This window comes from Bombus vancouverensis, chromosome 8 (assembly GCF_051014615.1).
Source record: "Bombus vancouverensis nearcticus chromosome 8, iyBomVanc1_principal, whole genome shotgun sequence".
Lineage (NCBI taxonomy): Eukaryota > Metazoa > Arthropoda > Insecta > Hymenoptera > Apidae > Bombus > Bombus vancouverensis.
The window spans coordinates 14629683-14843432 of NC_134918.1; the positions used below are offsets into that span (position 1 = coordinate 14629683).

At 41.3% G+C, this 213750-nt stretch overlaps 11 protein-coding genes, 4 long non-coding RNA genes and 1 pseudogene across 24 annotated transcripts; 5 read left to right on the forward strand and 11 right to left on the reverse strand.

Moving 5' to 3' along the window:
• Positions 1-20479: 20479 nt before the first annotated feature.
• LOC143303125 (uncharacterized) lies at positions 20480-21487 on the reverse strand. The gene is made up of 3 exons (XR_013059125.1): positions 21114-21487; positions 20721-20944; positions 20480-20642 (listed from the first exon to the last, which is right to left on the reverse strand). It is a non-coding gene; the product is annotated as an uncharacterized LOC143303125 (long non-coding RNA).
• A 30833-nt stretch (positions 21488-52320) lies between these two features.
• LOC117153944 (uncharacterized) lies at positions 52321-60356 on the reverse strand. The gene is made up of 7 exons (XM_076621152.1): positions 59520-60356; positions 56259-56444; positions 55400-55764; positions 54727-54808; positions 54214-54592; positions 52559-52919; positions 52321-52492 (listed from the first exon to the last, which is right to left on the reverse strand). The coding sequence occupies exons 2-6, from the start codon at positions 56385-56387 to the stop codon at positions 52561-52563; spliced, it is 1314 nt and encodes a 437-aa protein (XP_076477267.1). The 5' UTR covers positions 56388-56444; positions 59520-60356; the 3' UTR covers positions 52321-52492; positions 52559-52560.
• Positions 60357-70873: 10517 nt separating this feature from the next.
• Positions 70874-72121, reverse strand: LOC143303079 (uncharacterized). Its single transcript, XR_013059086.1, has 3 exons — positions 72030-72121; positions 71677-71960; positions 70874-70925 (listed from the first exon to the last, which is right to left on the reverse strand). It is a non-coding gene; the product is annotated as an uncharacterized LOC143303079 (long non-coding RNA).
• A 325-nt stretch (positions 72122-72446) lies between these two features.
• On the reverse strand, positions 72447-127610 carry LOC143303112 (uncharacterized). The gene is made up of 6 exons (XR_013059115.1): positions 127419-127610; positions 77626-77864; positions 74746-74935; positions 74466-74671; positions 73756-73805; positions 72447-73681 (listed from the first exon to the last, which is right to left on the reverse strand). It is a non-coding gene; the product is annotated as an uncharacterized LOC143303112 (long non-coding RNA).
• On the reverse strand, positions 79710-81083 carry LOC143303095 (uncharacterized; annotated as a pseudogene).
• LOC117154903 (mitochondrial pyruvate carrier 1-like) lies at positions 113325-114713 on the forward strand. Its single transcript, XM_033330319.2, has 3 exons — positions 113325-113514; positions 113965-114065; positions 114477-114713. Exons 1-3 carry the CDS (start codon positions 113459-113461, stop codon positions 114671-114673), a joined length of 354 nt encoding a protein of 117 aa, XP_033186210.1. The 5' UTR covers positions 113325-113458; the 3' UTR covers positions 114674-114713.
• A 186-nt stretch (positions 127611-127796) lies between the features above and the next one.
• Positions 127797-130337, forward strand: LOC117166355 (BOS complex subunit TMEM147). Of its 3 annotated transcripts, none has more exons than XM_076620959.1 (4): positions 127797-127932; positions 128658-128796; positions 128871-129092; positions 129175-130337. In XM_076620959.1, the coding sequence occupies exons 1-4, from the start codon at positions 127892-127894 to the stop codon at positions 129424-129426; spliced, it is 654 nt and encodes a 217-aa protein (XP_076477074.1). In that variant the 5' UTR covers positions 127797-127891; the 3' UTR covers positions 129427-130337. The 3 variants fall into 3 exon arrangements, with proteins under 3 accessions (XP_076477074.1, XP_076477073.1, XP_033206150.1); XM_076620958.1 differs by lacking the exon at positions 127797-127932 and adding an exon at positions 128120-128436 and having other exon boundaries at positions 128883-129092; XM_033350259.2 differs by lacking the exon at positions 127797-127932 and adding an exon at positions 128125-128436.
• Positions 129576-134672, reverse strand: LOC117166302 (DDB1- and CUL4-associated factor 8). 7 transcript variants are annotated; one of them, XM_076620952.1, is made up of 13 exons: positions 134416-134672; positions 132807-133217; positions 132532-132723; positions 132376-132465; positions 132007-132293; positions 131792-131935; positions 131441-131664; positions 131205-131370; positions 130966-131128; positions 130761-130891; positions 130568-130705; positions 130384-130494; positions 129576-130289 (listed from the first exon to the last, which is right to left on the reverse strand). In XM_076620952.1, the coding sequence occupies exons 2-13, from the start codon at positions 133123-133125 to the stop codon at positions 130128-130130; spliced, it is 2127 nt and encodes a 708-aa protein (XP_076477067.1). In that variant the 5' UTR covers positions 133126-133217; positions 134416-134672; the 3' UTR covers positions 129576-130127. The 7 variants fall into 7 exon arrangements, with proteins under 7 accessions (XP_076477067.1, XP_076477069.1, XP_076477068.1 ...); XM_076620954.1 differs by having other exon boundaries at positions 130375-130494; positions 132007-132197; positions 134416-134665; XM_076620953.1 differs by having other exon boundaries at positions 130375-130494; positions 132007-132266; positions 134416-134665.
• A 316-nt stretch (positions 134673-134988) lies between these two features.
• Mulk (acylglycerol kinase-like protein Mulk) lies at positions 134989-137383 on the forward strand. The gene is made up of 8 exons (XM_033350243.2): positions 134989-135543; positions 135625-135744; positions 135822-136212; positions 136290-136405; positions 136500-136675; positions 136741-136887; positions 136965-137083; positions 137155-137383. Exons 1-8 carry the CDS (start codon positions 135434-135436, stop codon positions 137266-137268), a joined length of 1293 nt encoding a protein of 430 aa, XP_033206134.2. The 5' UTR covers positions 134989-135433; the 3' UTR covers positions 137269-137383.
• An 8689-nt stretch (positions 137384-146072) lies between these two features.
• LOC117162604 (uncharacterized) lies at positions 146073-156262 on the forward strand. The gene is made up of 5 exons (XM_033344459.2): positions 146073-146212; positions 146348-147090; positions 151625-151773; positions 153039-153134; positions 153249-156262. Exons 2-5 carry the CDS (start codon positions 147023-147025, stop codon positions 153350-153352), a joined length of 417 nt encoding a protein of 138 aa, XP_033200350.2. The 5' UTR covers positions 146073-146212; positions 146348-147022; the 3' UTR covers positions 153353-156262.
• On the reverse strand, positions 147126-150806 carry LOC117162224 (X-ray repair cross-complementing protein 6). The gene is made up of 10 exons (XM_076620956.1): positions 150657-150806; positions 150407-150562; positions 150059-150230; positions 148805-149243; positions 148598-148694; positions 148281-148518; positions 148033-148194; positions 147711-147941; positions 147447-147634; positions 147126-147370 (listed from the first exon to the last, which is right to left on the reverse strand). Exons 2-10 carry the CDS (start codon positions 150548-150550, stop codon positions 147260-147262), a joined length of 1782 nt encoding a protein of 593 aa, XP_076477071.1. The 5' UTR covers positions 150551-150562; positions 150657-150806; the 3' UTR covers positions 147126-147259.
• Positions 156263-156278: 16 nt separating the features above from the next.
• Positions 156279-163190, forward strand: Gr10 (gustatory receptor 10). 2 transcript variants are annotated; one of them, XM_033344358.2, is made up of 8 exons: positions 156279-156684; positions 158430-158572; positions 159116-159288; positions 159788-159992; positions 160179-160282; positions 160763-160886; positions 161170-161339; positions 162798-163190. In XM_033344358.2, exons 1-8 carry the CDS (start codon positions 156431-156433, stop codon positions 163158-163160), a joined length of 1536 nt encoding a protein of 511 aa, XP_033200249.1. In that variant the 5' UTR covers positions 156279-156430; the 3' UTR covers positions 163161-163190. The 2 variants fall into 2 exon arrangements, with proteins under 2 accessions (XP_033200249.1, XP_076477072.1); XM_076620957.1 differs by having other exon boundaries at positions 162776-162911.
• Positions 163191-164767: 1577 nt separating this feature from the next.
• Positions 164768-169570, reverse strand: LOC117162156 (Extracellularly regulated kinase 7). Its single transcript, XM_033344053.2, has 11 exons — positions 169281-169570; positions 168579-168798; positions 168348-168478; positions 168104-168279; positions 167899-168038; positions 167629-167821; positions 167422-167562; positions 167167-167345; positions 166947-167081; positions 166706-166860; positions 164768-166373 (listed from the first exon to the last, which is right to left on the reverse strand). Exons 1-11 carry the CDS (start codon positions 169368-169370, stop codon positions 165723-165725), a joined length of 2211 nt encoding a protein of 736 aa, XP_033199944.1. The 5' UTR covers positions 169371-169570; the 3' UTR covers positions 164768-165722.
• Positions 169571-169694: 124 nt separating this feature from the next.
• Positions 169695-171386, reverse strand: LOC117162686 (death-associated protein 1). Its single transcript, XM_033344571.2, has 3 exons — positions 171220-171386; positions 170961-171060; positions 169695-170569 (listed from the first exon to the last, which is right to left on the reverse strand). The coding sequence occupies exons 1-3, from the start codon at positions 171266-171268 to the stop codon at positions 170410-170412; spliced, it is 309 nt and encodes a 102-aa protein (XP_033200462.1). The 5' UTR covers positions 171269-171386; the 3' UTR covers positions 169695-170409.
• A 197-nt stretch (positions 171387-171583) lies between these two features.
• Positions 171584-172867, reverse strand: Prosbeta5 (Proteasome beta5 subunit). Its single transcript, XM_033344410.2, has 5 exons — positions 172685-172867; positions 172415-172571; positions 172130-172342; positions 171811-172044; positions 171584-171751 (listed from the first exon to the last, which is right to left on the reverse strand). The coding sequence occupies exons 1-5, from the start codon at positions 172826-172828 to the stop codon at positions 171651-171653; spliced, it is 849 nt and encodes a 282-aa protein (XP_033200301.1). The 5' UTR covers positions 172829-172867; the 3' UTR covers positions 171584-171650.
• A 911-nt stretch (positions 172868-173778) lies between these two features.
• On the reverse strand, positions 173779-193120 carry LOC143303074 (uncharacterized). The gene is made up of 3 exons (XR_013059074.1): positions 192771-193120; positions 192410-192607; positions 173779-178701 (listed from the first exon to the last, which is right to left on the reverse strand). It is a non-coding gene; the product is annotated as an uncharacterized LOC143303074 (long non-coding RNA).
• Positions 193121-213750: the final 20630 nt, after the last annotated feature.

The window sequence follows — 213750 nt, forward strand, 5'->3', positions numbered from 1 at the left end:
TCTTACCAATAAAGTTCGTTACCTCGGAATACGCAGGCCCCGTGTAACGAAGGAGAAACGTCAAATTAAGTGAATTAGGTGCATAATTGCGATGCGTGCGTTTATCGCGCATCGACAAACATTCGTAATATGCGGTTGCACCTACGGTCGCGCATATATACCACGCTGGAATCAGCACCGACTCCACCAATGGGATTCTCTGCTGCGACTAACATCGTAGAACAATCTGAATCCAATGTATCCACAATGAAATTCTTTTTGCGTTGCGTTCGTCACTGTTGCTATCGCTGTTGGATTTTTCACATTTCAGTTGAAAGATCAGCATTGATATTCGGTTATTTTATCGTAGGATTTTAGAGATATTTTATGGTTAGTTGGCGGAAGAATGCTAGGAACATTCTTCGATTCTGTTCATCTTTGTGAAGTGTTTTTACACACAGCCTTTTGCGAAGCGTTTAGAGAGAATATGACACATAGCGTAAATCTGAGAAAATCGAATAAAGTTCAATTCCACTCCTAAATGTTAAAACACATTTTTTGTACTCGTAAAAGTTTGGAAATTCGTAACAAAGTTGCTCGGATAAACACCATGCCGTGTATCGTTCTCTATAGAGACTTGCCTTCCTTTTTGGAAAGAATGCATTGTTCCGCTTTTTCATTGAACCCCCAAATAATACACTAAAATTTGGAAAATAGCAGCATAGAATCGAATCTAGTAATCGGTAGCTCCTCGGGTAATCGCGAGATACTCGTAAGTACCAATTTACTAGACTCGATACTCGATAAATTTGTTTTCACTCGATAATAAAATGATTAGAAAAGGCACGTGGGAAAGACGAGGAAGAAGCTCGAGGCCGAGTTATTTCATAATGCCGGTTATATCGACGCGTCCTGTTGTACGGTCGCGCGCATATCGATTGGCTGTTTCCATTTCTAAAGGCGATCGTTTCCTGAGTTTCACCGTACCGTGCGGTGTATGTCGTGGCACGGCCACGCTCGTTCGCAGCGCACGCCAGACAGGCCGATGAATATCTATGGGGTATGCAAAGTATTTCGTGTTCCCCATAACAAGCACCTCATTGACCCATTGCACGCCTGGTATTACTATTGTCTACACGACGGTGCATGCTATCGGTTTACCCGGTGGGTGGCATCGGAATCTGAGACGGTTACGACTTTCCCCGGCTCGAATACTTCTCCCGATCGATTCTGTCGCGTCGCTCTTCTCGAATATTTCTTTTCCAAGAGAATAGCAATTTCTTGGAATTTCGGCTTCCAATATGGAATATTCAAATTCTGGCTCAAATCTTTCACGATTAATACTATACGATTATAATTATGTGTGTGTATATATATGTAATTTTAAATTTGCTTCATTCGCTGCCTATTGTTTTAATGTACCACTCTGCTCGTTATTACGTATGTACGCTTGCTACCATATACTCCATTGGTTTCTAATTCTTAAATAAATTTAAAAGATTTTCAATGACAATTCTTATTTTGCTACTCTCTCATCCAAACGAGATTCTATTACGGATTGCTGTTACAGAGAAGAGTCAAAAATCAAGAACCACGAAATGTTCGCAAGAAAGCACGCGAGCCCCTTATCCTTTACCGACAAGCCATCGACAAAGTTGCAAAGGGGTAGTAAAAATGGCGAGGCAAAGGGCAGAGAATTTCGAATAGGCGATCGCGATCGATCGCGTCTATCCGCGAACGCGCGTACCGGGTGCGGTCGTGCGATCGTCCGGCGTTGTGTGTAGTCGCGGGTGCGAGGATCTCGATTCAGGGCCCCGATAGGATCTTTCTTGGCTTCGGCCAATTACACCCGCCAGGCGGCGAAGGCATCGAGAGGAATCGAGTCTGCCTGCTCGGGTTAACGTTAGGGGCCTTACGTTGTTCCTGCATACGTTTCGCCTGCACCGTGAACCCACCTCTTCTTCGTCTTCTCTTTATCTCTCTCTTTCTCTCTGGCCACACGTCCTCGTTCCCCGTAACCGATCCTCCTACTCCATTCTGCGTCCCTTTCTTCTCTTTCTTCTCCGTCTTCTTCCTCTTTTTCTTTTACTTGTTCGCGGAGGATCTTATCTACGCGTTACGTTACTCGTTCGCTCCTCGTGCAGGTCGTCCATGTACCTTAAGCAGACCGTTTACTCCCGCTGCGAAACGGTAAGCACCTCGTTGACTGCAATAGCGATTTTAGATCCGCTCGTGCATGCGCTCAAGGCTGGTTGCGGCGAAGCCGAGTCGAGCCGAGCCGAGCCGCGCGCCGCCTGTTTCCCAGCGCCGCCACTGATGCATCTGGAAGCGTATAATGCGACCAGCCGAATGACAGGTAGACGTGAAGTATCCCGGTGGTATCGTCGTGCGTGGCCGCCCTGCGCGAGATCCGGACCGATACAGCACCGAGAATTCGAACGAAACCTACGATCGCTTCCAGGCGAATACGGCGCATTGTATAGCGCGTAGAAAGACAGTCATGAAAGGCTTGTTACCCAACCTGATGTTTCGCGACGGTTCATGAAACTGACAAATGTTTCCGTTCGTTCGTTTATCATTTTGTATTCAAGGATTTCTTATTCGTCGTAGTCTATGGAACACTTCCACTGCTGTGCATAAGTATCCGGACACATTGATCGAGTTGTAACGATTTTATTTTTATCGTATACCGACGTTTCAAGCATTAATTTAATCGCGTGATAATATCCTATTATACGCATGACGATTATACAGAATAGAATCACTGCAGCTTCTTTTAATCATCTCGAGAAAAGGATATTCCCTCGACCCATTCGAAACCGATGGAGAAGGGGTCGAGTTAATGAACACCGTACAGTTACACTCATCAACGGGAACGTTCGTCTGCATACGTCATAAATATTTACAGCGCGTTCATATGTAATAATTACACACTTACGCGTTCATACAAAATAATTGCAACGACGCTTCCGTGCGCGCTCGCGCATCCTAGTGCAAAGTATAGCTTAACCCACGACGTCCATACGGAGAAGTACTTAGCATCGAAAAAGAGAATAACAGACTAGAGAAGAGTTATAGAAGGTTTTTATTCATAAAGCAGAACCGAGAGAGATATCAATTGCGAACACCTTTTCACAGTGTGTACGCTGTTTAAATACTTACGTATGCCTGTAGGGCTCGCGTGCGCCACGAAAATTGCGCTTCCTGCTACGTTGGTGCCGATTATCTCACGGGACTCCTTCCTTCCCTTCTCGATCTCCCTTTTCAGTCTCTTTTGCCTTCCCTTCCCTTTTATTTTCTTTTATTTCTTCGTTTTCTTTCATCCAGGCGCTCGCTATTGTATCACGATGCATGTGTAATAGTTACACAATGTTTCGCATTCTTGATACGTGAAGATTCTTTAGATTCTTAACTGATCAATTAGATTTCCAATTTCTTAGTCACGATAATTTCTTTGTTTACAGATCTCCTATATTTTGATATATATTTGTTATATTATATCATATTTATCACATTGTATTTATATTTGCAACAATAAAAATCGGCCTATTTGAAATTACGTAATTTTATCGTGCAATTTTCTACATTCTAAGGAGAACTCTTCAATTTCAAAGTTTCGCAAGATCTTCCAGCTCCTCGAATTTTGCAATTAAGACATTTACGACGTGCCCTTAATCGCATTTCTAATACGCACCGATCCGCAATCGCTCGGAATCCCCGTTTAATTAATTCAAAACTCCAAGCAGAAGCGAATATCTTTCATCGTTCTCTGTTTCAAGCCCACACGATCACCGTTCAAGCCGAAAGATCTCGCGGATCGTTCACGAAGATATCGTATCGAGATGGTCGGATAAGTGAAATAATTATATATATTGCTATACAATGCGTATAGTTGCTCCGGTACTCGCGTGCGGCCCGAAATTCGTGCTTCCTGACTATGCTAACAATTCATCACTATTGTAGGATACGTAGTTCGCTCGTTACCAGTGGCCCATTGTCTGCGCGTGAGATTATTAGGAAAATATCGTTTTATGTCGATCCCAGACGTCTATCGATAAGCCGTTATTTAAATATTAAATCATATTCTTCGAGACCGTAATCAGTCTTATTCCATTCCATTCTTAAAAGCTATGAACTTCAAGCAGATATCTGAAACTCTAATTATCCTCCAGATTCACGTACTCGCCAAACAGCGAACGTAAATCGTAACGTAATATTGACATGCTGCTATTTTCCATATTTAATTAAATACTCGATAATTTTAAATAAAATATCTGTCGAGATTGTCTTCTGATTACTTTTATATTGTATTATAAATATTTGATATAAATATATGATTTCATTTTGATTGGTATCGTAAATGATTTTAAAGAGTATCAAATTTATTTTCCAAACATAACGTAAATTTATCGGTAACGTTCTAAGCATGCAGCTCCTTATGAACAACATCGTGACGTACAAAAATATCTTACAAATAGACTTCGAAACACTTCATAATACTCATATAATCGACTTTCAATAACTACTATCCTGACTTTGTCGATTAAATCATAGATATCGAATAATCATACGCTTCCAAATAACAAAACCTAGAAAATTCTAACGAACAATCGTCAAAACGATTTTTATCTATCTAAATCGAGGAATCGTCGTGTATTATTTATGATAAGCACGACAAAAATCACGTTTCCATTCTGCCTATGCTAACGACACCACCGTGAGACAATGCAACCAATCTCCATCCCTTTCTCTCTTCTTCTCTCCCTGTTTCGCGTCGACGTTAACCTTTCCCCGGTTCGGTCGGAGCTGGTGCAGCGACTCGGTCGCGCAAACCGAAGGAACCGAAGGGGGAACATATGGAGCATCGGTGGGCTAGCGTGCGCGTTCGCAATGTATCATGAAACGGGGCGGGAGGGCGAGAAGGTGAAAGAAAAGGAGGAGGTGGAGGGCCGTAACCGCGCTCGTGCGGCGTCTCGTTCGGTGGGGCCCCTCGACTCGCTTCCTATCGGTCCCAGAATCGACTCGCGTAATTGGCCGCCTAAGAACGTACGATATTGCACCATGCAAATGCACGGTGCGCATCCGCCACGCTCGCCCCGGCAAAATAAAACGTCGTCGAGCGACACGCAGCACCCCGACCCGTTCTTAACCGCAACGCACCGGTCGCGTCTCCAGCCTACAGCCTGTTGTTTCGCACGGAAACTTGGTTAGTTGGAACCTGTTAGCCTTATGGCTTCGTGTATTCATCGATAATGTTGGTTTTCGAATTTTTCGACTTAATCTGTTGATCAGAGAGCCGGGCTAGAGGCATTTACGCTCAACTTGATCTGTCTTCGCTAATTTCTAAATTTCCAATTATAGGAATTCCTGATTCGGCGACGGTATTGTTAACAAATTAGATTTTTAAGAGCGCGCGTACGGTGTTTTTCGAAATTCAAAGGCTGCTTCGAATTTTATATCTTTTTCGATAAACGATCGAGCGTCGTAGAGAACCGTCATCCCAGATTGCGATTAAATAGTTTACCAATTTTACGTCGTCTTGTCACAGCGAAAAATGAGTTACCGAGAATTCGAGAAAATTCCCAGTCCTCGAACAATCAAAGAAAAACGCCATATTCGAAAACGTGAAATTCAAGATTCTAAAGACTCGCAAAAGCATCGGACCGCGCAATTGTCGCAAGGCGGCAAAAACTGAAGGCCGAGGCATGAAGTCGTCATTTTTACGATCGTGAAATTTAACGAAGCCTGGGCAGGAGAGCCGCGGCTCATTAGCGGCTCGTAACCGAGCGTGGACGGACGGACCGCAGAAAATGGGTGACGTTAACGCGGCGTGACAGTATAATTCGCGCGAGGCGAGGGTTACCGTCCCAGCTGGCTCTGGTCGGTGGATCGTCGCGATTCCCGCACCTGTTTAAACGCGAGCTCGTATATTAAAGCGGGAGCTCCGCGTTCTACCTGGCGAAAAAACGATCGCGAACGAGAAGGTAGGACCGTTCACCACCGGATCCGCCCTGTCCACGGAGTTTCTCTTAATTGGTTGCTTTTTATCTGACCCGACTACAAATTGTTCGCGTTGTAGGTATGCGAGCCGTGCTTGCCTGTCCCATCTGACTCTTAGAAGACTTAAAACGGTTGGCTCCCGTGTGATACGGCGGTAGATCGTGGTACGAAGTGGAACGAGGAACGAAACAAACGAAGATGGTGATGGACGAGGGGAAATCGCGACCGCGCCATTTTTCTTCTCGCCTCCCGGTGAACCGCGTGCGCGATTCGTGCCGCGATTATACCGCTTCCGGGAAAAATCTTAATGCCAGGCTGTCCGACCGGTGTCATGAATCCATCGTCGAGACGACGGCTACGCCCGGCTGTCGCGTTACTCTCTTACAGATGGAACTCCGCTTCTAGGGACTATGGACGTTTTAGGCGAGCCGTTTTCAGTGGAACGAATGATTGCGATAAACACAGCGGCCTATATTCTTTGCCCGCCCCGCGTAAAACCGATTCCAAGCATTCTTCTTCCGTCCCTTGATTCGTTCGTTCGTCGGTCGAACCGACGCGATGCTGGATCGCTAGGCTTCTTTTTGAGACGCTGATTCCTTCTACGTTGAGAGATGCACGATAATGTGGCGGCGTTGATTTGCTCTATAAGGTTGCAGAAGCACGTGGCTAGAGGTTAAAGACTTCAGATTGTTCATAGAATATATAGAAAGGTTTTTATACAAGGATCCTGGAAAACAGGGAGGCTATTGTAGAAATAATCATCGTTTATAATCTGTGGTACAACCTAGAGTATACATGGAACTTAAAAATCTGTGACCATTGAAATATTAACAACATCGCATACCAGAATTACGTTTCAAGCATAAATTTATTCAAAATCGATTAACTAGAAAATGTCAGGATTGGCGAACGAAAGTCGCTATTTCTCTACTCTTGCAACGTCAATTTCGGAAAATCATTAATAAAAATAATCGCAGCTCGACCGAGCGTACGCAAAAAACCAACGAATGCTGGTTTACGCGCTGGTACCGGAATCGCATTATCGCCGCGCGCGTATCCTCCCCGTGTCTCCCTTCGGCTCATCCTCTTCCTCGCGATCTCGACGACGCAGCCCGGGACCCATCTCGAAGCTGTGTCTCGACGAGAACTAACCGAACAGCGAGTGGTTCCAACGACGACAATTTCGTGTTCTCGGTGCTCTTTGCCGACGCTGCGGAACCGCATTATTCCGCGTACTTTTTCCACCAGCTGGGATTTACTAAAGCAAGATCGGATTCCACGAATGGATTGGACTGCATTCCGTTCGCACCTGGGTTTCTGGGCTCGTCGCTTCTTCTGCTCTCTCGACAGGCATCTTCGTTCGTCCCTCCTCGCATTCGTAAACCCTTTCCTCCACCATTGCGAAACAGCAGCGCCTTCTGTTCCGTTCGGTCGGGTTCGCCACGCGATTCGTCGCGTCTATGTACTTATAACTAGGTGCTGACGATTCGACCCGGTCGCGATGTATATCGAGATATATCTGGGAAGGCTGTCGACCAGTCCGGGAATTACGAGCGGGCCGATCCTATAACTTTCCGGGAAGGGAATGTATCGCGATCGATCGAGAGTTGCCTCGTAACGCTTCAGCCAGTGATCCGGTGATCGGATACAAGAAATTGATGTACATTTCAAGCAGGCCACGATGTCGCGGTTCCCTGGAGAAAAATCAGAGATTGCGTGCCGTATGACGGTAGGGGCCTGTTGGTTTCTTCCACGATTTACGTCATCGTGGATCAACGAAATCGTGCAGTTATTCGATCGGGAGATGATCGAAAGATCAGGACGAATCGGAATAATTCACCAAGTTATGGCGAATAAGAGTCGTGCGAAGAGGAAAATCGAACGGCCCTTGGAATAGGTGTAGCGAGTCGAAGAGCTTGGTCAGGCTTTATACGAAGACTTCTATTCAAAGATGTATAGCGAATCGATCGATTTTGGAATAGACGACGCCGCAGGAATGGAATCAAAGAGCGCGGGGATATTACGTAGCGCGCATAAATATGTGAATGCAATTCAAGTAGACAACGAAGCACTCAAAGTTGTCCGGCGGCGAAGCTGCAGCTGCGTTCCCGCCAACTCGATCGCAGTGGTTCACATAAGCTGCTCGCCTTCCTCTCGATACCTAAGGAAACGCCTATCTTCGATTAGATACTTTGAACCTTGAGATCCTTCGATAGACCCAATCTCTTTTAATCGATCTACGAAAATCTCCGAAACCAAATAATCGAACTATTCCCACTTATTTCATTCTCATTACAAAATACAGCAGTTCATAGTGATACGAAAGAGCAAAGAACTATCTTATTCATTTACTCGGTATCTCGCTTCTCGAGTTCTAAAAATAGACGGATCTCTATGGAATCGATCAGATACTATCTACGGATACTGCACCATTGCGATTGAACGATTTATCGAGCACCCGTTCTTCGACCTGAAGTTCCAGCTCGAGTTCCAGTTCCATTTAAATGGCGAAGGGAGAGCGGTGAGTGTCACTGCCGAAGGACAGTTTCTTGCTTACTGGGTGCGCCCGTAAAAACAATCGTATCAACTCAACTCACTCATGGCTGGCCGGTCCAGGCCGGTGCACGCGGCCGAGCCGAGCGAGTTGCAGTTGCAACGACGATCGACGAGGTCCCTGGCTGCATCCTGGGCACATCAGAGTCGACGACGACGCGTCGTCGGGCGGCGCGCGCGGTAAACAGGACGCTCACGGTCAGACATCGACGACACGGCCGCGTCCGTGGATTCGTCGCTATGCCTGGTATTTTCACGAGAAGTCTTTGATTCAGTAGCGGCAGAAATGCCCGTATCGGGTTCGCCTCGCGTAGGTTTTGCCCCCAGCGCGTACCGCCTTCTTCTTTCAGCCTCCACTCTACGCCTCGACGAATCCTCGTGCTTCCACTCTGCAATTGATTTTCACTCGCTTTTGAAGTTGCTGTTGCAGTTTCGCAGCACTTTTGCGCTGTCAATTTGAAGATGTCGAAGAAAATCGTCGGTAGACGATGTTAAAAAGAAATTTCTTAATTTTGCCAACGGAATACGCGATCGTCCTACGATTCTACAAGAACAAAACGAAATTAATTTCGACGGAATTCATCGATCCAATTTCTGTATAACTCAATTATTTCTCGATTCACGAACAATTCCGCGACCCAACTATCCATTTCCATGACCAGCCCTCGAAGCACGCCCACCCTCGCCATATCGACCGATCCCTTTCCCTGTGGCGATCGTCGAAAATCAAAGACACAATCAACGGAAGCGCAGATCCCCTCGACCCGTCGCCTTAGCCAGACCGGTCGCCCTCTTCTTTCGAAAGCCGAATCGAGAATCAGCGCGTATGAATACGTATCAGGTGCACGTTGTTGCGCGGCGTTGCGCGGCCGTACGTGACCACGCATGTGCCCGGTTTTTGCGGCCGTGGAATGCCGTGACGGCGGTTCGTTTGAATCGGTGGGTATCCCTCGATCGTGGACCGGTCGATTGTTACCCGGCCGCCATCGGGATCGTTTCGTCTGATTTCGTATGAGACGCAGCGCGACCGGTTGATCACCGTGGAATTTGTAGCTCAATTATACCGGCAGCCATTGCGACTGCGAACGGGCGCAACATCCTCCTTGCGTTCGGAGTTTTGTCGTCGACAGGAGCTACCTACGATGACGACGAGGACGGGCGAGGATCGTTTCTTTCGACGTCGTGGATTCGAGCGACGAGCAAGGAGCTGCAACGAATCCAGCGTACACTCGTTACCTGGAAACTCGAGCAAGCCTTCGACGGCCCAGTCTCACGCTCGTTTGATTGCCACTACCATTTTTGGGGACAAGAGCGTACGTTGTTTCTCCGGTTTGATAGAATTATTTGCGACGAGCGTCCACCCGCGACAACTTTTTTCACTCAATTTTGACAATGTGTCGGTCAAATTCGGAATACTTTAATTTACCTGGCGATTTGAATGTCCAGTCTTCGTTTAGAAGTATAGAAACGAAGTGGAGTAATTGGAAAATTGTCTGTTTATGGACAGTCCGTGTCAAAGGAATTAGAAAGCGAATTGTTTTCTCACGCTTCGTCTTTGAGAAATATTTAAAATTCGCCGTATTCCCTGGCGATCAGACCGATAGACGGATCCATGGCTAGCCTGGCTTCATTATGTAAGGACGGTCGGCGAGTCCGATCGCGCGACGGGACAAATTGTCGATATTTATGGAGCCGAGTGACCGGTTCAATCCTCGAGCGAGTTGAACGTAGAAATTCAAAGCGGCGGGAAGAAACTTCCCACGAAAATCGTACGAGCTATGCGTAAAGCTAAAAACTAGTCACGGAAGTCTCTGAATATTCCGACCCTTGCACCGATACCTCCATCGTATCTTGTTAATTGCCATTTCGCGATGATAATGATCTCGATTCCTAGAAACCTCTTGAACCCATAAACCATCGTAAGATCAGGACGATAGTATCGCTCGAATTGATTATGCAATACACAACAGATAAATCGTTCGTTCTCTCCGATGGAAGGAAGAATTAAATGTTATAGACACGCGAAACATGAAATTGCTCGGACATAGATAATTTGATACGAAGTCGGTCAGACGACAAGATACGTGTAAAATGAGCCAGCGCGTATAAACCGAGAAAAATCGTCCAGAAAAATGGAATGTTTTAAACTTCGCTTCGGTTCTATTGTTAAATCGAATAAAATCTCCCTTGATATCGTACATTCACGCATGATTCCTTATTAGAATATTAAACGTTTATCGATTGCATTACATATGTTGAGTCTGAACCAACCTTCGTAGAATTGTAATTTATAATAGCAGTCGTGAAATCAGGATTGAAAGGTTCAAATTCACAAATGACCCCTTACTTCCAACTTTTCCCGATACAACCCTGTCTTAAGGGCAAAATAGGACGACGAGCGAAGGTTTCGAAAGAAGAAGGCGCGGAGTGTTTGTATGGCACGGTTTCTCTCCGCGTCGGAGCGCCTCAAATGCTCGCGGTTCCTGCCGGGTGGCGACTTGATTTATCATTGCCAGGAATGCAGATACTTCATAAATTATATACATCGGACGTCGGACGTCGGACGTGCATGCGTTTCGACGAGACGAGTCGTCGGATGGAACGCGAGGCACGAGGCCAACCGAATACCGCCCCCTCTTCTCTGCCACCTTCTCGCTCTTTCTTTCTCCGCCGCCTTCGCCGTGTATCTCTTCTCTGTCCACGAGAACTACCTTAATCCTCCAGCGACAGAAAGAGAGAGGAGGAGGGAGAAGCATCCACAGATCGGAGATAAACCCTCGGCCCCCGCGGTGACGTCAGGCCGATTTTTCTGTTTGCCGCTAATTAATTGCCGCCCCCGGGTCACGCGGAGGTGTCTGATTCCGGACGGACACTTTCTACTGAACTATAACGCCGTTAAGAGGGGAAGCACGCGGTGATTTGTCTCGTCTTTGGCGTTTGCTGTTATTAGAGTCGACTTCTATATTCGATTTCGCGAGACGTATCCTGAAAGTGATGTAGGAAGATGTAGCTTATTTTACTTATTTGTATTTAATGTAGAGTCAGCTGATTTTACGTGTAAATCGCGTATAAATAAATAAATCCTTATGTATACGAAAATCACTTAAACCTTACAACTGTAGCTACATTACGACTATGATACATCCAAAGAAGTTGTCTTTAAATAACGAAAAACGTTGAAAGCAGTTATCGGTGGCTATTGCACAGACTCCTCCTTTAGAACCGAAAGAGCCAATTAACCTGCGGAGCACCAGCATTGCTAATAACGCGAACGATACAAAATGTAGATACTTTTCGTAATGTTCAAGCTGAATATATTTTTTCGCGTAATCGTACGAATAAATCTGTCCCCGTGACACTTTCAGTTTTCGTGTCTTTTCATTCGAGGATCTCAGCAGATGTAATTTCACGTTTCTTATCGAAGCTGCTGTTTTATCTTTACGTATGTATATATATTATCTACAACCGTTATAATAATTTAAAGTAGCTATTTATGTTAATGTGCAAAAATGAAAACAAGGAAAACGTGGGTCGAGTTTCATTCAAATGCGTGAGCTTACGACACCGTCCGGAAGGCGCGCGATCGCAAGAAACGGGTCCGCGAGAGTACACGGTCGCCTAGCCGCCATCTTTAATAACCCGTGAACGCCATACTGCTGGCTAAGCTTCTCTTTTTGTCATAAATGAGAGGCGACCGCGAGGTTAAACGGGTTGTCAGGTGTCCCCTCCGCCGATGGTAGCTGCTGCATAATTTTACGATCCCGCCGAGTCGCACAGTCGTATAGGTCCGCTTCGGAGTCTGCGTCCTACGTGTATATGTATACGTGTGCTTCGCGTTTTCCTGTATATTCCGCGCTAGTTGATCGAGAATAATCTCATCCGGACGCTGCGTGCCGCGACGAAGTTTATCGTGCCGATCGGTTCCTGCAACTTTGCTCGATTCCACGTTCGCAACGCGTATCCCGCGCAACTTTCTTTCCATGTTCCACCATTCTTTCACCTTCAATGTTTTAATCCTTATTCGTTGCAGAATAGAATAGAATTCTTACAGGCTGTCGTAATGGCAAATTAAAAGATCTTAAATGAAAACATTCTCTAAGAATCCGCACAATATCGATAAATCTGTGCGAGTTCGACTCGAAAGATAGAACGATTCTTTATTTTCTAAATCTACCGGTAGTTTTCTTTCTTCCATTGCTTTCCTCCCTGATTTCGACCAACTTCCAAATTTTCATACATTTAAATTCGAGACTCTAATGTCCAATAACACGTAGATGGCAATATTTATTTCGCTAAAAAATCTATAAACCAGAGAATCTTATTCCTTATACGCATATTCATTTTTGAATTGCTATAAAAATTTCCATTCTAATCAAGCAGAAGCTTTACATAATGTCGTATAGGTATCGAAAGAAGGAAGAAACCACGATGAAAGGATTTTTTGCCGGGATTGCGGAAGCGTAGGGGACAGAATACGGGGGCGAGAAAGGTTCGCAGGAAGACGCGGTCGATCGCGTAGCCATACGTCATCCTTGACGCAAGGAGTCAGCTGCTCCGCAATCCCCGTGGTCCTTCTTGCACGAAGAAATCGGTCCTTCTTGCCCATCCCGGCTGGACACATCTTTTAGCTTGTACCGGCAACACCATCGGCTCCCGGCCGATGCTGAAATCGCGTTCTCTCATCGATATGTATGGATGGACACGCCGGTGGAATTTTAGTTGGTGTCGCCTCTTCCCGAGCCACACACACGTAGACATGTACGCGGCAAACAAATAAGTAGATCGACGGGACGACGTGAAATAAGAGCGACAGGATCGATGAATGGCTTCGACGCGGCGAGGCCATCTCGATCATTCCCGCGTTGGTTAATTCCGAATTCGTTCCTGTTTGTAGGGTGGAACATATTCGGCTTAGGGATTCGTTTTTAGGTTATTCTCGGCTCTGAGAACGATGTTTGTGATTTTTTGCGGTTTTTGCGACGTTATACATGTACGAAGAAATTGGGAATAAGCGTTCGGTAAGAATTGTTTAAATTTAAGGAGACGTAAATTTAAAAAACGTATGTAATATTTTGCAATTAGAAATTAGAGAAATTGCAGTATAGAAACGTCAAGTTTCTAATTCCTATTTTCAGATTTTTGTCATTTAAAAACGAATAGGAAATTTGGGAATGTGAAAGAGGTCTTTAGTTCAATTTTTTGTAAGGATTCTAGAACCTAGATGCTAGATATTAACTTTCCGAATATTTAAAATTTTCAAGTTATAAATATAAATAAATGCTAGTAATTTTTACTATTATAAAATATCTCTAATTTGTTATAAAAATTTTTAATTTTTCGACAGAAGCGCATAAAATTTCGCATTTCTCGGTAACATTTTGTTCCTATTTCTGCTGCTCGCAAAGTGGGAAGGCGCGAAGGATCCCTTCCCCCTGTAGCAACATGTTCCGCCGCTGCCAGAAAAGCAATAGTTAACGTAATAAAACGTCGAAACCGAGGCAACCGACCACGCGAACGGTAAAGACCTCTGATTTATGAACTCGTGTCCGTAGCTGTGATCCGGCCGGAATATAATCCCGTGGCACCAGCGCGGCGTTCTGGAAGCGTCGTGGAGAACTGCGGCCCGGAACCCGGAGATTTCGCCGCGAATTCAGAGGCATACGTTTCCTGTGACACTTAAAACCGTTTGAACTAGATCGTTATTTATGCGCTTTCTCTAATAAACCCTGTTCGATACTCTCGACAAAAGGCCACGACTGTCTCGACTCGTAGTCAAGAGAAAGATTTAATCTCGAGTATTAAGGTAGTACGAGAGAACAAGCGTTGCCTCGTTTCTATTATTATACCATTCCCTGAGAAATTAGATCACAGGTCCTTTAGTCAGCTGGGAAAGGGTCAAATCTGCATAACCCAAATCTTTATTAAATCCATATTAATTAAACGAAAGTTGTATCAACTTGCGCCGAATGGTGCATATATTTTACATAAAATTTTCCTAATGCAAAAATAAATTTTAATCATCTGAACGAACCTAATTCCCATGTTCTATGCAACCAAGATTTCTACTATTCCCGAGACCAACCAACAACGACACGTATCATTCGAAACGCGCTCTGAAGAGACTCGGAAGAGCAAGATCCCATTGGGTCTATATACTATTGGCGATAACGCGATCGTGACTTCATAATCGCGAATCGGGCTATCTATCATTGTCAAGGCTCTGCCAGCGAGCCGGCTCGGGCAAAAAGGCCGGCTGTAGCTCGCTGTGTAAACGACTCGCCGACGTGTATCACCGTGCGGGGCAAAACAATTATAAATTATTTAATATGTCCCGTAGACTCGTGGGTCTCCCTAATTGTAAGGCAAAGGGCCCAAGCGGCCGGGTCGTTTTTTTTTTTCTTGCGTCTTTCTCTCTCTTCCACGACCTCCGCCCAGCTATCGTCGTCCACCTCCCTCTTTCTCTCTCGTGTCTCTTTTTTCGTCCGGTCGTCTTATTCCTGGAGAATTACGAAGCTCGACCGAGAACCACAGGGAAAGAGAGAAGAAGAAAGGGCCGTTGACCCTCGTCGAATAATGCGAATCGATTCGATGATACGCTCGTAATTTAACTTCCAGAAGGGAAGATAAGCATCGTGGAGCACGGTCAGGGGGAATGCAAATATTTTAATGACGGAAAAACATGGATACACCGACGAAACATTTTTGTTCAAGATCCACCAGATTTATTGGGACCTGCTCGCGCGTGGCCGGTCATCATCATCGAGCATCGTGCTTTTTGATGGCTTCGGCTGCACGAAGTTTGCGAAACGATCGAAAGATAAATGGAACAGGTCCATTTTCTGAAAATTTCTTAGTTTCACCGGCTGAATACATGATTACTACTTAACTCGTTGAGTAATTTTGTCTGTCACGGTCAGACAAGCGTATGCCAGATTGACCTAATCAATATCACCTATATCAAGTTTAGCAGTTCAATTTCAACATTTCTCTTTAACTGTCGAAACATCAAGATTTTTACCAGTATTTGACGATAGGTAAAAAGTACATATACTTTTTATGATATAACTTCTGATCCGTGTACAATTGCTAAGAAACACTATAAAATAGCAGAACATGAACTTTCTAAAATGTTATTGGTGATCTACAATTTAGAAGACGATACGCGAAAGATCTCTCCCAATTTTACCGATTAATTTTTCAAAAACTAAACGATTGATCTCGACAAAATTCGTTTGCCTTCTACGTGTCTTGCGTCACAAGTTGGTTCTACCTTTCTATCTAAATTGCCTGACTTTATTACGACGTTATCGCTAACGTAACGTTAACGTAAGAGTACACTGATTTGGCGAACCAATGAATCTGTCGAATGCAAATTTGCCGCTTACTTGGACGCTCTTTAGAAGACTCGCACACCTGACGCGCTTGTAACCGTGTAACACACACCGACGATACGCGCCAACTTGAAACGTATATTTTCACTGTTTCGTTTCGCACCGGGGGGTGCCGAGCGCCGCTTTATCGCTAGAGAAAGCGATAGATTCCAGGAGCGAATGACAAACTACAGGAAGCGCTTCTGAGGTGCTTAATACATCTGTGCCCAGCTCGGAATACTATCCGCGGCGTATACTTAAGAACGACTACATCATCGTTCTTTGTTCGCTCGCTTCTCGGGATAAATCGTGTATCGTGTTGTACCTATTCGAAAAGAAACAAAACTGATTACTACGTAGTCGTAAGCTTAGTACGAAATATAAAGCGTTTAGCATGATATAATTCGTGGTGTAATCTGCTCAGGTACAGGTGGTTGAATTATTACGTTTTAGTCTGGCCATTTTACTTGAACAGTGTTTTCTTCTTTTCCGAAGATCGATGCAAAAAGTGTCACAAAGCTGAGAATCAAAATATTTTACGTTGCGAGTGTCTTTGTACTCAAATATTTGCTATAAGACGAAGAATTGTACTTTCCATAATAGGCGTTGCAGGTAATGAACCGACAGGAAGCGGTTCATTAACTTTCGAATTCCAAGCGGAGATTGGCTAAAAAATTATCAGAAAAAGTGGTCGAGCAGATATCCCCATGCAAAACGTGGTTGGACGATTATCGCATTGCATATAGCGCGAGATCCGTGCTCGTTTTGTATGTTACGGCTGGAATTGCGAAGGTTGGTGCGCCGCGCGCGGAAAACGCGTGGCGATTTGCGCGGCGGAATGCGCCGCTGCAATCGCAGAAGCTGCGACGGCCGGAGGACCAGAACCGTGGGAAGCAAAAAGTAGCTTGAGAACCCGTACGAGCTACGATAGGTTGGTGTATATACGGGGCTATTCCGACTCTAAGGAGGTGTCGTTCTATCCCTACCTCGAGCCCGCCTACGGACCGGCCAGTTTATCATCGATTTCGTATTTATCCCAGTATCCCGCCTTCTCCACGCTCGGCTCGTTTCGATGACATGTTATCCAACCGGCAGCCGCGATGGCCTCGAACCGATCACGAGCAAGTGTCTTTTTAAATTCTTTCATATCGTTCGAAACAGATCGTGTTTGAAAAATTAGGTTTACGAAGGACGTTGAGTAAAAGTTAATAGACGATATCTAGTTATCCTATGTATAGTTCTTCTAGAAATTTATATATTTATTGTTGGCTATTTTAGTTCTACAGATGCAGAGTCTATGGTTCTCAATTGGACATTTTTCCGAAAGACTGTAATTTATGTATTTTGCGCACAAAATTCGATTATAGTGAGCCAATATAGCGTATATCATACATTTACAAATTTATAGAAATGTATAAAAATTATAAATGAGAATTTGATGATCAAGCATTGTCAAGCACGATATATTCCACAGATAAAGTAAACGAAGAACAGATATTACAAAATTAGATACAATTACAATCGAAAGGCTGTTCTAGCTGTTTAAAAAATCAGTGTTCTTAGAAACCGTGCACTATCCAATTAAGTAACTGTACGTTTAACGTCTAGATTCAAAGGCTATTCCAGCTGTTTAAAAAATCATTGTTCTTAGAAACCGTATACTATCCAACAAACTAACTGTACGTCTAATTAATTTTATGAGAGAATGTACTGCAAGGAATCCATTAATTGACATGAGTATTAAAAATCAAGAGCATGAAACTACATGATATAATATCAATAAGGAAAAGGAGAAACAGAATTCAGGCCAGACAATGTAAGATTGCCGCGCCTGAACGCGCGGAAGTAGCTTAAACCCGTCGCTAGCCAGACGACGAGTCGCGAGTGCGCTGGACTAAGACGACGAGATGCATCAAAGGGGGAGGAGAGGTAGTGGGAGCGAAAGAGTGCGAGGAGAGCGAAGTAGGGAGATGCAGCGAGATGTTTCTGGACCAATGGAGAGGCTGCACCACCGTAACCGTATGCAAACTGCATCACCGCCTCCACCTCGAGTGCTCATCGAGTATGCAAAGTCCTTGCTACGTGCTCCGCCCATCCGTGGACCTCTCGGTACAGATTTCTACGTGCACTTGTACCTGTACTCGAATGGCGTACATCGTCTCCCTACACCGATGTCCCTATATCAGGCACGATCGCCTTCGCGATCAACTTCTTCCCGCTGACGTTCTTCTTTCTCGCAAGAATTCCGCTTTTTCCGGGATTAACCCCTTTCGCGCGAAGTTGAAGCAAAAATAGAAGAATTTAAAGTTTTGTCGTATAGAAGACTATATAAAAGCTTCGTACGTCATACGGACAACTTGAAATAGCAACAAAAGTTTTAGGTCTCCTAAATTGCTCGAGTACTTGCCTTATCTATATTGTAATACCAAATCTCATTCGTAGTACTCATTTTAGTTACAATTAATTTTATTAGTTGCAGATATAGTACTAAAATGGCATTTATAATCACTTGAAAATGAAAAACAATACTACGGGATAATTCGTAACTGGCGTTACTGAATAAAATTGCTGTCCTGATTCCGCAAACTACGAGATATCTCGTAATTGGCAGTGAATGGCTTGATTGTCTCGTGACTTTTATATTTTTACGAGTCTCTTTCATTAAATGTCTAATATAAATAATCATGATAATAATATAATAATAATATGATGACGTAAATGTGATGTAAATAATAATAATACGAAGATATATAATATAAGAGAAATCGTAAGGAGCCAAGGACACTAAAGAAGCCAAAAAACTGAAGACGTTAAAATTAATGAGAAATTAATCTTCTTCGAAGCATGGATCCATATTCGCTCGCTATATTCAATACACCATACCTGTTGCGACTTGGTTTATAACTTTGATACGAGTCAAGCCATCCACGTTCCATAGTTTGTTTTTCATTACCATACAAAGGTGGTCGGCGACGGATAGTAGTAGTGGCGACATCGCCGACGTAAATCTCCACCCTCGACGAACGCGCAGAGCGCATTTAGGGAAACTAATGGCAAAAAGCGGCATAATAATTCCGAATTGATCTCGCTCGCTGCCAACCCGTATGTATATATACAGCAGCTATAAGGCATCTCGCGATCACGTGACAGAGATTCTCGTAAAGGTAAGGACTGGTTGAAAATCCATTATTAACCCGGCTCGGAGGGATCCGTAATAAACGTGGTCGGCTGCCTTCACAACCAGGGGGATGCTGTTCCGAGTAAAAAAGGAAGAAAAACGATAAGAACGCGTACGGAAAATCCAGCAGTGCGTTTCACTGGTTTACTCGCAAGAACAATGACTTCACATTGGAGTTTCATATTTTCTCTCATTTATTCTTCTTAGCATCTGTGTGAATCTTAATATTTAGATCTGATAAAATAAAATTTTCGTTTAGCGAAATAATTTGTACTATTTTCGTAAGATTTCTAATCTAACAACTCCCGTGTATTTAAGACAGTATGGACGATTTTCATTAACGTAGTCATACAAAATCGAAGTGCAGTTCTTTTATCGGAAATTTTATACAAAGTTTCTTCGTATCTTTACGTTTCTGAAACGTCCATTTTTCTTCACCGACAATTTCAGACTTACAGTCTTGGTAAAGTGTCATTTATCATTAATTAAAGCAGTAGATTAAGAGCTAAATTTCCGATCGATATTTAAATCGTGATAATAGTATTACACCCGTTAAAGACGTATAATGATACACGTAGAAACTCGTATCTCAAAAACACCTTCGAAGGAACAGTTTACAGTGGTCCTAGAGTATATCAAGCCGCAAATTTACGAGCCTTGAGCAACAGGAATTACATATACCGTCGAAGCAATAATTACTTGCTCGCAACAGCACGCGGATCCAACGCGCGTTTATACGAGGAGCCGGGGCTCGTAAAACGCGACGAAGCCCAGAATTTTTCCCTGGCTGTGCGCGAACGCTATCGACGTGTGCTGGTTGGTCGTAAAGAAACCGCAGCCTTGCGTAAACTTGCGTTAAACGAAGGACGGTCAAAGGTCCGCGAATCCGCCGCGACCCTGCGCTTTTTTCTGATATAAAATGGTTCGCTTTATTTCGTTGGCTTCGTCGTGATATTAAGTAACGACCTCCTGCAATTTACTAATATCCACCGGGTTTATGGCGGTAAAGGGTCGTAAAAAATGGAGGAATTGAGTTTGCATTGTTGGTAGATGTCACGGTTTTCAGATTGTTTCATTTATTGATTGGAATTGCTACAAGAGGGATTTTTTGAGATTTTGTGGTACGACGAGTGCGAATTGAGGGCTTGCGTGATAAGTTCGTTCTAAATAAAGTTCTCTAAAATCTCTGACAAAGTTCTAAATATCTGTCATTAGAAAAGCGTTTGAAAATTTCCCTTATTTAACGCTAAAAAAGAATTCGATAGTTTTCTTCGTTTAACATTATTAATTTTTTTATTCACTGGAGAGATTAATTAGAGGTTAATTGGAGATTAGTTGGAGAGAAGCGGATGATTTTCGATCGGCGTGCATTCTACGCGCCTAAAGATCTTTACTTTTTGAGAATTTTTCAAATATTTTTAATATATACACACGAATAGTTAGTATTGAATAGATTAGATACCTTTAAAATTGCTCCAGATTAACTTGGTAAATCTCAATTGTAACTTCAACTCGAGTACTAATTTTCATCCAATCTCATCTTCTTCAATCCCAAGGACTTGCTATAAGCAAAGTAGCGATTCTAATTCAAAAGAATTCTTCGTCACGAGGAATCCAAAGGCGAAACAAGGAATACTCACGCACGGATGGTAGTTCCACGAGTGAAAGACCGAGGGTTTATGGTGGTCGGTCGGCCGTTATCGGAGTTATACGGGCCATGGGGTGGTCGGTCACCAGTCCTCTCTTAGATATCAGCCACCCTACAGCCGCGTTCTTCTTTCCAACTCTCTCTTCGACGATTTACACTGGCCAGTATCGGTGTTGGTTCCACCAAACACTCGTGCACACACCAAGGGAAACTTATCTGGACAAAATCGTATCGATCACTGATCATCGGGTAACACTTCTCGCTTCGTTTTAACACTTCAACGACAGGGTACGTCAATTAGTGTCTTGACTAACGATTAAACTAATACTAGGCGTTCCATTCCAAACTACTCGCTATTCGAAAAAATATTCAAAATGAAACTTACCGTAGGTCGAGCACATAGGACGCCGGAGTACAAATTTTGTCCATAAAGTGCCTTGGAAATTTTGTTTTCTCAGTGGAATAATATTAATATTTCTGTTTCGTTAGCTGTACGACTGTCTTGCTTCTCAATTTCCAATGATGCTTCTAGATTAGTATTCGTTATTGGTATTTATATTCACATTAAAGGTTGTTGCATATTATCGACTAAAGAGCAACCGATCAAGTCAAACCGATCGGTCGATATCGCGTACCTCGAATGACTTAACGTTCAAGGTGGAGGAGATGAGATAACTCGAGTGTTAGATTTACACGGCACTTTATTTGTACTAGTTGTAGCACTTAACCGAACTAAGTGAGGAACCGAACTACTGTCGTCCTAAGTCTGTACTGTCCGATGGTTGAAGATGAACTAAACTCCCCCCTTCCTGATTCTCTCCTCCTGCCGTTGGATTTTTTCTCACCACCGTGCCCTTCCGGTCCTTTTTTTTTCCTGGCTTCGAGTCATTACGTTTATCGCCCTGGGAAGACATGTAATTCGTAATTTCCTAAGGAAAGAAATGGGCCTGTCCATGTCATAAACGGACGGCCACTCAAATTCCGAATTACAGCCCTGAGAGGCCCCGTAATTCCGAATTTCCTAAGGAGGGAAATGGACCTGTCCGTGCCATAAACGGACGGCCAACTAAAATTCCGAACAAAAGTACTCCATCGACAAACTATCGATGCGACCAACTATCAGTACGACAGAATTTACGTTATTCGTTCGCAGAATATAATGACGAACGCCGCAAGTTTTATTCAATAGGAAGGTCGAGGAAGAAGCTCGAACGACATGAGAAAAGAGAGAGAGAGAGGTTGGCGTTATGCCTGCTCGTTAGAGTGGCGAGATCGGTGTCGCGATTCCGGCGATCGAGCAGATTAATGGTCATCGCTGTCACTTAGCCTCTGAAAATCGAGATTTATCTCGTTACTTCACCGGCTGTCTAATTGTTTAAGCCGAATGCAACGGTCGGTCCCAACTGTAAAACGTACGGTGTATATGGTTCTCGATATGTTTTGTCGCGTGTTTGGTTTTTAAGAGGCTCGTTTTCTCCCCCGATCGCCGGTGATTGGACTAATCGAGAGGGGAAAGCGAGATTCGTGTCAAGCTGCAACCAAGTGCTACCAGCAATCGCGTTGGAATTCAACGATTCGTCTGTGATTTGTTAGATTATGCGCCTGGGTGTTCAGGCTTGACATTTGTCTTGTACACCTCGTTTATACCATAAGATTTTGTGCCTCGTAGTATAAGTCTACGTGTAATTAGCCCCTTTTTTCAAGCGGTGTTATGTAATTATTTCTTGTAATAAATCAGTCGAAGAAATATGCACTTTCGCCGATCATCGCAGCGAAACGAGGAATTTCTTGCCAAGATTCGTTAAATCTACAGAAATTTCTTTCGAATGCAGCGTGGTAAATGATTAACTCGGAAGATTCGTCTCGGTTCTACGCCTTGGAAAAAAGTATTTGAATTTTTGCAGTTTCAAATCCGCGTTTCTTCGCTCGATACTTAAATCATCTTGCTATTAGAAAGCGTCGATTGAAACAAAGTAAGAAGGCGATTGCTGGGTTTGTTGGGCGCTTCAGGATAGATGCTCACGTGTGCGGGCTTGTATTGAAAGATCGAAGCGGCGGCGAACATCAAAAGACGCCCCCACACGCGGTCGATCGTCGCAGAAATGCCACTGTCTCGTCTGAGACGCTGTGCCGTGTGCACGCGTGCATGCATCGCCGACGTGCACGTGTACAATCGCATAGGATCATGCGATTATGCAGTCAAAGCTGTCGCTGGAATCGTTGCCGAGTCGCACCTGCAGATTAACGTCACTATGATAGCAATCTGTTAGGCGAAGAAGAAACAGTTCTATCATTCTAGGCACGATCTTCTTTTGCGGTTCGGTGGTTCTTTGAAGCAAAATCTGATTCTTGATCTATTACATGAAATGAACAAAAATAGCTGATATTACAGTAGAAAAGGAGGAGAAAGAAAGGAGAGGAGAGGATGCAAAGAAGGCGAATGAAAGAAAGAAAGGGAATGCAAGAATGGAAGGAAAAGGAAAAGAAAGAAATCGAAAAGAAGGAGAGGGAAAGAAAAGACAATAAAAAAGAGGAAACAGGTAACCTACAGGAAGGTATCAAAGGAAAAAAAGGCAGAAAAAGTAGGAAGCGCAGGAAGTTTCTTTAGTACTTGTCTACAGTTGTTGCAGATTTGCAGTTGTAACGCATATTCATCACCTTTTCTCCCGCTTGGACGTGAAGATAAAAGTAGAAAGACTTGTTAATTAATAGAAATTCTAATTTTCAGTTTAGTTTCGTTATTTAAACAATAAGTTCAGTAAGTCTTCTAAGAAAATCGACCATTTTGCTTCTTTAAAAATGAAATTGTCTATCGTCGATAAGAAAACGCAGTGCGCGGAAACGACGTCGAACGAACCGGAGTTCTACGATCGAAATTCGAGGTAAATGATGCCCGAAGATAAACGCGCTCGGCTGCACGTGCACCGCGTGCAAACGTGAAAATTGTCGTCGTTGCATGAGCGCAAGCGTGCGTGAGCCTACGTGCAAGATGATACGCTCGTATGCATCGGGCCCCCCGGCTAAGTGACCTGCCCGGTGCATCTGCGTAATTCGCAGCACGTGCATCTCTCCTGCGCGTTTATACGGTGGCGAGCGGTAATCGCTCGCGAACAACCACCGCTGCTCGATCAAACGGGAATCGAAACGGCCGATTCGTTTCTTGCGGCGAGATCGTATCCAATAAGGCGATAGGAAAATCTTTCCGCATCTTCTTCGCTTTTAAGATTCAAAGGAATAGGAATCACTGTAGAGAATAGCGTAATTGAAAAACACAGAGAAGAAATATGATAGTATATTCTTGCTGGTGTCCTGATTTTGATATCGCTTTGATATGACCGAAGGTCTTATATATATTATTTTAACAAAATAGTTTGTTTGATTAAAGATATATAATTCATAAAAAATAGGCGATAAATACAGCAAGCTTTGTAAATAAATCGACGGCATAACTAATCTTGTATTTGTATAATCAAGGGAGTGGCAGAAGCAAATATTTAATGCCAAAATCAAATAAAGTGACGATATTGGTAATACTATGCGATCGATAGCATATTGAGTTTTGAAATTGCTCTCCCGTAAGAAACGAGAAACGTAGGTAACTTGTCATAGTTTTTCCCTGTGGTCTTCGATTGTTTCCTAGAAGATTACTTTTCTCCTTATAGAGAGTTAACTGGTAGGAAGATTCTAAAGGAATGTTCGAATAAAGAATCAAAGATCGTACATCGACGAATCGATGCCATGTAAGCGGATTAGAATCGAAGCAAATGTGAACGAAGAGATAATTGAGACTGTTCAACGATGAATATCGACGTCCGTTATTGTCGACCTTTTTAATCTCCATAAGAATGCGATTGTCTGACAATATCGTTGAAGGAAAACGATTTGTTTTTCTCGCGATTCACCGATCAGGGTGAAATTATATAGTCGCTCCAGACAGGAGATCGGTAAAAGGAAGGAAGCGTCTAATGCGTGCACATTATGAATGCGCCACTAATTGATGAGAATCTGCTAAAGCGTTGAAGCCGAGAATTATGCAACGAAACGGTACGATGTAATTCACCCATTGTGTCGTAGGTGGAATTATATGGCGTGCAAACCTGTTTCCCATGCTGGGCATGCATAACCAGCAGCGATAACTTTATTACGTACGGAGGCGATGTCAGCCCGATAGCTTCTTCGATCCGATAAGATCGCGATATCTCATCCGGATGTTTATTTCAAAGGCGGAATTACGAGTCTGGAGCGACGCCAGCCATCGTAAATTTCACGAAGCGAGAAAAATAGCGTCAATTCTTCTCCTACCACCTCTCTCTCTCTCTCTCTCTCTCTCTCTCTCTTTGCTTTTCCCTTTTTCTTTCTCTCGTTTAACGCGTCTCGTCGTTGACAACGTTCGTCGGTCGAAAATCTTCGATAATGGAAAACGGATCGGAAGAAAAAAAGGAGAACGCTTCTACTCTTTCTTTATTTTCTTTATTTTCTGTTGAATCGAAAAAGGTTTAAAAGGGAAGGAAACATGGATTTCGTTAAAAGAAGAGTCCTTAGTCGCGACCATATCGCGAAACGATTCGTACTTTCACGTGCCTGGACAAATTACGGCTCGTCGTGGCACCGAAGACGATGAAAAATGAGCAAAATCCACTTCTCGAGTCATTAATGTCGCGATATCTGTTTTACGGTGCCGCGTCTGAAACATAACTTCGCATGGTCGACTTGTCCCTGTGCACGGTTCAGTAACTTCTCCTTTATCCTACGAAACGCGGAAGTCGCCTCGAATTCCTTCGCTGCTATTAGCGACGACGATATCTGCTCTCTGGGCATCGTAAAGAGCGACGATTAGAAGTAGACCGTTTACTGGGAAATCCGCCGCACGGAGTCTTACCCCTCACGATATTTAATAAATGCGCCGTCGTCTGTTCTTGTCTGCACATTCAAGTATCTTTCTTTCTTCGCCATCGCAATTATAAATCATCGAACATAATCTCATACAGCTCAGATGTAAAAACAGTTTAATAAAGTACTACGTTCATTGTCAAAGTTAACTCTTTCGCTGCGTAACAATATATCCGGCAACGATTTCTTTAAAAAAAGCACGCATATACTTACGTTCTCTGTATACATCACGCCCTAATTGATTATGCAAATCGTTTAAACGTTCGCGCATACGTCTTTCCTCGTATATCTCGAAAACATATTTGGAACCTACGAAAGGTCTACTACCATAGCGAAAGAGTCAAGAGCCAACAACCACAGCACTTAATCCAAATAAAACAACTCAAAAATAATAAAATACGAGGAAGAGAAAGCAAAGAAGAAACTCGATAAAGCAACGCGAGTATTTCTTATTCGAAGCAACGCGGCGAACGGTGTCGCGGGGGTGGAAACAGAGGTGAAAGGGGGTGTCCTACGGTCGAGGTGGGGTGTTGTACACCTCCGCGATCCATATTTTACAATATGGACGCGGGGTGGCTGGCAGGTTAGGGGTGGCCTATAGGCGGCACGCTGATGTACGCAGGTCTGCCAACGATTGGTCGATAGTAACGCGACGATTCTCTCTCCGACTTTCTCTCCCTTCCGCGTCGTTGTATCTCCTCCTCGTTCCACAAACGTGATTTACACGCGCTTGCGAGTGGTCGTATGCAGATCCTTCCTTCGTGGATGCCAGTTCCCCACCAGCGAACGTCGTTTCAACCCTCCGACCCTTGGAAACTCGTCTGGCCTATCGCTCTTCTTCCTCCTCGCAGACCGAACCTTAAGGGTGGATCATTTTATATTCTCCTCGGCGATAAAAAAATGGCGAACAACTGGTTTCCACCTTTCTCGTTGCGAGATAAGTTTCACAGATGGGTTTCACGAAAGGGCAAATGAGGCGAAAATTCGGCGAACTCAAGTTTAAAAAGCATTGAGAATGGTAAAAAGATTCTACGTTTTGGTTCGTAACGAATGAAACTATTTGTTCAAGCTTCTGTGATTCGTCTGAAATATCACCGTAGTTTTTGTACTTACATTTTTAAATAACGTGTACACAGAACATCTATAAAATTCTGTGTTGCTGCCTTTGTTAATGCACGATATTATCTCCAGTGTAGAAAAGACAAAAAATATTTCTACGTTAATTACTACTTAGCCACAGGTTCTCGAACGGTATACCCTTGAAACGATCTTCGATTAACCTCCGACCACCTTTCCTGTCTTCAAACGACCCTGACCACTTATGACACATCACCGTTCACTCTTTCTGACCTTTAATTAATTTTCAGTATCGACGACAAGTCCTCGCACGACCTCGAATCATCCTCGCTTAATTTTCAAGTAATCTTCGCTTCCTCTCTGGGATTAACAAAATCATCAAACAATTCCCCTAGACAATTTGAAATTTCTTAGAATATACAAACAGCTATAAATTACTTAATTGTTCCACTCGTGTATTTTGCTGTCACTGCAGAACCCTATAGGGTGGCGTGCAACGGAAAGTTTACTCGTCCTCCCACGCAGACTTTGCTCTTGCGTTCTCTTTCCGCCGAGAACGTCAAACAAAGGACTCCCGACTAGGTGCATTATGTCTCCCCGAACTCATAAGAAAACGGGACTTCGAAAATAGTAATGATATTATGTTTGCGTCTCCCGCGGCAGGGAAACGGCGAGAACGCGTTAGGGGTGAGCCGGAGGATACCGAAGTGGTATAGAGAACGAGAAGAACGAGACGAAGTGGCGTATAACGAGAAACAGAGAGAGGAAGGGGGATATGGGAGTTGTAGTCGGGGTTGGAAGGAGGATGAGAGAAGAGAGAGAGAGAGGGAAAGAGAAAGAGAGAGAAAGAGTGGAATCTTGGACGTAACGGGAGGGTGAGGCGTAATATCCCGAGTAAAACTTTTCACTCAACGCGAGAATAGGGTTGGCTGGCTACGGGCTACGGCGCTGAAGGGGGTTGGCTGGTCGTACGGCGGGAAGGAAGAGGCCAACTAAGTACAAAGAATGTAATGTCCTTCTTCTAGCGGCCCGCTATACCTTTCACCGGATTTCACCCGGAGATGTCCCATGGAATAATAAGGATAAGAATGCCAGGGAGAAAGACTGGGATGGCCAGCGTCTAGCTACGTGGAGCGTTAGTCGCGCGGTTTACGTAGAAGAATCCGCGAATCTCGGACATCTATGGGGTAGAAACTGGAATGGGCAGAAGAGAAACTGTGGTCTGAGCTCCTTTGAACGATCGACGTGGATTATTTCGCGAGATAATGAGGGTCGGGTATTTTTTCTTGTCGGTAGAATTGGCGCTTGAAATCTGTGTAGGCGTATTTAGGAAGAGAAATACGAGGAAAGAGAAAATGTTATGTCTTCTGTATTAATCTGTATTGTTAAAAAGAAATATGACAATCGGTCTTTTCAATTCGAGCTTTAAATCAACCGTGGCTTAGATTTATACAGAGAGGCGAAAATCGTCGGAGTCATCGATAAAAAAGAAAAACTCGGAACAAGAAAAAGCTACCCATTAACATTAAACTGCCCAAAGCAAGAAGAGGAAGAAAGACAGGAAGAAGACGCACTCTCCACGCGTTTACGTCGCTCTTCCGTCGTTGCCTATAAATCTACGAACCGCGAAAGAGGAACAGAGACACGGGGAAACGATATATTAATAGAAAATAATCGCGCGGCGAAACGAAGGGCCAAAGTCTTCCAAGATTCTCGCCCATTTATGAGTCGAACCGTCTTACAAACGACAGTAATTATTTAACCGTTCCTCGGTGCAACCGACCGTTTTTTGCCACGGTGATCGCCGTTGGCTAGCAAACGGGAAGGGAAAATGGAATGGAAAGAGAGAGAGAAACGTGAAAAGGAAACGGACAGAGGATAAGGAAAGAGAGATTGAAACGGGACTGGTGGGAGTCAGCCCATAAGCGAGTTCCATAAGGGATACCGTGAGAATTGGAACTGCGTATGCGCCACGGGGACAACGGGCCGCGAGGAGCTCTCTCGACTAGGCTAGCTACGAGAAAAACTCACCTTCATTATGCTACCGGCATCGTAATATAATGGTTAAAATCACCGTAAATGGCCGCGACCGGCCGCCCGTCCAAGCGTTATACCGCGTAAGCACGCGCTCCCGTGCGTGAGACACTCTGTGTACACGGGGTGTTGCAGAAATAACCGCGGCAGATTAGACCCGATGCTTTTTGTCGCTGCCTAGCTTCTATCGATCCTACTTTTTCGGCCCTGTCTCGCTGTCGTTGCTTGTTCCAGCCAAGGGTGAATTGGCTCGGGAACTACACGGACAATTACTCAATCTCGCAACGCTGTGCGTTTTGGCCTGATTTTTTTTACGTTTTTCAATAATTAGGATAAATATTCCCGGATTGCGTTATACACACGTACGAGGACCATAGGCGAAATACACGAGTCGCGAGTCTTATCTTTCGTACGAGAGCGATTTTAAAATTCTATAGCTTGTCAACCAACCGTGTATTATCGAGACTGTCTTTTTATTAAATTTCGTTGCGGAAATCCACCAAAAGATATTTACGTCAGAGATGTAGATTTTCGTTGAAAGTGCTTATGTCCTGTGATTACATTTTCCGCGGTTGTCGTATATTTTTCAGTTTTCTCCTAATACATATTACGTACGTATTCTATTGCAATCGCTCGTGGTAATCCCAGAGGACGACTGAATGCAAATTATTCGCGAAGAACACCGCGAACTACGCAGAATGCAAACGGCGATCACGTTGCGAAACGGAGAAAGTTACGCGAACGAAACAACAATCGCGCGTTCGCGTCGAAACGTAGAGTCATCCTTGTTAGACGGCGAGACAAATCGAAACTGAAATCCTAGGTTAATGACCAGGATCATTAATCGTTGTAATCGCCAATGTGTTACGAACCGTTCTATCATCCTCTTTCTCTCCACTTCGACGTACATACGCGATATACAATACCTTCGAAGTAAAACAAAATTTCTACCACTTGAAATCATCGAACCGATAAAATCCCCATACGTAGAAGGAACTCGTAGCTCCGTGAAATTATTAAAACGTTCTCGAAATTCTGATCTAGCAATTTCAGCCGCGTGAAACGATGACAAATGTCGACACCAATCCGTCGATCGACATGTAAACGAAATGCAAACGAAATGCAAACGACTGTCAGCGGCCCTGTTGTCGCAATTGTAAAAATTGCGAAAGTTAGTCGATCGCGATGTAGTCATTGGCTGCCTAGGCTGGCACTAATGTGGGAGAGCTATGTCAGAGCCGCGGCGTACCAGATATCCCGACCGTCAAAGTCGCACAATCCGGCCTGTCCGGATCATAAGCAGGTGGTTTGTCAGGAATGCCAGAGGACTGGCTCGGGGACTAATAAATCGAACACAACTCGCTACGATTTTTCTTTTTCGTTTAAATAAGGAGCGCGTTCCGGCTTCGAGGGCGTTCTCCTCGAAAATAATTCAACCGGCTTTTATTCTTTAAAATCGAGGTCTTTTCCCCCGCGATTTTTGTCTCCTTTTTTATTGTTTTCTTTCCACGTAATGTCGAAAGGTAAAAAAGGGAAACGACCGGCCAATCTATTAGATAGCCGGCCGATTGTTTCGATCCGGTGGCAAAAGCGCGATTTTACCGCCGTGACGTAACTGGAAATTCTTCAACAATGCCTCCTTGTTCCCTTGCCCTCTCCTCTCTCTCTCTCTCTCTCTCTCTCTCTTTCTCTCTTTCTCGACAACCATTTTATTTATTTAAACCTGGCTAACGAGCATTTTCTCCGCGATCTCTTTCCTAGATCCCATATGTGTGTACGCGTGTAAGCGATTAATAATTTTATTAGTTAGAAAGGGAATAATTACTGAAATTAACGACTTCTTCGAAACACTTTCTACGACGTCGATAACGATCGTACGCGAGTCTAGCATACCTATTCGCTGTAGACATCGACCAGATTCTATGCGTATTATGATGATAATACTAAGCCAATCCAGTGTCACGCACCAATCCCACGATTCTTTCTTCCGGTTAATTTCTCCCTTGTTTATTTCTCTTTATTATATTATGCCACATGTAAATATTATTTTCAAACACCGTTGATAATAATAGTGTTACAGAATTATTCTATTCAACGTACTCGATCGTTTCATTATGAGAAAGCAGATAGAAATCCATCGTGTCTACCGTCTTAAACAATCCCAAATGAATAATATTTCAACGTTTCGTATTTAACGTAAATCAAATGGAATACGATTTAATAGCAATACTTGTGCGTGAATTCTATCGTTGGAAATCGAATATTCACGCAAAAGTGCAGCTGCTTACGATCGTTTTGTACAGCGGGAAAATCGGTGCGAGTATAACGATACGATCGTAGGGGGGAGGAGGGGGATCGAGCAAACGAAACAGCGTATGCATGCAGGAACACGTTCCACGGTTAATGGCGGGCATACGCGTTCGAGCATCCGCGTGGCAAGTAATTGAGTAAACCATTGCGAAGCGTGAAATGCTCAATAGTAAGTAAATTACAGGGTGTGGATTATTGAATAACATGCTACATAAACGTAATTAATAATTAGCGAGCAATTATGCCTGATACACACAAAGACTCCAGATATTTTCAGCCTACGCCAACGTGTCTATTCCAGCGCTTCGATTCGATCGTTGGAAACCTAACTTTGCAAGGATTATTGATATTTCTGACGATTAAATTTCTAAAATTTGCATATGTATATATATACCAGCGCGTTTCTATTATTAGTTGGTATGATAATTGTCACAACTGGATGTGGCACATTTCTGTTCCCATAATCTTCTCACAACGCATCATGCGAATAACATTATGACAACGTAGACGCTGCAAGTGCCAAAATTGGAAATTTTCGATATACAGGAAATAAATAAATAAATATATATACAGGGTGGTTGGTAACTGGTGGTACAAGCGGAAAGGGGATGATTCTACGCGAAAAAAGAAGTCGAAAATATAGAATAACAATTTTTTTTAATTTTTTTTTAATTTTTCCATCGAGACAACGATCTACAGTACCGCACCGAACGGAAATTCAAAGTCGATTTCCTCGAAAACAAGGCCTCAAACGAAAAATTTTTATTCTATATTTTCGACTTCTTTTTTCGCGTAGAATTACCCCTTTTCCGCTTGTACCACCAGTTACCAATCACCCTGTATATCTTATGAAAGTTCCAAATGATAAAATTAATCGCTTCAATCTTCAGCATAGAATTTACATTCCTCTCCACTAAAAGCATTTCATCTTCACATCACTTACTCTATTTACCATTTAATCTCAATACTTTCTCAATGCTTTAATCTTAAAGTACAATTTCTAAAAGGTTTGCCACCTTAATTGTTACAGTATTATACGAGTGTTTCAACTCAGATCGCTGGTGGGAAAGCGAAACGCCCCTCGGGTTCGGAAGGAGGTAAACGACTCGGCGCGGCGGCACGAGCCAAGTGCAAATAGGCAATACGTCCGATTAGAAGCGTGTTATCTTAGATCGGCATTCGGGCTCCTCCGCCACGGGCACCGTTGCACCTGTGCATCGGGTGAACCAGGTGACGCGAAGCGACCGAGCTTCTGACGGTGCCCACCTACGTTGCTGATATACCACGTGTCACGCTCCACACAGGAACTGACGTCACCGTGTCACGGAGCACGATGGAATGCACGGCCGCGATAGCACGTCCCCGATACCCAACGATCGTGCCACGTTGTGGATAACCGAAGATACTGTCGCGAACGCACCCAGATTTCCCTTCCAATACAAACACTCGACAAGACTTATATTTTATGCCAAGAACATATTAAGATTTTAGGCAAAAGTATAAAAAGACATTAACTCTTCGTACGTTGTGTTGGTACTGGTTTTCCATCGATGATAGGGTGTACATTTCTAATTTTGTTATTAGTTCGAAATTAATACTCAAGATATCGATAATGGTGTTATCTACTCTGATAAAATTGTTTGTAGAGTTCCCTAAAATAGCAAATTCCAAGCCGATCTTTTTCTCAGCTTGTCGATAAAATAGCGACTTTTGATCGATAGCGTAAAGTAAATTCACAGATATTTTTAATCTTCCCCTTTTCGGGACATGATATTTAATTTTTCAGCAAAACCTTTTACTACGAAGGAGTGATCAGGTCGTTGATCAACTGTATTAAAGAATTCTCAAGATCCAAAGGATCGAATTTAGAAAATTTCGTAGTCCTCGCAATCTCGAGAATAAACAGAAGATACGCCATAAAGAGAATGGCGTTTAATACCGATTCTCAAATCTAGTGTCGTTAAGTTCTGGAAGTAAAGCCGAGGGGGATGAACGATGTGCGTATCACGTGTTGCACTGGACAGACCGGGCAGAAGAGGAAACACCCTTCCTGCCATCTCCTGGAAAACACTCGTAACCGGCCGAGTTCCGTGACGCTTGAAAATCAATGAGCTCGACGAACTAGCGGACTGGCAGATTTATGCGGTTCCACTTTTATGAGCAAACGTAGAGAATATGATTAAATCAGGAACAAAATATTTATGGAAACAGCGAATCAGAGAATCTACGATCGTATCCGCTACTGTGAAATAATGACTATTCGAGAAATCGCGTTCACATTGTTACACGAGCAACACGGGCGAGGAGAGCCAAACTTTTCTTACGAATCAACCATAAGCAAAGTCAAGAATCATTTTCATTGAGACGGAAGAGGGAAAAGAGAGAAAAAAACGAGTTCGGTCTCGACTCGTCGGTCCTTTCGTATTTTTCTGTGAAAACTCGATAGATCGAGAGTTCAAGGGGACGAAATTCACGGGTCGGAAGATCGGAACACAACAACGGGTCCCACGATCGTACGACGACACTGGCCTTGCAACTTCTTCGCGCAAGACACGTCGAAAAAGAAATCGGCCCTGGACTGCATAAAGAATGCAATTAAGCGAATCGTGTATTGTAATTAACGGCCATTCTCTTCTTCCGACGGATTCCCTCCTCGTCAGGTGCGTGCAAACGTGCTCAGCTGAGTGGACGTAATCCGTTCTCCACCTCCTCTTTCTTCTTCTCCTCTTTCTCCCCTTCTTCCCTTCTTCCCTTTGACTATGTCGCGTCTCGTTCGTCCTTTGCTCTTTTATTCCTTTTTTATTCTTCTCCTTCTTCTTTCTTCCTCTTCTTCTCCTTCTCCTTCTTCTTCTTTTGCCATACACCTTCCACGATTAGCCTCTCGAATTAGCGACTACCGCACGAACGTGACGAACAAATTAACAAATCGAACGGGACGCGACGATGCGTCCGAAATTCCCGCGATTGTCGGACAAGGCACGCACACGAATACAAACGATTATATTCGACATTCTGATGATTGATAATTCGATGTATTATTCGTATTATCATGGAAATGCAGAGCGTACAATGGATATTCGTAGAGATCGTCGACGCGCTATATTCGCTCTAAATTATATTCGAAATCGAGTTTGCAAACGTTAAAAAAAAGTTTCGTAATTGCAACCGGCGCGATTCTCCGGTTAATTAAGCAGTCGACGGCGGGTACGAGAAATCGGGCGGCCGATAAGTATTGTAAAGCCGCGAAGGCAGGGTCTGTGTAGCGGTGGAAATTCATTATTAACGTAAATCAACCCAATTACAAACTCTATTCACGTCTAGTGCACTTCCGCCGCGGTCTGAGTCACTCGATTACATAAGCACCCTCGCCAAAGCTCGTAAACGCTTTTACATTAAACCGCATATTCCCGTTTGATTCGCAGGCTATCCAAGCGTTATTCTACCCGTGAGTTCACCAACGATTCGTTCATCCATCTTCTAAACTCGATCGAAGGGACATAAAGGAACGTCGAGAGAACGTCCAAGGGCCCCGTACGTTCGATTTCGCAGGTGAGTAATCGACTAGGACGGACGCCAATCAGTACGAAGCTGAACGAGGCAAAAGTTGATTCGTGCCGGTCGCAAATTCAATTAAAAGTTGCGGTTATTAGGTTGGACAATGAGTCCCACGAGCCCCTCTGCTCGAGGGAGCGGACGTACTGTCGTAGAAAGGGCAGAAGAAAGGGTGCGCACAGAGAGTAGAAGGATAGATAAAAAAGGACGAAACGTAAAACTAATGGGGTCCTTGCTGATTCCGCTCGGCTGCCACCTTGATTAAGCTGCTCGCGACGCTTCGAGAAAATATAATGACTTCTTTGCTCTGCAAACGCCGCTACCCTCACGGCTAGAGGTTCCTTTCGCTCGTTTTCTCTATGTGTCTGTTTCACTTTCTATTCGTCTTTAGTTCTTCTCGTTCGTCCGACTGTCCACGGTATCTGCACGAGGAGGCTCTCGCGTTAGATATAGCCTGAAGATAAGTCGACGTCTGATTTCAAAGATTAATTAACGAGAGATACGTTCGCGACGCCGGCCAGCAAGAACAAAGAAGGAAGGCCATTCGCGTCCGAGCACAGTCACGCGTCAAAGCGATCGCGCCACGTTGGAAATGTAAATACATCCCTGATTGGTAACCACTTATCGTAGCATGCGTTAGCAACGCATTAACAACGTTATCGGAAACGATGAACCCACGTAGACCATTAAAGGGATATCAGTCTCGATCGTAAATATTGTAACGTAAATACGGACCTGGATGGCGCACTTCATTTTGGGTGCAAAAGTTTGCATCTATTCGAACTTGATTGTATTTTAAAAGACAGTGAATTTAAAAAGAAAGTAAAAGATTGAAATTGAAGTTCCACTACGATTATCGGATAAACTACAGGTGCATCAAATTTGGATCGCAAACGATTACGATCTTTCGGGCGCATATCTTGTATCTTTTGTATATAAATCTACGCTTCGTCACAAACGTTTCCAAGTTGCGGCCTGTCTACACGGCCATCAAAACTTTGATCTATTTGACATCTAAGAAGAACTTGCCAGTCAACCTTTCCACGATATTATACCAAGCACGAATCACGAAACCTCAATCATCCTTAGGTTTAACGATCTAACATTATAAGCAAATCACGTGCGAAACGATCGAACAAAAGAACAAGATCAAGATCAAGATCCCGCAATGGAGCCGCAGGCTAAATAACCCACGGATCCCGTAATCGATTCTGAAAAGGCTGCCGATCGATTCGAGAATCACGAAAATCACGTGGCGCATCAATCATCTGGAAGTATATCGAACTTCTGCAAAAGCCAGCGTACCTCAACCGACTTATTATGATAATCGAAGGCCTTAATTAAGAGCTTACGGTATAAAGGTCGTCGTATGAAACGCGCCAGCAGCCGGCACAATAGCTACGCGAGGCCAGCACCGAACAACAACGCGGAGAATAGCCTGGAACGTGGCGAATTGCTCGTGCCCCGCAATCTCGCCCGGAGTCCCGGCGGCCAAGATTAAGGGAATAAATATCCAGACCCGATAATTGTATTGGTAGTTTCAGTAACTAATGATCTAAAAGTCGTTAGCACCGCGCCCGATTCGTGAAGGGTGTTACGAGCCTTATACTTTGGCCCTGGGACGACCAGATTTAGAGGAACGAGGAAAACGTTGGCGAGGAAGGAAGGAGGAAAGGGCGGGTGGTTTCGATGCTCCCGTTCAGAATGAAACTACGACCTACCTACCTACCTCGACGCACGACCAATCCGACGTTTGCACGATGGTAATTCACGATCGTGGCTGCGAGCCTTCGAGAATTGGAAGAACGGAATCGGGATGTATCGGCCTCGAGTTTTCGCCGCCTGATAAGTGGAATGTCTCATCCCCTTGAGACCTCGTTGCAGCTGTTGTATTTCCGTGTTCCGGCAGACTGGTAGCACTGATTGTTTCATTTGAATCTTCGCTGCCTTTTCGATCGAAAGATTTCGAAGAAAACATGGTGCAAATGACGGAATCATTAAATTACAAACGTCGACGCAGGTATATTAATTTGTATACACATTCTCAAAGACTTAGAAAATCATTGAGGTTTATCTCGTATTTATCGCGTTCTTGGGAAAAATACACTTATCTCGTTCTTCCACGGAACTTCTCAATATTTATCGTTTCTTTATCAGATTTTCACTCGTAGGCACCAATAACGCGTTTCTCGACCCAAACTCTCCCTTCCTCGAACATTTTCAAACGTAACGGCAAAAGATAAAAAGATCGCAAATCGATAGAGACCTTCGTGAGCCAAAATAAAGAGAATCTATCACTTCACTTGTTTCGAATATTTCCACCAAGAACGCATTCTTTGAGCGTTCCACGCGCGTTATATCGTTCAAAAGCGTCAGCCAAAAGCGCAGAACGCGTTGGCAAAACGTCGACATCCTGCTGGGCCAAGAATCTAACACCGAAAGCGCGCGACTCGCGGCGAGGACGCGTTCCAGGTCGTTGCATAAAGGCCTGTCGTCCGATTATATACACGCGGATATATGCAGAACCAGTCTCTGGTATTATTTATCGCCATTCGTGGCCACGAATACTCGAGTTTCGCGCGGTCATCCTCCTCCCCGTGATCGAGGATCAAGAGGTTAGCACCCGACATCCCGCGCAGTCGGCGGCTTGACACTCCTCCTCGCGGCCGTATCGATATTTCTCTCGAAAAACCCTCGATTCGATGTGGAACAATGCGTTCCATCGGCAGCCTCCTCTTCGATGCTCCTTCTTCCACAGCAGAAAACGGATGGTCACGCCTGATCACGCACCCGAAGTGCGTATGAGCTCTGTGTCGATGTTTGAAGCTGCAGAAATGCGAGTACTTGCCTCTCGATCGGTTCTCTGGATACAGCTAATGCTCGACTATAAAGTGCGATCGATCTAGAATCTCCATTCGAGAACAGAGTATGGATATGGAAACTACAAGAGAAGGATGAAATTTTCTACTTGCGATTAATAAAATTATTTTGGATGAAATTATTTCAGATAGAATATTTGGATTTATAACAAGTTCTACCTGTTATACGTTGTCGTTGTTTCGTACAAATACGATTTTATATGTACTATGCGTGCCTTCTGTTGACTATGTGTGTGATTATTCTGATTGGCCCCTTTAACAGTTGCTAGCAAAAATATTTATACGCACAGAATAAATGAACCATGTAGAGAAAAAATTGGAAATTCCTATTTAGATATCTCCAAATTCTTCGAGCAAATATGATCATATTAACATAATGAATGTACAAAGATTCGTGAAAGATCGCGTGGTAGATCGAGAAAAGTGGTACAAATGAAGCAACGACGATAAGAAACTAAACTGGACGTCCGGTCTAATCCCTCCGGACGATCGATTTCGCTACGGACCGATGAAAAACGCCGGAAATCTTATCAGCCGCGAACCGACACGTTCCTCCGGAGATCATCCATTAGATTCGATCGTCCATACGCTTTATTGTATCTGCAGTCGATCGGTGAGCCGTCTAATGCACACGTGCTCGTGTCCAGAACGATCCTTACGGTGACTGGAAGGCGGGCGTCGACAGGTGGGCCAGACTCTTGATAAATGAAGTGAGAACTCGCGGCTACTTATCCGCCGATGCATCAAATATGTCCGAGCGAACGGATCGCCGGTATTAAAAGTGCATCGAAGATGTATGCTTTGTCTCGGACCTGTTCTCAGCACGGGAAATATGTTTCTAGGGATAAATATGTTTCTCGGCCTTGCGACGCTGTACTATGCTCCCGTTTATCTTGCAACCTTTCTTTTTATAAGCGGAACGCTCATGGTTTACTGGGCGGGCTTCCAAACCATTCCGAATGTACGATAGGTAGTTAAGTAGGTTCTATGGAGCTTCTAGTAATTGTTCGTACGAATGTCGATATTTTTTTCTTTCTTTTTGCAAGTTTGTAGGAATTGGAATTTTAGGAATTTAGATCTCTAAAGGATTCGCTAGAAGCTTAGAACGTATTATGCATTTGGAAAAATTAATAGGACTGTAGGAATTTTATGGATTTCAAGATTAGACAGATTTTGATAAAGTCTAGGATTCTTAAAGTACGAGCAAAGTACGATAACGATCGGCATATCTTTTTCAACGAACGCTGTTATTAAAAAATCGTAAGAATAGCAGACTCGAAGTGACTCGAGATACAAAGCAAACCGGGGCGGATGAAGTCGTCGAAAGTTATAAATTAACCGGAACGATCCGGACATCGTTGCGAATCGACTCGGACAGCGTTTGCTCCCCTTTCAACTCTAAATCTTAACCTCTGCCCACCCGGTAATTATCCCAAGGTGTCGGTAAACATTCCTCTCATTACGCTCGGTCAAATAACCCGGCTCCAGAAGAAGAGGCAGCGTCTTCTAGACGCGCGTACATGGTCCTGCGTAATATATTGCTAATATTTCCTGCAGTGCGAGAGATTATCGGCGTATCAATGTCCGTGGGATGTAACGATCCACGCGCAAACGGATATAACGAGGAGCCTTGACGAGGCTCTCGCCTTCCGGGACAGCGAACAGTCGAGTCCTGAGCCGAAAATCGACTGGCCTCCGGTAGAAAAAGAACGAAGAAAAACTGAAGCATAGAAGGAGGAAGGAAGAAAGGTAGAGAAAGGGAACAGAGCCGATGCACTGGCTGCGTAAATTATCTCCACGGTGTGTATTTATCCGGAGATTTACAAGCGGGCAGCGCGCGTTTGATTTACACGCCCGTGCGCCCGTAGCCCCGCTGAAACGGCTAAAAGGGTTCTGCCGGGTGAAATATGCAACAGGATGCGCCGGGACCCTTCGACTGCATCCACCGGAATCGTCCACCGACGGGCAGCTCGATTCTCGTGCGATTTCGCGAGCACACCTGCGCTCTTCCGCCCAAGGTACGCACTGTGTACTTTTGATCCTGCTGCAATGCCAATTTTTTCGGTGTATATTTGTGCCAATTATGTAAGTCAAAGGGCATCGTTGAAATCGTCAGAAGGTATCTTGTAAAACGTTCAACTCTCATCTCCTTATTTCGACTGGTGCCGATTAATGTAATTAGGTAATCTGGTAGACTAAACAAAAATTGATGTATGTATCTGATGGGAATAGGAAACTATGCTTCGTTAAAATTGATGCCTAATACTACTTGCGATAATTTATCAGTCATACGAATTACTATGCTAACGCAAGCAATCGCACGATGCCCGATACAGCGTTACCTTTTTAGATATAAATTTCCGCCCTATAGGAAACTGTGTTATTTTGCAAAATTTTGCATGACCTGCAACTTCTCTGAACGACAATAAGACTTGCAAGTCCAATCTCTCAGATCTTCCCTCCAAACATAAAGAATATCACCGAATTCGCTTACTCACCTTCAGAGAACGATCAATCCGCGAGCATCTAGGTGGGCGTGCACCCAGTCAAAACAGGTCTCAGAAGCACAGTGTCGGGACAAGGGGGTGCAAGGCAGAATACCGCGGGAACACCGGTAAACGGCGGTCGTTCATACATCGTCGGGCTATGAATCGTCCGAGCGTGAGATCGTAAAGTTGTCCTTATCATCGTCTGCATCTTAATGCAGGTTACATACATTACGTACTGTTCCGTGTCTTCGTTGTACGCGACTACGTGTACGTTTACTCGCGCGCGCGCGCGCCTGGTTGCTGGGCAGACAGTACTGTACGTTATGATGCTTCGCGATACCGTAGAAAGGACGATAAAAGAGGAGAAAGAAGAAGAGAGAGACGCGAGAGAAGCAGTCCATATGCAGAGCCAACAGGCCGGGGGCACAGGTGTCCGACGCCTCAAACAACATCTTTATACCCAGCTCTTAACCCTAACCAGCTCGCAAGCGTAAGCCTTAATATATTTCCCCACGTGTACGTAGCTATGTGCACGTGACGCGCGTTTGACGTGTTACTCGCGACTGCCTCGATCCGCTTCCTGAAACTGTCGTGGTTCATCGATGGTCATGGGTGATGCAGGATTCGATATTTTGAAAGGAACATAGGCAGTTAGATAGGGAACGCTGTTTACGCTTAAGGGAATGTCTGACGAAGAAGAATGATTCTACTAGTCGAGTGCTATTCACTCGAGCATCGTGAAGTAAAATAGAACGATTTTTCTGGCCTGTTTCTGTCTTTGTAGAAACTCTGATACCGGTTCAGCAGCAAATTGTAATTATACTTTGTATTACTTTTAGTAAATTATTTTTAATTATAGAAGTTATACTTTACTACGGAAAATGATAGTATCTGTTAATGTGTCCAACGAGTTTCTTCCAGTTGATACGAATTTTTGCATTTTACAGACGGAATATTATATTTTACGATCTTTCTGCGTTCGATCAAGACGTACGAAACTTCGCAATTATTCAAAAGTACAAAGAAACGAGTGTCACATATTTTTCTAGTTATTACTCTCTTATTTTCACAGTTGAACAACACGAGCGTAATATACGATATTAACAACAATTGTCTGATCTTCAAAATTTCATTGACAACGATTCCCTTGCAAGATCCCAGCACCGTAAATCTCTAATCAAGAGAACTCGCTGAAACAGATCGTTCGACATTCCAAGTATCCTCGGTTCCCCGGAACGATTCGTTGAACGCTCGATCGACAGCGTTCCGCGCCGCTTTACCTCGAACTGGCTCTGTTTCTCGTATCATCCCCCTACATCCAACCGACGACGTTCCACAGTCGATCGAAAAAAGTTGCGCTCGTCATCGTCGCGTATCCCGACGATAGCGCATTCAAATAAAGGCGAGGCCGGCGGCAAGACGTTCTCGTAGCTGGTGACAAGGCCTGACGCTAGTCCCTTTTGATGTCGCCGCCTCGGTCGGCATCTGATTAGCATCCTCCTTTTCCCTGCCACCGCCCCCGTCTCTCCCACTATTCTTCTCCCCTTTAAACCTTCTTCCTCCCAGTCGAATCTCCAAGTAGAAAAAGGAGAGAGGACAAAAGCCGTGGCGGCGGCAAACGAACGTTGAAGAGAGAAAGAACGGAGAATCTAGAGTCGAGAACAACGTCAGAGTGGCTGGTGGACCGTTGACTGAGCCGCGTCTCGTTCTCGTCCGTCCATCTCTAGCTCGTCTCTAACCTTGCGGACGAGAAGGAGAAATCAGCTTGAAGGAAGCTCTGGCCGACTGAGTTATTCCCGCCGCTCTCTTTCTCTTTTGCCCCCCGGAGCCGCGGCGACATCATTTAAATGTCCCTTTGCGGAGCGTCCGCAGGTTTTTAGTCCTTCATCTCTACAACGAGGCAACGGCCCTCGCGCCACCACGGGAATACGAGACGAGGATACTAGAGATTTAACTGGTATGCGAATACCGGCATGCTAAGCAGTTCTGACGTTTCCTTGATCTTTCGAAGACTAACCGAAGGCAGATTGGGTTCGATGTTCGGAAATAGTAGATTATAGACACGAGGATGTATAATACAAAGATCTTTCTCTTAATTTGTTCAGACGAAAATTTAACTGTTCGGTAGAATACAAACGACGCTTAAAACTCCTTAAAACTTACTAAGCGATTAAATGTTAACTGTACACGTAAAAATATCTATTCGCGATAACATCGATTATATCTCTCGAGACTGTGCTTGCGTTGAAAAAGAGCCAAAGGTATCTACACCGATATTTTTTACGTTTACGTTACGTTAAACATCCCCCTCGAATAGGCCTCGATCCGACTCGAAACTATTTTCCCGTGTTCATCAATCCCGATGGAATCGCGCCGCAAAATTTTACGGGGTACAACGACACTCGTTGCACGCAGGAATGACATCGCATTCCAGGCGTGTACGCGGTCGCTCAGAGAACACAAAGGGGAAGAAAGAGGGATACGGGAGCGCATTTAGCAAGGATCTTCGGTAATTGTCATTTCTGACCAGCCAGACATACCTACCCTGTGCAGAAAGAGGCCTGACTTCTCCTTATAATAATATGCGACCATGGCGGAGCCGGTGTCTTCTGTGCGCGGCGACCATGCTCAACTGACTTCCAGTCCACGGTCCGGTCGCCTAATAAAACGATCGTCGATTATCGTGCAATTATGCCGTCTCATTAATCCACCAGCAATTATGCTCTCCCCCTCCGTGCATCCTGTCAAGCCCGTACCGGTCTACGTTTCTCTTTCTCGTTGTTCTTCTTCGTTCTTGGGTCCCACCTCGAGTCCACTCCTCTTTGTCGCCGACCCTTTTCGTGCGTTCCCTCCCGCAGAGGGAGCCTCGACAGGACCTTATCCGCCGTTTCATAACTTATGAACGTTGACAAGCGCATGCTGCAATGTTGGGACAACCTCGGGCCCCGTCACTGCTGGCAATTACACCCTACTTGGAACCTGTGGTCGCTGCGAGGCAACGAACACGCGGCATCCACCGAACTTTTCGGTCTGTTCCTTTTTTCAGAAGCCCTGACCATCGTCGTCCCTCTTCGTCCGCACCGGAAAGAACTTAGATACCCGCGCTTTATACTTTGATACATACTCCGAGTGATGCGCGAGTAAGAAATTTCTTAGATTTACCGGTTTTTACACGTGTTCGTTTGACAACGGAATACAGTGTATGCGATGATAATTTTCAAAATGGATACAGTTTCGCGAAATAAAGCAATTTGATCCTTGTAAGATCTGGAAACTATTCCCGTGAGATAGTCACAATGGAGAATTGCTTTGTGCTCCCGAACGTAATCGAATATGGAATCGCAAGAGGTTTGAGAATACGTTAAAGAATTCGGGTTTGCATTTCGTTACCCGAGCCGGAACTCTTTGCTGTTCGTTTTCCAACTCTGGCACATCGGATTCATATGAAATCTCACGAAGATTCGTCAGGTTCCAACAGATACGCGGCATCGTTCTTGTCTGCTTTAACATCCTTAAGTCTTGCGACAACACTCGGAACGTTCTATTTTATCTCTCAATCCACTGCATCCCCCAAGAAACTTGCCAAACTTCCCGTTTCTTAATGACTCCTGGACGATATTCTCTCGTCTGCACCTGCTATCGTCTCTTCGCCCCGCATCCATCTTAAAATTCGGAAGGAACGCGAGAAAGTGGCCGCGCCGGCAGTTCACCGGCTCGACAAATCGTCAGTCCACTTAAGAATCGTGGTCCTCCGGTTTGCGGCCCTGGCGCGCACTGCCGTGGGAGGAGGCATCAGCTCCGAGAGACGAGAGGATCTCTCGCGATCAGAAGAACCAGAAGAACCTTAAGGGGAGGAGTGACGGGGAAGGGAATAAGGATCAGCGGGGGCCTTCGCGGCGGGCTGGGATGATTGAAAAAAATATCCGGCAGGCCGTCCTCGTCGGTGACGAGGTTTCGCTGCAGCATCAGCCGGTAGCGGAATAACGTCGGTTTCCTGTGAGCGGGACGCGCTTGCGCACACCACGGAGCGGCGCGGCGGCGGCGGCGGCGCTTTTGCCACGATGTAGATTTGTTTGCATTTAAAAATCAAATCGACCCGCGCGCCGTCCACCGCACCGGTTCGCTGCCTTTTTCCTCTTTCTCTCCCTCTTTCGTTCCCTTCCCGTGTTCTTTCCTCGTCTCCTCCTTACCATTCTCGTAGCCCGTGTACGCGCACAACAGCAGAGAAGCTCGCGGTTCGCTTCTTTTCTCGGTAGGATCGTCGATGCTGCCGGGAAGGTTGGTATGCATGGATCCAGTGGTGAACATAGCTTCCTCCAGTTCTCTCGCAGTCTCACTCTTTCTCTGTCGCGGCGCAAGTCTTCGGTTCGCCTCTCAGTCGGGGACAATGCACGCCAGTTTTTGCGTCGTTTGCTTCCACCGAGCTCGCCGGACGATGGATCTGCTTGGACTTCGGCTACCATTCTCGTTTTCTTTCTCCCTCTTCTTCCTCTTGTTCTTCTTCGTCCTTCTCCTCCTCCGACACACTCCTCCGCCGCCTTTTTCTTCCAACGTCTTGCACTGCCTCTTACTTTTGCTCGCCATCTCGTATCTCCTTCTCCCTCTTTCTTCCTCTATTTGTCTCCTTTTTTTCTTTCCTTCTTCATCTCCCTCGTTTTCTCGTTCCTTCTCAATGCTCCGAGATTATTTCCGTCCTCTTCCAACGCTGCGTCGATCGCCCACTCTCTAACCCACCCTCGCGTACAATGAAACCGAAAATCTTCTCCGGCACCCGGGGAATGCGGCGCATGATTACCTACATCGAACCAGAGAGCCGACTCGCAAGAAGGAGCAGCTTCTCTCCTCTGTCCCAGCCACCGCGTCACACTCTTTCACCGAAACGAACGATTCCTCGTGGCTGTCCGTCCACCGAGACACGATCGATAGTCGAAATCGTCCGAAGACGATCGCCTCTTGTTCTTTCGATCGCGTTAGGTGTCTGGATATTTAAACGAGCAACCTGGTCACTCTCTTCTCTGAAAAATTTGTCGGCCGATTTCAGCTTCGCAAGAATATCCTACGTACCAATAGAGAAACTCCGCGTTTTTCAAATCTCAAACAATTTTTTCTTTTTTTTTTTTTTTTTTTTTAAGTTGAAACGCTAGAACTTCAAAGACTATCGTTGATTAAAATAACCTATACATTGGGAATAATTATTTTTCACCCAATTGTATTTCCGTCGTTTGTATCAAATATCTGATTGTATCTGAAACGAGTTGTTTCGATTCTCGATAAATCCTGGATTCCTCGTGTTTTTGAACTGCAACTTTCTTACATTATCATAGAGTCAATAAATCGCAGAAACGAACGTCAGAATCCTGCGAGTTCTTGCCTCGGCCGTGTACCGGTAAACGAAAACGATTTCCTTATCAACCAGAATTAAGAGCATTTCCATGAACAGCCGCCATGAGCGTCTTATCGATCCGAGTTTTTTTCGAGCTTTCACGGCAGGCTCATTGAATTGAATCAGCCGGCATTAAGTCGGATTATATAGCTAAACTGTTCGAGATGAAGCGCGTCGCGGACAGATATATTAAGGCTGTCAGTCGAGACGAAAGGCTACATGATCGGACTGGAGAACGAGGCCGGACGCAAAACGAGACCACGAAAACCTGCGCTTCATTCACCACGACGTCGACGCTGTGACGGAGCACGCGACAGCTTTCCTGTCTCGTGACCGTGAACCGTTAACGTCCACGAAGCACAACGGCTAGCCGCATCCTGTCTAGGATCGTCGATCGATAGCTCGAGACTCCGAGCTGAGAAAAACCGTTCGTTACTCGTGGAACACGCTGCTTGTACCGCAGTCTTCGAAATGTTATCGTTTTTCGCATCGATTCCGGACGATAAGCGAACTTTGGATTGGGTGCTTCGAGAGGGAGATTGAAATTCCTCGACTGTGATTGCTGACGATCGTAATTTGGAAGGAAAGAGAATTTTGAAGTGGATGAGATTGGAGAAGAAACGTGAAACGCGAGTATGTAAGAGAAAGTAAATTACTCGCATAGAAATGCATAGAATAGATATGGAAGTAGATACTTTTAAGGAGCTTTTGTGCAGTTTTTTTGAAGAGTTTGGGGAAGAAACGCACGATTATGTAAAGAAAGATGGATTATTTTATTTCGTTTTATTTACTATATTGGCTGGGAAATCCATTAGTAGTACAATAAGTAATATAAATATAATATAATAAATGGGTAATCGATTAATAATTATAATTACCAGCAACTTGATAGCTAAAACTAGTTCTGGCTAATAAATAAAAAATACAAACAAAATAACAACAATAATACACAAAAAACAAAAATAAAAACAAAAAATAACTAAGACTTAAATAGAATTTAAATGATAAGAATTATCAGCTAATAAAATAAGAAATACAGATCGAAATAGATATTTTTAAAGGATGGAAACTTTGAATAAAATAAATATAGAGGATATCAATTTTCTGGGAATTCTCGCTGTATCCCGTAAATATCGAATGACATAAGCACCCTCTGATACTACGTAATCCATCATACGTTAATTTCAAATGATTTTAAATCTAGAATTATCCTTCATTTTGACAAATTTCAAATATTTTATTTGTGCAATTACTGAAAACATGCAGCTGCTTTTAGCGAATATCGTCGTTGACTTTTATCGAAACAGAAGCATAATTATATAGGTCTATCTACTTTCGTTGTATTACTTTAATCATAATCACCAACGTAAAGTCGTTTGACTCGAACAAATTACAGCATTGCGATTTAAATATGTACGTACATGCTACATTTCAAGCACTTCCCTCCTGTCGCGTCTCATAAAATGTCCTAAAGACGGAGTAAGGAAGAAGACAGCCTGGTTTTTCGCGGCGCGACCACGATCTAATTGGATACGAAATGAAGTCGACGAAATCCCGAGGCAAAAATCGCCGTGGTGGAATTTGAAATTCATATCTTCCGGCTGCGCGAAAGGGTGCGTCGCTCGCGCATCCGTCATCTTTTTCTGCCGGCCAGGAGAGCGCATAATTGCGCTGCTGCATAAACCGCGTCCCGCTTGGACGTCGTGTCCGGGTCGATGCCATTGGCCGAGTAGCTCCAAGAAATCTGTATCGCGTTGCTTCGTATCTCGTTCCATTATCATTGATAGTATAAATTCCAAAGTGGATTTCAGAAAATAATTCTTGTAGCAACGTGGTCATTCTTCTCTACTCTTCAATTTATGAAGTTGATCGATATAGCTGCCGAGCAGCTCAATTAAAGCAACAAAGAAGAGTGGCAATTAAGAAGAAGGTAGATTCTACTGCCTGAAATTCTATTGGATCATCGAAGCAATCGACCTCCTTTTACTCTTGCTAAACTTAGCTTATTCGAAAACATCCAATAGTGAGCTTTCTGAAAAAAAAGAGTACACGCGTGTATCATCCGATCAAATAGTTGCATCGTGATAAAAGTTTTATTTCTATTGTAAATACAAAAGGAGCAAGGAGCCATTATACCTATCGATTCAAAGGTAGCTGATATTATAAATTTTATAAATCTTAAGGACGATTAAAATTCTTCCAAATTTAATCAAACTTGTCTGATTGCCCTCTCTTTCCAAACAATCTCCTCGGCCGATTTCCTACAAAGTTAAATATTTTCCAAACGCATCGTCAACTTCGCCAAATTTGTCGTCAATGATGATCGACGATCATTTGTATAATCGTTTTCCCATCAATTACCTATATGATGATTTCTAACGAGCTCGGTTTTTCACCTATAACGATTTAAACGAGAGCGCGCACGACGCAAAGCGTTCTGAGGATTGTCGTAATTACCGAGAATTAATAATAACGCCGTGCAGGCCCCCTGCCTGATCTTAATTGCAATTAATTTCTAATTCACCTGTTTACCCGTGCTACGTGAATCTGCCCCACCAGCCGTACCCGCGCTCTCCGCTCTCTCGCTCCCTCTCCTCCTCCCCTTGTTCTTTTATGAATTAAATGCGCATTAACGTTAGACGATGTTAACGATTAAGATCAGGGGTCACGCTAATTAAAGGCACAACCGTCAGGTCGCTCCGCGTATAATTCCGGCGTATATTTTAAACAAAATAAGACGTAAGACGTTCCATACCTGCAACAACTATAGTACGTTTACAATAATATAGAGCATAGAATATTCGATGTAATGAAAAATTAACAGCTTCCTGTAATAAGTTCCTTTTTATTTTCCACGGTGTGTTTTCTCTATGGCGATTCAATCTTCGGCTAGCAATTTTGTCATTACCCAGGTAAAACTGAAAATTGAATTACTCGAAGATCGCTAACCAAAACCTCGAAGGCGGCAAATTGTCTCCGGTCCTGATAATAAATTGGCACTGACGCGAATCCATTTACCCGCGATCTAATAATCGCCAGCAACTTCAAAATTGCCCTAAAGAAACACCACGAGGTGGCAGAAAATTTATACTATAATGGAATAATTTGTCTAATGTAATAATAGAATCATCGTCTAAAAATGAAAGAAAGGAAAGAAGGAAAAAAGGAGAAGAAAGAAGAGGGAGGGTGGAATCGAAGAGTTTGTACCTCGATTTCGGCTTCACGGGTCGTCGATTAACCAGAAGAGGCGATGAAAGAGTTCGATGAAATAATGACGGGACCAGGTCGATAAATAGTACGCCTTTGCTGGTCTCAGGGGCGGAGTGAAGCAGGTGGAAGGGGCTCGATGGGGCCCTTCAGGGCCAGCGTTAATGCCAGCCAACGGAAGACAGCTATCAAAAGCCCGTATTTAAATATTATCAGTGAAATTACAGTGCTCACTGCTCGCGAGAGCTGCTCGGTCATTACCGACTGGCAATTCGGCCTCTTTAATCGCCGTTGTCAATACTAATCGACATCGTCGTTATTTAATATTCCTCCGCATGTTTTTCTCTTTTTTGCCGACTGTTCTTCCTCTGCTTTTTTGTGTCTTTCATATGGACGAATGGGAACACCAAAGTGGAGGACGCCGAAAGTTTTATTGAAAATTAATGGTGCCATCCTTTGAGTGTCTTTTTTATTTCTTTTTTTTTTAAGTGGTTACATATAACACGTTGATTCCCAGACGAAGGAGAGTTTGCGCAAGTCTACACGCAAAGTTCGAGAGTAGCTTGGTTCGGTATATTAAGTGTAATATATACGAATATTATTACAGAAAAGAGAAAAATTATTTTAATTCTTTCTAATGTATTTAAGATGATTTGAGTAGCCATAGTTTCATCAATGTCTAAATGGAAATACTAGTTATCCTTATTCTTATCTGCCACGTATTAAAACCTAATAATTAAAAGTTAAGAATCACGAACATCGTTCCACCAAACAAACATATGTTATAAATACAATTAGTACTCTCATATTCTACTTGATTCTTGTCTACGTATCAGCATATTCCGATTCAATTCTCATGATGTTCAATATAACGAACAAACACCTCTTGTTTCCTCCAAAATTAACAAATACCATAACTTACCTTCACTATAGACAATCTCCGACACCGACGTACGAAACAAAACATCATCTGAAACCGTAATATTATTCATCATATTCGCTTCGTCTGACGACTGAAGGCATGGCGATTACACACGAGGCACCGAATTACGTCGACGGGATTATCTGTGCCGTTTTCAACGTGGCAGCCACATAATAACACGGCGAGTACGCAATTAGGAACAGTCTACGGCAAAATAGTATCGGTGCTCGGTATCTGCGCTAACTCCTCATTAGCATAGACCGGCGAATAGAGCAACTATGAAACGAGGAGACGAGTACACACATAGTAACGAAGGAAGGAAAAGGTTAGGGGGAGGCAAGACGAACGGAGACGCGGGTTGAGGAGTTGGAGAAATAATTAAAGCTCAACGATCGCTATCTAAATAATTAGAAGTTGGCGTGACTCTGCATAAGGCCGCGTGTACGCGCCGACTGAACTGTCAGATCGTAAGATTCCGCGAGGCGGGCATAATTAGACGAGAAATATGAACGCGAAATCCGTGTATTTAAATGACGACGCGCGAGGAAGCGATGTGTCAAAATCGTGCCACGGATATTCTTTTCTTCTACGATCGTGGAAATCGCAGCGCTTCCTAGCCGGCCTCGTGAGTCAGACCCGATGCGCTTTCGACTATCGTATCTGCGCAATCCCGCGGCCGAAGATCGCCGTATGGAACCGTGAAAAGTCGGCAGGAAGCGTTGCGAAAATGCTACGAGAAGGCTGCAACACGAACCGTGGACAGTGTTTAAAAGCCACACAAGTAACTGCCAAGCGGTTATTAATATTTATAGTGAAACGTTGTGTAAGGACAACATACTTCTTATTTCATGAAATTTGTAATTACGAACTTGAAATAATTTGTAATCGTCGTTGTTCTACGCACAGAGTTCGTTACACGGTACAACGAAAATTTGCAAACATCGCGCAAAAATATTTAAAAAATTGAGATCTCCACTTGTCGATATTCCAAAAATAGGCAAGTGGCGGGGATATCAATAACAGTGGATCGCGAGATGCGAATAATCTTCGAACAAGCTTGAAATTAATTTCGAAATTTTGCCTCTATCGTACGATACAATTTTGTCGATTCGCTGCCTACTTACGTAAGTGTAACTTCCGTGGTCGCAGCACGACCGTGTGCCACATGGGTTTAGGCAATTAGATGCAAATTATGGGAGCGTGTTCGTGGTCCAAAAGACCGAAACACGTGGAGAATTTGCGAATAGAGACGGAAGAACGCAGGTAGGAGGCGACGTGCTCGGCGGCATTGTCAAAGGGTTCCTCCGGGAGGCTCGCGAATCACAGATGCAATCAGATAAAGGGCGGTTCTTCTCGGATTACCGTATGCGAACCCCTGCTGTGTCCACGCACCTTAAACTACCATTCTCACGTGCGGCGACACAAGCAGAGCCCACGTGCTCGAGATACAGTTGAGGCCGACCAACGAGCGGTTCCCATGCGTTATCGGGATCAAATTATATAATGCACCCTTGACAAGGATTTCACGGACACGAGGTCTTTGTTAAATGCAACATGTCTACATGTGTTAACTCCGATTTAATCTTCTCGCACTGAATTTTCCAGCTTTTCGTTGAGACTGTTAGACAGCGCGATCGTAAGGTCTCTGACCAATGAGCGATGAAAATTAAGATTCGTCGATCATAAGCATATTGCTTTATTATTATTAATTTACCAATTAATGCTATTAGTATACTGATAGGTAACAAAGTGTAACACTCTGTTACACAAACAGGTTTTACAATTTTGCGGCAATTAGTAAAATTTCGATTGAAAAAAACTTTCTTCTAGAATTTCGTTGTCTTATTACGAATCTTGTTGCTATTATGCAAGAGAATTTATTAGTACCGTTAATTCGTAAAACTTTACCGATAATAATCCATTCAATTGTGCAAGAGATCCCTGATATTATCTTTGATTCGTAATTATATCGCGTACTATCGGCGTTGCAATGAAATTTCAGTCACAAAGTTACATTATAAAAACTTAGAAAATTTGCCAAGAGATCGCAAAGGAAAACATACCTCTTCTAAAATTCCATAGAGAAAGATTTCAATTACAAATAGCACTCATCAAAGTGTAACGATTAAACTCGCGATGCAGCATAGAATTAGATGAAAATGTCAGCATAAAATCTTCAAAGGCTCCGGTCGGAACCTGTTCCCATCTGACGACAGTAACGGAACGATCGTCCACGTAGGTTCGATTAAAGAATCACTGCCGCGTGCTCATCGCGGACGAATTCGATCACGTCTCGACGATACCGATGAACAACCACTATGATTACGCGAGCCACCTTGATGACGAACCAAAGTCGTGCTAGCTTCGAGATAGGCTACGTTCGAAGGCGATCCAAATCGAGCCGATCCAGCTTGGAATTAATCGGACTTTTGTTCCGCGGTTGAGTGCTTATTAAGCCTGATTCTTTATTGTGTTTGATCTACAGGCATGCAAACACGATCCAAATACCGCGAGTGTATCGAAGCCACCATTACAGATAAACGTGACCGACCAGTAGCAATAAACCGACGAGATGTTATAGTTTTGCTTAGAATTTTGCTAGTCAATAGAGCCGTCGTGATCGATGAATTTTAGAAATAATTACAAACTAGGAGAATAGGATTCGGTTTTTACGAATCTACTTTTTCATTATTTTCATTATTATCCTTAATCCTTATTATTAATCATTACGTTCCTTGAATCGTTTTCAATCCATCGCGTATTCCTGTTGCTATAAAATTTCTTGGTTTTAATTTTTAGCGTTCAAAAGTTGGATATGTCCGAAACAAATGAAATTCATAATCTTAAGAACCGGCGTGTATTTAACAAACTGAACAATTCAACAAACATTCTATATACATCGTTCCTCTTTGCATTGTTGATAAATAATTTAGTCGCTCTCGTAATTAATGGCTTCCTCGGCAACGAGATCTTCCAACTAATTTACATCTTTCCGATATTACAAACGATCTTCTATAAAACCTAGAATGAATATCTTTCGTTATTCCATAATTAGGATATATACGAATATATACGATCGATAATTACAGTCATCGAATCTTGGTATCCAATTCGAACGAACTGCTCGTCGATTTGGGACGAAAGAACACGATCTGAGTGATCGAATCTGAATAAGATCGATTGATCTTCGTCTTAGCTGGATTGCCGCATTTATGTGCCTTCAATTGGTATCGTTCGCCATACTGACGACCGCAATAATCGCACTTGTACGGTTTCTCGCCGATATGACCGTAAATGTGCTTGGCCAATTTCGTTTTCACGCTGAACCGCGATTTGCAGAGATCGCACTCGAATCGTTTCACCCCCGTGTGACGATATCTGTGCACTTTCAGGCCCCAGGACCTCCGGTAACATTTGCCACAATCCTCGCACTTGTATGGCCTCACGCCTGCAAAATAAATGGAATATTCAATTGAAGGCTTCTTTGGTTTAACATTTAATTCTGTCTTTACTCTTAGAGCCAGGAGCATTTGACTCGAGATAAAATTCCTACCCTTCAAACTCTTTGCTTTTTAAAATACTTGACGATTTCTTGTTGAACGCATCTCAAGAATAGATTTCATTCGTTCGAATTCCAGTCGTTCCAGTCACTCAAATTCTGATCGTAAACTTCGCTCCAAAACTCCATAGCACAACCCTATTTCCTAATTCCCTACAATCCTTAGCAAGTAGAACGTATGAAACATCGGAACCTGAATGAAATTAGTTGCAACACTGACGAACCACGGTTTATGTGCTCGTAAAAACTGAACAAAAGGAAAAGGAAAGAATGGAATAAATAAAACTGCGTGCATGTCGGTTCCTGAAACGGCCAGTTTCTGCCTCATCATATTCCAGCATTTACAACCGAAACGTTATCGCCGTTTAAATACGCGTCTATCATATATCTCGAAACTTCATCAGATCTCCTTTTGCGACGCGAAGGGTTTAATTGGCAGGCGTGTAAGAAGCGCAGTCTGCGCGTAATCCTCGATTTTCTAATTAATACAGCCCTTCCTCGGTTAGTCGCCGTAACACAAGGGCGTAAGCGGCTGACACGCTTGTCTCGTGATTTTTATGTCTCAATACCAGCCACGAATTTATACGAGTGTGTAAAATCCGTAGTAGAGAAGATCGTGACGATCTTCGTGCGGAGAAGCAATTTTAGCCACACCACCAGACGAACCTTACTTCCGCGATTTTACTTAATTGTGAGAATATTCACATTGATTCTGTCTGACTAACTTGTGCTCATCAGCTTCGTCACGTTATTTTAATAATTCTAACCTCGTAAGGTTGGAAATATGTAGTGACTTTGTCTGCACTTGCGTTCCACGAGAATTCGTACTTAAGGAATTGAAAGAATGAATTACATATGCTTATATTTCAGATGATTCTCTTTATCTGGAAAACCGACACGTATTTCTATTATTTTGCAATTCATCGTCCTTGCTGTCTATTCGCAAGATAGACCATCTATCTAGAAACTTGTCGCGTAAATAATTTCTTTCCTGTTATAATAATATCTCGAGCTACACAAAATACACCATACTCCTATCACGATACAATCTACAAAAATTATCTGTATTACGAAACTATTCGCCTACTAAATCCATGTCCAAAATCAGTATCGAAATAGCTTGATGCAATCCCGTTATGAAATTACCAAACTCATTCTACCCGAGAAATTCCCAAACTCTCACCATAATGCGATAATATATGGTGTTTCAACGCGCCCTTTAAATGGAACCGGTGCTTGCAGATGTCGCACTCGAACCTTCTAATACCAGTGTGCGTCAACTTGTGGGTTTTCAACACGGAGGACCTCTTAAACTTGGCAGGACAAAGGTCGCACTCGAAAGGCGAGTCCGCGGTGTGAACGATCATGTGTGCCCTGAGGCTACTCGGCCGGAGGAACCTCTTCTTGCAGATCGAACACTCGAACGGCTTCACATTGGTGTGCATCAGCTTGTGATCGCGCAACGACTGCCGATGGAGCAGCTTCTTCTTGCACACGCCGCACTCGAACGGCCTGCGGTTTGAGTGCATCTCGGCCTGATGCGTCCTCAGCTGATCCCTCTGCTGGAATTCGAAGCGAGTCCCCGCGGTAATTGATTACGTTTTGCAGAAAGACTGGTGTCGATCTTGTTCCCGATGCTGTTCTCGAGCGTTTTTACGCTCGACAACGGAAAGAAAACGTGGAAACACTGGCATACCTGAAATCGAAGGCTGCAGTGCCTGCACATGAAGGCTTTGAACGTCTCGTGCAGCCGGAGGTGATCTTTCAGAGCCGAGGACCTTGGAATAAGAAATGTGGATATAGTGTATCGACCTTTAGAACTTCATATTAGTGCGCAAGGCATACCAAAGCCGACTGATCAACTTCGTTAGCCTTTCTATCAATTTTGCCTTCGATTAATTTAATTTTCTTATATCGAACTTTACTGAAATTAATTTATATATTTTTATATGTATTAGGATGTCCGAAAAATTTATTTCGTTTTATAAGGAAATAATGGATGCACAACGTTTTATATTATTCTATCGAATTACGTCTGATCCATTTTGTTCTATCAAAATAAAGATCACAACGTTCGACAGATTAGGTTTCATGTTTGTATAAGGATACATCGCCGTAAAAGACGTGTCTGTAAAAGAAAGATATTTTTCAGACAACCTAATATATATTATACGTAATATAAGTTAACGCTAGGTTTGTAAAAGTGATACGTAATAACAACGATGTCATAACTGGTGTAAATTCCTTTCTAGAAATACATATGTGCAATAGGTTGCCGAAGAATTAAATCCTATACTCCGATACTCGGATTAAGAAATTGTCAAAAAATGAAATCGATCATTTTGCCTTCTAAACGACTCGCATCTTACCGTGAAAACTGCTTCGCACAAAGGCCACACTGGAACAATTTTCCGTGACTGTGCCCTATCATGTGCATCTTGAACTCCGCTTCATCGGGAAACTCTATCCTGCAGACGCTGCAAATCAATCTTTTCCCTGTAGTCAACGCCTCTATGTATTCCTCGAAGTCTACGTATTCGTCCGACGTAATTTCTCTTTTAACCAAAGACAAGCTTCTTCTTCTTTCTTTCCTACGTTTCTCGAACGTGTAAATAAAATCCTGTGGCTCCTGTATCTTCTTCCTAGAGTCACTTTCGTACGGAACGTCGACATCCAACTCGTCGTTCGCCGAAAAGTCCTCGATCTCGTCGAGCACCTCGGTCTTGATTTTCACCTTGCACCCGGTTGGGAAAAGTCTGATGAATTTTCATATCTAACACGCGGTTTCGCTCGGTGTAATCGCGCGCCACGATCTCCCCGGTTTCGTGGACATTGCATATGCAGGATATTAGATAATTTCGCGAGCGCTTCCGCGAGAAATGGCGGTGCTCCCGCGAAAGGAGGTGTGCTTCGCGATGAGCGATTTAATGACTCGACGCTTTATTACGTAAAACGAGAGACGAAAGAAAAAAAGAACGATGAAAAAAAAACGTAGGAACAGAGTGGGGGAGAAGGGCGCGAGGGGCAAAACGAGGAGAAAATGGAAAAACATTGCGTCGTCTACCTGTTTGGAAATGGTTGCTTTTTATATAATGAATTATGCAATTAGCAGATAGAGAACAGCGATCTTACGATACAACGAGCCGGTCGCTGATCAAAAGAATATTTTAGCCCAGTGTTTTTATAGACCCTATCATAACCTAATCGGAGCGAAGTCCTGGAACCTACTTCTTTGCACCGCTTGCAACGCTTCTGGATTCCTATTATCTTCACTTCGCTATCGTCCTCTTCGTTTTCCCCGATTTCATTGCGATTTCGATAATTGTCTCTCGCCATGTCCCTCTTGTTTTCTGACATTTCGTGATCACGGTAGGAAGAAATGGAAACAGACGCGCGAAGAAAGCGAGAGGAGATCTGGAAACAAAGGAGCAACGAAGAATTGATCGGAAATGAATTGCTGGCATAGATTGTAATATTCTTGGTTAATTCTAGTCCTTGAAGTTCGCTTTGCCTGGCTACGTGATTTCACTTTCAAAAATTACATTTACACAACCTTCTATGACTTCATATACGTGGAGATAATTTCTTTCTCTGTGAAGGAAAATATCCTCGTATATGAAGTCAAAGTGATATTTCATATTCTACCTACGTCACATTTTCTTAGAAATCGAAAGTATGCGATATCAATAAAAGCAGATAAACTAAACGAAAATCATTCCTTCGATCGGTCGCTGCTTTATCTCTGATCGCTTATGCAAACATGCGTAAGTGTGGCGTAGCCTCTTTCCAACGTAGTATCACCGTTAGATTCGATGCAAACGAATTTATAGCCTTAACGATGCGATGCACAAACATGCAATTCGACAATTAGAGGAACAAAACTACCGAATTTACCGTCATCGCGTGCTCATGCACATGCAGTTTTATAATAGCGAGATCGTGTGCTTGCAGATACTACACCATTGAGAATATCGTTTTTTTAAATTTTTCACGTTTCATCAGGCGTCAACTCGAAAGTTCCAAACGAGACCGACGTATTCGACGATCTGCGATCTCGTCTTTTATATTCACAAATTCATCTACATTCGTATGACTTGCAAATTGCATCGCAACAAAGTCAAGCGTGCACGTCAGCTGATTCACGGTCTGGGATCTCGGCTCGATCGATGCTCATCGATGTTTGTTTTTTAATATAGTCACGATGTCTGGCTTAATTAGACCATCAGCATAGCAGGAGAATCGTGTGTAAAGCGTATGTATTTCCTAATTACGAGACTTGTTAGCGGGGGCGGCGCTCGGATGCTTTATTGGCCCATAAAAGGCAAATAAAAGCTACAATGAGACGTAACTACGCTGAAAACCGAGGAAGTTTAAGCTGATACAAAGTAATTAGCGTGCCGGCAAGGTGGCCGCGGTTTCAGTGTACTAATCAGAGCGCTGCGAAAGATGCATAACGCTGTTGTATTACGCTATCGTGTCTCATATACATACACGCGATTAAAAGCGTCGGCTTACGTGTGAGTGGTAGCCAAAAGTGCGCCGCACTCGCTCGTCTGTAAACTCATAAATAATTATCTCGATATTCGTGAAACGATCTAGACCAAACGAGCGAATTAATTAATTAAAATATAAAACGAAGCTTGGAGTTCACGTATGCTCGCGAACGAAATAGCGGTCCGTCGAGATTCTTCGCTGGTGTTCTAGCTTCGTCATTCGATGCTTTCGAATATTCTGTGTGATATTTACTTATAAATAAAAAACTGTTTTTAGCTTTCGCAAGATATCGGACGAATGTTAAAAGGATTAGATCGCAAGCCTTAATAACTCTTTGATAATCTGAAAGAGTGTAACATCGTCTCCAAAGACTTTATCGATTTGCAACCTGCAATCGTGTGCAATCACACGTTTAGCGTTTATCTAACGACGATAACGAAACGATAGTTGAACGTCTAAGTGTTTCGTCGAATTTTAATTAACTATCACCTCGATCAACGCTATGACGAACAACCTTATCAAAACTGTTTAATTCCAGGAACTTCGTTTAACCCTGATAATCGTCGAATGCAAAGCTTTGGAATCATCGACGAAGATGGAAATCTCGTACGGAATCTTAAAAAGAACCGAGAATCTCTTGGAAAAGTATTGGACTGATTCGATCGGAATTATTCTCCGTAAGTACAGAAACTTCTTTACAAACAACGAACGTTGCTGGCGGCGAACTGGCAAAAAAATTCGCGCGCGGATTTCAATCGGGCACCGAAGAAATTGCGGCTCCTCCATCGTAACGTCCTCTTTCCCAACATTCCCGACCACCATCGACGCCAGTGGGACGAGAATTTCAGTGGAAACTCCTTAGCAGCGGTCAGACGCGACGCGCGACGCGATTTCCAAGTGCCTTGAACTCGCGTAAATATACTGGCGTAAAAAAGGAAAAGGAAAAAGGGAGAGAGGGCTCTCGTGAGAAACGTGGCTGAAATTTCGAGCCCGCGTGTGTATGCAAACGTCACGTTTTCCTCGCGAAACGCTCATGCAATATTAAAAAGGGATCGGTTAATTGAAACTCTCGGGGGCTTCTTAATTAGGGAAATTCAGATTCCCAGCTTTTGATTTTCTTCCCCATTCAAACTGTAGCTATCTGTTTGTATAATCATACAATGTCGCTTCCTCCATGCACGCTGCGAGAATTATCGACCATCCAAATTTAACCTACCGATGACCAACGCTATATTATCGTGACATTTCATTTGTAACGCGATCCGAAAATCGATTTCCAAACATTCTCTATGGTCAAGTTAGTCGCCAGACTATCTCATCTTGGATGACACGATTCATTCGATCAGATTAATAAACTACATATATACAATTATCCAATATTCAAGAAGTACATTAACAATTCTTACGTGAAAAAAGACCACTAGGACTCTTTGCATACTATCAAAAATACTATTAGTAGAATTTTACGAGTCACAAATCTAGTAACAATGCAACAAAGTTAAGAATAAATCAAATGGAACTTTGTAATCTTCCAACAATTACGAATCATCCAATCATGCTATGCCGGTGTGAAATTCTAAAATAAGAAACTATAAGCTACAATCCTTAACATAATTCACCAACGCCATTATTTTGCTAAATTATCGCGCAAAAGTATCCAGAATCGGAATACGAAACTTTTGGTCCGACCTCACCCTCTCGATTCCAATACGATCAGGCAGCGTTCGTTCCATTCTTTTTTTTTTTTCCTTTTCTTTGGTCGATCGACGATCGAGCGCGCGATTGCGAAAAAGAAATCGCGTCGCGATCCGGCGTGGCGTGGCAAATAAATCCGCGACACACAGCGTGGTCCCCGCTGATGCATGATTTCATGGAATCGCGATGAGGGACTGCAACGCGGTCGCCCGCCTGTGCGCCCGCGCTTAAGCGAGCGAGCGAGCGAGTACGCGTGTGGGAAACTCGCCGGATGCATTATGTATTTATTGCTTTACTTACTTAGTTGGGAATTACTTTTGCCAGCGTAATGACTTTCAGACAACGCGCTATCTTAGGAATGCAATAGGCCTGATTTATCGCTTCACCGACGTTTTTCTCGGGCCAGTTTGTCGTTATCGGTGTACTTGCCCTGCTGTCTGTCCGTCTGTCGCGCTATTGGTCTGCCTCTGTCTAGTGACCTCGAAACTTCGATGAAGAACGATTCCGCTCGCGACAGCCCTACCGATCCTCGGGAAAGCCACGCTCAAGCGAGAATCTTTCCTATCGATGACGAAGGGTTGCACTTTCTAAAGGATTTTGTACTCGATATTTGCCCTCCTATTCTCCAAATTCTACCCCAATTGAAACACTCTGCATAAGTGTAGTAACTTGTGGATTCTTAGAGTAAGGACAAGTGATTGCTGGTAGAGTTTAAAGTTTAAGGTATTTTAATGAGTGATATTCGATAACAAAAGGACAGACTACGATATCTTCGCACGCCGACTCACACTCCGTGTCCGCTCAACTCGCACTCTGCTTCTCGACTGACTCTCTGGCCGTTTTAGCACTCTATTGTCCATTGCTGGGCCCATCGCACACGTGTTCTACAGATGCTCGTAGCCAGGGTCACGTAGGTCTTTTCGGCTATTTACCTATTTACCTGAAGGACCCGGTAATGCATTGACGGAGCCGACAGCGCCTCGGCTCTCGCGACATTGTCTGTAGTTAGCTCGACGTTTCTTGGGCCCTTCTCCCCGATACTACATAAGGTTTTAGGTATTTTAGAATTGGCATGGGTAGATTAGGAGGGAACAGACAAATATCCAGATAAAATTCGATAAAAATAAATTGCAAAAAATTTGACGATGGTTCGACAAAAATTTGGATCTATAGAAATTACAGGAGATTTGACGACGATTGAAATTCCGCAATAGCGGAAGGTTGGAATTTATAAGATGGAGGAAATTGCACAATTGCGAAGATGAGAACAACTCGATGATATTTGGTGTTTCGAAAATTTTCCTTTTACTCTGCAAATTTCTTAATTAGAAGATACCATAGATGTCTTAATGAAGATTACAGAAAATTATAATTCACGATTGGAATTAAGGAAACGATACAAAGGGAGAAGGAAACGCAGGAATACCATAGAGGAACGGTATAACTAATTCGATGTAAACGAAGCTCGGTACGCGACGATTGGAAAGAATGGCGGAGTTAGAAGCTCTACCTCAAGCGGATAATCGGGAAATTGAATAGGAGGAACGAATGTGGCATTAATGAACTAATTATTGCGAGGATACGATCGGTCGATGTCTGGAGTGTGCTTTCAGCGAGACGACGGCCGTGGAACACGGGCCAGTGAATCGCGCTCGCGAGGAATCGCACATATTTTTTCTCTCCTTTTCATGCAATAATTTCGCTAATTGCCTCCCGAGATAGACCAAGGCGGATGAGCATGTGAGTACGCAATAAATATTCGTGATTAATTAACGATGCCAGATGAGCGGTGCCGTTTTAGTATCGAAGAACAGAGAGAATACAAGAACGGAGGTGAGAGGAAAGAAAGAAAAGAATTGAAACAGGCTGCGCGTTGGGAGCAGTTTTAATTGGACGTCGTATCGTTTCTCGGTTTTACACTTCGGACAGTTTTGTAGGCACGCGTCCTTATCTCGCCGATTATCTCTCTGGTAATATCTAGAACGATAATTTGTCGGGAATATTTATCCCTTCCTGTTTCAGACTGTTCTCGATGTAAAAACAGTTGCCGCGAAACGGTGGATACGTTTATCGAACATGAGTTACATTGAAAAAATCGTTCCTTTTTCCTTATGAAGAGTACGTATTGTTACGGAGAATAGAATTCCGTAATTTTACTGTTCTATGATTTTTCCTCTTTTTAGCCACTTCACATTTTTTTTTTTTTTTTGAATTTATAGATCAATTAGAAATATATTAATAACCGGCAGAGCGTATGTTCGATGCAAAAGTTGCATTAGAATAATTTGTTCTACTCTGGTGTTATTTGATCGATGCTTGATCGAAATGTTGTTCCTCCGGAGTTTGAATACATGAACATCTATATAAAGAATTTGGAAAGTTTTATAAGGTAGGAATTTAATTAACATCGAACAATTTGTGTACTTTCGATTATAATTCGTGGAAGCGTGAATCAGTGAATATTCGCAAATCGATTCGCGAAATCTCTTCGTTATGCATCGACTAAATTTAACGATGACAACGCTAAGACGCCGGTTGCTCGATAGATAGTCTACTTGGATAGTCATAAAAATCGGCCTATCTCCGTGTATACTCGCACATAGTACACCGATATGAATATGCTATTCAAACCCTATGTTCCCCTCTTTACAAGAATCTCTGATAACACTGCTCGATAACGTGTTTCTAAGGCTTTTTTTTAATCGTGGTTTCTTTCGCAATGATAAAACATTCATACAAGTATTCCAATAGGATTTCGCGATTTTTTCATTTTACGACACGAGGCATCGATTTATTGCCTCTTATCGATCCGCTTACTCGGTCGATCTACAAACCTGCTTTTCTAACTTTATCGTTAAAAAGTGAAAAAAAAATACAGATATGTATATATTAGATATAGGAAAGAATTCTGTATTTATGTTAACAACACGTATTTTCGTTTTAAAAGCTTCATGTAATTTCAGTCGTTACTTGTCTAAGTAAACTAAGTAAAGTCTGTCTAACCATCCTTCGTTCTTGCTATCTTTCGTCTCAAGATCCTCAAAATTCTCAACCACGAAATCTTCAAAATCCACCCCTTTCGAAACCTTTGATAATATCCCTAATTCAATTATTTGTACAAAAATTTAATCTCAGTTATCTTCCTAAGCGTAGGAGGTCATAAATACACTGTCAGCGAACCTCTCTCCCAAACTTTTCTCGTGAAACTCTCAGGAACTTCTCCAAAAGCTCCAATGATATTCCTAATTCGATTATTTTACACGTAAAAGTGTCAACTTAACGACCCTTTGCGCGAAAATTCACGTACGCGCTCAACGAGCACCGTGAATATACCAATTTCGTCTCTTAAAATGCTCGACGAAGAATTCTTCGAAAATCACCCTGTTCGAAGCTCCTTTTCTAAATTCTGTGCAACGCTTGCGAACCTCTGATGCTTAGATCCTTCAGCTAGATCCCGTTCGATGAAAAACAACGTTAATGCACGTAGGCAGATATACGTGGAACAGGCAGCCAGGCATCCGGCGAGAGATCCGCGCGCGGAATTTCCCTGGCGGCGCCGATAAATCAGCTGCGGCCAACCGCTTAACGACAATGGGAGCCGAGAAAACTGTTCCGCGCCATGACAGCCTGTGTCATTACTGCGTTACTTATAAGCTCGTTCGCGGCCACGTCGACCGCATACGAATGAGACGCCGGGAGACGCCGGGAGAGACACCGAGATTACAAAACCGTCTAGCTTGAAAAGAGCATCCCTGGCCCCCGCCGCCGGCACGCCGCGTATGCGACGATACGAGTGCCGTGCGACTATTAATTGCCCATTAACATGCACGTTGAATATCAATCGATCGATCGATCGTGATCGGTACGTGGAAACCGCGCGTTTCTTTTGCCCCGCCATAGATCCGGCATCTTCTTGGTCTGTAGCGTCAAGGTTGCTCCTTTCGATCGCGAGATTTAATTGTTGCGTGAAAGGTGGAATTATTTAGTACGTATAGGTGTATTCGTTGAGAAGAGAAGGATGGTTTTCTTGGAAAGTTTGTGTAACGAGTGTTTCGAGATAGAGAAGATAGAAATGTTCTTAGAAGATATTAGAATGTAAGGTAAGATCGTATCTGTAATGAACCTTGTATTTATTCTTGTTAATTTAGTAATTCTCGAGTAATGCGAAGATCCGAATATTTCGTGTTATTTCAATTGTTCGAGGAAGACAATAATGGAAGAAAGTAGTATACTTATAGCTGGAAGATCTCGTTAGAAAGTACTAGAATCTACTGGAAGATTATATCTGTAATACGATGTAGCATACGAACACGATCCATTGCGTTAATATGAATGTTATATCTCATCTAGAGTTTCGAATAAAATGGAACAAATCAACGCTACGATGTAAAATTTATCGTTACGATACCCATGACAAGTTCCTAGCCACTTGCATAAAATATCAAAGCCTGAAAGTAGTTACGAACACACGTACGAAATATTCCTAAAGAAACACCTTTCCAAAACCACCAAAGTGATCACGTATAATATCACAAAACTAATCGAAGCTTCCCGCTTCTGTTCTCCGCTTTTCTCATCAAGAACCGAAGAAAAAGCTGCGCTCATACCTCGAGTTTAACGCGCGGTCCCAAAAGGAATCGCGCGACTCTGCGCTCGTCAACCGAGCCCATAAATAATCTCGGCCTCGAAATCCGTTTGACGGATCCATCGATCGACCAACAGTTTTTCCATCGTCCATGGTGGCGTCGGTGTCACCAACGTCATTCTGGCTGGTGGACGACGACGACGACGACGGCGACGACGATGCCGGCGGTGGTGGTGGTGCGTGCTTCGTGGTGACTTCGTAGTATATCTGTCGAGGCGGTGGCAGCCAGTCGGACAGGTTATGAGCTTCCTTCGATGGCCGGTAAACACGTCGTTTCTTAAGCGAGCAGAAAACCCGAACCACGCCGACAAACCCATCCGTAACGTCGCGCTCCCTTCGATCACAGTCTCCTTCTGCCCTCCACGAGGGTTGAAGCTTTGCCAAAAAGAAAAGGCGAACACGAGGGAAAACAAGTTGCACCGCGGGGGTTGGAGACGGGTTAAACGGGCTATCATGCCGCTGTTTCCGCCGCCAAACACGTATAACCCGAGCCAGCAGCCGTCTCCAACTGCCCGACCGATGCACCAGGCTTTTTTGCTTCATCTGTACTACCCTTACTGGTCGACGCGAGGATGTGTGTCTCGAGGAAGTGGACGTTATACCGGGAATTATGAGTTCTCGTGTATGGTAGAAATGTGGACTGATCATAGATAGGGTGGAGGTAAAGATCGGATGTCGGGATTAGCGTGAGTCTGCGTGGAGAAACTAAGTGAATGGTCGGTACGTATAAGCTTTCGGTAGTTGCGATAGTTTTAAAGACCATGAGTTTCGTTTTAGAGGTATAAACGAAGGGAAATAATGTACCACATTTCCTCTGCATCGTTCGCTAACTTTATGGCTTGAAGAATCTTGGGTAAGGGAGCAGATCTTGTGAAGAAATTAGGTGAACGTCGATGTGTGTAAGATTTTTGTATCTTTCGTAGCTCTTAAAGACCGTGAATTTTGTTTCGAAGCTTTGAATGCGAACCATAATGCGCGAGATTTCCTCTGCGGCATCCATTAATTCTGTGAATCTTAGGTGGAGACGAGATTTTTCAGCGTCTTCTGTACGTATTAAAGATCACGGATCTAGTTTCAAACGGATGTAAAACGTGTAATATCAAAAAAGGGGTGGGGGGTATACCTTGGTCTATCATATATGTCGGAGTCAGGTTGGCACTTTGGGGCGTTCTATGAACCTTTACTTACTGTTACGTCGCGTAACACTCTACCTGGCCGAGGCCACACACCGCGGGCAATGTGGCAACCAGATGTCTTCGGATACTGGCAGCGTATCCTCCATAGTTTCAAGTACCTTCCATAAATCTCATAGATTTCCTAGGAAAGGTCCTTCAAACAAAACAAACATCTGGTTCGGAAGAATTTCCAAAGACTATTGTCTACCACGGCTTAACTAAGGAAAGTTGGTTTTTCGCACGTACGCTGCAACTGTCCTCCCACTAACCACTTTCTCTCGAGGGCGGTTAAGACCCTTCGTTTAACCAATTAGAAACGAAGCCTATTCCCTCACTCTCCTAAATAACATCGGCATCAACAAATCCGATGGTCCCGTGCGCTAGACACACCCATCCTTAGCTTCCCTCCGACACAGCATCGTCTCCCAGTACGGTACTGATTTTGCATCCTTCGAACGGTCAACATCCTTCGAGCGGGTATACACACCCGCAGATCAGTCACTCGCTCATCTCGTACATACGCACCAGTGTAACTATCCTCGTTATAAGTTGTGGAATAAACGGTGAAATATAACTCACTACTGTGTCATATTCATTCAACCACCTCTGTTATCTTAATCGAACGACTACTTCGCGGCGTCGATTCACCGAATCGTAGCGAGAATTTACGCCTCTCGCTGACGCGTTTTCCTCGCGACCGCGTCTCTCCGCGAACGGTCGTAACACTTACTTTACCGTCGCGGATGTGGTTAGTGTTTATCAGTGCGAATGTGGGCACTACAAGAGGCTATGAGTAACGGCAATAGGATGTCCGAGATGATGGTGACAACGAATCCAAGTTCGATAACGAATCCACGGTCCACGGGATGACCAGTATCAGCGTGACTTACTCGGCAATTCGCTCAACGACTCACTAACTAAAAACTCCCTGAATCCAGATGAACCTACCCTTATATACTCCTGTCCCCGCTTCTCGGGTCAATCCTTGTTTTTAAGGAGAGTCATAAAATCATTCCGTACCTCTGTCAGGTACGCGGCCCTCCCGTGACCGTGGCTACGTCTGGTGACCCGCTATGTCACCTTAAACCTGAACCCATCGTCGTAACGCCAGGTTGGAACATTAAAAGTTGTTTTCCTTATTTTTATGGCTTAAACATTAAAATCTTGACTATGGTGATGGAAGGTTTTTCCCAGCATTCCCGACGGAAAGTCCCGCTGTCCTTCCCTCTCCGACATATATTTAAGTTCGACTTTTCTCGAGAAAGAGAGAGATGGTGTACGTAAGAGTGTATGCCTTGGTCGCGTCAAAACTAAATGAGTAAAGGAGTGGGAGAAGGGTGCGAGGGTCAGCATTTCTTGACCTGGGAAGACAGACGTGAGCCGAGTGTTAGACTAAGACGTACGAAGATATTGTAGTCAGTTTTTGCATTGGGTACTAAACTAAACTGCACTTCAAATAGAACATCCTTTCTTGTCCTTACTCTAGACTATTTAAGATACTACAAACGTATACTAAATTTCGCCTGTTAAAGCGATACAACAAAATAACCCTTTCTCCACTGTCTTAACCCTGCCTTAACCCTGTCTCCACTTTCACGTGCCAGCGTCAGGAAACAGAATTCGGATAAAAATTTCAAAAGCAGGAGGGTGTAAATGCAAACTACGATTGCAAGTTATCGAAAAGCAAACAAGGTTAATCTCTCAAGGCTGGAAAGGTTTGTTATCCCCGCGAGGAGAAGAAGTAATTTGCAGCGATATCATCGAGATCGGCGGGAATCGCGGAGTAATTAGTAATTGTAATGTTTAAACGGAAAATTATTAGTCGACGCTGCGCAACTTCGCGAGAAGCCACGTAAAAGATGTTCCGCGCTATCGTGAATTCGCGTGGCAACGTTAGATGATCTCGTTTAAATTAGTCGTGATCGTGCGGTGCGAAAAAACATTTTCCTTGTGTTATTACATAGATGAAATTGTTCTGATTATCCTGTAAAACAGCGATAGTAGCGCAGATTACCATAAACAAGCGTTACATGGCTTTGAACAGCAGTTACACGTTGTCACTTGGAAGAATTACAGATAACTTCGTGTTAAACATTTGATAAAAGAAACTTGTAAAGAGAAGCTTGCTAAAAGAGAAGCCTGAAAAACGATTTTTACATCTTTTTTTTTTCTTTAATGTCAAATCTCCATGACTGTAGCGGGATTAAATTTCTTTTGAATCAACTTAGTAAATTCCCGCGTTCTGTTTATTAATCATAAATCTAAATTTTTTAAATTGATGATTAAAGTCCGTAATTTCATATCAAACTTTCCATATAAAAAAAGAAAAACACTTACGATACAGTCTTTAAATTTGTCTTATTTAAATTATTAAATTTCCCGCTACTTCTCGAGCAATATTCGCGATAATGATCCTCGCGTTCTCCTTCGTAATCATAAATCAACATTCGCAAAGTTCCAGAAACGTTCTCCCTAAATATAAAACGAAGAATCTTCTACTTCCATAAAAGAAGTTGCCTGGATATCGACAGCAGAAGCTGCGTCGGTGGCTCGTCTCTCCTCGCCATTGCTCTCTTAATTTCACGCCGGCGAACGCACTCGAGGGAGGTGGATTTACGGCCGGTTCCGTGGCATTCTTTCATCCTCTCGTAAGGCGGTGAGCACGCGGATTGGTTTCTCATTGTCTCGCGACGACCGTTCAGCGCCGGTTCCTTCGGGCCGTTCCCATTGCGCCGCACCGCGCATAAACGCGCGAGGTCGCACAGAATCGCATACTGGAACGCGTCCGCTGTCCCACATTATTTTTTCTATCCGCGTTCCCGCAACGAGAGAATCTCGCCCGAGGCGCTGGCCCGCCACGTTCCTCTCGCGTTACGCCGAATTTGCATGAATGGAGAGAAGATTAAAGACCTTGGAATTTGGTACGTGCCAGAAAGGCATCCTTGGGATTCGAAAATCCTTCAAGAACAATGTAGTTCGTGGAATTCGAATTTAATCGATGCTTTTGCCTTGCCTGTTTAACTTTTTACAACTCGTGGAATTAAAATACACGGTATGTTCCAATGATAATAGGATCGATTGCTTGAAAGTTGTAGGCGCCATTATGGTACCGCGATCGTACGTGAATCTCGTACTTCCTGTTTGCAAAAAATCCAATTACAGAAATTCGCTATGGAGATATTTTAATCCTACGAGCAATTATAACTCTAAACAGATCTCCGGCAATTCATCTCTACAGCGATCAGCCATGCTCAATTTTGCATTAATGCCGAAATAGCAATTATTCTTCGATATCTTTTTAAAGATATCCGCGGTTAACCTGAATAATCGCCGGGAGGTTATCTGTTCGAGAAAATTTCGTTTCTACGAGTCGCGGTGAAATTCGTAATGAAATTAAGGCGTGACGAGCGGCGAGGAGAAATTAGATAAATTTTCAAACGTAGAAAGTGTATAATAATCGTGTATATGTTTAATTTCATCGAATAGCCAGACTGTTTGGCCACTTTTACCGGACGTTTTCGAGTGGTGAACGATGACGCCACGATACCGGACGTTAAATAATTTCCAACGGAATGACGGGAAGTACTTTAAGCCAGTGCCTATCTTCGACCATTCGCGGCGCAGAAACGTACAGGAGGAAGAATCGTTCGACAAGAAACCGATGAAGGGTTTATCTTAATCCACGGTTCACCGAGCAGACGAGCTGCTCACCAATCCCCATTGACCACCCCTTCGATCGACCCTGTCCCCACACCCTTTTGACATAACCGATCACACTTCGCTTGTTTTACTAGCCACTTTTTATCAACTAGAATCCCGTCGTGCATCGTCGTCGTCGTCGTCGTCGTCGTCGTCGTTGTCGTTGTCGTCATTTTCGTCGTTTTCGTGATTGTTGTTTTCTAAATGCAAGAAGAAACATGAAACGCATCGTATGTACACCACGTGCAATATTATAATGTATTCTTTCTGTTTGTAACAAATTTTTTTAGTTTGAAGAAAACGTGTTGCTATTTGACATTAAAGATCTGTCTTTTTTTTAAGAATAAGCGCGGAATTGTAATGTAATTCAAGCATGATTGCAAAAAGAGAAAGATACATATTATCGTGAAATCCTACTGTTAACTCCTAATGACCACACAATATTTGCATTATTCGTTTTAGAAAGATAGAACCATAATTATCTTCCTTAATGAACTCGCCTCTCCCTGAGATTGTTAAGCTAAAATAATTGAAAGAAGAAAGTTCTCAGAGACTCTTAGTCAATAAAGATGTTTGGGAAGAAAATAGAAGTTTAATGACTCCCTGCACCGCGTTCGTGCAATCGTCTATCGCGTAAAATTTCGCAAAACATCGGTCTACGAAACTGCGAGATTTCTGCTTGACGAAACAATACTCAAAGCGTTCCTTCCACCATTGTTGCGTTTAAAATCGTGACAGGATCGTTGCCACTAAAAACAGCGAGCGAACTCACGAATCAGAAGAGCGCCTGGCAGACTTTTGACGACGCCGCGGACCAAAACGAACTAAGACGGATCCAAAAAGAAAGAAAAAAAAAAAACGGCACACAACAATGAGGTTGATGGAGAAAAAGCAGGAAGCGTAAGAAGAGCTGCTAGACGGAGGCAGCCAAAGTCCTGGGGAAGTAAAGAAAGAACGAAGTGAAACGACGACGAGGAATTTGCGCGGCGCGAGGGGAATTAAATAAAACATGAGTCACCCGTTGGCGTTGGGAAAAGTTGTGCTGCTAGGCTGCAAGCGTTAATAGACCGAGAGCCGAAAGGGCATAAAAGAATTCGAGGCCTGAGGATGGGCAAACACCTGTAACACCGTGTTCATGGCCTCACGTGCCCGGGCGTGGCCGTGACGAAGGTGGCGATGATCGCGCAAAAAGCAGTCGCGGCAAAAAGCCGATCAGCTCGTGCTGATCGAAAACTTGGAATATCCACGCCGGAACGGAAGCATTAAACCCGGATACTCACCGGGGGAAACCTAACTCCGTATCTGACTGCCTCGAGTTACGTAAAACCATGAAGAAACGCAAAGAGGAAAGATCGGAAAGGACTTCTCATCTTTTGGTCTGAGATTTTGATTCTGATTAAAAATTTCGAAAGAATTTTCGATTAATCAATTACGAACCCTACGTTATAAAATCTATATACATTCGATGTAAAAATTACAATCTTTCGAAACTACGAGATATAACAAATACTTTTACAAATCGTAAGAAATAAAACAAATAACTTGAACAAGTAAAAGGCTAGAAAAATCGTACGGAAAGCTGTGCAACACCTCTATATGAACAACGTAAAAAAAAATATTGCGAAACTTTAAAAGATCACATTCCAAAGAAGAGCCAACGATCCTACGATCATGGGCCATCCCATGAAAGCTACATAAAGAGTATGGTAGTTTTCCAAAGCTCGTGTCAAACTCGAGTCTACGAGGTGCTCTGAAGCAGTGTCACGCGTTTCCTCTCGGCGTGCAGAGAAAATTGGCAGCCATGTGCTGTCAAGTTGTCCGGTATACACAGTCGCAGCTTCGATACCTCGCGCTCACGCGTTGAACCGCCTTCGTAGTCGCGTCGGAGGAACTCGCGCCAGCAACCGACAGATATCGAACAGTCAGCATGACTACGCGATCCGCGCCCTCGGATCCAAGGTTTCCCGCTGACTATTTATCTTGTTACATCGAAGTGATTCGATTCTAACAGGAGATCAATGACGGCCGCCTAGCTCCGCGACTTTCCGGCTTCTTGTTCCACGCGATGGAGCCGTGAGAGTTGCTCAACGCGGTGGTCCGATAGATCCACGGAATCGCTCTAAATTGGTCCTTTTGTCGTAGAACGCTTGAAATCGATTCGACGGTTGGTTACGCTTTCCGTGACACCTAAAAGGATCGTCGTCATTGATTTTCTATTCGTAAAATTATCCATAATAAAAAGTCAATAGATAAAGTGATAGAATTTGAAACTTGGAATTTGAAGCTGGGATAGATATAATTTGAAAGTGGATCTAAACTATCAAATATATACAGTATATACAGTAGCTAGAGAAAGTATTTCAGCACTTGTAGAAATCTTTTATGAATCTTTATGTGTGATATATATATACAGTTTCAAATGGCTTTTAAATTTCACCAATATGGTCATGACAGTCGTGTCTCCTTACAGTGATGATGAAATTTCAAAATGGAATTTCAAATATTTCAAAAATAAAAGTTTTCTATGGTATATCTTCAAATAATTTCGTAAGTCACTGTACTCCGTTGATAAGCAACGAAACACACAGTCACTTAAGACGGAGATATCCAAATATTAAAATCGCAGAATGAAGTTGAAACTTATTACCTGCGTATATTATAAAGCGTATATTCGATCATACCATGTCTGGAAAGTTTTATTCAAAGATACTAATTTACATGAAAAATAGATTTAGTTTATTAAAACTCACGTTTATAAAATTAGCAAGCGTTTCATGATTTATGGATGGAAGTATAAATACCGAAGGTGAAGAGAAAAAGCGTAGATTGCATGGCTACTAACTTGGACGTCTAATACATACAGTGTCCTGATTCATGTTTCTGGGACACCGAGATATTTCATTACGATTCAAGGCACCACCGTGTCCATGTTTAATACCTGGTACAATCCTGAAACGATGAATGCAAGGTATGGCGGTATAACGTGCGAGAGAGCACTTACAGCTGCAACGACAGTAGACGTGAGGCCATGTGTCGCATACTGGTTCCGATCGACAGTCAGACGACAAATATTTATTGCTGCTTACTACTCGGCAAATGTAAACGTTCCTTCTCTAATGGTGGACACCTAATATCGCCCACGCGATCATTCCAGTTCCACTATTCCTCGCGAATTGATTAATGTTCCCTTCATGATGATATCCAGGATATATGAAACGTTACCTGAAACGATTATAATTTATTGATTATTTGATATTCAGAAAATAATGCTAGACATTTAGTTATAGTTACATTGCTCTGTAGAATACACTGTCAGCTTGGACGATCCTCGATCGAGGGAGGGTGTTTCACTGATCGAAGAGCGCGTCACGAAGATGTGACCTGTGCGTCAAGACAACCTCGAGTAAACAACGGATAGCAGTGAGGAACGGGAAGCGGAACACGCGTCACTGTAGCCGAAATATTGACAAATGTTTGCGTAGCTCGCTAATGTAATATCGTTTATCCACCGAGTATCGAATGTTGCTGACAGAACGAGACTTCGTAGGAATACTTAAACTATCAACGAGAAACAGAATACAGCTCCTCTATGCGATTAATCATTCCACGATGTAAGAATGTTAAATTATAGACAGGATGTTTCATTGAAAATTGGACGAATATTTTATTTCTACGCTTTTATTTCTATATTTTATTTATACACTTCGGAATAGTTCCAAAATAAGAATATATTTTTTGCTAGTGGCAAAAATAATTGTACATCTCGAGTGAAGGAGTTAAAGAGAAAGCACGTTGTACGGAAAATATAGAAAATAGCAACGATGCTTGAAATCAACTATGGGACTATCAGACATCTAATTTACACGGACGAGATCGCCCCTATTAATCACTCGACCCTAATTAACTTATTACCGAGCGTACATACCCGCGGTGCGATCCTTGCGAGAAGGAATATCTCGCGAAAATAATCTAATAAATACGACGGTATCGACGCGATAATAAATACGACGAAGGCGCTAAGACATAAATCGCTTTCCTATTAGCGGAGCGTGTAGGCCGCTCGCGAGCGTGTATTTCACCGATTTCCACGGGAATGCAAGTTGTTTATCGTTAATGGCTGAAACGATCGGACGAAAACCAGTTCCTGGCGTTAACTAACCTCGCCCCGCCGCGGCGTTACTTTATTGTGGCGTTTTTCAGAATAATATTGGGATTTACGAGGCAGTACGATGGAAATTGCGATCCTCTTCGAATCTCTGGGTCCTTCTTCCACTTCTTGCGGTAGCCATCACGGCCCAGACGTTGTTGCATCGAGGTTAAACAACGCGAGGGAAACTTTTTATATGTTGCAATCCTGCTGTCCTCGAATCTTTATATCTCAATTTCACTGTAGCTTCGAAATGTTCGAAGAATGTTTTAACTTTGGTAATAATATTTCGAGAACCTAAGATCTCTAAACGTGTATTTACAGAGAAATTGTAGTTATTTTGCCAACGCGACACTTTTAATTTTTTAACTATAATTTCCTCGTATTTCATTCGTGAGTAACAAGAAGATTGTGAAATTTCGAATATTTGCTTCCATTGAATACAGAGATCTCTATACCTTTTCTCCAACAGCGACATTTTTCCACTGAAAATTGTTCATCTCGTAACATTTTCTGGAATTGTAGTTGTAACGATGGTTCTTCGAATATTGGTTCGCTGTATTATTCTTCCACCATCATCGACTTCCGGATGCAGTTACAGACTGCTTCATGGTGTCGTAATCGGTGAGAATCGGTGGCTATTTGTGTGATCGTCGCGTAAACAGATTCTTGTAAGACCGTTCGGGTCATAATCTTACAGGAAATGCGACGACAGTGGCGATTTAGACATTGTCCTCTGTAATTTAACAAGGAGCCGAAAGATAGTGGTGTTTCTTAACGATCTTCAAGAGACGCACTGGAAATAAAGTTTACACGTTAACTGGAATTTTTTGGTTCTAAATAAAATACAAAAAACGTGCCTTTCGATACCTATAAAATCCGTTCCTCGATGTTAATTGAATTATCTCTTCTTTCTGGTCCTAAAAGACAAATTTATCGTATTAAAAAACGATATGCTAGATCTTAATGCGAAGTGTATTAAAAAGTGATAGAAATTTGCTAACTAATTTCTCATAGCTCTCTTCTTTGTCGAGAGCAAGTTTGTCGAGAAATTACAGTTTACAGCGTCTTTGACGCGTCTCGTGCCGCCATATTTTACACAGTAGCCTCTAGTAATTGACTAAAATACTCAGCGAAGCGTGGCGGAAGAGATCGATTAGATCGGCAGTGCTGGACCGGTAAAAATTGAATTACAACGTATTTTAATCTTGCCCAGCAATCGATTAGTTACGATCGTAGGGCAGCGACCGCCCACGCAGTTGGTTACGCTATAAATACATACCAATAACTATTCCCGCTCTCTTAATTCTTAACCTTCATAATTCTCGCTATAGCGATCGTTTAAATATAAATCATTTGAAACAATTTTTTCAGTTACCATTCTACTTTAGGAAACTAGAAGAAACAGAGTCTTTATTATCACGTTCTCCGTATTCTATTCTTATCGTAGACCATATTCTTCGAATTTTTCAATTTCAAGCTGTCCGTACCTTATTCTCATTTTTACTCTCAATTTTCGAACTTTAGACAAGCATTGTAACTCGAAAGCCATTGTCAAATCGACAGAAACATTTTCTCACCGTTCCTCGTATCAAATCCCACGCTGGACGCGTGGAACACGTTTCACAGCATCTACATGTGTTCTCCGGGTATCACGTCTTCGCAAAATGGTCGTCGAATCTCTGAATCCGTATCGGTCGGAAATTAGATCGAACACGGTTGAGAAGTCGAACGAGTCTCCGATCGTCGTGGGAATATTTCCCCGTAACTGTACCCTTCTCCGTATCTGGAAAAAGCGTGTAACACGGATAGCCGGATCAGAACTGGTATTCCAAGATCAATATTCATCAAACTTCTTACCCTCGGTCATTACGATTTGTTTCTCCGCTCGTCCCACCTATTTTCCGCGTTCCGTTGCTCCTCTTCTTCGTCTACCTTCTTACTCCGCAGCATTCTTCGACTAGATTCTGCATCCATCGATCCCTGGAAACGTCCAGTGGAACTCGATCCATGAATAAATGCAGATGCGAAATCCGTCATTGCACTTTTCCTGTAACGAAACACTAGTGTCACGAGAATTCTGCGATTATCGTTCCATCTGATTTATTATGTTACATTCTTAACTCGAGAGTTATTAAACTTTTATAAGAAATTCTTAGGATTTTCGACTGTGCTAAGTTACTTTAATCTCAATATAAATTCCGCATTTAGAGTAGGAGAACTTTCCACTTTCGATGAACAATCGCCTTGGAAATCCTTGGAAGTCGCCGATTAACAAAGTTAAAGGATATATTCGTCAAAAAAATATATTCAATTTCCATAAACTTCACAGCAAATATATTTCGTATTCTATGAAGTTTCAAATGGCGATATCTCCTTTGTTAAATGAAGAAAAATAATAAAAACTTACTAAGGGAAACGAACTTAGGATCTCAAACGAGCGAATTCTCATAGTAACCAGCTGTATTGTCTTTGGAGTAATAGAGTGGCTCGGTAACAACAATGAACGACGGCTAATTGATTTACAAGTCGACCGTGCTGTTCCACATTCTGCTTTATTATACCTGCACGCCGGTTCAATTGACCATGACGAAATATTTTTCCTTAATTGAATAATCAACGGTTAATCAAACGGTCGGCTCGATTAAGATAACGATCGGCCAGCCCACTTAGCGCGGCAAACGGGCCGAATAGCAAGTAATTATTCACACAGTCATCTGAATAATTGCCGGGAAAATTAAACGAGTACTGGCGTTACCTCCTAGCGTTATTAATAGCGACACGATTTCGACGTGAATCCCGTTTATCGCTCAATGACGACGTCCAATTTGCTTACGCCCCTTCGCAACTTGTTACGCTTGATAAATCGTCGTAAAATCAACCGCTCGATGCACAGAAGCTTTCATCTTTTTTAAATTTTACTGATTTTCTTCTCACCAATATAGAACATATTAGGCAGCGGAAAGAAGTTGCGTTCAATTTACAGCGATAATTGCTCTGTTGTAATGGGAATTTCAAGGTTTTCTAGTTTCTACAGACAAGAAGCTACTAAATATTTTCTACTTCCGAAAATTGAAAAATTTCTGTTCTAATATTTCAAAGATACGAAATTTCCGCTTCGAATTTTCCAAAAATTTCAACAAGAACGGAAAATTTCTATCCGTTCTCTATGTAAGATCAAGCATTCCTTAAAAGTTCATCGATTCCGTGATTAATCATCAATTTCGTTCACCAATTTTACGTAATTTCCTAATGATCTTTTATACAATGAAATACGATGGTGCAGAGGCTCAGAAAATCGTACAGAGTAAAAAATAGATAGGGGAAGAAGGGAGAGGAGAAGGATGAAGGCGGGGTATTAACCAATTCCGTTCGATTAAAACAACAAAGTTGGGAGAACGGCAAGAAGTCTGGGACCGTCTCGGCAGGCTTGTTCACGTGGTAGGAACTCGTGCTTGCTTCGTCACCCTCGAAGCCACAATTTCTTCACACTAATTACCGATCCGTCCCGCCCACCTGACAAGCGAGAATGTGTGAAAGACATGGAGAACCCGATTCATCGCCAAACTCACCGGCTAGCTCTCCTTAATCGACAACAATTCTGTTCTTGACTATTCCATAGTTTTCTCAGAAAACAAAGTTAAATAACGAAAACGAATCGCAGGACTATTCCATGGTATCTATTCTTCCTCAAAAGTGTAAATCTGTAATGAGCATATTGAAATTTAAAACTTAGAGTTTCGTTCAAAAATGGAAAAATTAGACGATGACATTTTTCCCGGTAAGATATCTCCACCGGTGCCAATAATTACAATTACGTAGATAGAACGTTGATAAAAGAAGAAATCGCAAATTTAGGTAGATGGAAATTGCAAAGACAAAAATGTGGAAATTAAGTAAATGGGGGGAGGGACGGAGGTCAATTGGTATCGAAACTTGTTTCGACATCGTAGAGAGCAAACGATACCATCGAAGGAACTTATTACACGGTGCGTTATTCGTTGGTCGAAGCGATCGAGATAGAGAGATCGATTTACGTGAATAATGAGACGGGGAAGAAAGTTGCTCGCCGATAAATTTAACGCGTTACGGAACCGCGACCGGCGCTCTCTCGCCGAAGAACAGGAGTGTTCCACGTCGTTAGACGCCGAGGTTACGTCCTGGGCCCGAAGAGTCCCATGGTGGTCCCCCTCGACCAGGTGGCCGGCCCCCACCGATGCTAATTAAATCATGAAAAAGGCGGTGAACGTGCGTCCGACAGTTTTTACGAAATTAATAAACCGGAACCACCAGTGGTTCTCAAGGTCTTTTCTCCTTATACAGTATTTAGCTATCGATTTAGAATCATTCAGGAAATTTGCAATGTATTTTTCAACATATTGATAAAATCGAGAAGCACGAGTGAACTTTACGTACGTGATAGTAAAGTTGTACACATACTTAGAGAATAATGACTTTTGTTTCATTACGTTGCCTTAATTGGAATTCATACTGTCTACAACAAGTTATGTGTCGTGTGTCGTGTATTGTAAATTATTAAAATTAAAATTATTAAAATTAAAACCGAATTTTAGTTTTCGATTTTTAACGTTTTATTTATTAGACTGATCGATGACTAGTGAAAGATGTTCGATCGGAAGAATAGTAAAAGATTTATAGGATATAATTTGGTCGGATCAATTTCGAGGCTGAGAGATTTTAAGCGTTGTTAGAAGCGTGATAAATATATTTAACACCTACTTTCAAATTACTCGGCATGTCGCTACGAAAAGGTTCTATTCGTAACAAAAACCGTCGATTTCTTCGTCGATCATCCATCTGGTCGTTTGCATCCCCATGGTGAAGAGGTTTTTGCTGTGCCTCTCCTCGCGCCGCGTCGAATCGATAAAGAATTAATCGAGGTGACCATGGCTCCCTGGTTTCTTATACGAAATCACCTAACGCCTAGTTGATCCTTGAAATCCTCCGCATCTATGAACCTGCAACGATCGATTGCAATCGATAATTTTTAAATTAGATTCCAAAAACGTTCCCTTAAATCTTTCACAAAATACAAAAAATCTTTAACAAATTCAAATCACTTCTTAAAATCTTCGTAAAATACGGCAGTCTTCTTATAACGAGAGAGAAAAAAAATCAAAAACAGGAGAAATATTCTTAGGAATATTAAGTAGACTTTATATAAAAAATTAGCCTTGCTTGAAAAAGAAATGAGAGGATAGTGCGTTAAGATAAAATAATTAAAATAAATTACTTAAAATAAAGACACTTCTAATAAATCCTCGCATTCTACTCCAACAGAAACGGACGGCTGTATTTTAAAAGCAACGAATGTGTCAATGAAGTAGTCAGTCTTTCACGAGATTCCTCCACGAACAATAGACATACAGTGACTCGTTCCTACAAATTGATGTATCTTCCTTGCAATCGAAAACGTATAAAATCGCAACGATATTCGCAAAAGATCGTGCCAAAGAAAGCTATTCATAAAAATCCAACAAGAACATTGCCAACCGCCACACAAATCGTCATAATACAACGAACGACCATTCGAATTCGGACATTCTCAATCCACGAAGAACAACGTCCAACGACATCCTTGTGCCATGAGCAGAAAGATGATCGGCGAGAATGAAACGAGTTTATCCTTCGCCGACCATCCACGAGTTGTCGAACGCGCGATGGGAATAAAATGTGAAACTGTAAATTGTGCGTGGGAAGAATCGGTCCCTGGACGGTCGTGGCGGTCGACCATGCTTCTCGTGGGCCGGGGTTGAAAGGTAGAGAACCCAGCCCCATCGCGAGGGTTGATCCGTCGTTGAATCAAGAGAGGAAGCGGGAGAGAAAAAATAGAGAGAGAAAGGGTCGTGGAGGATTTAAATGCGCGTTCGAGCGATCGAACAACGTTTGAGCCAGGGGTGTGAGCCTCGAAGGAGCTGGAAATTTGTTACGTTATGTCGGACGATCACTCCCCAGTGAATATGAAGAAAGATTTCTTTGGTTCGAACTGCAGGGGTGAAGGAGAGTGGTTCGGTGGTAGGTCCTCTCTCGACAAAGAGGTACTACGGGGGTTGGTCGCCCGTTTCTGACTGGAAGAGGAAGCTCGAAGTTGGACGATAGTGGGGATAGGACACGGTGCCAGGAATATAAAGCGAGGGATAAAAGAGACGGCGCTCACATATGCGACTCGTAAAAGCTCTTCTGAAAAGCTGCATCCGTCCCCCACGCGGAACCTGCCTCTGCAACTCGGCCTCTCTTACATTTCAATGACGCTGCTGGAATATCGCGAACATATTTTCGTGCGAGAGAAATTGGGAAATTCACCACCTTTTCTTTTCTTTTTTACCTCATTATTGAATAGCGAAAAAAATTACGACGAAATTGTCATAGAACGTATTAAGCAATGCCGTATAATGTTAGATGAAAATAGGGTTCTCGAATTTTTCTTCTTCCATTTTAATGAAGGAGAATCCCTGTCTCGTGTTTATACGCAGTGAAGTTAATAGTTATAAAACATTAATACTTATTTACCTTCTTATACCGAAACTAATATCCCATTGTATTTTCCTACCCATTTGTTCGTGCCATTTTTTTTATTAAAAAATAGCTCTTTCTCCTTTGTGCTATCCATTCTCACGCGAATATAGAATTGACGTAGTGTTTCTTCGAGCATCGATTAATTGCACATTTCCAATTTTTATCGACACATCGCCATAATCGAACAGCGGTGTACATACGTGAGGCAAAAGACGCGGGAGTCAGAATCCGCGGCGACATCGGGTTTCTATGGAAACGTACAAAAGGCACGTTCAACCCCGGGGGATCTAGCGATATCGGCGAATATTAAGAAATAGCTTTCGACCGGCATTTCCGTACATTTGCGGACAGAGAACGAGCCATTCGTTCGCCGGCTAGAACGAGGTGCTGTCTATGCATGGCACGCCGGCACTACCATCCGACCGTCCCATAAATAATATCTTCTCTCTTTTCCCTCTCTACTGTCTTCTTCCGATTCCCTTTGGTTCGTGCCTCTCCATCTCGCGGTTCGACCGAGAGCCGTATCTCTTTTTCCATGCGCGTCGTATTCCGCGCGAAAAGCACGTAATTCAGGGCTGGAAAATCGAGATACGTGCCTCTCGATCGCCGATAGAGAGCCAATGTATCGAGTATTTTAATTCTGTACGGTGCACTCAATGGGATCCTTTCGTTCCCGTCATTTTCGATCAGCAAAAGCTTTATTCTTGAGAATTTTGCGAGCCGTGCCACGAGATTTTTATCGTATGTTAACTGGTTAAAAAATATTTAAGCAATACAAGCTAGGTCAAACAAATATCAGATAGACAACGAGACACGTTTTAGTCCCTCGCTTTGTGACTTTCCCGCTAGCGATTTAAGAAACGCAGATGATTTGTATTTAGTGGTTTTTATCAAAAAAAAACAGAAGTTTCAATTAGAAATTAAATCAGACTTCGTTACAAATATAATCCGCCTTTGGTAAACTAGAACTATAATTTATGCCACAAGTGTACTAACCTGTTACGAAGCAGAGAGATTGAGAAAAATGACGGCTGATCTCACACCTAGATTACATTGAATCTTCTCAACGAATAATTCCTTTAAACATTAATCGAATTCTTCTGTTGCTAAATTTTCTGCTTCCTCCAAAATTGCTGCATCGCGTGTTAATAAAAATCTTCATCCGCTCGCAATGTCAATGTTCCTTGGAAAGAAGTTCCTCGAAATATATCGATAACCAACGAATTTATCATCGAACCTGGACAAGGCTTAGGTTTTTTTCCATGAGTGAAACAGACTATTCCAGGCGGAATTGTCAGCCGCTTAATCGTCCATTTCCACCTGTCAGTCGTTGCCAATGGACTCACAAAGAAGACCTCTATCCTTGCGGGGAAAGCCGCAAGAAAACACAGCCGAAGGAAAAAGAAATTCGAGCGTTCGTGAAGAACCGAGGCGGATTATGAAGCGCATACTACCGCGGCAAATAAAAATCGCTTCAGCGTGGCTGAACACGCGGGAAAACAGAGAGAAAGAGAGACGTTGCTCGTCATAGAGCCGGGGAATTACCGGAAGATGTCCCCTGGAAGCTTCGTGGTTGCGGATGGCTGACAATAAGCGTTCCACTGGTCACTGCACCCTGCATGCACCGTGTTCTTTTTCGTCGAGAATAGAAGGCAATTCATGGATGTAATTTCTTAATAGTTTGTCCTGTTCGTGTTGCAACTCTCCAGAAACTTATTGCGAAAAAATCGATAGATATCGTAACTATTCGAAAAGCTAGAGATAATAATTACCTCTTAACTCTTTGCAAATTAGTTTCGATGTACACAGGATGTCCCAAGCAAATGAAATGAATGAAAGGTTTAATGTTAAATAGAAGGTAGAACAAAATTTTCATTCAGAAAATTTAAATCGTTTTACGTAGTAGATACGTCACAATCTGTTCCGAAAGTGTCAGGTGTTAGAAAGACTAGAAGGACAATTTTGCTTCTTTAAAGAAAACTATACCGTTTCTTAATACACCAATACAATTTTTCTACGCCATGTTTTACTGACCAAGAGTGGCGATATTTTTCTAAGTATTTTTAGTTTCTTCCTTATGTTGCCGTCTTTAATTAATAACAGAGTATCTCGTTAAATACTATCGTAATTCTGATTTCTGTTTCTTAACGGAAAATACGCTCTTTTATTCTCCGTAAAACGTGTTAATATATTCATAATGTGAAAATCATCAGCATCTACAATTAAAAGAAATACAAATGAAACATCGAATTTAATTCAACAACGAATCACGAACAATTAATATCGTTTTGCTGAAAAGCTTCTTTGATAGATACACCAAATGGATACGTAACCGAAACAAGTTCGAATCAAAAAACAAAAATCTGAAGGAAAAGGGAGAGAAGAATTCGAACATGGTCGATTTTCGTGAGGAGGAGGGGCCGTTACGCTCCCGCGAGGCGCGACGGGGTGCCTTTTCCCTCGCAGCGACTAAACGTCGACGTTTCTCTCCGCCATTCTTTTTTCCTCCCTCGCGCGATATTCCGTTTCCACGTCTGTGGAAATCCCTCGCGGCGCTCACTCAATCATACGCTATTTGTGTCGCGGCGAGTACTCGCCGCAAGAAAAGCCGTCCATCGAGCAAGAAACTCTCACCCTTCCGTTCGTCCTGTCGCTCTTCCCATCCTCCGTTTCCATCCTTCCTCTTCCCTTCGTTCTAATCGCTGTTTTGCCGCGACCCGTGGCAATCCCGCCGGATTTTTACTCCACCCTGCTAACGCGATTTCGATCCGAATGGTGCGGTTAAATATTTACCGTCCGCGAACCGATTAATGAACGTTCTTGTCCCCGAACTGTGTTTTATCCAAGCTGAGTGTGCGATTCTGTTGTATAATTTTCTCATTGCCCTCTGTATTTTGTTGACTTCACGACAGTCGAGACGAATCAACGATACCTAAAGGTATAAAAGCTTGTACCACGAGACGATGTTCGATCTATGCTTAAGACGATCTTTATTATGAAATGTTGTGTCAGAATCGGATTAACTCCTCGAATATTTATTCTACGCTTTTACAAACTTTTAACAGAAGTTTAATACCAAGCGACTTTTTCGTATCTTTATCAAACTTACGAGATCTTTTAACGATAAAGACACAGGATTATACCGAGAACAATCCAAAGAACGTAACAGCTAAAAAATACATCGTAACAACGATAAAATATATAGCTCTGCTGCAGAATATTTAACAAAATTAATATCGATCGCGTAAATCAAATTCCCCACCCTCTCGAAGATGACACCCACACACCAAGCGACTATTGATACGTGACTCGACAGCGAACGTATTAAATATTAATCCAAAAATGTATCTTTCCAATCAACTTAAAGGAACATTACTCGGTTCCATAAATAAAGATCGTTTATGTTTCGCCCGACAAACAAGGGAAACAGCGTAGCAAACAGAATCATCTATTTCTACAGAAAGAACATAATTTTAAGTAAATGTCACCCGAGGGAATTCATGCGTTCGTACGAAGCATCGTCGCGCGATTCGCTTTTTGTCCCCGATGCTCGGGGTAAACGAAATCATCGAAACGGAGGAGGGGGCTCGATCAGCTAGACATAACCCCTGATCTCCACGATTCTCTTCATCTTCGCCGTTCGCGTTGCTTCGAGAGGAATGGAACGAAGGGTGGTCTGAGCGTTCCTGGTTTATCCGACTGACGTTTCCGCCGGCGAATCAGCCTCCTATCGTATCGATATGACGGCCCTGAGGGTCGCCCCCAAGTAAAATCATTAGTAATGCGATTGTACCGCACTCCGGTCACCGTTTTCCCCGCACTCTGGACAAATGTTGGCAACTGTGCCTGCGGAATTTTGCAAAATTCGAGGGGTCCTGCAACCAAGCATTCGCCTCGATATTTCTTTGTAGGTCAGCTTTATTTTTTATGGTACGTAAACACGAATTAAGCTTCGATCGTATTGTTACTGTTAGAGTCTCGTTCGGTCGGTCACAATCAGACTTATCGGAGCGTAATTTGAATACATGTTTGCGTCCGTTAAAGTCAAGTTGTTCAAATTAGAAAGAGAATTCAATTCTCTGTCTGTGTTTGATTTTCATATTACATTGTATGAAAATGAAATCGTTGCCTGCTACGCGGTACGGTCGGTCATTTTACAGTTCCCGAAGCATAAAATTCATAACTACTTGTCAGTCGCAACGTTCGATGGTCGTAGGAATGTTCACGTATTAGCGCACTGTGTGATGATTTAATTCCATCCTGGTATCCTACGATCTTTTATGCGTGCCATAGAAAATAGCAGCTTAAACGAATTAATCTTAGAAAAATAGAATAGCTATCAAATAATATAATTAACAAATTGACAAGTAGTAAAGCGTCAACGCGCAGTGAAGCGTTACATGAAACGCGAAACAAACGCATTTGGTCTTATCGAGTGTAATTGGCGTTTGATAACGCGATAAAATGTGCGCGCTCATTGCCATAAAATATCACGAATCGAACAGGAACACTTTGTGGCAACAGTTTTCGGCTCGTAAAGCTCCAAGCTACGAGAACGTCCGCGAGTAGAAACTTTTCATTTCGATTCCAGCGTTTATCGGCCCTCGTTACGATTGCTGTAATCGACATGCGATTAGCTTGGTTGCATTGATACCGGTCGAATGCCGATAATAGGCACGTTGCCGATCTTTGTGTGCTGGAACACATGCACATAGACTTAGTGGAAAATCATGATAAAAAGAATGACGAAGATTAACGGGAAAGATTAACGAGGAATCATTTAGGGGCGGTATTGGAAAACAGAGACTGTTGCGGAGTAAATTAATATCTCCTTGTTCGATCATCAGTTATAATAATTAGAAAAATCTACCGTTAGAAAGCTCATCGATTATAATTTTATTAGATCATTAAACAGCTGATAGATAAGGAAATTAGGCAGTTAGATGATTCTTCAGAACGAACCCTCTCTTTCGTTTCTGAACCATATCAATAAACAGAGCTTTCACGATAACTATACAAACCTTAGAAGAGTCCATGAAAATCGATCAGGCAAACCACGAGTCCATCGAGGACAAACAAGAAACGCCGTAGAAGAAATCGGTTAAAACGAACCTGTGTTCGTCGCGAAATAAGAAGGACCGAGAGGGTAAGAAACGCGACGTCCATCCGATATTTCGCGAGATATAATATTGATACACGTACACACCCCCTGGATCGGGGGGAGGTATATACGTCGTACATATATATATATCAGAAGAAAGAGACAGAGGGGCGGGATGTGATGCGGTCTATCCAGATATGTGAACGACGCAGATATAATACAGGTACGTAGCGCTATATAGAAGCCAGAGCCGGGATTCTGGCGTGGACGTCTGTTTCGCGATAAGATACGACCGCAGCCCAGTCAGAATCTCTCTGGTTTCGCAGAAAATTCGCGGACTCCCTTTATCGAATTTCCTGATAAAGTTCTTTCTTCGTATCTCTCCTTTTTTCTCGTCTTCCTTTCCTTCTCTCTCTCTTTTTCGTCAGTTCACTAGCCGAGTCGGCGGAGCGAAGAGAAGAGGAAAGGAAATTAGGAGATCCCGCGACCCATCCACGGTTCCTTTCCGTGTCTAGTGACTTGAACAGACACGAAATCGACTAATTAAATTCGCTCGAGAGCGGGGATTAATTGAATGGCCGTTCGACGTTCACTTTAGGAAAGATCCTGTGATGGTTTAGAATTTGGATGAACTTATCGTCCAAGGTTTTTAATATTAATAATTTAAACTATTAAATATAAAACGTTAATTAGACTCGATTTTCTAAACCGAACAAAAATCTTGGATCATTTACAGTACTCGTCTTATAATAGAAACGTGTTTTTAGAAGACGTTTCTACGTATTCTGACGTACAGATGAATCTTTACGTATATAGCTTCTTTTCCAATTTTCTTCATTCAGAGGCTTAACGAAAATGCTATGCTTAGTAAGATTCGGACATTTTTAAGAAATCTTCGAAAACCGATACCAATCGACGTAGGAACCTACTTCCCAGAAATCAGACTGGTCTGGGACAATGGATCAGTTCGATTACAGGGCGTTTCAAAGACAGAGGACCGCGACAAAGAAAGAACAGGAGTGTACAAGGGGTTGCATCGTGTAGACATTGGATTCTCCGGCTGCGACGGCGAACAAAACAGCAATCAATAAAGACGAAGTTAGGAGATCCGTACGGCGGATTCCTTCAATCAAATTAGGAACATCAAAGTAGCCAGCAAAGCGAAGGAAAGAGGACGAGAGGGCGGAAAGGTGGACGAGAGGAGTTCGTTTCGCCTGGACGTCGACATTCCACGAGGGGTGGAAGCTGGGAATTAGCCTCTATCTCCCAGAATCCGAACCCTCGAGACAAAGAACCACCCCCGATCCATTCCTTCGCCGTTGATACCCTTCGTCATCTTCCAGCATCCTGGCCAGGACTCTTTGCTGGTCCCTGGTGCTGCTGGCTTTGTTAAAGAATCATTCTGGGCGTGGTCTTTCCTTCAAGGTCTTCGATAATTTGTCCTCGGATTATAGAAACTACCCGCCTTGAATTTGCAATCTATTTTCAAGTAAGGAGGTATTACATTGGAAATTAACCCCTTCACTTGTAACATTGAGGTGAACTTGTCACGTTCCTGGCACGGATTGTGATTGCGATTCGACAAGACAGATTGAGTTGATAATTTATTTCAATTTCATCTTTAATTGTAATCGTTCGGTGAGGATCGCTAGCTGCAAATCGACATAACGCTCTCCGGAGATGGATAACCATATAGTAAATACTTATGCATCCGTTTGAATAAATACTTTAAAAAATCGTAGACCAAGAGGTAAATTGAAAGAATCTTTTAGTAGGTCCAAAGAGAACCTTGTTAGATGTCTATTTCTCATCATGATACGGTACATATTCTTAAATTATCAAAACGACCACTTTTCAATCAGATTTTAAATTATTTTTTATTTTTTACTGCGAATATCTTGGAACCAAAAAGGAAATATACATAATATATATGTATATGAAATATGCCTGCTCGTAACATGGTACATACAGTAGAACCGATGATAACTTGGTGAATGGGTTCGATTTTCGAGCAAAGCTTGTCCGGTTGAATGGTTCACAAGGGGCTAACCGCGGCGAAGAAGGAAGACCGAAGGAATCTACGATCTCAAACCGAAACGACGTCGGCCGATGCTATCTGGTAATTGCTCGGCGCGGAGTAATTAGAATGAAAAACTCCCGGTCTGTTTGATCTTCTTCCACACGCATAGTCGCTTGATGAGCCCAGCCACGGCGTGTACACGTGCACGCATACAAACAAATAGAGGAGAAAAAAAAAATAAGAACGAATTCTCGTTCGCGTGAGGTATGTGGTGCGTGCCGTCATTGCTTATTTATTTATTTATTTATTTATTTATTATGGCTGCGCGTAATTCTCTATTCGCGTCGACTAGCAAAGTCTGGTAGGAATTGCAAATCAGACAGAAATTAATTTTTCGCAGTCGCACGGCTTTACATAGAACGCTTTTGCGGTGGCAGCCAGTGAGAAATTTATGCCGACATTGAGCGGCTCGCACCTTTCAGTCGGTGAATAATGACAAAATTATTATTAATCGACGTTCGGCCGTGCGTTCAAATTCCTCTTGTAATTATTCACTTACCTCAGCATCGATGATCGCAAGCCTTTAAATCACAGAGGAAGCATAGAAACGATCTAATTAAAAACTATGTGCTACAAAGTTTCTTTGTATCAATCTACTCTTTATAAATCTACCGCTTGTTATTCCTACTGCAGTATAAATACATTTCATATTAATCGTAACAATTTATTTGGACCTTCTTTTCTTAAGTATATTATCCTTTCCCTAATATCTTTTTATTATTATTATTAATTATATTTAACATTGCTTCAGGCAGATATTCAGAAATCCAACACCGGCTAGTAAACAGCAATTGACTCACTGTCATTAAAATAAGACTGAGAGAAGGTTCGAATAAAGTGCTAAATGCTACGTCGTCCATGTAAGTCTCTAACGATAAACATGAGCGCGAACAAAGGAACGAAAGAACGTATCAATCAACATTAAAGTAGCTATACAAAGTGTGCGGAAGATCGTGGTACGAATATAATGGGGGAAACAATCTATGACTCGAAATACGGCGGCTATCAAGAGCAACAGGATTGCATTGGGAGCTTGGTTTTTTAGAAAATCGAATTTCGAGTTTCCCGTTCAATACGCATCTGTCAAACTAATTCCTGATACTAAACGTATCCAAACTCTATTTTCCCAAGAACAGCTCTCTACACACACCATACAAAATGAATGAATACAACACAGGCCAATCAAATAGAGAAAGGACTAGTATTCGTATAGAGACTAAAGGTATCTTCTCGGTAGAAAATCATCATTCGAACGAGCGAGTTGAGATTTGACGCGTAGACAATGGCCGTTGCATCGGCTTCCAAGACCAACGACGGAGAACGTCGCGAGGGTGAAGCGGAAGAGAAAGGAAAGAAGAAAAGGGGGTTGAAAATTGGTGGAGGGTGGGTTGTACGGTGCCGACGGAAGGGACGCGAGAGCAGAGGATGGTTGCGCGCAAGCGCCCCCAGGAAAGTGGCGGCATAAGCGCCCGCACGGGAGAAAAGCACCCTCTGGATGCTAGCTGGGCCGGCCGATGGGAAGAAAGGGAAGATCGGGGAAAAACGGCTAGCGAGAGGGAAAGGGACAGCGAGGGCTGGCTACGGCGGGGATGTAAATGCCCCCGTGATGTATCGGATCGATGCGGCAGCACCCAGACACCCCCTACCCGCTTACTACGCGACCTAAAAACGTTCTCCAGTGCTAGGGAGCACGGATGAATTACGACTGTCCTTTTCCTTTCATCGTAATTTCATCCTCGGATTTGCGCCTGAAAAATTTTCGCCACGATCAACCGTCAATCTTTTACATCATGAATCTTGCTGGAGTTTATGGTTAGAGGTATGGCATTAGTCGCTTTTGAAATTCCACGAACATGGAATATTTTAGGTTCATTTGTGTCTAAAGATTGTACGAGGGAATTTTGTTATGCGTGATCAATTTTGATCGTGAATGTGAATATGTTTCTGGAAAATATAAATGACTAGAATATGTATTTTTAAATGTATTTTTTACGGTATAAAATAAAGCTCTTTTTAGGATCCATCGTGAGAAAGGTATATTATGGAGTAATAGGTCAAAATTTAACACCGTGATAATACTGTGATCTTTAATTTGCAGTTACAAGATTTACACCACTTTGAATATTTCAGAAATGTCGGTTGTTATGAAATTAGCCATGTGTTCGTTTCTTATAAAATTTATTGCACATTAAAAAGTATACACGTATCTTCGATCTGGAGTGCTGCTCTTTATACGCTACGTCTCAATCACTCATCCTCCAAGACAAACGAGCTACAAATCTTCCTAGTCAAGCATCCACAATTTCAAATACGTTTCTATCCAAAAGTCGTCACTATACATACAGTGTTGCAGTCTTGGGCCAGCCATGCGGTCCTTAGTGATGATGTTAAAGCGGTTAAAGCGGAAGAGGAGCTGCTAGTTCGTGACTCGTTGCAGAAAGTTGGCGAATCGACCGTCATGAGATTCGCTCGTTTTCACGACTTTTTTTCCCGGGACGAATCTCGACAACTGCTGGGACGACTGTTGCCAGAGTACATATCCCGGCGACGTGTACGTATATGCTCCAGCCGAGTTTACGGATAGATACGTTACCAGGCGACGCGACTGGCAGCGAAGTTACTCGGGGAATTGCCAGAAGAGGCGACGATGTTCGAGCTTTTACTCGCTGGCAACCTTTTTTTCCTTCTTCTCCTTTCTTTTTTCTTTTTCGAAACCGAAAAAGATTCGATGGAAGGAAGAAAACAGAGCCTAAGTACCAAACAACGTCATACGAATAGAGAACTACTGTGTTCTATTAATGTGCACGTGCAAACTCCCATTTACTCGCGTTTTCGCCAACCCCTAGACTTTCTCCCTCTGGCCGTGTCTCGTCGCGGATTTGCTTCCCCTTTGGCTCGTCTCGCGGACGAGAACCGATTGCCTTTACTACTGCAGGTTTCGAGAAAAGAAATTGCAACGTGGAAATCGAAGATTTTTATGTCAGAATACTAAGCGACTCAATTTAATGTACGATATACGACGCAATGTAAAATGCACGATGTAGAATATCTCGTGTAACTGAGACTAAACACGTTTTTAAAATATTAATAAATAATTTAATTCATAAATGTTAAAATGCTTATATATATGTGATTATATGGATCAGAATTGGGGGATATGCTAATATTAATTTGAGTATTAGTGCTTCTTAACAAATCGTAAAAGACAGACTGAAAGAAGAAAAGACTTTTGCACGTAATTGTCGCGAAAGGACACGCGGTGAATAATTAGGATGATTCTCTAAGGCTGCAGCGAACAGATTCGTGTGCAATGATAACGTTGATGTTAAGCGTAATAAAGCAGCGGTAATTGCCGACGTAAAGTTATGACTGCGCCTACTCATTAGCACCCGGCGAGGCAGTTGCTTTAATTAGTAAACTAAAAGAGAGCCCCGTAGCGCACGTTCCGCGCAAAGCAGAATTTTATACCAGTCTAATGGATGTCTATGATGCTATTTATATATATATATAACAAATAAATTTTCATATAATTTGCCGATGTTACGCGAACCTAATCGGCTACCTATGAAATTTAGAATATTCCTCCATTCTTTCTTGCGATCTTCGTTAAAACTTCGCCAAGTGGATTCGTTATTGACTTTTCCAAGTAAATCTCATTTTTAATACTGAAACTACGAGCGATTAAAGTATCAGACCCGTACCAAAGATATCAAAATGGAAGCTACATGAAAAATGCATAATGCAAGCAGAAAAATAAGCTCTTATTCATTTATTTCACAGCGAATCGGTACAATTACCAAAGATGCACCGCAAATGTATAAAATTAGAAATTGGTTATTTTTACCACTCTGGTAGTTCTAATGTTAAATCGAAAAGAATATGGCTTTCATTAAAATAAGATGATTCATTATGAACGCTTAGGTTGTATTTAAAAGATGTAATATAAAATTAGAGATTTTTATCCTTGTGGAATCGTACATTTGAAGCAGATGGAATCATTAGGAGTGGAAAAATGCAAAAAGGAATATACTTCGCCTGTGCTGGTGTACATTTACAAGAAAAGAGGATAAAGTCCAAGGAAGCGAACAGCGGGAAACTCGATTGAATTGCGAGGCCAGGCTTATCGTCGATCGCATTAAACAGGCAAAAGCGCGCACTTACGGAAAATTAAAGTGCTGTAGCAGATGGAAAAAGAATTTCTATTCTCGGAGTGTTAATTACTCCCCTGACGTGATCGGCGGATAATTTAAACTCGGTTGTCTAATCGGAACACGCGAGAAGGGCAATTAGTGCTCTTATTTTTTTTTTTTTTTTTTTTCGTGAGACTTTGGTAAACTTCACGTCGATGATGTGTTCATCGTGCTGAAGAAGAGAATTTCATATTTACGCTGGCTGTCGAAAAATAATCGATTAGTAGAATTTGAAAACTTCTCTTTACCTACCAATTATGTAAAAAATGATGGCTCAGACCTCTGGTTTTTGTAACTGTTAAAAACATGCAAACGCTTTCGACAAGATTAATCTTAATCATGTAAACCTGTTTAAACTCATCGTATCGCTTCAATTAAAATCACCAATGTATAATATCATTGAGCGATAGGATCCTAGAATTAACCATTAATATTTTCAAACGAAACTTCTCAGAGAAACTTTATTTCGTTCGGGTACAATTCACAAGTTACGACGTTTTTACATGAAAATGTGGTACACAGAGACTATGATATTTCAGCAGTATTCTTCTATATTCATTTTCAAAGTAACAACCGTAATCTATTCAACAACATTTCACGTAACCTACAATATAGTAATTTAAAATTATTAATTGTTAATAAAACGGTTTTAAAAATCACATACATATTAATTTCATAGAAACAGTGGAGAAAATTTATCGCTGTAAATTCTATCTTTTCTTTAGTTCCCTTTTCGGAACATTTAACGTTACCGAGTTCATCGCAACTGGACCGCGAAAGGTTAACGCGTGCTATCTTAACCAGTGCATCGATGAATTATCACAATAGCATATTCCACGATCGAGAAGAAACACGCACGTGTCTAAAAGACCGGAAACGAAAGGCGTACCGCCTTTCATAAACAAGCGGCGATGCCAGTCATTTGAAAGTTTGAAATCGAGCTTCGTCACGAGATTCGTAGGCATCTTCAATATCTTGGTGGGTGTTTCCACGCTGCCCATCAATTACGACTTCGTGGTTGCGTAAAATTGCTGCCTCAAAGAAAATATAGTTAACTACGAAAATGACCAATCTTATGTTTATTCATGGAGCCGAGAGAAAAGCAGTCAGCGGCAAATTTTATCGAGTTCCTGGCGTTCCCCTTATCAAACTCGACCAGGTAATCTATGAAGATCAGCGGAGGAAAATATTTTCAGAGGCAGACAATCTTAGATTCTGTAAAATTAATCGAATTCTCTTGATAATTCGTTCATCTGGATCGTTATCTCGAACTTTTGGAAATATAGTTTATTTGTTTGCCGTTAATAAGCGATCCTGTTTATTGGTCTTTATATTTTAGAAAACAGAGCGAACCAGCTTTGAGAGATTTGATTTAAATTTAAATTCGAATTTGTATTTTACTTTAATCGCTGCTTCTAATCACCGTCTAGCATAATCTTTCTGAAAGTGCCATTATCTTCTAGTCTATTTAAAAACGGAACTACTTTTCTGTTCAACTGCGCCTTTCTATCAAACGCATTAAAGTATCTACTTACAAGTTAAACGTTTCTTTTCCTTTCTTCTTTCTTCTTCGACTTCTCTCCCGTTCTACGAAACTAACAGACATAATCTAAAAATTTATCAGACGCAGATTAGCAGATTTATCAGTATGCTTATCAAACAGAACGTGATAATTAAACGCGAAGTCTGATGAAGTACTCTGCATATATAAAACAAATTCTCTTTGCCGTGTCTGCAATAACGATAATCGTTACAGGATGGCCATGGTTATGACCATTTATCGTAGCTCCAAAAGACGACGGGCGTGTGCCAGCATTGGTTGAAAAACTCGCAAAAATTTCCAAACGATTCGAGGACACGCGATCTTCCGGTTACGAAAAGCACCCCTGGTGCTCGTGGAAATCGAAGAAACGCCACCCTCGGTCGTGGCACGCGAGTCGCTGATTGTCTAGTTTCTCGAGTGGCTCTGTAAATGGTCGAATCGGGGATTTAACTGTGGTCTGATGAAAGTTAAAGAATTCAGAAGATCTTTTATGATATTAATACCTTTCTTCATACGGACGAAGAGTGCAGATAAAAAAGATAGAAATTTCTATTCTTCAGGAGTGAATTCATTAAGACTCGAAGAAAATTATTTCTTATCCTTTAGTTGTGTTTATCAAAATATATTTTTGTTAATATCGAACGAAATAATATTGAAATATATGTTCGTCTCATATGTTCTAACCATTTTACGTAACAATTTGGCTAAACCGATTGATTTATTAATTTACTAGTTGTACGTCTTATTTCAAATATGAAAATAAGAATATATAAATGATATAAAAAATTTTTAACAGTTTTAAAGAAGTTAAGAATGTTGGTAAATGTTGTTTCTGTAAGAGGGTTAAGGTTGAAGGAAAATCTTTAACCAAACATTTTCTCCGACAAGATCAACGTTGTCGTCCCGATGCAGACCGTCTAACGAACCCAGCGTCCCTTTCTTTCTCCCGTAGCATTCATCGTAAACGGATTTGGCTTCATTAACCACCCGTAGACTCACCCCCGCAGCCACCCTTGCTATTCTGCCCGACACGATCGTAGCTTTCTCTCGCATGGTAACTATGGCAACAATGGCAAAGGCAATCAACCGCCGCATGGAATTAACGCCACCCAAACCTTGGATATTCTAGGCAGAGAAACTGACTGAATTTAAGACAAACGTCGCTTCGAACTACGTTCAAGTATCACTCTATTCGAAATATTGTTTAATTCGTTGAAAGATAATCACGGGAGTAGAAATTATTTTAAGACTTACTATATTGAGAGACGAGGGAAAGCCTCCATTCTTCGAGTTCGTTTCTTAAAGATTCAAAAGGGTAGAACTCCCTAAGAAGGCGTTCTTTATGCTCATGCGCACGTTAGTATGCAAAGGGATAGGGTTCACGGCAGCCAATGACAAGCCTTTAAAGTACCCTTTATCTTTCAACCCTCCTTTCCATTCTAACCAACCCTGTTTCGCTACTACTATATTCAAAACTATCTATTTAAAAAGACATAAACCATCGTCCTTAATTTTCTAGTATGAAAATTAGCCACATCAAGGATAAAGAAAATATAAATTATATCATTTTAATTCTTCGTTGTAGAGGTTCAACGTTAACAGCACAAATAATAGAAAAGAGACCAGAAATATAACATCGTTGCGGAATAAAATGTACCGAAAATTCCACAACCACCCTAAAGATACTAACTGAAAACGCTAACTGAAAATCAACGAAAACAACGTAGAACAATAGCAAGAAACCCTCTTGTGTCGAACCAATGAAATCAAACGAGCCCTTCGAGGGCAACCTCCGGCCAATAAAACGGCAGCTTCGCTTTTTAAGTCAGAAGGGGGAGAATGACGAGGGCCATCCTTTTTTAAAAAGGGTTGGATACGCACATGCGCGGCCGGTATGCAAAACCAGCGGCTCTCGGCCAATGACGTGGATTTAAAGTTCACGCATAGAACGTCCCTCGGACCAACCGTGGAATAAGTAGAATGCGGAAGTTGCAGCACGGCTGCCGCGCCCTTATCGGAAGGGAACAGGCAACGAGACTTAAAAAATGATCTATCGCCGTCACCAATCACACCGCGGGTGGCGGTGGGTCCCTCTCTGATTGAGACGAGCCTCGTGTGCCTCTGGAAAACGATATACCCGTAGATCCGCGGGTGAAGAAGTGTTAGCCATAAAACACGCCGATGTATCAAGAGGCAAAACATCACCGCAGGTCGATACTGAAATCACCGTGTCCTTCCTGAAAATTTTTACGTATTATTACGGATTATTTTTCTACGGATAGCAACTATTTTGTATTTGTGGCGACTTAGCACGTGTTGCGTACCTTGTTATTTGTGAATCGCTGTATTTATAAAAATTGTATGCCTTTACTCTCGATAGGAAAATTTGAAAATTGCACTTGGCAATTTTTCAGCGTTGTTGCAATTTGATACCGACGAAGGAATGAAATAGGGAAAACGAGAGACGAAGGATCGAAAAGTGGTAGTAGTTTTACTGCATCTGTGAGTTGTCCCGAGTAATTATCTCCATATGATTCAGAATACCGAAGTTGTTCGATCTATAATCATTCCACTGAGAATATTTATGTAAATTTTTAACAACTAGACAAATGGCACCTAGATAGAGATTTGTTTCAACGGAAAAATATTATACCGAGTACTTTACCTTGAATATTTTCTATGCTTTTCACATATCCTTGCATACTGCACACTTTTACTTTACATTTCTCAAAAAGTGTGTAAAAGTGGATAATTCGATCATTTTATATTCATGCAAACACCTTCTGTCAATTGATACCCCGATTGACGGAAAAACGCGGACGAAGCGAATCGTCGCATCAAAGGAAAAGGTTGAAAATCGATTCGGGTCAACGGTGGCAGCGGGCGTTATTACTCATTCGAGCGATCGATGAACAAGCCATTCGATAGTATCGTCGATATCGGGGTCACTTTGTATGTGACAGAAACTGACGTAACTACGTGCCAGCCGGAAGATTAAGCAAGCAATGAAACGGGAGCGGTTCTAGAGCGTTGTTATAGACATTCCGGGTATTGTGCCACCCAACCCCCGAAGCCACGGCTTGCTGCGAGGTAGTTGGCGTCCATTTCTTCTTTCTTTTAATCTTACTTTTCCCGCAAACGGCCAGCCAGGCGTTAATTCAACGGCATTGATTGCCACACGAAACCCCCACCAAACCAACTGACTAACCCACCCCTCGCGTCATCCCCTCACAAACCTCCACCCTCTAAGAATCCGACGGGTTTTCCACCCTTCTTACTCTCCATCTCTCTCCTGCCCCCGTCTTTCGCCCTTCTCTCCCACTGGCTTGGCTCGTTTCCTCGGCTACGTTCACCTCCCGTCCGCCTCTGGACTCGCCTCGGAATGATTATTTCTCGAGTGTAACGCTTCGACTAACGTGTTCGTGAAAGTCCAGTAAAATTAAACGCTCGATAAATGGCGGAACCAGCGTGGGGCGATTCGACGCTGAGTTCAAACAGAAGGTTAGATCCAATAGCTTCACCGATTAATAATCTGAACATTGTAATAAGGAAATCTTGGTACAATTAATTTTTCAATCTTGAGAAGTTTAACTTTCTAAAATGATATTTTTATGACAGTGAAACGTGGAAAGGTCGTTAGAGAGGAAATTCGAAATATCTTCGGTGTATAGAATGTTTTGATTTTTACGCGTTTTATATTGTCCGTTGGATAAGGAATATATTTTCTTTTTGACGAAACAAAGTCCTTTGTGACGGATAGTTCCATAACCAGCAAGGTCGAATTTCCCGTTCGATGCAAACGATCGAGATAAATGGTCCAAAGGGTGTGGACTTCGGGGACGAGCGGGAGAATCCTCCGGATTGGAGACAGAGACAAAAGGGGGCGAAGAAGGCTGGCGGAGCGAAACGAGGGGTCGAGTGCGGGGGTCAATCTATAATAAAGCCCGCGTTATCTCTACTGGGTAGCGTGAACGAAGGCCGGGGCCTCGTAAAAAAAAGGGGGAGGATGCTGCTTAAGAACGGATTACGAGAATGAAATCGGGCGGCCCGATACTTAACCCTCGACGAAATCGTTGGATCCTCACGCGTCTTTATCTGACGAGACGCCTATTTTGATTAGAAAAGAATCGGGTGGAAGGTAAGATTTTGCTTACTCTCTCTCCTCTCTCTCTCTCTCTCTCTCTCTCTCTCTCTCGCTTCTTCACTTTTTCGTAAAAAGAATCGAACATGAGATTGGCATAGATTGGAAATGAAAAATGTCCAAGATATGATCGAATGAGATATTCGGAAACTGATATCGCGAATAACAATTGATATCAGCGACTGGTTTCGAATAGAGCAACGCAATGAAAAAGGCAGGAAATGAATTATTTTCCTCAGCGTCGCGTCGTGACGAATGATTCGTACGTGCTGACCTTTTTCCCCCGCAGTCTGGTCATCATTATTCCAAACGATTGCGCGCAGTTGTTGGCAATTGGTAATTCAGTGTAATCAGCAGAAGTCACGGACGGCCAGGGAAATGAATGCGTGTACCAAAAAAATACTGAAGTATAAATCAAGATAGAATAACTCGTGTAAAATTAGTAAACGTTTCCGAAGACAAATTGGTCAGTTCCACTTGTTTCAGACTACTTGTTCGAGACAAAATCTGTAGAGAAAAAGGTATAAAAATATTTTTATTAATCTAAAAACGAAGACTGTATATATTAAATGATACGATATAGTGTAATTTAATTAAACGATAAAAGTTTTCCATTAACAAACATCGCGTGATACTTCTCCCAGAACGTCCTTCAACCCCCAGAAAGGGTACGCGTGCAAACAGCTGACGTATCATTACGTCACGTCCCGGTATCACCTATCTACCTGTTACTCGACGCATCGGCCGTGAAAAGCGCATTGTAATTCATAAAAGGAGAGACGGGAGACGAACGAACTAACCCTTTATGCTAATCGGCGTTACGGCCAGGGGTAAACGTCGCGCAAGGGTGATTTTTATCGGCCACTTTAAAGCCCATTTGCTTAATGAGGCGCGATACAAGCCCGCTTTATAAAGCCAGTGAAGCACGTGAAGCGTGGCCGGTCCCTCTGAGCGTGAAGAGGCTATCAACGAATTAACTCGTTACGCGTCGGCCCCCGGCATTTTCACCTGTTCCGTGGCGGCATTATGCAAATTTCGTTTAACGTACTTTTCACGTGCCTCCCCTTCGCGTGATTCGGCCGATCTCTAATTAAAATGCTCTCTATGCCCGCGCTTTTTTCACAGAACGCTCGATACATGACGTTTTCATTATCCGTAATTTCCATGCGAGTAATTAGAAAGGCTTATCTCGATCTTGGAATACGAAATCGATGAAATAGAGGAAGAAATTATTAGGATTCGAATCGTTATTCTTGAATAATAATTAATCAATTTCGTTATATTTTTGGAATAGATGAGTAATAATTAATCCTCGATTGGTACCGTTGCATCATTAATGACTACTAAAGTTCAAGCGCTGTTGCGAATATTTCACAATTGATCTACAGGCTCGCCTATATCGTCGTGAAATGCATAATCGCCTGCAGTAAATAGTATAGTAATTTTTAATATGCAACGGAAAATAATGTGTATAAAGCGTCTCAAAATCCTAAATCGTTATTGAACGTTGCCAGGATTATACTTTCCCTTATTTTCAATTTTCGGAAAATAACATTACACGCTTTATATCCCCCTTCGCCAATAAAACATTGACATCGGAACGCATCAAGTTTTAGCAAAAGCCAGGAACGGATCAGCGACGAAAGGGAGGCAGAAGTAGCTAACTGACGGGGATTGGACTGCTGGCGAACGCTGATAACGCGTGCCTGTCGGCTATTATGTCCTGGGAGTCCCGTTTTCGGTGGAAACCGGCCAGAGGGAAAGAAAGAGGAACGGGCACGTAGGGTGGGGGCAGTTTAATTAAAAGAAATCTCCTCGTTCGACGGCGCGAGATCGTTCGAACTCCAAGTTACTCCCGGGGTTGTCGGTGGTCTTTATGACGGGACCACCCCTCGACGTTCCTTCTGTACATCTGTGCTCGCGAGATAGGCCTAATAGCCTGTCCGGATTATTAAGCAATACGAAATCGTGCGACCATTCTTTCAAGGAAAATAAGGAAAGTAATTAACGGTACATTTGTCGAGGTTGAAATTTGACGCTATTTTGAGTATTGGTAAGTGGTCTCAAGTTTAATTTTAAAAACACCCTTTAGGATCGAATTCGATCTGATTCGAATAATTGTCTACCATAAAGAACGATATTCCAGAAAACCATGTCTGGAGAAAATTTCATCGGACGCTTTATTACTTCGAACAGCAATAACGATTCATCTCGTTGTGAATCTTCCATAGAACCGATGCAAAATTTGCCAAACAATTCCACGAACGACACGAGATTCCTTGTACTTCTTGCTACGAAAGAAAAGATAGGGGGTGTGCGCTCCGTATATCATCCTTAAATCGGGAAAGTTGTTACATGTAGCCGGGTCTTAGTCCTTCGTATAACCGTGTTACAGTGTAAAGATCATCATGCGTACTGAATAAACGGCGAACACCGTGGGGAAAAATTGCGAAACTTGCAGCAAACTCTCGTGAACATAATTTTTGTATTGTTTGCGGCAAGCCATTATGGATTCTAGAAGAAACGCCGAAAGAGATGTACGATCGGCTGGTATCGTAATGGCCGGAAGGATGACCCCTTCTCACGGAAAGAACCCTTCAAAATCGAATTTTTCCTCTCCCCTTCCAAATCAAAATCCGTTAAAATCAATCCGAGTTTTTTCCTTTGTCATCGATTAACATCGGTGCAGTTTTTATTCCAATTTCTATTCTCTACTAAATACCTTGAAATTCAATAACGACGCAACAAGATCGGCAACTTGATCCTCCATTCCTCGAGATCCCTCGCTTTCATCGAATAACTATCTCAGTAAACGACCAAAGCTATTAATCTGTTACGAAAGTAAGCTATTAAACCTTTACTAAACTATCCAGTTAACTACTGCCGTGATTATCGTAACAATTCGAGAAACAGAATATGTTCCATTGCAAAAGATACGAACTCGATACAAGTTCCATTAGCAACGATTCAAAAGGTAATGAAAATATCAGTGTCCGGAGCGTTTATCGCCATGTCATTCGCACGTTCCACCGCGGCGGACACATCGGCGACAATTCCGTAAGTTGTTCGTTTTTATAGGGGCGAACCAGGTGAAGAAATAAAAAGGCGAGCACGTCGAAGCATAGACGAGGAGAGGAGTTATATACGTTGTGTCCCGTTGTGTCACGTTGGACGATCATAACAGCCAAGAAGCAGCAGGTACCTCTTCGTCCTTCTCCATCCTCCGCAAAATTACTTATAATATCTGTCAACGAACAGACACGGCCCGGTAGCGCTGTTACCGTCGCGCTACAATCCCTTGGAGAAATGCCCTCTTTATTATCTATCAGAAGCAATCTACTGGACACTTTCCTCTCCTCCCTATTCTGTTCACTCGTTCTGCTTTCTCTTCTCTGGTCGTCGCGAGCTTTCTGAAGTCCTACGTTCTATACTAATTCTACGACACGCGTTTTTCGAACTTGACTTTTAGGGGACGTGTAGAAGCTTTGGTGGACGTAATTTGACGAGATCTCGCGAACGATTGAGATTATTTAACCGGGAAAACATCGTGTACATCGTGCGAAGTAATTTCGTGTTATCGTTACCAGTCAGTATTGAAAAAATTGTTCAAAGAAACTGTAAAATCATTATTTTAGTTCAAATAATCGTTAAAGAATAATAGATATTGGTTTAAAAATAAAGATGAGTAGTCTAGAATCAAAAGCTATTAGGATTTGAATATGTCGATTGGTGGAATCGTTTTTTAATTAGAGATCGATCTGGAATGCGTCGATTGGAAATACGAAAGGAACTGCGGAAAAATCAATCGAGACAATCGTGAATCAAGTAACAAAAATAATCAAGTAACAAATAGATTCGCGGTTAGACGTTGTTCTAATTGAACCCTATGAAGACAGCAGTCTGGAAGGCGAACCAATTGTCCAACGTGCACAGTACCTCTATTGAAAAAAGAAAGGACGGTTGGTTCACCACGTGGCCCGGAGAATCGCTTCTCTATGGGCGATTCACAGAACGATGGAAGAAATTTGAAGGCAGAACCGAGACGAGCACACACGTACGTTGACTGCTTTTCAGGTTCGCTAGAAATGCCTCGAACGTCCCAGCGTATAAACTGCCTGGGCTAATTTAGACCGACTGTTCCGTGAAATTACCGGGGCTCACTGGGTAATGAGAGGGTGAACGAGGGCCAGGATATCCACAACCCTTGGACAGTGGACGGCTAATCACGGCCGCTCGTTAGCGAATTGAATGCGCCTCGAATCGTGTCCGATCGAATCCGCGCCGGATAGAAAGTCAAAGAGCTGCTTTCTACCTTTTAAAAAAGACCTCACACCGGCCACTAAAAAATTTCACACGGTCTCTCCCTTTGGTAGGACGAACACCGGTAGCCAAGGACACCGATAGACGTCTTTTCTGCACGGATCGTTCTCATCCGGATCGTTTCGTGTCACGAAGCTACGGACGCGCCTTTGTCGCGAGTACAATTTCAGAAAATCGTCCATTGGCGCTTCTAACGTTTTTAAGACGCTTCAAGAAGAGGAAGAAAGGAATCGTAATGGACGAAACGGTTTTCTGATTGATTTACAGGAGGCAAAGACTGTTTGAGGGTATTTTCAAGAGGGGAAATTTGTCTAAGAGATGGAAGAACGTGTTTAATAGCAGACGACAGTCTGCTGAACTGCTTCCAGCAAACGAATCGCGAAGCGACGATTGTCGGCGACTTAATGGACACCCTATATTTGCTCATTAACGGACCCTCTGTCGCGAATCCCGAGCACTTCCACAAACTCTCGACGAACGGAGGAACGACCGAGCGAGGAAGAAGTCCGCACAAAGGGACTGCGCCCAGCCAGGGAGAAATCGAAGGATGAAGGAAGCAGGAAGAATGGGAGGAGAGAGAGGAACGGGGACCTCTCATTAGGAGCTTTGCGAGAGGAAAAGCGATACGCTGCGCGTCTCGACGCAACTTACGCTTTTCAAGATGCTCGGGGAAAGAGCTAAGAAAAATGCAATTCTCTAGAAAAATCTCCTACAGTCTTTTATTGACGCAGCTTTTCATTTCATAAACGAGTCTTGATTCGTTTTTAAATTGTTCTTTCGAAAGTTTTGTAATTTCTTCTTTCTTTAGATCCTTTCTTTCATAATATCAGTACCAAATAACATATATCATGTAGATATAATTTCATATATATTTACTTCCAATATTTTCTTATAAATCTCAAATGATCAACGCCGAAGATACCATTCAAGAGGCAGGAAGTCGACTTCGATTTCCTCAAAGACCGCATCCCAGTTCCCAGACTGTTGTCATTCATATCGTGTCGCGCGGTGAAAAACGTATCCGCGCGTGTCCGTAAAAAGTGCGAAAATTTGCTCCCGGTCGATCTCGGTTCTCGGAACGTATTAGCGTGACCGGTTCACGGTGAAACGTCTCTACGATTAAATACGAGCCCCAACAGCCTCGCTTCTTCGTAATGGCCAGCGAAGAAAATCGCTCTGGTTTCTTCCTTTTTTCCTCGATCTTCTACCTTTTTTCCCCTCTATTCTCCCTTTGTCTCTTATCTTCCTCTCTTTCTCCCGATGCGCGTCATTTCAAAACATAGTCACGACGCGCGTTAGTTCGCGATTAATATACAAGTCGTGATTTCCAACGAACGATAGTTAGAGGGCACATTAGATTTCATATCCACGCGCGACGATTAAATCTCGTGCAACGTAGAGAACGTGAGCCTCGTCATTGTTCCCCTTCGTGGAATTATTATCACTGGCGCGGCGGTAATATGGTTTTTAGCCAATTCGCGGTCGCATCGGCTCGCTCGTTAAGAAGACGAACCAGAGAACGGCGAGCACTCGCATTTCTCCTCGTACGATCGATGGAATCCCGACGTGTTATATGCGTCCATCGTTTCACTGACGAACGAGGAGATTAACATTCAAATTTGGCGGTCGTGAGAAGAATGGCAATTGTTTGTCATAGAATTTTAGTGAACAAAGTAATAACGAATATTCGATATTTGTCGAGGTATTAGCTTGTTGAGATTCAAGGAAAAGCAATTAAAGTTGTAAAGTTAAATCAGTGACAGCGTAATCTTCTATAAACATAAAATACGTAACTGTAAGGCTATCTAATCACCGTTTCTATGTAGTTTCTATGATAGCAATGTATCGCTTTCTTAAGCATAATCGAAGAATTCTACTAGTTCTGAACAACTTATCGCCATAAATTTATCTTCAGTTGTTTTATAATTTATACTGCCAAAATTTCCATAATATCTTTTCTATCTTATCTTCTATTTTGCCTATCAATAACATACAAGTTACCATCGTTCTTCGAGTTCTCCAAAGTTCTGCAACTCATTACCTAACAGAAACCATAAAAGAAACACGAATCTCTCGGCGAGTAAATCGAAACGGCCGATATTCGCGGATACCTGTAAAGGTAGTTCGATTCCAACGAGCAATTTTTTTGTTTAATTACCGAATAAACGTAGAACGAATTCCATCGATCGCAACACGCAGTTCGCCGGCGAACGATTGTTCGGCTCGATCGGCGTTCTAACCACGGCTACAAGGAGAACGAGTGAGACGCGGGGCAAGGAAAGAAGGAGAGAGGGGAGAGTAGCAAATTTTTCAGCGCGGGATTTATCTCCTTTCTCATCATTAAATTCACTGTATTTTACGTAACGTGGGAATCGACGGAACAGAGGAACAATGACGCCGTACCAAGTGTTGTACTGGTACAGAATCGATCGGTGAATTATTCATCCGCATGAACGGTTCGTCACCGTGCTCTCCATTAATTACCGATGTTCAACGAGCGAAAGAACTCCGTTTATGTAAGCTGGCAGGAAAAATGCCGGCGATAATAACGAAGTTACGTCGCGCGAAACACGCTAATCTAACTCGTCGATCGCAAACGATTCCTCGATAACGAAGTTTTACACTTGTCATCGTTTCCCTTTTCGTGCGTTTATTTATCCTCTCTTCTAATTTAGAATCCTATGAAACTCGTCCATTCTAAGACGAAGCTTCGTATGGGCCTAATTATTGTGAACGTTAAAGGTAACGTTCTTTGAAATCGTATTATACATACGTTGTTGAAGTAAGAAATTTAATTTCCAAGAATTTTATAACAAATCTTCCACTGTGAAAAATAATAGTATGAAGTCAAAAAATGCCTACCTAGAATCTCTTGCACAAGCGAACTAATATTATAAGGAGAATGTTACAAATCGTAATAAATTTTCTTACGTGATAGTAACAGGTTTACGAGCCGATTGATTGTTGTGCAATAGAGCTCTGCAACTAAGTAGTATGTCAGTCACTAATTCATTAAAATTATTGGTCAAGTCTCGTTTATTAGTCGAATTACTCGAATTCGAGAGATCTTTACAATTTTTTTTCACGAAGGAGCCTAAAAACGGAGCATGTATCTCGCGTAATGAAGAATGGAACATTTCCCCACAAAGAATTATTTAAAAACAAAATCCAATCGATTCTACACTGTCTAACCACCATGATCCAATAAAAATAAATTAATAGCAACGAAAACATAACACTCGAGGACGGTGGAAAGAATCATCTCAAGGCGTGCCAAGAATCCAAAGCGTACTCATTAAGGATCGATCCAAGGCCGGGATTTCTCGATCGCATTTGCGTCGTGATTATCGAGCGCGAGGCGTACGTGAAATTCTCGACAGCTATTAAAATCTGTCTCGATCCAGCTTGCGTCGATCGTCGTGCGACCAGAACGAACGGGACGTCGACAGCCTCGAGAAGAAACTGAAAGTTCGCGATCCGATTTCTTCCCCACGGATTCCACTCCGGATCGATCGTTTTCTTTGCTCCGCCTCGACCGTAACCTATGAATATTCATGCTGTACGCGACTTATGCAGAACATCCGCTCGTCAACGATGGCTAGAAGTGGTGCAGAGGAGAAAGATGAAAGGCAAGGAGGATCTCTCGTCTTATTCCGTTGATCGCGGTAGTTTCTTGTTCGACGATCGATTCCCCGTATTCCCCACCGCTTCTCGCGCGACAGCTACCAGCACACGTTCCTACGGGGCCTTTAATTAACAAGGAATCAATCAATGGCGGTCTTCATGGAATTCCGAAGAAAATCGAGCCAACGAGCCGGAGACGAACCCCCCAGAACGGTAGACGCGATCCGCTCGTGGGAGGAAGAGTTCGGCTGATTTTCGGTGACTTACGTCGAATGAAAATGTTTAACGCGATAGAGCAAAGTAATGTCCCTGAGTAAATTGTACAAAGTTCGATTTCTTTTTCTTACTACAGTATTACTATCTTATGGTAAAGGGATAATTTTCAATTGTAATTCGTTTGCAAGAAGAACATTGGTATGTTAAATTAATCAACTAGCAAACTTAAAGATACGCAAGTATCAAACATTTATGGTAATAAGATTTGATAATATCGATAATAGCATTTATTATACGAGAAACACAACTTTTTATCATAGCGAGGTTGGATACAAATACAAAGAAACAAGAGATAAATTATGTGTGATGCAGAATCAGAGTTGAGCTAATCAAGGTAGCAAAAAGGTCAAGTCAATGAGAGAAGAAATGGGCGTGTTTCCTAAAATTCGCAATATGTAGTGTAATAAACTACCAATATCTATCCAAGGTTAGTATGTAACAAGGACTTAGTTAGTATGTAACACAAGGACTTCGATTTAAAAGTACAATTCCTCTTTCGCAAGAAGATCCACAAAGAAACAGGTCATCAATCCTCGAAATTAACGAATCGAGCTGATTTTACCGGGCAAAGGGACACAGACAGGTAGACGCGAGATCAGATTCGTTTGCCATCGAGTCGATCGGATCGACCCGAATTTCGAAGACCGAGCTGGAACCAATAAAAATGCCCGACATTCCCCAGGACTTTCTCTACGCTTCTCTACGCTTTTCCACCCCCGCAACCAAGCGGCGCGTTACAGGCCAAGCTGTCCTCATCCGAAAAGCAGCGACGGAGTATCCTCCGCTTGTACTTCCTTCGAAGCCCATCAAAGACTAACCAAATATTTGTCGAGGTCCTCGTCGACCCTCCGACGAAAGGGATGGCGATGTCCCTTTGCCTTAAACGCAACCGCGTGCACCCTCCAGCTGAAAAAAAGGGGATTTCGTTGCTCGAAGGATCTTTTGTATCAAATCAAGGCTATCGCGAGCAGAGATCGGCTGATGACGGTCCATCGTGGATTCTTTAATTTCTGTGATTGCACGGGACTTGAGAAATCTCCGTGGAAAAGAGATTCCTTGTTTCCCGTAAGTTTCCTTCTTGGCTTCGTTAGATTCAGACAGATTGTCAGAACATGATAGTCAAACGTGTTAGTTTTTCGAAGAATTATCCGATGAAGTACTTTCCGTTCTACTTTTGGCGAAGGTACATCTTGCTTCGAAAATACAAAATTCTATGTTATAATTTCAGAGAAGGAAATTCACGAACTGACAGGATTCAAAGATGTAGAATTGTTCTATGGCTTGTTAGTTTCTAGAGTGATTCGAATTTGAATTTGCAGAGAATGTAAACGGGAACCAATCTCCTGCATGATTGCGGTAAAGCAGGCTTCGGTTTCTTGTTTCGTCGAAAGGAATCGATCTTATCATGGTGAAATATAATCAACGTTTTAGCGTAATCGTCGAAATAGGATCGTTCGGTCTCGTTTTACCAGTTCAAGAATCCTCATTATCCTTATGGCATAGAGACACAAAGGCGAACAGAGAAAGAAGAGGAGGGAGAAAAGTGGGTGGCGATGTTCCACGGTGAGCTGAAGAAATTCCGGAGTCAAATTACCCTCTTTTCCACTCAATGCTGCCCTTTCGCCCTGACAATATTGGATTCTCAAACGGTGACATTTTGGACAAAAGTGGCCGAACAGAATTCACCATGAAACTCCCCGTTCCAAAGTTTCGTATAATCCTGCCAAACTGGCCACACCTTATTGTCTTAATCATTTTGATCATTTTGATATCTTTCTCGGTTTATCGAGTCGTGCGTGTGTCACTTTCGAAAGATCAAAGACAGTTTATATTATTCGAAATTGTTTAATGATCGTTTTTAATATCGTTAGTATGAACAATTAAAAATTTATAGCGTTTAATTTACAGTGTTAAAAATTTATACAACAGATATCTGGATTATGAAGATAATATATATTATTCTAGATTGATTAACCATATTTTTCTACCGCAATATGATTATTAAAACTTTTCCATGTTTACTATCATCGATAATTTATTTCACAGATATGGATTCCAAAGATAATTTATAGGTACTATTTTCCTTATCGCGACACAATTATTAAAAATTTTCAGTGTTTACCATTATCGATAATTTATTTCGCGGATATCTTTTCCTAAGAGATAAAGGGATTCATCAAGATTCACTGCGGATAGTTAAGCATCGAAGCACACGATATGAAAACGGAAAGCAGCGCGAGTCTATTCGCGATACGCTTTCGTCCAATATTCATCCGCGCGGACGTAAAAGTCAGACGTAATCCTGTAAAAATACAAGGTTTTACCTCAGAAGGTATATCAGTCCTGCTGCTTCCACCATTGATGGCCCCGCCGGCGTACAATAACATTCCTCTCCTTCCGCTTTTGTATTTTGTGAGTCAATTCGAAACATGAATCGTATAATAATTCAACAAAGCTAAGGAAAACAACCTAGACCACCCCTTAAACCGGACTCCATATTTATTGGAGCGGAGCTTAATAGAAAATAATAATTTCCAATGATCAGATCGCACGAAAATGCAATCAATACTCAACTATTGTTACACTACATATTTTGTGAGAAACCTAAAAATTAAGTTAGCTTTCTGTGCGTATAACTGTATAATTATATATTTCATATAATTTATGAGTATATTTATGTGTATAATCGTATATTTCAAATGTATGAAATATTTTTTGAGCATTTCTGAAGTTAAATGAGAGATCGACTTGAGAAATTATTTATGAATATTTCAATAGTTATCTTCGAATTAGGAAAATACATGCTTCACTCTGGTATAATTTATGCGTAGAATTATATTTTGTAAGAATGGAATAATATATGTACGCGGACCATGGTAGAAACGGTGACTGCTTGCAATTCTGATGAGAAAACTGAGTGCTAGGTGAAGCTCACTCACATCCCGACGAATTTCTGTCTTCTCACCTCTCATACATATTGTGATTACTTCTAAAGGAGGATGAAGGAGGAAGATGGAAAGCGGGCTGGTCGATGGGAAAAGAAACCATGACTTTCCTCTCTATACTCGATGTTAATAAATATCAGGGATGATAAACGAAAAGTATGAAACAAACACTCGCGTGAATTTGCAGAAAATGTCTGAAAAATTTCAATCCGCCGATTTGCATAATCGTTTGCGTATCATCATGACTAAAATTATCATTTCTCCAGATCTTTTATGCATATATTTAAAATTATATTTTAGGAATTTCAAGATCATTTTCGTCTGCAAACAGTATATCTTTTCGGATATATCCTACTTCGATTATCTCTTACACGATTTTAGTAAAATAAATCCGTTTCGAATTTTCGCGCCGATAAACGAGAGGGGAAGTTCAAAATGTAATTTAAAAAGTTTCGAAATACCGAAAGATTGGTGTAACGAAATGTAAAAGAAACAGTCCAGCAACTTGGAATGAATGGGCGAGTCAATTTGGAATCGGATTAAAGCCAATTTTTGAAAAGCGACCGGTGATCGATCGGTGACGGTAACGAATCGCCCCATGCGAACCAAGAAACGATCTTATCGACACTTCTATTTCCGTTTCGTTCCTCGATCGCCTCCTCTATTCGCGTGCGTGCCCTTTCGACGTCCCATCGCGAGAGCTTCACCGGAACCCTCGTCGCGACGGCGTCTGACCGATGCTAAATAGCAGAAACATAATTTCGTGAGTGCAGAGGAATTGCTTTATCGCGTGGAATAATGGCCCCGTATTCACGGCCGGCCCTCTCATAACTCTCCTTCTTTCCATTGCACTTTTCGGAGATTACACGTGGCGTCGATTCAACCAAGATCGAATCACGTGCTCTCGTTTTGCGTCGCTGAATTTTTTTCAATGAGAAAATTACGTTCACGCTGCATTCATGGATCAAATTAGAGATTTCTGATTGAAAGCTGTGAATGACGATGATGGATTAACGATACGGAGAAGCTCAGGGGAAAGATACCAACAAAATTTATAATTTCAAACATTATTATTGCTTGCCTAATATATTATTTTATTGCTTGTGGAGTTAAGCTGTAATAGAAAGTTGTGTATACTTGCAAACATTGAAACTTTGAAAAGCTTTAAAATTCGTAACAATATCGTCTAGATGTACACTTGATTCGCTTCGAGCAAGACAGGAACAAGACTACACCCGTGAAAAATTATAAAACTAAATTTTCCTGACTGTAAGCGATATTGATATACGAGTCCGACTAGTGCCAGGAAACGCTTGTAATAACGTCAACTCTCTTTACAGTCGACTTAAAATATCAAAACGAACATCTCCCTTTTCTTCCTTCAAGGGGAGAAATTAATGTCCGCCCTCTGAAAAGACACCTTTCGTGGAAACTTTCTATTGCTCGTACACCAAGTACCGTATTGTTTGCGTGCGATCCATCGGTAGTTCATTAATTAACGCGCTAATTATCCTGGATCAGGGCAATTAGGTACAATTATGTACCGCGCAACGCGGGAATATTTTATCAGGGTAATTACGGCTCGTAATAAAGTCTCATCGAGCGGACACCAATCAGCGAAACGATCTGAACCGCGGCTGGATCGGCTCGGTTGGACTGCAGAACAGGTAATTAAAAGCATTGTCAGAGTACAAAAGGAGGGAGAAGTTGGGTTACAATCGATGTAGAGAGGAGACGAAAAGGACAAGAAGCGGCGAGCACCCGCGCGCAAGAGGAGACACGATGGACGTTCCCGGTTTCTGTGGCGGCCAGTCCGATTCGTAATTACAAAGTACGATCTAAATCAATCTTGATTACATACGATGAGACGCTGCGTCCTCAATTTACGTAATTCCAAAAGGCCGCAAAGAGAGAGAGAGAGAGAAAGAAACAGAGAGAGAGAGAGACTGTATGTTATTTCAGGACGATTAAAAATAATCGTTCAATAATTATAAACGGGGTAAAAGCCGTACAAATCGTGATATAACCACGGTGAAAATTCTATTCTACGGCTGGTTCATCATTCGTGTGTGTTGGATGAAACAGTTTGTTATGTCTACTCTTTTATTAAGCTTTAGGCTAGCAATTTTTACACAATTTCGTCCTTTTTCATTTTCTTCTTGTGCTATTTAGGAAACTCTTTTCTAATAAGCTGCTTTTATTTTTCAACGACTTCGAACCTCGTCAAAGCAAGCATTATAATACCTATTTTAAGGATAGATGACCAATTAACCGTAAGACGCGAATATTAAATAATTATACCATTGCTTATAAGCAATTAACACTTGGCGCTCTATTTACAATTCAAAGAATCTGTTACGGTGAAACTTTCGAAAATCGAACGCTACGCTCCGAAAAGAAAAAGATTGTAAATATCTACGACTTTGATTCTTTATCGTCTACTCTTCGTATTCTTTTCTCAATATTCTCGTACGCATTCTATGCATTTCTGCGTATTTACGATTCCCCTAAACTGCATAAAAATCCGCAACTTACGCGTTACACAGCCAATTGAGGCGAATTATCCCAATCGAAAACCTGCAAAAAGCGCGAACAAGTCTTCATATCCCGGCAATTATCCAAGCATCTTCTTTCCCATCTAAAATTCCGGGGCGACGATTGATCTCGTCTCGCGAGGGCGAGCGTCGTCGCGTCGATTGAATTGAACCGAAACGGGCAATTAAAACTCCACCGGTGGAATCCGCTCTGGATTCCGCGCGGGAAAAGACAGAAGGGCCAAAGAAGTTGACGTGCGACGAAACGAAGGGAAAGAGGTGAGACAGCAGCTTCCGCGCCGTGACACGCGCGGATCTGTGGGCCTCAACATGGATGCCTGTTCTCGTTCGGCGGCGCATCAAGACGAGACTATCCTCTCCGAGGGAAACAATTACTCCGTGAACGAGTGCATAAATAAGGAGGAAGAGAAACGGTCGAGCGGTAGAGGCCACAATGCCTCCGCCGGGTGCTGACTGATTTGCATCGGTCGCACGATGAGATGCGAAGCGGAGAGGACTGCGGTCGGTGATCTTTTGTGAACAGAGATCAAAGTGGAAACGCTGGAACACGCCTAAGAATGTGTTTGTGTATCGATTTTTCCGATATTTAAAAATTCGAAGGTTTTTCAATTCGATTGTTCGATTATTATAATAAGATAAGATTCGATTATATTTTTTAGTTAATAATTTGATGAAATTAATTGTTAATTATGTTACGTGTTAATTTGGTGGAGGATTATAATTTATTAACCTAATATCTGGAAAGTAATCTAAAGACGGATGAAATACGAAAAATTATTCGCATACGTGTGCTTGCATATACAGGGTGGTTGGTAACTGGTGGTACAAGCGAAAAGGGAGTGATTCTACGCGAAAAAAGAAGTCGAAAATATAGAATAAAAATTTCTCGTTTGAGGCTTTGTTTTCGAGAAAATCGACGTTGAATTTCCGCTCGGTACGCGTACACTTTATCACGTCTCGTTATAACGGATCTCACTGTAGATCGTTGTCTCGATGGAAAAATTTAAAAAAAAAAATTTATTCTATATTTTCGACTTCATTTTTCGCGTAGAATCACCCCCTTTCCGCTTGTACCGCCAGTTACCAACCACCCTGTATATTAATATGTAAAATTTACGAGATTTGAAGGTACTTTTTCTGGTAGGTGATGTACATTTCACTAAACTGAGATTTACAAGTATGGAAGATGAAGAAGTATGAAGGACTAGAGATCGTTATTTATCAACCAAGTGTTAAACATATCGTGGCGTATACAACTGACATTTACGTTTGACGAAAGAACAATTTGAATTGAAGTAACAGCAGAGGCGTAGAATTTAAAAGATACTCTATTCCGAAGTAAATATTACGTTATATCAAAGTTGTTCTTCTATATTCTTTCGGTTACAATAAGTATTGGCCGAGGGTTGGCTGAGTTTATTCGAAGTCGCACACCGCGACTTTTTATCCGCGAAAGGGAGAGGAAACGTGTGTCAAGGGGTGACTGTGGCTGTCGGCGAGTATTCTGGAGAAAAGGAGGACTGAGGGGAGGTTGGCAAATACGTTGGACGCATTCAGATCAGTCTCCGAAGGAGAACGAAGGGAGGTACAGAAAAGCTTTTCGGGACGCGTCAGCAAGAAACATCAAAGTCCGTGCCATTTCCTCCGTCCGAATACAAATGAAATACTGTACGTACCGACGCGGCGCGGCGATTGTATCGTTTTCTCGTCGATACCAAGCAATTTGCGCGAGATACGCTCATCGTGATAAATAAAAAAGGAAAAGCAGCCTTTCTAAATGCACGTAAAGAATATACAAAAATTATATAATATAAAAGTTAGACATTTCTCTCTCGGGAGAGTATAATTCTATATAAGAAAAAGATATTAAAGTATTAAAAATTTTCGTAATATTATTGAAAATATAATTCCTTAATATATCAAAAAAATAAACCACGAATAACGAATATCATGTTTCGCGATTAAAATCAGACGATAGATCGAAGCGTGAAATGGTAGATAAAATAAATATCGAGGCGTCACGTGAAGGGAGAAGCGCATGTAAACGATGCGACCGTGGAATCGCGAAATACACCGGCAATAATACGCGAGACGGAAAATAGCGGCAATACTCTTGAGTGGCTGGAATGGTGGCCTGGGGGACCTACGGGGATAAGGATTTGCTCCAGGGGGAAATACTCGTGCGAGTGGCACATGCGGGAATGCATATGCAGTAGGGAACAGTGAGCGCAGGTGCGTCTATTTTTGGCGCTTTCGGGGCATTTCCCATAGAAACCAAATTTCTCTTACTATTTCCAAAAGAAACCTCGTAGATCACGCCTCCAAAACGATTCTCTATCTTCATTGAGTCTTACAAAATAAAATTGTCAAAGTTACACATTCGTATCAACCGCTTAAACGATTAAATTCGACTCGAGGATAAATTTCTCACGACCTCGTGATAAGAAATTCTTGAAATAGAGCGACACTTAGTCAGAACAAAATTATTGTTTTATTTTGTACGATTGTTTATTATAAAAAATTCTTAAATCTTGTAAAATGTATTTTTTAATACGAATCACAGAGATTCTTCTTCTTGACGTCTCCGTGGACTAAGGAACCAGAATGGCTATGACACACCACTGGAACTCGAGAAACGTATAGTCCGCCCCCTTCCCAGATCAATAATACCATCCCCGTCCTCGGCGCATGTGCGCCGAAATATCTCCCCGTAAGCGTACTGGTTTCCACCCCCAGATGAACTAGGTACGCTCCGAACGCCTTGCACCCCTCCATGCAACATTCATAGCGCCATCAATATTATACGCGCGAAATAATAACCTGTGCATTTATTATGAGAGGGGTGGCTGCCGTGGCTCAAGAGTTTCGTAAAAAAAAAAAAAAAACGAGAGGAACACCCGACGAGGGATGGTAAATTATGCGTGTAAACTGTTATGCAAATCAATTGGTCGAGGGTGAGAGATCGGTGAAAGTGATGGATCGGTTTTCAAGAGAGAATCTTGAAATGCTATGTTGACGCGGAATTAATTGTTTCGTGGCTTCTATCGACTGATTACAGCGATTGATCGATTCGATTTCTCTTCGCTTTCACGCCTTTACAACGGAACGAAGTATGCAATGGAAATTTTGAACCATCGTTCGATCAAAAAGCAATGATCGATCCCTTTCGACGCGTTTATGTCACGTTGTTAAGATCGAAGGTTACATTTTTTCGAAAGGTCTTCGTAAAGCTCGAGATACTTTCACACTAGCATCCCAAAAATGGGAAAACAATCGAAAGGGTTGTTCAGCAAGCAGACGAGGAGTTATTTCATGAGGTAATCGTCGTGATCGAGCCGCTCTCAACGAGCGCAAGAGGAACTTAATCCCACGATATCGTCATGCGAATACGATGTTTGCATTGGCGTCGAGAGAGATAACGGAGGAGACAAAAATGTGGGACAAAGAGAACGATAGAAGAACTAGTCTCGTAAAATCTTTATTACCGTCAGGCATCCCCCTGAAAAAATCGTTCCGGTCGCGCTTATGTAATCTTGGATCCTCGAATTTCCTCATACATATCCTATTTTCTTTATATTTTCCCTCTCTTCTCCTTTTCGTTTTACGATCAACGAGGATAAGAAAACGAGATATTATATCGTTTTCACCATTCTCCTGATACAGTTAGGCACGCACAGCTCCTCGCCGCTGTTTATATCACGAAACGAAATAATTTATGGAAGATAAACTACTACTGGTTATTTTCGCATATGTCTTTTTTTTTCAAGCACACACTTCTGGGGACCGGTGTTCAACTGGATGATACCCATAGCGGCCATATCCGACACGCAAAAGCATCCGAGAATCATTAGCGGCAAAATGACTTTGGGTGAGTCCGCCGCGGCCGCGCTTCGTCGTTGGTCCTTTCGGGGAATTCGAATTTCGCCGCTCATAATAATCACGTATCGCGACGACCACGACCACGACCAAGACGGTGGACTGGGAACGGGGACAACGCGGGGGCGAGGGACGTCGAGGGCCAGAGAAACGGCCCCATAAAATAATTGCCGCTCGAACGCAGCGAATCGCCGTTTATTTCTTAATGAGCCTCCATGGAACACGTGGTTTGAACGGAGACTATCATTGAGGATGGAAGATCGTGCTGAAAGACGTGAAAATTTCGTCATTTTTTCTATGGAAAGTTCACGGGACATTTTCAAAACGATCTTTCTCTTCCCTTTTCTTTCTCTTTCTCGTGTTCGTCCTTTATTCGTTTTTAACTTGTCCGATTGATTTCTAGCGTTGGCTCTGTACTCTATAATGTTCATGAGGTTCGCCATGAAGGTGCAGCCACGGAATATGTTGCTGTTTGCGTGCCACTTCGCCAATTCCTGCGCGCAGCTTACACAGGCTTACAGATTTCTCGACTACCATTATATCTCGAAACAAGAACCCAATGACGAAGACACACCTGTCTCTCAGGATGAAAAGAAGTGACTTCGTATATGTTGATCTCAGCGATCATATAGCTATAGTTATTCGGTGTAATAATGTAGATGTTCAGTATCGATTGTGCGAAAAATTTTATAATAAAATCTGCAATCTTTAAACAAAATTTCCTCGACTAAACTTTTATCTTTATTAAAATTTCTCTTGTTCAGTAAAGAAGTGAGCTAAACATCTCTTTTATTCTCAAAGCTTGATTTGTCGTTTTTCTGTCTATGCGCTTCTACGTCAATTGTAAATTTTTCTAATCTGCCACATATTGTCAAAAAAAGGGGCGATATCGTCTCGCTAAAGTATTTAAGTAACTGAAAATTACATTGTATAAGCAGTAAAAAGTTTCAGGATTCCATGAAAATGTAAAGAACATTCACCGTGAAATCAGCCTATTCACTCGACAGTTTCCCCATTTCTTTTTTTTTTTTTTTTTGCTTTCTCCTTTTCCCCATAGTGAGTCGAAAAAGGCACTAGTTTATTCGTGGTGGCCCCAATTCGATGGACGAATGTATAAGGAGAGCAATAATTTCCTAGGGGTCGGTTCTGTCTTTCTCGTTTCTTTTCCCGCGCCTCGGACGAAGGCCATTCGATCGAGCTTGGGGTCATTTTATGGGATCTGGCACGGATCAGAGGCACGAATCTATTCCGGTTTTTCCGAATGCTAAGCCACGCTGCGCCTCCGTCCCGTTTCTGCTCTTTGCATTCGTTTGGTCTGGACGAAGGAACACGAGGGCGGATTCGTGTCCCTGAATAAATATATATGGACTGATTAGCCCTGCTTGGCTTCGATCATGCGTTCCTTCCATTTATCCGCTTCCTTTGCGTCAAGAAAGATCGATGACGTCATCAATCGTCAGTGGTTTTGCATCATTTCTGAGTATCTTGAGAAATTGTACGATTTTAACATTCTATAGACAATACACATCAGAGACAATTGTCATTTCTATCAGCTGGTAAAAGTCATTTTTATCAGCACAACATTCACTCTCTGAATAGTATAGCGAGGGCTTGTCTTCGAAGGTTTTGTATATCTTTCGCATATTTGAATTGTCCATAAATGCATAAATATACACAGTCTACTAATCGTCGAATTTCACTAACATTAAAATCTACCAATTTGCTTCCATTTTCGTGTTTTGTAAGGCAATCACATCCATTAGTAATTTCATTCGATTGCTGGAACTATTTACTTTTGCTTCAACCATGAGATCCAACACCACGTTCATCCGCTTTTCACGGGAAAATCTCGCCAATTTTCACGAACCGGGCTTCTCGATCGTACAAAACGGGGAGAAAGAAGATCGCAGAGGCGAGACAAAGTCCACGGGATGAGTCCTTCGGGACTGATTTCACAAACAAATGCCGACGATTGAATGCTGGCATGTCGCAAGATGGATCGCTCTCTTTGAATCACAGATTACCCGCCGCCTTCCTTCCACCTCGTCCTGCGGTCCTCCTCCTTCCGCTGCGCGGCCGCCGTTTCCAACTGCCCTCTTCCTCCAGACGGCTCGTCCTTCCTTTTCTTGCTCCACCTCTCTTTCGAGGCGCCTCTCCACCTCCGCTCGCAGACGCGAACCGAAAGCAAGAGAGAAAGAGAAAGGCCCATTCGAACTGGCAGCACCGGCAATTTGCCACATGCCTACGTTCGCTGCCTCTCCTTTCTCCTCCGGAGAGGAGACTGCGTCAACGACAGTCGAATCCGCCGCGAAACTCACCGACCTATCGATCGGACGCGATCTCGATGACCGGTGACGTTCAGGCATTAATCAGGTGCACGGGATTCTTACGACCCGGACGCTCCAAGAATTAGGTATTCATTGTAAATATTCGAATAATTATTTTCGACGATTGATTAGATTTTAGGATTTTAGAATTTGGTAGCGTCTTTTGTTTTCTATCCAGATTTTAGTAATCGTTAACACGTCGAAATTGATATTTCGTGGCATTCGTCGATAACCTTGTATTCTGCTGTCCAGTCTATCGATTGTTCGGTGTTTTTCGTATGCGAACGCTGAGTCAATCATTTTTAGCCCCTTTTATAAGATTAAACGTATCTCTTCTTGGATCATTTATATGCATTTTAATGATTTCAAACTTCAAGGAAAATCTGAGAAAATTCTTGGATATATTTATTAATATCTCTATTCGAAGAAACAAAGATTCCTTTCGTAGAACGTCAAAGGCGAAACTTCTCTTCAGCTGGTTAATTATATGGTACTGAGTGTTTCGATTCTCGTATCAGAAATCATAACATGCTTCAAACATTCAGAAAATACAGATTCGATAAGCGAAAGACTAAGTCAAAGATTGCAAGCATACGTGTGATTCCAATAGGGTGAATCGAGGTGGACAATAAAAGTTAAAGAAGCCTCCCGAGAAGACGTGAAGGAAGCAGGGGTGGAAAAACCGGGTGGCCAGCAGGAGGAAAAGTGAAATGAACTGTAAAGCGGAATGCACAGACTGTAAAGTTCACCGCTGCGGAAATCCATGGGCCTGGGAGAAAGAAGAAAAAAAAACTGAGAGAAGGAAACGCAATAGGGGGTGGTGGATACGGCCTCTAGGTCCCGACGACTTTTCGTCGGCCGATGATCTTTAAATTAAGTGCACCGGCTTATGACGCCCGTGTAAAGTCTTCCGGGGTGGATTTTCGCGAGTAGGAGCACAGAAAAAAAGACTCTTGAAACGCGTGGCGAATGCGGCCTGACGGGCAACCCCCTCGGCGAAATGAATCAAACGCACCCTCGCTATGCAGCACATTCATTAGGCTGACACGCCTGGCACGGGCCATTTGGGATGCTGACTATTCCCGCAGAAAGAGAAAAATAAGGATACTTTTCGTGGAAAAGGAGAAAAGAAAGAAATCGAAACAAACGTCGCGTTACGAATGAAACGAAACAACCCTCGAAGGTAAACACAAATTTACAATATTAAAGAAAGGTGTACATATGATCGCGATATTATATTATAAATATATATTATAAAATAAAGAAAGGCACGCGTATTTTTTGCAAGAACAGATGGACCAACAAATTTTATTTCCTATACAGCTCTTTATTTTTCTTTTTTTTTTCTTCTTCTTCTCCGATGGATTACTTTGTTTGCAATCCGCGGTGTAAGAGACACAGTGAGAACAGAGTACCACTGTTGAAAAAGTAATGGCTGGTGATAGCCATGTAGGGGAAGAGGAATATTCCTGGTGGATTCATAAAAAAAAAGTGCTCGAGTCACCCCTGAAAAATAACAGGAAACCGGGGCGCAAGCTCTCGCCATACGGCCGTGAAAGCGTTCGGCGTTAAAAAATCATGAGGGTGTCGTTTTCCTCGTCCGTGGTTTCTCTCCTACCTCTACCCCACCGGCTTTAAGTCGTCTCGAATACGATATATTTTCAAGTCCTCCATGGCGATCGTGCCTCGTGAAAGTTCAGTCTGGAAATTCCGTCCTCGAATTCAGAAACTAAATTATCCGTAACCACAACGAGTAACTTTGAGTTTGAAAATATTCGTTGACCGAAAGAGAAAAGAAAAAAAGAACACGAAGGTCCGCGCATGAAAGTGCAAAAGGTTAAGGGATTCCGGCTGACCAGGGAAGTTCGTCGCGATGTTTTCGTTCAGGGATGGGAGGGGGTGCGGCATCGTAGATGGCAACATAATCCTTGATAGAGGGCCATGACACATGGGAACATGGGGGACATCTTATCTTCATATTACACACGTGTGACGGTTCTCAACTTACGATTTCCACGTATTAAATGTTCATCCAAATATACTCCTTCATAAAAGTGGAACAGTTTTCTAAAAAAAAAAAGCCTACATATACCTCTTTAGATGCCAAGTATATTTTTTAATCGAATGATCGAATTATATTTTACGAAACGCTATCTATCTTGTAAATGTAGAAAGAAGCAAGTTCTTTCAAACGTAGGTAACGTTAAAAGATCAGAATTAAAACTTCCGACGCGGTTTCGTCTTATGAGTCCTTTTTGCAGAAAATTGCTCGATTATATATACGCTAGTATGATGACACAAAAATTCTTGCAAACGAAAAGCTAGAACAGTAAGTTTCTAAAGGAAGTTCAAAGCGTATAAGACCTCGCTTTAATCCTGGAACGAAACTTGCAACGTCCACGATGAATCGATGATTCCTTTCGCGATGATGGACTCACAGCCGGATTTTCGCGAAATCGATATTCTATTGCTGTAAAAGTGCACGTTGGTGAGTAAACAAGTTCCTCGAAAGCGGTGGATTCGCGTGGTGAATCGCATGGATCACGCGTGCACGACCGGAAGAATCGACATGCGCACCCACACGTAGACATGGGTGCTCAAGTTCGGGACGATTTCAGTGACCGGAGGATGGTTTATGAGCCGTAACCTTCCTGTCCAACCTTCCTCTTCCTTCTACCTAACTGAAGAAGCGCCCTTGCACCAAGTAACGCGACTCCATCCCTCTGTAAACTCGATGCAATATATTAGGGGTAGATTTCGCGAGAAGAAAGTATCGACGCGTGTATCCTGCACACCAGACCTCGACGAATTTTCGGATTTGCTACTTGATAGTAACGATGACTCCATTAGCGACACGGTGATGATCAGAAGTAGCAAAACGAAAACTTGAAATGAGCGATAATATAAATAGAGAAGGCGAATGGGAAAATTATTGTTGAAAATTTACTTCGGAATTTACGACTATTTGCACAACCTTAACTTATGGAAACGAGTCATTTTCTTTGAGAAATTGGGAAACGCTAATAATATATCTGACAATGAGCGATAAAAAGTGAAACTGTTTCGGTTTGTCTTCCGAGAAATGTTTTAACATCTTTCGTTCTGAATTTATAAACGCGAGTAAGAAGAAATTTGTTGGACGAAAGGGAAAAGATCGTCATGCAAAAAACGCGTGAAATTTCACAGTGAAATGACTCGTGATAAAGAAATTAGGATACCAGGGGATAGCGATAACGTACGAGCCTTTTTCTCCCTTTTTCCCTTTAACTTCCAGCATTCCCGGTATTCAGGGTTTCACGTTTTCTTCGGATTGGTCGGACTAAGGGGTTTCGGCCATCCAGACGCTAGGGTTGGCAACTTTGAAGGATATTTTTTATTCATGTGACGTGTTTCAGGGCGCGGAAAAAAACACATTCTCCCGATGCGAGGCTGAAGATCGAACCGAAGAATCGTACGTATGTCCTGCTATCCTACGAGACCTTCAATTTTAAAATCCCCTTCGGTTTAAGCCTATATATTCGCCCGCCTTTCCATCTCGACTCCTCGATCTCCGTTGAGAATTTTGATGAATTAACAATCGTGTTTGCTGGCAAGCGAAAAGACGTATAACCTCGTAATAATTTCATTTTCCCTTTTTATGATAAGACATCGATTCAAATGAAGCTCTTCGGCATTACTTTAAAAATCCATAATATATTGAGAATTACTTACATTTTTATATTAAGGATCTAAAAAAAAAAAGTCGTTAGAGTTAAAAAGTTTGTAAGAACATAAAAATTCGGGTTTAGAAAAACGTGAAAAAGATGTCTGAAAAAAAGCTTTCCTGCTAATTGACCGGCTCAAAATCGAAGGGAAGAAAACTCCAGGAAAGTTGCGAGACGCGGAGGTATTCCCGCGGGATATCAACGAAATTCTACGGATCGGGCTTCTTTCAAATATTTAGCAGCAATATCCACTTTCGTCTTGCACATCCTCGCGTCTATTCAATACCGATTCATCGATCCCGTTGTTCGATTGAACCCTGCTCGGATAATTACAAGTTTAATGGAAAGATAATAGTTAATAATAAAATACATTAGAACGCTCAAAATCGCTTTCAATTTTTCATCGCTCGCGCTTAAATAAAAGCTTTGAAAAGAAGATCAAAATATTGAATAGATTTGTCAATTTTTTATTGACGAATTAAAATGTAATTAATTTATTATCATGATTCTGTAATATTTTGGCCGGGTTAATCGTAACTCGAAACTTCCTAATTTCTTTGTTTCCGCGACTTATTATTTTTACGTCGCTTCTCTCTGCTACGGTTAGATTGATGTAAGTTTACGAAATGGTGAAGATATCAATGACGAGACGTATTATGGCTCGTCAGTTTACGAGTGACAAGCCTACCGGCTGGCCCGGGACTAAATGGAACTTCTAAATGGATAAGATGTAAGAGTTAACACAGCAGCGAGGGGAAGAATTAGGTGTCTGATGTATGAGACGCCGTCATCCGGTCTGGGTTCTTCCGGCGAGCCGTGGCCGTCCGTAAATGAAAGAGACATTTTCCTCGCGGAAAATCGCTTTCGAAAACACGATTAATCTTGCCATGGCCAACCAGTAGGTAAAGCTGAATTTTTCTGTAATTACCGCACCGGTCAGTTGGAAATTCTCCGTTTCTTTCGCCGACTTCTGCTCCATCGGAACAGCAATCTAATTTCGCGTAAAGGAAACGTCCCAGAAACAAGGGTGGATGAACTCAGGCACAAAAGATTAAACTCTCGATTATAAACCTCTCTGATAGAAGTTTAGACAATTTTTACTTTAAATGGATATTACGGAATTTCTCTCGATTGAAAGTATCCTATATTCTAAATTCTGGTTCCTTTTGTACGAACCTCGTGGAATTTCGATTTAGTCTGCTTTTCGTCTGGAATTCGTACGCTAATGCTTAAAAATATCCGAACATGCCTATATTTAACAGAACGTCATTTAATTATAAACTTATAGATATATAAAGCGATTAGTTATCTTAAAAGTTCTTTATCTCGACATTATTTCATTTCTGAGATAAGTCAGACAAAAGAGGTTTCAAGCCGACAGAAAAACTGCTGCGATTAATTCCAGTAATAATACCTAAAATCAACAGCTACGAAGTATCGTTGTGTTTAATTTTCACACACACGTACACTCTATCTATTTATCATCAATTGCTACAACTCTATAAAAACGTCTCGATACTTATCGATAGGAGTATATATATTTTCAATTTTACCATGAATTTCCAAACATCCTTGTTCCACCTCTACAGGTATTCGCCCATTATCCTTGCTTTCGAAGGATAATCGTCGTATCTCTTTTTCAGCCGCACTGTCTTTGCAGATTCGATCTCGCGATGCCGACGAGCAAACGTTCCACGGCCGAGAGGTGAAGAGGGATGGATGATAGGGTGATGCATGTCCCATGTACCAAGGGTGGTAGAGGAGGATGGGGAGAGCCGAGAACGTGATCCCCCGACTGATCCGTGAAAGCGTGAAAGGGTTTCCACTCCTTTTTCCACCCCTTTATCCACTCTGCGAGAACACGGGGGTGTCGCGAAGCAACGATCAATCACTCCGCACCACCGTCTACTGATGCACCCCTTTCCTAACGTCGACTAACGTTGCTCCTCACCCCTCGCCCTTCGAACCTCCCTCCGTCATACTACTATTCACATAAAGGGTTCCACCAACGATATGGCCAAACGAACATCCCACTTCGTCCACAAATACACCTCCCCCCTTCTATACCATCCTGATCTATCCACATCGTTCGAGGTGGTTGTTTAACGTTGCTTCGATAAGCTTTCGTGTTCTTTTTTCTTCGTCTTTAGACATCGAATGGTTCAGTGCAACACGCTGGATTTCACGGGAAGATCGATCGTTGAGAAAAGCTTCCGTTCCTCTCTCAACACGTTCCTTAATCCATGTACTACCGGCAATGTAAATAAGCGTGTACAATAAAACAGCAGCGAACAGTGTCGTATCGATAGTACGGAAATTTCTAAAATTCTAGCATTAAGAAAGGGCTAATGGAGAAATTAGTAGTTACGATAGAAGATACCGATAATAACTTTTCTAAAAACGATGAAAGAAAATTCCGACTAACACACGCGTGACGAACGATCACCGCTGGACAGCATCACGCACGTTCGTCCGTGTTTCAGAGGGAAGACACCCAGTGGCTCGCGTTTCCATCGAGGTGGTGCTAATGGCCGAGACGGCGAAAGAGAAAGAGGAGAACCGTACAGGGAAGAAAAAGGGGAAAGAAAGATGAACGATTAAGGACCGTGAGCAAACGGGCACACACTGGAAATCGGCGTTGGGTCAAGATACATCCAATGCCGGTTTTACGGTTCGTATCCGTGTCGGAGGATACTAAAACTAATGTATTCATGAGATAATTATTTCTTGCATTCATTACGGGGCTGTAAAGCTTTTATTGGCTCGGGACTTGCCTCGCGAACCACGGGCCACCCTTACAAAGTAGAAATAGCACGGTCCAGAATGGGCCACCGCCTATCGTTCTTCCTCGTCCGATTCCCCTTTCTTTCTTTCTTCCTTCGTTTACGCCGTTTACGACATACATTTAAGGACAGTCCTTAAAACGCGAATCGCATGGTCGTATCGATAACCGGCGAACGCGATATCTCCGCTGCTAAAAGCATTTTTTAATAATATTTAACGATGGACCATGGAAATTTAATGCCCGCCCCTGGTTCCAGCCGGGCAGCGAAGAGAAAAGCTGATTACGTACAAAATTATTCGCAATCGTCTGGGATTTTATAATTTATTCACTATCAGAAACGAAGCTGTTAAGATAAATTCGATCGAGTCGCAAATTAATTTCCACTATCGAAATACGGATTTGCTGATTACACGATTATTGGATTTCTTCGCTTCTTTTATATTGGTTCTAGAATAGTACAGCGAAGCATCACGTTTGCATTACTTTTCGTTCTAAATGTTTCTCACGGATAACAGCTTTTTTTATCGTTCATACTTTCTATGAACTCGTCTCAAGCGTTATGTTCATAAAATGGTGCTTTTTAATCGTTCAAACTCTACTTTTATCAATTTTCTTGGCTACCACGTTGACGGGCTTGTGTATACGTTTAGTATTGCACCGTTAACTTTCTCTCGTTCTAAAGGGTTGATAGTTCGTCACATAGAATTTCCTAGTATGTATAAAACGAGCAGAACGAATGATTCGTGACGCGCTTAAAGCATTTGCGAATCAGTATCTTCTCACACCTTTCAACGACGTATGTAACGTTACGGAGCAAGCGGAGGAAAGCAGGAGAAAGGGGGCAGCAACGGGGTGTCCCAGAAGAACAGAGACGCCGGCGGAATATCAACGAGGACGCCATCGTACATGACAAAGGGCGTTATTCCTTCCGGTACCGCTCCCGGAAAGGGGAAGATACATCAACTCCTGTGTCATATAAAAATGTGTTTATGCGTCGCGCACTAGGAATGAAAATATGGCAGACAAAAATGTCCCGGATGCTGTCGAAATAAACGAATTACTCCTTGTTTCACACTTTCCCCTCGAATCTCAGAAAATAGGGAAAAAACAGATCGAGTACAATGGATAAGTAATAAATAAAATCTACAAAAAGATATAGAAGATACGAATAAATATGAGAAAAGGAATTGTTTCTGGCTCAGATATTTGATAATTCTCAAAATAGACACGAAAAAAAAATCTAACAGGAAGAGAAATAGGAAAAGAGCATACGAGGCGCGTGGAAGAATGGAGTTGACGGGACGAAAGTCATGAAAACCGGAACCGGAAACGAATCTCATCGTTATACACAGCCGTGACGCAATTCTCAAAGGAATCACGAATTTATTAGAAAAATCTACCAGAGGAATGTACTGTACTGGTTTCGACGTGCAGGTACACGACAAGAAATTATACCAAATATAAGAAACGTACTTTCATCATTCCTGCTTCCTCATAACGAACAATTTCGTACGATCGGATATCTACAGGTACATGAACTTCTGTGTACAATGATTAATTGTAATGGAAGATTCGACATGATTTCAAAGGTTTACGCCAGCAAAAGTAAGAAGCTTAAAATTATTGTATCGGTCAGGAAAGGGAGAGAAGGAAGATCAAGATGAGAAAAGAAGGACGATCGATGCAAAGGGCAGAGACGTTAGGATTTCGGATTTTCGCACGTGTTTCCAGCCTCGTCTGCGCGATTCCCGTAATCCCAGATGGCCGCCCCGCCCCCGCCCCCCTCGAAGAGAGCCACACTCGAGATTTCCTTTCTCCGTGTAAAAGGAAACGGAATTGAAATCGGCTTTTCGAAATTGCGCGTCACCCCTCCCTCGGCCATGCTTCTCTCCGGAGAGGGAAATGCAAACACGGCTTTGCTGAGCGCGCAACTTGATCGGAAAACAGGGAAAAAGCGAGGATGATATCGTGTGGATTTACAAGAATACACGGGAAGGGAAGAATGTATCGTCTTGTCGTTTCGGGATGGTCCGAACCCCTGGATTTCGGGCTAAGAACGCAGTCTTCTCTTTTAAACCTGAACGATCTATTTAACCGAGTTATTATAAAAACAGACTTATGCGAATGACAATTTAAATCTTGCACTATGAGTTAATTATTTTCAAAGCTGAAACTTCTATTCGACTAACCCATTTAACATTACTACAGGGCTGAGTTAAGATATTACTCAAATTAAAGATGTAGTGGTATAGCATTATATACGTTTCCTTCGGTCACAATTAAACAACAAAGAATATTTGGTTCGTGGTATATTAGCACGTAATTGTTTAAAATGATGATAATTTGTGGAAAGAATAAATTTACATGTAGATTTTGAATGTAGAAATTCTAAATGTAAATATAAAAATTATAGATAATTTTAATAGAAAAATTACTTTTCGCAACTAATTTTGCTTATAGTTTCTACTTTCGCCTTGATTTTTATTTATTATCTTTGTAGATGATTATATAATATATATTTTGAAAAATAAGTGCAAGTTAGTATTTGAAAGAGGAAAGAAAATCTGCGGTAGACTAATGGTGAATGGTGGTGCCCTCTTACGACTACTTGTAGAATTATAATAAAAACATGATTTATAATTACATTCTATTATAAATAATTATTACGATCTTTTTACAACTATTGCAACGTGCTATACTGAAATATAAATGAAACTAAAATATCCAATTACATAGACAAATAAAAATATTCTTTGTATTTATAAATATATAAACTCTCCCTTACCTGTTCTGAATTTTGTATGTATTAAAAATCTTGATATCACTGACATCAATGTTTGTGCAATAATTTATACATAACGATTAAATCTGATCAACTTGTTTATAAACATATGAATTTATTTGATACCATGATTATGATAATGCTAAAGAAAACATTGCTGTACGAAGAAGCATATAGATTAAAATAAACTGAAAGGTAAATAAAAAAAAAATCACCAATATGTCCTTTATTTTTCTTGTTTATATAAATATATCTTTGTAAAAAATAAATTGTACTCGTTACTTGTTCTTGTGATATGAAAATAAATATAATATAAAACACTATATTTCACAAATAATTACAGGTATTGGAATAGAAAGACGAAAGATGAAATTTATATTGAAACTTCTAAACTTTCTTTGCATTCAGTTTCATTTTTTAATCAAAATAAATTACTTTTATGTAAACTAAAAATATATATATGAGTAAACGTTATATTTAAATAATACTCAAATATTTTAATGTATTAATACACTGACACGCACTATTATTATGTTTATAAATGCAACACATTATAACAAATAATTTTCTTAGTTCTTATACCAGTAGTTAAACAACACAATATGAAGTGAACTCAACGCTAGTCTCAGCTAAACTGATCTTTCCTTCTGCACTTGCTACGGAGAACAGTTATGCCAGGATATACTCAACACCTCCCAGAGCATCCCTGACCAATCATAGGGAATTCCCAACCAATCCCTCGGAGTGAGTTCTCTATCACAAATGATAGAAAGGGAGAACTGCTTTTACAATACAGGCCGTGGTGGTTTACAGACGGAGCATGCTCCATTGGAATATTCTAAATCCCACGCTAAAAGGGGTGTGTCCTACTGATTCCAAGTGGGAAAAAAAGAAGGGATCGTATCTACCATCGACAATGTTGGAAAGGGTAGATGGATTCTAAAAAACAGACTGAAACGTTAAGAAGATGGAGCATGCTCCGTTACAATACTCCAAATCCCAGAGCTAAAAGGGTGTGTCTTGTGAATTCTAACTGAATATAAGAGAAAGAATTGTCAAATTCATAATACATTCTAACATTTTATATATTTTTTGCTTTCATGAAACTTTTGTCCTTTTAATGAAAATATACTTATATATGTTTATGTATCTATGTCACATTATAATGAAATTAGTCATAAAAAAAACATTTAAATAAAATAAAACTATTAGAAACACATAGTCAATATCTTTCCAGCTGCAATACCCTTTTTCATCAGTCACCCCTTTTTTAGGAATTAAAGGGGTGACTGGTACCCCTTTCAAAGGGGTTAAAATGTATAGGGGATGATTTAATGTTGCAGAAAAAAACGTTTGTGCCATATAAGTTATATATAAGTTATAATGTACTAAAAACTATAGTTTTATAGTACATACACGTTGTAAACTAATCTTACTAAAAAATTATAAGCAACTAAATAATTTATACATTAAAAATTATAGAAAACTATATCATGTAAATAATGTATTTTTTATATATCTACCACTTATAAATCTGTGAAATTATTAACGAACAGAATAATTATTGCCCGTTTAAATATTTCTTTGGAAATGAAAATAAGAAACGAAAAGATAACCTTACTTAAAACAAATTAAAACATAACCTAATAGATTAAGAACTTCGTAGATAAAGTAAGCACAATCGAAATAACTTCTTAAATAAATATCATATAAATAAAAGAACTTAAAAATATAAAATATAACATACCTGAAAAAAATTATTTATTTTTTTAATAACTACACTATAATTTTTTCATTTTTATTGTAGATTATAAATGACAAATCTTTAAAACTCGAAATCGATATACATACATATGATCACAAACTACGTTGAAATTAATAAAAAATTATTAATAAAATGGAAAAAATTTTACGTTTGATCATTGACTATGTACAGTATAGACCTGATATTACACGAGACTTCAAGTCTCACGTTCTGAAATACCGACCTAGAAAATAATTAGTCTTTCTTACGCCCTCTACAATTTACTTCGGCGAATATAAGAATTATTTATCTATGATCAGAGTACTTATACTCTATTCCTCATAATATCAGGTAATATGTAATCATTAATTAAGTATAGGTACTCGTCTGTGATATATGTATGTAATTAACAATTAATTTGAGAATACAAAAATGAAAATTCAAACGAAAACAAAGATTTAAAAATATACATTCTTATGTTTCATATATATGAAACTATAATTTTATTTGAAACTGCGTAAGTGAAATATTTAACTATTACTATACAGCAATATATTATTTTGATAGTGTACAATGCTTCCTGAAGTATTATAAAAATATAGAATTCTAGACTTCATTGTGATTACAGAATATCCTGTTCTATATTTTATCTATAATTTCATATAAGACTTTAGTTTTAATTTAAACCAGTACTATACTGAATCGATAGTGGCGCATATGTCACGAAAATGATAATCCGAAAACGTGGGACATGGAAAAACATTGTATACCACGTCTATTCTGTATCTCGTCTGTGCTTTTGTACTATAAAAAATACACGCTTCCCTACCGCAGATATAACATCCCATTTGATACTTGTCATATTGTCATCTTTCGTATATGAATCGTCTGCTATATAATGATGAATAGTATTTAAATTAAATTTACATAATATTACTGAAAAGATGACATTATATCATTTTGGAAATTGTTTAGCTTTAGTTTATGTCCCATATTATCTTACCTATAAATATTCAGGGTTGTAAGTACATTCTAACCATTTCTAACCTATTTATAGTTATCATTATTTGATCATTATTATCTTGGAATTTATTTTGATTTCAATGATTGTACTACGTATGACAATTAATATCATGTGATAATTATACTATATTAATTATAATTTAATTATAATTATAATTTATTTCTTAATCTATTTATCATACGAATAACACATTTCGAAGTATATATGTAAACTTTCAGATCAGAATATGGTGCATTTTGGAAATGTATTCAAGCTGGAGGTATTTACATATTTACACAATTAGTAAAAATGCTGGCACTTGCTACTTTTTTCCCTACAGCAGATAACGTAGGAGGTGAAGGTTATGATTTAATTGGTGTATGTATTTATATTTTTAATTTGCTTGTATTTAATTATTGATTAACTTATTTAACATATAATAAACTATGTAGGAATTTTTAAAGTCTTCGATAGATTTAGCTGATTTAGTAGGAATTTTATTATCATTGAACAATATACCCGGTAAAGGGCATGCAAAAATTTTAACTGCTGGAGTTGGATGGGCTGGAGCTGAGGTATTACTTACTAGGTTCCTCCTATTATGGGTAGGAGCAAGAGGCGCAGAATTTGATTGGAAATACATTCAAAAGAGTCTCGAATCTAATATTAATTTAGTGAGTAATAATATACTACTACTTTAATAAGTAATACCTCGCAGGAAATTTTTTATTAAAACTTTATTTTTTATGTATATAGGTACAACATATAACTACAGCAACACTTGTATGGTTATGGTCACGACATGATCTAAAACGAAGTTTAGTTCCAATAGTAGTTGGTATGCTTATACTTACAGTATATAGGCCACTTATTTTAGATTTTCTCCTAGTATTTTTTTTAACTGGCCCATGGTCAGCCCTTATTGTTAAAGCTACTACTACTTTCATCATGGGTGTTACGACATTATATATGTATGCTGGTCTTGCTCATTCCATAGGCATCTTTTGAAGAACATTATGTGTATGTTTTAAAAGATCAATATTTTAATCATATTACCATACACATTACAAAGTAAATCTTATTCTACTACTAAATTATGTCATTGTTCTACTAATATTTTATTTTATATAATAAAAAAAATTGTACCAATAACAATATTATGCATAGAAACAATCCTTTATTTTCTTTTATGTTACATTTCGATATTTAAACTTGGCATTCTTTTCACAATTTTCAAAACATAATTTGTGTTGGAAAAACGATTAAAATATTATTATTCTGAAGTATCATTAAACTTATAAATAAGAAAAACAAGAATGTAAATTTGGGTATATTTGTTAAATGTGATTGTAAATACTTATCTTTTTAGGAACAGTAATTTTTTTAATTTTTCAGAGAATAATACAAAATTGTAATTATGTTGTTACTAGAAATGGATCTACATTATTTCTAATCTTCATCTAATACTTTACATATTTTTAGCAAGTCTTTATACATATTCAATGCACCCTAAATCTTATGATTATAATAAATTATACATATCACTTGTATGATTAAACTACTAAATTGGTAGAACGAGATAAATCAAAATTTCAAAACGTCTAAATTTATCATAATCTCTTCATCATAATTAGCCATTTGTAATAACATCATTCAAAGACAGTATAAATATTAATGTACAAAACGTAGAATAGTCCGTTTTAATACCTCTAAGATGGAGGACATTGGAATCTTCTAATTCCATCTCCTTCTGATTGACTATCGCTATGATCAGAAGAGTCATCATCCGAAGAATCATCAATATTATCATCATCGTCGTCGTCATCATCATCCTGATTTTGATCACTAGAAACTTGTCTTACGTTTAGACTCTACATCACAATGTAAAATGATCAAATAAATTTCTGTAAAATTTTGTACTTTTATAATTGTCAATTTATACTAATCAATACACACTAGTCTTACTCTTTCCGTATGACGCAAATGTCTTAATAATATCCAAAGCATTTGACTATCGAATGCATCGGATTCGGTAGTAGTTTCTTGTGCCCTGCTCATTACGTTAAATGTAACACACTAGAACAGAACATATATAAAATAATAACATATATATGTTTATATCACAACAATTTTCGTAAATTACACATACTTTTTCTATTAAAGGTACATTTTCTATTTTTTGAAGTGAAGGTGGATCTTCGCAAGAAGGTGCCCAAACTTTTACATCACAATCAAGCCCACTTGTTGCAAGAATAGGAATATGTGGATGAGGTTCTAAACAATTCACCTATACGACAGAGTGTTATTAAACTTCATCATTATATTTTTAATAGATTACATACCACTCCTTGTTCATCTCCAGGCATCCAATTTACGATTGCTTCCGTATTCTTCTCCCAGATAAATATATTTCCACAATCCGACCCAGATATAACAAATTCACTCTTTGGCCCAAAGAAATTAACTCCCTTCACTATGAAATATGAAATATAATAAGTGCAAATTTTCATTTAATTCTTGTAAAATGTACCAAACAGTAATATATACCAGTAGCATTGTTCCTATGACCTTCATATTTATGAGCAAAATCACCAGGTTGTGGCGATATTGCATCAAATAAATATATATCTTCGTCGTTATAAGATGCAAGAACTTCAGTTCCATCATAGTTGTATAAAGCACAAGTTACATGTACATGTTTCTTCTCAGTCTGTAATTCATGAAAATTAGATTACAAAATAGATATATAATTATATTTTTAATTGTATAAAATCCAAAAAACGTACCAAATGTGAAGGACATAATTCGTGTATTGGTTTAGATACATTTCGTCGATCATATACTCTAACCCATTGAGACCGACCAGCAACGCAAAATTCGTTGCTTCTGAGAGGATTACAATGAACGCTGTACAATTGCACGTGGAAAGAACCGTCTCTTACAACTAGCAACCTATACAATAAAATTGTTTTTATACATTGTGAAAAAATATGTTTCACAAAAGGCTACTTAAAAGACGTACTTCGTTGGTTTCTCTTCTCTAATATCTATAGACAAAACTTTTGCATCTTCACCAACAGAAACAATAACATGTGGCGTATCGGGATGAAGTGCAAGTTTATGAGTTGGCGCATTGTGCGTAGCTAATTTTCGTGATACGCCACGTCTAATATCTAATAAACGTACTTGTCCATCACGAGCACATGTAGCCATTAAATTTTCTTCATCGAATGGTAGCCATTTAGCCTGAAAAGAAACAGTCGCAATGATATACATTTCTGTAACAATAAAAAAGTAAACAAAGATAAAATATATTAACATATTTTCTAAATAGAAATATAATTCATTACAAAATATATTTCAGTATACATACTTGAAACATATTACTCCTATGACCACTAGCAAAAGAATGATGTTTTTTTCCTATTGCCCAGTCCCATATGACTACATATAAATCATCAGAACCACTGGCTAATAAATTTCCTTTTTTATTAAAATTTAAAGCATTAACACAACCCTAAAAAGATTATATAATAAAGATTGCATTCTAGTTTTTTAAGTACAAAGTTTAAAACATGAGACATGTACCTCATGCTCTTTAAGTTTGTACATAAGTTCAAAATGTTCTACAACGTGTAAGGAACCGTAATATCTACGTTGAAACGATGGATTAATTCCCATTTCACGGTGAAGAAGTTCTGGCACTACAAACCAGGTTGGCTTTGGTCTTTTCTTCTTCAAACATGCAGGAGTATCTGACTCTGATTCTTCTTCACTAGCTATTTGTTCAGTATCAAAATTTGAGTCATTTGATAAGAGGGACTCTTCTAATTCTAGCAAATCCTGTTCTGTTACATTTGATAAAAGAGGCTTTTCTAATTGTCCCAATAAAACCATAAAAAAAAAAAAAATAAATAAAATTTATAAAATAAGGATAATGAATGTAACAATACATACCAGCATATCCAACATGTGAACTATCATTATCAATTTCTAGTCCTTCTTCATGATTCTTTGTTTCTCTAAGAGTTGCAGCTTCTTCAGTTTCTGCATTTAAATACAATATAGTATCAAAATCTTTCATATATTACATGTCTCTTTTCAACTATTTACCTGATCTCATTTCAACATCTTCAGTAGTTTCTTCACTACAACTATCCTTAGGCTCTTTTACCAATTGTGCATTATCAACACTTTTATTTTCTGATTTTGATTTATTACAAACATTTTCATTTAATTTTTGATGTTTACTCGATTCTTCATTAAATATATTAGTGTCATCACAATTATCATCATCTACTTGAGCTAGAAATTAAAATCAATAAATGTACATTAAATAATTATAAAAATTTGGTAACTATCAAAATAATAAAATATTATTACAACACCTTTTGAAATACTTCTTTTACACTTATTTTGATTACTAGAAGGAGAGCTTGGATCACTATCATTTGACGAAAATAGAATATTGTCTTGTGAGGTGGTTGCTTCTGACAATGTTGTAGAATTAAAAATAGAAAATGATGTTTCTCTTAAAGAGTTTTCATTCTGATTTTCTTCAAATGTATTCTTCTTATTAGCAACATCACATTTATTATCAACCAAAGGTTCAACAAGTTGTATTATCTCATTTGTTTTATTATTAGATGTAGATAGTTCAGTATCATTTACTTCTTTACACACATTATGGCAATTTTTAGAATCCATCTTTTATTATCATTAAACCAAGGTTTTGCATATAATAAATGTTTCACTTGTATTTTTCATCTACTAATATCTATATTGGAATTTAACTTTACCTGTAATATAAAGTTAAATGAATATTGTATTTAACCCAGTATAGTTATACATAGCGTAATCATTATGATGATATAACCAATTAAGATTTGCTTTTTTACATAAAAAATAGTTGAAAATATAGAGAATAAATGAAAAAAGATAGAATGAAATCTTTCTATTCTACATCTTATTTTCCAATATATTAATTTCAAAAATCACTAAGTATGCTATTTTGTTTCTGGATTAATAATTATTTTTATACAATAGTAGAGTTTCAAGAAGAATTCTAAAAAAATATTAATCTTATTTCTTTATTTAAAATTCTAACCAATAAATAATATTCCGATGATTCTCTTGCTTTTAGTATTGAATAGCATTTAATAACCTTTTATTTTATTGAGATTTTCAATATCTTTAGAGTACATTATCGGTTTTTTATATGAAAATCCAATCTCAATTACTCAAATATATGCAGGTATACTTACAGATCCTTCTTTAACCAATCTTCTTGGAAACGAAGTCTTAAAAAAATATTTCATTCTATGTTTTCCATTTATTTTTATATAAATTTTATCTGATATTTAGCTCTATTACTACAATCATACCTTGTATACTGTCACTTAAGTCTCAAAAAAGAAGATATTTCTTGAGTAAAATAAAATTTCATTAAGAGAATGGATATTTTAGGAATAAATAAATTATATATTCAGATTCCTGGAAATTATCCTATCAATTTTTAGTACTACATACAGGTACAGTGTTGCAAAATATAAACAAAATATTTAAAAAACGTAAAATCAACAGTTTGATCACGTAAAGTTATTATAAATTCCACTGTTTAATGCACCAATAATTATAGATTATTCTGTTATTAAATAAATTTTTAAAAATACGTGATTTTGATCTTTTTAGTAGAACATAAGGATATAGAAAAATATGTACATCTACAAAGTGTTAACATAAGCGTAATCTTATAGATTTACTGCGTTTTACAAAATACAGTTAACTATAACCATCGACAAGTGACAGAATCAAAATAATAATTACACTAACCTGTCATCCGTAAAAATATGATATTATTTTTATGCATATGTAAATATACGAATAAAAAATTCGCACATTTACGTGTTATATAAATTTATTGTCCATTCTCTTTTTTCTTGTAAATGAAATTAACTGATAAAATGGCTGATACTTATGAAAGTGTTTTATTGTTACCTTACAGCAGAGCTGTCGAGCTTAAGTTCCGAAGCTTGAACAGTTTCTCGCACTCTGCTTAATACTGCGGGAAACACGTGTGTACATTAACACAAACTTTTTCTCTATTGTTTCCTGTTTAGGAAACGAGATATAAAGAGACAGAATTTATAATATCTCTATTGAACTATTTCTGAAATTGTCCTGTTTTATAACGATGACGCGTAGCGGCTGCAAATCCGCATTTGGACCACGCTTTGGACAAATAAGATTCACCTATGAAAAAGTGATCAACGTGATGATAAAAAATAAGTGACGAATTTTATAACGAGGCAATTTTCATGATTTAGGAATCATAGATGGAGCAGCTATTGTACAAAATATTTATATGTATATATGTACTTCTTTATATTTAATAATATAAAATTCAGATATTACATTAAATCAGATTATTATATTATCTTACCGTTTATCAACAATAAAAAATCTATTATTTGGAATTTTATGATTTTAATTAAATTCGCAATATTTGTTAATATTTTACACGTGGAATTTAAAGGGAATTGTAAACTATCCTGAACACGTGAGTATCAAGTTATTCTCCGATCAAAATGTAGTTTGTATATATATAATACTTCTGATAATACTACAGACGGGATACTTGTTATAGTAGTGATAATACATACAGTTCGTAATACCGCATAATTAAAGGACTTAGGAATTAAAAACTTTTCAGAAAAGATCTTCATAAAGTTACAAGCTTCTTAAAGTATGAGAATTCTTTTTGAAACACGTGTTTCATAAATTTTCAGAAAGTGTGTGTACTGTTAAAATTGAGATTATCTTATTACAGACAATAGAAATTAATTTTTTTGTAGAATGAAAAAATGCAGACTTTATTTGTTTTAAATAAATCTTCGTAATGTTTGTGTACTTTTAAAAAAACTTTCAATTATTTATAAATGTTACTCAGCGTACAATGTACAATACATAAAGAATAGATTCATGCAGGTTATGTATAAACAGAAGTGTTTAAGAAATGGCCAAAATATTAAGCTTCTCCCGGACTATACGAAATAATTGGAAAATATCTTTGGTGACATGTGCAGCTGTAACATATGGAATTTCATATGGCAAGAAAGTATACAAGTAAGATACAAAGTTTTAGTCTTATAATTGGTAAATTCATTCTACTGTTGTGATGACATTAAAAAATGGTAATATTTTTAGAGCTAACCAATTAATGAGACAATATTGTGAAAGTGTATCACAATATGGTGATTTTCCACTTCCAACAAATATAAAACCACGCCATGTAACCATTATTTTAAATCCAGCTGCTAAAAAAGGGTTTGCTTATGTTTGATTTATAAATTATGTTTCTACTTATAGTTTAATTATTGATTGACTATTATCCTTATTTGTAGGAAAGCTAAAAAGTTATTTCAAAATTATTGTGAGCCACTTTTGCATTTAGCTGGAATTGCTGTAACTGTAATACGGACAGACTCACAAAATGATGCTCGTAAAATTATAATGAATTTAGATACACCTACTGATGCTATCATAGTTGCTGGAGGAGATGGTACTTTATCTGATGTTTTAACTGGATTAGTAAGAAAATATGATCTCAATTTTAATTCAGTCAAACAGTGTCCCATTGGTATTGTACCATTGGGACAAACAAATAAAATTGCAAAATCTTTGTATCATGAATATGATTATCTATCTGATATAAAACAAGTGATAGAGGCAACAATGGCAATTATACATGAGAAATCAAAAATGATGGATATAATTGAAGTTAAACCTATTGATGTATGTTTCTGTTATATACATAGCAAATTTTTAACTTTTTCAGTAACTAAAACTCTTATATTATTTTATAATTAAAGGATAATCCCGATGAACCTGCAAAACCAGTTTATGCTATGGGAACAGTGGAATGGGGTCTATGGAAAGATGCAAATGCTTCTGCTAACAAGTATTGGTACTGGGGATTTTTAAGAAAGTACATATATGTTTTCCTTCAATATTTTTGAATTTGCACGATATTCACATTAATGTAAATTTATATTACCTAATATCATGTATTTAATGTGCAGATATGTGACTTATGTATTTAATGGTTATGAAGAGAATTTAAACAAATATTGTGATGCAGTATTAAAATATACACTTCCTTGTGAAGGTTGTTCTCGTTGTAGTCAAAACAATCTAATTTCTAATTTAAATACAAGGTGGTGGCATGTATTTCTACCAAGATATAATGCCTCTAGAGGTATGTTTTGTTATATTCAGTACACATAATATCCTGAAATAAGCACAGGATACCATATTTTTTAGATAGCATTGATTTTAGTAAAAGAATAAATGAAAAATGTGACGTTCTCCATGAACTACCTATATCAACTTGCGAATTGCATATATCAACTTCCAATGTAGACAAGTTACAAGTTGAATCATCACCACCATCTTTAAAAGTGAAAATTGGTAATTAAACTAATATCATATGGAATAAAATTAAATATATATAATCAAGATCATGGAAAATTACCTCTATTATGTAGGTCCAAAGGATATCAACTACTTTTCTTTCGTGTTTGGAGGTTGGGAAAAAGAAAAAAATAATAAACCGTTATGTAATCAAATACTGGAAGCCAAAAAAATTGAATTAACTCCGCAAAAGGTAAAATTTCATAGTTTGAATATTCCAAATTTTAAAGATTATTTAATTTCTATATGTTGATTCATTTATAGACTGATAAAAATCATACATTATACATTGACAATGAGGAGTATGAACTAAAGGCAGTTGAAATGAAGCTGTTTCCACAGGCAGTAAAAGTATTTTGTCCTCAACTGAACAGTTAACAAAATATATATATATATATGTAAATAAAATTTAAGATCTGTTTATTTATTTTAAACCGTCATATCTTACTATATTGAAAAAGAAGTAAATATCAGTAAAAAAAATTAACAACAATTTTTATTATTATATCATAAATATAATTTATGATCGCTTCTAAATGTATACTGTTATCACTTGAACATGACACTTGTGAGTATATACTCTATTTTTACCTACTTTGTAACACTTATGTTACGTCATATTTATTTTACAGTATGATATTTATTGTTTTAAGCCCTATTAATTTTTTCTAAGATACTACATTGTAAATAGCAGAAAGCGCTCTGCTATTTGTATCACATTCATCAGATAATATTTTGAATGTACTTTTTTGTTATAAAACATTCCTAATAAAAAGTTTATATGAAATTTAACACAGATAAAATGCAATCTTTCTAACGATTAAAGAAATTCATGGATATTTTTAAGATTTTGCAGAAGGTATTACCATTATCATCACAACACATATTTGTTTCAAAGTCCTTTCGAGTAATATTAAAGAAATCTAAAAAAGAAAGTGGAGAATTGTTTGGCACTTTACATACTTTTTATGGTTCTGTCCATCATGATCTGGTGTTTCTTCTAACCAGCATTGTACAAGAAACAAGACTAGTCGACTTTTCTGATAATGATTTCCTGAATTTTCCATATATCTATATATTTATACCTTGGTATTCTTGTTAACCAATCGACATTTTCTTTGTACATATAATATAACGTAATACTATATAACATAATACATTAATACGTAATGTAATATAACGTAATACTACCAGGTATGTAAATATGAAACCGGAATTTTTGTATAGAAAATACACGTTTATTGTATGAAAATGATTAAAAATATTTTATTCGAAGTATTGCCCATCGCTAGCTATACATTTTTCCCACCTGGCAATTGGTGGATGCCACGCCAAAAAAACTGTCGCTCTTTTGAGGCAAACCAGTCATCGAGCCATTTTCGTAAGAAGTGAAGTGCTGGTCAGAAAGTGCGTGTCCCATCGATGCAAATAAATAGTAATCAGACGGAGCCAAGTCTGGTGAGTAAGCCGCGTGCGAAAGTATTTCCCAACTGAACGCTTCAATCGTTTCCTTGACCGGTTTTGCTGTATGTGATGGTGCATTATCACGAAGCAAAATTACTTTGTGTTGCCTTTTTTGATATTCTGGTCGTTTTTCACGCAAAGCTTGATTTAAATCGATCATTTGTTGTCGGTAGCGCTCAGTATTAACGGTTTCGCCAGGTTTTAACAGCTCATAATAGATCACACCCTTCTGATCCCACCAAACACAGAGCATTGTCTTTCGTCCATAGCGATTTGGTCTTGTAGTCGATGTCGGTGGTTCGCCTGGAGCTACCCATGGATTCTCAAAATATATCCACTTTTCATCGCCAGTCACAATTCGGTGGAGAAATGACTCTTTTGTATCTGGCAAGCAGCATTTCGCAAGTGGTTTTTCGGTTTTCCTGCTGTCTTTCATTCGGTTCATGTGGAACCCATTTTCCCACCTTCTGGATCTTTCCCATGGCTTTCAAACGCACACGAGACGGCTTCTCGTGTCACGTTTAATCGATCAGCGAGTTGTTGTTGCGTTTGAGCGTCATCCTCATCCAACAATGCTTGCAATTCGCTGTCTTGAAACTTTTTCGGTGGTCTTCTACGTTCTTCGTTCCTCACGTCAAAATTGCCACTTCTGAATTTTTTAAACCACTCAAAGCACTGTGATTTACCAGGAGCATGCTCACCGTAAGCTTCGACAAGCATTCGATGCGATTCTGCAGCAGTTTTCTTCAAATGGTAACAGAAAATCAATGCTGTTGTATGAAACTTGTATTGTTCTGAGTCGAAAATGTTTGTGAGATCTACATTATCAGCTAGGGCCATCTATAGGCAAATTCCGGCTTCATACTTACAGGCCTGATATATAATGTAATACTAAATAACATAATACATTATAACGTAATATAACATAACGTAATACTATATAACGTAATACTATATAACGTCATATAATATAACGTAATACAGTATATCTTAATAGTATATAACGTAATATAATATAATGTAATACATTATAACGTAATATAATATAACGTGATATGTTATAACGCAATATAATAGAACAAGATATAATATAACAAAGAGCAAGAGAGAAATCTACATGGTTGTATATACAAATCTGGATACTCCGGCAGTGAGAATAATGTTTTTATTGACCGAATGATGTTAGTCAATTTATTCAAAATAAATCGCTTCAATCGAGAAGTTAGGATTCGTTGTGCATCGTGTAATAATAGCCCGAAGCCGATTGTTTCTGTATCTTTTTAATATAATTCGTCGAAGAACGCTGTTACGACCGTTCGCGGAGAGACGTGATCGCGAGATAGCACGTCAACGAGAGTTGTAAATTCTCGCTACGATCATGTTAATCGACGCCGCGAAATAGTCGTTCCCCTGTTTCGTTTAGGATAACAGAGGTGGTTCAATGAATATAGCACTGTGTTAACACTAATAAATTAACGTTTATTTCAACAACTTAACAATACAACCGAACGAGTGGCCGTCGGGAAGGAACAAGGCGTTCCTCACCAAACATACACGCGACCTCACGCCGCACGACAGTAAGGTAAGCTCGTTCCTTATTGCGACCATCTCCTATCCTCGGCAACGATGACGAGCGAAGACCAACTCATCTCCCTGCGTCGGAGACGAGGCTATTGTAGCGGCCGATTCACATACTTATCGAACCGACTGGACGAGTACGAGCAATCCGGGAGTCAGCAAAACTCCTTATTAACGAACTACGAGAAACAACTGACCGAAGTTGCGAGTCAATTCGAAGCGATCCAACTCGAATTAGAAGTATTGGACGAGGAGGAACAAGCGCGCGGCTTCGAAATAAGGGATCAGTACGTGCTCAACAGCCTCATCCTCTCTAAAATACCACTGAGTATCCAAAAGCAATGGGAAATGACGCTGCCCAATAACGAGGTGCCTCCGTACATTCATTTACTAAACTTCCTAGAGAGATTAGCACGAAGCTCCAGACCGATCACCACGGTCAGACAAACAAGAGAATCACCGGAACAAACTACTCCGGTCCGTCAACGCGCATCACGAGGGCATGCACTGGTATCGGGGTAGGATTCTCCTAATTTGTTCAATGCATATATGTGTTGTTTAAATGTGTGGACTAAGCGCCTTAATTCCGTTGGAGATTCCTTGGTTATCCTTGGATAATCAATTATTGCCATGCAGTGACTGAAAGCTGTGTATCGTGGACATTCGAAACTCTCCTTGAGAACGGCTATAGCCTGACTGTAGTTTACATTGCTAAGGGGTAACGCGTTTAAACAATCGGCTGCTTCTCCTTGCAGGGCGGACTGCAGGTAATGCAATTTCTGTATGTCAGTGAGACTAGGATTTTTATCGATTGTGGAGGAAAAGGTGTCATAAAACGTGTTCCATTTTTCTAAGCTTCCGTCAAAAGTAGGGAGCCGAAGATCTGGTAATTTAATGGATATCGGATTTAAACTTGCGGATGATGCACAGGTTGGAGGGTTTATGGATGTCGACGGCGAAGCTGTTTGCGCGTTCCTCAGAAGATTTTGTAGCCTTGTATCTACCGCGACGTACTGATCCCTTATTTCGAAGCCGCGCGCTTGTTCCTCCTCGTCCAATACTTCTAATTCGAGTTGGATCGCTTCGAATTGACTCGCAACTTCGGTCAGTTGTTTCTCGTAGTTCGTTAATAAGGAGTTTTGCTGACTCCCGGATTGCTCGTACTCGTCCAGTCGGTTCGATAAGTATGTGAATCGGCCGCTACAATAGCCTCGTCTCCGACGCAGGGAGATGAGTTGGTCTTCGCTCGTCATCGTTGCCGAGGATAGGAGATGGTCGCAATAAGGAACGAGCTTACCTTACTGTCGTGCGGCGTGAGGTCGCGTGTATGTTTGGTGAGGAACGCCTTGTTCCTTCCCGACGGCCACTCGTTCGGTTGTATTGTTAAGTTGTGAAATTCGTTGCGTTGATGACTGTCCAGCTGCGGCGGAAGGCTGCGTGGTTGCGTTCCCTTGCCAATGGGATGTGCTTCTTCGAAGGTGACGCGCCTGACGTCACTGGTTTCGCTGTAGTGGTTGCTCCCGCTCCCGCTGCTGGTTTTGATAAAGTCACGTGGCACTGTGTGGTCACTGGTAAGTGCACTCTTCACTGGCACGTGATCCGGCTCGAAGGACCAAAATGTTACGACCGTTCGCGGAGAGACGTGATCGCGAGATAGCACGTCAACGAGAGTTGTAAATTCTCGCTACGATCATGTTAATCGACGCCGCGAAATAGTCGTTCCCCTGTTTCGTTTAGGATAACAGAGGTGGTTCAATGAATATAGCACTGTGTTAACACTAATAAATTAACGTTTATTTCAACAACTTATTAATTAGAAAGATATAAATGGAACAACAAAAGAAATGTAACTACGTAATGCGCGATATAAGATATGTATTGACTGTTTGGCTTCTCGAAACGTTCTGCCCGCCCTTCGATTTGTTGGTTTTTTCTGGAAGGCGACCCCCACTACGTTCGGATCACGCCACATTCGTTTACGCTAGATAAAATAACGGCCACGAATCGACGCCTCTGGAGGTCGCTCCGCTTAATGAACCATGCGCTTGCCACTACAATGTTTATTTGCCGGGCAGCCGCGACCGACAGTTAAGAATATGATCTATGGCAAGCCGCATGGCGTAACAAACGCTTTAGGTGTTGTCAAATGGGTAACACATACCGACGAATTGATAGAACAACTGGATTGTGGTGGTCAATGGATATTATTAAGACTTATCATATCTTTTTGTTAAGCCGTAATATAGTTCATGCTTATAGAACGCGAAAACATGGATGGAATTCAGCAATCTCGTAAGTCCGTTCTTTAGTGAAATTATTTATGGTGATAGCTATGTAATCCAAAGTGCGCTCGGAAGAACTATGAGAAGACTATTATAAGCGAGTTTTAAGGGAATATAATCTACTATTGATATGAACGTATCCCGATTTATCCGGGACGTCGCGTTTATTCAAGGATGGCAGGTGTCACAGATGAAATCCGACTAACTAAGCGATAAGATAGCGAAATTCCAAGCGCCTTAGTATGAATAACCACCGGGGTAGCATCCGGTCACTCTACTCGTTCTCAGAAATATATGATAAGTACGACCGAAGCCTTTTCTCGCTCCCACGAATAAAAGAATTTAAATACTCCTCCTAAAATCATCCAAGTCAGTCTTGAACAGTCGCGCCTAGAGCTCGGAAGTGTATTATAAAGCAGAAAAAAAATAAAGTTTCTTTTTCTTTTCTTAAATTTCTTCTTATTTTACGTTACACAGAAAACGCGTAAAATAGTTGGTTCCTTTTGCCCATGTTAACGATTCTACGAAGAACGTCCAAAAATAAATCGCAAGCATTGAGACCTGCTAGCCCACGACATTGTAACATCAACCACATCTCAATCCACATCAGAGACCAGGCCACATATCGACGGCAAGATAGCGATCAGATGTCTACACATCCTCGGTGCGTATGTCACGTAAAATTAAGACTTAGGTTTTAAAGACAAGAAAGTTGGGCCGTAACACAACTGCTATCTTTATTTTCTATCGAACTTTATTGAATAGCACAGTTTACACGATTGATTTGAGAGATGTTGACTGATGATAGGTTTTAGTTCCAGTGCCGAGGTGTTGTATTATTACGGAGAAAAGCTCGGTGTGGGTGTGCCCCTTTGAACTAACAACGCGAATTCGTTGTTTACACTTTTCGTTAGGTTCGAAGATGGTATCCCACTGGGGGTAGCCATCCACGTGTTATAATACTATATCATTAAGCTATAATATTTTACCAAATGTCCTACTGGACAAATTGTGAAATGTAAATAAATAATAAAAAAAAACTTTTCGTTAGGAAAAGTGACATTGTTTATGGGAAAAACATTTGTAAGAACGTGTAATAAACCTGTTCCAAGGACCATCCATAAACCGATAAAACTTACAGGAATAATAAACTAAAATTTGTTTATGGTGGGTCCTTGAGGTTATTGGCCTCTAATGTGGACTGACGTCACACGTACCCTTCCTAGTCCACTAACCTTCTTGTGATCCAATCGAAAACAAGATCTATCGCCCTCACTTTCCTAGCCAAAGTTGTCCTTAACGAATCAGCTCATCTCGTGTCCTTAGACACACCCATAACTAGCTTTCCTCCGCCACAACATCGTCACTAAACTTCACTTATTCTTTATGTTAGAATAGGCAACATATCTTTAACGGTTTCTACCCTTAGATCAGTCGCGTACTTGATTTCTACATACCCATCAGTGTAACTAGGTTCTAAATAAAGTTATTGGAGTGAATTGTGATTGTGATTATTGAATTCGTAATAAAATTTAATAAAAAAAAAAGTTAATAGTTGTGTTACGGCTCAACTTTCTTGTTTTATCATCTAACCATCAAGTTTACGTGACATTTTGGCGATCTTGCCAGGATCCATCAGGTTCAGGTAAACGGAACCACTCATTTTACGATCAACCTTGAAGATTGAGGATCAACGGACCACTGCAATAGAGCAAACACTTTTGACGTTTCGACAAAGGAACACCGCAACGGAACCTTTCCTACGGGCTAAACGATCAAGGTGAGCAAACTCTGGATTCTTTTACCAAATACAGAACGAGAAAAGACAGCTTCTCTAGCGATTCAAGCACAGATAGCACAAATAGTACAATCAGTATAGTAATGGCAACGCCACGAAAGGATAAAATCGAGACTGTTGGCGCCGCTTTAACTAGTAGTGAGATAGACCCAACAATTAGGGCTATATTAGATGCGATGCAGAAACAACACGAAGCTCTTAGTCAACAAATTAGTATACTCACACGACGTATTGACGAAATTCAACGCGCAAACGAAGAAAACAAGAAACTCGTAGCAGAGATCGCACTAGTAGGGGAAAGTTTAGCAAGAATACATATGGAAAATGTATCAGAAGCCAGTTCCCTAATAACCTCAGACGAAACAACCCACACCGCTAGAAACCAATTGGCCCTTCGAGGACCTCCTCCAATACTTCAGATACCACCTCAGCTATCCGAAGACAGAGCTTTCACTCAACGTTTTGCACAACCAGAGCTTAAAGCTAAAGACGCACTAAGATGTATCCCACGACTTAACGGCGAAGACGATATAGGAGTAGAAGAATTTATTAAAGAAGTCGAAGAGATGAGGGCAATGTGTAGTGAACAATATTTACTATTGAAAATGATTAAGATTGAGAAAATTTCGGGAAAAGCAGCTGTGGCAATACGTAATATACGTATCTCAGAATACGCACATTTATATCAAGCATTACGGCAGAACGTAGCAACTGAAACTTCGATTCGTGAACACCAAGACCAATTACGAAAAATTAGACAAGGATTTAACGAAAGCGTACAAAGCTACATTATTCGCTTTAGGAAACCATTCAGCGAACTACAATATAGTATTGCTAACGAATACCCAGACGAAATAACCAGACGTGCCATGAGCGACATAATTCAAAAAGATTCAGTAACAGATTTTATTCAAGGATTAAAAACAGAAATAGGACTAGTTCTAGTTGCCAATCCGCCGTGCAACGTTATTGAAGCCGAGAAACGCGCCGCCGAAATCGAAAGATATTTTCGTGAACGGAGAACGCGCAACACTGACTCTGACTCTGAATGCGATATTCTATTTGAGAATGAACTATGAATCGGATCTAACGAGAAACCAGAATACTTAAAGATCTGTCCTAACGACAAAAGCTTCTACCAACTGAAGAAAACACAATTTGGAGACTATGAACCTCGAGCATGGCTCAACAAGATAGGGAATATCCTTCAAAAGAATAAAAAGATAGGATTTGGAGATTACGACTTCACAGAAACCGAGAAGAATGAAATCAAGAGAATGATTCTGTTCTACAACAGTATCGATAAAAGTAAAGAACCAGACCAGGCTACACACCGCGGGCAAGATGGCAACCAGATGTCTTCGGATACTTACTGCGTACCCTCAATAGTCTCAAGTACCTTCCATAAATCTCAGGAATTTCCTAGTCGAGTCCTTCAAATCGAACAAACATCTGTTTCCGAAGCATTTCTAAAGACCATTGTCTACTACGGCTTGACAAGGGAAAGTTAGTTTTTCTAACGTACGATGCAACTTTCCTCCTACTAACCACTTTCTATCGAGGGCGGCCAAGACCCTTCCTAGTCCACCAACCTTCGTTTAACCAATTAACAACGAAGCCTATTTCCCTCACTCTCTTAGCCAAAATCGTCACCAACAAATCCGATGGTCCCGTGCACTAGACACACCCATCCTTAGCTTTCCTCCGCCACAGCATCGTCTCCGAACAGCACTGATTTTCCATCCGTCGAACAGTCAACATCCTTTGACCGGGAATACACCCGTAGATCAGTCACTCACTCATCTCGTACATACGCACCAGCGTAACTGTCTTCTTTACAAGTTGTTAGAATAAACGGTGATATATAACTTACTATACTGTGTTACATTCATTTAACCACCTCTGTTATCTTAACCGAAACAGGAGAACGACTATTTCGCGGCGTCGATTAACCGAATCGTAGCGAGAATTTACGCCTCTCACTGACGTGTTTTCTTAGCGACCGCGTCTCTCCGCGAACGGTCGTAACACGGACATAAAAGCCAATACCAGAAAAGCCAATTAACCTAGACATAATCTGCAGAAGCACACATTTAAACAAGAAGATAAAAACAAGCCCCATTAATCAGACACAAGTTGCGACCTATTGTACAATAATGTTGTACAACCCCTTTCTCCAGTTCAGTGTCATTCTATTATTGTAAGTGCTAAATTTATAGTAAAGTTCGATAAAAGAAAATTAATAGTTGGGTTACGACTCAGCCTTCTTTTCTCTTACAATCCAATTATCAATTTTACGTGACAACTACATGGTTGTAACGTCAATTCACATCAGAGACCAGGCCACACACCGCGGACAGGATGACACCCAGATGTCTCCACATCCTTGGCGCTCAGACTCAAGCATTGCAATACGAGGATTAAATTAATTTCTATTATTTTAAGCTGACCTGTCTAAATATGAATTTTGTGAGATGTCTTGTATCTCAATTACCTTCCTTGTTCATTATTCTTACATTCGCTGTATTCATGGAAAGTAATCGTTAACAAATTTTAAAGTACGACGTAGAAGAACATGTTTAATACGTTAAAAATGAAAATTATCGAACGAAATAGAAAAAAATATTTGTAAGAATGTGAATAAGTTCATTGTAACTCGCTAATAACTTTGGCAATTCTCAATAAAAAGAAATTACATTGTAAGTAGATTTTTGGTAAATATAATCCAAGATACATGTGGGAAGAAGAATGTGCGGTTATTTGCTAAAAGCTTCAGGAGTGCATAGGAATATGAAATCGTTAGGCGAAAACGCAGGGCTTGTTTTTTCAGCGATCGTCTCTTACTTATTGTAACGTCAAATCCTTCACGACAACTAAACTGCCTTTTGTACTCGCCTAATTATACTCCTAGCAACAGCTCATAGATGGCGAGCGACACTTAATTGCGGTAGTAAGTATATATGTTAAATTGTTCCATTCTTACGCTTCACGAGCGCGAGTTCCAAGTTAAATGGATAACCCCGTATGGTTGGTTTTTATATATAAACTGGGTATATCAAGCGTTCTTCTGGTTCAAAAGTAAGTTATTTTCCTTGAATAAAAAGATTACTCTATTTTATGTGAAATATATTATGATTTTATTAATTAAAGCAATCTTTGTAGTAGTTGTTTTAATAAAATTTTATAACGAATATAAATATAATTCATAAATAAATTTTCACATTTTCTCTTGAAAGTTTGTAACATTTCATTCAAAATGTTTTTCAATCCTATTTATCAATTCATCTTTTTTACCAGATAATTTTAATCCCAATGTCTCTAACATATGCTTTAATTGTGGCACAGTAAAAGTTGCTATCTGTTAAGAAGAAAATAAATGTATTACGAATTGTATTTAAATATTATTTAAACTTGATCTGCATCCATTAATGTACCTGTCCTGTTCTCAAATATTCTTGAATTTTATTCTCTGAAAAATCACTTGGTTTCGTTACTTTGTTACTTTTTTTATGTTTTGTCTCTGGTGGGTCATCACTTATATCGTCTGTCTTTTTCATAAATACTTTATCATATTCGTCTAATAAATCATTTACCAGTTTATACATCTTGTCAGTGTTTGGAACTAAGATAAAATTTTAAATTATGTTATAAAATGTTGTACAAATTATAATATGTGTATTCTTAACAATATGACTTACGTGTATCGTCAGGTAGAGGCTCAGGTTTTTCCAAATCCAAAGCTAGGGCTTCTATAATTTGATGTTGATCTTGTACTTCAGGATTTGAAAACAATTTTGCATTATATTCGATACTTAATTTTTTTATAATTTGTTCTAGTAATTCAACTCCATTTGGAACAATTGGAGGTTTGTTTTCATTATCATCAAATATATATTCTGGGAAATATTCACTAATGTTTTGCACATTTTCTAGAATAATTAAAATTAAATGTCAAATGTTTCTCAAGTACTTTTTCTTTTTCTTTCTTATTTATATATTAAAATATTTTAAGAGACAAACCTTTAAATGGTATTTTATACAAATAAAATCCCCCACTTTTTACATTTGGTATCATAGTATATAGGCTTGTACCAAAATTTTTTCTGATTGTAACAGCACATATTATCATTAAATTTTTGGCTTCACATTTATTGAGTAACGCACCAAATAGTAATTTGTTATCTAGGATGAAGAATGTAAAATAATTTTAGTAGATATTCAAATATATACAAGTTTTTAGGAAATAGAGAATAGATAATTGAAAGTACCTTTACGATAACTTTTGCCTGGTATGACAAAGTATGGTGTTTCAACATGATATAGAGGATGATAAGAAATGTGTTTTATATAAATTATATCAATGCCTATTTCTCGTGTTGTACATAAGCATCTTACTTCTTCTGGTGTAAAATTTATTCTCTCATCACCAAATGTTTGATATTTTTGAATATCTATATCTAAAATAGGTAACGATGCTTGTTGACTTTCTTCATTCTCTACTTCTTCCTATAATACAAACAATAAAACATTGAAAATTATCAAATCATAATCATATATATCAGTAACAAATTATTATAATACATACTATATCATCATTTTCATCCACTATATGATATGTATGTGAACTCAAAGGAATATTGCTTTCTTTACTTATATTTTCTTTTTTCAAATATGATGTTTTGCTGAAAATAAAGTGGGTTTTTGAATTTGTCGCAACCTTCATTAAAATTTGGATCAATTGAAAGAATGAAACTAGTATAATAATAGAAGTAAATAAAACTTTATTTCTTACACAGAAAGACTGCGAAGGGATACATCTATAACCACATTTTCTCCAAGTCTCAAAGGTAGCTTCGCCATATTTCTAGATGGCAATTTTACTTGTTCCACTATATCTTTCAAAGATATTCTGTTGTAATCATCTGCATCGATTTTTCCAAATTGCATTTCCAAATCTTTATAGAATAAATCATGATTCCAATTTTCACCCAAACCAACAACTAATAACTGAAGATCTATGTCACTATAACTCGTTGCTTGTACTCTTATTCTATGTTTTTCATTATCATCGCATGGAGGATTATCGCAAGACGTAAAAACAATTACTCTTCTCATTGGCATAGTTACGCGGATAGCAGAGAATGCTTGTGCTGCATGCCAAAGTACATCATATAGTGGATAAGCCGTAGAGGAAGCAATATCCCTATAGTACTTCCACTTGTTTCCTTCATCTACGTATAAGATATAACAAAAGATACAAAAAAATGATTTAAAAAATTTGAGCACCAGAATAGTAAAAACTGTATTCTCATCTATTAACTTTTTCTGTAAAAATTTTGCCTCTTTCCTATCTAATACTACGAAAGATATCTTTCCTCTAAACTTAATACATAGCTTTTATCCTCAGTAACAAAAATTGCTTTGAAATTACTTTAGTTTTTTGTTACTTGTAGTAATATGTAATATATATGTTTATTAAACTTTATAACTAAGAATTGAACTTGATTTACAAATACCTATATTTATAGAAGTATCTTATCTACAGACTTTGAATCATTCACTCTTGCTCTCTCCCATTCATATTCTGACTTACTTTGATTAATAATTATCATACTTATTGCACCCTTTCTTGCCCTCTAAAACTCTCTTTGGTCCGCTTATACTCTGTCACTTTCTCTACTTTTTTTTTTACAGTTTCTTGAGCCTTTCTACAATACTTTTATTCTGTCTTCAGCTCCCTACATCTTCCAACCTTGTTAAGTGTTGTACCCACACACAGATCACACAGTCTCCCTATCTCTTTTTCCCAGTACCTATCCTAATTTTTCAAATTTCCACACCTTGCTTGTGTTATTAACTTTTGACTTCTACCTCCTTTGCTTAGGATATTTTGGCATTCCTATTCTCCGGATGTATTTATACCTATTATTGTATTTTGATTGTTCTATTTTTGTATATTGCCTTTGTCATTGCACTTTTACTTTCCTTGTAGTAAGTATAGTAATTTACTTTACTTATAGTAATATATATGCAGAATATTGATTACCTATTTTCATTACTTCTTTCATGCTCTCTATTGAAGGTAGACCTAATTTCTGAAGAGTCAATATATGTTTGGTTTCAGGATCCTTGTCCCATATTTCAGTTCCAAACAAAATTAAACCTATCCAATCTTGTCTGTCCCATACCAATTTTTGCTTGAGAATCTCTTTGTATTGCTGAATTAAAAAAGACATAACAAAATAAATTAATGTTCAAATTGTTATTTGAATATATGAATCATAACTTAATATTAACTATATTGTATAACATTTCTTAAAAACAACATATATTCAAACACTATAATAGAAATTAAAAGTATTAATATAATACATTATTATAAAACATGTAATACCTTAATACATTGTAAAAAATATGGATTATCTGGATCATTTTTAAACATTGAAGGTGTCGCATCAATCACAAAAAGTGTACCATCTCTAACACCATAGAGGTCTTCAAGATCATTTTCTATGTCATCATCACTGCACGATTCCATTGTTAATTACTCCTAAAATTATTATTATACGATAACACTCCTAATTACTCCAAAAATCTTCATTGTACGATGCCACTGTTAATTACTCCAAAAATCTTTATCGTACAATGCTATTCTTAATTACTCCAAAAATCTTTATGGTACAATGCCATTCTTAATTACTCTTAAAATCAATGAAAGCAAAGGATACTTCCTATTTGTGAGTAATTTAAGCAGTAATTGAAATGTGAAGTACATTTAACATGCAATGAAGAATCTTAGTGAAAATTCACCTTTAACTCTATATTTGCTTCTATCGATACGGGAGATTCCTTCTGAGAATTACCATATTATCGTTTTAGTGTCACATGCAACGTTATCGTTTTAAGATAGTACTGTTTGAATTAAAATCTACAAACAGTCACTGTTAAAATCAAAGTTTTGTATGAAATAAAAAATAAAATATAGAATACGATAAAGTAAGTAAAAGTTCTTTTTTTTTCCTCACGGTATAGGAGTTCAAGCAAAAACCAGCTCGCGCGCAAGTCAGATGTTTCTTATACAGGGTGGTTGGTAACTGGTAGTAAAAGCCGAAAGGGGGCGATTCTACGCGAAAAAAGAAGTCGAAAATATAGAATAGAAATTTTTCGTTTGAAGCTTTGTTTTCGACTTTGAATTTTCGCTCGGTACGCGTGCACTTTATCACGTCTTGTTATAACGGATCTCACTGTAGATCGTTGTCTCGATGGAAAAATTAAAAAAAAAAAAATTTTTTTTAATTTTTATTCTATATTTTCGACTTCTTTTTTTGCGTAGAATCACCCCTTTTCCGCTTGTACCACCAGTTACCAACCACCCTGTATAAACGTTTAATTCATAAGAATATAAACGTTTTGGATATTTATCGTCTAAGTTAGACGATAAACTAGAGGCATTTATACTGGACACGATGAAAATTGTCGAGGAATCAAATCACGTTAACGTATTCGAGATAAATCTCTAACACGAACGATGCAGCTGCCGAAATGCGAATGCAAAGCAATATACATAGATATACATAGTAAAGTTTTATCGAGCAATATTTCCTTTTTATAGAATTGGACTCAGACTGCCAGTGTTTCGTGGGATAATATATTTCGTCATGGATACTTCTGTCAATACGCAAATTCTAATATTCGTTTGCATTTTGTTTCTTATTGAGGAAAGGTTTCGTCATATCTGTAATATGGTGCCATTTTCTAAAGGTAATTTTATTTTTCTCATTTCTTTCTTAAACATGCAATGTTAAACTTTAGTCGTTTATTTATTTGCGAGCGTTTTATGTATCAGCTGCAGTCGATCCGTTTGCTTTAATCTATTTTCCCTCGTTCGTGGTGCGTGGCTAAGAATCTTGGCACTCTACGAAATCCATATTTTATTATGTTTTATACGGGATATTTTGATTATCATCATCGACGTTTGTTTTTTTTTTCGAATCTGCACGCTTGCTCTTCCGTACAGATCTTGCTGCAGGCAGCAATATCTAGGACACATGTTCGCTATGAAATCGAAGATTTCGCTGGTAGATACGCAATTCCAATCATTGTCCTAATAACAGGAAAGATTCAGATCTCTATCGACAAGTCAATACTGTCTCGAGCGACATGAATGATTTGTTTACACAAATTTTGATCGTACCCCTTCTTTATGTTCGAGGAAAGAGGGGATCGAATAATTATTTTCATTCATTTTTTCCGCTGTTAGCAGATGACAAGTTAATAGTAACCGACCGATCGATCGATCGAACAGTTCGACCTCCGACAAATATGGTGGCTTCATTGCTCTCTCGCGAATGCGACCGAAATGTTAAATTCTGTATATGCGATTCAATTATTGCTTTGGATCATGGCTATGTCTTTCAACTTGTTATCAAGGATTTATTCATTGAAAGTGCACAAATTATCGGTTTACTGGAAGATCAGGGAATTAATGCTAGTGACTGATTGCGCGTGGAAGCTTATATTGATTATCACTATGTGTCATATGACAGCGAATCCGGTACATTCTCGTGAGAAGTAAAGTTTTGTCGAGATATATGTACACCTATATAACTGGCTATTTGTTTAGGCGAATCGTGTCAGTCAGCTTATTTTCTCTCCGTACTCTTCCGTTTCTATGAAACGCGTGTTTCTGCAGGTAAGCTGAATTCTAGCGAAATCGTTTGAATATTTCAACTCAAAGCAGAAACGCTGTATTCTCTTCGAGCAACTATAACAAACGAGAGTTGCAGACATTTTTAGTCCAATAACATAGCAACACAACCTCGCGACCTTTCTTCATTCTTGTAGTTTTTATCTAGTCCTATAGCATCTCTTTCTTCTTTCGAATAATTAATTACATCAAATTAATAGCGCGCTTCTACTTTGTTGTCACAGGTTATACGCTCTTAACGAGGCGATACTCATCTTCCGTTCATTTTATCTACTTTTGGTGCCTTATATTGATTTTTCTAACGTGCGTATAATTACAGGAAAGCGCCGAGGCAGCGGCGTATTTCCAATAGCGGAAAGTTCGTATTGTAGCTATTGCTGGCATTATAAGTGTCGATCTTCCTCTTTTACTTTCGGTAAGTTTTGGCGAACAGACTTGCAGTTCGTGGATTAATACATGTAAATTGCCTTGAAAGAGAGCGGAGCAGTGGGAGTACTTCAGCGAATGATTTCGATTTCCATTCTTACAGATATTCTCAGGAGTGACGATCTATTTCAACAGCCTTACTCGAAATGTGCCGCGAATGTCTCTACGATACTCTTATCGCCCGCCAAAGAAGCGAGAGAAGCATAAAACACATGCATGTAGCATAAATAAAATGGTGGTAGAAAAACAAGCATGAAATAGGGAACATAAGAAAGGAACATTAATTTCGTGCGCTATCTATCTATTGATCTCAAATGACACTAAATGTCAATAGAGGCGATCGGTTTGCCGTAACAGAATACACGTGAAATTTGCCTCATCTTTTGTGAGTAAATTCACTGGTTGCTTAACAATGTCGAAACAAGCCTCCCATCGATATATTCGACGTTGAGTCAACCGTTCGATCGTTCAATAGTTCAATAGTTCGTATCCTTCGTCCATGGAGGTTAGGGATCAGTGGGTAAAGATGAAAAGTGTATCAGATGCAAATTTTAAACGATTTGTGATAATTTGTAATCTGTTGAGGGCCATCGTATCATTTTAATAAATTAATTCTGTCATTTACAAGAATAAAAAACGGCTGAGTTTTATAAATTCTATAACAGATAGATAAAAATAATATCTCCTTTTATTACCGCATAGATCAAATAAAAAAGATGTTCTAGGTTAGCATCGTCGTTCTTAAAAATACCTTTTGGCTTTAACTTGACAATAATTTTATCATAACTTAAACAGAGTTTAAGAGATAAATTTATTCGTTCGAGGTGAAACTCTGTACAACTCGGTCAAAGGAAGACCAACTCGTTTATCGCGACAGCAAGTTAAATTTTCCATTCGATTGATAGAACACGATAAATGACAATTTGGAAGTTGACTGGAAATGAGTAAAAAATGGATAGAAAAAAATTCAACGATACTTTTTGCAGTATGGGATAAAGTCTCTACCGAAACCCTATATTTGTCTCGAAACGAACGTACTCGAATAAATGGTATGTAAAAAAAGTTAGAAAAAGAATAATTGTTCGAGGAACGGAAGTAACGGAGGAAGAAACTTTTGCAACGCTTTTTAACAGCCTTCCTCGATGGACGATAACGTCACCACACGATAACGACGAAACTCGTCTGTCAAGTGTTATGGATTGAGGGATCAAGTCGGATCGACATTTTTTCAGATCCCATAGGTGGAGAATAACAAGGTACACAGGAAGCAGAGGATACGAAGAGGATGAGAGAAGATGAACGTAACGCAGGCGCGTTTAAAGGAACTCGTGCGCGAGTGGTGTTCACGTCTGTAACGCTTTCAAGAACTCCGGCGGGAGCTGCGATTCTTCCTTTCAGTTTACCGTGGTCCCGCTTCCGAAACTTATGTCGTGTATTATTCTCGCCGGGTAGAAGGTAGTTCGATCGTAAGTTTCGATTGTGCGCTTCGTCGAAAATAGATACGGAACGATAAAACCGACGTATAAACGAGTTAAGAGTTAAGCGAGGAAGGAATTCGGAACATAAGGGTTAAGAATAGTGGAGATAAAAAGTTTACGGCCCGCTAATGGTTGTGGTTTAATCTTCTCGCCCATTAATTATAATGGATGGTAAAAACAATTGATAGAATTCGCGGAATATCGTTGATTAGAAAATGTTAAAAAGGATAGTCTATCTGATACGTATAAGCAAGTGACTCTGCAAAGCTGCATTTACTTGCATTTGAAAAAGTAAATATTTAAAGCGAACATGGTGGAATTTTGTAAAGTATACGTGTAATTTAAACAGATACACTCAATGTCTCGCTCAATGCAAACCTTTTGCCGGTTTAAATGGACGTCTCGTAACGTGTAAGAATTATTCATACGTATACTTCTTTCGGTAAATACTAGCGCCATGGCTATTTGTACAAACGACGAGATTTATAAATATCCGAATGCAGTTATTTAACTTGTTTTATTTCGGGAAAATTTAGTGCAATTTTCAATCTTTAGCACGGTTCGTGTCGCCTTTTGTATATAAATTAGTCGATACGGGTTTTATCACATGCACAAAAATACCACCCTCGATCATCGCATCCCGCTTTTCATTTGCATATATAACATTCAGAAATATTTATAAAATACAGCCATTCTGTATCGCGATTACTTCCCTGAAATTTATTTACCCTTATCCTCACGTCGTCGTTAGTTGAATTACGAATACGAAATTGCTCGTATATCTCAGACGCGTATAGGTATATATTACACAGGATATATTTATAGAAAAACGTGCGATCACTATACAGGGCAATCCTGTTAATGACAGCTTGATTCCTACGAAAAAAGGGAAGACTCAATGGAAATGAGAAAACAAAGAGCTACATTTCACGCACTTATTCTCAACTTGGAATTCATCCTACGATCAAATTATTCGGCTATGTATAGTCCATTCTCTCGAATCTAGACTTCGCGAGGAGAATAAATTGACCAGAAGCTATTTGATAATTGAGAACGTTGACAGCCTCGTTGTATTTTCACAGTTAGATAGATAACGAAATTGATGTTAACAATCCTCTCATACCATTATGTGATTGATCGACAGGTATACTTTTGAGAAAAATGGCAAAGATAATGATACGTTGGTTCGTGCCGTGTTCACTCGCGCACCCTGTTTCCTCGTCGTAAATTGTCAGCATAAACGTACTTAAATTAACTTTTTAAATATCCGCGAAATCTCGCATGCGTCTCCCGCGATTGTTCTACATGCGACAGACGGATCGATCCTTTTCGACTTGCCGCGAAATATATCCACGACGTAGAAGTTTCGATTCTAAATTCGTCAAAATACACAAGTATCACCGAAACGCATTGCTCTGACGAAGCAAGAATCGATGGATCGAATAAGCGATCAAACGGAATAACGAAATAACAGAAACGAGGGTAGGGGATGAGCTATAGTCGCAGGCGGTTCTCGTACAACAAATTTCCTCGTTAATTATTTGTGTAACAGATACAGTTCCCCTTGTAATCGCGTAATTCAGATTACGCGATCGAGATCTAGCCGTAACACGAACATATGTCGAGTTGAAACGGATCCTCAAATTATAATTACACGATTGATCGTGACAGTTTTGTCTGTCCGAGGTAAATGGTTGTTGATATTCTCTATGCCCATTGAAGCCAGAAATCACTTTCGCTCGCGTTCCATTGCACGCACAAGATCATACGAGAGAGCTTGATATTGGATTATAAAAACGAGGAAATCATGTCGACGAATGTATACAACGACTCAAGGATATCTTCACCAGAGTTTAATAGCTCGTACAATGGGACGATGGTGTCTTCGAACGAAAGCTTCGGAATGGACATCACCGGGGATATACTTTGGTACTTTTACGACAAGTTTCACAGCGAAACTAATTACTTGTTGATCATCCTCTATATTCCTGTGATGGCACTCGCAATAACGGCCAACGTTCTCGTGATTGCGGTCGTTTTCAAATACCACTACATGCGTAGGTACGTATATATGGTTTTTTATTCGTAAAAGATTTGTTTGCTTTACATTCGATCAGAAACATTTATTTAATCGTTTATTTCCTTGTCAGCTTGGTTCAACATTAATTGTTTATGTGTAGACATTGCAAACAGTATATTTAGAACAAATTCAAACTGGATACAAATTAAGCGCCGTGCAATTCAAAACCCCTTTGAGAAAAGTGTGTGTTACAGTGAGTAACTCCGAAGTAATTTAAACTTTGCCAGGATCATTGTGAAACGCTATCGAAGTCGAATGAAGGAAGATTTGACTAAATTAAGCAACGACGACTCGATCGAAATAGCCTGAAATAATAGACTGTTGATTAGAGAGGTTGCTACCTCGTCACCTTGTCGATCTACAATTAGGATATTGCTTTCGAGACAACAGGGTCAACTTTGATCGAGTTAATTATAATTTCGGCCGAGGCTCGTTATAGGGTCAAGCAAATTAGTCTTTAAACACAAAGGTAGATGCAACGTGCTGTTATTTTTTTTAATCTTGCGACAGCTATTGAATTACCTCTAAAAGTACGAGAAGTTCCCAGAAGAAACGTTAGATCGTCATTCTCCATTATTTAATATAAACACATCTTCTTGACCCAGTTCCTCTGAAAGGAACAAGACGCGAACGTCTTCAAGAGGGAAGCTAAGTCTACATTGACATCCAATTGTTCGCAGAGACGTGTCTCAACCAATAGCTATCTGTCTTTCTGCGGATTTTTCACGAAAGACAGGTAGCGATTAGCTGCGACGTCTTTATACGTCTGTGCACAATTGTGTACAATTAATTAAATAATACACAGATTATTCATAAACTACGGATGTATGATCGAAGATGCAGATCGGACACGTAATGAATACCAATAGCGTGTAGATGCGTCGTGAGAATGTAAACAGGTAATATGCATGCATCGCGTTGACAAACAATCGAATGTAAATTGAATTCTCTAATAGATATATGTCAACTCCGATATGAAAGGGTTACGTGTTACGGGAGGTTGCGGTTTGCGAACGATGAATTAATAAAATATTTCGCTGGACACGGGGTTTTGGCAAGTATATCGAATCGAGAGTTCGTCTGCATCGCGTTAATAGTCGCGATAGCCGGTAGAATGTACCTTGAACATTCTTGAGCGCGTAGACGAAGAAACACGTAGGCATGTGTGCTTACTTCCGACAGCGGCCAAGCGTCGTGCAAATAAGCGATCGTTTCGCACTCACGATGCGTGAACGAACGTCATGGATATCTCGGTTTATTTGTGAAACAAAAATTATTGCTCTCTCTCTTCGTTATCAAAAGCAGGGATTAGGTTGCCGGTGAACGTGGATACGAATTTTGATATTAACCAATAATGCTTACGTCTTTCAAGGATAACAATAAGCGAAGGGTACACGTTACTAGAAACTCTCCAGGTGGTCGGACGTTCGGTATGCGAGCAGTTACGTTGAGAATTATTTATTTTTTGCTCGAGATTCGTCATAGATCGCGATGACGAGTAGACGAAGAAAGGCGGTAAGCCAGTGTTCCGTAGAATTCGAAAAGCTTATTGTGTTTACGGAAAACTCGAAAGTTAATGAAAGTGATTCGTACGTTTCATTGAACCATCGAGTTTTATAATGGTCTTAAGATTGACAATGTCAATTTCGCTTATATGGCGTTCAACCAATGATGGATTTTAGATGGACAAGATTTAACATTCAAAACATTTTTTCTTTATTTTCAGCGTGACTAATTATTTCGTGGTCAACTTGTCAGTGGCGGACCTTTTGGTGACTACTATTTGCATGCCTGTGGCTGTCAGTCAAGCAATCTCTATAGTATGGATCCACGGCGAAATAATGTGCAAACTTTCCTCTTACCTTCAGGGTAATTTCAACGATCTGTCTATACTACGATCGCGTTTTGCTTTACATATTTTAATTCGAATCTCGCTATCGTCACTCGCTTAAATCAACGAAATGTTTTTCCACGAACATCATATGGTGTGATATTTTTGGAGATATACTTTGTTCCAACTTGTTTTCTCGCACTAATGCAAGATTGCACAAAAAGGTGCAAACCAAGCCTGAAAAGATACTATAGCCACAAATTGTCGCGATAGAACGCATCTCCCTAAGCATACTTCGGCCTACACTGGTTCATACGTAAAAGATTTTATGGTTTGTGCGCGTGTTAGTGCAATGCATACGTATATTCACATTTGCTGGGGTCCAATGTTTTCTCGAGCGATATGCCACCCCTTGGTGGATACAGTTTTAATTTCTCTCTCTATCCGTCGCGACCTTCTCGCCCACGTTCAACCGAGATTCTGTCCGACCGAACAAAGACTAAGTGTCTTATTAGAAGCGACCGAGTCTATTGCGGTCGCCGATGGTGATTGAAAACGATGATGACGACTCTATCTCGTAGGTGTTGCAGTCGCTGCTTCGGTTTTTACCATCAGCGCGATGAGCATCGACAGATACTTGGCGATAAGGAGTCCTATGGCATTTCGACGAGTGTTTAATCGAAGAAGCACGGTTCTCGTAATCGTGGCTCTTTGGTTGGTCGCTCTAATCATCTTTGCTCCTGTTCTCAGAGCGGTTAGTATTACATCTAACAATAATCTAATATCCGATAAGAATTACTCGTAAATATTCCAACGATAAAAAATGGCTCGGAAAATTTTGTATTTATTTGCTAAAATTTGTGAATATTAATTTTTACTATGGTTATTGAAATTAAGTGAACTAATAACTGCTCTCAGGTATTTCTATTGCCAATGTTTGTCATCTCTTGTTATTCTATGAACAAATTATATTTTACGATCTTACTTCGAAAGAACGATTTTTCGATCGAATCCAACAGCCGTTCATTTTCTTCTTTGAACACAGTTGTTTCTGATTACTACCTTTGCAGAGATTATTTCCAAGAATCGACTAAGAATAAGCTACGCTTTGCGTATTAAAAAAGGTTCTCGGTAAAAAACTGAAAGAAGTTCTTCCGGAGCAAAAGGAGCTTCGGTGTGAATAAATCTTATCCAGAAGATTTCCGTTTCCAAAAACAGTTTAACAGATGAATGGTGCCCGATCTTCTTTCCAGATGACCCTCCACAGTCCGAGTATGGAACTTAGTAACATATCTTTCCACGGATCCTGGACAATGACGAGGAATTTTTCACAGAATACCTCTCGTGTCTCTCATCTACCACCTGTTTTCTACATTTGTTCCGAAGATTTTAAGCCTCTGGGCATTCAGGCGCCTCTTTTCGGTGCTGTGTGCTTTGTGCTGGTTTATGCGATTCCAGGTAAGACCACATGATTAATAACGAACTTAGCCTGAACATACATTTCCATCCCATTCCCCTTTCCACTTAGAAAGGGAAAGACAAAATGGTCTTATTATCGCTCTGAAAAGGCAGCAATCACTTTGCCCATGCTTACTTTCTTCAACCTTTATGGTTTTCCTTTGTTTGGTTGTTTTTATTCCTCAGGTTTCGTCGTAATACTATCTTACTCCATGATGGGTCGAACACTGTGCGCCCGAAAACCACCTTTCGACTGTGATAGCGTCGAAGGAAGCGCCAGTTCGCAACAGGTTAGTTCGAAAATCACGTAGGCGATAATACCTAATTTTACGACCATGAATTTGTCGTTTAGGAGCAAATCATCTAACGACACACAGAAGCGGCATTATAGCAACGCTGACACAGACTTTGCACGCACTTAATTCGATTATATCCGGTCGATCGATAATATGGCACTCTCGTATCTAACTTTGCTTCGTTAAAAAGCCCATTCGTTGGTAATGTAATATAGAGATAACCAGAATTCGACGAAATTTTCGACTCGAGATTATAATATTCCATTATAGTTAGTTTTATCACTATGCATATGATTTTCACGCATCTAAATTTCTCATTCTGACGCTATAAAATTTCATTTCCACTTTGTTTGGTCTGTCGAAACGATTGTCTGTCCGCCTTTGTACTCTTCTCGTCGATGATTAGATGATGAATCGATGTTGATCTAAATCTAGCCGCGTTTACGACCGAGTACAACTGCATTCTGTTCGCAGAGTTTCAGGCTGGTACGTGAGAGAAGGCGAATTGCTTGGATATTGCTTCTTTTGGCGGTGTTCTTTGCTCTGTGTTGGTTACCATATAACGTCTTAATGCTACTGATAGATCTGGGCGCAGTTGGTGAGTGATCGTTCATTGATGAAAGCGCAGCAATCGTCATACACCTTTAAATTGAATAGTCCAGCATTACCGAAACGTATAAAACGTCCACGAGCTTGTCAATAATACGATACTATCACTCGTGTCTCTTTTAACGATGGGAGAAATAATAGATAACAGTCGATCGTTGCTAACTTTAATGAGCTTCCAGCTTTCTATCCAATTACTCGTTACTTTCTCACTCATTCCCAATAACCGCCAAACTTTGACGACATGTATCTAAAGCCTCGAAATTGTTCCATAGGGGGAAAGACAGCGAGAGATGCTCTTTCCTATTGCCTGTTTCTGGGACACGCGAATAGCGCATTGAATCCTGTCGTATACTGTGTTATGACTCGTAATTTTCGGCGGAGTATATCGGAGATTCTTTGCTGTGGAACCCATGGGTTCACTCGTCGGAAACTCCGTCACAGGGTAAGTATCAGTAGTGTTCGCCTTTGTGTCGAATATCTACGGGTTTAACAATTTAAAGAAGCCCTTTTGATATCGTCGACACGGAAGTGGCAAGAGAATTTTTCCAATATACCAAAGCGATTCTCTTTGCCTGCTTTATCCTTTCCTTTGTCTTATCCCTTACACGATCGCAAAATCAACTTTGTTCTTTCAAGAGAAAAATTCATTCAACCATATTGATCATTTTAAGTTTAAAGGACGCCACTTACAGGAGGATATATAATTCGATATTATTTGTAACAATCTATAACGCGGACCTATGGTTGATAGTCCGGGGAAATTAAAAATCAAAATCATTTTCGAGTGCGTTTTTTCTTATGTTGCGTATTCTTAGCCTTTTGCCGTACAGTTGCAGCAATAAAAACGCGTGCGGATTTGATACTGAATCGTCAGAAAATTTATTCGCAGATTGACGATCCCAAAAGTCCTTTGATATTTTATGACACAGGCTACAATTATAATTCGTCGCACGACGTGAGCGTAAAAAGATTCGCAATAGGATACAGCGAACCTATTACTGTTGTCGTAGTAGTCTTTGAAAGATAAATGGAATTCTCTTTTTTCTTTATCTGCGATTGGAATTTATAAATACAAAGCAACGTGAGTAGCAATTTTCGAAGGCGCGTGGGACCGTGATTATCCCAATTTCACCAAACTCCAATATGAATTCTTTACGTAAGCCCGCGAGATTATAGTTGACGCGTGACATATCCTACATAAGCATTTATCCACGCTATTTATGAGAATCGAATTGGCCGGCTTCCATGCAAGGAACGCTAGTGAAGTCGTATTCTTTATTAAGAAAACAAACATCAATCCGATATACATAGATATACATCGGAAACTCTGACTAAATCGCATAATATTATTGTTTTCTATATAGTTATTGCAGAGATGAATATTTCACTAATAATATATCTGTTTTAAAAAACACTAAATAATACTTATACGAAATTAGATTTCGATTTTATTCGTGTTTGCTATATCGGATTACTGTCGTAGGTTCGCAGAGAGTTTGATACTAACTCTGCAGGCAACCGCGTAATGTCCATAACAGAGTTATTTGAGTGAATTTTCTAACTTTCTATTATACAGGATACAAGCTCATAAACGCAATATTTCGCCAACAATATCTCGTTGCATAACACATATCTTTGATATTATTCCTGTTTATTATCAGAATTCTCGAATTTTATTTCTATGGTTGATCCACGAAAAGACGTTTAATATTTTTCAATATAAATATCATCTCATTTTATCCATGACAAATCCCTCAGAATCTCTGTGCTGGTATCATAGAATATCGATGAAAAAGTTGGCGACGCGCAAACAAAAGGATAGTCTAAAGGTGGAAGCAATAATAACTGTAAGAGATGTTTGACGTCCTATACCTCCAGTGGTTCTGACGTCCTGTTTCAGAGTGCTCAAGGAACCGCCGTGATCGATGACATGTGTGCAGGGTGTAGTGCTAGTAGCACGATAAGACGCGGATTGCTTCGCAAGCGGAGGATGTTACCTGGATGCAGATGTGGGCTACCGATTAACGGTCATCACGCAGTTTTGGCCCTCCGACGAACGGCCACAACTAGCAGCGGATACGACAGCTACCTTAGCAGACACAGTCCTCATCGACGTTGTTACATGTTACGGAGTCTTCGGGGAAGGCCGCAAATGGGGATGGAACAAGTCCAGGTAAACAAAACTCAAGAGACCTGCTACAAGAAGAACGAAGCCAGTCAACCTCAGATAAATATATTCATCACCACGGACGAACAACATTGAACATAGAAATAAATGATTTCATTTTAAGGACCGATTAGTATTGATTAATTTCTTATAGACGTGTAGAATTTCGGTGTCGTTACGTAAAAATATTTGATGTGCATACATGAAGATGGACAGAAGAGATGCGGTGTCAATTACGATATCTCTCTATAGAATATTCCCTGATCGATTTAGTGATTTTCCGACTCGAGTTCATTGTAGCTTTCATTAACGACCAATATTTATATTGTTGATACGAAGTAAGATAAAGCGGTCAATGATCTTTAATATCTTTTCACGGGGTGATAAGATTAAAGGCTTAGGGCACAAAAGTGACTTAAGGTTTGATTTCCTAAAACGAAAACTTTTCTACCACGATCTGCATTCCATCTACCGAGCATTGCGACAAATAATAAACGAGAAAAGAGTACATACAGTAGTTAACGGGGAACCAAGCAAAAGGGTAAGTTCGTTAATTGAGACTGAGTGGAGGAGACAAATAGGGCTGGGCTCTCGAGGGAAAATGTTGAAACAGTGACAAGTAATCGTATTTTCCGCGTAATTTATTGCTTGTCGTTCACACTCGTTCAACTTTGACTGAAACAATCTTCCGTAGGAAGGATGGTAAAAAGGTTATGCATAACAGGGCCGCAACTATAACGAGAGTGAATGAACATAAACGGTTTGCAAATATTTGTGTACGTTGAGCAAACACGTTCGTTATATGGGCTGACGTTGACGTTATTATCCGGCTCAATTAAATTCGAGTTGAATTGACCTCTTTAAAAATAGGCACGAAAATATGACACTGTTTAAAGATGAAAGCCAATGGCTCGCGAGATATCTATAAGAATTTTTGGAATTTTTTCCGATAAGAAATCTCGAAATTGAACGAATTATATTTCGGTTAGGTTAGATTGTCTATTGATCTAGGTTAGATTCTATTGGGGCATCAAATTCTGGGTAACCTTCTGTAATTTATTCCGATTTAATATGTGTATTCCACAGATGTAATTTCGACGCATTTCGTTCAAACATTTCGAGGGATTAAATAAGGGATGACATAAATAGTCGAGACAAGGAATTTCTCTCCTACTCACGGAAATTCTCGAAGTGTTGGACGTGAGGTTTGATCGAATAAAGATAGGGATGTTGATGTGATAAAGGGTGCGTGTGTGTACGTATATGTTGATGCTTACGGTATGAATATCCGCCCACGTTTTGTAATAAATCATGTATAGTATACTTGAAAACAATATTTTGAAATTTCTTGTACAAATATTTATTTTCCCCTAAGGCCTAGCGCGACAAACGACGATACAAGTAACGAAAGAAAGACATAGTCAATTTTTGTCATACATTTGTCATGAACAGATTCGATTCGTGCCCTGGTAAATCTGGGATAAAGAAGGGGGAATAACATTTCTATTAGTAATACCTTCGTCGTTCGAAAGAGGAAACAACGTGACACCGGCAACGAGAACTAGAATTGCTTCGCGAGATGAAAAATGAAAATACGAAGTCGTCTCGTACTTCGACGCAAAAGAACGCTCTGATTGAGACACGAGGCAATCTTTTCGCGATGCTTTTGATCAGAATACCGGTAGAAAAGCGAACGAGTCACATTGCTTTAATAAAAATTTATTCCACGACAGGTAATACATACGAATTGGACATTATCACATAGCCGCATAAAAGTATCACAAAAAAGTATATTACAAAGGAATTTACACGCTACATTGTCGAGGAATAAACGTTGGACGCGAAGAAGAAAGGATAGTATGCTCACCTTTCGCAGGGGGCAAGTGCTGATATCATGAAAAATGATATCACTACACCATTTTGGCCCCAACAATTGGCTTTATGTATTACGTACTTATATATTTGTTCAATAATAAATTCTTGATTATTCTTTAAATTCCAACTCGAGAATCATAAAATCTCTAGAGGGTGACAGTACTCACTCCTTTTATTATTAAATGCAATTTTACGTTGAATTAATATTTCGAATTGAATAAATTCGATACGTTCATCCGATTTTTTATCTTAGAACTATAAAATGATCATATATCGCAAGATTCTTCTTACCTAAGAACTTAAAGTATCGTTTGCCTCAAGATGATTATTTCTTTGATATTTATGATTGCATTTATGATGGCTTCGTTTGTATCGAGGCTCCGGCAGTTTGTTCTCGTAGGAACTCAAATTATCGATTGTGAGATAGGTTGTTTTACTTTTCTGTTTTCATTAGCTTCTCGTAAAAATTTACGTAGGAACGTTAATTTGCCTATACAGGGATTGTAGCTTCTGAAAAGAAGAACGCTTCAGTACCAACTTTCATTTTCAATTTCTTGCGTTTAACTCTTTTCTTTGATATTTATTTTATTCATTATTTCGTTAAAAAAATTCACAAGTCTTTGATATGATTCCAAGAATGGATAAATTTTACTTCGATTTAGCTAGATCGAAAAAAATATTCAAAAAAACTATTTACGAGGGGGGGATTATACAAAAATATCTGCTATAAATATTGGCGAATTACGAGTGTTCTTTTTTTCGGAAGCTGCTACCGGCAATATTTTACCATCTTATAGTCCCATTTCGTAGATCTTTGTACATAGATGCGGTTATTATACCGTGACTTTGGCTATAATTATCTAAAAAAGGCGAGTTCTTCTTCTTTTCATTACTCGTACTTCCATCGGCGACATGTTTCAACTGTGTCCCTACGACGTGGCACCCATTCGGAGCCGCGTTCCTCGATCGATTGTTACCACTCGTAAGATAATTAGTAGACTGATGCAGTTTCTCGATATTGTTAGCGTTACTTCGAAGGATCCGATAATCCGTATTGGTTTTTGTTCGACAGGGGCGCGACGGGGATTGCTCTTCCACTCGTAATGGTACCGTTTGATTCAGATAGTTTCGGATAGCTAGATTCTTCACGGTGGGATAACACGAATTGTACAAAGATTCGGAGCTACTGGCATTCTTGTTATTACTACTGCTGGATCTAAGGTAATAAGAAGTCGCGTTATCGGGCGTTCTCGCGAAGTATTTCGTCTGAAGGGTCTTAAGATTGTCGTGATCGAACGTAGTCTTCTGCCGATCTTCTTCCCGCCAATTCACATCTGACGTGGGTCGGCTCGTCGTACGAATCTGTTTGCAATTTCTTCGCAGTTTGTCACGGTTACCAGTTACTATTTGATTTGGTCTTCTTCCAGGTGCACACTGAAATTGTCGAATTTGCATCGACACAAATTAGATTTGTGAAATTATACTGTAAAATTCCTACGGAGAAAACGTCGTTGTATAAATAAATTGCGTGTGAGAAGAGTCGTTCGATTCAGTCTTGAATGGAAAAAAGAGCTACGTCATTTCTGTGCAAGAAGCATGAGTTGTGACACGTATAAGTGATTACAGTACCTAAATGAATCCCACGCGACACGTAGCCTGTAACGACAGAATCGTCGGTTTACTTTTTAGCGAGAAACCCGAGGCGTTATAGAGGACAAGGAGGTCGAAAGTAATAGTTAAAGAAATAGTTCAGTTTATTTTCTTACCACCATTGGTTGGTCCGATTGTATAGAACGCTGAGATTTGGATAATTGTCGGTGTTGTTGATTGAGATATAAGCAACTTTTGGTCGTGCTTGGAGTCAAGTTATTCAAACTACCATTTACAAAATTGTGTGTGTATTGGGTTGCTACGCTTTTAGCTGGCGGATATTAAAGCGAAAAAAGAATTAGATTTATTAGCACATCCACGACACTGGCTTATTAAAACCACGATGTTTATTCTTACCAGTTGGTCGAACATTCTTCGTGTTTTGCGTCTGCGACTCGACAGACACACATATCGATCTCGTTTTCGTAATTCTTTCACCACTATCAATTTGCGAATGCCGTGTTGCCTTTCTACTTGGTAGTTGCGTACGCACTGAGTACAACATACAATAAGTTTATCTCACTTATTTTCGTTAATCTATCTTATTTCTTATAAAATGAACTATCAATTTTATTACCTTCTAAATAGGAAGGCTCGTACGTGTCGCTCCTACCTCTCTCCTTACGTAAATCTTGATACGAGTGTGTAAGATTTTTACGAACAGTCGCGTCACCTTGACCAATGACTGGGTTACTACTACTACTAACTGTTTCCTTCCTGATGTGCTCCGATAATCGTCTGATTCTGGACTTAGACCTGTTCTCAGTTAATTAACGTGTCAATTTTAGGCTATAATAACAATCGTTTGCCACATCAAAATTTATCAACCCACATATTCTTATGTTTGCGATGTTTTTCATCCATCATCGAATAAAGCTTATTCCTGTATTCGTCGACAGAGAGCTGTACATCGTCCCTAAGTAGCGGTACCACGTTCGAGCCTCTTTCTGGTTCGTTGCTTCTTCTATGAAAACTGTACAAAAAACAACATCCGTAACGAAAGATTCATTTCTTATCTTTTGTTAAAAAATCAATGTACTCGGCCACATAAGGGTGCTCCAAAGCCTCCACGGCTGTCAGTCTGTGATTTGGATTGAAGACTATCAGATTGCTAATGAGATCCAATGCCTTTTCCGGCACCTCTGGTAGTAAATCCTTCAATGAACGTCTTGGTGCGTTTGGTGTCTTCTCTAACAAATTAGTACCGTATCCGGCGCTGACCGAAACCAGATCTAAAGAAGTCACCAAGACAAATCGGTCATTCCCTTTCTTCCAATTCTGACCTTGCGAAGGTGTCGAAGAGGATTACCTTCCCTGGTAGGTGGCGGGAGAGTGGCCATTATTCTCTCCACCTGATTTATCGTCGATGAACCAGGAAACAATGGTTTTCCAAGAAGCATTTCGCCAAGAATACATCCCAACGACCACATATCGATACCCTTCGTGTACCTATATTACGTCGACAGCCAGCGAATTTATGTGAACGTATATATTTGTACGAAGCAATAAAATACCTTTTTGAAGCAACGAGTATCTCCGGTGCCCGGTACCAGCGAGTTGCCACGTAATCTGTAAGTGTTGGATCACTGGCGGTTTCACCATCTCCTTCTCCTATTTGAGTGACCGATCGTGCCAATCCAAAATCAGCGATTTTGCAGTGACAGTGAGCATTTAGTAGAACGTTTGATGGCTGGAACAAATATAAACGTGGCAGTCATTCCGATGGGAAGGAGAATCAATTCGCGTAGACCATCTCACCTTCAAGTCTCTGTGTATCACGTTCCCCGAATGAATGTATTTGATCGCCTTAAACAGCTGATACATGATGAACACCTTGTGGAGGTCCTTCAGGATCTTGCCCTTCTTAATCACGTTGTGGAGATCGGTTTCTGGGGAAACGGGCCGAAACGGGTTTCAGGCCAAAAGTCTGAGAATCGCCGCGGCACGTGACCTTCGTTCGAATTCTTCTTCGGACCGGGTAAAACTCACCCATGTACTCGAACACGAGATAAATGTCCCGATCGTTGTTCGCCTTGTGAAGACCGATCAGTCGTATGATGTTGTCGTGATTGGCGAACGATAGTAGGAACATTATCTCACGGAATGTGCGCTGCGCATCCGTCTGGTTTCTGAAGGCGTCGAAGATCTTCTTCACCGCTACCGTTTCCTTGTTTTTCTTGTCTATCGCCTTCCATACGATGCCGTAAGCCTATCGAGGAATTCGTCAAAAAATGGTTGATTGTATATATTTTTATCTTTCGATACATTTTATTACGATTTGTTTTGAAATAGCATGCATGATAGTTATTCTTAGATTCGATATTCGTTTTTATGATAACGATTATTAACGGGGCACGAGTATCGATTACTTCCGATTATACTTTTCCACGATGGACGTACCACGACAACTGCTATTTAATAATTGTGCGTATATACGCTAGAATATGTGCATCAGTTTTTTTTTAATAAAAAAAATTTGTTCTTTTTATCGCATAAAAAGAATCACGTTTTACATTATCTTTTATGGACTTTTTAGAAAATTGCTCTTTTTTTTATACAATTGAAAAATATTTAAAGAATAACGTTAGAATAAGAAAAAAAACGTACAGAATATCTGATGTACTGTAACAGTTTTAAATTCTTGAGAAATAAACAATTTGTGAAAATAACAAAATGAACGAAAAAAATTACCCCCTTGCCGAGACGTCGAACGATGTCATAATGTTTGCTGACGTGTGCGTCGATCTCCAAAACCTTCTCGCTGGTATTTTTTGACGACATTGCGACTAAAGGTGGACACGATAAAACTTCACAAACTGATATGTCGATCCGAAGGATTGAGGATGTACGAAAATTTTCAGACGGAAACGGCGTTCAAGGACCGTAACGAATTCACATCTTTACACATCAGGAAGGAAGCTCTACTTGAACAGTTTTTTCATTCGAGCTTTGACACATCAATGTGGCTATGTTTGTAGAATTCATGCCAGTTACTATGACGACAATATTCAATGCTACTCATGGTTACCAACGACATCGCGTGACTACTTGCTCGATGCACGTATACGGCCGTAAAGCCAAGAGGAAAAGAAAATAATTCAAATGTTTAATTTTTACGTTTTAAAACGTATATTTTTTTTCTTCAAGTCTCATACAAACTGTGGCCAATGTTGTGGGTCTTGTTTGACATTTATATGCTTCAAAGTTACAATAAGTAGAATAGTTCTTTTTCACAGTGAAAAACTAAATAATATGTACATATGTAGGTACAATTAATTAACGAAATTTTTATAATGCTTACGATAGATCGAAAATGAAAATGCACAAATTTAAAAATAAAAATGCATAATTGTTTGAAGTATTACACAATCTGAACTACAAACTGGTCCCAAAAACGGTTACAAATAGTTTATCATGTAACTTGAGATAAGAGCGTGCTATCGTGTAACAATCTAATCTAAGAATTGCGTTTCAATAAATGTTATTTCAGAAAACGAAGTAAATCATCTGCCTAAATGCCGATACAGGAATCTTGCGGCGTCATATTAAAGATAAATTCTTTTCTTCTTAATAACAGTAATAAACTCTCGTACTTTGTTTCATATTGCATGAAACCAAAGCTTCTTGGGTTAAGGACTATATGCTTAGGAGATTTTAAGCGCATAAAGTCCTAATAGCCCAAAGAAACTTTTAAGTACACACATATATAGATATTTATCATTTATATTTTTTCTTTTTTTTTTGTTTTAATTTAATGGATAAGTATGTAGGCTAATGCTCCTCTTGATAGCCACCAGTTGGTATACAATATGCGCATCGTTCATTTCCTTGGCTGGTGGATAATAATTGGACGTGAAGAATGAGCTGGCCGTGCATCGTGAGTTGGAACAGGCTTTTCATGGAAGAGTTGCACAGCTTCTGGAGGAAAGTCTGCATTTCCTTTTGCAGGAACTCCACTGATCATGAGAGTTTTTGGTGGACTAAAACACAATCAATATATATATATTTTATTAATCATATAATTACTAAATTGTTATTATAACAGATAATATTATATTTTTAGTTGTTTTTACTTCAATACAGAAACAATTCCCTCTTTTATATATATTCATATTGTTCGTATCATATTATCTTAATGCGTAATACGGATGATGACGCAAGTAAGCAGATATTGCACATCAGGCGTATATTGTTGACTATAGACAATGGTTGTTTCAGAGGTCAATCGTGTTTTTATCGGTACAGTTTATTTACCAAATGATCAAATGAATGACAACCGTATTTATGTACTACTTTTCATTTATTCACATTATTGAAATATGAAATTATTGTTAGCGTAGATTTAAAGATAAAGATATTTAATTTGCTTACCTACTCGATGTTTTACTTTCGTCCACGTCTTTAATTGGTTTTATTTCCCGATCTTCTTTCGGTGTTTTATGCTGGGTGATCCTCATTCCTCCTGCTTTTACTGAAACAAAGATATAAAACGTAAATTTTGATTAAGAGAGAGTTAAACGAGCAGATGGCCTTGAAATATCCAGACAGGTGCATGTAACGTCATTTGGCTTAGTTGTGTAAACATGTTAACCTTCTCCGTTTCAAGAGAAATTGCGATTTATTTCGTTACCTGCAGGTGGATGTCCACCCTTGAGTTTATACTCTTTTGGACTTGACATTTATGCGTCTTTAATTAAAACACTAAAATATAACTAAAGCACTTATTTTTCTTTCTATGGAATAACACGTCTTGTTGCACTACGACACCAATCACACTGATTCAATGGCGGTTGGCGCTGTAATATGTGGGAGATAGCAGTGGGGATGTAGCTTCAAGACACGTTCTTTTCGTCTTATCTTTTATTTTTGTTTTGAATGTTGTTCGTAATTTCTTTGCAATATTGGAAAATGACATTCATAACGATTAAATTACATGTTTACGACGAATAAATATCTATTAAAGTGTAAAATCACGAGTAAAATAGATACAAAAATTTTGTATCTCAAAGTAAATTTTATTAAAGAAAACATTTCACAGAATACAATAAGCTATAAATGCTATTAATTAAGTCCTCCTTGTTTCTGATCTTGGTACATGTAGTGAAGGTCTTTACAATCTTCATCAGAAATATGCACCCAACCAGTTGGCTTCATGTGATACACTGTAAAACATTCACATTGTAACATATCGTCAAATTTTTCTTTCTTTATGATTACATACCTCTTACTATACCACCAGAGTAAGCATCTCTATGAGTGGCATGGTAAATTGATCTTCTACCAAGTTCATAAGCCTCTTCGTCGGTCAAGTCCCAGCGATAGCCAGAATCTAGTGCACCAAATGCATAAATAGAACCCGATCCTACACTGAAAACCTTTCCTGGTGTACGAGCACCTTCTGAATCAACATAGTACAAGCTAGGTCCTCTTTTGTCCCATCCAGCAAGCATCATACCTGACATCATTGATAAATATTTTGTTAATTTCATTAAACAAATCTATTGTGGATGTTATTGACCTTGAAGGAGATAAAAGCCCACCTATACTTAATCCCATTCCTTTGTAATTATATATCATATTTGATAGAAGTTTGCTAGCAGCAGCAATGGAAATACGTTCTCTATTCCGTAATTCATATGTACGACATTGTTTTGCTAGGACTCTATCCCAATAAACACAATCCGCAGCACCACCAGCTAAAGTTCCAAGGAGATAATCATTGATTTCAACGATTTTCTTCATGGTGGATGAACCTATGGAAAAAGAAGATATAATATTTTTTTTTTTGACAATATAACATTCAATACATATGCATTTTGTTTTACCAATAAATTGGCCTCCTGTTGCTCGTGAGTCAACAGCAAGAACAATTCCACCTCTATATTGAAAACCCAGTGTAGTAGTTCCATGATCAAATTTAATCTTCAAATGTTTCCCTGCTTCATCGGTTCCTTCTGCAAGTTGTGCCAATTTTTCTGCTGGCTATTCATATCAAGAAAGAGATTTTAGAAACGGTGAAATTACATGATGTAGCAAATTTAAATTGTAGAATGGTTATGTAGGAAACCAACAGCGGATTTGAATAATTTACTTACATTTATATATGGTGGTACTGCTAGTTGTACATTGTTGATAAAATTTCCACTATATTTCTCAACTTGTCGCGAATAGTTATCTTCTTCGCGCGAGACATTAAAGTCAACAAACGAATTCAGACCGCAAACTTCAGCAAGCGCCATTTTTACAACAGGCTCTAATGTCGAATGCTTGTCATCTTGTTAATACAACTGTTCAATGATAGAGAGCGCATTTGGTGTTTTGGCGCCATATTCTTACGCGGTATTACCGCGTAAATTTTAACCGCGCAACAGTGTCGTTCTTTTGTGCTCGTTGTGTTTTAGTATCAAAATAAGTGTTTTCTTATCAATATTTAATAATATATGCCTAGAAGAATACTTAAATAGTGATAAAACAAAAGTACAATATCAATTTTACAGAAAATGTAAGTAAAAGTATAAAAGCAGTTCTTGATGAAATATCATTAACCTGTAACGACCAGATAGTCAATGGTATGAACTAATCGTAAGTTATAGTCCAAATTTGATTTGTTTATTTAGAATTGTATGGAAAAAGATTATATACATAAAGCTCTAGTATATGATACCACAGATACTTGTCTATGATAACATGTACTCCTATCATTCATGCTACCATACTGAATCGATAATAATAATAATAATATAGTGAGACGTAACTAGTAAGACATGGTAACTTAGACATGGTAAGGGGTCAGGTCAACTGATCCCAAGGTGTGGAATACCAAAAAGCATTGAATGTCTATTCTGCACCTTGTCTGTGGTATTATAACATGCTATAACTATTAAAAAATAAAATAATTATTATAGAAAATTTGATAAAAACGGGGAAATATCTACATCTGTATTATTTCTTATTTTTTTATGATGGGCTAGTGAAGTAAAAAATATATACGATTGAAAATTTTCATATATACGTATATTTGTATTTTTAGAATATCCACGTACTTATCGACTATTGCCAATACAGTAAAATTCATTGCTATATATTCTTTCAGACAATCCCGATTGGTGGCGCTAGGAGTATATGAACGTGCGACGCAGAGGGTCGTTAATTTGAATCCATTTTCCTATATAAATGAAAGAAATATTGGAATCCGAGTAAGTCGAACTGAATCAATTTAATAATAATGTTGTATATTTTATTAACGCAGATACGTGTACCAAGAATACTATAAACTACACTTCTGTTTGTGCATAACTATCAACGTTTTAAGGCTATTCTATAAACGTTATATTTACTTCTCTTGTATTTCTTTCGTACTCATGGAGAGACTCCTATAATGCAGGACTGATTTATTGCTACGAAACGATTATCTGTATCAATAACGATAACGAGTTTCCCGAAAAAAAGGAACCTTCGAACTTTTCGTTGGAGTAAAACACGGTCCGAGCGGCGACTTGACATATCGTTCCACGTGGAGGCGTACTCCACGGTCCATGTATCGCGTGATTTATAACATTAAGATAATCAAAAGCGAGGGCACGTCACACTTCGATACCATGGAGTACAAAATATGTTGGTGTTTCGGTAAAACGTTGTTAAATATCGCGTATTATTTTGCTCGTGGGGTCAGCGATATGACGTAGTCGTGATGAAGACAGGGTCACGTGTAAGGGGGTAAGGCACTTTACCGTGTTCACTGATTGGTCTGTGTCGTGATCGCACCACCCATGTAGTCGACGTATTACTATGTGTTACAATACGAAATATGATAATATGTTATTGCATATTTTCCTTGCGATTCTTTGTGTTAAAGCAGTCGATGTTTGCCTGCCACGGAACACCGATAACGATAACATTCTTCTACTCTTTTCTAGCTATATTATCGTCGTTCTGGTCCCTTTCCAAACGCTCGTTTGATGCATCAGAGAGTAAAGGCGTATCAATTCCATCCTTCTCTCTCTTACAGGTTGATTCGATCTTCCAGTAGATCTTTCTACTTCCCAAGTATGAATCGTAAGGCTGCGCTGGCTCAGTGTAATCGTTCTAATGTTGCATTAAACACAATTGCCTGTTATAGTTATTCTTTTCATTTTCTTCGTTTATATTGTGGGTTATCGCAATAGTAAAAACATGGTATCCGAACTTGAACCGATGATAAGGGACGATAATGATCTTGCATTATACACGAGACACCATCGAATTCTAATCAGATCTTTGTGCTGCAATACATGTATAATTCAGATCAGTCAGCAGGGATTTTACGAATCAACTATACGAATAACTTTTTAGTATTTTTACTTCTGTCACTGGATAGACGAGGATTTCCTTCGATCTTCAATTTTACACGGACCAGTCTCGTTTGACGATCTTCCGTGGGTAAAGGACAACCGAGATCGGATCATTCGTTCACGGAATACTTTACGAGGTTTACGATAGTTTCGCATATACTAATTGATACGATTATCGTACGAAAACTTTCCGACAACGTCGAATCTTTTTTCGTACTCTTTTTCGTACATTTGCTTGGCTTAGTTCTCTAAATTTTAATGTTATGACCATATAGGGACGATTTAAACCATACAGATATGGAACGCGTGGAATGATATATTCAATGCCACATTTCTTCGAACACATATATAATCGTGCTAAAATATGGAAAAAATTTTTCAAAAAATTCGATATGCCAAAGGGTCAAGTAACTTTATAGATACCGTGGAATTTTCAATGACGACGCGACAGTTCGGTTTACCACAGGATAAAACAGCTCGATAACGCGCGAACGCATTTGATGTTCGAATAGAAGCCGCTCGTTTTATCGGGTTTTGAGGGTCGACGGGGTCGATGGTGCGACGCTAGATTCGATAAAAGTTAAAACTGTTCTCGCATTCTATCGCTTCCCCTGCTTGATCACTCGAGTCCTTCATTTTTCGTGGCACTTCCTCGCCAAACTTCGTACATTGTGGTGTATATTCTACGGTTCAGCGTTATCGGGATACGGCTCGATCTATCTCAAAGTTCATGTTGCGACTTCATTCTTATTCCAAAAAAATTACTAACGCGAGACATACGTAAAGGGATGACGATAATAATGACGGAAGCACGTCGATCATATCGAGGAAAATAAACAAAATAAACGATCTTGTTGATTCACTAATACACATTGTGTCATGGACAAAACATGTTTTCTCTGCTACTATGAATTATTGCGTAGAAATTCTTCTGCTTTTTTCTCTCACACGATAAATGTCCCTCCTCTGTTCTTGAGCGATGCTCCTTCTTCTACGGTTCTACTGATTTCGTTGGATCGCATTAACTCGATGGTTTTATTAACATACGATATGCCTGGTTATAGTTTAAAAGTTCACGACTTGGAGTTGATTCGGTTTCCTTCTAAAAAACCGCCAATTTATCTAAATCTGCACCGATATAAGTATCGTTGTCGTGTAATATCGCCGACTCGTGACCGACTGATGATTCACGATGATCAGCGGTCGAAAAGATGCTGCCTGCTTCGTGTCATTGTCGGAGTTCAACGTTCAATTCGTGCAAGACGCGAGCTTTGTCTCTGAAGCGTGTTCACGCGCGCGGAAAAGTCAGAGAGACGACGCTTCTTATCAAGAATCGGTTGAACTGGCCTACGAAAAAATCAGAAGGTCCTTGGAACCTACACGCGCAGCATACTACGCGTCTCCACTTTTTTATGGTGGTAATCGAAGCGCCAGTTCTTACAAAAAGCTATAGTTAACGACGATATCTTTGCAACGGGTTAATCTTTTTAACAGGAGCTATCGCGAGGTTAATTTCAAAAACGCTTTGATTGTTTCAAGTGACTGCATTAATGTCTCGAGTAACCGTTGTTCTTTAGTTGTTGTCGCCTTGTTATATAATCATTTACTTTTGAAAAATTCACTCGCAGTTACACCATAATTAAAATGAAACCCTTTGTCTTATTATATTTCTAGTAGCTATTTAACGGATCATTAGTTATCCATTGTAATACAATGATCCACGGTATAAAAGAATTGAAGTTGAAATTAAAGTCGAAATTAAACTTTGTTCCAAATATAATGCGCCTTTGTTACATCGTAACTATAATCTGTACCACGAGCGTCACACGATATTGTAAGAATACGAGAAATTAATCGAGTACTAACTATAGATTTTCAATATACAGGCTGGTTGGTAACTGGTGGTACAAGCGGAAAGGGGGTGATTCTACGCGAAAAAAGAAGTCGAAAATATAGAATAAAAATTTTTCGTTCGAGGCTTTGTTTTCGAGAAAATCGACTTTGAATTTCCGCTCGGTACGGTGCACTTTATCACGTCTCGTTATAACGGATCTCACTGTAGATCGTTGTCTCGATGGAAAAATTAAAAAAAAAAATTAAAAAAAAAATTTTTATTCTATATTTTCGGCTTCTTTTTTCGCATAGAATCACCCTCTTTCCGCTCGTACCTCTAGTTACCAATCACCCTGTATATCTCAAGAAATAAATCAAAGAAATCCAATGGACGACGTCATTTCCGCGAAACTATTCACTCACATCCATTTTCTCAATTCTACTATGATTTGCATTGATCGAAATCGTAGCCAACTTTCGATTGTTTATTCGTTATACATCTCGATCATAATCCGGAGGTTGTAATTACGAAAATTGCATCAGCAACGGTGAATGCGAGGCGATCCCTCTAGGCCATGTTCGATAACATGTTTGTCCGATAATTCTGGCGGCACGGCACGAGACTGGATGAGACGCTCGTTTCGGTGATACTCCAGCTTCTCACCGGTTTTGTACTTTGTACATACGAACGGCCAACATAATTTTATATTACTCGGTATACGCACTTATTCCGCTCGAGTGACGATTTGACTCGGTAATGATCGCGCGCCGGTAATTACGCAACGGGGGTAGAACTCGGCACGATCGCGATCGTTGAGTAAGAGACGAGGTGAAGGTGAGCAGTTAGCGGCGAGAGTGTAAGTAGCGGCCGCCACGGAGCGAACTGCAGCTGATCGTTGGCTACCGTGGACCAACGACCGCGGTTGCATCGTGATCCTCCATCGTTCTTCCTTTCTTTCGTTTTTTATTTTTTCATGCTAAAACGAAACACGCGCGAATAACTCGAAAGTACTTACCTATATCGATGTCCACGTAGAACGATACTTTTACATTAGTGGAACACAGAGTTTAAGTAATTGAACGTTTTATATGAAACGATAGTTTGTCAAGCGAGGTCGTAGTATGTTTCCAGTATCTTTCATAGAAATTATATAAATATGTCATTTCGTTAAGTATATAAAAAAAAAAAAAAATTGCTTCTCGGGAATAGAAGATAATTTAAAATATCGAAGGAAGAGCTAAATTTTTTGTAAACTACGAATATCGAACGATGGTACACGTGTCTGTGAATGGGAAGCTGATGCAATAGCGATTCGAAATTGTATCTCTCAATGTTTGTCTTTGCGTGTGCTCCCTGTACGAGTTACTCTGCCAGTTCTACATAAGCAAAATTTACGGCGAATGCAATGACGATCATTAGGTACCTCCATTTGTCGATGGCAGCTACATCAGGGAATACCTGGAGGTCCGTGTCGAAATCTCGGTTACTGCTGACTCGTCACACCGGACTCGTATACAAGCGTGCCCACTCGGTGGAACGTGTAGGCACGAGTGGGCCTGATAAAAGTAGGTGTGCGAGTATGCACGTAGGGGGTTTTACGAGGAACCGACGAGAACCGTAACCTACTTTTGTACAGGAGCCGCGAGCGGGTAAATTGAGACGGGAGAGGGGTGTTTCTTGGAATTCGTACAGTCATCAGATAAAGTATTCCTTCGTCGTTCTAAATCTTCCATGGCCCTCCCCTCCTCCATTCATGGCTTGTTACCTTCATTTCGTCGTTTCAGCGATTTAATTCGATTCGATTTCAGTTTGTTCGAACTTGAAGTTTATCGACGAGAAGCGGTCGCGTGATTTCCATTCCAAATGTCCCAGTATTTGCCATGTCTTTTTTGTCCAAGTAACCCTTCTATCTAATCGTTGATAGGCTCCAGCCATCCGCGTGTGGAAGCTGAGAAGAATAATATCGAGTAGAGGATGAAATTCATTATTTCAACTGGTCCGGCTATCGGTCGACCGGGAAAAGGGTTATCAAAGCTATTATAGGACTATCGGTACATTTTTCGTTCGCGTTCCTATCATGTATCGCATGTTGTCGTACCTTCGACGAAACTAGCCACGAAATTCGTATGCGTCTGATCGTAAATCTTACGCCTCTTCCATTGATCGACAAGGACGCGCATAGATCACGGAAACACCGAAACGCGCAAAAACTGTCTCTCTCGAGCTGTTTGAGCGCGACGCTTGAAAATTCCGATCGATGGCGAGTAATTAGATGGCGAGATTTCATCATCACGCGCCTCTGAGAAATCGAGCACGCGTCATTGACGTCGATTCTTGATAATCCATGAAATAACTTGGATCGCGTACCACGATGAAAACAGAGAATCTAAGCGAGACACATTGGGTTCTGGTCGACGGAATGAAAAAGCGGAGAGTAGAAAAGAGAGTGAGAGAGAGAAAGAGAGAGAGAGCGAAGAAAAGAGGATGCGTGTGCAACGTTCAAAGTGGAAAACAACAATGACAACGGAGACCCCCTGCGATGCGCATCGCGATACAATTGCGTCATTAGCCTAGTAATAACGCGACCCTAGCGATCATGTCACTCGAGGTTATGGCTCGTTTCTTTTTTCTTAACCTTACTTGTGCCTCTTCTTCGCCGCTCCGCTTGTGATAACAGAAGCTACGCGATATCTTCCTGCTTCGTTGGCTCGTGAAATCTCGCGGCGAAACAACAGGAACGATTTTACCCGACCTTCGCCTTTGCACTCTTTTTTCGTAGTTTTTCTATGTTCCTGGCGTGTGTGCCACGTGATGACCATAAGCTCGTGGATTTTTCTGACCGTGTCTTGTACGAGTTAGACTGTATCATGTAAAGATTAGTATAATAGTTGCAAATACTAACTAATTCCTGCGTCGGAATGATTCGATTGGTTGTGACGTCTCGATTAGTCCTGACATTGAGGCGCAGTGACGTTATTTAGAGAAACAAAAATTGCAAAAGGTCAAACAGTCGATAACATATTAGACACAGACGTAGTTGGAAAAATTTGCATTCCGGTGCAGAATACTGATGATCGCAGCATCACTGCTCTCGAGATAATATATATAATATATCACGAATAAATTAAATAAATAAATAAATAAATATATCCATTGGAAAGAAAATCTGAAAGTAAACGAAACAACTTTCGGTCCTCTTTCACTACGAATCGACAAATCGTTGCCAGAACGAAAGAATATAATTAGCAGATTTAATCTCCTATATGATGCTAGCTTACCCTTTGACCTCCGGAATAATTCCACTGACCAGAGCATACATCGTGTGTTTGAACTCAGCATTCGACATATTCCGTAACTACATTTGCTAATAGACTAGCCGTTAATCATTCTACTGAAAGTTTATGAAAAATTCTTAAAGATTCGTCCGTTTCTTATTCCGCAAACGCTATGTACTCAGATGTACAGAGAGAAGATGTGCAGCATCTGCCTAGCGAATTTTACGTAGATAACCTGCTAGAGATACTCCGAGAGGAGGACTATTCTTAGTTTAAGGACACACGGATATGAGGCGAATCACAACAGACCTTTTACCCGTCTGGATCATTATGTTCATCTGCGAATCGTAACGTAGGATTCTTCGCTCCTCGCATCACAGTCTGCCAAGTTAGCTTTTCCTCGGTTACAGATTGAAAAATTCGTTCTTTTACCTCGGTAGATTCTACTTAATTCGTCTTAAGAGAACAGAGAGGGCGGAGGTCTCTCGCGAGACTCATCGCGTCCGAGTGTCTCTGTTCTTTTATTATCGGCGCAAGGAAGTAAGCAATGAAACGGATGCACCAGGAACACATCGGTCACTCGGTCACTCGTAGTGCACGCGGCTGTGTACGCTAATATTAGCGTGGCAACATGGTAACCGCGCATCGTGCTTATTCCTGGCCGAGCAGCCAGCTGCTTGGCTAGCCAGAGTCAAGGTCACGGCATTACTAGCTACTTGTCGTCAGAGCCACAACGCGGATATCGCGCGTGGACCACGTATAGTGCTAGCCAGCGGCGTCGTGCCCTTTTCCGGCCCCTAGAATCGGAAGCGCGACGGAGTCTCGTGGATCGAAGTCTACGACTCGACTTCAGCAACTTCGAAACCTCACGATTGACCGAGTTTTCTCCCTTGTCAATGCGGTTTTCAGGAGAATCACACAGGAACAGATAAAAATAAGTCGAAACGAAATTACTGTTCGGTCTTGTGGCCATCTGTTATCGTTTGGTCAATTTATATCGAGCGACGTGTCCTCGTGCTCGCTTTGTCATGTGTTCGCTAACATTCAACATAGAAACGATTCGTTACCATTTTCTAGGTTGCCTCTCGAAAAACATCGAGATAAGAACGCGGTGAATAAATCTGGTTAACGTTCGACTCAATTCTATTAGATCGTCTGGCGAGTTCAGAATGTGTTTCGCGTATTAATGTTTACTAAAACTTCGTTACCGCTTTCTCTATTTAGATACTCACGCGTCTCTTCTTAAGGAATACGGCTGTTGGTATCTTTGGCATCCTAATTTACTTGTCATGATCGCGTCACATACGAGCGAATAAAGTTACCAGACGAGAGTGAGAAAAGAATAAGAGCAGGAAGTAAAACGAAAAGCGTAAGTGCGGGACGTCGCACTGGTGGTTGTTCAGTCAAGGGTGAGAGGGCGCAGTTACCAATGGTGACGGGTGTACCGACCTTGACCTTCGTTTTGAAGCAGCATGCACGAGCGTAGTACTGTCGCCCGAAGCGAATCGCATGTGTGAGAACGTCTCGTTGCGCGAGCCAGCCCACTTTGGTCGCGCGGCTGTATGTGGAGCGCGGTAAAAGTGACAAGACGTTAAACGACCCGGTCGATCTACGTTACGTGCCCCGTTACGGAGTACGGAGCTGCCGCGATCGCTCTCTATATACTTCATTTATCCTAAGCGCAGCTCGTAACCTAAGGCCAAGGTAGTGGGTTACTTTCACCGATGTTATGTCAATTCCTGGCAGCGACGGCGTTTTCTTCGTTGACATTACGAAATACCCCCTCTTCCCCGACTTCATGACGGATCTCCTACAGTTCCGCCGCCTCTGCCATCACCTGGCCGCTCGGCCAGATTTCAAACTACGATAATTTCGAGTTTAATTTCATTCTACTTAAAATACACGAATACCAACGTGTCAATGAGATATTTAGAATTTGATCTAACTTCGATCTAGATGTCCTTCCTGCGAATTTTATGTATTTCTGTTCATAGCGCTATTTATTCGACGATTTATTCGATTTAAAAATAGTGCGCGTAATTTTTAAACGGTGAAAGTTTGCGGGCCGATAATACTTTCTGTACATGCGATAGCGAAAATATTCGAAAAGTTTCGCTAGCTAGCGTTTGCTTCCACGGCCGAAATATACCAAACATTCCGGTCGTATTTTTATGTACTCGATGCAATTGAGTGTGAACGATTTCTTAATTCCACCAGTCTACGATGGAACAGAGTTCAGTTCGAACGGAGTTGTTGCCTAATCTTAAAATCATCGTCTTAGGTCGTAACGAGTAATTTGTCTTCTTTTTCTGCGGCTAGAGCAGATTACACGGCGAGGTTTTTTTTAATGATAATTCAAATATCGTGCGCTACAGTAATTGGTTCTTATCTGCAGAACGGCAAAACGCAGATAGAAATTACCATTTTAAAAACTAATTGAAGCTTCTCGGCTTCGTTAAAACGTTGAAATTGGAAAAAGAGGGAGAGAAGTAACGAAGGACTGGATATCTCGAACGTTGTCCTCGTGCTATGCAACGTTTTAATTTATATTGTATTAAACGCTGCTTTCACCGCACTATAAAAGTGCCAATCGATGAAAAATAATAATTTTTCCCACTGAATTTCGTCGATCCCAACAGCGATCGTATTTCATAGCGGCGCTTTTGGAGTAAACGCGAAGATCGAACGGCATTTTGCAGAAGCGCAATCTTTTTAATTATCTTTTAACGATACGCCGCGCCGTGTAATTTACGTATCAGGTGAAACGTTTGTTGGAAACGCGGCGTCCCGTAATTCGCGTTAATTGCTATGTTTCTCCGCCGGGTTATGCGCGGAATTTTCTTTCCTCTTCCTAGCTACGTCAAAATGAAAACGATTCGCGGACACACCATCCTGCGCTTCGAATATCAATTTCTGTTAATGAAGTCGTAACATTGCGATATGTTTCGCCGCGATATGGCTGATCACTGTTGAACATACAAACTCATCCGGTTCCCCCGGTTAGGCCTAGCGTATTTTAGATCTGGAAAAAGAGGGGAAAGGAAGAGTTCCAGTTTCACGATCGGTGTATCCAAGCAGGCGTAAAAATATAGGCTAAGTGCGCGCGCTCATGAACGCCTATGTATACACGCAGCTATGAAGGAACGAGAGTGAATGAGCGTAAGCGAAGCGCTCCTTTGGCCTCGTAATGAAAGTGAAATCGAGGGCGCCAGAGTGCTTGCTCGGCTCTTCGCTTCACCGCTGTGTGTGTGCATGTGTGTGTGTGTGCCCCACCAGGCACCGCGCACCGACAACGAGAGTTACTTTGGATAGCGACGGAATAGTCGATACGGGGCAACGTTACGAACAAAAAAAAAAAAAAAAAGAAAGAAAAAATCGCATACATGTGAACTTTTCCACAACTCGGCGTACTGGATCGCTGCCATCGAAAATTCCTCCAGTGGAAATAAACAATACGAGCGTATGACGATAAAGATTCGGCAGCGGCCGAGGATTATCGATCGAAAACAAGCGGAGAGAGACAGAAGAGAGCAGAATCGGAGTCGAAGGAAACGTTTTATCACCGAAACCTGTCGATTCCGAAGGATTCGGGATTTACGAGTAAACAGTCACAACGAGAGAGAGAGAGAGAGAGAGAGAGAGAGAGAGCGAAAGAGAGAGAGGGGGGTGGAGAAGGGGAAAAAATTTGAGAAGGGCTGAATCGTGGCGAGGAAGAGCGGAGGGTACACAAGGTGTCGGCTATCCGTACTGTTGGCGCAAACTTTCACTTTTTTCGTCTCTTCACCCCTCCCTTGCTGTGCTTTGTAAAAAGCGCCATGGCCGGTACCACGTCGTCATTGGTTGATTTTCGTTGAATCTCTTCGTTCATTGGGTTTCCCTTCCATGCACGACTCTCTTTCTTTTTCTCTGCTTTACCTCCACCTCCCCACGCTTCTGTCTCTCTCCTTCTCCTTCTTTTCCCCCCTCGTTGATCCTCTTCTTTCCCTTTCACTCTCCAAGAATCCTCTCTCTTTCTCTGCTCCTCTCGAACTCGCTATCCTCCGTCCCTCGCTCCGACGATATCTCGTCGATCCCCTCCAGCAACCCTCGACACTTCTGGGCACGGCAGGAGTCCTTATGTAACTGACACCATTCCGCTAGAGTAACCGGGACAAAATGCTTCTGATATGGCCCGGTAGGTAGAAAAACAACAGAAACGTTGAAAAACCGAGTCGCGAAATCGAACGGCGCTACTCGACGGGATCTCCGTTAATCGAAAATAATTAGTATTCCAGAAGAAGAAAGTCGGTACATGGCGAGAATGTGGTCTGCCAGAAGAGAATCGGATAGATGTTCGTCAAGGGTGGTTACGACAACAACGCAACTCTTCCGACCAACCACTTCTCTTTCGACGAAGGATATTATTCGTCGAGCGACTCGTTTAGGCACAGGTTTGCCAAATTGTCGCGACTAGGTAGAGATGTGGATCGGTTCGTCCCGCGAATCTGGAGCGGATTCGACGGTCGTCCGTTCTATTGTAGTCGCCCGTAAGAATTCCGCTTTTGCAATCTTCCCAGGCTCGATTCTAGTTGCGCGCCAATCGACGCTTCAGAAGCGACGCCCGACAAAAGTTCGCGAAACAATGAACGACGTTGCAAATCCGCCGGAGATCCTTGCGAAATGACTCCAGATATTTCTATAATCATATTCCATTGGAACACCGTGAGACGATATTCGTTTCCCTCGATTATAATAATTATCGCCTGCGTTCTACCCCCGCGAAAAGTTCGTCGAGCGGACAAATTAACGAATCAATAAGAAAGAAAAGACGCGCAAATCGCTGGCAAATAATCGGAGAAAGGAAAATTATCGGCTCATTTGAGTATAAAGCGCAATATTAAATCGTTGATTATCATCGTGTATTATCGTTGGAACGACTTCGATGCGCCTCATCCTGTTATCAACAATTTCTACGTCGCTTAAAAATATGTAAGCGCGCACCTACTTGAATCGGTTTGTCTTGCACGTTCTGCACCGATTCCATTGTGTACGATAATGCACGATGAATATTTACACGGAAAAGGTTAATCGTATTGCTATTAATTGTGCATTGCTTGCAAATCTCGATCGTTCGTCTGAATTAAAGCAGCATCGATTTCGCTATCGCCGTTCGCTGATATATATTCTATAATTAGACCGTTTTTCCTGCGGAACGCGCGTACGCTTTTTGAGTCGGTGAACGAACCGCACGCGCCTCAATTATCGTCTTAGATAAATCGTCTGATTATTAATCGTCGTATGCCTCGTTGAACCAACGTTTGTCGCGAAAACCGTCCTGTCTACGCCTCTATCCCCCGTTGGCCTAATCCGTCTAATCGGTCGATATCGAAAATGTGATATATTTTACACATAATAGAGCAAGTGTGACGATGACGATGACGACGCTACAAACGACAGCTTAGCAAAGCGGTGGGGACGAAGTGAAAGTGAGTTGAGTATTGTTTAGGAAGCCTCGACGCTGCAGTGATTCTCAGCTTGACGAGGTATTACTCCTACCATGTCTCTCGAACGCTCTACGTCGACAAACGTTCGGAAAAAGCGTCGAAAACTATTAAGTGCGAGAATCTCCGGTTCCTCGATCCTTTGTCTCGACGCTTTCCCGCTGCCTAATTTCCTAGCTTTCATTGTCTTCACTCTGTAACGCGTAACGTTATTTCTCGGATCGAAATGCCAGTTGTCACTCAAGGGACAGAAAAGAAGTTTTTTTTTATAAAAATTAATCTAAACTTTTCTCGAAAATCTCATTCAACGATGGATATCGATTATCCGTAGATACGATTTCGCAGTAGCTTGTTTTCCAAACACGGGAATCGAAGATGCAAATTGTACGTGGCTGCTAGTTGGACAGATTGGAATGAATAATCGGAAAGAAAAGAGAATTTGCATACGCCTCGCCGCGACGATCGCGGTGCATCGGTAATTTCTGAGGAGCGAGAGATACACGCGCATGGTACTGGCATTTGAATGGTTGTTCGGTCGGCTGATGCCGGTATTACCGGTATCTAAGCCGCCAATGAGTCGCTTACATAACTTACGATGCACTCCCAGGTTCACAATGAGATTTGCTTTTGGCGATACAACTTTCCTTTCGATGGATCAGTTCGCACGACAACGCGTGCTTCTACGTCGCTCGAAGCGCTTTTAGAACGCGCGCGTTTCTTCGCCTCGCCTCGCCGTTCGCCATTAGACTCAACCATTAAACTCCACCTTCGATCGTGGAATGTTCGTGGAATGTTCATGGATAAATGAAAATAGAAACCTCGATGATGCCTCTTTAACGTTTAACGAGCAAATCGCTTTGAGCTCTGGCGATCCGATCGTTTTAGCTTCGACCGATAGGAAAGAAAGCAACGAGAAGGCGAACCGAACGCCGTTTAGATGCCTATACTTTCTTATACTCGTGGGATTTCCTTCGAGCGTAACTCGCTCGTGACCTTCGCCGGGGTCCATTGTCATTAATTATGCAACAGAGCTCGCGTGACATCAGAAGCGATACAGCGGGGATTTCTGTTAATTTTCCTCAAGAAATTCCACGAAGCATATTCCCATTCTGGAATATCGCGCTGTCTCTACGCTACGATGTTTTCCTTCGTATGTTTATTCGTGACCCGCGAGCATATTGCAATTTCATGACGCACTGACGACCGGTTTCGATCAATTTACGTAAAAACAGAGAAAGAAAAGAAGAGACGGACAAAAAATTAGATGTATGGAAGTATATTTATATATATATATATTTAATGTACATAAGACTCTCGGAGGTTTCCATTCGGAATACTTGGCCGATGTGCATTGCGCAATCGGCAAACGTCGCGATGCATCTTTTCCAAATTTGCATAAATGTGAATAATTGCGCATAGACCAGAGGTTAATGAACTCGCGCGTTCGTGTTCGGATGCCATCTAAATTATGGCTCGAGTCATTATTCTCGATTCATAATTTATCATTCGGACGCCTTCATTCATAAAAACGAAAAGGGAACGGCATTCGTCTCTCCATACGAGTCGAATTAATAAACGAACTGTTGCATGTTTGGTATACTCGGTATATTCGGTATACTCGGTATATGATGATAGTAGAAAAGAAGTCGCGGGTGTATAGAACGAGAGGAAGGAAACGGGGGATTTCAGGCCGTGATGTTTTATTCATGCATCGCCGACACGTGCGAGGCAAAGGAGCCGGAATACATCCGATAGCCTGTAATATCATCCAAGGGGATGATGTCAGTTCGATATCGAACACCGAAAGTACTTGATTTCGGAGTTACATCGGCCGACCATACGTGGACCGAGCCGGCCGATATCTCGTTTCTTGTAGGCATATAGTGCAGGGATCGAGTGCCTCGCGTGTTCTTCCGGCGGGTTCAACGACCGGGCTTGGCTAGCTAGGAATTTGGTGCAGGTGAGGCCCAATGAGGAACGCCTCTCTCTGTCGGCGGGGCCTGCAGGGGGATCATGTCTGCTTGTTTGCTTGTCTTGCTGTATGCTCTTGCAGGCCAACGACCCGTCACACGCCACCGTGGCGGACCTTCTACTAAAATAGTTGCTGCTTCCATCATTTTCACGCTACAACGTCACACGTTCGATTCACGAACTGCGAAGATACGAGAATTTTCATCGCCTGTCGCAACGTTAACTTTGACACGCTGCCTGATTTACTTCGGGCTGTCTCTACTTGAATCTCCTATGAGGTGATCGTGGTTGTAAAAAAATACTCACGTGAGTTTTGAATATTCAAACGTTAAGCTGCATATATGCATAAGCGTCGTTGTTTTTACGCCTTGTTTTAATTATCGCAAAACATGTAATCACTCACACGCCAACAATTTGTAAGACAAGTAAAACGGATCTTGACGAGGCTCTTGTCCCTTATTCCATAAATCCTTTGTTTGAGCACTGTCCAAACATGCGCTGGAACCGGTGCTCCGTTCCGGAGCGTGTAGGTAAGGTCGACGGCCCGATTTCGGTTCAAGCCGCGCATCGAAATCGTCTTCTAAAAAGGTCCGTCTTCTACTGCCCGGATTTCCAGGAAACTAGGAGGGTGCGCGCGTTCCGTTGCTTCGCCGCAATAACAGGCCAAGGGGGAACAGATCTCTAATCAGCGATAGAAATGCCTGGCAGCCGGCTAGTTTTCGTACATCGATCGCGAATTTGGAAGCGAGCCAATTTGCCCGAGCATAAATAAACGCGACCGTACGTCGGTAAACATTCGTATACCTGTACGTTCATTTTTACTCGTGTGCAGAATGTCACAGGTATAACGATGTTCTGTCAGCGAATCTGCAACGATCGCGTTACTGTATTCTAGAGATCCTTTTCTAGACCAAGGATATTTTTTTTCCAACAAACTCACATTGAACGAGGAAGACATCGGGTAGTAGCGACAGAGGACGAGCGAGAATTTCTTCCGGAACTCTGATCATCGGCTCGTAAGATCGCGCAAAAGCTGACGTTTTCGTTCGTCGTAGTCACGTTTTTGCACATGTGCGTCCCCGATCGTCGTCTATAGTCGTTTGTTTGCGTGAAATAGACAGAGACGAACGGTTCGAGCTCGGACTGTTGTTATTTTTTACGATGCTTCGATCCATGTTTACATATAGATTCGTTGATGAACATTTTTCTATATCTTTCCGTTATATTTCCATGCTTGCTGGCATGGATCCTAGAGTTTTGGCTCCGATTATTCGTAGTAGTATACAATCGATCTATAGATAACGTCTATCAACCATGTACTTACATCGTCGTTAAAAATGGACATTGCTCGTACGACAACGATCGATCGTGAGATATCGATGGAAGAGTCACGTTGAGATTTTATAAAAGAAGTAGTAAGGTTAAATTATGTAAGTGCGTATGCGTAACGATGATAATCGATCGATAGATACTGTGTTGCATCGTCGTTACCGTGGATGGATTTCCTCCGAGACAATTAAATGTCAATCTCGATATCGATGGCCGTCTCCTCATCGAGATGCTGCGTTGAGCGGGAATCTCCAACAGGAGCTATTTTTACTCGGTTTCCTGACCTACGATAACGACCGTGAGCGTTTACGCTCGTGCGAAAAAGAGGAAACAAAGCTGGAGCGCTTCGCGTTGGACGTTGGTTTCTTTCTCGGCTAAATATACTTGGTTCCGTGAATCTAAAGAGACCGGCGTTCGTGCTTATTACGCGTTTACGCCGATTCTCGCGACTGCTTCCTACGGTTCCGCTTCCTAGTTCATACGTCCGACGCGCGTTAAAAATTCTCATGCGTCGTTACGACGATTACCGTATCGTAAAATTTCGTATCAGATATCCTCCGCCTAGAAAAACGGATTTTATCTGTTTAATTACACGAGAAACATACAGCGCGCGTGATTTACAATGCATCGCGATATTTTCTCTTTTGCACTCAGCCAGGAACTCACTTATTCGTAATCGTTGCCAAAACGCGGGGCACTTCCCAAAGAGTTGGTGTCGTAATAAGCAAGTCAGAGAGCATCGATACTCATAAGGTTGTTTGCAACAGGAAACGGTCGCTGTAGAAGCGAGACGAGGCTTTGTTTTAGCCGTAGGACGCAACCGTAAGCCCGTAGGTCAGTAACATCGATTGCGAAAAACCGTTTGCTCGCCCAACTGCCTCGCCGACTGACTGACTGACTGACTGACTGACTAACTGGCTGGCTGATTAGCCGTGGCTGACTGGCCTGTCTGTTTGGCGTAGGCCGTACATACAGAGCGGCGTGAGCCAAGCAAGGTCAGGGTTTCGCGAAACAGCTGTTAGGCCTAACCCAACCCACATACGACCGCGAAATGTTACGTAGTACTCGCTCGCAAATATCTCTCCCTTGTTCCCGGTCGGTCCTTTATGTCCGGCGGCCAATGTTGCCGGTTTACGTCACTCTCGGATCGCGAGTATAACCGTTCGCGAAATCCTTTCGCCGAGCTAGTGCCGCTCGAACCAGCCTCATATTACGATTTACGGTCATCCTCACTTTCGTTTTTACTTGGCACAGATAGCGTACGAATTGCTCTTACGACTCATATGCCGTTTTCCCCCTCAGACTATTCGTCCTTCCGAACGTGGTAGACGGAATACTCGTACAAAAATAACAGGTCGATTTATTTATGCGTCGACACAACGATCTTCTTTCTCACGCGATATCACCGATTCGAATCTGGAATCGAATGAAAGCCTGTTGTCCCCGATGGAATCGCGCCACGACGCGAGATCTTTTCGTATAGGTCGCGTGCGATCTTTCCTCCTACAAGATTGCAATACGCGCCGGCCTTGGTGACTCGAGGGAGAAAAAGCGCGCGTGATCGTGACCTTTGGCGCGAGCTGTTACCATTCGAACGTAAACGCACGCATGCACGCGCGTGCGTGCACACGGGTGCGCGCGTTGCGTGTCACGGAGTAAATTCCATTGCGTAACGGCTATCGTTACGTAGCGGACAACGCGTTGCATGGAAGTAACGAGGTTGTGTTGTCCGGCGAACGAACAGCATCCTATGCAACGTCCTTTGGCGATCGTCGAAAGATCGCCGATTTCGTCACGGGACATCAAACGAGTCACGGGGAAAGATCACGCTCGATGGACGACGTTCTACTGACACGGATTCACCGAATTAATTCAGAAACGATCGTATTACGTTGAATTTTAAATGCTGATTTAGTCGTGGTTCGTTCGATCTGTGATCGTTCGTAGAAAAAACGGGATATCTAGGATAACGCGGATGTATGGTTGTACTGCATGGTTACTCTCGAAGAGATGTTACGTTTATAGCGAAATTCGTGCTGGATAGCGTCGATGGTAAAAATTGGCGTGACTCGCAGGATCATCTTTATATTCAGCGACAGTATTTTAAATTTATCGTCGGATGCAAGCATTAGCAAGAGGAATGGTAAAAAACGAAAAACTTTAAATGTTCGATGAATAAACATAAGTAAAGGGGACTTACATCCAGAGGATGAGCAGGTTACGGTATTTACCTTCTTCGATTGTCTTCCGTTTCACACTCAAACGTTATACGACATTCACGTAAGACGGCCCGAGAAGGTTTTCTTTGAAACGAAGAAGAGGAACGTTTCTTGTTTTCTTCCTACCGACTTGCACGGAATACATTTCACTCGTTAATTCTATTTTACAGTCGGTCTTTATATGTATTGCGTCTAGACGATGAACATCGAGATAGAAATATGTATATGGCTTTCGTGAAAATTTCTGAAGCGAGAGCGTCCTAGTGTTTTTCGAATTGCGCTATTCGGATGTCTGAGGCAGCGTGAATAATCGGGGCCGTCTCTGAATTGCAGATATCACCTTGGGCAGCATCGTTCGAATACTCGATGCTCGCTTCACTTCCGATGAAATAATCTTTCCATGCCTCAAAATATTCTGAATGACTAGGATGTTTTCGAAGGAGAATCCGCCACGTTTTCGTATCAACGCCTGCGTATTCCAAAGAGCAAAGAGAGACAGAGAGAGAGAGAGAGAGAGAGAGAGTGAATTTGATCGAACGTAACGATCGAATCACGAGACTCGAATTACGGTCGTCGATCTCGCGATTAGACTCGCAACTTTTCCGGATGCGAGTGTTAATGTTCGTGTTTCTAACGAGGGCGCAAAAAGGCGTTGATATCTCTTAAATCGCGGTCGAGCTTTGTCGTTGGTGGAAAGGGAAAAATGCGTAGGAAATCGAGGCGTGGTACGCACAATCGTGTGGTAAATTCTCACGCCGAATGACCGCCTCGTAGCGTGTACATACATGTACCAGATACGTGCGAAGGAGCACGGTGTAGGCGGTATTAGGTGTGGAACGGAGGCGAGAAGAAGGTCTCGCGTTAGATCGTTGTTCGAAAGTAAAATCCAATGTTTTTCAGCGATAGAGTGTCACTCGTTTCGTTTCCGACGATTCTGCGAACGACCAAGTTTCGCTACCTGCATACGATCGTTTGAACATAGAAATTTCTTAATGCCGTTCGTTACGTCTAAGTTCAGAGCTGATTTGATAGCGAGCACGTAGTGGACATAGTAGAACTGACAAGGGAAGCGTTTAATCTAGTCGAACCACAGGCTGCTATATTTCTTCTTACCATGAAGGTAAGGTTGTTTCTCGGCACAGTTCCGACGATGGTAGCTATAATGCTATCGCTGGTGTTGCAACATCGACTAGCGGTCCGGTATCGTCCAATAGGGCGAGTTTATTTATGATCGAAAAGAAGTCACGAATGAGGTTAGCGTTCGGACCATGTTACAGACGTGCAAACGATATCAATGTCAGATGCATCGAACAATTAAGTCGTGTTATCATTTACGAATATAGAGGCAAAATGTCTTCACCAGACAGTGATCTTCTACTCACCGTGCAAACACATACAATGGTGGTAGTCGTAGTAACTACGACGCGTCTAATTGGTTTATTTGTCAGTCTCGCAGCTGGTAGCAGGCTTTGTGTACTTTGTTGTTATTTTTTCGTCCGACTCGAAAAATCGGTAGTAAAGATAGAGCTCGGGTAGCGTGGTTGCGACACCAAGTAACGGTCCAGCTTCGTCCAAACTAGCTACAACAGAGAGAAAGGTGTAACGGAGATAGGATTAACCGAGAACGGCTAGTAGAATGACATCCAACTCGCTGTAACTCGCTAGCCAACGTTTTGTGGCTACATGCAGCGCGGGTTTCTTGTTTTCTAAGTACTCGCGAACGCCGCGTTACGTTTGTTTTACCAGATAAGCGTTCTCGTAGACGCTCGTATAGTTCGTCGCCGGTGGCTTGTTCCGAATCGATCGGACGATCGTGTTCTGCTCGATTAGATTTTCATGAGTAATAGTAAAGAGAGACAGACAGACAGAGACACAAACCGCTTCTGTAGGATGGTCACGAAATCCAAATAGAACGACATAGAGAAAACGCGCACGTCTTTTCTATTCTGCGTTCCGCACTCGTCGTCATCGTCGTTGTCGTCGTCTAAGCGGCCGGCCTTGATCCTTGGCGCTGGAGTCGCCCGGAGCCGGCCGAGCTCGCTGCTACTCGCTACTTTCACTAAGTACTCTATCCTGCCTTGTCCTGTCCTGTCCTATCCCGACTGCGCTCGTACGTACCTCGTGCATTATGCTCGCTTAGCTAGATCGAGCTTAGGACGGGTTCTCAACTGGTTTCCTCCTATTCTTTCTTACCTCTCAACTACGCGTCACCGTTATCTCGTTAGATCCCACTAGATAACCAGGTGACATTTGCCTTTCTTTTTCTTTTTTTTTTTTTAAGCGCACTTAGCCTTTTCATCTTTCTTGCGTTTGCTCTTCTACTACTCGTGTCATATCGCTAGATACGGACTTTTATGCGTGTTCATATTTCAACGCGTAGCTAAAGAAAAAAAACGGGGCCAAACTATATAAACATTGTAACATATACTTTCTGTTAGATATTTTATATATCTTCGAGGATGAAAATCCACGTGAATCCCTTCATACGACGAACAGTAAGTGTATAATCGATGGAGAGAAATTGTATGTTGTGAATATCGATGGACTACGAACACCTTATGATATTTGTCATATTACGATACTAATTTCTTAAACGATTCGAGTGTTTCGTCTGGTAATTTGTAACGCGTCCCATACCATCGTAGAAGTGAAATAGGGCACATGTCGGCGAGCAGGGGAATAGCTCTCGCCGTGGTCGGACGTTTCGCGAGATGCCCGGCTACGAGCGCCGAAGCGTCGACGAGGAAATTTCGCGGGAAAAACACGACGTTTCAATGCATTTCGAGATAATCCGGGCTGATTAATTGCGTCTGCCGACCCGATCGTAGATGTACGGGCGCCCGCAGAGTTGAGCACCGCTTGTACGTTTCTAGGTTACACGCGCAGCGAGCCGAGTTTCACTTTTTCAGCGTTCGACGCCACGCTCCGCGACCATCGGGAGGTTGATCGACTCGTCTAGCGTCGACGATCGTCTCAGCGCACGCACGCGAGTGTTACCGATTGCTTTGAAACGTATTCCTGTAATACGAGGGATCGTTCTCGAGATTTTGACTCTTCCTCGTCGATACCTTTCAATTATCTCTCCCTTTGTTCGTAATTTCCAGGGAGCTAAGTATCAATCAGCTCACGAATCCTTCCCGAATTATTTTCAACCTCGAATTTCGCTCGTCTTCTCTTCTAATCTAGATTTATCGGTAGGTTGTCGTAATATCCTGGTTACACTTTACGATCTTCTTTGTTGCAGATATTTTCCCGATCGTAGAGCGTGATCGACGTTATGATTTAACTTTATGGCTCGATTCAGCTTAGCTGTTGATCGTTCGATTCGACGCGCTTCTCGGATAGATGATAATTTATTCTAATTTTTTAACGACGATTTCCAGTTTCTTTGACCCAACGATCTACATCGACTAACGCTTGTTTTTCTCCCTCCTCTTCGTCTCCTCTCTTTCCTCGTTGCTCCGCGACGCGACTTTTCGATTCTTCGTGGATGTTCACGATGTCTACTAAACACACGCATAGCGAATGTTTGGTGAAACTCGCCGGTGCGACACGAGGTTGGAATACGGGAAGAGGCGGGACTTTCGTTTTTGAAAGAGCTCGGGTTCGCGTGGCAAACGCGCGCGGCCTCGAACGCGTCGCTCTTTTAAATACTTAGGCTACAGCCTAATTTTTGCGCCCTCGACTTTGTCGAATCCTGTCGTGACTAGTCGCACTAACGATGCTATAAAGTGACAACCGCGAAGAAACATGGCCGCGCGATTGATGATCGTTAGATGCATGATCATCCTTGTCCCATGTGCATTCCATCGTTCCGTGAAATTTATAATCGTGAGCATACTCGATGTTTCTTGCTCATAAATCATCATTGTAATTGCTGCCGAGTTAAGCAACTCGTATAAGTGTAACTTGCCAATGTAACCTGTATTTTGTGGGGTCGCGAGAAGCATTCGATCACATTCGATATTCAAATCTCAGTAAACATTCATGATTCTTTCTGAAAACTTAATTCCGTGTTGAAAATACGTCTTGAAAAATAAATTCCTCGACCTCGAAGCTGAAGAATGCTTATCCCTTTTGAATAAACACGGCCGGAGAGTTCTATCTGGAGTTCCCTACGGCGCAGGGCATCGGCTACGTTCAGACCACCTGTTGCTCCCGCCCAACAATCCCACGGAAAGCGTCGCGAGTCACGTCGTCGATGTGTGCTCCTAGCGGTTCTCTTATAGTCGAGCCCTTTCTCCATTCAGATCGTCGACACGTGTATCTGGCCGTGCGAGAGTTCCCTTGGCTGTGCGCGATTCGTCGACAATTTCTGGCTCGCCTGTGCCTCCGTAATGGGCCTCCGATGGCATCCGATGGCCCTCGAAATTTTGAACTTTCTCCGCGAGGACGACATTCGCGTCGCGGACGCCTATAGGCGGCGGCCCACGTGATACGCCAGGTACGAAAATAACCAACGGAAGCGAGCCAACGAGAAGGAAAGTGAAACTCCGTACATGTAAGCAGGTAGCGCATCTACCAGCGCGTCGCTAATTGTACCTGGCTCATTAGGTATGATCCGGCGCGCAGCCACGCCACTATTTTTAGGCTTCCGTCCTCCGAGAACATTCGCCTGGCAGACTCCGTCGACTCCGCTTATTGTCTCGGACGGGTGAAGTAATCGCTGGAGCATGGGAATAATTGCCAGCTAGTTTCTCATCCGCGCGAATCCAAGCTTCTCCGTGACGGAAGAGAAGCTTCTCCTCTGACGTAACGCTCGACAGACCCACTGACACGCATTCGCTGAGATTTCTTCCGTCGCTGAAACAGCCTTCGCCTGCCCCGACTTTCGATTTCAATATAACAAATTTTCGAATCTTGTACTTTCGGAGCAGCGTACTTACTGCCTGAACGTTTAAGCCGAGTTTAGCGTGCACTTTCGATTTCAATTTCGGCAAATTCGAAACTATCGTACTCACTGTGCTATTTAGAAAAAAATGTTCGCCTAGTAACTCGATTTCCAAAGGTTGTCTGGTCGAACGTGACAAGCGACTAAGAAAGTACGCTCGTTTCCTCGAACCGTGTGTACCTTTCGTTTCCACTTCCACGAACTGAATTACCTAAATCCAAAAATTCATAATTCGTGTGAATATTTCCAGTGCAAGCACTCGATCGAAAAGTCGCTTAACTCGACTAACAGATGTCCTCCGTCGTATCGTTGGTTCGTCCTGCTCTCGTCCAACATTTGTCAGTGTCTGCTGGACCGTGCTCGCAAGCGGATTTAAATATCGAAATGCGCGTGCCTCGGAATGTCATCTCGGATGTAATGGTCGCGCGCATCATCCACGTAACGCGGTTACGATCGGTTGGACGCGTCGCCGATCATCGTCACTTTCCCCTGAGCGAGCACGGTCCGCTTCCCGGAGTGCGACGCCTAAGTGTGTCAGCGGGTCTAGCGAGTGCAAATAAAATGCGATCGCCTGCGTTCGTTTCGTGTCTCGAGTTCGCGCGCCTCCCGCCTGCTTTTCGTCGTCGCGTTGTTTTCTTATTGCGTAATGCCGTATCTACGCGCGCTTAAGGAGGTGCACGGACCGAGGCAGCAGAAAATTTTGGGTAAGTGGGTCAAAGAAGGTAACTTACGCTCCTTAAAGCGCGGAAAAAAATTGCACGATTTTTACAAAAATTACCAATGACTCGAATGCCCATGGATAACGATTTATACCTTCAATCCATCGAGCAAATCGATCCATCGATTCTTGGTTTGTCTATTTGCGTGACGTTCTCTTAACTTGTCATGGTTTGATGTACGCCACTATATTTTAAGCATAGGAGGAGCAAAGTAATTTTCTCGCGGCTTGCTAAAGCGATGCCGTGAATCAAGATGAGAGATAAAAGAGTTTCCGTGAGCTTTCGGTTTGTTGTTTCGAGGAGTACACGATGGAGACGTTCGTGTGAACGATGGGATCGTTTATTAAATCCATGGTGATCGATACGAACAAGAGACGTATCGCTTTTCTCGGTTCTAGAACAATCGTAAAGAAGTTCGGGTAGTACTGGAGGGTAAAAACGGACTATGAATAAACTCGTCGCGGTGGAATCGCAAATGACGAACGTTTACGCAGGCCGGGTGCAAGCGCGATTCGCTGCACACGAGATCTTTGGCAACAACATTTGTTTCAGGGGTCTGAGGTTCGCGAAACAAATTAGCGAGTGAAGTAATGTTGTGTACCAGCGTGGAAAGGAAAAATACGGGCGCGTGCTGACGCACGGCGAAAATGTTTTAGAGAAAGAAGAAAGATCGGTGAAATACTTTCATGCTGACGTTCGATCGTTTCTATCACAATCTAAATATATTATCTCTATAAAATTTTCATATTACTTCCTTTCAATAACCCGATGTATCTAACCTATCATTCTCTCTAATTATCCCATACAATTATTTCCCGATCGTTGCAAAGATAAGTACGATCAGTTAGAAACATCTAGAGAGAGATTCGGTGGCAGAGCCGCGATGAAGTTAACCTCGGTAGCCAAGCGTCGTTTTCAGCATCTAACGACACAGCGGCAGCTTAATGGCTAGCTGCTCAGGTGAAAACGAGCCCTTTTCTAAGTAGAAGGTTCGTGCACGTGTCAACCATGCAGTTGAACCCGAGATCCTCGTTTCAGAAACAAAACGAAGCGAAGTGTCTGTTCTCTGCGGTGAAGGCAATCACTGTGACTGGCTTGGCAGCGTTCACGATCCGTGACGCTCCGTGACTCGGGATCTAGGCCGATTGTATAATGCCGCGAACGTTTCACTAAAATCGTTAAATAACAGCCTACTTTAGTCGGATCGCTCAGCTCTCTGCTCGCTTGCCTTGCCTTGCCTTGCCTTGCTTTGCCTTGCCTTGTCTTGGCTTGCCTGCCTTGCCTAGACACTCGAGTCTCTCTCTTTCTCTTGAAATCGGCCAGCAAGCAACGAGCCAGCCAGCCAGGCAACCAAGCAACCAGGCAGCCGAGGTACACTCGTCGCTTAGTCATCGTCCATCGGCCCGCTCTCTCGTCCTCTCCTTATTGTCGAATAAATCGATTTTCGCTTTCGGTATGCACGGCTCGTCGCGTTCTAGCTGGACACAGGGTACCACGTTTCGAGTGTCACGCGGCAGCGTTTAACGGATCTCGTGGAAAAGTTACGTTTCCCAATTGGAAATCAACGTCGTCACCGATCCCGGTTTATGCATGTGCATAATTTTGTGTTTAAAAGGAGCTTGCTGACCTTCTAAAAATAATGCTCGGGAAAAATGTTAAAATATCCGGTGTAGATTATATAATGTTTCGAATTTAAATATAAGAACAACGGCAAGTCCATCGGGGTTCGATACCGCGGTCGTAATATAAAATAATGTTGGTGGAGCAGCGGTCGGTCGTTGAAATTAGACTCGTTTTCAATAATTGCCAACGTATCCTTCGATTCCTTGGGATGTTTGCAGATTCAGCGTTAAGTTAATTGTACGCCGCGCGTATATGAGGCAACTGAAAGCAAAATATTTTATTTCGAAATGATTAAGCTCGATAGGGTTTCAGTGATACGAAGAGAAAACATCGGTTCGTCGTATGAAACGATAGGGGTGCGGTGTGGGGTAAAATCTAGTAGCGGCACGCCGGATTGAGCAACAGTCCGGCAATTACGTTTATTGCCGATCCGTGTAAGCGCGCGTACCCACGTACCGTCTCTTTCCACCGTGCGATCCTGGTCAATATTCACGCTAATTACGCCTGAGTCCACTCAATTAAACGTTATTTCTGCCGGTGGACTGTAATTATCGTACGCGGATATACGTATCTATCGTATCCCACAATTGCGAACTTTTTGCCACGCTGCGATTCGTATATCGATCGTTGATAATCAAAGTGCCTGTGTAAGAATTATTTTCAAATAGCATACGTACATACAGTCTAAGCAGCGAATCATCGTCCTTGCACGAAGGATACGATCGGGATTCGTCCGACGAAACGATTAATTATTCACTGATAGATCGCGCAAGTTATACATATGGTTCTTTCGAAATGAATTCCGCGGATTAAAAATTCTATTTGCCGGAGGAAAATTCTCGCTGACCGGACTACTAAACAGCCGAGTATAAAATCTATCGGAGCGATTTAGCGATAATGCGCCAATGACGTGGCAAGGAAAAAAGAGGTTACTAGCTCTATGACTACCTGTTTCTGAGACCAGTTCGCTGTTCGCGGATTCGTTCCGTCGTTGTTTTACTCCGAATCCAACCGCCAAGCCGCGTCCTTCGGTCAATCTTTCGGAAGGAAATGACGAGCCGGGAAGGACATTGCGGCTAGAAATTTCCCGCAAACAGAGAATTCCCTCGGTTCGTAATTCGGATGACTCAAATGTGTCGATCACCCACGCGTACAGCTCGCGAACGAGCGCAGATTTCTCGGAGTCTCCGCTGCACTAGGAGATCCCGATGGGCGGAGGATATGACGAATACGCTTAATTATATTCCGCAAAAACCGCGACGTATCCTGTCCGAGTCGTTTATACGAGAGCATTCTGCGAGTTCGCGAGAAACGAGGTCATCGGGGACCTCGTCCTTTCTTTCCTGTACACTGACGACGACCGTTCAGTGACTCTCGCTAGATATTTCTGAATTTTACACCAAGCAAAGCGATTGTATGTACCACCAAATATACGATTGATCGGGATATGCGAAAATAGTTTGATGGTGCGATACATTGCGTATTCTTCGAATACGAAAATGGAGCAAAAAGAATGAGATGGCTTCGCGAAGAAACGAAGTGAATGCAACGATGCGACTGTAATATTTAGTTGCACGCGCATATTGTTGATCAACAAAGCTTATATTTGTTTACGTATTTCATTATTCATCGGCATACATTTTTTGCTGTGAGGTATACGACGAAAAGAAACGATAGAAAAAACAGAGAACACAGAAAATGATTGTATGGAATATTGCCCCAAAGCACAGTTTGGTTTAGTATTTGAAAGCGAAGCCTTCGTTTCCACCGTTCTATCTATGAACATAATCCGAATATACGGTATCTTCGTTCTCCAATTTTGATAGTGTTGCTCCATTTTCCATCGGCGCGTCTCAAGAGATCACTCGGGGTCGAAGAAGGTTAAACGTTGATAATTATTGAATCTAGTGGAATAGACCGACGTTACTTCCGACAACTTGGGCAAAAGGTTCGGCCAAGAAAGGTAAAAAAGAGATAAAAGAGAGGTCCCTTGCGCAAGAAGCCTCTCGACTGCGGTTAGCCGTGGTTGTAGAGAGTCACAGTCTCTTCTAAGCCTCTAAGCAGCTACACGATTCGTTCGAGGCGCGAGGTTCGAAAGTAAGTGCCCCATCGAGACAATGCTTCGTGAAAATGGGGCAGAGTAATTAAGCCGTTATATAACCGGTTGAAACGGAGTTCATAGGCCGTAGTGTCTCGACACGGCGCCGCTTACTACAACGAGGTTCCAGAGTAAACAGGGTGTGTTTATCACGTCGTGATAATCGGTCGAAAGAAAGGAATTTCGAATTTTCGCTCGTTTTATTTCAATAAAAGTTACTTGAGATTCGTATACTTTTTTTACACGATTTCTTCTATAGAATCATACGACTCGTTTAGTTCCAATGAAATATATTTTAAAGACGTCATTTCTATCAACTAGGAACGATCTTTTGTTTGTAATCTCCACGCTACCGTTATCATAAACTATTACTGTTGCCATTATGTTAGACGTTCCGTCTTCTAAGCTATTTTCTGCAATTTCTACGAAGATAAGCATCTTACTGGTAGATAGTAAACGTCGAGGTCGCGACATATCGATGCTTTCTCGGTTACTCTGCACATTGCGAACGTTGGCCATCTAGCATTCCATAGTACTTAGCAATCTTTTTAGCCGGTGTGATTGTCGCGATCGAGCGATCTTTCCGTGATTTCGATCCCGGCCACTCGGCAGAATATTTCTCGGGGAAGCTGCGAGATGGCGAAGCGGTAGCCTGTTCAGCTACGATCGCAATGCATATCTAATCGCGTGATCGCCCTTTCCCTTTTTCTTACGTTCTCGCGACAAAACAGCAAATTCCTTTCGCTCTTGAGAGCCAAAGCGGTAGCTCTACGTGTCTATCTCGATGACCGATCGAGCCAGACCGGCTGAGAAACATGTTACGCCACTGTCTGTTTACACTGGAAGTCGACTATGCGCGCGACCACGAAACGTTTTTCTGCCTTCGAGCAGGAATGCAAAGACGAGTTTCGTCGTTGCATACGATGCTCTTTTTCTTCGCGAACCCAGGATCTAACGCGAAGCGAATCAGCGATTTTCGAGTTGAGAAGATGACTAAGAAATCGAGAGTTGCCTTACTGATGACGCAGGAACATTTACGCAGCTTCGAGAAGAAAAGTCGCTCCAAGCGAGGAAGATAACGAAATAACAGACAGTTTAGAGGAATAAACGATTCTAGCAACTAGTAGCATCGTCATCTACGTAGGCGATAATCATTCGACGTGATCGACACTTTCACGGCCTTCGGAAAGAATAACGCGAACCCATAGAAAAATGTCATTGTCCTAATGACGAACGATACCGGATATACAGATAAAGCTGCGCTATCTATTCTCACCTTCGAGCAATTCAGTCGACGAACGCTTTGTTTTTGGTTTTTCGATAATCCATTCAGGAGCTGATTTACTCGTTTTTCAAAGCACGCCCGTTTCAAATTTACTCGCGAGCAACGAACGAGAACGTACAGCGAGGAAAAGGAGAGGTATATTCACCTTAGACAAGCCGTATTGGGTGATAATCACGTTCCTAAAGGAGGATTCTAAGGAAGGAATAGTCGCGAGTTTACTGCGATAGAAACAAAAGCCGGTGCGGCGTACGCGGTGAATTGATTCGTTGCTCGGTGAGCGTACTCTTTAGGAAGCGAGCAGGATTATTGGTGAAGTCGTGGAACAGGATCGTATCTGGTCGTGGATGGGTGCCGGAGGTGGCTTTGTAGATACAGCGGATGGTGGATGGTGGTTGTTCGCGCGAGTCCAAGTCGATGTCGATGTCGGTCCTCTCGGTGTGCGCTCGGTGCTTGTGCCACTTTCACTTGGTTACATAACCCGTGTACGTTGGTGCGCGCGAGCACGAGGGGAACTGGGTAAATGGGAGAACCACAATCTGCGCCTGCACCACCGGCATAGAGGCACCGGCGTAACGAGTCGAGCCGTGTGTCCGTGTCCTAAGACTGCCTCTGCGTATCTCTTTTAAGCTGAAACTAGCCAGTTCTTACAGCTTGGCTGACGAATTCGTAAAAGGTACGCCAGCACTAGTCGCGTGCGTTTCTTGCCTGCCCTATCGTCGTCGTTTTGCAGCGCTTCGCGTACCGACTACAAATTTCCGATCCATCGCTTTTCGTTGCTCCTTCTTCTTCGTGCAGCGTGATCGTCCAACGTGATCGAGTAATATGGGAGACCATCCAAAAGTTTATCATACGATCTCCAGTCTATCGTACGAATCATGGATCGTTCGTCGATAGCGAGTTTGATGGTATTATACGAGCGGTTCCATCCATTCGCTGCTGTAGCTGGCGATGCATGGGACACTCAAGATGCCGAGTATCGTGTTCCAACACGATATTCGCCCCAGTATCGTCCGAATGGGAAACGCTGGGGGATCGCTGCACGAAGAAATACCAGCCGGAAACGACGCGCGATCTCTTAGAGATTAAAAGAAGAACGAATCGAAGCCGAAAAGATAGCAAACTGTAAAGAGACAAAGGGCAGGCGAGGAAGACGACGAGAGAGAAAGAAGCAGAGGAAGAGAGAGACTACGTAGGTGTATAACCGCGGCAACAACAATATACCGCGCCCCTTTCCAACCCCCTCAAGAGGAGAATGGCCAAGGGGGGTGAGGAGCCGTTAAAGTGGATGCGATGACCCAAATACGAGGTAGTGAAAGTGGCACACTGGTCAGACACGGCCTGCCGCCACCGTCGTTCACCCACACGCACGAATACACGCGTGTACGTGGTTGTGCATGCCTACGTGACGCGTGTGCGCGCGTAAACGCGCGGCGTTAATGCGCGCTGCGTATCGAAGCGAATAGTTCTCTGGCGGAGAGTTGGCAGCAGCGGTGATGAGGTGAAGGCAATATAGGCGCAGCTACCGACTGATTACTAATTGGAAATTATGGAAATTTGCATGGGTTACGCCCGAACGCCCGGTCTCTCATCGCCTCTCTGTTGCTTGTACGCCCCCGCTTTCGAGGGAAGAAGGCGATTCGTCTTCTGCCCCGTCGGTTTTCCTTTTCGTTCAATCGTTATCAACGCGTGGGTTTCTTTTAATTTCCATTAATTCCTTGTAAGGGCACGCGATGGGGCGCGTTTTATTTCCGTGACGATGGCTTCACGTTTCGCCGCTGACTACGAGCCGGCTTCTCGCCCCTTCGGCGAAACGTTCTAATTGAAAATACTTGAATGGCATCCCTCGATCGGCCGAAATACCTCTAGGTGTTCGCGGGTAAATTTAGCGTGCCAGCGGCAAACTCGGATTCCTCCTCGACCCACGGGAACACTCGCCTTTTCGTTAGATCTCACCGCGATTTCCGGATGTTCGTTTCTCCTCTTTCAAAATCTTCACGGATGCCCTGAAACGATCCGACATACTCTTCTCTGTGTCTAATATTTTTCATCTGGAAATTTTCTAGATTTTGAAATTTTATTTCTCTGTTTGTACAACAGCCCTTGAAAAATAGATTATATTTCTCAAGTAATCCGTACGATAACCTATTTATTGCAGAGGCGAAGAGTTTCTTCGTTCGTGATCAACTGGGTCGTACACATATCGTTGAATAATCTCTGAACCACGACCCACTTTGGTTCCTTGTTTCTCTTCTTTGGTTCCTCGACTCACGAAATCCGCGTTCACCGGCAGCCGGAACTGAAACGCTTTTGTGCCTTCCCGGGACGATCAAGGACGAGAAAGTGAATTATAGCTCGTTCTTCGTCGGCCACGTACTCGATTAAGTCGAGAAGGGCCGCCTCTGTTCTCGCACGGCGTTACACGCTCGCAACGCGTTCACCGCGTCTACTCGCATAAATATTTTTCAATGTAGTACAATCGACTGGTGCTAGGCCTTTTTTTTCAATAAAGATCTTACGATGGGAATAATAGTCACGCGCATAGCGCGCACGGAACGAGGCTTCGGATCAAAGTCGCGACACCTTCGAATCTAGTTCTAGTACGACTATGAATAGACGACGAGGCCTTTTGGCCCAAGCGCGCGAGGCTCGTATCCCAATTAAATGGTCACACGATCACCTTACAATTAACTTTAAAAAAAAAAAGGCGCACGTAACACGACGTCCGTCTTCCACCACGTCTATCACGGGACGAATGTAAAAAACCTATCCGATTTAAAATTCATCAAATTTGGTCTTCGTACATGCGTAAAGGCCGCGCGTTCTGTGTTCCATATTTATCAAATGTGCCGTCTCGATTCTCGCGCGCCTTCTCTGAAACCCGTTTTCGTAACGTGACGTTTGCACGCCAGTGACGCCGATTTCTCGGATTCACGTAAGCGTCGATGACCGTGCATCGTAGTTAGCTTTGAACGGTTATCTTATTTTCGACGTCTATCTTTATCTTATCGGTGGTGATATCTCTCACGAATCGGAACGTACATCGCGAACGCGACAACGATCGCTGGCGGAAGCGAATAAAGCCTGTATCAGGGACTCCTCGCGACGGTACGCTGCGACGCGACGTCACGAGTCATCGAAACGGAATCGACGCCGCGCGTATATATATATATGTGTATATATGTTATACGTACCTCTGCGCGAGATCGTGACAATACCAATGCTCGAAATCACGATTAGGAGGACGAATGATCGTGCGATGGGTGACGATGCACGCGCCTACAAACTCCGTGAATAATAAACAAATAGCTTGGAGACGATTGAGTTTTTCTTTTTTAGGCCACGTTATCGCCACGGATATATCGTGTAAGCTTGATAAAAAGAGGTTTCTGGCGCCAGTGGTGCTGCATCAAAGACGAAATATTGTCACGATCATGCGTGTAAGCAACCGTTTCGCTGTCAATAACGACTGGCAGTGAAAATTATTTTTACGATCCCGCGAAACTCGTAATCTTTTGTTGACTCGGTCACGGTGCACCGTCGATAAGAAATCGCACGTATCGTTGGTACTTGTCGAATCGGATCTAAAGCAAAGGTTTCCTCGTTTCGACGAGTCGAAGGAAAACGTTTCTCGTCCCGTTTGTCCCTTGCTTTCTGTTTATCACCTTTCTCTCGTTCGCCGTTCTCGCGGGCACGCTCGCGAGACCCAAATCAAATTCTATCTCGTGTAACCGGCCGGCATCAAGGGCTAAAAATTTTCTCGACTTCTATTATTAGGGTAGCTGCCCTCAATACCGGTATCTATATTCAGCATATACGCACATGCGTAAGTAGGCGTGCGTGCATGTGCGCATACACACCTATGTATAGCGAGGGTCTAGGGGCAACGATGCACGCGAGCAGTGCCGGTCAGCCTGGCCTAGGCCGCCGAACAGAAGCAGAGACATCGCCGTTCCTCGGACCGAAGACACGAAAACGGTCGAGCTTTCGGCGGTATATTTAGAAAATCGAGCGGAATCGGGACGAACGGAATCAACCCTGGCGGAAGTCGAATCCCCTTTTTCTCCTTGCCGTGACAACTCTTTCCTCGTTTAGCCTGTCGCGGTTCATTCTCATCATCTTCAGCCGAGGAGAAACACGTTGCCCCGTTGCCATTCAACGTAGCGACGTAAACATAATTTATCTGATGCCTGGTCGTTGTTCTTCATAAATTAGTCCGCTATAACGTGTATCGTACTTCCCGTACGAATAAATATAATAATACTTTCGTTGTTTAAAGACGTTCAGAGACTACGCTACAAACAGCAATAAACGTGTTTCTGATATCGACCCGATGCTTTGACCTAGGCGCACAGTGGTGCTCGTTATTAGAAATCACTGGATCGGGATCATACAGCTCGAGAGCAGGTCAACTTAATGTCCTCTGCCGATCGAACTGACTGATCGCTAGAAGGATCAAAGATCAACGGGCGAGACGGTTGCTGGCAACGCTAGAGTCTAGAGGATCGCGTCTCCGTAAGATGCGGCCACTCTGAGAGATCCGTTCACCGTACGCTCGCGCGGCTCTTTGGATATCGGCCGAACGGATCGACGAAACGTATCGGCCAGGATAGGGACGGGTCTTCGTTGTATCGAGACAGGATGGAATAGGATCGAATCCGCGCGCGACTTGGGATAGTCAGGGCACGGCGCAGCGGTAGTGGTCCGGTCGGTCCGGCTTTCTCGAGAAGTGCACCTTGGCACACTTACCGGCGCAACCCCACGCCACTCTACTTCGCTCCACTCCACTCAACGTCGACTCGACTCGACTCGAGTCGACTCGACTCTGCTCACCACTCCACTCCACTTCACCCGACTCCACTCCGTACACGGTTCCGCGCTCGGCCGATCCACACACCGACAACGATTCACCTCCGCGCCGCTCGCCAGCTCGCTCTATCCTTTCTTTCCTTCTCTTTCCCTTCCTTTCCCTGGCTTCTTTTCTCTGTTCCGTCTGATTAGCAGCGCGCTTCTAAAGCTTCTCGGTCGACCGAGTAGCGAGCTTTTTACCATATATCGAAATGTTTCACAGGGGGAGATCTATCGTTAAGGATGGTCGAAGGTTATACTTTTTCCTTTGGTATAAGAAGCGCTTAGAATCGGTAATCGATGGCGATTTTATAAATCGTTCGACCGTTGATTCATTTCGTATTCCACTCCATGCGGAGTATGGCATATTTTGCTCGAGTGTGTAAATGTTATTCATAGTTCGTTAAATGGTAAATCGAACACTCTCCCAGGATGTTTACTTTCGCTCGTTTCAAAGACGGGTCCTTTCTTCTGAATACAGCGACCGACATTACCTTCGACTCCACGTGACCGTGCTCACGCGCTCCGTGCACTAACGCGTAATATCTTGCGCGCGTATTGCATATAGCTATCAATAACCGTGCTTCTCACGGTAATGACTTTCTCTAGCCTCTTCATTCTCACGCTTCGCTCTAAAATTTGATTCATTCCGAATCTCCGTTCTTCTTCTTCTCCGTTCACCTCTGTAATCATGTTAATATTCGAAAGTATAACACGAGTAATAATTACAGTTAATTATATCTGCAGAGAAACTTGTTATTACGATTTATTTTTTCTTCCTTCTTTTTTTTCATTTCGAGCTATATACGTGTGTGTGTGTGTGCGCGCGCGCGTGTGTGTACGCACGCGCCCGAGAACCAGCGCCCGATGAGCTCCGCATAAATTGACCTCAGTAGCGCGCGCGCACGCTGCTAGCTCCGAGAATCGCTCGGTTACATAATCGCGGAGGCAGAAGTGCCTCCTTCTTCTTCACGAGCTCCTTACTTTTCCTGGCTTCGTCGATGCGCTCCGTTTTACCTTAGCACCGCAACGCCCGTCTCTTTGCCGCCTATCCAAAGTAAAGAATATTTCAGTTTCGTTTCTTGTTATTGTAGTGCTACCATCGCATCGAGATACTTCGCGAGATCGATGCCTCGTAATTCACTGTTTTATGTGGCATAAAATATTTTATGGTATACGTAAATTTGCGTATTCCTATTGGAATATTCATTTTTGCTTTATTTGTTTTGTTCGCAGTATTTAAATTCGATAAATACTTTTAATTTTTTACGGCAGAGATAAACGGAATTTATCGGGGAACACGTTGTCTGTGTTAGGTATTCTTCGAAACAAAGAGCGTTAAACACGTCTCTGTAAGTTAACTGCAGCGTGAGAATGCGAGGAGAAAGTATGGACTTCGATCGTCGTTAACGATATTTTAATTGCCGTTACTGCGATACGCGGCGTTCTTGCCGCAATATTTGGCTACTAACGCGGGTTCGAAAGTGCGGCCTCTGAAAGGCGAAATCTTCCGAGTTTGAACCAGCTAGCAGGTACGCGATTTTCATATTACAAAAAATCGATGTCTTTAACAACCAAGGCTGAAGTATATACAATGCAAAGGACGAGAATGAAGGAAAGATATGAAAAAAAAAAAAAAGAAACACGCGTGGCGTTATTTGACCCTCGCGGTTCTTCTATTCGATTTGTTACGAACTAGAAAAGAAACAGAAAGATTATTTGATCTTTCGGTTAAATTTAATTCAGTGAAAGTGCGTATCTCGCCACGGTCGCTTTGTCAATTTTTTCGGCAACGTTCGCGGCCGAGAACTTTCGGCTGAAACTATTTTCGCGTTCTCGAGAGTAGCCGGCTAGACCTCCAACTCGGTTTCACCAAGTTTCACCGGCTTCTGTTCGCGGCTTTTTGGCCCATTCGCCTTATCATTATGCAACAAATTAAGCAATGAATCAAGTTAAATTGGATAATTTCCTTATCCATCCGCATCGCGATGGAGTTGACTGAGCTTTCGTCGCGAACTCCACACCATCTTCCGTCAACTCGAAGTTCCGTCACCGATGCAACATTTAACTACGTTAAAAAGTGTCTGGATTTGAATGATTTTCGATTAGCATTGTTCTGGTTTGATCGGCGTGTTCAACGCGACACGTTCGATCGTTATCTATGTTCGATAAACAAAATATACGCGTGATTAGAACAACGACGATCATGCAAAGATGATAAGTCACACAACGATCAATTTCATTGCTTTCTCCTTTTTGTTAGATAAATTCTGTTTCTCCTGGGAAGCCTTTGTTTTGCTTGACAATTACTTACGCAGTTCGTGGGAAACATTCATGACCATATCGATAAGCGAACGTCGTTATCTCCCGAGGATCGCTGATAATCGTCTGCGTTCTACTTAAAAATAGCTACAGATTACGCGTACCGAGACGAATCTCGCGCTGGCGCAATTTCTGCGGTGCATTCATTCATGATTTCACGCGACACGTGCGCGACGTTTCTTGACCGAAGCGTCCACCATCGTGACATCGCGTCGGCCAACGGCTAGCTCCGAGAGATTTGTCGTAACCCGTCGATTCGGAGATGCAAAATAGATTTCCTACATGGAAATGTTAATTACCCTCGTAATTTAGGGCGATAATAATAAACTTAATTGCATAATGTTACGAGTAACCGCGTCGTCGTCTACAGTCGTATTGTCGTACTTTTATTTCCATCTAATTCTCCATACGTAACGTATGAAAGCGAGCGTTATTCCGGAATAGGGGGAATATTTCGTTTCACGAAAACGAACGTTGACAATGAGACTTGATACTCGACAACCGCGAGCGGTTAAGTGGCGAATTTTCCTCGAGGCTGTGGCCGTGAACGAAGAACCAAGACCGGAAAGTTGGGAATCACGTAGAGTGACAGGAAATTTCCCGGGTTTGATCACGTGAAAATCGACATCACGCTTTAAAACGGTCCGCGTTATCGCGCGTTTGTTCGTGCCCATCTTGTATTTGTTCGACGCAACAAGCGTCGTAAAGTGCTGCAAGTGTGTCAGAGACACCTGTTAGAGCGAAAAGGGGGAAAGTCGGACGATAAGCGCGAATTGTGTCGCGTCTCGAAACGTTTTATGTTTACCACCGAACAGGAATATCGAATCGTTAACGAATGGCGCACATCGTGATGCAATAGAGTCTAATACAGCTCGCACGTTTCTTATTGAATAAATATTTGCGGTTAAAAATAGAACGAGCGACAGAAATACGATTCGGACGGATTAAGAGGATTCTTTGTCAAACCGGAGAATCTGCGGCATACGTCGACTTCTTTCGAGATCTACGTTAGTAAATGTTACAGAAAGGTTGAATAGATCTCCTACATTGGCTGATTTCATCCCGAAATCACACTCGTTGGCGTATTCCTCCACTGATCAAAAATATCATACGCGAACTTATCGTAGGACGAAAATTGTACCGCGATTTTGTTAGTCGAGTTCGTGGAAAACGCTGAGTCTGCAGATTCGTAATCTTCGGAACAAGTTTAGACATTTGCCAGTTGGTGTGACTTTCAATTAGTACAAGTATCGCTATACACATCATTATCCTTGCGACAAAAATAATTCTATATCCGCGTTTTCCTTCGATGGTTGAACATCTACAGAATGTAGAACGAACACGACGAAAGGTAGAGATATAGATAGTCCGACGATCTCGTTTCTGATATCATCGAATGATTGTGATTTCGTTCGAACGAACGGACCACTCGTCATGTCAGGTAATTAGCGTTGGAAGCGACGGCTGAATTAAAAGCTCGATGGAAGATGCACGTGGGCCAAGACGTGGGTCGACGAATGCACCTACGCGTTCTGCCACGTCGATTAATTCATCCAAGTTAAATTCCGGTGCGATATTATCCGCTAAATCGTTCTCCGTCTCTGGTTCTATTAAAAATAGAACTATATTTCCTCACTGCAAAAAACGCGCCGACGTGTTCAATTTTCTTGGTCATCAATTTCATTCTTAGAACGTGTCGACGTCCACGTCCAGGAAAAACGATCTTATCGTCTGTGACGATAATGCAATCGAAAAGTTTATCTGTTTCTTCCTGCCTTGACGATCTGCGTATCAATTTTTATACGTTCCAATCCTATGAAAAATAGTAAGGGGAAGCGCGTTTATCGCGCGAACGAGCTTGACGAGCAGATCGACGGTCATTAACGACGTGCCAATGGCCTCCATGCACTTACCTTTCAATAATTCGATGACTCACTTTCGGCACACGTTTCCTTCTCTCTTTCTCGAGCTTCATCAAGCTGACGTCGTGGCTGAAACTGACGTCGTGGCTCAAGACGAGGTATCGTCTTTCGAAATTGTAATGCATTGCGCACTTCCGTACCCGTTAATCCTTGTCAGATTTCGACCGAAATCCCATTAGGACGATTCTACAATAGATTCGACGACGAAACGGTTCTATGTTAATCTCAAAGACGATATAGCGTGACTGTTGGTAGAATCGTCGAATTGCCCACGTCAAACGTACAGCAGTCGACTGGCAGACTCTGTTACGATCACTTTGATCTGTAGCCCACGCGATGAGCCGGCTCGCGAAACAATAGACTTTACATAGCCGCGTATCTATCATCCTGATCTTTGCCTAGCGAAAGGTCTTCGCCTATTAGCGCTACAATTAATTAGTCTACGTTATTGACAGGATATATCGGCTGCAGCTTCCACCGTTAAGATAGACCTGTGTCGATACGAATTTAATCAGTCAGTCTTATACGACTCATTTTCTCCGGAGTCGATCATTGTTGTAACTATAATCAATTTCGAAAATTTCAAATATTCGTACGATACAGAAATGACTATGGCTATGCCACATGACGATCCACACGACGATCCACATGACGATCCACTTTTTATGTCGATACATGTTACATTATCGTTACGGGCGAGTAATTCGTGCTTCGTTGCGTATTATCGAGAAACAGCTGTGATTGCAGGCGGCGCTACATCTGCCGTATAAACCAGTCCGTGAATCCGGGCTTCACTGTATTTTTCCGCTGTCAGAGGAAACGAAAACCATCAGTTTGCGACGAAAGTATTTTTTTTACGGTTGCGTCGATGATCTCTCGAGTTACTCGGCACCAATTTCCGCGCTTGATCGCTCATATCTTTGCGATCGTACGAGTTAATCCAATTTCGTGGCTACCGTTTGTGATAAGCTCCCGACTATCCGGCGACCTTTGTATTTTTTCCACTATTGTTCAGCAAAATTCTGGACAGTAATGGAATCGCTGCCGAGTCGTCCGACCATTCGCGTCACAGGAGGATTAAATAATTGGACGTGAAGGTAAGTATACACGCCGACCCGACCTACCGAGCAAACAGTTGTCTATTATACACGGTACGGTTGCCAAGATTTATCGCGGACGATTTTTGCGCTCATCAAAATTACCAATACATCGAAATGTAAATTGCATAAAGATCGTATTGAGTCATCGATTGTTCGTTATCCGGGCAAGGAACCCGAAATACTTGCAACTCGACTCGCGACACGATCGAACAAGTATACTATCAGTGATTCACAGGATCGGGAGGAACGTCCATTCTCGTGCCGTTTCGTTTCAATGAAACGCTCGAGTTTCGTTCCGCGACGGTGACGTTCGTTCCTCTGACGCCTGCGTATACCAACTATAAATACGCGGCATCGTAACATGACACAATCGAGGGTCACTTTGCGTCATCTGCTCTCCCGTTCACAGTTTGCATCCGGATTGCCGGAGTAGCGGATGGACGTATCACGAAACGCCGACGAATCGGCGAGACGCGGCCGATCGAGAAAGCGGAAAGGAAGAATAAAGAACGCGAGACCCGCAACGCGAGCCGCGTGTATTTGCACGCGTATTACTCTCCAGCGAGAGTTGCAGATGCATGATGCACATTGCGCGACCTTGCGAGCCATGCGCGAATAACGGCCTCAGAGCGACGCGGGTGCGTCCGGGTGGCACTGCGCATGTTCGTGTGCGCGTCCCGTGCACGCGTGCACGCACGTGTGAGCGTCCGCGCCTCGTTCCTTCCTCTCTCGGGGAATCCGGCAAGAATTACTCCCGCTGGCATAATTAGATCTCGTAACGGCGTGGCCCTGGCTGCTCGTTTAATTTATTCGTAGTCGGTCGATCGAACGCGTCTCGAACGTTCTTTTGTTTCCTCTTGTTGTTGTCTCGCTTCGGATGGATGAAAGGTTTGGGGCTGTTCGATGTTTCGGAATCGTACAGGCAAACGATCTCTATCGACGATACAGACGATTTGTTCGTTTTATTCGTTGTAGGTGATACTGTACATATTTATGAAAACGAGCATCTGGGTTGTTACATGTAGGGGAGTATGGGAAATAAGTGGCGCATAAACACGAATCACGGTAACAAGCGTACGAAAAATACCAAAAGTTTCCGATAGACCTAATAAATCGAAGGTTATATCTGCACGCGTTCGATAAGGTCACAAAAATGATAGAACGATGTTGGAAAAAGATTCTTACTGCTGGGTTATCGATTGTTTATCGGAGTTTATCGTCTCGTACGATTCTAGCTATCTGTAACTATCATTGAAAATTCCGTTCTATTGCCTCGAAGGTTATTAACGATGGTACAAAGGAGTTTAACGATTAAGCTGCGAATGATAATCGTATTGAATTCCGTGGACATGTCAGATGAACGATCATTTGCCGCTCCGCATCGAGGTGAAACGTTATCGTGACCGATTAAAACGCTTTCCACGAGGATTCAGTCGAGTCGAGCAAGTTCGTCGGCGTATTTACATTTACGATCGGAGAAGCTTTGTCGTTGATAGCGTTGCACGAAGAAACGCTGGAATCCTGTAACCACTAATCGCGCGAACGTCGCGCCAAATGGAGCACGTGCTTGGCCCGGCGGGCAACGTAATCTCCGACGATGGTTGCGCAGAAAGTGTCGAATGAAAAGCACATGCAAAGTCGGGCCGCGCGATGATCGACAAATACGTTTATCTGACTAGTGAAAACAGACTCGGAGTGTAAATATCGTTTGTCGACACAGACTGTACATTCGATATCTCTGCTAAATCACTCAGAATTATCGATTTGTCGAAGCGCTTCGATGTTCGTTTCCGGATGTCTCTGTGTCACCGTCCGTTTCCCCTCAAAGTGGAAAGAGACATCGCGCAGTCTGTCGGATAGTTCCTCGCGAGATTTAAAACGCGATTATAAAGTCGGCTCCTCGAAAACTAAACCTAGA

Excerpts from the sequence above, each read along its gene's own strand:
- LOC117153944 (XM_076621152.1), bottom strand. The coding sequence starts at position 56,387 with ATGTCAGAAAACAAGAGGGACATGGCGAGAGACAATTATCGAAATCGC. Across the intron at positions 54,809-55,399 it reads TGTGCGAAGCAGTTTTCACG|GTCCTCGGCTCTGAAAGATC; the intron begins GTAAGATGCGAG and ends TCTTATTCCAAG. Across the intron at positions 54,593-54,726 it reads ACTGCAGCCTTCGATTTCAG|CAGAGGGATCAGCTGAGGAC; the intron begins GTATGCCAGTGT and ends TTCGAATTCCAG.
- LOC117154903 (XM_033330319.2), top strand. The coding sequence starts at position 113,459 with ATGGGAAAACAATCGAAAGGGTTGTTCAGCAAGCAGACGAGGAGTTAT. Across the intron at positions 113,515-113,964 it reads ACGAGGAGTTATTTCATGAG|CACACACTTCTGGGGACCGG; the intron begins GTAATCGTCGTG and ends TTTTTTTTCAAG. Across the intron at positions 114,066-114,476 it reads TAGCGGCAAAATGACTTTGG|CGTTGGCTCTGTACTCTATA; the intron begins GTGAGTCCGCCG and ends ATTGATTTCTAG.
- LOC117166355 (XM_033350259.2), top strand. The coding sequence starts at position 128,360 with ATGACATTATATCATTTTGGAAATTGTTTAGCTTTAGTTTATGTCCCA. Across the intron at positions 128,797-128,870 it reads AAGGTTATGATTTAATTGGT|GAATTTTTAAAGTCTTCGAT; the intron begins GTATGTATTTAT and ends TAAACTATGTAG. Across the intron at positions 129,093-129,174 it reads TCGAATCTAATATTAATTTA|GTACAACATATAACTACAGC; the intron begins GTGAGTAATAAT and ends TTATGTATATAG.
- LOC117166302 (XM_033350185.2), bottom strand. The coding sequence starts at position 133,125 with ATGGATTCTAAAAATTGCCATAATGTGTGTAAAGAAGTAAATGATACT. Across the intron at positions 131,371-131,440 it reads AGAGAAGAGAAACCAACGAA|GTTGCTAGTTGTAAGAGACG; the intron begins GTACGTCTTTTA and ends TTTATTGTATAG. Across the intron at positions 130,706-130,760 it reads CTGGAGATGAACAAGGAGTG|GTGAATTGTTTAGAACCTCA; the intron begins GTATGTAATCTA and ends TCTGTCGTATAG.
- Mulk (XM_033350243.2), top strand. The coding sequence starts at position 135,434 with ATGGCCAAAATATTAAGCTTCTCCCGGACTATACGAAATAATTGGAAA. Across the intron at positions 136,888-136,964 it reads ATCTTTAAAAGTGAAAATTG|GTCCAAAGGATATCAACTAC; the intron begins GTAATTAAACTA and ends TCTATTATGTAG. Across the intron at positions 137,084-137,154 it reads TTGAATTAACTCCGCAAAAG|ACTGATAAAAATCATACATT; the intron begins GTAAAATTTCAT and ends ATTCATTTATAG.
- LOC117162604 (XM_033344459.2), top strand. The coding sequence starts at position 147,023 with ATGGATAACCCCGTATGGTTGGTTTTTATATATAAACTGGGTATATCA. Across the intron at positions 147,091-151,624 it reads AGCGTTCTTCTGGTTCAAAA|AATTGGACTCAGACTGCCAG; the intron begins GTAAGTTATTTT and ends TCCTTTTTATAG. Across the intron at positions 151,774-153,038 it reads TATGGTGCCATTTTCTAAAG|GAAAGCGCCGAGGCAGCGGC; the intron begins GTAATTTTATTT and ends GTATAATTACAG.
- LOC117162224 (XM_076620956.1), bottom strand. The coding sequence starts at position 150,550 with ATGGAATCGTGCAGTGATGATGACATAGAAAATGATCTTGAAGACCTC. Across the intron at positions 149,244-150,058 it reads GAAAGAAGTAATGAAAATAG|ATGAAGGAAACAAGTGGAAG; the intron begins GTAATCAATATT and ends TCTTATACGTAG. Across the intron at positions 147,635-147,710 it reads GCCTCTACCTGACGATACAC|TTCCAAACACTGACAAGATG; the intron begins GTAAGTCATATT and ends ATTTTATCTTAG.
- Gr10 (XM_033344358.2), top strand. The coding sequence starts at position 156,431 with ATGTCGACGAATGTATACAACGACTCAAGGATATCTTCACCAGAGTTT. Across the intron at positions 159,993-160,178 it reads GCTGGTTTATGCGATTCCAG|GTTTCGTCGTAATACTATCT; the intron begins GTAAGACCACAT and ends TTTATTCCTCAG. Across the intron at positions 161,340-162,797 it reads GTCGGAAACTCCGTCACAGG|AGTGCTCAAGGAACCGCCGT; the intron begins GTAAGTATCAGT and ends GTCCTGTTTCAG.
- LOC117162156 (XM_033344053.2), bottom strand. The coding sequence starts at position 169,370 with ATGTCGTCAAAAAATACCAGCGAGAAGGTTTTGGAGATCGACGCACAC. Across the intron at positions 168,799-169,280 it reads TTCGACGTCTCGGCAAGGGG|GCTTACGGCATCGTATGGAA; the intron begins GTAATTTTTTTC and ends ATTCCTCGATAG. Across the intron at positions 168,280-168,347 it reads TGATACACAGAGACTTGAAG|CCATCAAACGTTCTACTAAA; the intron begins GTGAGATGGTCT and ends TATTTGTTCCAG.
- LOC117162686 (XM_033344571.2), bottom strand. The coding sequence starts at position 171,268 with ATGTCAAGTCCAAAAGAGTATAAACTCAAGGGTGGACATCCACCTGCA. Across the intron at positions 171,061-171,219 it reads GGGTGGACATCCACCTGCAG|TAAAAGCAGGAGGAATGAGG; the intron begins GTAACGAAATAA and ends TCTTTGTTTCAG. Across the intron at positions 170,570-170,960 it reads GAAAGTAAAACATCGAGTAG|TCCACCAAAAACTCTCATGA; the intron begins GTAAGCAAATTA and ends ATTGTGTTTTAG.
- Prosbeta5 (XM_033344410.2), bottom strand. The coding sequence starts at position 172,828 with ATGGCGCTTGCTGAAGTTTGCGGTCTGAATTCGTTTGTTGACTTTAAT. Across the intron at positions 172,343-172,414 it reads AACAGGAGGCCAATTTATTG|GTTCATCCACCATGAAGAAA; the intron begins GTAAAACAAAAT and ends CTTTTTCCATAG. Across the intron at positions 171,752-171,810 it reads CTCTGGTGGTATAGTAAGAG|TGTATCACATGAAGCCAACT; the intron begins GTATGTAATCAT and ends AATGTTTTACAG.